Here is a 257,966-nt window from a genome sequence, read left to right as displayed (position 1 = left end):
CATGCCCAGTCCAGAGCATAACTCTTTTATGTGAACTCCCTCAGGGATTTTAGGAGGGGTTAAACTTCTTAGCAATGTTTTTGATATTTTATTTTTGATTTTTGGTTAAAGTAACATTCTATCTGTGGCTGATCTGAGTACAGTGGTGTTTACAACTAATTGATCACAACCAGTTACGGAAGAAACAGATTTCTTTGTTTCTTCTTTACTCCCACTGCTTCACTTGACTAACCTTAAAAAAATTCTATCTGTGATAGGATACAGACTATATCCTTATCTTCCTCAAGTCTACGTCAAATCAGCAACAGAAATCAGAAAGAATACAGAGTGGTTTATAATTACAGAGAATGCCAAAACTGAAAATCATAACATACACGTTTAACGAAAAAAAATTTAGGTTACATTCAATTAAAAAATATATTAGAGTCAGCTGGGTGTGGTGGCTCATGCCTGTAATCCCAGCACTTTGGGAGGCCGAGGCGGGCGGATCACGAGGTCAGGAGATCGACACCATCCTGGCTAACACGGTGAAACCCCTTCTCTACTAAAAAAAATACAAAAAAATTAACCTGGCATGGTGGCGGGTGCCTGTAGTCCCAGCTACTCCGGAGTCTGAAGCAGGAGAATGGCGTGAACCCACGGGGCGGAGCTTGCAGTGAGCCAAGATCGTGCCACTACACTCCAGCCTGGGTGACAGAGCAAGACTTCTCACAAAAAAAAAAAAAAGACAAATGTCATAAATTATTTATTAATAAACCACTGTGACCCTAACCTCAGGTGTAATAGTTATTGTACTATTTGTGGCCCTAATTTTAACACTAACAATTTGATTTTCAATTGATTCATTTCTTTTAGAGCACAATTCTGTCTTAGGAACTGAGGCTGGAGAGTTCAAGATGAAAAAATTTAAAATGTGGAAGGGGAAAAGGTCATGTTGGAAAGGAGGAATGTATATGTGGGGCCCCCTGTGGAGTCCTAGTGAAGAAGCAAGTTGAATTATTTGAAGGCTTAAGAAGTGGTTAAAGGCCGGGCGCGGTGGCTCAAGCCTGTAATCCCAGCACTTTGGGAGGCCGAGGCGGGCGGATCACGAGGTCAGGAGATCGAGACCATCCTGGCTAACACAATGAAACCCCGTCTCCACTAAAAATACAAAAAAATTAGCCGGGCGTGGTGGCGGCGCCTGTAGTCCCAGCTACTCGGGAGGCTGAGGCAGGAGAATGGCGGGAACCCGGGAGGCGGAGCTTGCAGTGAGCCGAGATCGCGCCACTGCACTCCAGCCTGGGCGACAGAGCGAGACTCCGCCTCAAAAAAAAAAAAAAAAAAAAAAAAAGAAGTGGTTAAAGGGGCAGATGAGGTTGTGGTCCCTAGTCCCCACTCCCGAACTGTACTGTTTAGACTTACCACTGAAGCCTGCAGTCGAAATCTGCTTAAAGCTTCCATCAGCATCAATTTGTGTTTATTAAATTCAGGGTTTGACAGCCAAGTCGTATCCATAATAGGGAGATAAGTTACCTTCCTCCAAGGTAACTGGAGTCATTTGAGAGTATCTTCCTCTGGAGGGGATTAATTTACAGACTATAACTTAACTGGACGAACATAAAGTAAATAAATGCTTCCTCTTCCTCCTTCCCTAGGAGAACGTCAAAGACACACTTTGTGTAAAATTGAAAGACAGTCGAATGGGAAGGAAGGAGGGAAGGAAGGAAGGAAGGAAGGAAGGAAGGAAGGAAGGAAGGAAGGAAGAAAAAGAAAGGGAGGGAGCGAGGAAGGAAGGGAGGGAAGGAAAACTATCAGATAGGTTCAAATGCAATGATTGAGATACAATTATTTTAATAAAACCTCAGTATAAATCTTCTCTTTATTTCCTCTTCATGCAAACATGTAACTTTCTGATCATAAGTTGTTAAAAGAGAATTATTTTTGGCCACCTCGGCATCTGTGAAAACACCCTGTTAACTCTCAAACAGCTTGTTTACAAGTGTGGAGTGGCCATATGAAATAGTTCAGAGATGTGGTAAAATCAGTTTTGAAGCAAGGCAACTCATTTAAGTTGAAAAAGAATGGAAAAGAGGCTGGGTATGGGGTCTCACAGCTGTAATTCCAGTGCTTTGGGAAGCTGAGGTGGGAAGATCACCGAGCCCAGGAGTTTGAGGCTGCAGTGAGCTATGATGGCACCATTGCATTCCAGCCTGTTTGACAGAGCAACACCCTGTCCATTAAAAAAAAAAAAAGAGAGAGAGAGAGAGAGATTGGCTGGGAGTGTTGGCTCACTCCTATAATCTCAACGCTTTTGGAGGCTGAGGTGGGAGGATTGCTGGAGCCCAGGAGATGAAAATCAGCCTGGGAAACACAGCAAGACCCATCTCTATTGAAAAAAATTGGTTAATGAGAGTAATCTGTCTACATTTCGATTGATTGAAAACAGTTCAGTGTCATCTGCATTAGATATAACACTATCTTGTCCTGAATTCGTGTATCTCCCTTGTCTCCCCTTTGGGATTTTTATGTCCCTCATCATGCCCCAAAACTTCCGCAGTTATAAAAGATGCTAGGGTTCAGAGTGAACACTGAAGCTAGTGTGTCCGGAAATGGTTCCATCTGGTGGGTTCCTGGTCTCACTGACTTCAAGAATGAAGCCGTGCACCCTTGCGGTGAGTGTTACAGTTCTTAAAGATGGTGTGACCAGCGTTTGTTCCTTCAGCTGTTCAGATATGTCTGGAGTTTCCTCCTTCCGGTGGGTTTGTGGTCTTGCTTGACTTCAGGAGTGAAGCCGCAGACCTTCGCAGTGAGTGTTACAGCTCTTAAATGTGGTGGCGTCTGGAGTTGTTTCTTTCTCCCGGTGGGTTCGTGGTCTTTCAGACTTCAGGAGTGAAGCTGCAAATCTTCGCACTGAATGTTACAGCTCGTAAAGGTAGTGTAGACCCAAAGGGTGAGCGGCAGCAAGATTTATTGTGAGGAGTGAAAGAACAAAGCTTCCACGGGATGGAAGGGAACTGGAGCAGATTGCCAAGGCCGGCTGGGAGTGGCCAGCTTTTATTCCCTTATTTGGCCCCATCCATGTCCTGCTGATTGGTCAGTTTTACAGAGCTCTGATTGGTCCATTCTACAGAGTGTTGATTGGTCAGTTTTTACCGAGTGCTCATTGGTGCGTTTACAAAAGTTTAGCTAGACACAGTGTGCTGATTGGTGCGTTTACAAACCTTTAGCCAGACACAGCGCTTATCGGTGTGTTTACAACTGTTTAGCTAGACAGAAAAGTTCTCCAAGTCCCCACACGACCCAGTCGGCTTGGCCTCTCAGTAGGCCCCATGATTTTGAATCCTGGCTCTAGGCCGGGCGCGGTGGCTCAAGCCTGTAATCCCAGCACTTTGGGAGGCCGAGGCGGGCGGATCACAAGGTCAGGAGATCGAGACCACAGTGAAACCCCGTCTCTACTAAAAATACAAAAAAATTAGCCGGGCGCGGTGGCGGGCGCCTGTAGTCCTAGCTACTCAGGAGGCTGAGGCAGGAGAATGGCGTGAACCCAGGAGGCAGAGCTTGCAGTGAGCCGAGATCGCGCCACTGCACTCCAGCCTGGGCAACAGCGTGAGACTCCGTCTCAAAAAAAAAAAAAAAAAAAAAAAAAAGAATCCTGGCTCTATTACTTGCCTATTATGTAACCTTGACCAAGCTGCTTGACTCCATCATAACAGTATAGACTTCAGGGAGTGGCTATGTGGATTGAGATGATGCATTAGTTGACTGAAATCATTGCCTGTATATCCTTTCACTCATATGAACAATGATTCCCAAATGCTTCTACATAGATACACTGCATTAAAACCCTAAGTTCAGTGAAAAATATGAGACTCACAGCAAAGTCCATGTAAATGGGAGAATCAGAATCCTACTAGGTGGTTATTCTGAAGATCATTCACTTTGGCAGTGGAGGAAGTTCTGGGGGTTTACATCCTGGTTCTGCTCTCAAGGATGAACACTGTTTTGCACTTATTTCTGTTGCATTTGGCTCCACACTCTGGAAGATTCTTCCTTGTTTATTATTCTCCAGAGCCACATGTTAAGGGGGCACTGGAAAGTAAACCCTCCTAGGAGGCTTCACAGTTTAATTTCTTTTTTTTGAGACAGAGTGTTGCTCTGTCGCCCAGGTTGGAGCGCAGTGGTGTGATCTCAGCTCACTGCAACTTCTACCTCCCAGGTTCAAGTGATTCTCCTGTCTCAGCCTCCTGAGTAGCTGCGATTAGAGGGGCTGACCACCATGCCTGGCTAATTTTTGTGTTTTTAGTAGGGACGGGAGTTTTACCATGTTGGCCAGGCTGGTCTTGAATTCCTTACCTCAAGTGATCTGCCCGCCTTGGTCTTCCAAAGTGCTGGGATTATAGACGTGAGCCGCCGTGCCTAGCCCACAATTTAATTCGTAATAACGAACAGTGGCTGGGTGTGGTGGCTTACAGCTGTAATCCCAATACTTTGGGAGGCCAAGGTGGGAGGATTGCTTGAAACTAGTAGTTTGAGACCAGCCTGGGCAACATAACAAGACTCCCTAATCTGCAAAAAACAAACAAACAAACAAGCAAAAACAATAAAAAGTTAGCCGGGCATGGTGACACATGCCTGTAGTTCTAAGTACTTGGGAGGCTGAGGTGAGGCGATAGCTTGAGCCAGGGAATTTGTTAAAGTGAGCTGTGATCATGGCACTGCATTCCAGCTGTGGTGGCAGAGCAAGACTCTGTCTTAAAAAAAAAAAAAAAAAAAAAAATAGAGTCCAGAGGTCAGGAATGAAAAAGAATTCAGAGACTCTTTGGTTTCCTGGCCTTGAAGAAGCAAGCTGCCACGGGTTCTACAGCTGCAAGAAAATGAATTCTGCAAGCAATCACATGAACTTGGAAGAGGACCCTGAACCTCAGATTAGACTAAAGCCATGTCCAACCCCTTGATTGCAACATTGTGAGACTCTGAGCAGAGAACCCAGCTAAGCTGTGTCTAGAGCGCTGACCCTAGGAAACTGAGAGCGAATAAACATGTGTTTTAAGCTACTAAATTTGTGACAATTTGCTAGGCAATAGGAAACTAATATGCAGTTAGTCATTTCCATTCTCTGGTACCTTCAACTGCCTCCCCCTTCCCTGCCCTTGGCTCTCTCTTATCAGCAATTAAATAAAGTCAAGTCTTTCTTGTCTTAAAAAAACTCTCCCTAGGCTGAGTATGGTGGCTCACGCCTGTAATCCCAGCACTTTGGGAGGCGGGTGGATCACCTGAGGTCAGAAGTTCGAGACCAGCCTGGCCAACATGGTGAAACCCCATCTCTACTAACAATACAAAAATTATCTGGGCATGGTGGTGGGCACCTGTAATCCCAGCTACTTGGGAGGCTGAGGCAGGAGAATCGCTCGATCCCAGGAGGTGGAGTTTGCAGTGAGCCGAGATGGTGCCATTTGCACTCCAGCCTGGGTGACAAGAACAAAACTCTGTCTCAAAAAACAAAACAAACAAACAAACAAAAAAACCCAAAAAAGACTATCCCTAATCCAATGTCTTCTTGTAGTTACTGGTCCACCTGTCCTCCACATCATTACCAATATCTTAAAAGAGTAGGGTGTCAGACAGAAATTGCATATGCTTATACAGGGGACTTCATCAAGATAGGGCCTCTTCTTTCTCTTCTTTTTTGAGTTTATTGGTTTTGATTGACTCATACTAATTGTACTTATTTTTAGGGTCCAGTGTGATATTTAGAATCATGTAAACAATGTGTAATGATCAAATCAGGGTAATTAGCATATCCACGATCTCAAACATTTATCGTTTATTTGTGTTGGGAACATTCGAAACCTGCTCTTCTAGCTATTTACAAATACGCAATAAATTGTTGCCAGTGATAGTCACTCTATTGTGGTACACAAAACTTGAGTTTATTCTTCCTAAGATAGGACCTTTTCTTTCATGTGACAAAAAGTCTAATGCCAGGTAACCCAGGGTTGTGGCCACAACTCAAAGGATGTCGTCAGTGTCCCTGGCTGCTTCTTTCTGCTGCTCAGTGTGTGGTTACTTTTATGACTTCCCCAATCATTTCAACCGCATCTCAGGCAGGTGCTTGCAGAGGTGATCTCTTTAAGGAGCTATCTCAGACAGCCCACTCAATGACGTGCTTATATATCTGATTATACAGAACTGTGTCACATGGCAACATCACTTCTATAGGTCTTTGGGAAAGATAGTTATTAGTTGGGTATTTCCCTCAACAAATCTGGGTGTGGTTAGTGAGGGAGATGGTGTCTTAGTCTGTTTGGGTTTCTATAACAAAATATTTTAGACTGGGTAATTTATAAACAATAGAAATTTATTTCTCACAGTTCTGTAGGCTTAGAGGTCCGAGATCAAGACACCGGCTGACTCGATGTCTGATGAGGGCTCCATTCCTCGAAGATGGCACCCTTTTGCTGTGTTCTTTCATGGTAGATGATGCAAGAGGGCTCCCTCAAGCCTCTCTTATTATGATGATTATAATTTTTGAGAAGGAGTCTCGCTCTGTCACCCAGGGTGGAGTGCAGTGGCATGATCTCAGCTCACTGCAACCTCTGCCTCCTGGGTTCAATTGATTCTCCCACCTCAGCCTCTCAAGTAACTGGGATTACAGGCACCCGCCACCATGCCTGGCTAAGTTTTGTAATTTTAGCTGAGACAAGATTTTGCCATGTTGGCCAGGCTGGTCTCTAACTCCTGGCCTCAAGTGATCCGCCCGCCTCAGCCTCCCAAAGTGCTGGAACTACAGGAGTGAGCCACCCACCGCACCTGGCTCAAGCCTCTCTTATAAAGGCACTAATCCCATTGCCCTCATCACCTAATCACCTGCTAAAGACTCTACTTCTTAATGCTATCACATGGAGATTAAGTGTCAACACATGAATTTTTGGGGGACAAACATTCAGATCACAGCAATCTATGTGCCTTGCTCCTGGACTTTGCAGCCTCAAGAACTGTAACTAAGGTATTTTGATATAGCAGCTTAAATGGACTAAGATGGTTGGAAAGAATGAATATTGGTTCAAGAACTAGCCATCTATGCCAACGTGGTTGCACTATCTCACCTTCCTTGAATTTCTTAATTCTTCCATCTATTGTAGTCTGATTTGTGCCACCATGAAGCTTCTGAAATTACTCTTTTCAAGGTCATCAGTGTCTTCTTTGTTCCTGGTCCTTTAGATCCTTTTGGTTTTCATGTTTTCCTTTCTTCAGCTGATATTTCTCCTCCAAGCTTCCAAATTATGTTTAAAAAATTAACACTGGGCTGTGTTGCGGTGGCTTACGCCTGTAATCCCAGCACTTCAGGAGGTCAAGGCGGGCAGATCACCTGAGATCAGGAGTTCAAGACCAGCCTGGCCAACATGGTGAAACCCCGTCTCTGCTAAAACTAAAAAAAAATTAGCCGGGCGTGCTGGTGCATGCCTGTAGTCCTGGCTACTCAGGAGTCTGAGGCAGGAGAATCGCTTGAACTCAGGAGATGGAGGGTGCGGTGAGCCGGGATCGCGCCACTGCGCTCCAGCCTGGGAGACAGAGTAAGACTCTGTTTTAAAAAAAAGCAACCATGCTTTTGTTGTTCTCTGTCTCAGAGAATGCCTCTACCCTTTCACTTGGTTGCCCAAGCCAGAAAGCTGTAATTGCACTGGTCCAGGTCACCATCTTCTCTCTATATTAGTTTGATGGTCTGCCAAATAATTTCTCTGATTTAAACCTCAATCATTTCAAATTCATTATTTATAATGCGACTAAATTGCTTTTTGTGAAATCCAAATTTGATCATGTCACTCCCTCCTTCAAACTCTAATAGCTTCTCATTGCTATTAGGATAAATTTCAACACAGCCTTGCAGGCCCTCTACTTCTCTCTCTTGTTCTTTGTTGAAGCCATGCAGAACTTTTGGTTTCTCCAGTGTTTCATGCTTTCCCCCTCTTGTGCCTATGGGCCTTCATGTATGCAGTCCCTTTTACCTAGAAATTTGGAGTTCTCTTTTTCACTTTCAACTCCTGAGCGAATTGGCCAACTTCTACATACCTTTCAACCCTTGGTTAAAAATATTTCTTTGATCCATTAAAATGGACTTAAGTGCCCCTTTCTGGGTTTATTCCCATCAAATACACTTATCTTTCTGAATTGTATGTACCTGAGTATTGGTCTTGATTTCCCACCAGATTATAAGTTTCTGGGGTGCAGTGACTATCTTTCTTAGTCATCAATCAACCTCCAGCATGTAGGTACTTTATTTTTGTCTAGCTTCTTTCACTCAGCATAATTATTTTGAGATTCATCCAGGGTGTTGCATGTTTCAATATTCATTTCTTTTTATTGCTGAGTATTATTCTATTGTATGACTATACTGCAAGATGCTGATCTATTCACCTGTTGAAGGACAGATGATATTTTTGCCAGTTTTCAACTATTACAAATAATGCTGGCCGGGCGCAGTGGCTTACACCTATAATCTCAGCACACTGGGAAGCTGAGGCGGGTGGATCATGAGGTCAGGAGATCGAGACCATCTTGGCTAACACGGTGAAACCCCATCTCTACTAAAAATAAAAAACATTAGCTGGGTGCGATGGTGGGCGCCTGTAGTCCTAGCTACTCGGGAGGCTGAGGCAGGAGAATGGCGTGAACCCGGGAGGCAGAGCTTGCAGTGAGCCGAGATCGCGCCACCACACTCCAGCCTGGGTGATAGAGTGAGCTTCCATCTCAAAAAATAAATACATAAATAAATAAAGCTGTTGTGAACATTTGTGTACAAAACTTTGTGTGAATATGGAGACTTCAAAAACTTTGTGGAAAAATGGAATTAAAAGATAAAAATTAAAAATGCAAACTTTATTTCCTAAAGTAAGTGCCATAAAGTTTAAGACACTTTTGTAAGCAATGATTCTAGCCATTTTGTCCATCCTTAAAGAACGGAGGGTACTGAGAATTTAACCATATTGATACAGTATTTTTTACATTAAAGAAGAAGAAAAATGTGTGCCCTTTATTGAAGTAAAATGAGTGCCCTTTAAACATATATATACACACACACACACACACATATATATATATTTTTTTTTTTTTTGATGGCCATGCGTGGTGGCTCATGCCTCTAATCACAGTACTTTGGGAGGCTGAGGTAGGCAGATCACTTGAGGTCAGCAGTTTAACAGCTGCCTGGCCAATGAACATGGCAAAACTCAGTCTCTACTAAAAATACAAAAATTAGCTGGGTGTGGTGGTATGTGCCTGTAATACCAGCTACTAGGGAGGCTGAGGCAGGAGAATTACTTGAACTCAGGAGGCAGAGATTGCAGTGAGCCGAGATCATGTCGCTGCCCTCTAGCCTGGGCAACAGCATAAGCCTCCATCTAAAAAAAATTATATATATATATATAATTACATATATATAATTACATACATATATAATTACACATACACATATATAAGATACACACACACACAGACACACACACACACACAGACACACACACACACAGACACACACACACACACACAGAGACACACACACACACACAGACACACACACACACACACAGACACACACACAGACACACACACACACAGACACACACACACACACAGACACACACACACACAGACACACACAGACACACAGACACACACAGACACACACACACACACACACACACACACACACACAGACACACACACACACACAGACACACACAGACACACACACAGACACACACACACACACACACAGACACACACACACACACACACAGACACACACACACACACACACACACACACACACACACAGAACAAGAAAGAGAGAGAGAGTGAGAGTCAGAGAAACAGGATTGTCCTTGCTCTGTTGCCCAGTCCGGAGTGCAGTAGCTTGATCTAGGCTCACTGCAACCTCCACCTCCTGGGCTTAAATGATCCTTCCACCTCAGCCTCCTGAGTAGCTGGGACCACAGGCATGTGATCAAAAAGCCTGTCTAGCTTTTTGATTTTTCTGTAGAGATGGGATCTTGCTATTCATGACTAGGCTGGTCATGAATTCCTGGGATCAAGTGATCCTCCTACCTTGGCCTCCCAAAATGCTGGGATTACAGGCCTTGAAGATTTTTTAAGATTAGGAAACAAACGATTTTTAAGGTTAGTAAACAAAAAGAAGTTAGGAAACAAACAAACAAAAAAAGCCAAAGCAGGACTGTCAGTTGGATGCCTAATGATTTCCCTTCAAAACTCTCACAAAATATCCCTTGTTTGAGGAGAGGAATGAGTAGAAACACTGCTGTGGTGGAGAAGAGCTCTCTGGTGAAGGTTTTCTGGATGTTATTCTCAAAACACTCTTGTAATAAGCAGATGTTATTGTTTTTTGGCTCTCCAGAAAGTCAACAAGCAAAATGCCTCCAGCATCTCAAAAAACTGTTGCCACGACCTTTGCTTTTGACTGGTTCACTTTTGCTTTGACTGGACCACTTCCACCTCTTGGTCGCCATAGCTTTGATTGTACTTTGTCTTCAGGATCGTACTGGTAAAGTGGTGTTCCATCTCTTGTTGCAATTCTTTGAGAAAATGCTTCAGGGTCTTGATTCCATTTGTTTAAAATTTCCTTTGAAAGCTCTGCTCTTGTCTGCAGCTGATGTGAGTGAAATAGTTTTGGCGCCCATTCAGTGGAGAGTTTGCTTGATTTTGATTTTTCAGTGAGAATTGTGTAAGCTGAACCAACTGAGATGTCTATAATATTGGTTTGTTGTTGTTGTTGTTGTTTTTGAGATCATAGTTTCCTGCAGTCGTGAACTCCTAGGCTCAAGATTGCTTGATTTTAATTTTTCACTGAGAATTGTGTAAGCTGAACCAACTGAGATATCTATAATTTTTTTTTTTTTGAGATCATACTTTCCTACAGCCTTGAACTCCTAGGCTCAAGTGATCATCTTGCCTCAGCCTCCGAAGTAAGTGGGAGCTGGCTACAGGTGTGTGCACCCACACTTGGCTCATTTTTATTTTTAGTTTTTAAAAGTGACTGGGTCTCACTATGTTACCCAGGCTGGTCTTGAACTCCTGGCCCCAAGCCGTTCTCCCACCTCAGCTGCCCACGTAAGCCTCCTGAGGGAATAAAGGTGTGAGCCACACCACCTGGCTGGTATTGCCTATTTTTGTGCTGTTAATAGTTGGTCCTGTTCAATTAGAGCATGAACAAGATGAATTTTTGTCTTTACAAATTGAGGTGGAGGGTCTGCTGCTGTAGGCTTTTCTACATCATCTCATCCTTTCTTTTTCCTTTTTTTTTTTTTGAGATGGGGTTTAGCTCTTGTTGCCGAGGCTGGAGTGCAATGGTGCAATCTCGGCTCACTGCAACCTCTGCCTCCTGGGTTACAGAGATTCTCCTGCCTCAGCCTCCGGAGTAGCTGGGATTATAGTTATGCACCACTGTGCCTGCCTAATTTTGTATTTTTAGTAGAGACAGGGTTTCTCCATGTTGGTCAGGCTTGTCTCGAACTGCTGACCTCAGGTGATCCGCCTGCCTCGGTCTCCCAAAGTGCTGGGATTATAGGCATAAGGCACTGCGCTGGGCCCATCTCGTCCTTTCTTAAAATGAGTTATCCATTTGCAAACTGCTGATAACTTTGGGGCATTGTCCCCATAAACGCCTCATTAAGCATCAGTGATTTTGCCATTCTTCCATCTAAGCCTCACCATAAATATGATATTTGTTCTTGCTTTGATTTTAGCAGAATTCATGTTGCTCTAATAGGGACCCTCCCCTCCCCTCCCCTCCCTTCCACTCCCCTCCCCTCCCCCTCCCTTCCCCTCCCCTCCCCCTCCCTTCCCCTCCCTTCCCCTCCCTTCCCCTCCCTTCCCCTCCCCACCCCTCCCCTCCCCTTCCCTTCTTCCCTTCCCTTCCCTTCCCTTCTTCCCTTCCCTTCCCTTCCTTTCTTTACTTTCTTTTTTTTTTGAGCCACAGTTTTGCTCTGTCACCCAGGCTGGAGTGCAGTGGCATGATCGCAGCTCACTGCAACCTTTACCTCCTGGGTTCAAGCGATTCTTTTGCCTCAGCCTCCCGAATAGCTGGGACTACAGGCGCATGCCACCATGCCCAAGTAATTTTTGTATTTTTAATAGAAACACCATGTTGGCCAGGCTGTCCTCGAACTCCTGACCTCAAATGATCCATCAGCCTCAACCTCCCAACGTGGTAGCATTACAGGCATGAGCCACCCCGCCCAGTCAGGGACTCTTTTCAAACTACTGTCTTATCCTTCTTAGTGCTTCAAACTAGATCCTGTTCAGACATGTTATAACAAGTCAGTAGGAGTTAATTTTGGCACCAAAAAATATAACTTTATGCAGTTTTTTCACAATACACATTTTCCATGAACATTTTCAAGTCTCCTTGTGTATCTTCTTTCCTTTTGGGTAAGTACTGAAGGGTGGAATGGCTGGATCATATGGCAATATATGATTGTTGATTTGAAGAACCTGCTGGCTGGCAAGATGGCCAAATAGAAACAGCTCTCGTCTGCAGCTCCCAGCGAGATCGATGTAGAAGGCGGTTTCTGCATTTCCAACTGAGGTAACCGGTTCATCTCAGTGGGTCGGTTGGACAATGGGTGCAGGCCATGGAGGGCAAGCTGAAGTAGAGTAGGGCATTGCCCCACCCAGGAAGTACAAGGGGTTGGGGGGAAATCCCTCCCCAAGCGAAGGGAAGCCATGAGAGACTGTACTGGGAGGAACAGTGCACTCTGGACCAGATACTGTGGTTTTCCCACAGTCTTCACAACCAGCAGACCAGGAAATGCCCTCCGGTGCCTATGCCACCAGGGCCCTGGATTTCAAGCACAAAACTGTGGGTGGTCATTAGGGCAGACACCGAGCTAGCTGCAAGAGTTTTTTTTCATACCTCAGTGGCATCTGGAACACCAGCGAGACAGAACCGTTCACTCCCCTGTAAAGGGGGCTGAAGCCAGTGAGCCAAGTGGTCTAGCTCAGCAGGTTCCATCCCCACAGAGCCCAGCAAGCTAAGATCCACTGGCTTGAAATTTTCACTGCTAGCACAGCAGTCTGAGGTTGATCTGGGATGCTCAAGCTTGCTGGGGGGAGGGGCATCCGCCATTGCTGAAGCTTGTGTAGGCGGTTTTACCCTCACAGTGTAAGCAAAGCTGCCTGGAAGTTCGAACTGGGTGGAGGCCCTCTGCAACTCAGCAAGGATGCTGCAGCCAGACTGCCTCTCTAGATTCCTCCCCTCTGGGCAGGGCATCTCTGAAAAAAAGGCAGCAGCCCCAGTCAGGGACTTATAGATAAAACCCCCATCTCCCTGGTACAGAGTACCTGGGGGAAGGGGCAGCTGTGGACACAGATTCAGCTGACTTAAATGTCCCTGTCTGACAGGTCTGAAGAGAGCAGCGGATCTCCCAGCACAGCGTTTGAGCTCTGATAAGGGACAGATTGTCTCCTCAAGTGGGTCCCTGACCCCCATGTATCCTGACAGGGCGACACCTCCCAGTCGGGGCTGACAGACTTCTCATGCAGGAGATCACTGGCTGGCACCTGGTAGGTGCCCCTCTGGGATGAAGCTTCCAGAGGAAGAAACAGGCATCAATCTTTGCTGTTCTGCAGCCTCTGCTGGTGATACCCAGGCAAACAGGGTATGGAGCGGACCTCCAGTAAATGCCAGCAGACCTGCAGCAGAGGTGCCTGAGTGTTAGAAGGAAAACTAACAAACAGAAAGGAATAGTATCAACATCAACAAAAAGGACGTCCACTCAGAGACCCCATCCAAAGGTCACCAACATCAAAGACAAAAGGTAGATAAATCCACGAAGATGGGGAGAAACCAGCACAAAAAGGCTGAAAATTCCACAAACCAGAATGCCTCTTCTCCTTCAAAGGATCACAACTCCTCGCCAGCAAGGGAACAAACTGGATGGAGAATGAGTTTGACGAATTGACAGAAGTGGGCTTCAGAAGGTCAGTAATAACAAACTCCTCCGAGCTAAAGGAGCATGTTCTAACCCAATGCAAGGAAGCTAAGAACCTTGAAAAAATGTTAGATGAATTGCTAACTAGAAAAACCAACTTAGAGAAGAACGTAAATGACCTGATGGAGCTGAAAAACATAGCACGAGAACTTGGTGAAGCATACACCAGTTATCAATAGCTGAATCGATCAAGTGGAAGAAAGGATACCAGAGATTGAAGATCAACTCAATGAAATAAAGTGATAAGACAAGATTAGAGAAAAAAGAGTGAAAGGTAAAGAATAAAACCTCCAAGAAATATGGGACTATGTGAAAAGACCAAATATATGTTGGATTGGTGCATCTGAAAATGATGGGGAGAATGGAACCAAGTTGGAAAACACTCTTCAGGATATTATCCAGGAGAACATCCCCAACCTAGCAAGGCAGGCCAACATTCAAATTCAGGAAATGCAGAGAACACCACAAAGATACTCCTTGAGAAGAGCAATCCCAAGACACAATCATCAGATTCACCAAGGTTGAAATGAAAGAAAAAATGTTAAGGGCAGCCAGAGAGAAAGGTTGGGATACCCAAAAAGGGAAGCCCATTAAACTAACAGTGGATCTCTTGGCAAAAACCCTACAAGCCAGAAGAGAGTGGGGGCCAATATTCAACATTCTTAAAGAAAAGAATTTTCAACCCAGAATTTCATATCCAGCCAAACTAAGCTTCATAAGCGAAGGAGAAATAAAATCATTTTCAGACAAGCAAATGCCAAGAGATTTTGTCACCACCAGGCCTACCTTACAAGAGCTCCTGAAGGAAGCGCTAAACATGGAAAGGAACAACCGGTACCAGCCACTGCAAAAACATACCAAAATGTAAAGACCATGGACGCTATGAAGAAACTGTATCAACTAATGGGCAAAATAACCAGCTAGCATCATAACAACAGGATGAAATTCACACATACCAATATTAAACTTAAATGTAAACAGGTTAAGTGCCCCAATTAAAAGACACAGACTGGCAAACTGGATAAAGAGTCAAGACCCATCGGTGTGCTGTATTTAGGAGACCCATTTCATGTGCAAAGACACACGTAGGCTCAAAATAAAGGGATGGAGGAATATTTATCAAGCAAATGGAAAGCAAAAAAATCAGGGGTTGCAATCCTAGTCTCTGATGAAACAGACTTTAAACCAACAAAGATCAAAATGACAAAGAAGGGCATTACATAATGGTAAAGGGATCAATTCAACAAGAAGAGCTAACTATCCTAAACATATATGCATCCTATACAGGAGCACCCAGATTCATAAAGCAAGTTCTTAGAGACCTACAAAGAGACTTAGACTCCCCACAATAATAGTGGGAGACTTTAACACCCCAATGTCACTATTAGACAGATCAACAAGACAAAATTAACAAGGATATCCAGGACTGGAACTCAGCTCTGGACCAAGCAGACCTAATAGACATTTACAGAACTCTTCACCCCAAATCAATAGAATACACATTCTTCTCAGCACCACAGTGCACTTATTCTAAAATTCTGATATTGTTATATGTGAATTGATCCTGTCATTATAAGGCTAGCTGGTTATTCCACATCATTGGGAGTAAAACACTCCTTAGCAAATGCAAAAGAATGGAAATCATAACAAACAGTCTCTCAGACCACGGTGCAATCAAATTAGAACTCAGGATTAAGAAACTCACTTAAAGGCCGGGCGCGGTGGCTCAAGCCTGTAATCCCAGCACTTTGGGAGGCCGAGACGGGTGGATCACAAGGTCAGGAGATTGAGACCATCCTGGCTAACGCAGTGAAACCCCGTCTCTACTAAAAAATACAAAAAAATAGCCAGGCGAGGTGGCGGGCGCCTGTAGTCCCAACTACTCGGGAGGCTGAGACAGGAGAATGGCGCAAACCCGGAAGGTGGAGCTTGCAGTGAGCTGAGATCCGGCCAACTGCACTCCAGCCTGGGCGACAGAGCGAGACTCCGTCTCAAAAAAAAAAAAAAAAAAAAAAAAAAAAGAAACTCACTTAAAACCGCACAACCACATGGAAACTGAACAACCTGTTCCTGAATGACTACTGGGTAAAAAAGGAAATTAAGGCAGAAATAAAGATGTTCTTTGAAACCAATGAGAAGAAAGACACAATGTACCAGAATCTCTGGGACTCATTTAAAGCAGTGTGTAGAGGGAAATTTATAGCATTAAATGCCCATAGAGAAAGCAGGAAAGATCTAAAATCGACATTCTAACATCACAATTAAAATAACTAGAGAGGCAGGCTGCAGTGGCTCACACCTGTAATCCCAGCACTTTGGGAGGCTGAGGTGGGCGGATCACAAAGTCAGGAGATCGAGACCATCCTGGCTAGCATGGTGAAACCCTGTCTCCACTGAAAATACAAAAAATTAGCCAGGCGTGGTGGTAGGCGCCTGTGGTTCCAGCTACACGGGAGGCTGAGGCAGGAGAATGGCCTGAACCCAGGAGGCGGAGCTTGCAGTGAGCGGAGACAGAGCCACTGCAGTCCAGCCTGGGCGACAGAGTGATACTCCATCTCAAAACAAAACAAAACAAAACAAAAACCTAGAGAAGTGAGAGCAAACAAATTCAAAAGCTAGTAGAAGACAAGAAATAACTAAGATCAGCGCAGAACTGAAGGAGATAGAGACATGAAAAACCCTTCAAAAAAATTAATGAAGCCAGGAGCTGGTTTTTTGAAAAGATCAGCTATGTAGATAGACCACTAGCCAGGCTAATAAAGAAGAAAAGAGAGAAGAATCAAATAGACACAATAAAAAATGATAAAGGGTATATCACCACCAATCCCACAGAAATACAAACTACCATCACAGAATACTATAAACACCTCTACGCAAATAAACCAGAAAATCTAGAAGAAATGGATAAATTCCTGGACACATACACCCTCCCAACACTAAACCACAAAGAAGTGGAATCCCTAAACAGACCAATAACAAGTTCTGAAATTGAGGCAATAATTAATAGCCTAACAACCACAAAAAGTCCAGGACCAGATGGATTCACAGCCGAATTCTACCAGAGGTACAAAGAGGAGCTGGTATTGTTCTTTCTGAAACTATTCCAAACAATAGAAAGAGAGAGAATCCTCCCTCCTTCGTAAAACTCATTTTAGGAGGCCAGCATCATCCTAATACCAAAACCTGGCAGAGACACATCAAAAAAAGAAAATTTCAGGCCAATATTCCTGATGAACATCGACGCGAAAATCCTCTATAAAATACTAACAAACAGAAGCCAGCAGCACATCAAAAAGCTTATCCACCACGATCAAGTCTGCTTTATCCCTGGGATAAACACTTTGGGAGACTGAGGTGGGAGGATTGCTTGAGCTCAGGAGTTCGACACCAGTCAGTCCGGCCAGGGAAAATAGTGAGATCCACGCCCCAAAAAGCTCCCCCGCTGCCCCCTGCTTGCCTCTGCCAAAAATACAAAATATTAGCTGGGCGTGGTTGAGCGTTCCTGAGGTCCCAGCTACTCAGGAGGCTGAGGTGGGAGGATCCCTTGAACGCAGGAGGAGGAGGTTGCAGTGAACCGAGATGGCGCCACTGCAGTCCAGCCTGGATGACAGAGCGAGACTCTGCCTCAAAAACAAAGCAAAAAAAAAAAAAAAAAAAAAAAACCAAAAAAAACCCAAAAAACATTTTATTTCAGTACATAATAATTCCTTGGGTACATTTTACATCACTTCTCTTGTCTTTCCCCTTGATTATCCATTCTGTTAGTTTCCCGCTTTTGACTATCAGGAAAAGCAACAGTTTATGCTAACAATGCATGTTGACAGTGCCAACAGTGCTGGCCTGTGGAAACAACGGTTTTAAACCCTACGCAGCATAATGTCATTTGAATAATGGCAACCAGAAACTTCGTTTATAATCCTCGAATCTTCCTTTGAAGGTTGTATTTTGTAATTAGGGACTAAATTTTTTCGTGAGTGGAGGAAATTATTAATGAGTCTACCTACCACCCTACTTGTGCATAAAGGCAAGACACACCTTCTAAAAGGTTTTACCATGGCTCACAACATTCCATACCATGCTGTTCAGCTTAAAAACACACTACTAACCACCTGCTCTGTCTGGTTTTAAATGTTTTCAATTTACACCCACACAAATACAGGTCGCCCTGAATCGGTGGATGTATTTCTGCCTTCGTTAAAAAAGAAGACTAAAAGAATATGGAATCCCCCATTCACACTTAGTTCGCCTAGGAAAACTAGCAGTCAGTGAAAAACTGGCCACATCACAGCCGTCCAATTTCGGCAGCCGGGGTAGCCTCCCGACCCTCACTTTCTCCAGCCCCGCCTCCAGGACGGCCCAACTGCTTTCCTCACAGCTCATTGGGCGCGCGGCACCATCGGGCGGCAACTCCAGGGATCCGCCCCTCCATCGCCCGAGGCTGGGGTTGGGCTTCCCATCCGCCCTTTTTCTAGACCGCGCGCATGCGCATTCTCATTGGACCCTGGAGTGCCGCTTAGGGATCGGTTTTCTCCTCCTTTCTTCCCGCGATCGCGCGGCTCCCCGAAACCCTTCCCACTGTATTATTGCCGAGGATCCCCCTCCTAGACGCTCTGAGAAGGTGCCGCTCCGGCCGTGGGTACGGCGGTACCCGGATGTGGAGCCGCTCTCGCCGGGCTGGGACTCTGTGGCGGGGCGGAGCGCGGCGGTTGGTGCGGGGGCAGAGAGAAGGGGGCCAGAGGGCCCGGGCCCTCGCCGGACGCCGGGAGGTACCACCGCTGCCCACGGGGGAGGAGGCGGCGCCGGCGCTCGGGCTCCCTCCCCGGAGCCAGGGCCCGGGGTCGCAGAAAGGCCGGCAGTTAAGCTTGCTCCCCGCCGCCCTCGCCGCCCCCCCCGGGCTAACCTCCCCCGGCCCCCTGCGCTCCTCGCGCTCCCGGCCGGGGGAGAGCGTGGTTTCCTGGCGGCCGTCGCTGTAGCCTGGCCGGGGAGCCCGGAGGAAGCGGGAGAGTCCCCGCCCACGGCCCCCTCCCCTCCGCCCGCTAGCAGCCGCCGCCTCCGAGCAGCCGCGGGCCGCCCTCCAGTCCGAGCGGGGGGCGCGGCGGCGACGGCTGGGCAGCGGCTTTGGGCTCCGCGGGGACCGCGCCGCCGCCTCCGTGAGTTATTCCCACGTCCCCCGGGGCTCGCTGCCGCCCCCGCCGGCGCCGAGAGTCCGGCCCGGGCCCAACTCCCTCACGGGCCCCCCGGCGGCAGCGGCGGCGGCGGCGGCAGCGGCGGAGCCCACCGCCCGGGCCCCGATGAGTAACTCCCGGAATAACCGGGTGATGGTGGAAGGGGTTGGCGCTCGGGTAGTGCGCGGCCCGGACTGGAAGTGGGGGAAGCAGGACGGCGGCGAGGGCCATGTGGGCACCGTCCGGAGCTTCGAGAGCCCCGAGGAGGTGGTGGTAGTGTGGGACAACGGCACCGCTGCCAACTACCGCTGCTCCGGGGCTTACGACCTCCGCATCCTGGACAGCGCGCCCACCGGTAAGCCGCGGCCACCTGGCCCGGGCCTGCGCGCGCGGGGGGAAGGGTCGAGCTGCGGTGGACGTCGGTGGCGCGGGGAGAGGTCTGCGGTGGGACACCTGGTGGGCAGCGCCCGGCTGGAGTGAGCGGAAAGGGAAAGCGCAAAGGGAATTCTAGGTTCAGAACGGGTGAACAAAAACTTACAGAAAAGACCCCCTACCCCCAAGGGAAATGATGGCAGCACCATCACCGGGATGCTTTCAAGCCTGGAAAACACAAAGCACCGGGAAGAGAACAGACACAGCTCCCCCAACCCGACTCCTCCTCTTGGGAAGGAGTCTGGAGAGGCCTATCTAATAAGCCATTGAAATTAATCAGCCACCAAGTGATAACTGTCTGAAGGGAGGCTTGCCTTGCCATATGGTGCTCAGTTGACCGTTTACAATTGCCGAGGGGCCGTTCATACCTCGGATTTGTGGAGATGCCTTTTTTCTTACCGCCTGTGACACAGAATGACTTGGAGTTCAGTAGCCAAATGTTACTTGGGACTCTGTGGAATGATTTTTCATCCATATTGTTCTATTTTGTATCTTTATATCAATAGAGGGAAAAACAGCCTGAGCTCTTGAACCATTTCTTTGTGTTAAATACTTTTTCCAAGTGGCAGATCGGCATAGGGGACACCTGATTTTATTTTTTGTTACACTAACATCGGTCTCAGTAAGGTGATGTCAGAATCTTACCCATTCACCTAGCAGTGAGTCAGGATCCTTGATTAGTGAATCTTGATTAGTGACTTTTAGGGGTCTGTTATTGATGCTAGAGTTTCTAAATGATTAAACCAAAGGCTTGCTTTCACAAAATAAATTTCAAATTCATTTTCATATAGATTCATCTTTGGTATTATTTATCCTTGATTCTGTAGAAAATAGTTCACATTTAAAATTGGGTACTTTTCAGTATTCCTAAATGAGCTGCTTCTAAGACATTGATTGAGTTTGGCAAGGCCTTACAAATCTTGGAATGGGCTCATAGTTATTATTAGTAGCAATAAAGAACTTAACACAAGCCAACTCAATTTTTGAACAGCTAATTCAACAAATTGTATTCCTTAGCCAGCTTTTTAAAAACAATTATTAAAAAAAAATTTTTTTTTAAAGCGACAGTTGTCTCGCTTTATTTCTTGGGCTGGTCTTGAACTCCTGACCTCAAGCAGCCCTCCCATCTTAGCCACCCAAAATGCTGGCATTACAGGAGTCAGCCACAAGGTCAGGCTTTAGATAGCTTTCTGAATATTAAAAAGAGTGTATGTACATGATCAGAAGAAAATGAAAAGATTCAACAGCCCAAAAAGGGGCAGCCATTGTTATCAGTTTTTTGTGTAGTCTTACAGAATACTCTATTGCATGGCAAGCATGTGTGTGACTATACTATAAATCTAATCCCCTTTTAAGTACAAATGATAACTATATTCACTTCTCTGCATTTTTGTTTCTTTCACTAAATTATATTGGTGATTGTTCCATTGTTTCATGGCTGCATAGTATTCCAGTGATTGGATACGGTGATTTATCTAACCAGGAGTTTATCGATGGGCGTTTTATTATTTCATGTTTTCTTTACAATGATGCAGTGAATAGGTCCTTGCACATATATCCTTATACATATGTGCTGAGTATTTCTGAAGAAGTGGAATTGCTGCATCAAAACATTGCACATATTTAACATTTTGGTAGATATTGACTAATTGCTTTTTGAAGACGTTTTATGAGTTGACACTGCCAGCAACAGTGTTTGAGGCCTAATTTCTGCCTACTCTTTTTTTTTTTTTTTGAGACAGGGTTTTGTTTTGTCACCTGCAGCCTTGAAGTTTTGTTGTCATGCCAGCTCAAACTAAAGTCTGACCACAACCCGTATTTGGAGGAATTCTTGGTATCAGTAATTGTAGCTTTATGAGGAAATTTAAATATCTAGGGTAAAGTGTAACAGATTCTTTACTACGGTGATTTTTGAAGGGATAGTAATGTTATCTATATGTTTGTAGTATGGGGTATATCTATCATATTAATAGTTTTATTATCTTACTATAAAAGTAGATTTTTTCAGAAGTAACTTTTAGAATCTTTGTTTAATAAGATCATTTTATATATTGTTATATGTAGTGGTTTATCTTGTTCATCTAATCTTTTTTTTTTTTTTTTTTTTGAGACGGAGTCTCGCTCTGTCTCCCAGGCTGGAGTGCAGTGGCCGGATCTCAGCTCACTGCAAGGTCCGCCTCCCGGGTCCACGCCATTCTCCTGCCTCAGCCTCCCGAGTAGCTGGGACTACAGGCGCCCGCCACCTCACCCGGCTAGTTTTTTTTGTATTTTTTTAGTAGAGACGGGGTTTCACTGTGTTAGCCAGGATGGTCTCGATCTCCTGACCTCATGATCCACCCGTCTCGGCCTCCCAAAGTGCTGGGATTACAGGCTTGAGCCACCGCGCCCGGCCTCATCTAATCTTTTAATAAACCTTTTAAGAGCAGGATGGACACAGGACAGCCAATCTTCATATGAAATACTTGTTGAAATATATTTTAATTTCTATGGTTTAAATTCTTCAGGTTTTTTTTTTTTTAAAGAATTGAACAAAATTGTAAGCTCCTGGCTCTTGTTTTGCCCCAGTACTATACTACTACTTTCAGTGTTTTTTTTTCTTCAAAAGATTTAATAATCAGTGTTCATTGACATTTTGTTACATTCTATAAGATTTACTCAATATTTATTAAGTACTTGATATTTGTTTGCATAAAATTAACATTTTAAAAATTAACTTTTGTTTTTGAAACAATTGTAGTCTTCCAGAAAAATTACAAAACTAGTAAGAGTTCCCTTTTGCCCTTTACCCACCTTCTGCAGCTGTTAATATCTTAGCAAGTACAATGATCAAAACCAGAAAATTAACACTAATACGGTAATACCGTATTAACTAATCTATACACCTTATTCAAATTTCATTTATTCAAATTATATGTAGTGGTTATTATTAGTGTCCTACTAATATTCTTTTTCTGATCCAAGATCACACGTTGCATTTAGTGGTCTCTTCCAATCTGGGCGAGTTCTTCAGTCTTTAGTCAGTGTCAAGATAATGAAAAACAATCTTGTTATCTCTCAAATTGGGTATTTCTGCTGCTTTTTCATGATTAAATTCAGATTATGTATTTTCGGCAAGACTATCGTAGAAATGATGTTTTACCCTTGTTAGTGCATGATACCAGGAGGTAAATAGTATCCATGTGTCTCATTAATGACAGTGTTAACTCAGCTAAGTCACCAGAAATTTTACCAACTGTTGCTTTTGTACCAGCAATGTGATGCCAATATGAAAAAGATAACTTGTATCTTACGTATTATTGTGAAAATACTTTTGACCTCATGAAGCCCTTCAAAGGGTCTTGAGGATATCCCTAGTGGTTGAAGAACAACACTCTGAAAGTCACTGTCCTGGAGAGAATCTCTGTTTGAGCACATGGAGGCTTGTATAAGAATGTTCACAGCAGTTACTATGGTTTTGAGATAAATAAAATAAAATTTAAAAAAGAATGTTCACAGCAGTGTTGCATGTAAAAACAGAAAATTGGAAACAACTTAAATGTACATTAACAGGAGAATGGATAAATTGTATGAATTTATATAGTACAGTACTGTATATAAAGAGAATGTTAAGCAAATAAAGTAAGTTGCAAAAGAAAACCTATGGTATGTTAAAGTGCGGAACAAAACTATTTTAGGGTAGGGTTTTGCAACCTTGGCACTATTGACATTTTAAATTGGATAGGATAATTTTTTGTTATAGGAATGTCCTGTGCATTGTAGGCAGGCATCCCTGGCCTCTACCCATTAGATGCAGTAGCACCCCACCTCCTTGTGGCAACCCACAATATCTCCAGACGTTGCCAGATGTCCCCTAGTGGGGGCAAAATTGCTCCCAATTGAGACTCATTGGTTTAGGGATATGTACATGTGTGGTAAAAGTGTGCCACATAAAGTTAATGATAAACACTAAATTCAAGGGAGTGGACTGGACCTCCTTATGGTGAAGGGAGTGGAGAGCACAATTGGTAGAAGTACACCAGGGGCTTTTAAGTATTTTGGTAATGTTCTGGGATTAAACCTACCCCGTGGTGAGTGCATAGGTGTTATACACACACACACACACACACACACACACACACAATTTTATTTTTTTTGAGACAGTCTCCCTCTGTGGTCCAGGCTGGAATGTAGTTGTGTGACCTCAGCTCACTGCAACCTCCGTCCCCCAGATTCAAGCGATTCTCCTATCTCATCCTCCTGAGTAGCTGGAATTACAGGCATGCACCACCACACCTGACTTTTGTATTTTTAGTAGAGACGGGGTTTCACCATGTTGGCCAGGCTGGTCTCGAACACCTGACCTCAAGTGATCCATAGCTTCAGCCTCCCAAGGTGCTGGGATTATAGGTGTGAGCCACCGCACTCAGCCTGTTCTATATTTTTGTGTGTGACATATTTTTATGCTTAATTAAAAAAAAACATATTTATCAGAGGGAGAACTGAGGTTGCCTTTGATTATTCATCCTTTGTTCCCTAGTTCCACCTACATTATATGAGTAGAAAATTTATTGCAGTATTATTGAGAATTAAGAAATGGGTAACCTTCAGCATAAGATTCCTTGCAACTTTTCTGGGAGTTAAGGATTCTGGAGTGGTTGGATCATTGTGAATCTTTCTGATATGATTTTTTTCACTACATTTTGAAGATTTTGTCTGGGAGTTGTATGCGGGTCTGTAATATTTTGGCATATCAGCTTTATTTTTTCTTTCAGGACACACATGATATGTTTGAATTTATGGTCTAGGATAGTTAAACTTTGCAGAGAGGAGCATTTAGTATCTGTTTGAGTGATATAACTTCTATCTTGTTTCCAGATTCATTTGGCTCATTTGTAGTGAGCAAGAAGATTTTGGAACTATATGGGATGTTATTTAATTAGTTTGGATTTAATTTTGTAAAGTCTGTAGTCAAGTAGGTGTAGTTGACATTTTATCATCTAGGCACTGATTTTATAGGAGTTGGGGAGAAATGTGTTTTTATTTATGCTTGTTTTGTGTTCACTTGACTACACTGTTGTAGTGTTACCAGAGGTAATAGAGAAAATGAATGTAGCTTTCCTGTTAAGGTTCTATCATTCTTGGTATAGATAATACAAAGTTAAAGGTATAGAAAATCAGCTTTATTCAAAACCAGCTTCGGGTCATTGTTCATTCAAACTGTTTTGGGGGTAGTTCTTTGTCCTTTTCTTTGACCACTAGCAAAGAATGCCTCTCCGGTCATATGTGGAAAAACTTATCAGATGTTTTGTATTCAATTGAAGGTTTAAAAGGGCTGACCCTGGATTAAAAAAATGAAATGAATTAATAATCCTCAGCTTTTCCTTTTCTGAGTCTGCTATTCTGATCTGTTTCTAGAACTACAGTAGAAAAGGGTATTTGTCAGGACACAAAGCCGTAGGAAAAAACAGGACTTGAGGGAACAATGTTTGGGCAGCAGGATGCCACACCTGGAAAGGATGAAATATCACAAAATGTTTTTTACTAATGACATCTGCAAGGAAAACTTTATTTCCTCATATATCCTACCTATTTTAAAGACTTCTGTAAAATGTCTTTCTTATTTCCTCCACTAAAACAATGTTGTAAATTATGAAAGTCTATCTAGTTCTTAATAGTCCCTGTAGATTGCAGCTTAGTTGAGCTGAGGACTTCAAGTAATCAACTAGTAGACCCCTGTGTCAGTACTTCTCAAGCTTAAAGCGCACAGATCACCTGGGGACCTTTTAAAATGCAGATTCTAATTCAGTAAGTCTGGGATTCTGCGAGAATATTTCTTTTTTTTTTTTTTTTTTTTTTTTTTTTTTTTTTTTGAGACGGAGTCTCGCTCTGTCACCCAGGCTGGAGTGCAGTGGCCGGATCTCAGCTCACTGCAAGCTCCGCCTCCCAGGTTCACGCCATTCTCCAGCCTCAGCCTCCCGAGTAGCTGGGACTACAGGCGCCCGCCGCCTCGCCCGGCTAGTTTTTTGTATTTCTTAATAGAGACGGGGTTTCACCGTGTTAGCCAGGATGGTCTCGATCTCCTGACCTCGTGATCCGCCCGTCTCGGCCTCCCAAAGTGCTGGGATTACAGGCTTGAGCCACCGCGCCTGGCCTGAGAATATTTCTAATAAGCGCATAGGTGATGCAGATACTGCTGGCTCAAGGACACACTTTGAACAGCAGAGTACTGAGTGACTGTTTGTCTACTTGAGATTCCCTGCGTTTCTGTTTTCTCCTTTTCCTTTCAACAGATTTCAAGCCTTGATTTTTTGTTGGTAATACATGTTTTTAAAACTAGATTGGCATTATTAGTTGGGGAGAAGAGAATTGTGTGCAACTGAAAGGAGCATGTAACACCTTTCTAATATATGTACTTTTTGTAAGTGTAATGCTATCTTAAGGTATATTTTCGATCCTATACTTTCCAGCCTGTCCCTCTGATTAGATTAGATGTTTCTTTTTGAATGTGTTCTCAGGTAGCCATCCACCAGGGTCTCTCCTCCACCCTCTTTAATTGCTAGCTAGTGTGATCTCATCACACGTGTGCTTTCATCTGTTATAGCAGGGTATGCTGTGTTGTAATTGTCTTTTGCACTAGATTATTAGTTTAAGGGAAAGGGTCTGTGTTATTCTTGTATCTCCATTTTCCAGCAGAGCCATGTCTCTGGATGAGTATTTTCTGAATCAAACACACTTTTCAAAGAGCTTTTAACTCATTGGACCCGAGATTAGATAGATATTATCCTAAAACAAGATAAAAGGAAACTGAGGTTCAGAGAGATTAAGAAATTTGTTCAGTCACAAAGCTGGTGAGTGGCAGATAGTAGGGATGAATACCAGTTCATTGCTTTTCCTCTGTATCATTCTCTTTTTCTTTTATAGTATAGTCATTCAGAAACGTGACCACCTGTAATACTTTGCTTGTTGGAAAATTGATAATGAAATGTAAACCAATTTAGAAATGAAACTTTGTGATATATCCTGTTGTAAATTGTTTAGTGCTCTTTTCAAAATCATTCTTTTTTAATTTTTATTTTCTTCCCCTCTCCCTCCCCCTTCTCCCTCCCGACCCCTCTCTCTCACTCTCTCCCCCTCTCTTCCCCCTCCCCCTCTCCTCCTTTCCCTCTCTCCCTCTTTCTCTCTCTCCCCCTTCTCCCTTTCTCTTCTTTCTTTCTGGAGTTTCACTCTTGTCCCCCAGGCTGGAGTGCAGTGGCACAGTCTCAGCTCACTGCAGCCTCCGCCTCCTGGGCTCAAGCCATCTTCCCACCTCATTCCCACCTCAGCCTTTGAGTAGCTGGAACTAGAGGTGCGCACCACCATGCACAGATAATTTGTGTATTTTTTTGTAGAGACAGGGTCCTGCCATGTTGCCCTGGTTGGTCTTGAACTTGTGAGGTCAAGTGATCCACCTGCCTTGGCCTTCCAAAGTGCTGGGATTACAGTTGTGAGCCATCGTGTCTGGCCTTTTTTTTTTTTTTTTTAAAAAAAAAAAAAAAAAAAGTTTCACTCTGTTGCCCAGGCTGGAGTGCAGTGGTGTGATTGTAGCTCATTGCAACCTCGAGTTCCTGGGCTCAGGTGATCCTCCCACCTCAGCCTCCCGAGTAACTAGGACTATAGGTGCACTCCACCGAGCCTGGCTAATTTTTTTTATTTTTTATTTTTCTTAGAGTTGGGGTCCTGCTGTATCACCCAGGCTGGTCTCAAACTCCTGGCCTCAGGTGATCCTTCAACCTCAGCATCCCAGATTGCCTGGATTACAGGCATGAGCCACTGAGCCCTGCTAGTTTCTTTCTAGTGTGTTCTTTTTGCACAGCTAAGGTTTTATGGTATACATAGTTTTGTTTCATTCCTTTTTTCTACTTGACATATGTGTTTTCTGTTTTCCTTATAAGTAATCTAATATGTACTTCCTATATGGTAAAACAAGGTGACAGTTATTTTTATGTGTTAAACTTAACTACTTATAAAGAAATATATATGTATTCCCATATAGGTATGCCATACGTACTGTTCTTCAGTTTTCTTTTTAAATATATATTGTCTTGGACATCTTGCAGTGTTAGCACATAAGAATCTGTCTCATTCTTTTTATTAGGTACATGGTATTTAACAGTTAAAAAATATTTTACTTAACTATTTTGATAGATATTTATAGTGTTTCTTTTTTGTCATTTTAAACAACACTGCAACAAGTATATTTGTGTATATATACCTTTGTTTACTAATTTTTAGCTTTTAAATTGATTTGTTATAGCAATTTCTGTTATAAATGACATGGTTAAATATTATCCTCACTGACTTTGAGAACCTTTGTCTTTTAATAGAGGAATTTAACTTGTTCATATGTATTGTGGCAACTGATACATTTTTTCTGATGACTGCTATCTGACTTTTTTTTTTCTTTTGAGACAAAGTTTTCCTCTTATTGCCCAGGCTGGAGTACAATGGCGCGATCTTGGCTCACTGCAAACTCTGCCTCCCGGGTTCAAGTGATTCTCCTGCCCCAGCCTCCCGAGTAGCTGGGATTACAGGCATGCCCCACCACTCCCAGCTAATTTTTTATATTTTTAGTAGAGACGGGGTTTCTCCATGTTGGTCAGGCTGGTCTCGAACTCCCGACCTTAGGTGATCCGCCTGCCTCGGCCTTCCAAATTGCTGGGATTACAGGCATGAGCCATCGCAGCTGGCTGCTACCTTACTTTTTAACTTTCCAGTTTTCTTGTATTTTTTTTTTTAACCAGTGAGTTAGAAATTTTATCACCTTTTTTTTTCTGCTCTGCTAATTATTACCTTTTAATATGTAACAAACAGATAAAAAAATTAGTTTTTTTTTGAAAACTAGTCAGTCTTTTAATTACTCCTGCCCATACTTCTTTCTTTCTTTATTTTTTTGAGATGGAGTTTCACTCTGTTACCCAGGCTGGAGTGCAATGGCATGATCTCAGCTCACTGCAACCTTCACCTCCTGGGTGCAAGTGATTCTCCTACTGGGTGCAAGCAATTCTTCTACCTCAGCCTCCCAAGTAGCTGGGATTACAGGCGGGTGCCACCATGTCTGGCTAATTTTTGTATTTTTTTTTTTTTTTTGAGACGGAGTCTCGCTTTGTTGTCCAGGCTGGAGTGCAGTGGCAAGATCTCTGCTCACTGCAAACTCCGTCTCCCAGGTTCACGCCATTCTCCTGCCTCAGCCTCCCGAGTAGCTGGGGCTACAGGCACATGTCACCGTGCATGGCTAATTTTTTGTATTTTTAGTAGAGACGGGGTTTCACTGTGTTAGCCAGGATGGTCTCGATCTCCTGACCTTGTGATCCGCCGGCCTGCCAAAGTGCTGGGATTACAGGTGTGAGCCACCGCGCCCAGCCTAATTTTTGTATTTTTAGTGGAGATGGGGTTTCACTATGTTGGCCAGGCCGGTCTGGAACTCCTGACCTCAGGTGATCCACCCGCCTCACCCTCCCAAAGTGCTGCGATTACAGATGTGAGCCACTGTGCTGGGCCATCTCCTGCCCCATACCTCTTACCTTTTTCATTGTGTTGGTTTTATGTAAATTTTCAGGAAAATTAGTCCCAAATTTTTGTTTGCATTGTCCTCTCTCCCCCACCATACTCCTGTAAATACTTGCTTCTTTTTATGTTGTAAGATTTGCTCAGCTGGGCACAGTGGCTCTCGCCTGTAGTCCTAGCACTTTGGGAGGCTGAGGCGGGCAGGTTGCTTGAGCCAAGGAGTTTGAGACCAGCCTGGGCAACATGGCAAAACCCCGTCTCTACAAAACAATATAAAAATTAGCCCACCATGGTGGTGTGTGCCTGTAGTCCGAGCTATTTGGTGGTGAGGCTGAGGCAGGAGAATCAGTTGATCCTGGGAGGCAGAGGTTGCAGTGAGCTGAGATCATGCTACTGCACTTCAGCCTGGGTGACAGAATGAGACCCAGTCTCAAACAGAGGAGGGAAAAAAAAAAAGATTTGCTCATAAAATTGCATTAAACGTCACAGTTATTATTATTATTTTATTTATTTATTTATTTTGAGACATAGTCTGTCGCCCAGGGTGGGGTGCAGTGGTGCGATCTCAGCTCACTGCAACCTCTGACTCCTGGGTTCTAGTGATTCTCCTGCCTCAGCCCCGCAAGTAACTGGGACTACAGGCATGCACCACCATACCCAGCAAAGTTTTGTATTTTTAGTAGAGATGGGGTTTCACCATGTTGGCCAGGCTGGTCTCTCAAGCTCCTGACCTCAAGTGATCCATCCATCTCTGCCTCCCAAAGTGCTGGGATTACAGGCGTGAGCTACCACACTGGCTCACAGTTATGTTACTAGTAATTAATTGGATTTAAAATTGTAGTTCTCTCTTATTACTCCTTCTTATACTATATCTCATGTCATTCCCTTCTCATTTTCTTGGGGGAAAAATCCTTTTCCCTTCCTTTCTTTCTTCCCTTTTTTCCCTTTTCTTTCTTTATAGGAGTTTGAGTCCTTGCAGGCCTGAAAATTGCTTTATTTTGCTACACTGTCTCTCTCACCCCCAAAACTGACTGATAATTTGGTTGAATACACAATTCTATTCAAAATCTTTTTCTGTCAGAACTGCCTCCCTGTTCTAGCATTTAATGTTGGATATGAGAAATCCTATGCTAGTCCATGCTGTGGTTATTTGATTAACTTAATGTTATACCATTGTTGGACATTAATAGGTTTTTGGGAGTGTGTGTGTGTCTACACAATATGTCACAGGTAGTTTATTACATATAATTATATAGCTTCTTGTAAGAAAACGTATTAGTCCCATGAAAGTTTTTGTTGTTAAAGCAAGTAATTGAGCTTCATATAAGACTGTCAGATCCTCCAGTTTGAGCTGGTCAAACTTCACTGTTATAGTAGTACTGGGGTCCTTTATCTTTTATTCTTTATTCCAAACACATTGGGCCAAAGTCCCAGCTCTGCTCTTGAGGACAAGCTCTGCTCTTGGCAGAAGATGTGACATTGTCATATCTACTCAACTATCATATCATTGTTAGTATTCAAATTACTGAAATGTTAGGTTTTTTGTAAAGTTTTTTTTATTTAATGAGAAAAATTGACCTATTAATATTTATGTTTGTATGTGGTCATGGATAATTACATTACCTGGTAAGGCAGAAAATTTTCAGGTAGCAGTTAGAATTGGGCCAACCAGCTGTCTTTTTCCTTTAGGAAATAAATGGATTAGATAAATTTAAATAGAAATATTTCTCTGGCTTTGAAAAAGCTAATAACTATAATTATTCACACAACGAACTCATAGGTAACCTGGGAAGTACAAATGAAACAAAAGATATCTTTTCACTTCAGTTAGATTGACAAAAATTAAAAGTCAAATTATAGTATGTATTAATGAAGAATATAGGGAAACAACTCTCCAGGCCTTGCGGTAGAGTAAATCCGTACAACCACTTTGAGAAGCAAGTTGGCAACATCTTGTAAATTAAAAAACAAACAAACAAAAAACAACAAAAAACACATGTTCTGCAGCTGAAAACATCTTCCAGGTGTATATTCATGAGATTCTCAGGCACATATTTATAAAGATGTGTATGAAGAAATTCATTGCAATATTGTTTATGAAAAATAACAATTGGGGAATTATTAAAAGTTTATATACAGACTAATGAAAACACAAATAAGTAAAATATTAGCAGTTAAAGTGGAAGAATTGGATGTATGTTTGCCAAATATATGTTGAGTGAAAAAGCAAGTTTCAAAGGACTAACATAGATACTGTGCTTTTTCTTTTTTTTTCTGCCCCCTCCCTACCCCAATATTGTGCTTTTAATGTAAATTTTTGAAAGGCTAAAATATTATTTATGGGAAAATATATGTAGAAAAAGGATGAATAGACTGAAAGGATTAAACCTTCAGAATGATATTTTGGTATTTTGTTTCTCAAAATATTCTTTATTTTTATTTATTTATTTTTGAGATGGAGTTTTGCTCTTGTTGCCCAGTCTGTAGTGCAGTGGCACGATCTCGGCTCACTGCAGCCTTTGCTTCACAGGTTAAAGCGATTCTCCTGCCTCAGTCTCCTAAGTAGCTGGGATTGCAGGTGCCCGCCACCACACCCGGCTTATTTTGTATTTTTAGTAGAGACGGGGTTTCACCATGTTGGCCAGGCTGGTCTTGATCTCCTGACCACAAGTGATGCACCCACCTTGACCTCCCAAAGTGTTGCAATTACAGGCATGAGCCATCATGCCCAGGCTCAAAATCTTCTTTTTTTTTTAAATGAGATGAGACCAATTTGATTTTATTTTTGAAAATTTCAATGTAACAGTAAGTCAAGTCTAAGTTTTGTTTGTTTCAATTCTTGGTTTTACTGGATGCTGTAGCTAAAACATAGACCTCACAGTGACAGATCATAGAGCCTAATAAAAGAAGTACATTTCTTTTTCTTTCTTTCTTTCTTTTTTTTTTTTTTGAGATAGAGTTTCATTCTTGTTGCCCAGGCTGGAGTGCAGTGGCGCGATCTTGGCCCCCTGCAACCTCTGCCTCCCAGGTTCAAGTGATTCTCCTGCCTTGGTCTCCCAAGTAGCTGGGATTATAGGTGCCTGCCACCACGCCCAGTTAATTTTTCGTGTTTTTATTAGAGATGGGGTTCCACCATGTTGACCAGACTGGTGTGGAACTCCTGACCTCAGGTGATCCCGCCTCAGCCTCCCAAAGTGCTGGGATTACAGGTGTGAGCCACGGCGCCCGGCCAAAAAGTGCATTTCTGATGGATGTATGCTGGTTATTAACCTCACCTCCTAACCCCCATCTCTGCCCTGTGAGGCTGGACTGGTTCTGCACACTGTATTTCTCCTTTGCCAGTTGGATATTTCTCCTTTGCCAGTAGGAGGCACTAGAGGGAGACTGGAAGGCTAGATTGGGAATCTGACTTGCTCTTTCCTGTTTGGTGTCGTTCTACCCAGCAGGCTAGGATGGGATGTTGATTTCCGTATCAGTATTTGATTCTAGTTTACATATAGTAGTCCCCCTTTATCCATGGTCTTGCTTTCCTCATTTTCAGTTATCTGAGGTCAACCATGGTCTGAAAATATAAAATCAGAAATTCCAGAAATAAACAATTCATACGTTTTAAATTGCACAGTATTCTGAATAGTGTGATGAACTCTCCTGCCTGGGACCAAATCTGTCACCGTGTCCAGCTTCCCTACACTGCCCACCTATTTAGTCACTTAGTAGCTGCCTGTTATCAGATCAACTGTCATGGTATTGTGGGGCTCGTGTTCACGTAACCCTTATTTGACTTTATAATGGCCCCAAAGCTAAGGAGTAGTGATGTTGGCAATTCAGACAGGTCAAAGAGAAGCCATCAAGTGCATCCTTTAAGTAAAAAGGTGAAAGTTCTCAGGGAAATAGAAAAAATCCTGTGCTGAGGATTCTGAGATCTACAGTAATGAACTGTCTATCCATGAAATTGTGAAGAAAGAAAAAAATTTCATGTTAGTTTTGCTGTCACATCTTAAACTACAAAAATTAGGGCCACAGCGCATAAGCGCTTAGTTAAGATGGAAACAGCACTAAATTTGTGCTTGGAAGACGTGAACAGAAATGTGTTCCATTTGGCAGCAGTTGGGGTCAGTGTTATCTGCACTTTAAGGCATCCATTGGGGAGTGTTGGAAAGTATTCCCTTTGGATAAGGAGGGTCTACTGTATTTCCGACAACAGCAAAACTGGACTCTGTACCCTCCTCCAGGACACCTGTATCAACCAGTCATAGCAGCTTTTTAAAGGTCTGTATTCTAGTTCCTTGGGGCCTCATTAAGTCCTTTCTTTTCCCGTTGTTTCCCCACTTCTAGGGGTGGTGTATTATATGGTTTCTATTTCCTGATTGGATCCTAATACAATGTGTTTACTAAATCTTGATTCTTATTTTTCTATCTCATTTACCAGTTAAGTAAAAATTTCCATTGAAATTTAGCTGTTAATTGCCCATCTTTTCTGATGCTAATCATTTCTTGCAGACTAAATTGGAAGGCATTCACTTTTATATTTTGAACAAATGAATTAAACATCCATTGAATTTAAAATTAAGTAAATATTACCGTCTTTTAAGGATGCAGATGAGTTTGTTGGTACTACACATCATTTTAGCATTAAGAACTATGTAATGATGGAAACAGCTCCAACATCCGCAATCAGTTTCACATTGTTCATGTTAGTTTCTTTGGGAAAGCATCTGACATTTATTGCCAGATATCACCTTTCCTTGGAAGGGACAGATTCAATAGGTGTAATTAGAAAAAAAAAATTTCTAAGAGGTACACCACCAATAATTATTTTTCATCACAGAATGAGTGTACAGTTTTGCAACACTATTATTTTGTAAAAGAAAAATATGAAACTCATTCTTAATTTTGACTCTTCTAAGTACTCTGTTTCAAGGTAATCAGTGACATTTTATTTTGTATCATTAGGGTATACGCCACAAAAATGCCGAAGTAGGTACACAAAAGCTGCAGCATGTGTTAATGTGTCAGAAGCACACAACACAGAGGAGCTTTGTTAACTCCCTCATGTTCTCAAACTCCCACTCACCGTCAGTATACCTTTTGTGTTCCAGGTGTTTCATGTGGGTTTTTTTCAGGGACCCACTAGGATGTTAATGTCAATAGACTGATTTACAATGAGTGAAACTTAATTTTATTCTTCTGTTTTTAGGAAAAAAAGTAAATATAAAAGTTGACATTTTAAGGGAAGTTCACAACACCTTTTTGAGAATGCTTGGCACTGAGTTTATGAACTTTTGGATTTTAGCATTATATGGTGTGTTTGCCATGTAACACATAACATGCACTTTGAGATCTACAGCTACAGCCTATAAATAAAGAAATACATTAATACTTCTGCAGCAAAGCACAGGAATAATTCTAAGGGGATAAATAAAGACTATATTCTGTATGTAGCCTTTTGTTTGTTCAGATGAGTTTACCATTAAATGAGTTTGCTGCTAACTTACTAAAAAAACTGTTCTTGGGCCGGGCGCGGTGGCTCACGCCTGTAATCCCAGCACTTTGGGAGGCCGAGACGGGCGGATCACAAGGTCAGGAGATCGAGACCATCCTGGCTAACACGGTGAAACCCCGTCTCTACTAAAAGTACAAAAAAAAACTAGCCGGGCGAGGTGGCGGGCGCCTGTAGTCCCAGCTACTCGGGTGGCTGAGGTTGGAGAATGGCGTAAACCCAGGAGGCGGAGCTTGTAGTGAGCCGAGTTCGCGCCACTGCACCCCAGCCTGGGTGACAGAGCAAAGACTCCGTCTCAAAAAAAAAAAAAAAAAAAAAAATACTGTTCTGGAGTTTGGAGTTTTTTTTGGATTTTGGCATTATAGATAAGGGATTGTGGACAGATAAAGGATTTTCTCTTGCATTTCAAAGGTCATCTTCTATATCTCCTGGGTCATGTAACTCACTTTTGGAAACCATTGCTTTAAGTTATCAAACAGGAGCTTGTGCATTTTAAGTACCTGTAGGAAAGTGGCTCTTTAAGAACATTCCTCCTCATGCTTTTAAACCCATTTCTTTACTCACATACATTCATACGGCTGCACACCATTTAGCTTGTCTTATCATGTCTGGGAATATAGTTAGAGCAGTTTAACCATTTCCTCAGATGGAACTAGGAACACAACATGTTTTATCTTTTAAGCCTGCAGATTAGCGCTATGTAGTGTAAACAGGTTCTTGTGAACTAGTCTGGTACCTAAGTTACCTTTAAACTTTTGTTTCTGAGGGAAAATGGGTTCTGAATTCTAAACAACTGGCTTTTTTTTTTTTTTTTTTGAGACAGAGTCTCGCTCTGTCGCCCAGGCTGGAGTGGAGTGCAGCGGCATGATCTCGGCTCACTGCAAGCTCCGCCTCCTGGGTTCTTGCCATTCTCCTGCCTCAGCCTCCTGAGTAGCTGGGATTACAGGCCCACACCACCATGCCCAGCTAATTTTTGTATTTTTAGTAGAGACGGGATTTCACCGTGTTGGTCAGGCTGGTCGCGAGCTCCTGATACCTCATGATCCGCCTGCTTCAGCTTCCCAAAGTGCTGGGATTACAGGCATGAGCCACCGCACCCGGCCAGCAACTGACTTTTATAAAATGGACTTGTGGAACATGACTAAGATAAGGTAGCATTTAAATTAGTGGAGGAGATAATGTCATAAGAAATGGAAAACAGCAGATAGTCCAGACATTCATTTTTGGCTTTGGAATACTTACTTATTTATATATTTATTACTTTTTAAAAGCAAATTTACTTTCATGAATATTTGCTTGGGTTAGAATTCATTTATATTCTCAGAGCACACTTATGATAAGAGTATTTGGTTTCCCCCAGGAGTAGATTTATTGTCTTGATAATTTTGTTCCTAAACCAACAAGAAATGGAGCAGAGACTTTGTAATATCAAAATAAATTATTGTTTGATTTGTGGCAGTTTTGCAGGGCTAGCGATAATAAATCCAGAGAGCTTTGAATCGTAATATTTTACATCATGGTGCCTTACTGTCCCTTACCCCCCAGTTTCTTTGCAGGGGATAGTAGAAAATGCAGTAGCTTAGGAGCCGGGAAATTAAGGATTTTATCAAGTGAGCCTATTAACTAGTGGAATGAATTAACATTTACTGAACTCCAGTCATGTGTCAGGCATTGTATACTTTATCTCACTGTTGTTTGTTAGGCTTCATTTTATTGATGATAAAATAGGCCATGAGAAATAAACTAATTTGCCCAAGACTCCACGAGTAGTAAGTTGATGGTGGAGATTCGAGTCTTGGTCTGTCAGTCATTTTTTCCCCCCTCATTTCGAGCCTTCATTCGTCACCTGTAAAATGAAATCACAGTAGTTCAAGGTACACAGGTGTTGTGCTTCTAAAATCAAATAATGAATTTTTACCAGTTAGTGCAGTTATTTTAAAAGGTATAAAAATCTTTTTTTTTTTTGAGATGAAATCTTGCTCTGTCACCCAGGCTGGAGTGCAGTGGCACAATCCTGGCTCACTACAACCTTTGCCTTCTGGATTCAAGTGATCCACCTGTCTCAGCCTCTCGAGTAGGTGGGATCACAGGTGTACGCCACCGTGGCTGGCAAGTTTTGTATTTTTCGTATAGATGGGGTTTTGTCATGTTGGCTAGGCTGGTCAAGTAGCTGGGACTACAGGCGTGTGCCACCACACTTGGCTAATTTTTGTATTGTTAGTAGAGATAGGGTTTCACTATGTTGGCCAGGTTGGTCTTGAATGCTTGACCTCGTGATCCACCTGCCTTGGCCTCCCAAAGTGTTGGGTACAGGCATGAGCCACCACACCTGGCTGACTTGTACATTTTTTTTGATGTTAGGTGAAATCTTTGAATTTGGGCAAAGTTTAGGGTATAGCTGGGCACCATACTAGTCTAGAAGGAATGTTTCTTTTTAAGAAAAGTTTTAAAATTTATTGCATAATATTTAGCATATACAAGTGAATAAACAAGTAATATAACCAATAACTAGAATCCATCTAGAAAGAAAGCATTACTAACACATTTGAACACCCTGTGTAGTATTTCTCACTTGCATTCCTTCCCCTCTTCTCCTAAGGTAACCAACTGTCACAAATTAGTTTTTATCATTCCCATGAGTTTCTTTATGTTACACATTTTTCTATATCTGTAAATAATATGTATTTACATTCAACACTTTGTATTCTTTCTCTCTCTCTATATTATATATATACACTATATATATATTATATATATACATACTATATATATGTGTGTGTGTATATATATATATTTTTTTGAGATGGAGTCTGGCTGTGTTGCCCCGGCTGGAGTGCAGTGGCGTGATCTCGGCTCACTACAGCCTCCTCCTCCTGGGTTCAAGCGATTCTCCTGCCTCAGCCTCCCGAGTAGCTGGGACTACAGGTGCGCACCACTGGGCCCGGCTAATTTTTGTATTTTTAGTAGAGATGGGGTTTCACCATGTTGGCCAGGTTGGTCTCGAACTCCTGACCTCTTGATCCGCCTGCCTGGGCCTCCCAAAGTGCTGGGATTACAAGTGTGAGCCACCGTGTCTGGCCTTTGTATTCTATATTTTTAAAAATTCAGCATTATGGTGAAGGGTATGTCCATGTTGAATTGTGTGGCTGTTGAACATTCATTTTTGATATTCCATTGTATCCCTAATATATATATCCATTCTGTTATTAATGAACAGTTATGTTGTTTACTTTTTACTTTTGCTGTTTTATGAAGTGATAATTTAGAGATTTTTGTTCTGTTGTTGAAGCACTTCATATGTATTTAACTGCTTGTAGTGAAAACTCTACTTTTCTCTTTCAGCCATCATTTCTACCCAGAAATTTAACATTTTACTTAAATCAGTGCTTTGTGAGTTTGAGCTATTTTCATTAGGTCTGTTAAGAATGTAGTTATTGATCTTAAGCAACATGTTTTACTATATTCATAAAATTTTCCAACAAAAATACTTCAGTTATACAAATTCTCTAAATTATTAAACTCAGGCAAGATACCATTAAAACTTAGAGCAGATGGTCATTTGAGTATTAGTAGAATGAGTCAAAAGCTATCAGGTGGTTCATTTAACGGTGGCAGATGTCTTCATAAAGCTTAGCAAAGGAGAAAAGGACATTAACTCCTTAGGGGTAATATGGTATTCTGTAGAAAGGAAAAAAAAAAGGTTCAGTTAAGAAGTTAAATTTTATGAAATAAAAATTTTTAAGGAAAAACTCTTGCCAGGGCTAATGGTTTTAGATGAAAATGAATTGGGTGGATGTAGTGAGGGAAACAAAAAAGCTACCATGGTACAGTAAGAGATTAGTAAAATGTTGGTCTTGTTTATTTAATGCCCTTTCTTCTGTTTTATGTTTTCTTTAAATATCAACTTTTGTTTCAAAGTCAATTAATTGTATTCTCATTAAAAATTCTGTAGTGCTCATTTTGATAGAGGAATGGGTTGCTTTGTTTACATTTTTCAATTCTTAGTGTTAGTCTCTTTCACAGCTGTTCAGTAGCTTTGTTGGCATTTGAACTGTGGGAACCAAGAAAGCAATTGGATGTGCTTTTGTGTGCATTAATGGTTTTCCTGAGGTATTCTTTAAAACCATGAATTTTTTTAACCGGTTGTCATTGTGTGTTTAAATGGTTCCTTTTAAAGAAAGCCTGTACATAGATTATGAGCTCATGACTGTTATCATTGTATGTTGTGGAAAATGAACTTAGAAATGAAAAATATGTAAATGAGGCAGTGGTTGCAAACTGGACAGTTTTTTTCTGTTGTTGTTGAGTTGGGTAGTTGGGGATACATTTTCCCTACGTCTTTCATCAACCAAGTCACATTTGAAGAGCTGCACAGTTAATTCAGGATAAATTCAGGATAAACCGCTTAAGTGTGTAGTGAGTACTGATTTGTTTAGTGCATTTTACTTTTTTGTGATGATGGAACTAAATCAGATTTATTTTAGACCTTGTTCAGAAACTTAGCCATTTTGTGGACATTTACTATGATTGGTATTTGATATTAATTGTGATATTTTTCGTCAGCTTTCCTGTGCTAAAACAGATACGGTTATTAGAATCTAACTTCAGGCGTGTGGCAGTGAGGTTGCTTTAAATCAATATGTAATCAATTCCATATAATGTCCATTTTGGAAAAATAATTCTATAATTATTTCTGTATTATTGCTTCTAACACAAATATCAAAAGTTTACAAAATTAGGTACAGAACTGTTCTAGGTCACACAAATTTTTCTTTTTTTTCTTTTTTTTTTTTAAAAGGTAAATTGTGAAACCCATAAACAGAAAAAGATTTTGAAGAACTGTCATAGTTGTCTGGTGCAGGGCTATTAAACTGAATATTAAATTTTCATAGAACTGCCATTTTTAAAGAGAAATGCCCACTATAACAATCCATTTAATTAGTTTTTTTAAATTCACATTTTAATACTGAAATACAGGCATACCCCTGTTTTATATAGGCATTATACACAGTTCTATTCCTGGAAAACCAAGTTATATTTAAAATGGAGGAGAGGCATGCCAGGTGGTATTTTTCAAAGATGGCCGCACCAATCTACATCCAATCTCACGTGCTCTTTTTAGGAGACAATGATATTCCACCTCAAGAGGCTGCTTCCCTCCCTCAGTGGACCTGGGTAGACATTTGTAACTGCCTCAATTAATAGAGTAAAGAGGAAGTAACACTATGAATTCTGAGGTTTGGTCACAAAAGGCAAGGCAGATGTCGCTTGTCTGTCTGTGTCTGTCTGTCTGTCACTCTCTCTCCCCTCAGGATTCACAACCTGCCTGCACCGGGAGCTCTGAGCCAGTTCTGAGAAAACCATAAAAGTGCTAGGTTAAGAGTTGAATAGTATATTTTACCATTTTAAGGAAAGTCTTTCTAAGCATGAAGCCTCAGAAGTCACACACACGCCGACGAGAGCACACATAGAAAATGTGTACCCAGAAAACAATCTGGAAACCCCCACCAAACTTTTAACAGTGGGTGGGAGTGCACGATGACGGGGGACTTTCACATTTTGTTCTCTATGCTTTTGGGTTGTTTAAAGTTTTATGATAAGTGTGTTATTAATTTTAGAATTTAAAAAAGAAAATAAACAAGAAATACCAATTTTTTCCTCTCAAATTGGCACAGATTAAAAATACTACTTCAGTGCATGCTAAAGATGTGTCAAGAAAGCCAGTCAGATACTGCTGAAAGGGAAATATAAATGGATACAATCTCTATAGAAGGCACTTACAGAGTGTTTCAAATGTGGTCAGACTTTGACCCTGCCTTCAATGTTTAAAAAAGGCACATTCAAAGATACTTGTTTGTGGCAGATAAAGACAAAAAGTTAACATAACCAGTGTTGAAAATATGGGACTATTATATATAAATTATGTTAATCCATAGAGGGAAATTCTATACAGTTATTAAACCATGTTGTAGAAGAATTATTACTGACATGGTAAAATATCATTTTATAAAGTAGTTTGCAAGAAACTACAATGTGACATTTTTGCATCTAAATTGTATGTTACATGTAATATAAAAACTAGAAAGATAATTCCCTGGATGTGCTGATGGGATTAGCCTTTGTGGTTTTCCAGGTTTTCTACACTGAGTGTATATTAATTCTAGGAAGCAGCTGGGTGAGCAGGAGCATTTAACATGAAGTATAAGCATCAGAGATGTCGTGTATATCACTTTAAACTAAAAACAAACAAAAACATGAAGGAACCTAAGCAAATCTTTACACAAACCAACTTTCAAATTACTTTAGTTACTTTAGTAATACGGTATATAATTGCTATTTAGAAGTTTTTATTTTTTTAATCTTTTAATTCACAGATGAATAATTAAATGTTCCCCATATACAGTCTCTGAAAAATTTAAACTTTTATTAAGCTCTTTGATTTCTGTATAAGTATTGCAAAATTTGTCTGGGATAGTTGATGATTCTGATTATATTATTTAAATAGATGACTAGTGCATTTACTAAATCTATATTAAGATGAAGTTAAGTGCAGTATAATTCTTTATATGTATATTTTGCTTTAAAGTTTTTCAAAGTGTGTTTACCTATCACTTTAATTTTTTTTTTTTTTTTTTTTTTGAGACGGAGTCTGGCTCTGTTGCCCGGGCTGGAGTGCAGTGGCCGGATCTTAGCTCACTGCAAGCTCCGCCTCCCGGGTTTACGCCATTCTCCTGTCTCAGCCTCCCGAGTACCTGGGACTACAGGCGCCGCCACCTCGCCTGGCTAGTTTTTTGTATTTTTAGTAGAGACAGGGTTTCACCGTGTTAGCAAGGATGGTCTCGATCTCCTGACCTCGTGATCCGCCCGTCTCGGCCTCCCAAAGTGCTGGGATTACAGGCTTGAGCCACCGCGCCCGGCCAATTTTTTTTCTTTTTTTAAATGAAGTTTCTGTTTCTAGGAATGTCTAACAATTTAGCCTCACAATGTCTCTTTCCTTGTGAAAGGAAGTGTTTTCTTAATTTATAGATGAGAATATTGGCCCCAGAGTATTTAAGTTGATTTTGAATATTAAGTGGATAGTAAGTTATACAAGTAAATTCTTAAATCACATACGCTTGTTTTTACCATTTGAGATAGCAATTTAAATACCGTATTGTATACAGGTTAGAAATCATGTCTGATCTTGTTAATTTCTAGCCTGACTCTATAATTTATCTCCAGGTCTCTGGCTGTATTGCATGTTTCTGCTAAGCAAAGTCGTTCCTGGTTCATTGAACATACTCTGTTTTTCTGTGATTTCTTCCTTTCTTTGAAAGTTCCACTCATCCATCATTTCTGTGGAACTTTTCCTGATTCTTTTTCCTATTTAGTTTCTCAGGCGAATTTCTATCAATGGAGACCTGGGCTTGTATTTTTTGATTAGATATTCTTATTTTTTGTTGGTGACTCCATTCTAGTTTTTAAGCAGAGCAGTTCTAGATTTCAGTTTACTGTACTGTTTAATTGCTAAATATCTCTAATACCTCACCTGTTTTCTCTTGAACGATCTCGTTTAGACTTTCTCATTTATATCCTCTATATCTTTTGTCTCCTGACCCATAGCTACCAAGCCCTAAATATCTCTGGAACCCATTTCTCTCAATTTCTGCTGTCATCACCTTAATTTAAGCTACCATTATCTTAGCTGGGCTGCTACTAACTTCTTTTAACCTGACTCCCTTTCTCTAGCCGTTTTTACTTTTTTCATGTCTTTTTTCTCCACACTACAGCAGGCGTGATTTCTAATTTTTTAATTTTTTTTGAGTTAGAGTCTTTCTTAGTTGCCCAGGCTGGAGTGCAGCGGCGTGAACATGGCTCTAAGAGTGATACTTGAAAGCAGCAGAGGGCATGCATGCAGTAGGAATAAAGAAATAGTTCTGAATGAATCAGTAGACACTCATGTCCACTGTCTTCTGTCCCTACAGTCAGGCATTTATGTGGCAGGAGACTGCAGAAGGATTGCACATAAAACATATTTGGTGTTGGGGTATCAGGCTTTTTGTAGTCCATTAGTATCCCAATTCTTTCAGGTGTTCGTTCCTTCCTCCTTCCTTCCCTGCTTCCCTCCTTCCTGCCTTCCCTCCCTCTTCCTTCCTAATCCTTGCCCCTCCCCTCCCTTTCCCTCAAAACAGGCATACACTCAAGTTTGGCCCTTTGTTTAGAATCTGGTTATTTGAATATAGAAAATGAATAACATAGGGTTTTTTTTTTCCTTATCAGGAAGTAGCAATAGTGTATTATGTTAGTAATATGACTACTTTTGTACTCTAGTTTTTACATATGTAGCATGTTATTTGATTTTTAGAACATGTTGTCTCACCTTTAAAGAATATATTACATTCTCCAAAGGGGACGAGGCTGTGAGAATGAAAGGGCTCCTTTCTTCTATTTAATTATGGAAATGTTCTAAATGGATACAAAGAGAAAGATAATGTAATGAACTCCCATGTACCCATTACCCAGCTTCAACATGGCTAATCTTGTTTTACCTGAATCCCACTTTACTTTCTCTCTGCCTCCCTGCAATTATTTTGAAAACCAAAAACAAAAACGCAAAAAAAACACAACACACACATTATTTTATACGTAAATACTTCTGATAAAACGACCTTTTCAAGGGCGTAAAAGTAAATACAGAGTCAGAACTTGAATCCAGGAGAATGTCACTTTTGCACAGATAATACAGCCCTTGTTTGTTCAGCATTGAGCTTGACCATTCAGGATGTGTTTATAAAGTAGTGACACTGATGTTGACAAGCCACATATTGTTGAAAAAAAAAAATCCTAGTTTTTATTTATTGAACAAGTGATACTAATATAACAATAGAATAGTAAAGGAGTTTTACCCCCAATTATTTCACCTGAAAATGAAGGTTGTTTTCATTACCTATATTGGTACCTTTTATAGTTCTAATGTCTGTCTCATTCATCCATGTGATTAATTTTAGTGGAGGTCATTTTACCAAGTGTTTATTTTTTCTAGAGCTTATTATTTCTTGTTCCCTAAGGGGATAAAGCCCCACTATAGTGTATTGTTTCCTTTAAAATAGGGAAACTTGTTTCCTAGTCATTTTCTAAATTTTCTTGACTATGGGAAAAACTTGTCAATATCTAAGGGTAGTAAATGCTTAAGTTCATTGATAGTTTGTTTCCGTGATATCGTAAGGGCAAAATGGTCTTTTCTTTTGGAGTAATTGTTTACCTAGAAAATAGTTGAAAATTCTTTCAAAGATTTCTGAGGTTTTGTAGTCTGAAACATCTCCTTAGTGATAAAGGATTCTTTCTTTCTGTGTGTCGAACATAAGTTCTAGTTTGTGGATGAGAATGAGGAAAGAGTTACTGAGATGTGTTCTTACTAATGAAAAAGGAAGCAAAGGGAAAATACAACTTGCATTGATTAAAATAGTTGAGATCTATTATCTTGAAGCTATATGTGTTAAATTTGAAGTGTTATATCCCAGTTGATTAGAGTATCTTGTAAATGTTCTGATCTTATTTTTTCCCCCAAGGAATAATATTCAGATAAATAAAATTTGAGGTTAATCAGAGCATGTGTTCTTGTTTTAATAGGCATCAAGCATGATGGAACCATGTGTGATACCTGCCGCCAGCAACCGATCATTGGCATTCGATGGAAATGTGCCGAGTGTACAAATTATGATTTGTGCACAGTGTGTTATCATGGAGATAAACATCATTTAAGACATCGCTTTTACCGAATTACTACACCAGGAAGTGAGAGGTAGGGAGAACCCTTTTTTTCTTCAACCGAGGGTTTTTGTTTGTATTCAAGTTATGTACTTCTGGGCCTTAAAAATAGGATTAGCAAATAGCTTCTGACAGTTGGTTTAGTAACAGGAGGTACCAAATAGTAGGATAGATGTGGACCAATCTGCCTTATAACAAGTGAAGAGCTCTGTGAAGATGGAGCTGTCTGTACTTTTCCAAGGTAATCTGGACTATTATTTCTCTGGCTTAGAGGGTTAGCACTACTGTACATTTGGAAATACAAGGGCATCCAAAGAGATAGCAATTATTTTCTTCTCACTATGCCTTCTATTCTGTTAATTGATATCAGATGAATGGTAGGGCCCATTGATTGAGTCAATAGGCATTTATTAGGACTACACGGGATCTACTATGTTTATGGACACTAGAAGATAAATAAGACACCTAGTAGTCTTAAGGAGTTTACAAATTAAAGGAAATAGTGAATCAGTGATTGTCATGTGATGTTTTAGACTGTGTTAGAGATATGTATTAAGTGTCTCAGGAGCAATGAGAGAGGAGTATTCATTGTTAACGGGCGCAGAGTTTTAGGCGATGGGATCTTCTCATGTAGATACAGATAATGCAAAGGAGCAGGAATCCAGACAGTCATAGGGAGGCAGCTAGGAGTAGGAGTAGATAAATAGATTTTGGAGTCAGACTCTCTTGGTGTAGATCATAATCCTGCCACTTATTAACTGAGTAATTTTGAACAAGTTGGTTATTTTTGTCTTTTGTTTGCAATTAAAATTAAGGAATAATAAAGACATTGCAAAAATGAATAGGACTGGGCGTGGTGGCTCATGCCTTTAATTCCAGCACTTTGGGAGGCCTGAGGTGGGAGGATTACTTGAGGCCAGGCATTCAAGACCACCCTGGACAGCATAGTAAGACCTCATCTCTATTAAAATAAATAAGTGAAAAGAGTAGAACAGTGAAATAAAGTTAGAAAAACAAAGCAAAAATCTCCAAACCTTTCTGATTATGTGAATGAGAAGGATGTAGAACAATAGGGATACATGGTCTTGGAGAACCAAGCTGGCCCAGATACTTGACTGTAGAATCTTTATCAAGGTTCATAATCTTCTGTAAGTATGTAGTACTGTGAGAACAGGTTAGCATAGGTAAAATCCAGACCACAGATGTATTTTACTGATATATACGTTTATTAATCCATTTTCATACTGCTGGGAAGAAATACCTGAGACTGGGTAATTTATAAAGGAAAGAGGTTTAATTGACTCACAGTTCAGCATGGCTGGGGAGGCCTCAGGAAACTTTTAATCATGGTAGAAGTGGAAACAGACATGTCCTTCTTCATATGGCGGCAGCAAGGAGAAGTGCTGAGCAAAAGAGGGGGAAAGCCCCTTATTAAAACCATCAGATCCCGTGAGAACTCACTATCAAGAGAACAGCATGTAGGTAACCGCCCCCACAATTAAGTTACCTCCCACTGGGTTCCTCCCATGACATGTGGGAATTACGGGAACTACAGTTCAAGATGAGATTTGGGTGGGGACACAGCCAAATCATATCAATACAGTACGCTAAATTTTTGAATAATGGCTAGTTTTTTTTTTTTTTTTTGAGATGTAGTCTTGCTCTGTCGCCTAGGCTGGAGTGCAGTGATGCGATCTCGGCTCACTGCAAGCTCCGCCTCCCAGGTTCACATCATTCTCCTGCCTCAGCCTCCCAAGTAGCTGGTACTACAGGCGCCCGCCACCATGCCCAGCTAATTTTTTGTATTTTTAGTAGAGATGGGGTTTCACTGTGTTAGCCAGGATGGTCTTGATTTCCTGACCTCGTGATCCACCCGCCTCGGCCTCCCAAAGTGCTGGGATTACAGACGTGAGCCAGCACGCCTGGCCAGAATAATGGCTAGTTTTAAAAAACAGGTGATTTCACACAAAAATCTGTTGATGGATTCATAGAACACCTTGCTCCCCTCCCCCCCCATACAGAAGACTATCAATACTGAGCTTACGTTTGTTCCTGGCAACAGTTTGTTGAAGCAGTGGAGCCCTTTAGAGATCCTTTAGACTGATGATGCTTTTGAGTCAACCAAAGTCCTTGCCATTCCCTGTTACCTTCCTAAGTCTGAGGTCAAGTGCCATTTGCCACTGTAGTGCTGTCTTTCTTAGGCTGTCATTTATATTACTCACCTGGAAGCTATAGAGAATTTGAGTTTGCCACCTCTACAATAGTGAAGAGTATAGTGATAGATACCCTGAATTGCTTAGACTAGGATCATATGTGGAGTCTATTACATTTGAACTTTTGTGGCCTTGGGCACATTACTTCTTTGAGACTGAGTTTCCTCATTTATAAAGTGGGTAATACAGTGGTAACTTTCTCTTAAGGAGTGTAACACACTTTACTCCTATGCAAGTGCTTTTACATATTATATAATAAAAGCTCAGTAAAAGTTAGCTGTGATTATTATTACAACTACTACTGCCATCATCATCATCACCTGTGGAATATAAACGGTATTCCTGTGTCATGCTGTTATGGAAGTAACCAGAACAATTAAGAATCCTTTTACTTTCTTTTTTTTTTTTTTTTTTTTTTTTTTGAGACAGAGTCTCGCTCTGCCGCCCAGGCTGGAGTGCAGTGGCGTGATCTTGGCTCACTGCAAGCTCCGCCTCCCGGGTTCACGCCATTCTCCTGCCTCAGCCTCCCGAGGAGCTGGGACTACAGGCGCCCGCCACCTCGCCCGGCTAGTTTTTTTGTATTTTTTAGTAGAGACGGGGTTTCACTGTGTCAGCCAGGATGGTCTCGATCTCCTGACCTCGTGATCCGCCCGTCTCGGCCTCCCAAAGTGCTGGGATTACAGGCTTGAGCCACCGCACCCGGCCAAGAATCCTTTTACTTTCAAAATAACATTTTTATAATTTTGTTTTAAAAAGTAAATTATTATTACCTATTTTTACATAAACTTGAAAATAAATAACTTTATTTTTAGGGTTCTGTTAGAGTCTCGTAGGAAATCTAAGAAGATTACAGCCAGAGGAATCTTTGCAGGTGCCAGAGTGGTGCGAGGAGTGGACTGGCAGTGGGAAGATCAAGATGGAGGAAATGGACGTAGGGGAAAGGTACAGTATTTTTCTTAATTCATCATGTATTCTAGAGTATATGTGTTCAGAAGCTTTTTATCACCACTGTAAATGAATTTCTTGGTCCATTGTTTTCTATGCCAGTAAAAATTTTTAAAATCTTGATTTCTTTTTTCTCTGGAAGTAGAAAGATTGTTCTTGCTTTTTATAAGCATTGATGTTTCTTAGAGGGTCATTAGATAGGTTTTACCTTCCCACCTTCAGGTTTCATATTGTCATTTTGTTACCTAGCATGCTTTTCTGAATGCATTTGGACCAGTCTTCCCTAAGCAGTGTCTCATGTCCTCGACTTTCCTGCTATTCAAATTTCATTTGAGTTGACTTGTTTTATATTATCTTCCCTCAAAGGTCTTTTTCTGAGGGACAGTGGACAATTACGCTGTTATCTAGCCCGCCTACCTCTGTTACCCTTTGCAGATAGTGTAGTGGACTCAGAGTTTTAGGAGTAGGTCAAAGCAGAATATTCTGTGTGGTGAAATGAGAGACCTCAGCTGGTCTAGGTGGCAGGGAATGAGGGTGAAGAGGAGAGTGGGAATGTCATCATTACATAGTCCAAATAAGCCAAGTACACTTGAGACTGTGAGTCAGGTTCACTTGGGCAGTGTGTCCACAGTTGAATAAAAATGGTACAATGGTACAGTGGCAGTAGGGATAAGAGCCTTCAACTTGTTTGGCCCCCACGTATTACACGGCTGCAATCTGGACGGGTCACTTTCCATACCTGGTGCCCAGCAATCATCCTGGAAGCTCCCTTTGAAGCCCTGTGATGAACAGAGATGCCTTTGCCTCTCTTCCTGACTGGATCTCATGTTTTCTGTATCCCATTATATCATCTTACTTAGCTTACCATCTCTTTTGGTAGAACACACATTCTGGTAACTTGTTTTGAAAGAGTATGTGAGAAGTAAAATTTTAATACTTTTATTTTGAAAAATTGACTTTATAGTCTTCCCCATAGTTAATTATGTGGTCAGAGGGGGTTGGAAGTCATCTTTCCTCATCAGCTTTTGAAGGCATTTGCTGTTCGAAGCCACATAAATGGAACTTTCTGTTTTTTGCTATATTGGCACTTTTTTTGGGATAAAAGTAGGCATTCTTGAGGCTTTGAGTCATTCGTGTTACATTTTTGGTTTGCTTTGATTTAACACATGTTGTGTTTTGAGAACAAAATGAGGGCCAGGCATGGTGGCTCATGTCTGTAATCCCAGCACTTGTGGGAGGCTGAGGCAGGTGGATCACTTGAGATCAGGAGTTTGAGACTAGCCTGGCCAACATAGTGAGACCCTGTCTCCACTGAAAATACAAAAATTAGCCAGGCATGGTGGTACACGCCTGTAGTCCCAGCTACTAGGGAGGCTGAGGCAGGAGAATCGCTTGAACCTGGGAGGCAGAGGTAGCAATGAGCCAAGATTGTGCCACTGCACTCCAGCCTGGGTGACAGGGTAAGACTCCATCTCCAAACAAACGAAAAGAACAAAATGAAAAAGAAATGAAACCGTCTTGTACATGTGACTCCAAGTGAGAGAACTTCGTAAAATAAATCTTTAGAGTAACATTATTAAGCACATTTTTAAGACCAAATGTGACTTCTATTGTCTGACTTTTTTGTTTTGGCCTATGTATGTGAATGAAGAAAGTTAACATCCCTTTTTCCCCTTCAGTGCTGGATGCTTTATCCCACTCCCCTGATGTAACCCATATTCATTGTATGTAGTGTATTCTTCCTTTTTGTTTTTTAAATGTATATTAGAGATGGAGTCTTGCTGCGTTGTCCAGACTGGTCTCAAACTCCTGGGTTCAAGCGATTCTCCTGCCTCCACTTCCCAAAGTGCTGGGATTACAGGCATGAACCACTGTGCCCAGCCTGTTCTTAAAGGGTTTCTTAAGTCTTGCTATACATGTTAGTCTTTTAAAGCTGTTTTTGATACAAGTATGATTAAGTATACTAGATCATAATTTTTTTTAACTCTTTATTATGGAGTATTTCAGACATACACTTGAGTAGAAAGTATAGTATAATAAATTCCCATGCACTCATACCCAACTTCAACAATTATTAACTTAAAAAAAATACCATTTATTTGTTGAAGAAACCAGATTCTATTTGGCCAATTGATTCTTTATAGTATTCTTTAACTTCTTTAACTTGTTCTTTTAATCTTTGTATTTCCTATAAACTAGTTGTTAGAGCTAGAGGCTTGATTAGATTCAGGTTCAATTTTATTTTGGCAAATATACCTCGTATGTGATGCTGTATATTTTCTACTGTATCACATAAAGGGGCACATGAAGTCTGATGATCTTGCTATTAGTGATGTTAAGATTGATGAACAGGTGCAAATTTTGTCAGATGTATCCTTTACAGAGTTTCTTGGCAACATTCTACCTAATGGTTTTAGCAACTGTTCCTTGCATGTGAAATTACTATAGTTACTTTCTTATGCCTTCCACTTTGTTTCCCCCTCAGTAATAAATCAAGTCATATTAAAAATGAAGGAATTTCGTTTAATGATTTGGACCTTGACTAATGAACTTACTTCTATTTCAAGTAATTTGAAATTTAAAGTAAATTTGATTTAAACAAAAATTGTCTTTGTTTTTTAGGTAGTTAAATGCTTTTTACTCATCCTATGAAATACAGACTTAATATAGCATCACATTTTTGAAAACAAATGAAGTTAAATCTGAATATATTAGAATCAGAAGGAACTTTTTACTACAGATTGCATGTTTTACCTTCGAGTGCTAGAAACTGTTACTTTGGAAGGTTATATAGTGGTTAGTAGAGCAGAAATCATAAAGCAAATTAAGGTAAATGGTGGACTTTAACTTCAGGATGGTAGTTACCTCTAATGGGAGGCAGGAGTATGGGATTGATGAGATGGACATAGGGGACTTGAAAAGTATTGGTTATATTTTTTTTCTTAGGTTGGGTAATAATTACATGGGTGTTCCATTTATTTTTTTCTTTAAAGTTTATATATGCTTTGGGAGGCCAAGGCAGGTGGATCACGAGGCCATGATCACGAGACCAGCCTGGCCAACATGGCGAAACCCCATCTCTACTTAAAAAAACATACAAAAATTAGCTGGGCATGGTGGTGGGCACCTGTAATCCTAGCTACTTGGGAGGCTGAGGCAGGAGAATCACTTGAACCTTGGAGGCGGAGGTTGCAGTGAGCTGAGATCGTGCCATTGCACTCCAGCCTGGGTGACGAGCAAAAAAAAAAAAAAAACAAATTTACATATGCTATATTTTATAATGTGTAATGTATGTCAAAATTTAAAAGAATAAATGGACTAATTTACTAACAATTTAAAATACGTTTCAAGTGATTCATCAGATCTTAAACATAAAACCTTTTTATTTCCACAAATACATCATGAAATACCTGGCTTACAAAACTGTTTCTTTAGTACAGGATGAAAAAGAATGGTCATTATATATCTTATTTAAAGTAATAGTTTTTAAGTGTATACCTTAAAAGTTATACTTCAGCCTGTCATTCTAAGTAACTATGAAGGATGGCTGTGATTGTAAGTATCAAGATGGAGAAGAGTAATATGAATTGCATGTGTACAGCTTCCCACTCTTTGCTGTAGTCAGGTTTACTTGAGAAGGTCCAAGTTTAATACTGTTTGTCATTTTTGTGTACAGGTTGAACATTCCAGATAAAAAAATCTGAAACCCGAAATACTCCAAAATCTGAAACTTTTTGAGCACTGACATGATGTTCAAAGGAGATGCTCATTGGAGCATTTAGAATTTCAAATTTTTGGATTTGGGGTGCTCTGAGTACAGTGCAGATATTTTAAAATCTGAAAAAATTTGAAATCTAAAACATTTCTTGTCCTAAGTATTTCAGATAAGTACACTCAACCTGCATGTGATTCTAGGCCTTAAAGCAATGGCAACCCCAGTATTTTTTTTTTTTTTTAATTTTAATCCAGTGAATTCAAGAATCAGACTAGTTGGGTGTGGGGCTCGGAGATAGTGTCTGAGTTTCCATGGTAGGCGTGCCATTTTAGGTGGCCTGCAACTGTGGGATACTGCTGGAGGAGCAAAAGCAACTCAAGACCTACTTAAACATTGCCACCAAGGCTCTTCAGGAGCTTTGTGCTTGTTAATTTTTAACTGACCAAAAAGGTTTATCTTGAATCATTTTGGGGATTTAAAATTTCATATTGAGTAATGGGCTTAAAAGAATATACTGTTTTGGCCGGGCGTGGTGGCTCACACCTGTAATCCCAGCACTTTGGGAGGCCAAGGCGGGCAGATCACCTGAGGTCAGGAGTTTGAGACCAGCCTGGCCAACATGGTGAAACTCCATCTCTACTAAAAGTACAAAAATTAGCCAGGCGTGGTGGCAGTCACCTGTAATCTCAGCTACTCAGGAGGCTGAGGCAGGAGAAGCTTGAACCCGAGAGGCGGAGGTTGCAGTGAGCCGAGATCACACCACTGCACTCCAGCCCGGGCGACAAGAGCGAGATTCCATCTCAAAAACAAACAAACAAACAAAAACCAAAACTGTTCTTAAAGGAATCCCTTTAAGATTAAAAATATTTTAAATTTTGTATCAAATTCTATTTTCTGATAATCTATCACTGTAATCCCCAAGCCTCTTGATTTAATATTTCTACAGTGGTTTTAGAAATTACCTTACAATGCTGGAAAAATATGGCTCTAGTGATAATTTAAATATATGTTAGGAGTGACATATTTGGCAAATAAGTATTTTTCATGATCCTGTTCCACAGGTTGCTAGATGAAATATTTTTAAGATTTACATGTAATAATTAAAAGAACTAAGCTCTTCCCTCCCCTTTAAAAAACTTCTTTTCTCAAAAAACGTCTGTTAGGTAACAGAAATCCAGGACTGGAGTGCATCAAGCCCACATAGTGCAGCATATGTCCTCTGGGATAATGGTGCTAAGAACCTTTACAGAGTTGGCTTTGAGGGCATGGTAAGTAGTGAAGAGCCATAGCAGGTGAAAGAAAATGTTGGATGGATGAATAGCTCTTACTGCTCTTTTATTATTTTTCCTTTGTCATCTCCCTTTGTCAGAACCTTTATGTTTTTACTATGTTTCTCTAAACTATGTAATAGTCAATATGATTTGCCTTTAGTTAATGTTTGGGTACCTTACTGTATATTGGTTGTGTAGAGCTGACCCATTTTCAGTGTAAGTCCAGGGGGTTTATTTACGAAAATCTGTCAAAAAGATTGGAAATCATCTGTAAGACCACTCCTTGGCATGGATGGACCTGGAAGACAGTATTATAATGAGATTTTGTGATATATTTGTATTCTGTGCTCTGGTAGCTTATAAAAATATAAATTACAACAGATATTAAAATTATTTTTTAGGAGATTCCTCCCCGCCCCTTGGTATTTTTTAAAGTATAGTGTTGATAATTGAAAATGATTGACTTAGAAACACCTTGAATTACTTAAGTGTTTAGAAAGATAATGGAGGTTTATTCAATGAGTTGTCCTGTGTTTTTGTATTTTTCATGGACCATTGTTCAAGCGCTGATCTTGGCTGGACGCTGTGGCTCATGCCTGTAATCCCAGCGCTTTGGGAAGCCCAGGCAGGTAGATCAGTTGAAGTCAGGAGTTTGAGATCACACAGGTCAACATGGTGAAACACTGTCTTTACTGAAATACAAAAATTAGCTGGGTTTGATGCCATGTGCCTGTAATTCCAGCTGCTTGGGAGGCTGAGGCACGAGAATCGCCTGAACTGCGAGGGTAGGGGTGCAGAGCTTGCAGTAAGCCGAGATCACGCCATTGTACTCCAGCCTAGGTGACGGAGTGAGACTGTATCTCAAAAAAAGTTGATCTTGCTATTCAGTTTATAGAGTGTAATAAATAAATGCCAAAATATTAATGCCTTTCACATCCTTTTCATCTTGAATACATTCCATATTCAAAGAATTCTTTAAATTTCCTTTTTTAAAATCAACTGGCTGTGTTCTTGTTAGGAATGGAGACAGTATCCCAGTGTCCCCTTAATTTATTTCCATTTATTTATTTATTTTTTGAGACAGAGTCTTACTCTGTTGCCCAGGCTGGAGTGCAGTGGCATGATCTTGGCTCACTGCAAGCTCTGCCTTCTGGGTTCACACCATTCTCCTGCCTCAGCCTCCCAAGTAGCTGGGACTACAGGTGCCCACCACCATGCCCTGCTAATTTTTTGCATTTTTAGTAGAGATGGGGTTTCACTGTGTTAGCCAGGATGGTCTCAATCACCTGACCTCATGATCTGCCCCCCTCAGTCTCCCAAAGTGCTGAGATTACAGGTGTGAGCCACCAGGCTTGGCCTTATTTATTTACTTTTAGAGACAGGGTCTTGCTCTGTCACTCAGGCGGGAGTGTAGTGGTGCAATCATAGTTCATTGAAGTCCTGAACTCCTGGGCTCAAATAAGCCTCCCACCTCAGCCTCTGGAGTAGCTAGGACTGTAGGTGTGTGCCACCATGCCCAACTAATATTAAAAAAATTTTTAGTAGAAATAGGCTCTTGCTATATATATTGTCCACGCTGGTTTTGAACTCCTCTGTTCCAAGTGATCCCCCACCTTGGCTTTCCAAAATGCTGAGACTACTAGCATGAGCCACTACACCTGACCAATTCATTCCACTTATATATTAAAAGCCAGCCATGTGAATTTAAACAAATACTTTAGTTGCCAATTTTTATTATTGTATATAGCAGTGGTTATCAGCTTTTCATTTTCTTCATGCCTCTGCCTGTTTTTAAATTGTCAGTTTTTTAGAATTCCAATTGATTATTAATTTTCTTCAAATGAAGCCTATGTGCTATATGTGCTCAGGTTGTTAAATGAATGGTATTTATGTAGACTGATGGCCGAGTATGTGGTTGTGCCATTATTTATTTAATGAGATTTCTCTTGATGGGGATCTGAGTTGGATTTTGTTTCCCCTACTGCTTCAAGCAGTGTGTCAGTAAGCATCCTTGTGTATATGCCTTTGTACATTATGGGTATATTTCCTTAGGATAGATTCCTAGAAGTAAAATTGCTGGAATAAAGTATTATATTAAAACAATTTGACAGCCGGGAGTGGTGGCCCACACCTGTAATCCCAGCACCATGGGAGGCTAAAGCCAGTAGATCACTTGAGTCCAGGAGTTTGAGACCAACCTGGACAATGTGGCAAAACCGTGTCTCTACAAACAATAAAAAAATTAGCTGGGTATAGTGGTGTACACCTATAGTCCCAGCTACTTGAGAGGCTGAGGTGGAATGATCACTTGAGCCCTGGGAGGTGGAGGCTGCAGTGAGCCGTGATCATGCCACTGCACCCCAGCCTGGGCAACAGAGAGAGACCCTGTCTCAAAAAAAAAAAAAAAATCCCAAAAAAACAGTTTGACTCCTATGTCTCTTTGGCCAGGATTCAGTGACAGTAAAAGATGCTATAAAAGAGTTGGGTCCTGTGTGTGTGTGTGTGCGCGCACGTGTGTGTGCACATGCATGTGCATGCGTGCAGGTGCGCACGTGCATATGTATTAGAGGAGCTCCTTTCCTTGATAGGGTAAGATGTTCTAATCATCTACTATATACACCTGTACTGTTAGGTACTTTAAGTAAATCCAAATCCAAATTTTCACAGTATACACAAGGTTCTTCCTCTAAGCCCACATTTTCTGTACTTTTAATTATACCGCAGCTACCTCCTCCATTCAGATACTTAGTAACTTGTTTTCTTGTAAAAGATAAGTGGGAAGGAACTTTAGTTAACCAGGTTATGGCGAGGTAAGGACTAAAGTTGATGTAAGGCCGGGCGTGGTGGCTCACACTTGTAATCCCAGCAACTGGGGAGGCAGAGGCGGGCAGGTCACTTGAGGTCAGGAGTTCGAGACCAACCTGGCCAACATGGTGAAATCTCGTCTCTACTGAAAATGAAAAAATTAACCAGAAGTGGTGGCACATGCCTGTAATTCCAGCTACTGGGGAGGCCAAGGCAGGAGAATTGCTTGAAACCAGGAGGTGGAGGTTGCAGTGAGCCGAGATTGCGCCACTGCACTCCAGCCTGGGTGACAGAGTGAGACTCCATCTAAAAAAAAAAAAAAAATTGATGTCAGTAGGAAAATCAGCTAGACAAGGAATCAAAAGACTGTATTTGGTTTCGTTATTTTCTACTTTGTATTGGCTATTTAGTTTTGAATAATTTCCAGGTTTTGGTTTGTTTTTGGTAAAAGTGTCTTTAAAATGGAATGTGGTGGCTCATGCCAGTAATCCCAGCACTTGGGAGGCTGAGGTGGGTGGATTAGTTGAAGCCAGGAGTTTGAGACCAGCCTGGCCAACGTGGTGAAACCCTGTTTCTACTAAAAATGCAAAAATTAGCCAGACCCGGTGGTACATGCCTGTAATCCCCAGCTGCTCAGGTGACTGAGGCATGAGAATCGCTTGAACCCAGGAGGCGGAGGTTGCAGTGAGTCACTGTACTCCAGCCTGGGCAACAGATCAAGACTCTGTCACACACACACAAAAAAGAATGTGCTGTGCACATTTCCAGTAATAGATATTTGTTCTTTTTTAGCACGTGGTTTTCAAAATATTATAATTAATATTTATTAATTATAAGTATTTTGATTTAATGTAATAAGATTCAGACATTTTATTTTGTTTATTTATTTTTTGAGACAGAGTCTCTTGCTCTGTTGCCCGGGCTGGAGTGCAGTGGTGTGACCTCAGCTCACTGCAACCTCTGCCTCCCGGGTTCAAGCGATTCTCCTGCCTCAGTCTCTTGAGCATCTGGGATTACAGGTGCCCAGCAGCACACACGGCTAATTTTTTTGTATTTTTAATAGAGAAGTGGTTTCACCACGTTGGCCAGGCTGGTTTTGAACTCCTGACCTCAAGTGATCCACCCGTCTCGGCCTCCCAAAGTCCTAGGATTACAGGCGTGAGCCACTGTGCCTGGCCAGATTCAGACATTTTAATTTTGAACTTTAAAAGAAGGCTAAAAGTAAATAAAATATGACCTATCTGAAGATCAGGTTTCTAGTTTTTACAAGTTTTTACAAGTACTTTTGAAAGCAGTATTTAGTGTGATTGTTGACCTAGACTATTCTTGACTTCTGTTTTGGGTATGTTCTAAATGAATATTTTTGCCTATTTCAGATATTGAGCCATATTTGAAGTTTCATGGGTGATTTTTCTGGTTTCTTTTCTTCTTAGTCTGATCTGAAATGTGTCCAGGATGCCAAGGGAGGTTCTTTCTACAGAGATCACTGCCCTGTGCTAGGTGAGTGAGAAGATTAGAGAGTATTACTAAATAATGGGTCAGAGTTCGTGGAATTGGTAAAATGTTTAAATTGGACTTCAGAAAAGTTAATTACCACTGAAGTTACTTAGAGAAATTTTTTTTTTGGCTTTACTTTGGTCTTAAAGTATTTTTCCTTTTATTATGGTTTATTTGGACTCAGTTGTCATGTCTTGAGAATTGATTGGCCATTTATGTCATAATGTATTTGAAACTTTTATGTTTTAACTGTAAATTACATTGTTGAAAAATTTTGCATTAGATTAAAACAGTTGTATGTCATAGACTATTGAGAATAGGATTTGACACTTTTGTGCTTAAAAATTCCTTAGAATTTTTGTCAAATTGTCTTCCTAAGAACAGCTCCAAGGTTAAGATAATATGTATAATTTCATGTATCATTAAAATGAAAAAAAAGGGAACAAGAAAACCAAAACTACCTTCATTTTATAGATTTATTGTTGCCTGGATGAACTTTTACCACACTCTCCTGATCTTTATTCTCTGGTTTCTTTCTCATGTGAACTGTGTTTCTCCTTCAAATCATTTGACTTGCCTTTGTAGCAAAAAGTGCTGTTTTTTTGCAGTATACCTTAATTTTTTTTTTTAAAAGGAGAAGGCATAAAAAATTTATGTGTTTTAATGAGCTCATCTATTTATCTTGCTTTCACAAAACAAGCTTTCTTGTTTTGTGTCTTGTTTTCATAAGAAAAATGCAAAATCAACATGCATATTTTGGATCTCAGCCTAATGTTTCATGATCTTGAATTCATCTCAGAACTAGCTTTTGAAAATAATCTGGGGAATGGGCTTTGACATATTTTAAAATGCTCTTTAGGGCAAGAATCACAGGAACCATTTGTTAAAATGAAATAGTACTAAGCACTTAAGGGAAAAAATAATTCCAGGCTTTCATTCATATTCTCTAGTTAGTTATTGTGGTTCTGATACAGCGGTAGTAAGTTATCCAGGCATAAAAGTGAGTATTTTCAACACCTGGAACTTTGTGTTCTGATGTAAAGTTGAATTGTCTTTTATAGACTCTACTCTTACTCAGTCTTTGTTATAACTCATCATATTATTTCAGTTTTTGAGTCTGTTTGGCTTTTTTCTTTTTTTAAAAAAAGCTTTCTAGTTCTAAAATTTTATACTTATAGTGAGTTCTCAAGACCTTTTAAAACTAGACGGTACCTGAAACTAAAATATCTACATGTTATTTAAAGATAACACAGCTGCATGTTGTTGTGAGTTTTTTTCCCTCCTTTATTCAATTGTCTCTGAAATTCACCTGCCATTCCACAGGTGAGCAGAATGGCAACAGGAATCCTGGTGGATTGCAGATTGGTGACCTGGTAAATATAGATCTCGACCTAGAAATTGTACAGTCTTTGCAGCATGGTCATGGAGGATGGACTGATGGAATGTTTGAGACTTTAACTACAACTGGAACTGTTTGTGGCATCGATGAAGATCATGACATTGTAGTACAGTATCCAAGTGGCAATAGGTTGGTGATATCTATCAATTTTTGATGATGATAAATAAAGCTAATATAGAGAAAAGAGTCTTAGAGAAAGCAAATAATGTGATACACCCAAATACTCATTAAAGCTAGCTTTTAGATGGTAAGTAAAAATCCAGAGTATATATTGGTAAGGTGGAGAGAAACAAATGGTAAGAATTACGTGTGTGTGTGTGTTTGTGTCTCTTGTGTGTATATGTGAATTTATATGAGGATGTTTATGATACAGTGTTCTGTACACTATTTTTCCTTCAAGAGGAGAATACATTATATCACTATTAGGTCTAACTACAGCCTAAAAGTTCTGTGTTGGTAATGGACTATATCAGTCTACCCTGAATGGGAAGGGTTTTACATTAAAACTCCTTTGGTGCATATCTCCAGGGTCATCTCTTATTTTTTCTTTTTATTGATACACAAGAGGTGTACATATTTTGGGATACATGTGATGTTTTCATCCATGCATACAATGTGTAATGATCAAACAGGCAATTGGGACAACCATCAGTATTAACATCACCCCTTCTTTACATTGGGAACATTCCAATTCCTTTCCCCAGCTGTTCTGAACTATACAAGTTGTTCACTATAGTTGCCTAACTGTACTATCAAACATTAGATCTTTTTCCCTGTTTCTAACTGTAGTCTTGTACACATTTACCATCTCTCTCATCCCCACCTTTCTCCTACTGTTTCCAGCCTCTGGTAACCACCAATCAACTTTCTATCTCCATGAGATCCACGCTTTATATCTCCTCATATGAGTGAGAACATGTGGTATTTGTCTTTCTTTCTTTGTCTTATTTCACTTAACATAATGACCTCCAGTTCCATTCATGTTGCTGCAGATGACAGGATTTCATTCTTTTTATAGCTGAGTAATATTTCATTGGGTATATGTACCACTGTTCTGTTCTGTTCTGTTCTGTTCTGTTCTGTTCTATTCTATTCTATTCTATTCTATTCTATTCTATCCTATTCTCTATTTAGAGAAGGGGTCTCATTGTATTGCCCATGCAAGTCCTGAACTCCTGGTCTCAAGTGATCTTTCTCCCTTGGCCTCCAAAAGTGTTGGGATTACAGGAATGAGCCACCATACCTGGCCCACATTTTCTTTATCTTTTCAGTCTGTTTATGAACACTTAGGTTGATTTCATGTCTTGGCTGTTGTGGATAGTGCTGCAGTAAACATGGGAGTACAAATCTCCCTTTGACATACTGATATTCTTTCTTCTGGGTATATATACCCAACAGTGGGATTACTGGATCATGTGGTAGTTCTGTTTTTAGTGTTTTGAGGAACCTCCATACTGTTTTTCATAGTGGCTGTACTAATTTACAGTCCCACCAACAGTCTACGTGTGTTCCCCTTTTTGTGTGTTCTTGCCAGCATCCGAAAAGCCATTTTCTTTTTTTCTCTTTTTAAAAATTTAAATTAAAAACTTTTTTTGTAGTAGAGACAGGGTCTTGCCATATTGCCCAGGCTGGCGCTGAACCCCTGGCCTCAAGTGATCCTCCCACCTTGACCTCCCAAAGTGCTGGGAGCTTGAGCCACCTCGCCTGGCCGATAAAAGCAACAGTAGTTTGAGAAGACTGATATTTGTTCTTATTTAAATGTTTGGTAGAATCTAGCATTGAAACCTTTAGGCCCTGGGACTTTTCTCTGATGGGAGACATTTTTATTACTTCTTTGATCTTGTTACTCATTATTGGTCTGTTCAGGTTGTATATTTATATATATATATATATATATATATATTTTTTTTTTTTTTTTTTTTTTTTTTTGAAACAGGGTCTCCCCCTGTCACCCAGGCTCGAGTGGCACCATGTCAGCTCACTTCATCCTCTGCCTCCCAGGTTCAAATGATTCTCTTGCCTCAGCCTCTTAAGTAGCTGGGATTACAGGCATGTGCCACCACACCCAGCTAATGTTGTATTTTTTAATAGAGGTGGAGTTTCACCATGTTGGTCAGGCTGGTCTTGAACTCTTGACCTCAAGTGATCCGCCCACCTCGGCCTCCCAAAGTGCTGAGATTACAGTTGAGCCACCTTGCCTGGCCAGGTTTGATATTTCTTCATGTCTCAATCTTGGTAGGTTGTTTATGTACAAGAATTTATCTATTTCTTCTAGATTTTTCAATTTGTTGGTATATAGATGTTCATGATATTCTGTCATGACCCTTTGCATTTCTGTGGTATCAGTTATGTCCCCATTTTTGTTTCTGATTTTATTTGGGTCTTCTGGTTTTATCTTAGTTAGTCTACCTAAAGATTTGTTGATTTTGTTTATCTTTTGAAAAATCCAGCTTTTCATTTTGTTGATATTTTCTCTTTTTATTGTGTCAATTTCATTTATTTCTGCTGATCTTTATTACTTCTTCCTTCTACTATTGTATTTGCTTTGTTTTTGCTTTTCTAGTTCCTTGAGCTGTATTGTTAGGTTATTTGAAATCTTCCTACTTTTAAAATTATTATTATTTTTTTGATACGGAGTTTCACTCTTGTTGCCCAGGCTGGAGTGCAGTGGCGTGATCTCAGCTCACTGCAACCTCAGCCTCCTGGGTTCCAGCGGTTCTCCTGCCTCAACCTTCCCGAGTACCTGGGATTACAGGCATGTGCCACCACGCCCGGTTAATTTTGTATTTTCAGTGGAGATCGGATTTCTCTATGTTGGTCAGGCTGGTCTTGAACTCCCAGTCTCATGTGATCCACCTACCTCGGCCTCCCAAAGTACTGGGATTATAGGCATGAACCACTGCACCTGGCTTTAAATGATTGATTAGGTGTTTATTGCTATAGATATCCCTCTTGCTACTGCTTTTTCCATATTTCATAGATTTTGATATGTTGTGTTTACATTTTCATTTGTTTCAAGAAATTTTAAAATTTCCTTCTTAATTTCTTTATTGACCCTTTCATTGTTCAGGATAATGTCTAATTTCTTTCTAGTGTTATTCTATTGTGGTCAGAAAAGATACTTCATACCATTTCACCTGTTTTGAATTTAGTGAGACTTGTTTTGTGACTCAATATGTGGTCTCTTTTGGAGAATGTTCCTTGTGCTGATGAGAACCGTGTGTGTTCTATGGCAGCTGGATGAAGTATTCTGTGTGCCAGTTAAGTATATTTGGTTTGGATTGTAGTTTAACTTTGATATTTCTTTGTCGATTTTCTATCTGGATGGTGATCTCTTCATTAGTGAAAGTTAGATGTTGAAATGTCCCCTACTATTAAAGATATTGCAGTGTATCTTTCCCTTTAGATCTGTTGATGTTTGTGTTTTATATTTGGTTGCTCCAGTGTTGAGTGCGTATGTAATTGTTATATCCTCTTGCTGAATTGACCACTTTATAATTGTATAGTGACTTTTGTCTGTTTTTACAGTTTTTGACTTAAAGTCTATTTTATCTGATATAAAAGTGTAACTATTCCTGTTCTTTTTTGGTTTCCATTTGTGTGCAATATCTTTTTCCATCCCTTCATTTTCAGTCTGCATGTGTCTTTATAGGTGAAATGAACTTCTTGTAGGGAGTACACAGTTGGGTCATTAAAGCTGTTTTCTTTTACACATTCAGCCACTCTATGTCTTTTTTTTTTTTTTTTTTTGAGATGGAGTCTTACTCTGTCACCCAGGCTGGAGTGCAGTGGCACGATATTGGCTCACTTCAACCTCTGCCTCCCGGGTTCATGCAGTTCTCCTGTCTCAGCCTCCCAAGTAGCTGGGACTACAGGTGCCCTCCACCAAGCCCGTCTAATTTTTGTGTTTTTAGTAGAGATGGGGTTTCACCATATTGGTCAGGCTGGTCTCTAACTCCTGACCTCAGGTGGTCTGCCCGCCTCAGCCTCCCAAAGTGCTGGGATTACATGCATGAGCCACTGTGCCTGGCCTCACTCTATGTCTTTTAGTTGGAGAATTAGTTCATTTACATTCATTATTGTTATTCATCGGTAAAGACTACTGCTATTTTTGTTATTTGTTATTTGGTTGTTTTGTAACTCTTCTCTTCCTTTTTTTTTTCTTGCCCTCTTCCTTTGTGGTTAGGTGATTTTCTTTGGTAGTATGTTTTAATGTATTTTTTAAACAAATTTTATCACTTTTTGTTTTTGAGACAGGGTCTCACTCTGTCATTCGGGCTGGAGTGCAGTGACATGATCATAGCTCACTGAAACCTTGAACTCCTGGGTTCAAGCGATCCTCCCACTTTAGCCTTCCAAGTAGCTGAAACTACAGGTGCACACCACCATGGTCATTAAATTTTTTTTTTTATATAGATGGGGTCTTACGATGTTGCCCAGGCTGGTCTTGAACTCCTTGCCTCAGGCATTCCTCCTGCCTCAGCCTCCCACACTGTTGGGATTACAGGTGTGAGTCACTGCGCCCAGCCTGCGTTGTTTTATTTTTTTGATATGGAGTCTCGCTGTGTTGCCAGGCTGGAGTGCAGTGGTGTGATCTTGGCTCACTGCAACCTCTGCCTCCCAGGTTCAAGCAATTCTCCTGCCTCAGCCTCTCAAGTAGTTGGGACTACAGGCGCATGCCATCACGCCCAGCTAATTTTTGTATTTTTAGTAGAGTCAGGGTTTCGTCATGTTGGTCAGGCTGGTCTCGATCTTCTAACCTAGTGATCCACCCTCCTTGGCCTCCCAAAGTGCTGGGATTACAGGCATGAGCCACTGCGCCCAGCCCTGTGTTGCTCATTTTTAGTATAGCTACTATATGTTTTTTCTTCCTGGTTACCATGAAGCTTACAGAAAGCATCTTATATGTGGGTGGCAAACCACACAGGTGCTGAGGCAAGAGACCAAGGGCACAAGCTGTTCCAATATAATAAAGGAAATATATAGAATAAGAATAGTTATAATAGTTATACTAGAAATAGATTATAGATTTGATTATATATGAATATTATTAATCATTAGTTTGTAGCATTACTCTTTATTCCAATATTATAATAATCTTTGTTCTACAGTTATAACCTAGGAAAAACCAGGCCATACAGAGATAGGAGCTAAAGGGACATGGTGAGAAGTGACCAGAAGACAAGTGTGAGCCTCTGTTACGCCCAGACAGGGCCACTAGAGGGCTCCTTGGTCTAGTGGTAACACTGGTGCCTGGGAAGGCACCCATTACTTAGCAGACCTTGGTCTAGCGGTAGTGCCAGTGCATGGGAAGGCACCCGTTACTTAGCAGACCGGGAAAGGGAGTTTCCCTTTCCCTGGGGGAGTTAGAGAAGACTGCTCCACCACCTCTTGTGGAAGGCCAGACATCAGTCAGGCCCGCCCACAGCCATCCGGAGGCCTAAATGTCTCCCTGTGATGCTGTGCTTCAGCGGTCACACCCCTGGTCCATTCTCATGTTTTGCCCTGTACATCTGACGCTGCCTTCTAGATAGCAGTAGCAGAATTAGTGGAAGTATTAAAGCCGTTGATCTCTCCGAAAAGTGCATAGAAGAAATAATGACGTAAGCTGTCTGCTCTCTCTTTCCGCCTCAGCTACCAAATAGGGAAGGGCCCCCTGTCCGGTGGACATGTGACTTGTGTGACCTTACCTATCATTGAAGATGACTCACACTCCTTACCCTGCCCCCTTGCCTTGTATACAATACATAACAGCGCGGCCAGGCACTTGGGGCCACTACCGGTCTCCATGTCTTGGTGGTAGTGGTCCCCCGGGCCTAGCTGTCTTTTCTTCTATCTCTGTCTTGTGTCTTTATTTCTACGATCTCTCGTCTCTGCACACGAAGAAAAAAACTCACAGGCCCAGTAGGGCTGCACCCTATATCTGGCGCCCAATGAGGATTTCTCTCTCATCTCTGCACACGAAGAAAAAAACCCATAGGCCCAGTAGGGCTTGACCCTATATTATACATATAACAAGTTATTTTAAACAGTTGACATCTTAACTTTGATTACAAAGAAAATCAAACAGAGGAAAACTAAAAGACTCTACACTTTTTAATTCCTCACATTGTGACTTCTCGTTGTCTCTGTCTACATCTTTTGATATTCCGTATCTCTTAACTGTTTGCTTTTGATAAATTTGTCTTTTAGTCTTATACTAGAGTTATGAGGGGATTGCACATAATTATAGTATTAGAGTATTCTGAATCTGTGTAATTACTTTTACCAGGGAATGTTGTATCTTCACATGTTTTCTTTTTGCTATTACTATCCTTTTCTTTTAGATTGATGAACTCCCTTTACCATTTCTTGTAAGAAATGATGGTGATTAATTTCCTCAGCTTTTTTTCATCTGGGAAAGGTTTTATCTCCCCTCCATGTTTGAAGGAAAGCTTTGGTTGGTACAGTATTCTTAATTACCAGTTTTTTTCTTTTAGCATTTTGAATATGTCATCTTGCTCTCTCTTGTCCTGTATGGTTTCTGTTGAAAAGTCTGTTGCTAGATGAATTGATGCTCTTTTATGTGTTATTTCCTTCTCTTCTGTTGCTTATTTTTGGATCCTTTCTTTGTCTTTGACCTTTTAAGAGTTTGGTTAGTATATGTCTTGGGGTAGTCTATTTGGTTATTATTTGGTTTTTATTTGTTTGATGATTTCTGACCTTGCTGTACATTGATTTTTTTTTTTTTATAGTTTTTGCTTTTATCTTTCTCTAGATTTGGAAAGTTTTCTGTTATAATTTGAATAAACGTACCCCTTGTTCTTTCTCAACTCTCTCTTGAATGCCATTGACTCAATTTTGCTTTTTGGAGGTTAGTCTGTGTATCCTGTAGGCCTTCTCCATTCCTTTTCATTCTTTTTTCTCTTCTGTGTATTTTCAAATAGCCTATATCCAGTCCCACTGTTTTTATTTTTTTCCACTGCTTAATTAATTCTGCTGTTGAGAGCCTCTGATGCATTTTTCATTTCAACAAATATATTTCTCAGTTCTAGGATTTTTGTTTGATTTTGAAAACGTATTTCCACCTCTGTTAAATTTCTCTGATAACTTTCTGAGTTGGTTTTCTGTGTTATCTTAGAGTTCACTGAGTTTCTTTAGAACTGCTGTTTTGAATTCTTTAACTGAGAGCTTACACATTGCTGCCTTACTAGGGTTGGTCATTGGCACTTTGCTTTGTCCATTGGCTTCCTGTTTATTTTGTTTCTTATCGGCCTTTTATGGCTTCATATTGAAGGATCATTTTTTTTTTTTTTCTAGTTTTTGCTGTCTGCTTGTTTTGGTCTTTCTAGGGCATACTTGCTTAGAGGTTCTTTGCAATTGCCTGTTGAATCCCCTCAATTCTAGATTGCTGCCTCCTTTTCAGAACTAAATGGTGCTTTAAGCCCCAGTTTGCGTTGGGTGTCACAAATGTTTGGAACTCTGTTCATCCTGAATTAGGCAGAAAGGAGTGGGAGCGGATCCCAAAAGTGGTACCTCGGCTGTGTGGGAAGTCTGGTTAGGGATTTATGGCCAGAAGACCCATGGAATGTGTGCCTCCTACAGTATAGTGCTGCTGAACAGCTACTCTGATTTGATGTCTGTTTTGGCTGAGATAAAGAGCAGAGTTTCAAGGGCCAGGCTTGCTAGTCCTGTATCTTCTCTTTGACTGTAGCTACCCTTAGGGATTTTTCTTCCTGCAGGTACTCATAAGGCTTCCTGTGGATTGAGGCAGGAATAATTTTCCTGCAAGGGAACCCAAGATGGTGGGGAAGCTGGCTCTCTGCCTTGATCTCACTTTTTCCAGGGTAGAGACTGTGATTCCTGGGGGAGTTTTCTGTGCTTTGTGCCTGGTAGAAGGGGGAAGGATGTTGCAGATTCAGAAATTTGTTTCTTTTATTATCTGCTTGGAGTTTTTCATATCTCTGGCCCCAGGGATCATTTCAGCTTCAGACTTGAGTTCTGGGATATTGCTGGTGATAATCCTGGTGCTAGATATTTTTTTTTTTTTTGGTTTTCTATTGGGGAGGGTGAAGCCAGATTGTTTCTGCTCTGCGATTTTGGTGTTGCCACAGATATGTACACACACACTAATCCTTATCAGCAATATAAAATTGTGTGCATTTCCTCACTTCTGTACCTTTTAACATACTACTCCCTTTAGGTAAAATGCCCGCTCCTCTTTTTCTCCCTCGTTACCTGGATTAATTCCTCTACATCCTATAAATATTGAGTTTATATGATATGGGAACCTCCTCTCTCCTTTTACTCTCCATAGTATTATATATGCTTATACTCTTCATCTATTTAGGTTTACTTTTACCTATTAAAATTCATTTGATTTCTAAATTGCAAGTTTCTTGGAGGCTAGGGATGTCTTTTTAATTTTATTTGGGCCAAAATATATCTAATTCACTCTAGTAAGTTTATAATATTTTAAAGAAAAATCAATAAATTGAATAGTTGTCTTACTGACATGTACATAAAGAAGCTAACTCCCTGAGGTTCTTTGGGGGAAGGGATGTTATACAGAATAAGAAAAGTTAACATTAAGGTGCTTACCTAGGTATAGCATTAGGTCTGATTGTATTCAAATCTTATGAACATACATGATCATATCAGTAGATGCAGAAAAAGTACTTGACAAAATCCAACACCATTTCGTGATAAAAACACTAAAAATACTGGGACCAGAAGGGAACTTCTTTGGCTTGATAAAGGACATCTATGAAAAACCCACAGCTAACATCATCTTTAATGATGAAAGACTGAATACTTACCCCCTAATATCAGAAATAAGACAAGAATGTCCACTTTACTACTTCTGTTCAGCATTGTAGCAGAGGTTCTAGTCATAGCAACTAGGTAAGAAAAAGAAATAAAAGGAAGAAGTAAAAGAAAAAGAAGATGTAAAACTAACTCTGTTTACAGATGACCTGATATCGTATATAGAAAAACCCAAAGAATCCACAAAAGCTGTTGTAGCTAATAAATGAGTTCCGCAAGATTGCAGGAACCAAGATTGATACAGGAACATCAGTTGTATTTCTGTACACTAACAGTGAACAATATGAAAATGAAATTAAAACAATTTCATTTATAATGGCATCAAAAAGAATAAAATACTTAAGAATAAATTTAACCAAGGAGATGCGAGACTTGTACAGTGAAAACTACTGAACATTGTTGAAAGAAATTAAAGAAGACCTAAATAAATGACAAAACATTCCATGTTCTTAGATCAGGTTTAATATTGTTTAGATGGTGTATTAGTTTCCTAGGGCTGCTATAACAAATTACCATAAACTGGGTGGCTTAACAGAGATTTATTCTTTCACAGTTTCAGAGGCTAGAAGTCCACCTTATGGGTGTTGGCAAGATTGGTTTGTTCTGGAGACTTTCAGGGAGTATCTGTTGTATGCCTTTCTCTGAGCTTCTGGTGCTTCCCAGCAATCCTTTTTCCTTGGCTTGTAGATGCATCACTCTATATTCTCTGCCACTCTCTTCACATGACCTTCTTCCCTGTGAGTCTATATTTCTTGGTGGGTATCTGTGCATGACTCTCTTATAAGGACACTAAACATTGAATTTAGGGCTTACCCTAATCCAGTATGACCTCACTTTAACTTGATTACATATGTAAAGTCCTTATTTACAAATAAGGTAACATTAACAGATACCTGGATTAGGACTTCAGCATATTTTGGAAGGGGGCATAATTCAACCCACAATAGATGGCAGTATTTCCCAAACTAATCTTCCGATTTAAGTGTAATCCCTATCAAAATCCTGGTACTTTTTTTGCAGATATTGACACACTGATACTAAAATTCATATGGAAATTCAAGGGACCCACAGTTATCAAAATAGTCTTGAAAAGGAAGAACAGAGTTGGAGATCTCACAATTCCTGGTTTCAAAACTTAACCACAAAGCTACAGTTATAAAGATAGTATATTAGTGATGTAATGTTAGACATGGATTAATGGAATAGAATTGAGAGTCCAGAAATAAGCCCCTTGCATTTAGGTCAATTTATTTATATATTTATTTATTTATTTTTAAGAGATGGAGTTTCGCTAGATTGCTCAGGCTGGAGTTCAGTGGGGTGTTCATAGGCACAATCATGGCGCACTATAGCACAGAACACCTGGGCTCAAGAGATCCTCCTGCCTCAGCCTCCTGAGTAGCTGGGACTACAAGCATGTGCCATTGCACTTGGCTGGTTAGTTGATTTTTGACAAGAGTTCAAGATACTTCAGTGAGAGATGAATGGTCTTTTCAACAAATGGTACTGGGATAATTGGATATCAACAAACAAGTTGAACCCCTACTATACACCATACACCAATATTATATCAAAATTGAACATAGACCTAAAGGTAAAAGGTAAAACTAGAAAACTCTTAGAATAAATCATAGCCATAAATCTTCATGACCTTGGATTAGACAATGGTTTAGTAGATATGACCCCAAAATTAGAAGCAACCAAAGAGAAAGTAGAGAAATAGTACTTCATCAAAATTAAAAACTTTTGTGTTTTAATGGAGACTATCAAGAAAATGGGCAACCCATGGAATGAGACAGAAAGTTTGCAAATTATATGGGTTAATAACGGACTTCTATGTAGAATATATAAAGAACTCTTAAAATTCAATAGTTAAAACCTAATAGAAAAATGGGCAAAGGATTTGAATAGACAGTTTTCCAAAGAAAATACGCTATAGAGTTGGTTAATAATGTCATTGTATTATTTGGCTAGGGTTGCCATAATAAAATACCACAGACTAGGTTGCTTAAACAATAGAAATTTATTTTCTCAGCTTGGGTAACATAACAAAACTCCGTCTTTACAAAAAATACATAAAAAGAAAAAATTAGCCAGCTGTGATGGCATGTACTTGTTATCCCAGCTACTCAGGAGGATGAGGTGGGCAAATTGCTTGAGCTCAGGGAGGTCAAGGCTGGAGTTTGCCATGATCGCGCCACTGCAGTCCGCCATGGGTGACAGAGTGAGACCCTGTCTCAAAAAAGAAAAAAAAGTATTTTCTCACACTTTTGGATGCTAGAAGTTCAAGATCAAGGTGCCAACTGTGTTGGTTTCTGTTGAGGCCTTTCTTCCTGGTCTATAGATGGCCACCTTCTCTCCTCATTATGGCCTTTCTTCTGTGTGCACTTGGAGAGGGAAATCTTTGATGTCTCTTCCTCTTATAAGCGTACCAGCCCTATTGTATTTGAGACCCACCTGTAATACCCAATTTAATCTTAATTACTTCTGTAAAGGTCTTATCTGTAAATACAGTTACATTGGGGGTTAGGGATTCAGCGTATGAATTCTAAGGGGACGTGGTTCTGTTCACAACATTCATGAAAATATGCTTGATATTACTATTAGGGAACTACAAAGCAAAACCACAATGGCATACCACTTCACACACTAAGATGGCTTGAATAAAAAAAAATAACAACTTTTGTTGAGGATGTAAAGCAATTAGACCCATCATGTATTGCTGGTAACACTGTAAAACAATTGGGTTGCTTTAAAAAACAGTTTGGTAGTTTCTCAAAATGTTAAACATAGAGTTACCATAGACCCAGCAGTTCCGCTCTTAGGTGTGTACCCAAAAGAATTTAATAATGTATGTCCATACAAAAAACTGTATATGAATATTGTGGAAGCATTATTCTTAAGCTCCAGAAAGTAGAAACAACCCAAATGCCTATCAACTGGTAAATATGATATATTCATACATACCACAAAGGAATCAAGTACTGGCACATACTGCAACATAGATGAATCTTGAATTATGCTAAGTGAAAGAAGCCAGTCACAAAAGATCACGTTGTGTGATTTTATTTATATAAAATATCCAGAATAAGCAAATCCATAGAAACAAGAAAGTATATGACTGGTTATTTAGGGCCTGGGGAAAGGGGTGAATATGGAGTAACTGCTAATAGTTATGGGGTATCTTTACGACATAATAAAAATGAAATTAGATAGTGGTTATGGTTGTACGACTCCATGAATATACTAAAAACCACTGAATTATATACTTTAAGTGGGTAAATTTTATGGTGCGTGAAATACATCTTAAAGCTGTCATTAATAAAAGAAGTAAAAAAAAGGTACAATTATTGCCTATCAGTCAATAAATAAAAAGGAAAAAAATCTTAAGGATATGACTTAAGTTCTGATTAGCATGTACTAACACATTTTGTGTTAAATTAGGAGGAGTATTTGCAGAATTCTTTCTTTTTTTTTTTTTTTTTTTTTTTTGAGACGGAGTCTCGCTGTGTCTCCCAGGCTGGAGTGCAGTGGCGTGATCTCGGCTCACTGCAAGCTCCGCCTCCCGGGTTCACGCCATTCTCCCGCCTCAGCCTCCCAAGTAGCTGAGACTACAGGCGCCCGCCACCACGCCCGGCTAGTTTTTTGTATTTTTAGTAGAGACGGGGTTTCACCATGTTAGCCAGGATAGTCTCGATCTCCTGACCTCGTGATCCACCCGCCTCGGCCTCCCAAAGTGCTGGGATTACAGGCTTGAGCCACCGCGCCCGGCCCAGAATTCTTTCTTGTTCGAAATTTTTCTTGGGCAGTAGAGTGCTAACGGTAATATGATACTTGAGTTCTAGAAGATCTTTTTGTTCCTTATCCAACAGAACTTACTAAGTACTTATTCTGTATTAGGCCCTGTGATTAGTACTAGGATCACAAAGATGAGACATCGTCTCCTGCTTTGAAGGGGTTTCCTTTTTAGCTTGGATAGATAGAATGGGAAATAACTGTGATAACATGTTAAAAATAATATGATTGGTAAGTATTCAGAATTTTTTGAGAGTGTAAGAGAAGAGTGGTCATTACTGGGCAAATTAGAGAAAACTGCAGAGGGATAATTAACACTTGGAGTAAACCTAAAAGATAGACTGGGTTTCACTGGGAAAAGCACTCAGCAGAGGGAGCACTTGTGTGGTGGCTGCTCTGTTTGGGCAGGATAGTAAGTCTAGTAAATTTTGGGTAATTGAGAATGAGATAAAAGGCACTGTTGTTGATATGGCTGAGAGAAAACTTCGTGTATATGATTTTTATTTTTAACTGGTCAGAGGCACTTTTTTCTCTTTGTGATTGCTTTGGAAAGAACAGTTTACTTGGCCGGGTGCCGTGGCTCACGCCTGTAATCCCAGCACTTTGGGAGACCGAGGCGGGTGGATCACCCGAGGTCAGGAGTTCAAGAACAGGCTGACCAACATAGCAAAACCCTGCCTCTACTAAAAATACAAAAATTAGCTGGGTGTTGTGGTGCGTGCCTGTAATCCCAGCTACTCGGGAGACTGAGGCAGGAGAATTGCTTGAACCTGGGTAACAGAGTGAGACTCTGTATCAAAAAAAGAAAAAGTAAAGTAAACAAAGAACAGTTTACTTGTGTGGTTACAGAAAGTTAGTAAGCAGATTTTTATATGGTGTGACCACTCAGTCTTTTATATGCTGATAACCATTTGGACTAAGAAGAGGATATAATATGCCAATATTGTAGAAACTTATTTGACAAAGGAACCTTTACTCTTGGAATTCAGTGTGGAATTAGGGGAGGTGTTCTGTTATCAATTGTGGTATATCTATTTGATGGAATATTAAGTAGTCATTAAAATGATTATTTTGAAGATGATAGCAGCATGGAAAATGCCTGTATAAAGACATCAGCATCCAAATTAGTTTGATACAATGATTACAATTATGGCAAATATCCATGCATGGAAAATTAAAACTAGATACTATTTTTATCCTTTAAGTTGGTAGTGGTGTGGGGAAATGATACACTCTTTGTAGAGCAGTTTGGTTCTACTGGAATTGGAAAGAAATGTATACTTTGATCAGACAGTTCTTTTAAGAATCTCTACTGAAATACTGACCTCATGTGCACAAAGATGTATACACAGGGATGGTCTTTACATCACTGTATATATGGGTGACAGTTTGGAAGCACTTTAAATGATAGTCAATAGGACAATAGTTAAGTACATTAGTATGTATCCAAGTGATGGAATACTCTGTAGCAGTTAAATTGAATTAAGGTCTATTCAATTTAGGTCTGTATTCTTAGACCTATTTAAGATAGGTCTGTATCTGTGACACTAAAAAAATAAACCTTCCCAGATGTATTCTCTGAAAAAAAGTCACAAAATATATGTGTGTATGTGTCTCTATGTCTATGTATACATATGTATGTATATAATATTCCCATTTATGGGAAAACAACTGTGTTATGAATGTCATTCAGCATATTGATAGAATGTCTGTAAGGACACAGAGTAGAATATTAATAGTGGTTTCTAGTGGGATGGGAGTGATGATCCAGGGTGTTTGTGTGAAATGGAACGTTTACTTTACATGTTTCTGAAATTTTGAATTTTTAACAGTAATTATGTATTACTTTTATAACAGTTTTAAAAAACATGCAGGGGAGAATAGACAAAAGTATACCAAAATATTTACACTTGTATTAAGGTGGTAAGATTATGGATGACTCTTTTCCCAAATTTGTATATTAAAATTATGAAAAGGAGGTGCTGGGGCGGTGGTTCATGCCCGTAATCCCAGCACTTTGGGAGGCTGAGGCAGACAGATCACTTGAGCTCAGGAGTTCAAGACCAGGTGGGCTAACATGGTGAAATCCAGTCTCTACCAAAAATACAAAACTTAGCTGGGGACGGTGGCACGTGCCTGTAATCCCAGCTACTTGGGAGGCTGAGGCAGGAGAATCACTTGAACCTGGGAGGCGGAGGTTGCAATGAGCCGAGATCACGCCCCTGCACTCCAGCCTGGGTGACAGAGCAAGACTGTCTCAAAAAACAAAACAGAACAAAACAAATATATATGTATATGTATATATATAAAAATAAAGGAAACACAAGTCGTTCAGGATATAATTGCAAAGGATTGTCTTACTCTTTTGATCTTCAGTGTTTACGAATTTTGTATTAAAATTAAGCAAACCTATCCATTTTGAGGTTTAGCTTTGCTCTTGTAGGTGGACCTTCAATCCTGCTGTTCTCACTAAAGCGAACATTGTCCGAAGTGGAGAAGCTGCTCAAGGTGCAGAAGGAGGCACTTCGCAGTTTCAAGTGGGTGATCTTGTACAAGTTTGTTACGACCTGGAACGAATTAAACTTCTACAAAGAGGACATGGAGAATGGGCTGAAGCGATGCTTCCGGTAAGTATGTATAGAATGATTCTGGGCTGGAAATTACAGTATGCTTATGTCGTTTTTTAAAAGTAAATTAATGTAGAAATTAAATTGGCATAAAACTTCCTAGAGTTGTATTCTCCATGTACACCTAGACATACTCATGCTTTTAGTTTTCTAATTTATCCCAGTTAAATTAGCCTGGGAAGGTCCAGAAAAGGTTACAGTTAATATTTAATATTTTTTGATAGAGTAGTTATTGGAGAATGTTATGTGGTGCAAGTCAGCAGTGGTTTTCCTGATACTTAACCTCAGAATGATACATGTCTGTGCCCATCTGGTCTCTAGCAGTGCTGGACCAGTGCAGCTTTCCTGATTTGGGAGCCTGCGTCTAAAACTTGAGCATGAAAGAGCAGCTGAAAATGTGTGTGCTTTCATAGAGTGAATTTGTTTCCAAAGAGCTACAGTTTAATTTTTTATTTAGTCATTTTTTCATCAAATGTTCAGCAGCAAGAAACAAATTGGCTTGTTCTGCCCTCTCTTTAACCATCCTTCCCTTTCCCTGTCTGTATCCCTTGCTTCTGTCCTTCTGTTCCCACCTTTGGTATTACTGTGTCACCCTGCCATCCCTTATGCTGCCTTGTTCTGTTTCCCTTCCTCCTCCACCTTGCTGTGTCTTCCTCTGTAGTTCTCCACCTTGCCTACTGCCATCTCCTGTCTCATTCAGCCTCTCAGCTCCTGTCCTGTCTGTCCCTCCATTCCAGTCCCATTCAGTGCCTCCATCCTGTCCCATGTACTTCATCTCACATCCCTTTTAGTATCCTGTCACCCCCACTCTACTGTAATTGTTCAGTCTCTTCTCCTGGCCAGCACCTCCTTCTCTTCCTATCCAGCCCCAACACCTGCTCCATCTCATCCCCTCCCATCCTGCCTAGTCCCTGATCAGTAGTGGGACCATGCCTGTGAATAGCCACTGCACTTTAGCCTGGGCTAATGTGAGACTGACTCTTAAAAGAAAAAAAATGCAAAAAATAAAAAATGAGCTAAAAGAAATTAAGAAAATGAAAAAATGTAAGAGAAGGAAATCAGAAATGAGGTGATATAACTTAGGAAATAATTAAAAAGAAGTGAAAAAGTCGTAAGTGAAGACTAAGCTGGAAGGAACACAGAGCAGAGCAGATAAATGCAACAGATAATGCCTAAGAGAAATGGAAGGTGAAAAAGCAGGAAAATTTTAAAAATAAAAAAGGCAAAAGGTATTTCAGAGAAAGCAACAAACATGAAATAGCATATATATATACACACATACACTCACACACACATACACACACACATACACACACACATACACACACACATACAAGGTATCCTTGTAGAAAGGAGAAACAAAACCCAAATAAATGAAACAAATATGAAAATTTGTAATTTTAGAAAAATTTTCCTGGAATGGAGAAAACAATTTGAAACTAAACGTTGAAGGGGCACATTGCATACCTGGGAAAACTGACCCAGAACAACAAACATTGGGCCATATTCTGGTAAAATAACTGAATCTTCAAGAAGAGAGAAAAGTATCCAGGAAAAAAGACCAGGCAGGTTATTGGTCCTAAAGGAAAGAAAATTATTTTGCTGTTAAGAAAAAAATCTCGTCTCAGTGTTTTATGCCAGAAAACAGTGAGATAGCATTTAAGATACTCAAGGAAAGAATATAAGCTGAAGATTTTATATGTAACCAAACTGACTTTCAAGTATAACTGTGCTATGAATATGTGAGAATTCTTGTTCCCATGAGTCCTTTCTAAGTAATTTGCTAGAGAATGAGTTTCAGACAACCAAAACAACTGAAGAGACATCAAGTGAAGGACTAGTGATCATGGAATATGTATTGATTTGTTGGACTAAGATTAAATGAATGTTGTAAAGGAAAGGGTAGAATATATAATGATTATGTGTTCTAACAATGTAAAGTATAGTTGTAAAAAACAGGGTGGAAATTGAACACATGAAAAATTTAATATGTTTGCCTTTTAGTTGTATTAACTGGGACTAAATATTATTTTAGATCAAAATATTAGAAAAGAGAAAGGGTAGGGTAAGGACACATGAATGACTAATTTCAGTATTGCACATACTAGGGAACCAAGTTGATATATATATGTATTTTATATATATATAAAATAACTATTAGGACAATGCAAACTGTATTAAAGCAGACAGTGCAATGATAAACTATGAAGTTAAAAATAAGTGTCCCTATATAAAAAGGGAATAGGATATAAGGGGCAAAGAAGTAAGGGAGACCTCTTTGAATATGTCTTGTTTTATAGATTTGATTTGAAATCACATACATATTTAATACAATTGTAAAACAAAATTAAATTTAAAAAGAAAATTCCTAAAAGTGGAAAATAAAATGAAGCAAATGAAACTAAATGTGTTTCTGTTAGCATAACCATGTAGAGAGAAAATTCCAAGTAATTTTTTAAACACAGTTAATTTTTCTTTATATCTTCATAGGAAGAATAGACCCTAAAGAACTGCATGGAAATGAAATGTTTAACACTTTTCAGAAATCTTATTGCATGTAGTAGTGTTGATACTGTTATTCCGAGATTGTTAGATGTACCAAAAAACAGATGAGTACTTGTGTGATAATTCTGTTACTCCTTTGACTTTGAGGATCAGAATTATCAGAGTTGTGAAAGGAGATGCAGATATAATATAGAGGAGGTAAAGACCCTGTAGTCTTGAATTTGAATGAAAAGAGTGTTTGAATTCATGATTTATGCTTCTTTAAAAACAAAACAAATGTCTTCTTTTGAGAAGTGTATGTTCATATCCTTTGCCCACTTTTTGATGGAGTCATTTGTTTTTTTCTTGTAAATTTAAGTTCTTTGTAGATTCTGGATATTAGACCTTTGTCAGATGGGTAGATTGCAAAATTTTTCTCCCAGCCATAAAAAAAGAATGAGATCATGTCCTTTGCAGGGACATGGAAGAAGCTGAAAGCCATCATCCTTAGCAAAGAAACACAGAACAGAAAACCAAACACCGCATGTTCTCACTCATAAGTGGGAGTTGAACAATGAAAACACATGGGCACAGGGAGGGGAACAACACATACTGCGGCCTGTCAGGGGGTGAGGAGCAAGGGGAGGGAGAGCATTAGGACACATAACTAATATAATGCAATGCGAGGCCTAGAACCTAGATGATGGGTTGATAGGTGAGGCAACCACCATGGCACATGTATGGCTATGTAACAAACATGCACATTCTGCACATATATCCCAGAACTTAAAGTAAAATTAAAACAAATAAGAAAAAAATGCCCCAAACAAAAACTCCTATTTCCTAGCTGTATTCATGAAAATGCCTCCACAGTGACCATTTTAGTAATAACTAAACTTAGTGCCCAGGTTATGGTTTGCAAGCAGCCTTTCTCTTAGTAAGGAGCCAAGGATTTTTGGAGAAATGGCTAATTCTAGCTCTTTGACAAGAGGTGAACAAAATGAGCCTCATACCGGGTAACAAGGAAGCTTTCACTGGTTTCTTAGGGCCATTAGCAACCAACTTGAAGGGGTTCTTGCTGACTATGTACAGAGAGCCAATGAGTTACTAAACTACACCAATTAGTAAAATTCAAATGGTAAGAAACTTTGTAAGACAAAGAACTGTTTTTCAACAAATAATTTGCAAAGAAAAAAATGTACGTATGGACTTTATGTGGATCTTGATTTAAACAAACTAAAAAACTGGTAATTTATGAGGTAATTGGAAGTTTGAACACTGAAATTTTGTGATATATAACTATTGTAACTTTGAGTTGATAATAAATAGCATTGTAAAATATGTTACTAAAAAAAGAGTTCTTACTGTTTGGAGGTACACACTGAAATAATACTGGAGGGCAGCATGGGTAGGGAATAAAGGAAACAAGATTAGCCATGAGCTGATAATTGTTACAAATGGTTGATGGGTACATGAGGATTCAGTATGCTATTGTCCAGTTTTGTATCTCTTGGAAGTTTTCCATAATAAAAAGTTGAGGAGAAAAAAACGAAAGAATGTAGCCTCATAGAGTTTGAGATGATAATGGAAAATTCCAAGTGAAAATGTCTAATAGGCAGTTAAAAAATTAGAATTACTATGTGTATGTGGGGGTGAGGGGTAATTTTGTGTTTTCAAAAAAAAAAGGTGATAGTTGTCAAAGTGGGTTGAATTTTCAATGAAGAAGAGTAAAAACCTATGGAATAAAATTTTGGGAAAATGCACAGGTTTAGGAATATGAGGAAGGGAAGGAACTGGCAGAAATCAGATGATTCCAAAAAGGGTTTAAACATAGATGTAAGCTTGAGCCGTTCTTGTCCAAATTAGTTTTTTAAGTTTTTAGAAATCCGATTTTCTTTTTTAGGTTTTATTGATGATAGATTTTAGACTACTTGAGTTGCAAGTTCTCAAAATGTACCTTATGGGTTTAAAAAGGAAGGATTGAATATCAAAATAGATTTTTATAAACTCATATGAATAGGATAGACTTCATCATGATTTGTCTCATATTCTTGTAGAAGTAGTTTTATTATTATTAAAAGATATTTTTTTAACATTTATACTTATTCAAATAACCCATTTCCATATGGTTATCCTTTGAAAGTTTTTTCATTAGTAATAAGTAAAATTATTACTTTAAGCATACAAAAACTAGTGATTGATTTTATGGCATATACTTTAGACTTGGAAATATGAATCTATTTCTTTTCCCCAAGACTTTAGGTAAAGTTGGCCGAGTACAACAGATTTATTCAGACAGTGATTTAAAGGTGGAAGTTTGTGGAACATCTTGGACATACAATCCAGCAGCAGTTTCCAAGGTGGCATCTGCAGGATCAGCCATTAGCAATGCATCTGGTGGTATGTTTTATATTGTGTTTCTTTAAAAGTAATATGGTTTACATTAAAACCTTTGCTAATTCCCCAGTTCTCATATACGGATAATGTTGTACATGTGCTTAGCTTTGTTCCAGATTACACAGCCTTACTTGAATATTGATCACCTTTAAACTTTCACTAAAAATTATTATTATTTTTTAGTGTGTTGAACAACCTTTATTCTGGCCGAAGTACTCCCTGGAGAAGTTCCATAAAATGTGTGCTTTTTCTTGGATGTATTAGGAGATTTTCCACATCAAATTTGAGATTCCTAAAATTCAAGATTCTACTCTTTAGTCAGAACTTTTGTTTTCTGCCAAAGAACCATCACTTTCTTAGACTGCTTCATTTTTTCTGTATTTCCAACATTATTGCTAGCAGATGGCTTTCTTCTTGTATATTTTTACATCGCAGTTATTTTTTCTCTTACCATTTAATGAGTTATTATACATGCTACCATGAGTAGAAAACTATGTTAAAATGTGAATTGCTGGATGCTTGAGTAGATCATTCACATAGTCTTTCTTTCCTGTGCTCCAGCTTTGTATACACAGACTCAGTTCATTTTACAACATATTACAAGTTACTGTATGTACATGCTGTCATCCGGAAAAGGAGATAGAACTGTAACTATAAATAGTAAGAAACAAAAGGAAAGCATAAAGTAACTTCCAATTTTACTTTTGTTCTGCTTTCTGCTTCCTCTGCCTTTTTGTTTATTCTTTCCTGCTGTCATTTGCTAGTATGCTTAACATTTAAATCCGGTGTTTATTTTTACCTTGAGGTTAAATGACATTATGGTAGGTTGACTACATACAGAGTAGAAGAGTGAAGGACAGTTAATAGCCTAGTCTCAAATTATGTGGACTTGGCCCACTTTGTCATTTGTCCCTTGCCCTATTTTGTGATTTCTCTGCTTCATAATAAGTACCCCAAGAATTCAGGAGTAAAGCTTTGTAGCTTCTGTATTGATTGATACTGTTTAGAAAAAAATACCTTATGAAAGGGTTTAGGTATATTCATCCCTGGTTCATTGTTGTTTTTGTCAAAACCAATCAGTTGGCACTTATTGAAAGTTATTAGCACTTAAATGTCTGGTTTCAACCTAAAGAAAATTGGTTTGTCCCTAAAATATGTCCCCGGATATTACAGAGATTGTTGCTTTTGCTTTTTTTTTTTTGTTTTTTGAGACGGAGTCTCGCTATGTTGCCCGGGCTGGAGTGCAGTGGCGCGATCTTCGCTCACTGCAAGCTCCGCCGCCTCCCGGATTCATGCCATTCTCCTGCCTCAGCCTCTTGAGAAGCTGGGACTACAGGCGCCCACCACCACGCCCGGCTAATTTTTTTTGTTTTTTTGGATTTTTAGTAGAGACGGGGTTTTACCATATTCACCAGGATGGTCTCGATCTCCTGACCTCGTGATCCGCCTTGGCCTCCCAAAGTGCTGGGATTACAGGCGTGAGCCACCACATTCGGCCAGATTGTTGCTTTTGATCATAATCATTGATTGAATTATTTTAAAGTCTGTAGTATTGAGCTCTGAGAGTCACTGTAGTGTCCTTAAAACCTGAAAGGAAGTTTGTATCATTGTGGTACTCCCATAGTACTGTATTTATTCATAAACTTTTTACGATGACTTTTAAATCTTGAATTATTAGTATATAATGCACTACTTTTTCTAAAATTATAATTTGATATACATGAATTGGAGAAAACTTGGAATACTTAAGGGCTTGCATTTAATGCAGCTTTTTATAGTAGGGATTATAACTTGCATGGGTAGTTATCTATAGCATAGTAGAAAAATAACATTAGTGATGGAAATAATAAAATAGGAAAAGATTATAGAAATATTGGGTAATATTTGTTTCTTGATAGTTAAGGTTTGAGATCCTCCTATATTAGCAGCTTTATTTGATGCTTTACAGAAAGACTCTCACAACTCCTGAAGAAATTATTTGAAACCCAAGAATCTGGTGACCTCAATGAAGAATTAGTTAAGGCTGCTGCCAATGGAGATGTTGCTAAAGTGGAAGATTTGCTTAAAAGACCAGATGTGGATGTGAGCATTTTAAAAATTATTTTGAAACATACAAAAAGTAGAATAGTATAATGAACCTTATCCTCAACAATTACTAAGATTTTGTCAGATGTGCTTCATTTATTCCTTCTTTCTTGTTTTTGTGAAGTATTTTAAAGCAGATATCAGACATTCTTCAGTGTGCATTTCTAAAAAAAAAGAGATATTTTTGTATTTAACATTATGACCCTTTTTATGATTGACACAACTTAAATTTTGGTTTTTAAAGACTAGTATCCTTTTGGGAAATTCAGCAATTTTTTTTTCTCATGTAAACATCATTTTATGACATCTTCTAAGTATGTTTTAGTAAATTTTATAAGCAATTTTATTTTTTAATTTTTGTGAGTACATAGCAGATGTGTATATAAGCAATTTTCAATCCCTCTTTTCAAAATATTTAATGTAATTCCTCTCCACCTCAATGATAGTTGACTGTTTCACAATTTATAAGGCAGATGAATTAAAGGCCATATATTTTATAACTATTCCTAGGTTATGTTGTATTTTTGCCATTCATACAAGCCATCTTTTAAGTGGGCAGTTTTGATTCTAGTCATTGTGCTTTGGCTTTGGCATTGACAACTTGCTGGCACCAGTATTATGTTCGGTGCCAGCCAAAAGTTGTAGTTGGAGTGACAATTTGAATCATTCTCACTGTACTGTAAGGGCTTTTGTTATCATACCTTTCTTTGCATGTTTGTTTGTTTTTAAGTATGCTAGACAGTTTGAAGATCGGATCTATAATTGTAAAGTATTAGTGTCTTATTTCTTCTATAAGCTCAACATGTTAGCTTTATTATAAATATCAGTTGTAGCAATATAAGCACAGCAATTTGTTGATTGGTTGTGAGCTGTGTAAAAATAATTTGCCTTAAATGTTGAAGTACCAAGTATTTTTTGTGTTTGAAAGATGGATTTCCTTTGTATTCCAGTCAAGCAAATTTAGATTTTACTATAATTTTTTTTCATTTACTTACTAATTTATTTTAAAATTATTTTTTAAGAGCGTTACAGTACTAAAAATTTAAAGGAAAATACAGTTCTATAAGGTTTGTTATGAAAAATAGCATCTCCTCTTTCTCACCCCTATTTTCCTGTTCTTCAGAGGCAACTATTCTTAGCTGGCTAATAGCCTTCATATTTACCTCTACATTTTCCAGTAACATAACGATATACCTCTGTTATAATGTCTTAATTTTCTTTCTTCCTTTCCTTTCCCTTTTCCTTTCCTAGATCTTTTGATACCTCACTGTGGAAGGTGAGGATTTAGCTTTATTTCACCACTTCCATCCCATCCCCACCAGACACACACATACTGTTTCCAGCTTCATCATGTAGTTATATTATATTGTAATTTTGTTTGGATTAAAATTAGTTGTGCATGTTATGTAAATGACATTCATAGCCATGCTGTGGAGTATATTAGATTATGTTTTCCTACCTAACTTTTTGTTTTTAATTGGAGTTCATAATTGTCATTTTTAAAAAAATTGAAGTATAATTTTCATACAGTGAAGTACGTGGATCAGCCAGTTTTGACAAATGCATACCACCCACATAGTCCACACCTCTATTAAGGTGTAGAATATTTCCTTCATTCTTAAAAGTTACTTGTGGTCTTTCGCAGTCCCTCTGCTTACACATAATTTTTATATTTTTTCATTTGTTAGTGATCTGTATTCTTATACTTAATTTCTTCCTAAATTCCTCTTTAATCGTAACATACCTCAATTGCTCGAGACATTTAAGTACAACAGATGAAATGTATTCATTTTCATCTTCTGGGAGACATTTCTCTTATGCCTTCTGATATTCTCCATCTGAACAGGGTTTCCTCTGCACTGGATGCCCACTTGGAGTGTCTTCTCACCCATCGTCCTGAGGGTTCCCTTCTCTTCTCTCCTATGTTGAATTTCTTGTTTTCTGTATCCCCTGTCTTTTTGTTTCTACATTTTCTCTCTTTTTGGTGAGGTAAGGCTTTTATTAGCTTCTGAGAAACGATGCATGGGAAATAGACCTTTAATATCTGAATTTTTTTAAAACTCCACAGTTAAGTTTTAGATTGGAATAGAGTTCTAGGTTAGAAGTCATTTTCCTGTAGAATAATTCCAGAATTACTATTGAGAAGATATAAGCCATTCTGATTCCTGAACTTACATGTACGCTGTTTTTTCTCTTAAGCATGATGATATTTTGTTTTGGTCAGCATTAAGAACTTGCACAATGATACACATTGATGTGGATCTGTTTTCATCCATTGCTTTAGGTGTTTGACTTTTTAAAACTGGAAATCATGTCTTTCATATCTGCAAATTTTCTTTAGTTGTTTTATTGGTTATTCTTGGACTATTCCTCGGATTTTCTTTTTCTTTTTTTTCTCCTGTTTTTTTCTTCCCCCACTTCCTTTCTGAGAGGTTCCTTAACTTAATTTTCTCACCCTTTTTCCAAGATTTTTATTCCATCAGTTTAAAATTTCAAGCTTTTCTTGGTTGCCCTTTTCACATTCCTTTTGATAGTATCATGTTGGTGTTTAAAGAGGATACAATATCATTTTTTTCCTTACTGAGCGTATATGATAGGTCTTTATAAGAAAACAAGTTCTTGTGTCTGCTTAAGTTTTTTGTCTCTTCTGAGTTACTGTTTTCACATCAGAGCCATTCCTCAGACGTCTGGTAATCCTTGGTTGTTCGTTCATCTATAAGAGGGGACAAATCTCCAATCCTTGGTTGTCCATTCATATCTCAATAGGACATTACAAAGCTGATTGATAGCTCTCCTCACCTGGACTTATTGACTAACTTTGCATTATGGTGATTGGGTGTGTAGAGTTTTGGGGGATCTCTAAATACCATCCTACAGAAATCTATTCTCTACAGTTGTTCAAGTTTTCCTGTCTGGGGATGAGATGCAGGCAGCTAGTGTTCTGTCCTTGAGTTTGAGGAGTGGGCTTGGAGTGTGACCATTGCACATCAGACTTACACCTGAGGCCCCCCTTGTTACCTATGATGTGCTTATGTTTGTAGGCTTTGAGTTTGTCTGGGATTTCCTGTGCTCTTTACACTGTGGCTTCCTGTTCTCTCTAAAGTGAGATAACACTTTTCCATCTGTTTTCTCTCTTTCACAAAATGTGTTACTTTTTCTTGTTTTCTGATGTTCTCCCTTTATCTTTATGGATTTTTACTAAAATAAAATTATTTTAATGTCGTTTTAGTGTGGTTTCAGGAAAGATAGTATATAAACATGTGGCCAGGCTACCATCTTTAACCATCTTTAATGGTTTTGTGGATGGGAGTAAAAGGGGTAGAATTAAAGAATTGCACTTGGCCTTGGGTATGTCCATGGATTAGTTATACATGTACATGACATCTGGAGTGAAGGGAAGGTTGGAAATTGCTGCTTTATAATAGTTGTATATACCTACCTTGTGTATCCTTATTTATTATCCTTGCAGTTTGCCTGCAAGTTGATGTTTGGTATTTTTGTTGAATTGAATTTATTTATCCTTAGCAGCTAATATCTTTTCTAAAAGTTTTCTTTTCACTTCAGTGCGTTTTTTCATTGAACCATGGACTCAGAGATTAATCTAAAAAGAAGTATATATACAAAACTAACTTAACTTACTTCCTTTCTTTCCTCCCTTCTTTTTTCCCTTCTTTCAACTTTGCAGATTGCCTAACAGTTATTTCATAACTCTTTGGACAATGGAACTTTTGTTTTTTAAAACAATGCTTGCTTCCCTTCTCTGAATTAAGAAGTCTGTAGTTATTTGAACTATGATATATGGAACACCAACCTAAATTATTCTCATGGAATCATACAGTATACTAGATTTAAACCTACACTGTATGTATATATTGCCTGTTTCTGATTATTCATTCATTCATTCATTCATTCTTTTTTAAAAAAAATTTAGGTAAATGGGCAGTGTGCTGGCCACACAGCTATGCAGGCTGCTAGTCAGAATGGACATGTTGACATTTTGAAGTTACTTTTGAAGCAAAATGTGGATGTCGAAGCTGAGGTAAGTAAACTTGAAAAATATTTTAAGTAAACATTTATTTCCTAGAAATAATACTTGTATATCATGAGATGGATTGTTTTTATTTTTGAAATTTAATATCCACCTAAGACTTTTCTGATTGAAAATAAAAATCTGACAGAGACTTGTCTTTCTGTGATCCTTTATATTTTAGCCATACTCCTAGGTAAAGATAGGAGTTGAGTTTCATGCTACTGTGGTGTAACCATCATGTTTTACGGAGCTAAAGGTGGGCTCGTCCAAGTATCAGGAATCATAGTAGGGAAATTGAAGGACGAGGAATGTAAGTCCACTGGGTCAGAATCTTTCCTGATCTCTGTGACACTTGGAAACATTTTTTGTTGTTGTTTTGTCGTAACTGAATTAGCATTTTTAAAGTTTTATTGTTTCTTGACCTTAATGTGAATATTTGAAGAGTTCATAATGCATGTTTATCACCGTATGTGTGTATATATGCTTCATTTAATTTAGAATATATTCTTATAAAAGAGAAACACTTCTTAATATCATTGGAGTCTGGATTGGGGATCTCTCTATATCTCTAGTGTGAAGGATGGCTTGCTTTGTCTTACTTAGCTACTCATTACTAAAAATGTATTTGAATCACACTTATTTTAGTATAGTGCAAGATTATTTAGAATAAATCAAATTGTAGCAAATTTAAATTAGGCAGAAAATTGCAGTTTTGTCTAAAAAACACTCTCATCTGTGAGAGCTTAATGAGGACTTGAATTGCTGAGGGCTAAATTGGATCAGCCTGATTTTACTAATTAAAAAATTTAAAAAAACGCATATTGGAAAAGAGAAGCCTTTTCTAGTCTTATGTTACTTTTTCTTTTTTCTATAAATGTATGTATTTTGAATTGTTGGACAGCTACTAAAGAGCCTGTGGTTTTTAAGGTTAAACAGGTCATCTGTAATGTTGGAATTTTCTGTTGGCTAGAAATAACTTGAAATTAATTAATTAATTAATTAATTTTTTAAGCAGAATCTCATGCTGTTGCCCAGGCTGGAGTGCAGTGGCCTATTCTCAGCTCACTGCAACTTCTGCCTCCTGGGTTCAAGTGATTCTCGTGCCTCAGCCTCCCCAGTAGCTGGGATTACAGGCACCTGCTACCACACCTGGGTAATTTTTGTATTTTTAGTAGAGACAGGGTTTTACCATGTTGGCCAGGGTGGTGTCGAGCTCCTGACCTCAAGTAATGTGGCTGCCTCAGCCTCCCAAAGTGCTGAGATTACAGGTGTGAGCCACCACGCCTAAGAACTTGAATTTTAAATTAGCAGATTAGATATCTATGAACTATACAATAGTTTTATTACTCTGATGTCTTTATGAATGAGATTATATAATTTGATTTTACTTTTGCACTAGTAATTTTTAAGTTGCATCTTTCTTGGTTGTGAATTTAGGAACCTAGTGTGTGTTACAAGGTTTTTTTTGGTAATGAAAGTTAATTTTAGTATTTTGTATATAGAAGGTAATTACTTTACTTTCTTATTATTTTAGTTTTATTTGGTGGAATGGTATGAAATTTCTTGAGCTGAATATCTGATTTTTAATTTAGTGAATCCAGAAACCCCAATAGCAACAACTACTGAAAAACCAAAGTTCTTCTGATTACAGCTAATAAGGCAAGAAGCTGAAAAACCACATTTCTTTTTGCCTAAGTTTCTTTTTAAAGTATGCTTTCTGATTCAGAATTTAATCACCAACCTGGCAGCATGGGATTATTCATATATTTGTGTTTCTAGAGATTTTTATTCACTTGAGAGGTTTTGCAGAATGGGTTTGCAGCTTTGGAATTAGGAATGAAATTGGCATTGTTTTTCGAGAGTAGATTTTCTTTCCTTTTTTTTTTTTTTTTTTTGAGACAGAGTCTCCCTCTGTTGCCCAGGCTGGAGTGCAGTGCCATGTCCTTGGCTCACTGCAACCTCTGCCTCCCGGATTCAGGCGATTCTTGTGCCTCCGCTGTCCGAGTAGCTGAGATTACAGGAGTGCACCATTGCGCCGCGCTAATTTTTGTGTTTTTAGTAGAGTTGGGGTTTCATCATGTTAGCCAGGCCAGTCTCAAACTCCTCCTGACCTTGAGTGATTCGCCCACCTTAGCCTCCCAAATGCTGGGATTACTGGCATGGGCCCCATACCCGGCCAGATGTTTTTTATTTTTTGTTTTTTTGTTTTTTTGTTTTTTGATACAGGGTCTTGCTCTGTTGCCCTGACTGGACTGCAGTGGCATGATCATGGTTCACTGCAGCCTTGACTTTCCAGGCTCAAACAATTCTCCCACTTCAGCCTACCAAGTAGCTAGGACTACAGGTGTGTGCTATCATGCTTGGCTAATTTTTAAAAATTTTTTGTAAAGACAAGGTCTCACTGTGTTGCCCGGTTTGGTGTCAAACTCCTAGACTCAAGTGATCCTCCTGCCTTGGCCTCCCAAAGTGTTGGAATTACAAGTGTGAGCCATTGCACCCAGCCTCTTTTTTTCTTAACTGTACTCAAATATAAAACAAACAGTTAATAATATAAACATGGAACGACGGGAGTTGAAGTGAGTCTTGGTAGTCTAGATATTTATAAATAATGGTTTTTGTTTGTTTGTTTGTTTGTTTGAGACGGAGTCTTGCTCTGTCGTTCAGGCAGGAGTGCAGTAGCACAATCTCAGCTCACTGCAAGCTCTGCCTCCCGGGTTCACGCCATTCTCTTCCCTCAGCCTCCGGAGTAGCTGGGACAACAGGCGCATGCCGCCACGCCCGGCTAATTTTTTGTATTTTTGGTAGAAAGGGGGTTTCACCGTGTTAGCCAGGATAGTGGTCTCCATCTCCTTACCTAGTGATCCACCCGCCTAGGCCTCCCAAAGTGCTGGGATTACAGGCATGAGCCACCGCGCCCGGCCAAATAATGTATTTTTAAGTTTGCAAACTGACTGCTAACTAGAACAGTAAGATAGATATATGGGACTTTTACCGTATTCCTCATTTGGATTTCCATTTTGTGCATTTTTTATTTTAAAATTCATTATAAGAAAATGCAATTTGTAAAAGTGTGAAAAGGGGTATTAATAACACAGTTTCCCAATTGGTAAAGGAAAAACTATATTGAAAAATTGAGTTAAAATATAAATATCGGCCGAGTGCAGTGGTTCACGTCTGTAATCCAAGCACTTTGAGAGGCTGAGGTGGGTGAATTACTTGATTTCAGGAGTTCAAGACCAGCCTGGGCAACATGGCAAAACCCTGTCTCTATTAAAAATATAAAAAATTAGCCACCTGTGCTGGCGCACTGCTATAGTCTCTTCTACTTGGAAGGCTGAGATGGGAGAATCGGTTGAGCCCAGGAAGCCCAGGCTGTGGTGAGCTGAAACCGCACCACTGCACTCCAGCCTGGGTGGCAGGAGTGAGACCCTGTCTCAATCAAGACTTCAGCCCAATACTAAAAAAAAGTTTATCAAAGTTTCATTTTTCTAGGATATAAGAATTAACACTGCCTGTTAAACAACTGTATAGTTTGTTTAATACGTTGGTTCTTAGCTGGGGGCATTTAGGTTCCACAAGGGACATTTGGAAATGTCTAGTGGCATTTTTAATTCTTACAAGTGGGTGGGTGGAGGAGGTACAGCTGACATCTAGAGGATAGAAGCTAAGGATGCGCCGGGCGCGGTGGCTCAAGCCTGTAATCCCAGCACTTTGGGAGGCTGAGATGGGCGGATCATGAGGTCAGGAGATCAAGACCATCCTGGCTGACACGGTGAAACCCCGTCTCTACTAAAAAATACAAAAAACTAGCCGGGCGAGGTGGTGGGCGCCTGTAGTCCCAGCTACTCAGGAGGCTGAGGCAGGAGAATGGCGTGAACCCGGGAGGTGGAGCTTGCAGTGAGCCGAGATCTGGCCACTGCACTCCAGCCTGGGCGGCAGAGCGAGACTCCGTCTCAAAAAAAAAAAAAAAAAAAAAGAGAAGCTAAGGATGCTACTGAATGTCCTACAGTGCTCAGGACAGCTCTCACAACAATGATCTGGCTTTAAATGTCAGTAGTGCTAAAGTGGAGAAAAGAGTTAATTTTGCAGATGCACTTAGATTTGTCATACATAATTTGCCATATTGTTTATAAAGTGATTTGTTTTTTATGAACTTTTTTATCGTTGGAAACATTAAACATATACAAAGGTAGAGATAATAGTATAATAAATCTTATGTACCCATCGCCTCACATGAATTAATACTCATGGCCAGTTTTATCTATACACCTTTCCTCCCATTCCCTCTACTGAATTATTTTGAAGGATATCTAGACAGATACCATATTATTTCATCAGTAGATATTTAATATGTATTCTAAAACGTAAGGGCTCTTTTAAAAAGTTTCTCACCTTTATCACACCTAAAAATGTTAAAAATCTTTGTTACACCTAAAAATGGTAATAATTGATTTTTTAAAATCTAATTTTATTAAAAGTTTTGGAGTTAGCAGAAGAATGAAGGAAATAATATATTTTGTTCTCCAGTTATCTCATTTGGTAACCTTTCATTTTTTCCATCTGTATTAGGAAGTAGGCTCAAGAGAGGTATAGATCATGGTCTGCAGACTACAGCTCACAGGCCAAATCCAGCCCTCCATAAAGTATTGTTGAAACACAGCACAGCCATTCATTTATTTACTGTCTGTGGCTCCTTTAGTGTGACAGTAAAGTAGCTGTGTAGTTTCAATAAGAGACTATATGGCCTGTAAAAAGTAAAATATTTACTTTCTGGCCCTTCACAGAAAAGTTGCTGACCCGTAGCATAGATGACTATTGAGGAATTTTTGGTTGATTTAAGCTATTATCAAACAATTATTTGGTACATAGCATACCTTTGGAACATGTGATAAGATTGTATTTTGTTTCCTATTTCTTTTTCTTAGGGAAACCTCAAAGAACTGTTTTGGAAAGTTGATTGTCTCCATATATTGACCTACTGAATTCAGTAGGATTACATTCTGTTTCTTCCTTAATGTATAGGTAAAGGCATCAAGGACTATGCTATCTTAGGTATGTTGATATAGGTGAGCTAATTTTGGATCTGCTGTGGACTCTATATTTTTTTCCCCCACTGATGAAGTATAATAGTAAAGGCATGGAGATTTGGATGGGAGATGAGTTTTTAAAAATATGTCTTTATTATGAGTTTCCAAACACAGTACATCTGCTTAAGTTATAAGGACATTTGGGGTAGTTTGGGGTAGTTTCATCATTTAATTAAAAAAAAAAACTGCTTCAAATGGAGAAGATTAGTATTAGGGAACAATACTAGACTTTGTCAGATAACCCAAATTTTTTGGCTAGATGGACTAAGAAAAAAGAAGACTCAAATTACCAAAATCAGAAATGAAAGTGGGTACATTACTACTAATTCTACAGAAATAAAAAGGATTATAAGAGAGTACTATGAACAATATGCCAACAAATTGGATAACCTAGATGAAATGGATGAATTTCTAGAACACAAAACCTGTTAAGACAGAATCATGAAGATATAGGAAACCTGAATAAACCTATAACTGGTAAGGAGATTGAATCAATAGTTGAAATTTTCCTAACAAGGAAAAGCCTTGGACCTTATGGTCTCAGTGGGGATTTCTGCCAAATATTTAAAAAAGAACTAGTATCATTCTTTCTCAAACTTTTCCAACGAATTAGAGAGGAGCGAAGACTTCCTGACTCATTCTAAAAAGCCAGCAAAACCAGTATAAAGCCAGAAAAAAGACACTACAAGAGAACTACAGACCAATATACCATATTAACATTGATACAAAAATCCTTAACCAAATATTAGTGAGCTACATTCAGCAACATGAGAAAGGGATTATACACCATGATTTGTTCCTGGAATGTTAAAGATGGTTCAACATAGGAAAATTGATCAATGTAATACACCATATTAACATAATAAAGGGGAAAAACTGCATAATCATTCCAATTGACCAGAAAAAGCATTTGACATAATTTAACACCCTTTCATGATAAAAACACTCAGTAAACTTGGAATAGTAGGGAATGACCTCATTGTAATAAAAGCCACATATGAAAAACCCCTAATGAACATCGTATTAGATGGTGAAAGACTGAAAACTTTTCTTCTTAGAATAGGGCAAGGATACCTGCCTTTACCACTTCTATTTAACAATACTGGAAGTGCTGACCAGAGCAATTAGGCAAGAAAAAGAAAAGACATTCGAATTGGAAAGGAAATAAAAATTATCTCTGTTTGCAGTGATCTTATATGTGGAAACCTAAAGATTTCAACAACGACAAAAAAAACTTTTAGAACAAATTTAGCAGTTTAGCAGAATACAAAGTTAAAACACAGAAATCAGTTGTATATCTATACATTAACAGTGAACAGTCTGTTAATTGAACAATCTGTTAACAATGAATCTTTCAGGAAATTGAGAAAACAACTCCATTTACAATAGCATCAAAAAGAATAAAATACTTAGGCATGAACTTTACCAAGGAGGTAAGACTTACACACTGAAAACTACAAAATATTGCTGAAAGAAATTAAAGAAGACAATTGGAACTACCTCCCATGTTCATGGATTAGAAAATTTAATATTGTTAAGAGGTCAGTACATACTCAATGAAGTTCTGTCAAAATCCTAAAGATGTTTCTTGCAGAAATAGAAAAATCTATCCAGAAATTCATAAAGAATCTCAAGACAGCCCCAAACAGCCAAAGCAATCTTGAGAAAGAACAGAAGTTGGAGGACTCACACTTCCTACTTTCAAGACTCACCACAAGGCAACAGTAATCAAGACAGTGTATTACTAACATAAGGGTGGACGTAAAGACCAATAGAAGAGAATTGGGAATTCAGAAATAAACCTTTGCATTTAAGGTCAATTGATTTTTGGGGTCCAAGACAATTTAATGGAAAAAGAGCAATCTTTTAAACAAATGGTGCTTGGGCAACTAGATATTCACATGTAAAAGAATAAAGTAGGAACTTTACCTAACACTGTGTTCAGAAATTTGATTCAAAATGCCTGAAAATCTAAATGTGCGATATAAAACTATAAACCTTTTTGAAGGAAAAGAGGGCAGAAACCTCACAGCATTGTATCTGGCAGTGATTTCTTGAATATGACACCAAAAGTACAGTTAACAAAAGAAAAATAGGCAAATTAGACTTCATGAAAATTAAAAACTTTATGTGTATCAAAGGACATCTGTCAACAGGGAGAAAGGCAGCCTATGAAATGGGAGAAAATATTTTCAAATCATGTGTCTGATAAGAGATTAAAATCCAAAATATATATAGACTCTTAAAACTCTACATCAAGAAAACATGAAAAACTCCATTTGACTTGAATGAGTTGAATAGACATTTCTGCAAAGAATATATATGAATCAATAAACACATGAAAAGATGTTTAACATCACTAATTATTAGGGGAATGCAAACCAAAACCACAGTGAGATACTGCCTTACAGCCATTAGAATGGCTGTTATCAAAACAACCAGAAAAAACCTGTCAGTGAGGATGTGGAGGAATTAGAACTCTTTGCACTGTTCGTAGGAATATAAAATGGCATAGCCACTGCTGAAAAGAATATGACTGTTGCACAAAAGATTAAAAATTGAATTACAATATGATCCAACAGTTCTGCTTTTGAGTATATATCCCAAAGACTGGAAAGGAAGTCTTGAGGAGGTATTTGTTCACCTGTGTTCTTAGCAGCATTATTCGTAATAGCTAAAGTATGAAAGCAGCCCAAAAGTATCCATTGACAGAAGAGTAGATGAGCAAAATGTGGTATGTGCTTATAGTGGTATATCATTAAACTTAAAAAGAAAGGAAATTCTGACACATAAGATCCTTGAGGCCATTATTCTAAGTGAAGTGAGCCAGTTACAAAAAGACAAATACTGTATGGTTCCACTAAGTATAGATAGTAGTCAAAATCATGGGAACAGAAAGTAGAATGTATGGTGGTTTCCAGAGATGAGGGGGTAGGAGGAATAGGATGTAGAGTTTCAGTTTTCTCAGTTTTTAATGGGTATAGAGTTTCACTTTTGCAAGATGAAAAAAGTTCTAGAGATGGATGGTGGTGATAGTTGCACAATGATATGAATGTACTTAGTATCACTGAATTGTACATTTAAAAATGGTGAAGATGGTAAGTTTTATGTATATTTTGCTACAATAAAAATATTAAAAAAACATGATGGTTATTTAAGGATTATATTCAACACCCATTTTTATTCTTACTAGTTAATAGGCACTGTGCTAGCTCCTGGAAATAAAGATGACTAAGACACAGTCATAGCCCCCAAGAAGCCCACAGCCAGCTAAAAAAGACTTCAAACAAATAATTACACTATAGTGTGAGAAATGGTATAATAAACTTTGTGAGAATCGGGAAATTTCACAGGAGAAGTGATGCCTGAACTGAGTTTTATAAGATATCTAGTTTCCAGTCCAAGAGGGTGACGACAAAGAGCATTCCAAGTCTAGGGAGTAGCATATGAAAATACATAGGATCCCATAAGTTGACAAGTTGGAGCCTGAGATCTGAGGGGACTGTGGCAGCAGGCGAGGCTGGAATGGTTCACAGAGGTAGGTCTCAAAAGAGATTTGTTTTGTACATAGTAGAGAGACATTGAAGAGGTTTAAACATAAAATTTGTGTTTTACAGAGAGAATTATGACTTTGGTGTGAAGAATAGATTGGGATAAGAAAGTGAAGGGAGGTTGAGTTGTGGGAATCATCCAGGTGAGTAAGAATGAAGGCCTGAATTAGTTTGTGGTAGAGTTGGAGAAAAGAGAATAGATTTGAGCATAAATTGAGGAGAAAAAGCTGTAGAGTTTGATGATTGAACATAGAGGCTCACAGAGAGGAAGCAGTTGACTGTGACTTACAGATACTGATTTTGTTGACCATATGATCTGTAGTTCTATCGGCTAAGATAGGCAGTATTAAACAAGAGCAGGTTTTGGAAAATGGGTAGAGAATAGGGCAGGAGGATAGAAAGAAACACAATCAGTTTTAGATTTAATTTGAGGCCTCTTTATGAAATTCTTTGAGATAATCTTATAGAGGTTAGCTGTAACCTTGTTCCTTAACATTCTCTTTTGGTACTAGTAACAGGGACAGGCACATGAGCTGTGTTTTAGGTTTATTTGGAGTATTTAAGATGGATTCAGAAGAAAGCAACAAAACTTACAAGTTCAAGTTTTATTATAACTGTAGTTTTCTAATTTAGAAGAGAAACGTGGAAGTAAATTTAATTATATTTAATTGTAATTTTCTAGTATGCATGTGTATTTTCCATAATTTAAAAATTGTTCTTATTTATTTCATTGTGACAAACATAATCAGGGTTTTATAATTCTTTGGTGTTTATTTTTATGTGAATTATTGACAACCTGCATTAAATGTTTCAGTAGTGATTTTCTTTCTTTTTTTTTTTTTTTCGAGACGGAGTCTTGCTCTGTCGCCTAGGCTGGAGTGCAGTGGCCGGATCTCAGCTCACTGCAAGCTCTGCCTCCCGGGTTTACGCCATTCTCCTGCCTCAGCCTCCCGCGCGGCTGGGACTACAGGCGCCCGCCACCGTTCCCGGCTAGTTTTTTTTTTTTTTTTAAATGTATTTTTTAGTAGAGACAGGGTTTCACCGTGTTAACCAGGATGGTCTCGATCTCCTGACCTCGTGATCCACCCGTCTCGGCCTCCCAAAGTGCTGGGATTACAGGCTTGAGCCACTGTGCCCGGCCTCAGTAGTGATTTTCTAACAACCATACAGTGTTAGTGGCCTGATGTTCCCTTTTTTAATGGAAGGTAAATCACAAAATAGGGTTAAAAACTGTAACAGAAAAAAAAAAAAGACTGGAAGTTGGGAAGATCTTAACTCTAGGATTCTGAACTGTATGTGTTACTAGAGAGATTAATTTATATATACATGCATATATATCTTATTTTTGTTTTGTTTTTTAAAACACTTGTTTTTCTGGGATGTTTAAATATAATGCTACTCGGAGACACAAGAGTTGAGAGAGGTGCCAAATCCTAACCACAAGACCGCCAGGGAAAAGGCACAAGAGTTGAATCTTAAATCTTGCATGTGGTTGTTTGCCAGTTCCTTTGTCAAAATTGACAGGTAACAAAAACTGATTCAGCTGGAAATGTCAGTAAGGTAGAAATATCCCTGAGCTGTAGTTCCCTACCGTTTCAAAGTGATTGTCAAACTGTCGTGGATTCCTACATGAGTGCTTTTACCTTTAATACCTGTTTGAGAAGATATGCAAAGACCAAAATCTACTTTGAGTTCTGTAACTGTTTTGAATGAACTATTTAAGTGCATTTAATCATAACAGTGTTTATCTGTGTTATCTTTGAAAGTAGTTCAGAAAATCCTGGGTGCCATATGGATTGTCAAACCCCTTGCGAAACTAGGGAGTCCACCAGGGGTGGCACAGTGGTATTGGGAATCAGAAACCACTGCTCTGGATGGAGGAAGTCTTAGAGTACCAGTATCAGGGACAGACAGATGGTCTTGGTGGGTGTCAAAATTTGCAGTGCAGTACTGGAATAAATGCAGTACCCTTATACCTAACACCCTTTTCCATCTGCTTCTGGCAAGGCAGTGAGACTTCTTTTTGTACTTTTTGGTATGAACTATGTATGCTACCTTCATGGCATAGTGCAGGCAGTTTTCCCCCTTTCCAAAGTACTTTCTTTCAGTTTTAAAAAAAAATTTAAGCAATTAGGTCTTTCCTGCTTTCTCATTTCTTCAGAAATATGCCTATTACAGGAGGTGAGGCAAATTGATTTGATTCTTCTGAAATAGTTTTGAAATTTTTGATATATGGAATTTTGGGAGTTTATGCTTTGTTTTTATCTTTTAATGGTGTATTTAATTTTTTTTTTTCTGTTCTCGAATATACAGAAAAGTGTATGCTCATCACTTAACCAGTTTTAATGTGTTGGTAAATTGCTCCCCATTAAAGCCAGTTGAGATCACATTGTTTGGCATTCTTTTTTTTTTTAATCACACAACTCATCTTAGTTTACTTTTTATGTCATTAAAAAGTCTTTGTAGGACATGCACAGTAGCTCACACCTGTGATCCCAGCACTTTGTGAGGCTGAAGTTGGAGAATTTATTAAGTCCAGGAGTTCAAGGCTGCAGTGAGCTATGACTGTGCCACTGCATTCCAACGTGGGTGACAGAACAGGACCCTGATTCTTTTTTTTTTTTTTTTTGAGAGGGAGTCTTGCTCTGTCGCTCAGGCTGGAGTGCAGTGGCTCGATCTTGGCTCACTGCAACCCCCACCTCCCGGATTCAAGCAGTTCTCCTGCCTCAGCCTCCCAGGTAGCAGGGATTACAGGCATGTGCCACCATGTCTGGCTAATTTTTGTATTTTTAGTAGAGACGGGGTTTCTCCATGTTGGCCAGGCTGGTCTTGAACTCCTGACTTCAGGTGATCCGCCTGCCTTGGCCTCCCAAAGTGCTGGGATTACAGGTGTGAGCCACCGTGCCCAGCCTAGGACCCTGATTCTTTAAAACAACAACAACAACAAAAAAACTGTCTTTGTAAAAAGTTTTAAATGGCAAAAAAAAGTTGGCTTACTGTCATGGCTGATAAATGAGGAGTGCTGAAAGAGTGATACTATAACTGTTGGTCTGATATATATATATATATATATATATAAAATGATCTAAGTTTATCATTTATCTTTGGGAGTTAATCACTGTTCAAGTCAGTTTCTAGGTTTAAAAAATTTTTTTTATAGAGACAGGGTCTTACTCTGTTACCCCAGTCGGAGTGCAGTGGTGCGATCATAGCTCACTGTAACTTGAAACTCCTTGGCTCAAGCAATCCTTCTGTGTCAGCCTCCCAAGTAGCTAGGACTACAGGTGGGTGCCACCATGCCTGGCTGTCTCTACAAAACAGAATCTTGCTATGTTGCCCAGATTGATATTGTTGGAAATCTTACTCAAATTTACAATTTACTTGACCTCAAGTGATCCTTCTGCCTTGTCCTCCCAAAGTGCTGGGATTATAGGCATGAGCCACCTCACCTGGTCAAGTTCTAGTTATTTTGTTGGCTCCAACTTATGTTTCCTTTTCTCAAATTAATCTGCTTCTTGGTGTATTATTACAGCTTCAAGTTTTTTTTTTTCTTTCTAAAATATTCACTAATTCAGATTTCAATGCTAATGATTAGGATAAAGATGGTGATAGAGCAGTTCACCATGCAGCTTTTGGAGATGAAGGTGCTGTTATAGAAGTACTACATCGAGGTAGTGCTGATTTGAATGCTCGAAACAAGCGCCGACAGACACCACTTCATATTGCTGTCAATAAAGGTCATCTTCAAGTTGTGAAGACTTTATTGGACTTTGGCTGTCATCCCAGTCTCCAGGTAAAACCTTTAAAGAAATACATCCTGCAGGTATTGCTCGGATCCTATTAAAGGGAAACATTAAGTTCTATGGTAAGCATTCCTTTGTTTTCGTTCTCATATGGCCATGGTCATAGTAAATGATACCAAAGGCATAAGATGTTGCAAAATTGGTAGCTATTTCTTTTTTAAAAAGTTTTTTGTTTGTTTGTTTGTTTTTTTAAGGAAAATGCCAATAAACTGGGTTTAGATTGGGCAGGGAGAATGGGGACTTCTTTGTAAAAATGTCAGCTTATGAATGAATTCAACTTTATTGATCATGACAGTGAGCCTCAACAGCTTAAAGAAGTGTAATAGGCTATATTTCATAATAGTTACTTCATAACTATTTAAATTATTTGAATTGTATTTTTTATTGTAGCTTAGGGACTTCGAATAGTCATTATTGTAATCTTCAGACATTTTCTGTTTTGGAAAATGTATGGGATTTTAGAGTTGATTTACAGTAGGATCTAATTTTTGAAGCAATGGTTGCCTAAGAAATGATTATCCTCAGCTACAGTTCTATAACCAGATAAATTAAACCACAAATATATGGAAAATGTAGTCTGTGTCCATTATCTACTTAGTTTGGTTACTAAGCAACTTGTCTTTTGTGTGCCTGTTTAATTAAAAGTTCTATACTTAGTAATTTTGTAGCAAAGTAAAATAGGACCAAACCCTAATTTGCCAATTTTTAGGTACCTTAACCAAATAGGCTTGAAATAACATATTATTTTTAAATACAAATGTTCCCTGAAACATTGTTTGAATATGTAAAGCATAATTTGTTTCCATTGGAAACTCAATAATGATTTTTTAAAAGGTAGGGAAGTGGTTAGAATTGTAAGCTGCTTATAGTTTAGATAATTTAGTTTACAGCATCCAGGAATTGGTTGCTGGATTGGATAGATCTCAGAGAAGAAATAAAGTAGTAGTGGGAATGAGGGCTTGAGAAGAACTGAAAGAATAGATTTTGTTCAGCTAGATAATTATTAGAAACTAAGGTTTTTGAAGTACAACTGTTTTGGAACTGTTGGGATCTAGGCTATGTCCTTGTAAGTGGGAGGCAGGATTGGAGGATGAGGGAGAATTGGGGAGTGTTAATCTGTAAGGAGAGGTGATTTATACCTGCTAACGTTTTTTGTCTGAAACGGGAGACAAGTTCATCTGTTGAGAGTGTGAGTGTGAGGTGGCGGGTAGAGAAAGAGTAATTGAGAAGAGTGATAAGGACTTGGGGACCTGGAGAAGGGTGTTCCCATCATGATAGAAGCCCATTTCAGGTTGAACACTACAGACTTTTAGTGCCACGAGATACAGGAGTAGAAGGTAGATGGTTGGATTGAACTTGGGTTAGGAATTTTTTTTTTTTTTTTTTTTAAGACAGGTTCTTGGCTGGAATTCAGTGGCATGATCATGGCTCATTGCAGTCTCGACCTTCAGGGCCCACCTCAGCCTCCTGAGTAGCTGGGACTACAGGTGTGAGTTGCCATGCCTGGATAATTTTTTTTGTAGAAATGCCTAGGCTGGTCTCAAACTTCTGGGCTCAAGCAGTCTTCCTGCTCCCACCTCCCAAAGTCCTGGGATTACAAGTGTGAGCCATCTTGCCTGGCAGGAATTCATTTTTTTTTTTTTTTTTTTTGAGAGGGAGTCTCGCTGTCGCCCAGGCTGGAGTGCCATGGCGTGATCTCGGCTCACTACAAGTTCCGCCTCCTGGGTTCACACCATTCTCCTGCCTCAGCCTCCTGAGTAGCTGGGACTACAGGCGCCCACCACCACGCCCGGCTAGTTTTTTGTACTTTTTAGTAGAGACGGGGTTTCACCATGGTAACCAGGATGGTCTGGATCTGCTGACCTCGTGCTCTGCCTGCCTTGGCCTCCCAAAGTGCTGGGATTACAGGCATGAGCCACCGTGCCCGGCCAGGAATTCTTTATGTAGGTGGACGAATATATTCCTGGGATTAGCAAACCTTTTCTGTAATGGGCACAGATAATAGTTTAGGCTTTCATTTGGCGTCTGCCACAACTATCTAACTCTCATTGCAGAGTGAAAGCAGCTATAGATAATACAGAAATAAATGGGCGTGGCCGTGTTCCAATACAACTTAATTTACAAAAACAGGTGGCTCCAACGTGTAATATCCTGGGAGATCATTTTTTCTAGGCTCTGTCCGCATGGCTTAGGGAAGCATAGGGCTCTGCCCCATGATGTACAGTCCCTTTCCACAGTGTTGGAAATGAAGCTGGGTCTGGTGTTTGCACTTTCATATTCCTGTAACTTCTCAGAATCCTGTGGACAGTGACTGGGGAGACAAACCATGCAGGAAATATGTCTAGTAAAAAAGAATTAAACAAAGAAAAAACAAGTGGCAAGCTGGATTTGGCAACTGTAGTATATGCTGTAGGCTAGATTATATATTACTGAGAGTAGCATCTGTGAAACTATGAAATGAATGAAATCTAAATTATTCATGTATGTACATGACTGCTAATGAATAAAAACTTAACTGCTAAGTCAACTGATTAATGTAAAAAGTAGTCAGCTTGAAAAAATGGTAGACTGAGATTGCTAAATTTTCATTTACAATTGTTTTACCTTTGGCTAACTAGCCACTTTCCTGCCCTTTGAAAATGCTTAGATTAATGATTCTCAACTGTGACTGCAAAATATGTTCATCTGTGAAGCTTCGAAAAATTACTAATGCCTCACTGTCACCTCTAGAGATTTTGTATGGTGAACAGCCTGGACATCAGATTTTTTTTTCTCTCTCTCTCTTTTTTTTTTTTCCCCTCTGTACAACAGATTTTAAAAGATCTCAATCCCTGCACGTACTAATGAGCAGCCAAGGTCAAAAACCACCGACTTTCAATTCATTGTTATGGTGTAGGTTTGGTGTGGAATTTCAGGGTATGACAGTTAAGGCCATTTTAAACTTACTTAATTTGGGGGGCAGCTTTTTCACTTCATTAGCTTTTGTCATTAGTTATATTTGAGGCTACTTCTTTTCTTTTTTCTTGGTAAAGCTTCAGCATGTGCTGGGAACAGTGGCTCATGCCTGTAGTCCCAACACTTTGAGAGATTCATGTGGGAGGATCGCTTGAGCGTGGGGGTTCAAGACCAGCATGGGCAACATACTGAGATCCCCGTCTCTAAAAAAAAAAAAAACTTTGCCAGGCAAAGTGGCTCATGCCTGTAATCCCAGCAATGTTGGAGGCTGAGGTGGGCAGATCACAAGGTCAGGAGTACTGAGACCAGCCTGACCAACATGGTGAAACCCCGTCTGTACTAAAAATACAAAAATTAGCCGGGCGTGGTGGTGGGTGCCTGTAATCCCAGTTACTCGGGAGGCTGAGGCAGGAGAATCACTTGAAACCAGAAGGTGGAGGTTGCAGTGAGCTGAGATCACGCCACTGTACTCCAGCCTGAGTGAAAGAGCGAAACTTGATCTCAAAAAACAAAACAAAAAAAACCTCCAACATGCTTATTGTGTTTTCCAACTAGATTTGAGTATGGTTTTCCTTACTATAATGTGGCCAGTGTTTCTTGCCTGTATGTTTGTTTTTTGTATTTTTGGAGATAGAGTCTCGCTCTGTCACCCTGGCTGGAGTACCGTGGCGTGATCACAGCTCACTGGAGCCTTGAACTCCTGGGGTCAAGCCATTCTTCTGCCTCAGCCTCCTGAGTAGCTAGGACTATTGGTGCATACCACTGTGCCCGGCTCTAATTTTTAAAATTTTTTATAGGGACAGAGTCTCTATATGTTGCCCAGGTTGGTGTTGTCCTGGCCTTAGGTGATCTTCCCGCCTCAGCCTCCCAAAGTGCTAGGGTTACGGACATGAGCCAGCATGCCTGGCCTTTGCCTATATTTTTATAGTTACCACAAAAAATGCTCTTTTATTGGTATTTGTTGGAGGTGGTCTCTGTTTCTGTTTGCTTAGCATTTGGTAAAAGTATTACTATTAGATGGGATGATTAATTGAAGAACTAATGGAAGTTTCTTTAAACTTAAAGGATTCTGAAGGTGATACCCCTCTTCATGATGCAATAAGTAAGAAACGTGATGATATCCTAGCAGTTCTTTTGGAAGCTGGAGCAGATGTTACCATCACAAACAATAATGGATTTAATGCTCTACATCATGCTGCACTAAGGGGAAATCCCAGGTATGTCACCCCTTACTATTTTAGGTGCAATTCAAAAATATTTTCCTACTGCTGATTCTCTTTTTCTGATACTGATGAAGAAATAATTTTGGCTAATTTAGTATTTTAAATCATTTTAAAGTTTTGTGAAAATTATGCCTTTAGTTTTATATGATGATTATTTGATTGTTAATCTAATACAAGTATTATGAAATGATTATTTAAGTTTATATTAAATGTGGATATAAAATATCAGGAATGCTGGTTTCTTTCTAAAGATTTAATTAAAATGCATTTTATTTTGAGATTTATATTTCTTCAAAATGATTATCTGGGTGTCCTCTGATTTCATGTTACCATTTGCATGATAATTATTTTTTAAAACTTAAGACTAAATAAATATTAAGTTACCTAATTCCTTGTTAATAATGTAATTAGTTATATAAACTTCTAGTGTAGCTATCCCCTCATCCATTGTTACAGCAATAGTATTCTACTGAAAAAAGTATTTGCTGGTTGACATTTGAGAAAGACTGCTTTTGGAGAATCACATTCTTTATAAAGGATCTGCAGTGTCCCACAGAATGGGAAAATGCTTAGCTTGGCTTAATTTAGAGATTTCCATTAACTCACTTTTTGGAGCAACTTTACCCTAAGCATTTTAGGAAATTCTGCATTAGATGTCTTCTGTGTATGTTTGAGTCAAACCTGTATATCTGGACTAAGAAAAGTGTTCGCTTTGATTTTTATTTTGATAATTTTATCTATTCTGAACATTTATTCTTTGGTTCCTTATTGTATTTTTATATCATGCTTCCTTTTTTTTTTTTTGGCGAATTTTAAGCTTCTTAGGATCACCACTAGAGGGTGACCACAGAAAACAAAAAGATTTTATTGCTACTGCTTATTGGTAACTGTAACAGTGGGTATATATTGTAGGCTGAAATGAATGATCATATTTTAGATCACACCTTGACTTTTTTTCCAAATTGCAAACATTTGAACACTTCAGATTTTGGCATTGTGAAGGAGACAGTAGTAGCATATTTTCCCTGCCCTTCAAACAGAAGATTATGATAGCACTTACCACATGCCAGCCTCTGCAAAGTGCTTCACATGCATCATCTCACTTAATCCTTTCAACAGCTTTTTGAGGCAGGTGTTAATATCCTCATTTTACATGTGAAGAATATGAGGCTTATAGAGATGAATTTAATTATTCAAGAACACATAGCTGATTACTGAAGCAGCTGTAACTTGAGGAAGGTCTAGGTGACTTTAGAATCATAACTGTTAAACCACTTTACATCACCTTTTTCTGTATTATGGTCTGTTTGTGAAGCAAAACCAAAACACATGGGCAGTGAATGTATCAGTACCTCATTCCTCTTGCTACCTCATTGCTTAGAGTTATCTTTGCTCTCTCACCAATTATCAACTTCCAACTAGTTTTAAAATTTTATTCATTCTACCAGTCCTTCCCATCCATTCCATTCTGTTCCCACTGTTGCTGACCCAATTAAGTACTCACCACATTTACCTAGACTATTATACTATTCTTCTAATATTTTTCTTTGGTTTCAGTCTTATTCTTGATTTAAATTTTATACATTTACAAATTATCCATTCTGAAAGCATAGGTCTAAATGGCTCTCTTCCCCTGTTTCCCAACTTCAGTTTTTGTTTATTAACATAGAATACAATTTACCTACTTTGGCTTGGCATTCAGACCCATATTCTGTGTGTCCTGAGTCTGTCTAACTTTATCTCCTGCTAATCCAATGCCTCAGCCCGCCTTGCCCTTCACCTATTCTCCTTTCCTAAAATACGCTGTCTGCTTTCTTCTTCTATTTTTTGGAGCATTTTCTTTGATTGGGGTGCCCCATCCCACCTCTTTATCTTAACCATCTTTCTTCCAGAGCTACCTCCTGTGTCATCATTGGAATTATTTTGTTTGCTCTGTACTTCCTTGTTCTGTGTTCTTATTTATTGTACTTACTGTACTCAGCTTAGTGCTGTTTATTACTGTGTGCATTTCTGTCTTTCTTTTAAAATTGTGGGCATTCATATTCATCTGTTCATCCTACATAGGCTCTGGCTATACAAGGCACTCAGTAAATGTTAGCCTTACTTTGACAGTGAGGACACTGTTGAATATCACAAGACGTTATATGATCAGTTACGGAATGAATTCTGTAGAGAAACTGTGTTAGGAATTCAAACAGCAATTACTTCAGATTAGAATGGTCAAAAAGATTTTTTTGAGGGAATTTAGGATTTATTGAGGGAATATGAAATCATGAAGTTTAGGATAAACTAAGAATTGAAGTGTTTAGGAAACAAGTATCTTTTAAATATTTTGAGTGGTTTCATTTTTATCGAGAGTAGGCATAGTATATTCAATAATGCTAAGCCTATACAAGAAAGAGAAAATTTACTTTTTTTTTTTTTTCCCAATTCTTGCATAAATCTTGAGGGTGCCCCTGAAAATTTAAAACAGCAACTCTTCCAACCAGATATTTGGTGTCAGGTGACATTTACAAAAAATGCTTTTATTCTTCAGCAAAGTAGTGCTTCAGGTAAAGCTACATGACTTCTTTATTCCTACTTCCTTAAGACATTTTTAGGTAGTTGTGACTATAGATTGCCAGATAGAGTGTGATTTTAATTGGACACTGAAGAGTATCAGAAGATGACACAACTTATATTACCAGTTGTAGTTGCAAATTGAGATGTTTTGAGTTCTTTTTTTCATATCAAATTTCTTTTTCTTAAGGTTGTTTTTCCTCTTATACTGACCAGTGATGTCAGAAGACAGAAGGAACCATTTTTAGCGTACTTGGAATTAAAAATAACAACCAATCTTTTTGGCCTTCATACTATAGAAAACCAACTGGGTGTGGTGATTTACGTCTGTAATCCCAGCGACTTAGGAGGCTGAGGCAGGAGGATTGCTTGAAGCCAGGAGCTTGAGATCAACCTGGGCAATGTAGCAAGACCCTGACTCTAAAAAAATTAAAAAATTAGGTTGGGTGCGGTGGCTCATGCCTATAATCCCAGCACTTTGGGAGGCAGATCACTTGAGGCTAGGAGTTTGAGACCAGCCTGGCCAACATTGTGAAACACTAGCTCTATTAAAAAAACAAAAATTAGCTGGGTATGGTGGCGTGCACCTGTAGTTCCAGCTACTCGGGAGGCTGAGATGTGAGAATCACTTGAACCCAGGAGGCAGAGGTTGCAGTGAGCTGAGATTGCGCCACTGCACTCCAGTCTGGGTTCCAGAGCAAGACTCTGTATCCAATAAAAAAGAGAATCAGCTGCGTGTGGCATCACAGACTTTTAGTCTCAGCTACTTGGGAGGCTGAGGCGAGAATATCGCTCAAGCCCAGGAGTTTGAGACTGCAGTGAGGTATGATCGTGCCACTGTGCTGTAGCACAGCCTGAGCAACATAGCAAGACCCTGTCTCTTAAAAAAAAAAAAAAAAAAAAAAAAGAAAACCAGATAAAGCACATTGCTATTTCCAGAACCTGATGAAGTGTCTAGATGCCCTGTATTTTTGAAGATTGTCCTTTGAAGTCTCTATTTCAAAGCTGCAGATCAATATAGAGTCTAGATTTCAAAGCTGATCTTGATGTTTCCTCATAGTTTGATAGTAACTGAAATAAACACATTAAGAGGAAAAGAGTTATAAAGCCATTTATTGTTTTTTAGAATTGTGAAAGAGAATATAAATTTTTGCTATAAGACCCTGAGTACTTTGGCTGTGCTTTATAAAGTTTGGAGCATTTTAAGTAGAAATTACACCATGTTTTAATATAGTAGTTTTGTTTTTTTAAGAAATCTTAACTAAGAACAATGCTGTTCGTCTATTCTGATAGTTAATATTTATAGGCGTGTTTTCATCTAGAGTTTAGCCATTTTTATCATCTCTTAGTATACAGGTAAAGTTTCTGATTTAAAGTAAGAGCAGAAATTATTTCTGCTGATAAAAGTGAAAACTGAATTTCTTTGGAGTAGCATAATCAGCATGCTACTTAGGTACTTTCTGTAAAGATGCTGCATTTTTAGCTAAGTTTTTAGAGCTCCCTCACAGGCATGAAAATAAATTAGTCAGCAGTATTCTCTGCAGAGCTGGCAAAAATAATCAGGTATTTTGGAAGTACAGATAACATTAATATAAAGTTTATATAGTATTTACAAATTTTTCTTGAATAGAAATTGAATGTGAAAAGAAAAGTAAAATATGAGTGAATCACCTGATGTGATATATGTTGTTTTTAGGTTGGTACTAAGATAATTTCACAGGCGTTTCTTATTTACTTACTAATTCCCACAAAAAATCTTACTGAATATATGAGCAACTCATAGTTTTCCCTCTAGAATGTTGTGATGCTTTTTTTACTTTTTAAATTCTGAAATATGGTCTGTAAACACGACTCTGTTGACTATGTGAAGATTTGATATGCTGTACTGTATTTTGGTGTTTAATGCTTTCCTTACAACTGTGAACATGCTGAGTGCTATCTACAAAATATAGCTGAGTCTATTCAGTAATAGGATACTTAGAGTGTGTTTTCTCTAATGTATGCTCATGCATCTACTGTCAAACACCATATGCCTTGTAATACACAAATGTACTTACTGTGACTGAGATGTAATTAATAGGAGGAAGAGGATCTTGAATGAAGTGATAAGAAATGTATTTAGATATGTCTCCTTTTGCCCACAGTCTTTTAGAGAATGATGTTCATTTTGAAATGGAGGAGTGGTCTGGAGTTGAGAATGTGTGAACATCTGGGTTTTTAAACTATTCTTGTCTTCAGTAATCTTCATTAATTGCTGAAATGTTTGTCTCTGTTAATTAAATAATATTAAATTATCTATAGTCTTATTGCAATCATTAAGAAAACTATATGGATGTTTGAATAATTGTCATTTTTTTTCTTTCCTTCAGTTTATCCCCACTGAAGGAGAATATTGTGTGTATATTTTTTATAAGGGACAAAGAAGACAGTGAGGAGAGTCATAGTATTTATTACTAGCAGAGTTCTTCATTTTACAGCTGTGAAAACAAATATGAAGAGGTGAAATATTTCATGAGTAAAAGTAGTGATGCTTAGCATTTTCTTTCTTTTTTGAGGACTAAAAAACTTTGATTCAGGGTCAGAAGAACTAGATACTGTTTTAAGCCTTTCCTCAAGATATCCTACAGTATCATCTTTTTCACCTTACCTGCTAACATTCAGGTAAATAGTGGTAAAATTAAAGGCCAATACTGTGGAAGATAGTGACTGAACATTTCTAGAGTGTTATATAATGTTTCTTTAATTTAAATATGCATACATCCATGTAAACCACACTGTACAATCCCATTGTGTTTTCAGGTGGGTTATAGGTGACCTTTCCAGATACTTTCTTCCTTTGAAGGAAGTTCTTTTTTTGATTGTTATTATAAAGCATAACCTACATTTTATTGCCAGTTCTTTTCTTTTCTGAAGGATAAGAAATTTAATACCAAGAGACGATAGTAAGTAAAATTTTTATTTGAAATCCTTAAGTCATCCATACATTTTTCATAAGCTTTTAATAAACATCTTTAACCATTCTAGCTTTTCCAGGTAGAGTTAACAGTAACAAGTTATTTGATTATAATCACAGTCTGAATAATGTAAATAAGTTGAAATTAGTTGACAAGTAATTGATATTCACAAATGAAAACGTAGTCCCGTGGTAATCAATGCATAGCTACAGCTGGTTGAAGGGGACCAAATCCATTGAAGAGGCGATTTGGTTCCATTTTACCAGCTCTAGCAAAGCATTGTAGTACTGCTAGTATGGAATCCAAAACAGTTCGTAAAATCACAGTCATGGACCTTCTACAAGTGTTAGAAATTATCATACCAATGCTTCAGTCACCGAATGTCAAATTTTCCATTTTGAAGTCACTTTCCTACTGTTTTCCTGCGCTTAATGGTTTAAAAGTCTTTTCTTTTTAACACATTACTGCATTAAGGAATGATCAATGTACATCTTTGTTTTCAACATCTTTGCTTCTTTTTCTAATCTTGTCCACAGCCAAAGTCTTTGCTTAATTCTTACATGTAGACTATAAGCTGTTTCAAAACCAATAGTATTTAAAGGAACAAATAGACCTTGGTGTATTTTAGAGTAATGTTTTCCATTTATCTTTAGGCAGTAAACCAGATTACTTAAGTAGGTAAGCTAAAAGGTTGGGGAAGAGTTCTGTTAGTCACCCCCTTTTACTGCCACTGCTGCTTTTAGCGTTATAGTTGAGAGCTAATACAAATTGTTGATGGGTGTAGGAATATCAATGGCCTTAAGAAAGTACCTCTGCCCTTTGAGTTATAAATAGATCACATGTGTATTCAGTGTATTGCTTGGACTTGTGTCGAAAGGAACTACCGTACATGCCAGTTTTTCTTTGTTTTTGCGTACGTAGTGTTACTAATCATAGGTTAGTAATTTAACCTTCTTAAAGGTCTGTTTCCTTGACTAAGTTCTCTGTCATTTTGGGTACAGATTGCCTAGTTACTTCTCATTATCGACTTAGTAATACATGGTGATTAGTTACAATCCATGAATACAAGTATTAAAATCTGTCGTGTGAATAATACTTGAAAAATCAGAGTAAAATTTTGTTATAATGTGGTTTTACTGTTGATTTCAATATCCTGGGCAGGGTGTCTTCTTGCATAAAAGTTTGATAAATTATAATTTGCCTATAAAGTTAAGTGCTCTCAGAGAAATATGGAGTAGAGAAATATTCTTTACAGTTACTGTTTTAAACTAAACTGGGAGGTCAGCACTAATTCTGGCAATATGCAAATGATTCTTGTACTAAGTATATTCTGCGTCTGTTGGTTGGTAAGTATCATACTGCTGGTGAAATTAATGTAACTATAATTCTTTTTCATCATTTATTCTAGTAGAAGTGAAACAGGTGTTAAACTGCCTGAACTTCAGTGCTGAAGATAGCAATAACACTGGCTTCTATTTTTACTAGTTATATGGAAGCTGTTTAGCAGATCCAGTTGCTCAAGTGTGCTTTTGGATGGCAGTTCAGTTTCATATACTGGCCATATCGGGGCAAGGAGAGGCCATGGGAAAAAAATAGTACAGCATTTGATAATGTCAGCATCTGTTATCCCTGTCAGGGAGACAGTTGAAATGTTTGAGTTATACCAGTGTCAGCAGATGCCCAGAGTTTAATATGTACTCAGTTAAAAATGAACAGCTGATCTAAGTGATAGATGTGACATTTTAGAGTGATTGAAAATACTCTTAGATAAGTTAAACTTGGAAGCACCAGAATCAGTATATAATTTTACTTTTAAAAATGAATAACCTGTCATTTTATTTTCTAAGGATTATTTATATAGTTTTAATATTATAGCAAAGAGATTCTTAGTTGCTGGGATGTTTGAGGATTATTAAACAACTTGTATACCTATAGAATGACTAATATAATTGTTTATTATAAAACATGAGTAATACTCTTTGAGTATTTTTATAGAAGAGCCTCTACTTTGAGTTCTAGGTATTTAGGACCTGTACAGGTAAACTTACCAAATAGACATGAATCATTGCCATTCTGTTTTGTGGATGATCAAAAGGGCTAAGCTTTGAACTAATTTCTTTGAAAATACAGAATTTTAAAATTATGTGCCTTTTATAATTTCCAATAAACATGCAGTAACATATATGATGCCATGTGTAATAGTCATTTTCATTGTAATCTGCTGATAAAGTGAAAATCATCTTTGTATTAACTAGTTGTCTTATTAAACAGAGAGAAAATGAACTGTAGTTAAACTTAGTCATTTCCATTTAATTTCTGATACAAAAAATTTAAAATATGCTTTTTATACATGTATAAATATTTCAGTTGAAATAATACTTTTGGTAAGAAATGGTTAGAATATGTGAATACTACTCTTTCTTTTTTTCTGACTTTGTCATTAGTAGCGTAAAACAGGTACTGCTTATAAATTTTGCTAAGAGCATTTGGAATTTAAAAAAAAAATCTACAAACTGCATGAAATAAAAGTATTTTGATATTTCTAAACAATGGATTGATCATGTTTAGAGAAGTTGAATTGTAATTGCATAGTACCAACAAAAACAGTTATTCGATCTGTGTAAATTGGTTCTTGACTATAGTGCTTTCATTTTACATGCCCTCTTTGGAGAAAGCAAATTCAAAGGTAATACAGATAGTAAATTAATTTATTTTAAATATTTGGTAGTCTATTACCAATATGCCCTGCTGACTTACAGCTATGGGCCAGAATTTTGTCATTTTTCATGCTTAAATCTTACATTTTAATTAATTTTAAGTTTTAACTTCACATTTGAAGTAGAGATTGGATTAAGACCCTGATAAACTTGAGAAGGAAGGACAAGGGCCACTATATTTGTAGCTGTCAGAAAAGAAAGCCTTTTTAAAACAACAAAACTTTTGGTCAGAAATTCCTCTAATATTAATAGATTATACATTTATCAAAATGAGAAGAAATAGCTTATCATGTGAATGAAACCAGCTCTTAGTATCTTATTTTTCTATACAAATCAGTGAGCCCTACTAATGAGATATACTTAAGTTAAGATTGAATTGTGGAGACAGAAAATAGGTCATGTATATTCCTCATTCTTTTGTGCTAATAATACTATTTTCCCTTTTGCAGTCAAATTTTAATAATGAGAGTACTTAATTTAAAAATGTAAGATGTATGTTTTAAACTTAGATGATTTAAAAGGAGTTTCATGATAATTGAAATCTACTTCACTGGATCTTCTTTTCCTTCATGAAATAAAAACCTTAGGGATAGTTTCTATCTGTAAGTAGTAGATAACCTTTTTTTTTTTTGGTGTTAGTATTGCCAAAGGTCATCTATTCATGAGTAGGTTAATTTACCATATGAAGGTCATTCACGTAGAAAGAAGCAAGAGCTTCTTTTAGCTCAGTTTAATTCTCTTTTGGTGGTCTATTGCCTACCAAAAATACATACTTCTTTACATTCCATAGCATTGTATGTTCATATGGGTACATAAAGAAGTATGTACTCTGAGTAGGTATTAAGTTGTTAGCTGTAAAAACATGAAATATTTTATTTTCTTATTTGTTAGTGAAACATTCAGCTTACTGATGTAGAGCAATGGTAAATCATTTGCAGAGACTAATTTATCGAAGACTAAATTTTGTAACAAGTTTACCTGAAGCATGGCATTAACGGTTCCATATTCTTGGTGGACATAGACATTCCTAAACATTTGACCAGTTATCTGTTGAACTTTGTCCTGGTTTGATTCTTTTTGCAAGAGATTCATAGAATCAGTGTAGTGTTACAGAGTGTATTTCAGAAACTTAAGATCAGCCTAGTGTTTCTTCAGTCTTCAGGGTGAATTTCTTCTTTTTTTGTAGTCTGCTTCTAGATCCTACAGGTAGATAGTAATTAATTAAATTGAATTTTTTTTTTTAACACAAACTAGATATCTTACTCAAAACCTAACAAATTAACCAGTAACTCTTTCTGATATTGACTCTGGAAGGTGAAACAACAAGGAGAAAAACCAGGATGAGTGTGGATGAATTGAACTTTTAAATTAAAAGATTATGAATTTTTGTTAGTGTTTTATAAGGTCACAGATAAGGACTCATGATCATTTGAAAATTTGTCATTCTTTTTTTATTAGTTCCTTACCTGAATTTTGCACTTTGGTGCTTCTCTTTGGGTTAAATACAATTATGCATTGAATACAAATTCAAATAGATGTAGAAATATCTAATTTTGGTGAGTTTAAGTTGTTTTGATTCTTTAATCTTTTTAGTATAAAGGATAACTGTCAGAATCATCAACTTTTACAAAGTATCACTTCAAAGAACTGAAAGGTTTTAGTCTATGAGCACCTGGGTTTTATTTACCTTGATGATTTAGCATGAAAAGAAATTATAGTTGGTAAGTAGCCTTCAGTTATTATGGTATTAGAAGGTTAATTTAAAACCTCAAGAAATTTTCAGATTTGGCAAAGGAGAAAAAAAAAGGGCAGGGATAGTAGAATTTCTGCAGCTTGTGACAAAAAGCTAGTGCAGCTTATAGAGAGCAAATCAGAATGTGGCAGTAGATAGCCCAGCACTACAGCAGTTTCAGCAATGCAGCATTAGAATTACACCATGCACGTTCTGATTTATTTTTGTGGCCAATTAATAGTAAGCATTCAAAAGTATTTTATGATCTGCCAAGTTTTTTGGTTGACTAAACGTTGAAATAGAAGCTAATAGTTTTAGAAAATAAGTATACTTTGGAAGCAGGATATGGCTTATTAGAGATGCAAAATCATCACTTAATCTGAAACAATAACGACTAAATCTTTAATAATGTAAATGACAGTAATGTATTTGTACATTTTTAAGATCAAAAGTTACTGCCATGGTATTTGAACAATATTCCTTTTTACACTGCGTTAGCTCTCAACTTGAATTGTGAAATTAGGCTATGGTTAGACAGAATTTAATTTAACAATGAGAACATATATCGAGTCAATAATAGGTAAGCATGCAGAAAGTCATAAGCATCCTTAAAAGTACAGGCCTGTGGTGCTCTGTTACCTGTAAGCTTAGTGTCATGCAGCATTTGCAGCAGGAAGAAAGGTAATGACCTAGAGAATCACATCAGCAGCAGCCATCTCATCTTGATTGTTCGTTCACTCTATTCGCTGATTCAGCATTTCTTTTCATGAGCCCGGTGAAGGAAGGGGATGTATCAGTGAGCACAGAACCTCACCTTTTAAGATAAATTTGAAAAACAAACGAGCAAACAAAAAACAAGCTTACTTTTCCCTCTCCTCCCCTCTTCCCTTTACCAAAAAAAACAAAAAAACAAAAACAAAAAAAACCCACCAACAAAAAAAACTCTACAATAAAATTGAATTATTGTTGGCCATCTGATTTGGAATGTCATATAACACTCTTGCACAGTTATGTATGGAAAGTTAAGCAATCAAAAAGGTTGCTACAAAGGCCAAGAAAATGAACCTAGCTTGTCAGATGAAATGCTTCAGAAGAGGGGAAAAAGTTGGCAGAAGTTAATTTTATAGTCTAAAAAAGACAAAAAAAACCAAAAAAAACAAAACCAGAACCCAAAACACACCTTATTCCCCCCAAATAACTGTAAACATTCACCCTGTTTTTCTTTGCCCTCCAGAATACATTGGGTTCTTCTGACTTCTTAGGAAATAGTCTGCATCTGTCTTGCTTTTAGATTTTTTTTTTTTTTTTTTGGTTTTTAGTTTCCAGGATTAAATAGTAGATCTGTAGTGAAGCTACCTTGTCACATCCAGAGGTCAAGTCTGCAAGCGAGGTCAGGACTTCCACATGGTCACTACAAGGCTAACTTATATTCTTTCTCAGTGACCACAGGCTAAACTGCTACAGCTTTATAGGCAGCTAAGCATTTGAAACATGCACTCCCAGGCAAACAGGCTCTCTTGTGCCTCTCTCTTCCCTGACCATATTTAGTCAACCATAGCAAAAAATAGCCTCTCAGCTGTCGATTGTCGATCCAAAAGCTGAGGAAGCCTCAATCTTGCTTTCTGCCTATTGATTGTTCATCCTGCGGTCCAAACACTGCTTTGCCATTTGTCCTGCCCCCCACTTTTTTTTTTTTGGGGTAAGCACTGCCAAATAAAGCGGTCTCTCATGTTTCCACTTACATTTCCCAGATTTTCACTGAGCTTGCGCTGAGACTAGGAAAGCCTGATGCACTGTCACTATACTTAGAAGCACTGCAGAGAAAAAAGGAAAGAGGAAAAAAATTACCCTGGCTAGTAGCAAGACAATCTTTAGACAGTTATGGAACAAGTGAAGTCCCTCTGCTGCCAAAATATATTTTATAACCTGATTTTTTGATTGATAAAAAGTTATGGATGGTGATATATTACATAGCTAACGGCCTGAAAGGATTTTGTAGGGTTATCTTTAGAGCTAGTTGTTGCCATATACATGCTTTTAAAATTTATTGAATAGTATTTGAATGGAAAATGTATAGAAATGGTAGGTAGGACCTGTATATTGGTGATGGAGAGACACCATTAAAGGAGAAGAAAATAGTATGTAAATGATATCTTGGAAGTGCTACTTAAAACAATTCACTGTCAATTTCAGTTAATTTTTTGTAATAATGCTTTGGTAAAAACAGGGTCCAGTATGCTTTTGAGAAATTATACAAGTATTCAAGTGCATTTTATTATGAATTCTACTTTATATTCAAATGTGTAGTGTTTTTTCTGTCCCTTCTACATTGTCATGTTTCTCTAATTTTCTGAAGTAACTTTTAGGTATGATCATTGCATACTTTACACAGATTGAGATAGTCATTAACCTGTCTATAACTGTTACATAGTATGTGACTCAGAGGTAAAAATACTTTTGTTTTGAATTTTAATAGCATAGTCACAATAGATTTTGATATTGAAAATTTTTTAATCAGAGAAAAAATATTAAAACATGAAATCTAGTAAATCTGTGGAGATATAGTTTAAGATCTCACATAAGAATGCACAAGAGAAACCAACTATACTTTGTTTGTAATACAAATATGTCCTCTTAAGAAACAACAAGAACTATTATGAGTTTTCTGAGCTTACACACCTACAGAAGTTTGTCCTTCACATTCTTTTTGTCTTTAGCATTTAATATCATAGCAGTTTAATTATTTTGAATGTCTATTTACAGTGACATAAGGACTACTACTTTAGATATTGGGCAATTTTAAACAACTTTCCTAGATAATGAAGTAATTTTGCTCATATTATGAGAAGATGACTTGTCTCAGAGTATAAAGTAGGTTAATTTTCAGTTTTCTCAAGTACCCCATTTTGGTAACGATTTTGTGGCAGTGAAAGTACTTATTTTTTAAGCAAACACTTATATAATGTGTTACGTGCCAGATTCTCTTTCTAAGCCCTTTATAAATATTAACTCATTTAATTTTTGTAATGGCTCTATAAAATAGGATTTGTGATTCTTCTCACATTTTACAGATGAGGGAACTGAGGCACAGAAGTTAAGTCATCTGCTGAAGTCACTAGCCGTTGTGGCTAGAGCCAGAATTTGAACTCAGATAATTTGGTTTCAGACTGGGAGCTCTTCACCACTATGCCACACTGCTCCTCTGATTTGTGATAATGAAATGAGTTAGGAAATTATTCCTCTTGGGAACTCAACCATGCACCAAATATATATTGCTAATATCTTTGCCTCAGTATATTCAGAAAGATGATTGATTATTTTGTTATTTGTTTATTCATTTCTTCCATTCAACAAAACTTTGAGTTCCCTATACTAGGTATACGAAGTATACCTTTTTGATCAAAACGTGCTCAGTTGTATAGTAACCTGCTTTTAGCATGCCCAGAAGAACTACTGGCAGTTGATCAGTTTTCTTAATAAATTCCTTTTTGAATTCTGGACTAATCTACTTTACCTATTTGAGAGGTTGTTCATTAATTTAGCAAGCATTTATTGAACACCTAATATGTACTACAGTACTATTCTAATGTTGTTTTGCTTTAAGTAATGCTAATATATAAGTCCTCCACAGTTTAGCTAGTAGGGTTTGGGAAAATGTTGCCTGCCTCTGAAGAAAGATTGCAAAGCATGGCAGGCCGTAAAAATTGACCCAGTGCCACTTGAATACTACATACCAGTGTAGACAGCTGCTTGTCCCCTCTACTTCTTAGAACTCATTTGTTCATCATTCAGCAAACGTTTGAGTACTATCACGTGCCAGGGATTATGCTAGGCACTGCTATTAGTTGTTCCGGAACTTAATGCTTCTTTGGCACTATTCACAAATGCCTGCTTAACTGGTAGTAAGATCTTATCTTTAAAACATCCATGTCCTTAACCTCTTGGAAAACAACCAAATTGAGCATTAGGAAAAATATCTCCAAATCTCATATACTATACTTCACAGGTGAGACAGTCTATTGGCTTAACAAAATTACTGAATTCTCAAGCTGGTAACACCTTTATCCCAGTAACTCTACAGACCTCAGCTCTTGCAGCTTAACAGTCTCCTCTTAATTAACTAAAGTGCTGCAGGAAACAGCCTGCAACTGTCCTTGTGATTATAGTATGTCTTCCTAAGATTGCCTGTCCCATGGAAAGAGAGGGGACAGGCTGCTCTGAACTACTGCTGTTGACATGAGAGTGAGGGGACCAGAAGCTGTTTTGCTTAACTTTCCCTTAGCATATCTTGCAGGCTGGGCCCGAAGATGACCTCTTTTCTTGTGGTCCTGTATTATAATTTTTTTTTTTGAGGGGGTTGGCAATTTTTGATTAAGATGAGCGGGCTATAGGTCTTGGTTCAAATAACTTACGTAGCTACTTCACCCTCAAGGAGGTGAAGTATAACTTCCCGCTCCTTAAATGTGGGCTGTGTGTAGTCACTTCCTTCCTAAGAGCATAGTTTAGAGATATGGAAATGTTTACACTGGAAAAACATGAAAAACACTACTTCAGCCAGGTGATCAAGGTTAACTTCTGGAGTCACATGGCACTCTGATAGTATGTATCCTTGGTGTGATGTGATTAAATGGCACTTTATCTCTGTGGCCTTCTTACTAAGAACCAATAGCACAGTGTAATCATGAGAAAAGCATCAGATGAATTCCAACTTGGGAATATTCTACAGATATCCCATTAGTACTCTTCAAAACTGTCAGACTCATCAAAAACAAGGAAAGTCTGGGAAACTGTCACAACCTAAGGGAGCTAAGGAGAAAAGACAACTAAATGTAATGTGGTATTCTGGAGCAGAGAAAGAACATTGAATAAAACTAAGGAAATCTCAAGTGTGGGCTTTGGTTAATAACAGTGCTTCATCATTGGCTTATTGTAACAAAGGTACCATACTATGTAAAATGTTAATAACAAGGATGAGGAGTATATGGAAACTCTGTACTAGCTTTGCAGTGTTCTATAAATCTAACATTGCTCTAAAATAGATTATTTAAAAACAAAACCAAAAATTAATTCACCCTCTCCTGGCTAGTTGACCCTTGCATTAGTTTTGATTTGGGGCTATCTGCAGTGTTTCTCCACAGCTTAGTAAAAATCAAGTCGATTTTGCTGTAATTGATTTCACAAAAATATTACGTTTAGTCTCATGTTCTTTTAAAAGTATATTAAAGGCAGGGAAGTATATTTTATAATTTTTTTTAAATCAAGACTAGTCTTATTTTTAAAAGATTTTTTTAAAAAGAATATGTGAAAATTGTGAAATGGTCAGATTTGTGTGGGGTGGTATAGAGAATACAGTGGAAGGGAGACTGGGGGCCACTGGGAAGAACAGTTTAGTTTTAAAAAGGAGAAATGGCAGGACAAATTGAATGTGGACATAAGAAGAGGGGAAAGAGTCTAGAATGATTCCCTGGTTTCTGAGTAGAATGACTGATTAAATGGTAAGAAGGGTTATCAAGATCAAGAATATAGGAGGAGGCTGGGTGCGGTGGCTCATGCCTGTAATCCGAGCACTTTGGGAGGCCGAGGTGGGTGGATCATGAGGTCAGGAGTTCAAGACCGGCCTGGCCAAGATGGTGAAACCCCGTCTCTACTAAAAATACAAAAAAAAAAAAAAAAAAAAAAAAAAAAAATTAGCCAGGCGTGGTGGTGTGCGCCTGTAAGCCCAGCTACTTGGGAGCCTGAGGCAGAGAATTGCTTGAACCCGGGAGGTGGAGGTTGCAGTGAGCCAAGATCGAGCCGCTGGACTCCAGGCTGGGCGACAGAGCAAGACTCCATCTCATACATATATGTATGTATGTGAGAGGAGTATTGGGAAAGAGGAGGGGGCAAAGAGGAATTTGTACTATGTTTGAGTATATGTCTATAATCTTAAAAGTTGTCATAATACTATTATATTGAAGAATTTGAGACCATATACTGAAACATTTTTACATATATTAACTCATTTAATTTTTACAACAGCCTTATAGTTTTTTTTTTTTTTTTTTTTTTTTTTGAGTCACAGTCTTGCTTTGTACCCCAGGCTGGAGTGCAGTGGTGTGATCTTGGCTCACTGCCAATTTCCACCTCCCAGGGTTCAAGTGATTCTCCTGCCTCAGCCTCCCAAGTAGCTGGGATTACAGGCATACACCACCATGCCTGGTTAATTTTTGGATTTTTTGTGGAGACGGGTTTCACCATGTTGGCCAGGCTGGTCTTGAACTCCTGGTCTCAAGTGATCCACCTGCCTCGGCCTCCCAAAATGCCACCTGCCTTGGCCTCCCAAAGTTTCGTGTTACAGGTTATAGGTATGAGCCACCACACCTGACCCTTATAGGTATTTTGTAAGAGATTTCTGTAGCACTTTTGGTATTAGATATGAATCATGACCATTTGTTGTAGTTAAGAGATATGAGCTAGAGATGTTATAGGTGAGAATGCTTAGTGAGGGCTTCACAGGGTCCAGGTTTGGGCATTAACTTTATGGGTCCAGCAGTAATTGGACTTGGGATGACTGACTAACATTATTTAAGCTTGTAAGAGATTGATATGTAAGTCAGAATGTCAAATTACTATTTACAGAAAGAAATATTATTGCTAAGTACAGTTCTCAAAAATAGCTAATCAGTAGATTTTTTTTTTTTTTTTCTCTGCTAGGGGAGAAAACAGATCTAGTCTGAAAAGCTAAATTAAAATTGGAAATTAATTGGCGAGCAGGACAATTGGTTGGATGATCTTAACAGTGTCATTAACCTGTGATAATTTTCCATGTGATGATGTCGTATTTTACTGCAGGGCAAAAAAGAATACCACGGTTGCCTGTCAGGAGACTTTCTTTGTGGATAATTTTGAAGATACATAGACAAATCCTTTTTCTCCTTATTTTTCCAGTCTTCACACAAACTGTTTTCTCTCTCTCTCTCTTTTAAAACCAGTTATTATTTTCCAGATAAAGACACATAGTTGTTATCTTTTTTTATTGTGATTCCATCCTGGTGATTTAATTTTTAGCTTAATTGGACTTCTGGATTTCCTTTTCTACAAATCTTTTTCTCTAGTTGTTATCTGTATGTTTTATTTACTCAATTAACTTATCTGATGTATTCATTTGCCAATAGAACATTATTTCTATGGGAGATCTCAAATCACCATTTCTATTTAAAGTACCTTGCTAGTGTTTTAACAGTTCATTTAATCAGTTTAAAATGAGGCATTTCTATTAAATAATGCCACATTTTTTTCAATTTTTATTTTTATGGTGTATTTCTCAGTATTTTAAGGGGAATAAAGATGGTATTTTAATTCTGATTATTTAATATTGTAATTTGCAACATTTATGTAAGTGAGATTAATTAACAGAGTAGATTTGTTCTGAGATGAAAACTACCTCCCTGATGTGTGGATAGTCATGATGTGAATGCCATACATTATCTCTTACCCTACACAGTTGAGCACGTAAGAAACAGAACTTACAGGGGTAAACAGTTCTGGAAAATTTTAAAGATACAAGTATTAAATCATGTGAAAAGCAAAAAAACATTTTATTAAATGCATTACCTTTTCATTTTAATGTTAGGATTTGAGTACTTTGTAGAAGGTGATCTGGAAGAGAGTAGGACAATTTTTGTCACTTAAGTGATATCCTGGAATTACTGTCTTTCCCTTGTTCTAACGGTTCAGTTATATATATATATCCTACTGAGAGAAAAACCCAAAAAGACGCAAAGTAAGGAGACAGCAAAGAACCAGCAGGCTTTCAAGAATACATATCTGTTTCTGTGTAAGTGTCTTAATAACTTTCTGAGCCATGGCCCTTTTGAGGGACTTCAATTTCCCCTAGCTTGTTTGCTTATGACATGCAAGACCAGAAGAACAAGTACATGATGGCTTCATCTCCACCAGCAGCTTGTGCCCAGAGGAGGAATTGCTCTCCTACCCGTTTCCTTTCTTTGAGCTGTTGGCATTGTATTAACTTTTAATGGCAAAAACTGCAATTACTTTTGCACCAACCTAATAATATGAGAATGTACTTCTGAAACTAGAATGGAAGACAATGGGAAACATGATTCTGTTAACCAGCTTCTCAGAAATATCTATTCACTCAAAGACTTTAAAAAAAACATGAAGTTACTGTGAACCACACTATAATTTAATACTTTCTGTAACAGTGGTATATCTAAGAGGTTAAAAGGAATACAGGTGCATATTAAAAATACTTCAGGGCAATAAGCCCAAATATTATCTTAGTGTTTTGATTTCAAAAACGTTTTTAGACTGGGCATGGTGGGTCATGCTTGTAATCCTAGCACTTTGGGAGGCTAAGGCGGGTGGATGGCTTAAGCTCAGGAGTTCAAGACCAGCCTGGGCTGTTACATGGTGAAATCCCATCTCTACAAAAAATACACAAAAATTAGCTGGGTATGGTGGTATGTACCCATACTCCCAACTACTCGGGAGGCTGAGGCAGGAGGATCACTTGAGCCTGGGAGGTTGAAACTGCAGTGAACTCTGATTGTGCCACTAACTGCACTCTAGCCTGGGCAACAAAGAGAAACTTTGTCTCAGAAAAAAACAAAAAAAAGTTTTTAATCAAGCTAATATATGTACATAGTTAAGTCAAATGTTACTACAAAACTTATAATGAAAGATAAATATCTTCTGCTTCATCCCTCCTTACCCGTTTTTTGTCTGCACCAACAACTTGTAATTTATCCTGTAATTTCTTAATTTATCAATTATAGGCATCTAGTGATTTCATGTTATGGAAAATGAAGATTTAAAAGTAATACCCTCTGTTACTACCATTCCTCTCAACATGATTATATCACAATTTTTGTTTAAGTCAATGACAAGTATTTACATTATTATTTTTACATTTTGATTTTAATAAAATGTTTTTTCACTTTTCACATGATTTAATACTTGTATCTTTAAAATTTTCCAGAACTGTTTACCCCTGTAAGTTCTGTTTCTTACGTGCTCAAATGTGTAGGGTAAGAGATAATGTATGGCATTCACATCAGGACTATCCAAACATCAGTAGTATAATGTGTTACCAATACTTTTTCCCATTGAGAATCTCAAAGTCTGTATAATATCTAGTATTTTATTTTAATTTATGGAATGAGGAGGAGTAAAATCCTTACTAGTGACTGAAAACAAAAGCAGAAAACCTTAGTCTTAAATGAAACCCATGAATGGGATTTAGTGGTTTGTAGACTCACCCAAAATTGTATTAATAGGTAAAGATTTTGACATGCATTTCTCTGGAGGAGAGCCCATAGCTTTCCAAAGAAGTCTGTTATCCCCAAACAGTGATTATAACTCAGTTACAGCCATGGAAGGGGCTCTGTAAGCTGTGATTCTCAGTATACTTTGGGTTCATAAACCTGTTTAAAAAGTCTAATAAAAGGCCGGGCGCAGTGGCTCACGCCTGCAATACCAGCACTTTGGGAGGCCAAGGCGGGTGAATCATGAGGTCAGGAGATCGAGACCATCCTGGCTAACAAGGTGAAACCCCGTCTCTACTAAAAATACAAAAAATTAGCTGGGTGTGGTTGTGGGCGCCTGTAGTCCCAGCTACTCGGGAGGCTGAGGCAGGAGAATGGCATGAACCCGGAGGCGGAGCTTGCAGTGAGCCGAGATGGTGCCACTGCACTTCAGCCTGGGCGACAGAGCGTGACTCCATCTCAAAAAAAAAAAAAAGTGTAATAAAAGTTTCCAAGTGATTAAGTGTAATTTTAGAGGTTCTTCAATCCTCCACAACCCATTCTCAGACTTCTTTTTTTTTTTTTTTTGTTCATTCTCAGACTTCTTGAACTTAGTTCTGCTCTTCGGTGCCTGGAGTTTACATCTTTAATTCTCTTTTGTATAACTTTCTATTTTTTGCTTTGGAAATATTTTTTTACTGATTTTTAAATTTTAAATATTAAATTATAATGGTCATTTTGTGTGTTTTGCTCCAAACTTGGTTTACCACTTCTAAATGATGTCAAATTTTAACTGCAATTCATGATAACCAGCTACACAATAATCTGTCAGCTAAGATAGTTCAGCATATATAGTGTTTTAATTATCAAAGTTTTTCCTACTTCTAAAAATTGTTATCTGGCTGTTCTTCATTAACTGTTTCATTAATAAATACTATTGATACTGAACCTGAGAGGTTCCACAAAGCCAAAGTGGTGCCCTCATTAGGGTATATTTCTTTTCTCTTTGGTTTTTCCCTCTTGTGTTTCCTCTTTGTAGCACTTCCGTTCTGTTTTGATTCTATTTCCCAGATAGTAATAGTGTGTCTACCTCTCAAAATACCAAAAAGCTAGCTGGGCATGGCGGCATGCACCTGTAGTCTCTGTCAAGGCCAGCCTGGGCAACATAGCAAGACCTCATCTCTTAAAAAAAAAAAAAAATTAAATTAAAGCTGCACATTTGAGATTTAGAAAAGTGGAATTTCTATTTGTCTCTAAGAGCATGATTTTCTTTAAAGAGGAGTATCTTCATTTGATTGCAAAAGTTTCTTTTGAGTGTATTTTCTAAAGAAAATATATCAAATTATGCAAATATAGAAATAATGTGAATTTAACTTTCAGTGCAATGCGTGTTTTACTATCTAAATTACCAAGACCATGGATTGTGGATGAGAAGAAAGATGATGGTTATACTGCCTTACATCTGGCTGCCCTTAATAATCATGTAGAAGTGGCGGAACTGTTGGTACATCAGGTAAGAAAAGAGTTAAATAATTCTCTCTCTCTCTTTTTTAAAACAATTTGGGACCATTGCCATTCATTTATTTATTGCTTTATAAATTGCCTGTTAGTAGGTTCCAGTAAAACCTCATGATGATGAAAATTCAGATATAATGCATATTCTGTCTTCTGCCCAATACTTCTTAAATGCAGGATGGTAATGTGTGTGTGAGAGTGAGTCCCTTAATTCCCAGGATTTCCTGTGCACAGTCTTCCTGGATGGGTGCTACAAAATGGGCATCAACTAACAGAGATTTCCCAGAATGGCTGCCACTGTTATGGAAGTATCATCAACCACAGCACCAAGACCATCTGTGTTGATAATTAAACAGTATGGCCAGTTGTCAGCAGACTGCAGTTTGTAGCTAAGATTAGGGGATTTATTTCATAACTACTGCTGACCCCTGGAATTTATGACTTGATAGCATTACAGACTCACCTTAGTCATTTCATTCATCTCAGAATAGGATGACACTATATTTTTATGAGATTGGATTTTGCAGGGAGCCTATTTTGTGGTTTTAGGATATTTTAGTAATTTCAGCAAATTTTTCATATGCTTCAGTAAAGCATATGCCATATAGATGCACTGAAATTACCAAAGAATTATCTGTGGTTCCTGACTTCAAGGAATTTATAGTCTAGTTAAGAAGATGAAACAGAAAAATTTAGCAAATAATATATGTAATTAAATACCAAATTATGAAGTATACATTCCAAAAACTACAGAAATTTAAAGAAATATATCAAAAGTTGGCCGGGCGCGGTGGCTCAAGCCTGTAATCCCAGCACTTTGGGAGGCCGAGACGGGTGGATCACGAGGTCAGGAGATCGAGACCATCCTGGCTAACACGGTGAAACCCCGTCTCTGCTAAGAAATACAAAAAAAAACTAGCCGGGCGAGGTGGCGGGCGCCTGTAGTCCCAGCTACTCGGGAGGCTGAGGCCGGAGAATGGCGTGAACCCAGGAGGCGGAGCTTGCAGTGAGCTGAGATCCGGCCACTGCACTCCAGCCTGGGCTACAGAGCGAGACTCCGTCTCAAAAAAAAAAAAAAAAAAAAAAAAAAGAAATATATCAAAAGTTAAGCTACCCCCCCACTACTTTAAATCTTTACTATTAAAATTACTACTCTCTGTTAATTATGATAATTCCTTTTTATTCAAAAATCTAAGTGAACTTGTAACACTATCTTGATGTCTTGGTTATTGTTGCCTTGTAGTAAGTCTTGAAATCAGATAGATTAAATCCTCTTTCTTCTTCTTTCTCAGGATTCCTCTAATGTTCTACATCTTTTGCATTTGCATGTAATTTTTTGTTTGCTTTTGAGACTGGATCTCACTCTGTCACCCAAGCTGGAGTACAGTGGCACAATCACGGCTCACTGCAGCCTTAACCTCCCAGGCTCAAGCAATCCTCCTGCCTCCCAAGTATCTGGGACTGTAGGCATGCGCCACCATGCCTGGCTTTTATTTATTTATTTTTTCTGTAGAGACAAGTTCTATGTTGCCGAAGCTGGTCTCAAACTCCTGGTCTCAAGTGATCATCTTGCCTTAGCCTCCCAAAGTGCCACCATGCCTTGTCCATATAAATTTTAGAATCAGCTTATTAGTTTCTATTAAAAAGTCTTTTGGGAGTTTGATTGCTCTTGCATATATTAGATTTGTTCTTCAGTAAGCTTTTGCGGATGCTATTATAAATTGTATTTTAGCTGGATGTGGTAGCACGCCCCTGTAATGCCAGCTACTCAGGAGGCTGAAGCAGGATTGCTTGAGCCCAGCAGTTGGAGGTTACAGTGAACTGTGGTAACACCACTGCATTCTGGCCTGGGCAGCAGAGCGAGGCCCAGTCAATCAATGAGTCACTCAACAGAATTGTTTTTACATTTCAATTTCCAATTGTATATTGCTAGTAGATACAAATACAATTTTTGTATGTTTTCCATATATCCTGTGACCTTGCTTAAACTTATTCTAGTATCTTCTCTGTGGATTACTTAGTATTTTCTATATAGCAATCATACAAACCAAAAGAATAAAAAATGCAGAAGTAGAACCACACATATGTATAAACAGCAACTCAAATTACTTAAGAAAAAAAGAACCATACATATATAGTCAATTCCTTTTTTTTATAGAAGTGCCAAAGTAATATGGGAAAGGATTGTTTCCCAAAAATAGGGCTAAACCAAGTAGATATCCATATACCAAAAACAAAAAAACCCAAACAAAAAACCTTGACTTTACTTCACAACTTATCCAAAAATTAAATGGGTCATAGACCTGAACATAAAAACTTAAACCATAAAACCAGCCAGGCCTGGTGACTCATGCCTGTAATCCCAGCACTTTAGGAGGCTGAGGCAGGAGAATTGCTTGGTAAGAGTTCGAGACCAGCCTGGGCAACATTGTGAGAACTCATCTCTACTACACACACACACACACACACACACACACACACACACACACACACACACACGTGTGTGTATATATATTTTAATTACCTGGGTGTGGTGGCATGTGCCTGTGTCCCAGGTACTTGGGAGGCTGAGATGGAAGTATCACTTGAGCCTGGGAGGTTGAGGCTTCATGCCACTGCATTCCAGCCTGGGTGAAGAGGGAGTGAGACACCATCTCCAAAAAATAAAAATAAATAAAAGGACAAATATAAAAATGGTCAAAAGATTTAAACATCCACTTTACTAAAGGAGATGTACAGTTAGCAAATAGGCAAGTGAAAGTGTCATTAGTGATTAACAAAATAGAAATAACCACAACCAGATACTACCAGTTGCCCACTAGAGTGACTAAAATTAAAAGACCAATAAAACCAAGTATTGGTTAGGATGTGGAACAATTAGAATTCGTATACAGTGCTGGTGTTTTTTTAAAGCAGGCACTTTGAAAAGCAAATTGGTGGTTTCTTACAAAGTTTGACATAAATTTACCATGTGACTTAGCTATCCCACTACTAGGTATGTACTCAAGAGAACATTGGACACCTTTCTAAGCAAATACTTGTACTGAATGTTTGCAGCAGTTATTATTAGCCCCGTACTGGAAGCGAAGCCAAATGTTAATTAAGCTAGTGCCTGGATAAACAAATTGTGCAAATTGTGGTGCACCCACGCAATGAATACTATTTAGTGAAATGTCAATGCTGGAAAAGCTCAGGAAACTTAAAGAAAATCCCCATTGTTCACATTTATATGATAAATAGACATGATAAAAAATTAAGCTGACACTCGGGAGGCTAAGGCGGGAGTATTCCTTAAGCTCAGGAGTTTGAGGCTGCAGTGAGCTGTGTGCCACTGCACTACAGCCTGGGTGACACAGTGAGACTCTCAAAAAAGAAGAAAAGAAGCTGAGATCAGGTGCCCTCCGACCACACATCAAAGAAACATAGTAAAAACAAATGAGAAATTCCCATCTTGAAGAATATAATATAACATTACCAAAGTTTCAGCTCCATATACCCCTCCCCAGTATCAGAGTTGTAACCAGAGGGCATGCGTGGTTCTAAGACCTAAACGAAATGATCAAAGTTTATCTTTTGAATCTTCAGCTCTTTTGTTGATCTCATTTTTTAAAAATTTAAAATTATGCTAGACATTTGCTAGCCATTTTTATATGTTATTTTTCTTAATCTTCACATTAACCCTGTGAAATAGGTTTTAACTGTCACCATTTTGGAGCTGAGGGAATAGATGATGGAGCTTTGACCTAGGTCCCCAGACTCCGAGGTGCACTTATTTTGTGCCTCAGTCTTTTTCTTCATCAGGGTTCAGCTTTTCTCATATGATTCTTTGGCTGCCCTAGGATCTGGGGTAGGACTTTCTGCTTACTTTAATGCATACTTTTATGTACGAATTAAGCATTGCCTTCTCACCTAAAGCAAAATTTCTTTTCACAGATTGAGGAAGAACTCAAATATGCAGCAAGGGGAAGTGAAATTATTAGGTCATTAAAGTAAATCTAAATCCAGTGTGCAGACTCATTAATGTAACTTTTCAGGGAATATTTACAGTTCTAAGGAGTTAATTATTTCCATTGCTTTATAGTGGAGATTGAAAGAGATCTGTCTTTGAACTGTACTGTGCTTTGTCCTTTTTAACTGTTCTTAGATGGAATTAGCATAATAAAGATGATTTTTAAAACTTACTGTTTTACTTTGGAAAGTTAGTTGCCCCATCCATTTTTCTACTTTAACAGCAACTGTTACCATATGAGAATAACCTTACAGCAGCGGAAGGAGAAAGTAGCCAGCAGTGTTCGGTGTTATTTATTCCTTATGAGTAGTTAGTTTTCATGTTCTTTACTGTTTTCATGTTTACTTTACTTTAACCATTTAAAATTTGTTCTTCTTGTTCAGGGTAACGCAAACCTGGATATCCAGAATGTGAACCAACAAACTGCCCTACACCTTGCTGTTGAACGACAGCATACCCAAATTGTTAGGGTAAAGTATTGACATACATTTTAGCTTACAGTTACATTTTAACCATACAGATTCTTAGAACTTCCTGAAAATTGAAATGATACAGTGTTACATGTCTCAAAATGGCATAGTTAGATGTAAGTAAATCTGAATACAATGTGATTTGCCAAGACAGGTAAGACTATATGCTTGAGATTGGTTTCTATATATAGATGGTACTTTTCTAAAGCTCTTCAGTAAGTATCCTAGAAAGGATTAGGGAAATTGGTAAAGCACCATAAGCAAAGTTTTAATAAACTTATATTTACTGCTAAAGTAGTAATCTATTGAAATGTCAACTATGCATTTTTATTTAAGGGGTTGTAGTTTAGCAAACACTGTTCACATTTATTGTTATTTGAAATTCCTCTTGCTATCCTCCATGGCTTTCCTCATGACCATACATTTGGAGAAAATTTACCAAAAGAAATGGAATCAATAATAACAGTTGCTTGTTTGTTTACATAATAAAAGAATTTTGAACATTATGATTTGGTCCTGGTGGAAGTGCTTGACATATCTCAAGTCATATATCTAAAGTTAAAAAGAGAAGTAAAGTCCTAAATATCCCCCCATTATCATCATCTTAGAGTAGATGAATTAAGTAACATATTGATTCTCATATATTTTTATTTTCTCTAATTCAGTATATTTAAATAACCAGAACACATCAGTCTTTGTAAGGAGCCACAGGGTTGGAGAAGAATAGAAGGCAAAAGCATAAAAATGATTAGCTTTAGTGGTAACTTCTTCAGCAGGTCCAGGGTGCTCTCACCATTACTTTAGATATGTTGAAGTTTCTTATGTATGTGGACACGTTACCAATATGAGACATCTTTCTCTTTTAGCTTTTGGTCCGTGCAGGTGCCAAGCTGGATATTCAGGATAAGGATGGGGATACTCCTTTGCATGAAGCTCTAAGGCATCACACTTTGTCTCAGCTACGTCAGCTCCAAGATATGCAAGATGTGGGGAAGGTGGATGCTGCCTGGGAGCCATCCAAAAACACAGTGAGTAAAGATCATCTTTCATTCAGTACCAGTGGAAGAACCTTTTTATGCAAGATCTTATATTTACTGGTAATCTAATCTGTATTGGATAAAATATTTTATCAGACCTACGTACTTAGAAACTTAGTTTATGAACTTAGTCAGTACTAACTTATTGCTCCACATTTTTACCAAAAGTTGTTCAGTTCTGTTGTTGTTGTTGTTATGGACTCTCACTGTGTTGCCCAGGCTGGAGTGCAATGGCTTCATCTCTGCTCACTGCAACCTCCCGGGTTTAAGCGATTCTCTTGCCTCAGCCTCTCAAGTAGCTGGGATTACAGGCGCCTGCCACCATGTCCAGCTAATTTTTGTATCTTTAGTAGAGACGGGGTTTCACCATGTTGGTCAGGCTGGTCTTGAACTCCTGACCTCAGGTGATCCACCTGTCTTGGCCTCCCAAAGTGCTGGGATTACAGGCCTGAGCCACCACGTCTGGCTGTTCAGTTCTTTTTGACATCAACCATTCATAAGTAGATATGTGGTGGTATCTTACTGTGGTTTAGTTTGCATTTCCCTAATGACTATTGGTATTGAGCATCTTTTCATTTGCCTATCACCACATGTATTTTACAAAGTGTCTGCTCAAATCTTTTGTTCATTATTTTGTTGTGTTTGTTGTTTTCTTATTACTGAGTTTTGAGAGTTCTTTATGTAATCGGAATACAAATTCTTTATATGTGAATGCACATATTTTCTCCCAGTTGGTAGGAGATTTGTCTTTTCATTCTTTTTTTATTTTTTATTTTTTGAGACGGAGTCTCACTGTGTCGCTCAGGCTGGAGTGCAGTGGCATGATCTCGGTTCACTGCAACCTCCGCCTTCTGGGTTCAGGTGATTCTCATGCCTCTGCCTCCTGAGTAGCTGGGACTAACAGGCGCCCGCCACCATGCCCGGCTAATTTTTTGTATTCTTTTTAGTAGAGACGGGGTTTTGCCTTGTTAGCCAGGATGGTCTCGATCTCCTGACCTCGTGATCCGCCCGCCTCTGCCTCCTGAAGTGCTGGGATTACAGGCGTGAGCCACCACGCCCAGCCCTTTTCATTCTTCTAATAGTGATTTGGAAGAGTCAAGTTTTTTAATTTTGAAGAAGCCTAATTTATCAAGTTTTTCTTTCATCATTTATGTTTTTTTTTTGTGTTCTGTCTGAGACATCTTTGCCAAACCCAAGATCACTAAGGTTTTATGTTTTGTACTAGAAGTTTATAAAGTTTTAGCTGTTATGTTTAGGTCTATGATTCTTTTTGAGTTAATTTTTATATATTGTGTGACGTATGGATCCAGGTTCATTTACTTGTGGATATCCAGTTGTTCCAGTACCATTAGTTGAAAAGACTGTTTCTTTTCTTTTCTTTTTTTTTTTTTTTTTTTTTTTTGGAGACAGAGTCTCGCACTGTTGCCCGGGCTAGAGTGCAACGGTGTGATCTTGGGACACTGCAACCTCCGCCTCCTAGGTTCACGCGATTCTCCTGCTCCAGCCTCCCAAGTAGCTGGCATTACAGGTGCACACCACCACACCCCACTGATTTTTTGTATTTTTAGTAGAGACGGGGTTTCACTATGTTGACCAGACTGGTCTCGAACTCCTGACCTCGTGATCTACCGGCTACAGTCTCCCCAAGTCCAGGGATTACAGGCATGAGCCACCACACCTGGCCGAAAAGACTTTCTTTTTCTACTGAATTGCCAGTGTACTTTTATCCAAAATCAGTTAATTGTTTATGTGAGGATCTCTTTCTGGATCATGTATTCTGTTCTATTGGTCTGTGTTTTTAGCTATTTCCCCCAGTCTTGATTACTGTCTACATAATACGTGTTGAAGTCAGGTAGTGTAAGTCCTCCAGTTTTCTTGTTTTTTCGAAGTTAATTTGACTATTCTAAGTCCTTCACATTTCCATAAGAATTTTTAAATCATTTTTAAGAGGGTAAAAAGGTTCTGAGACCAAAGTGTTTGAGACCTCTGCCTTATTTATGACCATGGGTAAATTCTCTTAGCTCTGTGTGCCTCTTTTTTTCTCATTTTAAAATGGGAAGAGGAGAGCACTTACCTTGATAAGGTTGTTGTAAAGATCATGGAAAGTGTGTAAAATAATACTTGATCCATTTTAGACACTCAATAAATGTTAACAATTATTGCTACTATTTTCACATAAGATGATGAGAAGAATCTCAGATAATATGATCAGATCCTAATTTGTCTCATTCTCTATATCTTGGCTCAGTTCCTAGTCATTGATTCTTTTCTCAGTTTTCTCTCCTGTCATTGTTTCAAGTTGGTTGCTAACTGCTTCAGAGCCAAATTAATTAGTATCTCAATCGGAAGTCCCACTTTTGAGTTCCGTTGGGCTTAATTGACTTGATTTGGGTTATTTGTCCATCCCTGTACTAGCCACATAGGTAAGGTAGAGATATCTGACTGGTTTGGGCCATTTTTGGTCCACCCTTGCAGCTGGAGAATGTAGGTCCACCTCTACAACTGGAGAAAGCATACTTGTGTGTATGCTTGAGAAAACCGGGGTAGAGTGGTGGGGAGGGAACATTAGGACTGGAAGTCACAAATTTCCAACACACACACACACACACACATATATGTGATGGCAAGAATTGATGGCAGATTCTTAGAGGGAAAATCATGACTCTTTTTATTTTATTGCAGTTAATAATGGGACTTGGTACCCAGGGGGCAGAGAAGAAGAGTGCAGCATCTATTGCCTGTTTCTTGGCAGCCAATGGCGCTGACCTGAGCATTCGAAATAAGAAGGGCCAGTCGCCACTTGATCTCTGTCCTGATCCGAATCTCTGCAAAGCACTGGCAAAGTGTCATAAGGAAAAAGTCAGGTTTGTATAATTTATTATCATAAAACTTAATATTCTGTACAGAAAATATCATGTGGTTTCATAATGGAGGACGTGGCTACTTGAAGATGTCTTTATCTTTGCTTTTCCTGTGTCTTTTTGTTGACCCTTTCGTCCCTGAAATTTTTCTTCATTGAAGATTTTTCTGCAGGCAGCTTGTCTCTTATTTTATGCCACATTCCACACATTATTAAGTGCAATGCTCTATACTTAATAAGTTCCAAGAAACTAAACTAGTCTGATCTTCTGGTACTCCCATGTGTTAGAGGGATTTATAAGAAAAAGTCCTCTAGCAAAATTGCTTTTATTAATGTTATATGTATTTTAAATTGTATTTATTTTTTATTTTATTATTATTATTTCTTAAAAATAGGTCTCGCTGTGTTGCCCAGGTTGGACTTAAACTCCTGGGCTCAAGCGATCCTTTTGCTTCATCCTTAGTAGCTGGGACTTTATGCATGTGCCACTGTGCCTGGCTCTGTATTTAAAATTTAAATAGAATCTTCCTAAGAGAGGCAACTTACACTCCGTGAACAGGGGGTATATCTCACACAAACTCTGTAATAAATCTTAGCACCCTGCTCAGTGCCTGACAGGTGCACTTAGTAACTATCAATGGAGAATTGACAGAATTAATACATGAATGCAACAGTTCCTGGTGGAGTTTTCTCTAAAGATGATCATTTCACATTTGTCTCTTTTTCTGAAAGATATGTCAGTGATTTTAGTTATTATTTATGACATAACTGATTTCCTTATGAGATTTTATGGCTGTACAAAAAGGTACACATCTCATTGCTTTTTTTAATCTGAACAGTGCTGTGCAACTGTTGTTGCCCTTTATACCTGGTTCTTGTCACTGAAATTTCAGTAGCTGTTCCTTAACCTTAGTGTTCCTTGCCTCTCTTTTAATTTATGTGTAGTGATGAAATATTATCTCTTTGGAATCTGTGCATAGAACTGTGTTATAGAGGAAATTAATATAGTGAGGTATATACATTTCTTTAAGTGTATTCTTAAGGAACATTAAATTCTATTACAACAAGAGCATGCATCGGCCAGGTGCGGAGGCTCACACTTGTAATCTCAGCACTTTGGGAGGCTGAGGCAGGTGGATTGAGGTCAGGAGTTCGAGACCAGCCTGGTTAACATGGTGAAACCCTGTCTCTACTAAAAATACAAAAATTAGCTGGGCGCACGCCTGTAATCCCAGCTACTTGGGATGCTGAGACAGGAGAATTGCTTGAACTGGGAGGCGGAGTTGCAGTGACACAAGATCACACCACTGCACTCCAACCTGGGCAACAAGAGCAAAATTCCATCTCAAAACAAAACAAAATAAAAAAGAGAATGTATCTATAAATATAAAGATACAAGGCACTATAATTACTGCAGTAATAACTTTTAAACAATGGGTTCTAAGATGGACCCTCTTTGTGTACGTGTGTGTATGTGTTCATGAGTTTCTGAAGATTGTGGTAGAAACAGGACATCCCTTTTCTGTAGCTGTAGGTGGTCATATGTATTTCTGTGCCTTGTGTCTGTGTTTACAGATGCATTCTATCTTTCTGTAATATAATTTTATATGCCTTAAGGATACACTTAAAATGTCAAAACAGCAGCTGAAGTGTTATATTTTCCAAAGTGCCCTATCTGTTGTGGACTCTGATGACACTTTGTTCCATCTTTGGTTAGGATAAATAACATGGGGGCTGGTGGGGATTTTTGTTTTATTCCTATGCCTTCCTTTGCTGGTTCTATATAGATACAACAGGTTCTGAGCAAAATTTTGTTTATGCTAAGTTTTTTTTTATTGCTGTTTTTTATTTCATTGTTAGAAGATTCATCCTTTTCCACTGGGTGAGTGTTCAGTTTGAAGTTTGAATTGTGTTAGAAGTACCTAAAGATGCAGAGATGTATATAAACACAAAAATTTAGTGTTTCACATACAGATGTTAAAGCTTAATTCTTTTATATGACTTTTTATGTATACTAGTGATGCTCCAGGTGTATTTTTAAACATTTTAATTAGTGAATTTGTAATAAGACAGGCTTGATTTGAAATACTTTCTTTTGTTAGTGGTCAGGTGGGTTCTCGGAGTCCTTCTATGATTAGTAATGATTCTGAAACCTTAGAAGAGTGTATGGTGTGCTCAGATATGAAGAGAGATACTCTTTTTGGCCCATGTGGACATATTGCTACCTGTTCTTTATGTTCTCCACGAGTCAAGAAATGCCTCATCTGTAAAGAACAGGTTCAATCCAGGACAAAGGTAAGATATATTTAATATAGTATTTTGTCATTTTATGCAGTTCTTTGAGACTAGAATTAATAATAAGATTAAATGACGTCATGCATCTGTGTAATTTTGCTCTTCCAAACAATGATTTAAATACAGGAATATATAATTTCTGTATTTATCAGGAGATCAGAATTTCTTAATTTATTGCTGGTTTACAATCTTGCTTATTAATGTACTGATTTGCTAAGTTAATTATTATCTGAGTTTATCGATACACCATTTTTACTGCCAAATTTTTTTAGCTGTTTATGTGTTCCCTTCATTATATCTAAAGTATGGTAAAGTTAAAATTATCTGCCATTTTGCTTTCAAAGCTCCCTGTAACCTAAAAATAGATTTATTCTACTTTGGATTGTAGTTACTTGTATGTTGCACTTTTTTTGAAGTACACAAACTGTTTTGTATTCATGTTTGTAAAATACTTAATTCATTTATTTGGTAGATTGTCACACATTCTAGATTTGATTGTTTTATCAAGTTGTTGTTTAACTTGCTGTCTTCTGTGTTTCCTGTAAGCTGGAAGTTAGATGTAATAGTTTGATCAGGGTCTGCTTAACATTTTTGGCAAGAAAGCTTCACAGTTGATGCCACACACTTTACATTATGTCCCATCTGAAGGCAAATAAAGTCTTGTCTCCCTGTAATTAGTGATGGTCAAAATCTATATCTGCTCTGAACTTTTTCTCTCTCTTGACTCCTTTTGCTTTTTGGGAAGTATAGTTCTTTTCTGAGTTTTATTGTTTCCCATGTAACTTAGTGCTTTATTATAACTGTACCATATTACTAATTTTGCTTTACTGAAATAATTTATTTTTTAGTTTTTCAGTACTCAAATGTGTGTGTGTGTTGCATATAAAGTGAAATTTGAGTTTCTTACAAATGTTTCTCTCGAGGTGAATAGTTTAAACCAAAGAGTATGTTGGTTTTGAAGTAAAAACTCATGGAGTTTATATTTCTTTTTCCATTCCCTTCTTTTTATAATCTTTATTTCTGTCTTGCTATTTATTTTTTCTTAAGCTATTCATTAACCATCATTAATAAGAAAGGAGCTGTTAGTAATTCTCATAATGAATTAGCTGGCAGTGACTTAAAAGGTGTTGCCTTGATACTGCTTCTTCTATTTTCAGCCTTCTAAGCCTGGGTGGTTTTTATGATCCAAATTAATGTATCTTTCATAGAATTTTTGGCACAGGAAAAAGCACAAGGAAGTTAGTTTTGATAGGAGATACTGGAGTGCTTGTATGTATGTAGCTGCTTGATCAATTCATAAAGCTGAGAAGGGTGAACTAATAGCACTTACTGTGTGCCAAACACTGTGTTGGCATTTCATTTGTATTAAATAGGTGTTGACCCTGCTTAATAAATTAATGTGGATCATTCTACTTGGCATTTATAATTTGCTTTAGGTGCCTGCTTACAAAGTAATAGTTTGGGAAAGAATATAAAAGAAGAACAAAAATTTAAGCCATTCTTTTGTTTTTAGATTGATCTGTGTATTCTGCCATTGTGTTTGAAACTTTTTGTTAGATTAAACCCTGTTTCAACAAACCTTTATTGAACTCCTGTTTTATAGTCAAGACAAAGATGTATATAGTAATCACCTGCTAAAAATTTGTAGTCTATTGGTAAACTATGACTTATATATAAGCTACTCTGTCATATTGGGTGTTATAGGTGCTTTAAGAGAGTTATAAACTGAGTAGGAGTTTAGAGCCTCAAGTTGTCAGAAGCAGAGTCTTAGCTATGAAGTTATTCTTACAAAAGCTGTGGCTCAAAGAAATATACTGACAGCTGGTTCTTGAATGCAGGTCTCTTGATTCTTAAGCCCCTGTTCTTTTCAGGTGCATAGACAAAATTAAGAATGATGTCTGCAAGGGACAGTTGATGGAACAGAGAAGGAGAGAGGAAAGAGGAAAGAATATGCTTTCATTCTTTTTCAGACCTTTTGAATATAGTTATTTCAAGAATTAATAGGCTTGCAATTTGATTTTTAAATATAAAAGTTTTAAATCTGTAGAAAAGTAGAAAAACTATTGATACACCCACCCAACAGATTTGCCAGGTTGGTTGTAGAGCCTTTGACTATGAAGAAATAGTGACCCCAAGTGGTTAAAGGATAATGAACATCTTCATTGAAGAAAAACAAATTACAGTATTTGGAGGGTGGTATAAACAAGCATGGGATCCTTTTCTGTTAGAGAAATACAAAGAAAGAAATTAATTGAATTAACATGAACTATTTCTGTTGAAATAGCAAATATACGTTTTAAAAAATGCTAGCAAGGAAAGTGGCAAACAGGCAGTCTTTAAACTGGAGTCTAGGAGGCCAACCCGGCTGTATGTACAAACATGACACAGTATGCTTTGGTTTAGTGACTCCACTCCTGGAAGTCTAACCTGAGGACATAATTCAGGAGGAAAAGGTATGGCCACAATTTTTTTCTTACAATAGGGGAATAGGTACAGATATGGTTTTTTTTTTTTTTTTTTTTTTTTTGAGACAGAGTCTTGCTCTGTCGCCCAGGCTGGGGTGCAGTGGCCGGATCTCAGCTCACTGCAAGCTCCACCTCCCGGGTTTAGACCATTCTCCTGCCTCAGCCTCCCGAGTAGCTGGGACTACAGGCGCCCGCCACCTCGCCTGGCTAGTTTTTTGTATTTTTTAGTAGAGACGGGGTTTCACCGTGTTAGCCAGGATGGTCTCGATCTCCTGACCTCGTGATCCGCCCGTCTCGGCCTCCCAAAGTGCTGGGATTACAGGCTTGAGCCACCGCGCCCAGCCACAGATATGGTTTTTAGAGCAGTTGGCTATATTATTTTAAACTCTTTAGAAACAATTCAGACAGAAAGACAAATGCAGTGGAAACCATTTTAAAAACCAACACGTTATATAGAAAGGAGAAGATAATTATTATGTATTAGGCACTGATTTTATATATTACACATTGAACTACTTTATATCTATCTGATTTACTCTTTATCACCCTGTGAAGGATTATTCTTTATTGTTTAGATAAATAATGTTGTAGCCCAACAATGTTAGGTAATTTGTTGGTGTTGGAGGTAGATTTTGAATCCAGGAATGTCAGTGTCTTGATCAACCATGTCTTACTGCATTCCACTTTTTCTATACTTACATAAATTCTGTGTGCATACTGAGGTGTAAGTTGGGAAAGTCCATAGAGAGAAAGAGAGAGAGCATGCGTACATGTATTTGGTTGTTTGGGTGATGCTGTCGGTGAATAGTAGTTGCCATTTTTGAACAGTAATATTAAGTGACGCCAGAGATGGCTAAATGTGACTGTGTGTTAGAAGGGAGAATAGGTGAAAGACAGATGAGTAGCCAAGGGCTGTGGGGTGGGGATACAGGAAGCCAGAGCCAAGGTAATTAATAGTTAAATGTCCAAGCTCAGATTAAGTGGACATGAAGAGGAGGTGAAAGTGAGGGAGATTATGGATAGGCTGTGGAAGTCTTGCTAGAGATCAGGGAGAAACAACAGCCCAAAGCCGTGGGCTTCAGGCAGCATGGGAACTGACCAAGTTCTGGAAAAGGGCACTTTAAGGTAGAGTATCTTAAATGTGGGTAAACAGAAAAATCCCTCTTGGATTTTAGCAATTTGGCTAGTCTAGCTAGATTTTTATTAATATTAGAAATCTGTCTTCTTTTAGTCATTTCTTTCAGTCATTTCTTTTTTTTTTTTTTTGAGATGGAGTCTCGCTCTGTCGCCTAGGCTGGAGTGCAGTGGCATGATCTCGGCTCACTGCAAGCTCCGCCTCCTGGGTTCACACCATTCTCCTGCCTCAGCCTCCGGAGTAGCTGGGACTACAGGTGCACGCTGCCACGCCTGGCTAATTTTTTGTATTTTTAGTAGAGATGGGGTTTCACTGTGTTAGCCAGGATGGTTTCAATCTCTTGACCTTGTGATCCACCTGCCTTGGCCTCCCAAAGTGCTGGGATTACAGGTGTGAACCCCTGCACCCGGCCTAGTCATTTCTTATTTTACTACTTTATTTGTTCATTGTCTTTTTTAGTTCCCCCTCAAAAGTAGTTTTTGGGGGAAAAAAATATTGAAGCCTCCAGAGGCTTTCTCAGAGGAAGTGGAGTTTTTTTTTATTCTATATTTTAGGACAGATAGGGAGATGAAGGTAGAATAGAAATAAGTGCCTGTTAAGCTAGGATATATAAAGATGTGAAAATGAATAACCAGGAAAGTAGAGGATGAGGGGAAAGTGTGTGTTAAATTTCTCTGTGCCTAGAGTGTTTTCTTATGGAGGAAATACATTTGGATATAATCGAACTTGTTAACGTTACTAGATTTATCTATAGATGGTCACTCTGTGCTGTAACCTCTTTTTCTATAGATTGAAGAATGTGTGGTATGCTCTGACAAGAAAGCAGCTGTTCTTTTTCAACCCTGCGGCCACATGTGTGCTTGTGAGAGTAAGTAGCTTATACAGAGTTCCTCAATATTATTATAAAAATAGAAAGTGAAACAAAATTATGGTTTTGAGGGTTTTTTTGCTTTTGCTTTTGGATAACTCATAAAAAGGTTGATGGGCCCCGAGTACCTTCTATTTCTTTCTCCATACTAGAATGTCAGCTGTTTCCCTCCATGCGTCTGAGCATTAGGGAAGACTGAATATGCTGTGTTTTATTTCAGTTGTATTAGCACAAAAGAGTCTCTTTCTACACATAATAGACATTTATTTTGAAAAATAAATATTAAAACATTTAGTCTAGCCTTTGTTCACATATAAAATTAGCATGTCTTCATTTGTCTTCACCTTAATATTGCCTCTCCTGTGTACTTTCCTCACTGCAGAAGAATCAACAGCAACCGTTTCTGGGGCTGTAATTTCTGGCCTTCTGTAAACTTTTATGCCAAGAGAGCTTTTAGAAATCTTTTCTTTGTGAGGATAGTATTAAAATTTAAAAGATGTTTTAAAGTTTCTTTTAAATATATTGTCTTGAAGGCCTTTGCCCTTGTTCTTTTCAAGTTCATACACTGTTAAATATTCTCTTCCCTTTGCTTTTCTTCATTTTGTCAGTAAAGGATTTTATTTTATTTTATTTTATTTTTTATTTTTGGCAGAGTCTCGCTCTGTCACCCAGGCTGGGGTACAGTGGCACAATCTCAGCTCACTGCAACCTCTGCCTTCCCAATTCAAGCGATTCTCGTGTCCTCAGCCTGGGCAACAGACTGAGACTGTCTCAAAAAATAAAAATAAAATAAAATAAAAAATTGCAATAGGCAGCTGGTCAACTGAAGAAAGGGTGAAGGTTTTCTTTTGTGACATTTTGCCTAAAGTGACTGTTTTTGTTTACAAAAGAGTGATATAATGGCTATTCCCAATGCTATCAAAAGGGCACATAAAGAATTCTCTGTCTTAAGTAAAAAGGACTCAGGTTACTTAAGTTTTCATAGGCCAGAGGTTGGCAGACATTTTTTGTTAAGGGTGAAATAGTAAATATTTTTGGCTTTGTAGGCCACATGGTTTCTGTAGTAACCACTCAACTCTTTCCCACTGCTCTACTCTGCACTGTGGTGCAAAAACAACCATGGAAAATATGTAAATAAATGGGCCTGACTGTGTTCAATGAAACTGGTTTTATAAAAGCAGATGACAGGTCAGATTTGGCCCTCAGGTATAGTTTGCTGATATCTATCATTCACCAAAGTGATACCTACATGAGACTTGGAAGATGACTATAATTATTAGTTGATAACACAGATTCTAGAGCCTTAATATAATATTTCCCCCCAGGAGCTTCCAGAATTTTTGCCATGGCCTTTGTTCCTTTTTAAATTTTTTTAAAATTAAATTAAAAATTTTTTTTTATTTAAAAAGCTTCAGCTTTAAATTTAGCCTTCTGACTCTGGGCTTGTGCCTTCAACATTTTCACAATGACATTCTGCTCTTTGAAAGGAAAGCATTCTTGATCCTGTCATGGGTACATTTAGCAGTCATGGAAACGCTATCGGCCGTGCTGACAGTTTTTAAAATTTTAGACAACCTTACAAGAACTTTAGGTCTCACAGCATGAATCCCTTGAAGTCTGCCTGAGCACACGCCACATGCAGACATTGGTGCTTTCTCTACCTTCTTGATATAAAGTTAACAATACCAGGGTTTGGGACAGCCTAGTTTTGTTAAATGCTGTGTTGTAGGAAAGCCTATGATGGTGTGTCAAAACTAGATCATGCTGAGTGCCTCTAGATAGCATCCCTGGAAGAGGAAAAACAGTCTTTGCTTTAAAATGTATTTAATGACAAGAGCAACAACCAACTTTTATTGAGCTCTTAACTCTGTACCAGGCATTTTTAATCTCTTTTTGAGTATTTCCTCATTTATTTTCAGAACAATCCCAAGAAGTAGATGGTTTTCTCTATTTTATAGACATGCTCTTAAACATTTATTTGCTAAGGGAGATGAAACTGAGGTGGAATATATTCCTTTCCCAAGGAGGATACGGTAACGTAGTTAGTGCAGTACTGCCATCACAGTCAGGTTAGGCGGTGAAAGTGCCTTGGCATGCCAAAGGAAGGAGAGATTACATCCCTTTTGGAGGTGCTGAAGAAAGATTAGAAACAATATAGATAGAAACAATACAAACAGAGAAGATAGAAGCAAAGATAGAAACAATACAATAACTAAACAGTTAATTTTAGATAATTGTGTTTATATATTATATATTTAGTCAATTAGTCCTTATGTTTAAGAAAAAAATCTGCCTTCAAATTGAAGACAAATCCCAAACCAGATTTCCACTTAGCGTTAGCTCCTACCTAGTGCATCATGTATAACCAAGCGTCAGACCCATTTATGTTTAGGTTTTGGCATGAGGTCAGCCTTGGTAACTAACTGTTCTCCATCCATCAGTGTGCGTAGTAAACTGTTAGGAATGTAGGCCCTACTCTGTCCACATCAGTGGTTTTGTGCTTTGTTCAAATCTAGTGGTTTGCCGTAACCTGGATATTCTGCCATGGTTTCCATTATTTTTCCCATTTTTGAAATGACAAGACACTTGATATGTAGGCTAAGATATGGAATACATTTTCATAATGTTAACGAGAAAGAATATGTTGAATTGCTGTGTGTTATTTTATAATTAATTAACAAGTTTAGATGTAAGGTAGTATTAACAATTCACAACATACAGTTGTGTCTAGATATTTCTTATTGGAATGGGAATGCATTCTTCTGAAATATTGTTTATAGCCTTTGCAAATCAAATATTAGAAAGATAATCTTTTATGAAAATTAAATTTTTTTCCTGAACTGCTATATTAAAAAAGCAATCAGTAAGCAATTTCCTTGTTACATTGCATCAATTTGGTAAGAGAAGGAAAGAATTGTTCAGTATATTTTAGCACTTTTAGAGAAAAGCCATTTATAATAGAAAATATTTTTAGAAAATTATTATGTTGGCGGGGTGGTGGGCAGGGTGGGAGAGAGCATTAGGACAAATAGCTAATGCCTTCAGGACCTAAAACCTAGGTGATGGATTGATAGGTGCAGCAAACCACCATGGCACACGTGTACCTGTATAACAAACCTGCACGTTCTGCATATGTATCCCAGAGCTTAAAGTAAAATAAAAATAAACAAATATAAAGAAAATTATCATGTAAACAAGCTTATAATTCTAGTATTAGTTGACATTTGTCACTATTATCTCTCTCCTTTATTCTCAAGTCTTAAGATCTTGAAATATTTATTGTTTCACTTATTTCTTTAAAAAACAAATTTCACAGTTTATTCAGCTGTATTAGAAAATGTCATTTTTTTTTTTTTTTTTTTTTTGAGACGGAGTCTCGCACTGTCACCCAGGCTGGAGTGCAGTGGCCGGATCTCAGCTCACTGCAAGCTCCGCCTCCCGGGTTCACGCCATTCTCCTGCCTCCGCCTCCCGAGTAGCTGGGACTACAGGCGTCCGCCACCTCGGCCGGCTAGTTTTTTGTATTTTTTAGTAGAGACGGGGTTTCACCGTGTTAACCAGGATGGTCTCGATCTCCTGACCTCGTGATCCGCCCGTCTCGGCCTCCCAAAGTGCTGGGATTACAGGCTTGAGCCACCGCGCCCGGCCAGAAAATGTCATTGTTTTCATAATGGAGGGCTCTCTATTCTGGAGGCTACCGATGGAGAATACTCATTCTTAGGTTGATAACATTTTAAGGAGGTAGAATTGCATATTGATGTAACTTGTATAACATATTTCAGTGTGAAGTTTAAGTCATAAAGATTAGCAGAGAAAGGCAACACTCTCATTAATGTTCTCTTTTGTAAGAAGTGTCTGTGTTACCATTTTCCAGACTGTGCTAACCTGATGAAAAAGTGTGTGCAGTGTCGAGCAGTAGTTGAACGAAGAGTGCCTTTCATTATGTGCTGTGGAGGGAAAAGTTCAGAAGATGCCACTGATGATATCTGTAAGTCAATTGTCTTAAGCATTTTCATATTTTGCTTTTTTTGGGGACTTGCATGAATACCTCTTCTCTTTCGTAATATACTACTGCCTTATAAAACCTAAGATGTCTGACTTGGATCCACAGTGGAGCAGGTATTGTTTTCTGGTGCTCTTGTTATATTACAAGAAACCTGAAATTCTATTTTTCTGTGATTATAGAACTGTAACATCAATCTTTTGAGAAACATGTATGCTATTAAGAATATTGTTGTGTTCTTGCATAAAGAAAATTTGTGCTCTATTTTAAGATGAAGTTTAGTGTGTTTTGTCCAGGGGCGGGGCACCATATTACAATTTATTTTTCAGTTTACTGAAAGTATTAACCTGCTTCCATTATTCAACAGGTTTGTTTACTTCGTTTAGGTTTTTTATGGAATGGTAATTATTTGGGGCAGAGTAATTAGAGGCAAACAAAAATGTTAACAGTGAAAGGGTGGAAAAATGAAAAATAAATGATTTCCCCTCAACATTTTCAGTAGTACAGCTATTTCAAAGTATTTTTTCTCTTTGCACTAGATATTAGCTGAATGTTTCTTTGATTTTATATTCTCTGAACATGTTTTATGAGCAGATGAGGAAGAGCATTAGTGTGTAGCAACTTCTGCGTGAGATTTTTGTCTTTATCACAAATAGAACAGAATAAAAATCTCAGGGACAGATTAACTAGAATAAAAGACCAAGGATCTAGAGAATAGGAAAAGTGAAATCAAAGATTTCCCTTCATGTTTGCGTACTATGAATGATGGCCTTTCTTGAGTTCCTCATCTCAAATCAGTAATAACAAGGAAGTTTAGTCATAAAGAAAGGAGACTAGATTTTTGTATGTCCTCATAAAAATCATCTAAGAGATTTTAATTATTGCTGCCAAAGCTGGCCAAAACTCTGCTGGTACTTTCTTGGTTCATATGGTACAGGAACAGAGGAAACAAGCATAGAATGTATTGGTGAGCTTGCCAAAGGAGGCATGTAGAGCCTTGGAAAACCCAGAAGTCTGTGTATGGATTGTGCTCTGGCTGAATTAAATATAATTATAAATTAATGTGCGAACTATTTCTTTTTGGAGTTCATAAATGGAAGAGTGTAACAGAATGTCACTACTGTATCTGTTGTCCAAGAGTGAGAAAAATTTTGAAAGAGGATTGTAATAATAGTTTTATGTTTTTAATAAACAAAACTAATAATTTTATAAATACAATGTCATTCTGTCAAAGCAATAATAACCGAAAATCTTTTAAAATCTACATTACAGCAAGTGGGAATATTCCAGTGTTACAAAAGGACAAGGATAATACCAATGTCAATGCAGATGTGCAAAAGTTGCAGCAACAGTTACAAGACATTAAAGAGCAGGTAATAATGATTTCATGTAAACAGTGACGCTATGAATGGCACCGAATATTTTCCCGTAAAACTACTAGTGTTTCTGTAATAAGTATGGTTTATATTAGTGTATCACTTGTATTATTTGAATATTTGCAATGATTAGAGGGTTTAATCGGCACTTTCCAAAGCAGGTAACACACAAATGGCCAATGAACATGAAAAAATTGTCCAATCACATTAGTGATCAGGAAATGAAAACTAAAACCACAAGGAAGTTCTTTTTCATAACTGTTAGATTGAGGAAAATGTTAAAGACTGTCAGTATCAAGTGTTAGGCAGAATATGTAGCAGCCATAACTCATACACTGCTGGTGGGAATATGTATTAGTAGAAACACTTTGGAAGACAGTTTGTCATTATCTAATAAAATGGAACAGATTATTGTTTAGGAATATAAACTTGGAAAAAACCCATACAGATGGTATTAAAAGTCGAAGGTAGTCCAGGCACAGTGGTTCATGCCTGCAATCTCAGCACTTTGGGAGGCCAAAGTAGGAGGATTTCTTGAGCCCAGGAGTTCAAGAGCAGCCTAGGCAACACAGTGAGACCTCAACTCTACAAATAATAATAAAAAAAATTAGCTGGGTGTGGTGACCTCCCAACTACTTGGAGGCTGAGGTGGAAGGATCACTTGAACCTGGACAATCGAGGCTGTGGTGAGCTGTGATCGCACCACTGCACTCCAGCCTGGGTGACAGAATGAGATCCCGTCTCAAAAAAAAAAAAAAAATCAAGGATAGTGGTTTTCTTGGCAAGAGACGGCTGGAAGGGGCACAAGGGAAGAAGGGAAGTCTCTAGGTCTGAATGCTCTGTTTCTTGATCTGAGTACCAGATACATGAGCTTGATCAGTTTGTGAACTTGTATTAAACTGTACACTTATAAGTCATGAACATTTCTATATACGTGTGATACTTTAATAGAAAGGGGCCGACATGATGGCGCACGCCTGTGATCCCAGTACTTTGGGAGGCTGAGGCAGGCAGATCACCTGAGTTCAGGAGTTCAAGACCAGCCTGGCCAACATGGCAAAACCCAGTCTCTACTAAAAATACAAAATTTAGCTGGGCGCGGTGGTGCGTGCCTCTAGTCGCAGCCTACTCTGGTGGCTGAGTCAGGAGAGTCGCTTGAACCTGGGAGGTGGAGGTTGCAGTGAGCCAAGATCGTGCCACTGTATTCCAGCCTGGGTGACAGAGTGAGACTGTCTCAAAAAAAAAAAAAAAAAAAAAAAAAAAGAAAGGAAAAATGTGTCTGTACACACATATACCATAAAGAAAAGCAGGGGAAAGATAATGCAAAATTCACCATAGTAGTCATCAGTGAGGGATACATGGAAAGGACTGGGGAGGATTTATAGAGGGGCTTCAAAAATAAGAGTAACATTCCATAGTTTAAACTGGGTGTTTGTTATGTTATTCTTTGTATCTTTTTTTCTTTTTTTTCTTAGAGTCTCACTCTGTCACCCAGGTTGGAGTGCAGTGGTGCAATCTTGGCTCACTGAAACCTCTGCCTCTCAGATTCAAGTGATTCTCATGCCTCAGCTTCCCAAGTAGCTGGGACTACAGGTGCACACCGCCACCCTCAGCGAATTTTTGTGTTTTTATTAGAGATAGGGTTTTGCCATGTTGTCCAGGCTGGTCTTGAACTCCTGGCCTCAAGTGATCTACCCACCTTCCCCTCCCAAAGTGCTGAGATTACAGGCGTGAGTCACCGTGCCTGGCTGTTCTTTACATCTTATATGTATCAACAAATGTACTCTTTTATATCTACCTAATATTTAATAAAAGCAACAATAAGATAAAAAAATTAGCAAAAACTTGTAGGTTTGTTATGTTAAGTAAGACAGCAAGTCTTTTTTCTTTTTGGCCATACCTTACCATTTGACCAAGTTACTAAATCTGATTTACAGGCTTGAGCAGTTCTTTATTTAGCCAATCACGTCAGTATTGCCATTCAATTGTTAGAATCATCACTCCTGTGTTTTCTATCTGAATTTATAAGAAAATAACATGGTCAGTAGTTAGCAGCCCAGGATAACTAATGACCCTTGTGATAAGTAATTAAGAATTGGTCAGTTGCAGTGATGTGTGCCTGTAATCCCAGCTGCTCAGCATGCTGAGGTGGGAGAATTGCTCGAGCCCAGGAGTTTGAGATCAGCCTGAGCAACATAACAAGACCCTGTCTCGACAAAATTTTTAAAATAAATCAGCGGGCTGTGATGACACATGCCTGGAGTCCCAGCTCCTCAGGAAACTGAGGCAGGAGGATGACTGGGGCCCAGGAGTTTGAGGCTGAAATGAGCTATGACTGTGCCACTGCACTCCAGTCCAGATGGCAGAGTGAGAAACCATCTCTTTGTGGGGGTTGGGGGGGAAATAATTGAATGTCTGAATGTATTAGGCATTTTAACCCCCATCTGAAGAGATGAAAACTCTGATTGGACCAGTTTTTCTTTTGAAATCCAGCATCTAGTGATACTTGTTAGAGAATGAATAAGTAAAGATCAATATGAATTTAAAGGTTCTTAATGTAATTTGGAACATATTTGGCTAGTTCTAATATAAAATAAAACATTTAATGTATCTAATACATCAAATATAAAATAAAAACATTTTTAAACATTTGAAGCTCCTAGCATCTTGATTCCTTTCCCATAAGACATCTACAGAATAAGCTGATTTTTGAACATGTCTTCTATAAAAAGCATTTTATATTCTAATTGTGAGTTAAAATTGTTAACATGAATAGTGACATTTATTGAACCCTATATGGATCCTAAAAGAATAATTCAGCTCTATTACATCCAAAGGTTAGCATTCTACCCAAGTTTATTCTCTCTTAAATAATCCTCATCACCATATTTTATCACTGAAGTATTTAAGCAGTTTTATTGAGGAATGATGGGATTTCTTATAGGGACTCCCTTCAAGGTTGTTAAAAACAAACAAAAAAACAACCAGAAAACATTCAAACAACTCTCTTCATTTAAATCTCCAGTCTATTACCACAGTGTTTCTTTAACAGATAAAATTTAATTTAACTTGGTATTAAGGATATACTAATCTCAAAGTAAACGTAACACAGGCTGCACAGATGTGTCTACTTTTGGAAATAAGAGTTATCCAATATTACAAATACCTCTTGAAAATTTAATAGACATAAAATTATTAATGACATTATCAATCTATTTTTTTTTTTTTTGAGACAGGATCTTACTCTGTCACCCAGGCTTGAGTGCAATGGCACAATCATGGCTCGCTGCATACTGAAACTCCTGGGCTCAAGCAATTCTCCTACCTCAGCCTCCCAAGTTGCTGGGACTACAGGCATGTGCTGCCATGCCTGGCTAATTTATTATTTTTTGTAGAGATGATGTCTATGTTGCCCAGGTTGGTCTTGAATTCCTGGGCTCAAGCGATCCTCTTACCTCGGCCTCCCAAAGTATTGGGATTACAGGCGTGAGCTGCCGTGCCTGGCCGGCTTTTTAAAATCCAAAAAGATGGGATTTTCTACAGCTTTGCTTCTCAAAACTTTAAGACAGTTTGCTTTGGAGGAGTGGGTCTAACAATTTAGGCTACAATTCCTTTTACAGTGATCTCTGGTATTCTCAAAGTTGGTAACAGTTGGTAACAACATGTCATATAGGCTTTAGGCCTAGTTTTTTAATGAAGACATTTCTTTTTAGTTATTTCCATGTTATTTGGGAAAGCTATAAATCAGAAAGTATTATGATACATTAAGGCAAATATGATTTTATAAATGTAAAATGTGTTTTGTGAATTTCATATATAGCTGACATACTTCTACATTCTTACAAGTTCATGAAATTTACATTTATTAATATGTAAGGTTAATTTGTTTTAATTCAGGGGAATCTACATTGATAGTAATACAGTGCAGCACAGTGTCTAAGAGCAAGAACTCTGGGGCCCTGAGTTGGTTCACACTAGGGCTTGCTTTGAGGAAGATTTTTCAATCCTGCTGAGCCTAGTTTCCTCATTTTCCAAGTGGGAGTGATACCAGGACTGAGATTGTATCCTATCTAAGCATAGTGCCTGACAAGTGTTCTCAGCTACTTCTCAGCACTGCTCCCCACCCTGCACTATGTATTGTGTGACACAGCCTTCTTTTTATACAAGAGCAGCTGAGTACCTAGATTCAGGGAATTTCAGTTAGACTGAATGGAGCTGTTTTCATCCATTTCCTATTATGTTTTGGTTTATTTAGTTTTTTGTTTGTTTGTTTGTTTTGAGACAGAGTCTTGCTCTGTCGCCCAGGCTGGAGAGCAGTTGATGCAGGATTTTTCTCAACCCCTTTGTCAGACTTGTGACAGAGGTGCCCTGTTTACTTAGCCACTGTGCTCAGGTGCTTGCGGGAGGGAGCACATGAATGAGCAATTGCAGGATCCATGCGGTGGCACCCAGGTAGGGGTGCCTGCGATTCCAAAGTCCCTTAGGGTGTGTGTTAGAGTGCTCTCTTAGTTCTGCCTTCCATGGACAGCGGTGTGTTATCAGCTCAGTTGGCCCCTTGCCTCATCATGTGGGGTAGCTGCCCTCCGCCAGTGAGGGCAAAGGGCCAGTGTTAACAGCCTTATTTTGGGTACCCACACTTGGTGTGTCCCGAGCTCTTGTCCAGTGTTCAAGAAGAATGAGGTTACCTGGACACTTGAAGGATGGTGAAGGCAGAGAGTTTTATTAAGTGATGCAAATGGCTTTCAGCAGAGAGGGGAACTGGAGTGGAGGTGGGACAGGCAGGTAATCTTCCCCTGAAGTCCGGCTGTCTCTTCCCTGAAGTTAAGCCATCTCTCCTCCAAAGTCCAGTCATCCCTTTGAAGTCAAGTTGCCTCTCTCCCCTCTACCACCTGAGTCTGGAGTCTTTAAAGACACAACATGGGAGGAGTGGGCAGGGTGGGCTGTGGGTAGTTTTGGAAAAGGCAACAATTGATTGGTAAAAAGACATTATTTAGAAAGAACTAATTGGGCCGGGCGTGGTGGCTTATGTCTGTAATCCCACCACTTTGGGAGGCTGAGACAGGCAGATCGCGAGGTCAGATCAAGACCATCCTGACCAACATGGTGAAACCCCATCTGTACTAAAAGTACAAAAAAATTAACTGAGTGTGGTGGTGTGCACCTGTAGTCCCAGCTACTTGGGAGGCTGAGGCAGTAGAATCACTTGAACCCGGGAGGCAGAGGTTTCAGTGAGCTGAGATTGTGCCACTGCACTCCAGCCTGGCAACAGAGTGAGACTCCGTCTCAAAAAAAGAAAGAAAGAAAGAAAGAACCAATTGGGAGACAGTGGGCAAACAGGAATAGAAGTTCTCACTTTGGCCTGTGGGTTTCAGGCTTTTCAGTTCAGAGGTTGGGTTTCACTGGGGACCCGCCCCGTCTGCCTAGAATTTCTTTGCCTCCTGCCTCTATCACAGTGGCGCGATCTTGACTCACTGCAATCTCTGCTGCCTGGGTTCAAGCGATTCTCATGCCTCAGCCTCTTGAGTAGCTGGGATTACAGGCATGAGCCACCATGCTTGGCCATGTTTTATGTATTAATAGTTTTTAGTCTTATGTAGTACCTTTTATACTATCCTGATAGTACAACCAGTGTTTCTATTTTTGTAGGGATGACATTTTAACTATTTAAAAATGTTAAAATATTTTTAAAAACTACCAAAATACTATTTGACTAAAACGACTAAAGAAAAGTAATGATATATAATAGTCTGTCACTTTCCGAATATAAAGTGTCTAATTTATTACTTGGTTATCTCACATTACAGACAATGTGCCCCGTGTGTCTGGATCGTCTGAAGAATATGATTTTCCTCTGTGGTCACGGAACCTGTCAGCTCTGTGGAGACCGCATGAGTGAATGTCCTATCTGTCGCAAGGCTATTGAACGAAGGATTCTTTTGTATTAACTAAGACACATGGTGTATTTTGTTAGCTAATGTATCTAGTCATGAGATCTTAGTAGGCTTTTGATCTAGTTGGAAGTTCTGATGAGTTAATTTCTAATATCATAGTTTAATTAGGTGGTAATTAAACTGGATTATAAGTTTAATTAGAGTATAATTAGGCTGTAAAGGTACCAGAACAAAAAACCCTACAAAACGGTGTTGGAAATTGTGTTTTTTGTTTTTGTTTTAAATTTGAAAAATCAAATTCATGTAACTCATAGGTAATTTACCTTTGGCTTCTAAGAGGAAAGTCCTTTAAGGATATCCTTTTTTTAAAAATTGCATTTTTCTCTTATAATTTATAAATCTGTTAGATCTCAAAAGACATAATTCTTTGTGATCAGTTATCCTTCATTTCATCATGGTTTTACACAGTGAGTTGATACAGGTTCTCTGAAAAGTCATGCATCAAATAAAAGGGGCAGGTCAAACCATTATGTCACATGGTAAATTATAAAATGACAGTACAAGTTCCAGATAGTTAAGGGAATACCGAAGGGATGATTCTCTTTTTAAGATAACAGGAAGTTATCCACATGTTTCTTTCTGAATTCTTAGAGTAAATGGAAGCATAGAATGAGAGAATAATGACTTTGCATTTATCTTATTTTCTAGATTCAAAAGGAACATTAACTTGAATCAGATTACCAGTTTCAAGATGACTGATAGACAAGAAAAGGAAAAATAAGCAATAATAGTGGGCAACTGAAAAGAAAAAAAAAACAGGAGTATCTATTAACTGGCCACTAGCAGTTGCCTTTCCTATATTAATTCATACACTATTTTGTTCAGCCAGTGTTTTTTAAAAAATCCATGAAAAGCGTACTTCAGGTTTTCTGTGATTACTCATCTGGGCTTGAGCTTGATCTGAGCAGTGAAATGACATTGCCCTATTTGGACCTCTGAGGTTCTATTTAGCTTTGCTGATGTACTGAATAGTACCCCAGTGATCTGCAAAAAATAATGCCTTTTCCAAAGGCAGCAGTCTTTTCTTCTTTGTATCAGTTAATTCTGACAGTGTTACTGATTCTGTCTTCATTATAGGCCTTATTTCCATTTTCTCTTTCTTTATAGTAAGTTTTACTGTAAAGAAAACAGTCTTTCTATGTATACCTACAGATGAGGATATTATTTAAACTGCCAACAATATCCAAGACATGGTCAATAACCTAATTATAAGTACTTTAGAAAGAGTGACCAGGACATTTATAGAAATGTCTGCTTACCGGTAGACTTTAAAAACAACAACAACAACAACAAACTTTAGCGCATTTAATCATTTGGTTTTTTCTCCTTTGAATGATCTCCTTTGTAGTCTTATTGTCTCCTGAGTAAATGTACACATAAATAAGTGTTTGGGCGTTCATTGCTGCTAGACTATATTAGCTGTTTACATAGTGTCTACTATATGCTGTTGATAAGCTTTTTCCTAAAAATAGTTATCCTCTTTTGTAGTTTTTTTTCCCTCCTTTAAATCTGGCTAGCTTTTCCTACTTCAGTTTTTGTAGAACACCAACTAAATTTGAAAGTATGAAGTCTCTAGCCCTCATAACACTGTTTCTGGCTGTTTAATCATTGCTGCCTTTGCAAGTCCTGGTGAAAGCAATGGGAAGCTTTGCTTGCTGGTTTTGTAGTCTCAACAATTCCATGTCTATGTTTAGCTGAGTAACTGCTATCATTTAGAACAGTACAATTTTTATAGATTTCAAATTTGAAAATTTAAATAGACTCAGTTATCTAATAAGGGGCCACTGAGCCTGTTTTTAAAAAAACTATTTTGAAGTTATAAAAAGGTAGAACATCTGACTGATGATGTTCACATAAAGAGACAGACAGACAATCTCCTTGCAGACATGAAAACAGCATGTTAGGTTTTTCCTTTCCTTCCATGCCATGGGCTACCCATCTCTTTCCACTAGATCACCTGGTGAGGAGGGAGCACCTGGCTGACTCCTGCAGAGTTGGCCAATCAGAGAATTGTGTGGTCCCTAGCTCTACTTTCCTTAAACAAATCCTTTCTGTTTTCTGGCTGCAATGCTAAAACAGATCTCTCAAAGGTAATAGCATCTTCCAGACTAGTTTAATTATTTCTTTATAAGAATATGACATACATTTTTATTATAGAAATAATGTCGTTATAATTTTAGTGCTAGTACTTGTGGATTTTCTGTATTCGTATCACCTTGAAATTTGTTGCGTGAATAGAAAATACTTCTTTATTCATGTTTTCAATCACCTAAAAATTATTTTACATTTATTTTGGGTTTGTGAGAGATAATAAGATTAAGAACTTCATCATTTCAGTGACTTTCCTCCAACTCTCTGAATCTGCTACCTCTTACTATATGTCCCTTAGCAGTACTTTTCCAATTAGGTTTGTTACCCTCCTCATTAGCTAAACCTCTTTATCTTGTGCCTCAAAAGAGCTTTTACTTTTCTTAGAATCATTTAAAAAAAAAAAGAAAAAAACTGACACGCATTCATGCAAAAAAGTATTTATTGGGCTTCAGGGATTAGATACATAACAGTGGAAAAATGGCATCTTAGCACACTCAGAATTTATTGTGCAGCAGTTGTGTATTTTAAGGAATCTGTAGTTAAAAGGAAGAGATCCAAAGGTCCTGATAACATTTCTTGATGTTTCAGAAGAGTTGTCAATGAGTAGTGTCTGGATTTCCTCTCTGTACCCCTCACCCTGCCATTTTCTCCTTTATTCTTCTAAGATTGTTAGCGTTGTTACTCAAAACATACACATACAATATACCGGATGGTGCTATTCTAATGGTATTTGTTCACATAATCTAACATTCTTACTGCTTATACTATATACATATTTAATTTTGTTGGGAGCAAGAAGGTTTTCAAGAAAAGATAATTTTGTATTAGTGTAGGAATATATTAGACAAATGTTTAGCTGGCCAAATTATGCATAAGATATTTGTAACTTTAAACATTGCTAATTGACCAGCTAGCTATGGAAGCATAAAATTAATTGATAATTCATGTTGGAAATACATTTCTTAAATTTATATTTTTATGGCTTTGGCCCGTAAGAGCATTTTAGCATATTGAAATGCATGCTGCTTAAGATGTGTCTGGTTCAAATATGAAAGCTTGCTGAGTCATTTTTACATAGCAGAAACATACTGTCTATGTGTTGCCCAATTGCTGTTTGTCTATTCTGAATTCTGGACCGTTTTTGGACTAGGAATTAGTTAAATTCATGAACTAAGAGAATTAAAGATGGGGTAGAGTAGGATCAGTACAGTGGGGTTACAACAGATAGGAAAGTCAGCATTTGAGTGTAGAGAAAAAAAGAGGATCATATAGATGTCATCTATAGGCTTTAATACAGCTTGCTTTTTTTTAATCCAAAAGGAAAAGCACTTATCCTATCAGAATGTCTACCATGTTTTATAGTAATAATTTGTGTAAAAAATAGAATTTTTGAATAGTTTTTTTGTATTTTTTGTGATGAAAAACTCATAACATAAAATTTACCATATTAACTGTTTGTAAAGTATACAGTTCAGCCATGTTAAGTATATTTACATTGTTGTGAAACATCTCCAGAACTTTTTCATCTTGCAAAACTGAAACTCCATACCCATTAAACAACTCCCCTTTTTGTCTTCTCCTCAGTGGAATAGAATTTTGACTCCATATAAATCAAGAAACATCTAAATTCTTTAGTTTGTGTTTGCAATATCTAAGATCATGGTAAACATTAAGTTCTTAAAATTTTTGGGAGGGCCAATGTACCTCTCCTCTGAATTGTTAGCAATTAAATTGAGTAGGTTTTAAATATCTGTTAATTGGAAGGGTTTGTTATTTCGTTTTGAGCCAGAGGGGAGAGGCACATTTTAAATATCAGAATTAGATTAACTTTGAGTTTGTACTAAATTGGGAACATAATAGATTTTCATAAATTATGTGTGCCTTGTTGGAAATGTCCACTGTCTTTATGTCTGCTTGTAAAAGTTTCAAAATATGTTTTCCCTCAAAAAGGCAACGTTACTTCATTTGCTTGATTATGATAGGAATGCTTACTGATATTACTTGATAGTCATATATAGCCTAGGAACTTTAACATATATATAACTATAGCAGTATTAATAATGATAGTTGTACTTCTTTAAAACATTAAATTTGAGGAAACTTTAATGCTGTCTCGTGTACATTGCTTTACTACAGTGAGGGGGAATATCCTTTAGATTGAGCCTCAATTTACTGGTTAGTAGTATGTGAAACTCTGGTATAAAAACATGAACTAGACAGTAGAGCCGATGAATTAAAATTGTAAGTTGCTACATTGGCATTTTCTACCTCCTTTTCTGTCTGAGTATTACTTTTTCCAGCATTTATTCTTATTTGTGAGGAAAGAGGAAATGGGAACCTGAGGTTAAAATGGACGTTTTTGTTTCATTGAGAATTTAAGCAGTAGGTACAGGAGAATTGACTTGTCACATTAATTTGGTGCCTAAATCCGTAACTGCAAGTTATAATTGACAAGTACAAAATGTCTAAGAAAGGTAATATGCTGAATATTTTACTTTTCCTGTATAGTCTGCATGATTTGTTTCATAAACCCAGCTTATTTCCTCCAAAAAGCAAAATGGTCCTGTAATTTTTAAAATAAAATAAACATGCCGTTTTGTCTGTAATCTATAATTTCAGGAAGTTATTGAAAGTTCTGACTCAGGGCTTTTTAACAGTTCAAGCAGTTGTCAGTTATATTTTGGAAGCTCCATCTGTGTAATTCTTCAGTGCCTTGAAAGAATTATTAACTTGGCAACACTATTAAAACTTTATAAAAGATGGTCTTTAGTGCATGTGTATCATTATATACACGTTTTAAAGTCATATTGCTTAGCTTGTTGTTAATGATTCTGCATGTGTGCTGGGTTTGGGTAATTCTTTAAAGGATGTTTTCTAGATTTGCAATTGATGTTTGTTTTTTAAAAACTGACTATTTATGGCCATGACACTGTTACCAGAAAAGTAATTCTAATTAAGTTATTATGCAAAGTCATCTATAAGTAGTGTCTGGGAAGAGGAGTCGAGGTCACAGTTTGCTATTTTAGAATGAAAGGAGGATCTGTTTGGGAAACATAGATTGTCTTCCCCTCAAATGAGAGAAAAAAAAAAGACCCTGTGTTCAAATGGATTCTGTTTTAAAAAATTATTTTTAAAGGAAATCACAAATTGCATGTCATTCTTAATGCTAGTCTTATAGACTAAATCCCTAAAATTGTTTTTATGTTCAGTATGTTTGTGTCATTGTAAATGCAGTATATTCAGTGATAGCAGTTCAATTGACTCATAGCAGTGTTTTGTATTTTTTCCAATTCTTTAGCTTTCAATGTTGGATTAAAGGCTTGTTTGTGAATATAGTTTCTGTATGGCAAATGATTCTGCTTATTAGCTTTTGTTAAAGAATGCTTAGTAAGAGCTAAGCTTTTAAAAGTAATGCAAACATTTGTCATTAATAAAACCTATGGTATAATATCATATAATGCTTTGATCTTTTGAGAATTATTCTTTTATAGTAGTATACATGAATTTTGATTTTTAAAGCATTTAAAAAATCTTAGTACATTAAAAAACTTGTTATTGTTAAAAAGGAAATTACCATGCCTTTAAGAAACAAGGGTGTACATCTTCAACTCAGCGTTAAGTGTCCACATCTAGAAGGCTCTCCTTGCAATTGTTTACAATTAAGGTACCTCTGTCTAAAGGGCCAAAGAAGCTTTTCATATTTTAACACCTCACATTCTTCAGGATTAAGACATATGAAAATAATCTGAATAGGATAAATTTGATAGGAAGTAAATTAACCAGTCTGGAAGATTCATCTTTTTCTATAAAAAGATTATTCCTCTTCACAAGTCAGATGTAGATTTCATTTTCAAGAGGTAGACATTTTGAAGCAATGATCTATTTGGTTTTTAGTTTTATGAGTAAATCATTAATTGTATGCTTTGGGGTTATTTTATTTTCCATGTTAATATAAGCACTTATTTCTGAAGTTATTGAGAGGTCATCTAGCTCCAGTTCAAAAGATTATGTGTATCTGATGTTTAAGAGGAAAAACATCTGAAAAAATCTTTTGTTTATTTGATAAAAGCATATATATTCCAACATTAAAATTGTGAATTTATTTTGAGTAACCTCTAATTAACTGTATTTTTTTGTTTCTGTTGCTGTATAATTAGAAATTTCATGGCAATATTTTTTACTAAATTGAAACTGTATAGGTTTTAAAAATAAAGATGTTTTAGAAAACTTGCTTTATATTTTTTATCATTGATAGTTTTTCATTCTTCACAAAGGTTAAAATTATTTGATAGTCTTTTAGCATAACATTTCCCAAATGTATTGACAATGAAAACATTCAGGCCAGATGTGGTGGCTCATGCCTGTAATCCCAGCACTTTGGGAAGCTGAGGTGGGTGGATTGCCTGAGCTCAGGAGTTCCAAGACCAGCCTGGGCAACATGGCAAAACCCTGTCTCTACAAAAAATACAAAAGTTAGCCAGGCATGGTGGCGCACACCTATAGTCCCAGCTACTTGGGGGGCTGAAGTGGGAGGATTGCTTGAGCCCGGGAAGTCAAGGCTGCAGCGAGCTGAGATTACACCACTGCACTTCAGCCTGAGTGACAGAGTGGGACCCTGTCTCTTAAAAACAACAACAAAAACCTCAAAACCTTTAATGGGTGCATAGGCGTTTATAAGATATAATGAGTATACAGATTAAAGTAGAACACCAAGAATGATTTCTCAGATAAATTATTTGTTGAAGAATAATCATTTGGCAAATAGTTTTTCCCTTATAATAAAACTAGTTGATAAATTCATTTTTATCTTATTAAGGACAAGAAAATGATAGACCTTATTTGGAAATGGAAGACCAGACCTGTAACAGATCATCAGTGAGGGGATGACATGTGAAGGAGGCCATCAGGCAGTGCTGCCTTTGCCCGTAACTCATCAGATGTGATGCATTCAGGCTGCAGGTAACACTTCATGCTGGGGCTCTGCATTTACAGTTAGAGCAGCTTTCTGAAAGGCAGATTTCCAAGATAATATATTCATTATTTTTCATATATTTGAAAGTATTGTCTTCTTTCCCTTCTGTGTTCTTTCTTTGACACAAAACATTAATATTAAGAGTGTGACACTGACAGGCAGTTAGGGAAATACTTTTGTAGGTGAGGTTACCCTAATTTAATAGGGAAACTAGAACCAGCAAGCATGCCAGAGATTCTGGAATTATCAAAGTAGGAATTTAAAACAGCAACAATTAATAGGCTGTGAGCTCTGATGAAAAAAAGTGGACAATTCAGGTAATTCCAGCACTTTGGGAGGCCCAAGTAGGGAGTTGCTTGAAGCCAGGAGTTCAAGACCAGCTTGAACAACACAGCAAGACCCTGTCTCTACAAAAAAAAAAAAAAAAAAAAAAAAAGGCCAGGGATTGTGGCAGGTGCTTCTAGTCCAAACTACTCAGGAGGCTGAGGCAGGAGGATCACTTGAACCCAGGAGTTCGAGGCTGCAGTGAGCTTTGATTGTGCGGCTGCCTTCCAGCCTGAGCAACAGAGCAAGATAATGTCTCAAAAACAAAAAACAAAAACAAAAAACCATGGGTAATATAAGCAGAGAGATGGAAGCTCTAAGAATCAAAAGATTCTTGAAATAATGTTACAAATGGGAATACCAGAAGATTTAAAAAACATTTTATTTATTTATTTTTGGAGATGGAGTTTCACTCTTGTCACCCAGGCTGGAGTGTAACAGTGCACTGTCCACTCACTGCAACCTCCACCTCCCAGGTTAAGCGATTCTCCTGCCTCGGACTCCTGAGTAGCTGGGATTACAGGCGCCCACCACCATGCCCAGCTAATTTTTGTATTTTTAGTAGAGACAAAGTTTTCAGCATGTTGGCCAGGCTGGTCTCAAATTCCTGACCTCAGGTGATCTGCCTGCCTAGGCCTCCCAAAGTGCTGTGATTACAGGCATGAGCCACCACGCTCAGCCAGAAAATTAAAAAAAATTTTTTTTTAAAGGAATAGAAGAAACATTTGAATCTATAGTGACTGAATATCCCAAAGATAATGATAGACACCAAACCACAGATCCAGGAAGCTTAGAGAATATCAGCCAGGATAAATATTAAAAATCAAAAAATTACCATCTCATATTCAAAGTACAGAAAATCAGAGACAAAAAAATCATGAAAGAACTCCAAGTGGGGTTGGGGTGTTGGGGAGGGGCCTTGTTGATAGAGGAGCAAGGATAAGTACTATATTGAACTTCTCCAGAAACTATGCAAACAAGAAGAGTAAAAGGAAATAATTAAAAGGTTGAAAGAAAAAAAGTACTAAATAAGAATTCTGTATCTAGTGAAATTATCCTTCAAAAGTAAAGGAAAAGTAAAGGCTTTCTAAGAGAAACAAATATTGAAGGGATTTGGTGCTAGTAGACTGGCCTTACCAGAAGTGTTAACACTTCTATTTAATTTTTAATTTTTGTTTATTCATTTTTATTTTGATTTAGCAATAAATTAAAACATATGGCCAGGTGCAGTGGCTCATGCCTATAATCCCAGCACTTTGGGAGGCAAAGGTGGGCAGATCATGAGGTCAGGAGTTTGAGATCAGCCTGGCCAACATGGTGAAACCCCGTCTCTACTAAAAATACAAAAATTAGCTGTGTGTGTTGGCGGGCACCTGTAGTCCCAGCTACTCGGGAGACTGAGGAGAATCGCTTGGAACCGGAAGGCAGAGGTTGCAATGAGCCGAGATTACACCACTGCACTCTAGCCTGGACAACAAGAGCGAAATTCCGTCTCAAAACAAACAATAAACAAATAAATAAACATTTTATTGGAGATAAAATTAACCACAAAGAAAGACAGGAAGAAAGGAAGAGAGGAGTTATTTAAAAAAAAAAAAAACAAAACCCAAAAACAAAGAACAAAATGGCAGTACTAAGTTCTTAATAATAACATGGAATGTTAATGGACTAAATTTCCCGAAGAAAAGACAAACCAAACTCAAAATTTGTAGAAGGAAAGAAATAATAAAGATCAGCACAGAAATAAATGAAATTGGGACTAGGAAAAAAACAAAAGTTGAATAAAATGAAAAGTTGTTTTTTTTAAAAGATAAAATTGACAGCCTTTTAACTAGACTAAAAAAAAAGAAGACCCAAATAAAATCAGAAATGAGAAAGGTAACATAACATCTGATACCACATAAATACAAAGAATCATTGGAGAATATTATGAATAACGATATGCCAACAAATTGGAAAACCTAGAAGAAATGGATAAATTCCTGCACATATACACCCTGCCAAGATTGAGCCATGAAGAAGTAGAAAACCTGAACAGACCAATAACAAGTAATGAGATTGAAACCCCAATAAGGTCTCCCATCAAAGAAAAGCCCAAGGACCTGATTGCTTCACTGGTGGATTCTACCAAATATTCAAAAGAAGAATTAATACCAATTAAACTCTTCCAAATATTGAAAAGGAGGGAATACTTCCAAACAAATTCTATCAGGCTAGCATTACCTTGTGTATTAGTTCATTCTCACACTGCTATGAAGAAATACCCAAGTACTGCGTAATTTATAAAGAAAAGAGGTTTAATTGACTCACAGTTCCATATGGCTGGGGAGGCCTCGGGAAACTTACAATCATGGCGGAAGGCACCTCTTCACAGGATGGCAGGAGAGAGAATGAATGCCAAGCAAAGGGGGAAGCCCCTTATAAAACCATCAGATCTCATGAGAACTCACTCACTATCATGAGAACAGCATGGCAGAAACTGCCTCCATGACTCAATTATCTCCACCTGGTTCTGCCCTTGACACATGGGGATTATTACTAGTCAGGGTGAGATTTGGGTGGGGTCACAGAGCCAAACAATATCACCCTGATACCCAAACCAGATAAGGACACAATAAAAAAAGAAAACTGTAGGCCATTATCCCTGATGACTATAGAGGCAAAAATCCTCACCAAAATATTACAAAATACAACAACACATTAAAAAGATCATTCACCATGATCAAGTGGGATTCATCCCAGGGATGCAAAGATGGTTCAACGTATGTGTCATGCCAGACCCCTAGTGACTCCAAAAGAGATGGCATTGTGTCTGAGAGGCCCAGAAGAGACCTAGAGCCAGTAACTTACTACCAGACATGGTTTATAGAGGACGTACATACAAGGCAGTCCAGAGGTGACAGGGTGGACAGGAGCACTGCTACTGTTTGTAAAAAACATGCAGTTTATATGGCATTTTCATGTAGCAACACCAACCTAGCAAACTTCATTTAACCCAGAAAAGGGGCCTCATTTCCTTGCACATCCTATGTTCCAAGGAACAGGCAGAGGGGTTCAATGTCCTTCATAAGAAGTGAATCTCTGGGTTAGCCACTACTGGATTCCTTAGCTTGGAACTCTGAGCACACATTCTTCTTAGACCATAGGGTCATTCTCAGGGTATATGCTTAAGTTACTGCTGTCAGGTGCATCTGCCATACAATACACAAGTCAATAAACATGATACATCACATTAACAGAATCAAAGATAAAAACCATGTGATTATTTTAATAGATGCTGAAAAAGCATTTGATAAAATTTAACATCCCTTTATGATGGGTGTTGAAGGAACATACCTCAAAATAATAAAGGCCATCTATGACAAACCCATGGCTAACCATTGTACTGAATGGAGAAAAATTGAAGGCTAAGCAATTAGGCAAGAGAAACAAATAAAGGGCATCCAAATTGGAAAGGAAGACATCAAATTAGCCTTGTTCACAGACGACATGGTCTTATACCTAGAAAAACCTAATATCTTCACCGAAGTATGTTAGAACCGATACATGAATTCAGTAAAGTTGCAGAATACAAAATCTACATACAAAAATCAGTAGCATTTCTATATGCCAAAAGCAAACAACCTGGAAAATCAAAAAAGTAATCCTATTTACAACAGCTACAAAAAATATAAAATACCTAAGAATCAATATAACAAAAGTAGTGAAAGATCTATACAAGGAAAACTATAAAACTGATGACAGAAATAGAAGAGGACACACATACACACACAAATGGGAAATCATTCCGTGCTCATGGGTTGGAAGAATTAATATTTTTAAAGTGACAATAGTACCCAAAGCAATTTACAGATCCAATGCCATTTCTATCAAAACATGAATAACATTCTTCACAGAAATAGAAAAACAATTCTAAAATGTATATGGAACTATGAAAGACCAAATAGCCAAAGCAATCCTGAACAGAAAGAGCAAAGCTGGAGACATCACACAACCTGGCTTCAAAATTTATTACAAAGCTATACTAACCTAAATAGCATGATACTGGCATAAAAACAGACACATAGACCAATGGAACAGAAATAGAGAACCCAGATATGAATCCATGCATTTACAGCCAACTCGTATTCAATCAAGGTGCCAAGAAATTACAATGTAGAAAGGAGAGTCTTTTCAGTGAATGCTGCAGGGAAAACTGGATAACTATATGCAGAAGAATGAGAATAGACCCCTACACCTTATCATACACAAAAATCAAACAAAAATGAATTAAACACTTGAATCCCAGACCTGAAACTATGAAACTACTAGAAGAAAGCATTGGGGAAATACTCCAGGACATTGGCCTGAGCAAAGATTTCTTGTGTAACACCTCAAAAGCACAGGCAACCAAAGCAAAGATAGACTATTAGGATTACTTCAAGCTAAAAAGCTTCTGCAGAGCAAAGGAAAGAGTCCACAAGGTGAATAGACAATCAACAAAATAAAACATTTACAAACTATCCATCTGAAAAGGGATTAATAACTAGAATATACAAAGAGCTCAAACAACTCAATAGCAAAAAACCAAAAACAATTTCATTTAAAAATGGGCAAAAGATCTAAACAGACATTTCTCAAAATAAGACATACAAATGGCCAACAGGTATATGAAAAAATGCTCAATATCACTAATTATCAAAGAAATGCAAATCAAAACCACAATGAGATATCATCTCACCCCAGTTAAAATGGCTTGTATAAAAAATATAGGCAATAAAAGATGCTGGTGGCTGGGTGTGGTGGCAGGGTGTAGTGGCTGAGGGCTGTAATCCTAGCATTTTGGGAGGCCGAGGTGGGCAGATCACTTGAGGCCAGGAGTTTGAGAACAGCCTGAGCAATATGGTAAAACCCCATCTTTACTAAAAATACAAAAATTAGCCAGACTTTGTGGCATGCACCTGTGTCCCAGCTACTCAGGCAGCTGAGGTGGGAGGATTGCTTGAGCTCAGAGGAGGTTGTAGGGAGCTGAGATCATGCCACTGCACTCCAGCCTGGGTGACAGAGGGAGACTGTCTCAAAAAAAAAAAAAAAAAAAAGGAGGGGCACCCAATATGGCCAAATAGGAACAGCTCCAGCCTCCAACTCCCAGCGTGAGTGACACAGAAGACAGGTGATTTCTGCATTTTCAACTGAGGTACCAGGTTCATCTCACGGGTGTGTCGGACAGTCAGTGCTGGTCAGTGGATGCAGCCCAACCAGCGAGGGCTGAAGCAGGGCGAGGCATCGCCTCACCTGGGAAGTGCAAGGGGGAAGGGAATTCCTTTTCCTAGCCAAGGAAGACTGAGACACACACACCTGGAAGATCGGGTGACTCCCACACTAATTTTGTGCTTTGCCAAGGGTCTTGGCAAGTGGCACACCAGATTGTATCCCACGCCTGGCTCAGAGGGTCCCACGCCCACGGAGCCTCCCTCATTGCTAGCATAGCAGTCTGAGATCTAACTGCAAGGTGGCAGCGAGGCTGGGGGAGGTGCGCCCGCCATTACTGAGGCTTAAGTAGGTAAACAAAGCCACTGGGAAGCTTGAACTGGGTGCAGCCCACCACAGCTCAAGGAGGCCTGCCTTGCCTCTGTAGACTTCACCTCTGGGGACAGGGCATAGCTAAACAAAAAGCAGCAGAAACCTCTGCAGATGTAAATGTCCCTGTCTGACAGCTTTGAAGAGAGCAGTGGTTCTCCCAGCAAGGAGGTGGAGATCTGAGAACAGACACACTGACTGCTCAAGTGAATCCCTGACCCCGTGTAGCCTAACTGGGAGACATCCCCCATTAGGTGCAGACTGACACCTCACACCTCACACGGCTGGGTACACCTCTGAGACGAAGCTTCCAGAGCAAGAATCAGACAACAACACTTGCTGTTCAGCAATATTCTATCTTCTGCAGCCTCCGCGGCTGATACCCAGGCAAACAGGGTCTGGAGTGGACCTCAAGCAAACTCCAACAGACCTGCAGCTGAGGGTCCTGACTGTTACAAGGAAAACTAACAACAAACAGAAAGGACACCCACACCAAAACCCCATCAGTATGTCACCGTCATCAAAGACCAAAGGCAGATAAAAACCACAAAGATGGGGAAAAAGCAGTGCAGAAAAGCTGGAAATTCAAAAAATCAGAGCACATCTCCCCCTCCAAAGGAACGCAGCTCATTGCCAGCAATGGAAGAAAGCTGGACAGAGAATGACTTTGACGAGTTGAGAGAAGAAGGCTTCAGTAGATCAAACTTCTCAGAGCTAAAGGAGGAACTACGTACCCAGTGCAAAGAAACTGAAACCTTGAAAAAAGAATGGAAGAATGGATAACTAGAATAACCAATGCAGAGAAGTTCATAAATGAACTGACACAGATGAAAACCATGACACGAGAACTATGTGACAAATGCACAAGCTTCAGTAACCAACTCAATCAACTGGAAGAAAGAGTATCACTGATTGAAAATCAAATCAATGAAATGAAGCGACAAGAGAAGTTTAGAGAAAAAAGAGTAAAAAGAAATGAACAAAGCCTCCAAGAAATATGGGATTAAGTGAAAAGACTAAATCTACGTCTGATTGGTGTGCCTGAAAGTGACGGGGAGAATGGAACCAAGTTGGAAAACACTCTGCAGAATATTATCCAGGAGAACTTCCCCAACCTAGCAAGGCAGGCCAACCCTCAAATTCAGGAAATACAGAGAACGCCACAAAGATACTCCTCGAGAAGAGCAACTCCAAGACACATAATTGTCGGATTCACCAAAGTTGAAATGAAGGAAAAAATGTTAAGGGCAGCTAGAGAGAAAGTTCAGGTTACCCACAAAGGGAAGCCCATCAGACTAACAGCAGATCTCTCAGCAGAAACTCTACAAGCCAGAAGAGAGTGGGGGCCAATATTCAACATTCTTAAAGAAAAGAATTTTCAACCCAGAATTTCATATCCAGCCAAACTAAGTTTCATAAGTGAAGGAGAAATAAAATCCTTTACAGGCAAGCAAATGCTTAGAGACTTCGTCACCACCAGGCCTGCCCTACAAGAGATCCTGAAGGAAGCACTAGGCCTGCCCTACAAGAGATCCTGAAGGAGTGCAGTGGCATGATCTTGGCTCACTGCAACCTGTGCCTCTTGGGTGCAATTCTCCTGTCTCGGCCTCCCGAGTAGCTGGGACTACAGGCGCACACCACCACACCTGGCTAATTTTTGCATTTTTAGTAGAGATGGGGTTTTGCCATATTGGTCAGGCTGGACTCGAACTCCTGACTTCAGGTGATCTACCCGCCTAGGCCTCCCAAAGTGCTGGGATTACAAGCGTGAGCCACCATGCCCGGACTTGTTGTTTTTCTTTTTAACTTCATTTCTATGAACTCTACAGAGAAGTATAGTCAACAGGTCTTTAACAAGGAGCAAAGACAATTAAATGGAGAAAGGATAGTCTTTTCAAGAACAGTGCTGAAACAACTGGACATCCATTTGCAAAAAAAATTTAAAAAAATAAAAAAAAATTTAGAGACAGGCCTTACACCATTCACAAAAATTAACTCAAAATGGGTCATAGACCTAACTGTAAAATGCCAAGATACAAATCTTCTAGAAGATAACACAGGAAAAAATCTAAGTAACTTTGGGTTTGGTTATGATTTTTCAGATACAACACCAAAAGCATCATCTATGAAAGAAAAGCCTGATAAGTTGTACTTCATCAAAATTTAAAAGTTCTGCTCTGTGAGAGGCATTGTTAAGACCATGAAAAGAGTCTGGGCACAGTGGCTCATGCCAGTCCTAGCACTCTGAGAGGCTGAGGATCACTTGAGACCAGGAGTTTAAGACCAGCCTGGGCCACAGAGCAAGGCCCAGTCTTTTTTTTTTTTTTTTTTTAAAAAGGTTAAAAAGAAAAAAGGAAATAAAAATAGCCACAGATTGGAAGAAAATATTAGCAAAATTCACTTAATAAAGACTTTTTTCCAAAATTACAAAGAAGTCTTAAATCTGAATAAAAACAAAACGAAAAACCCAATTTAAAAAATAGGCAGCCAGGCGCAGTGGCTCACACCTTTAATCCCAGCACTTTGGGAGGCTCAGACAAGTGGATCACTTGAGGTCAGGAGTTCGAAACCAGCCTGGCCAACATGGTGAAACCCCATCTCTACTAAAAATACAAAATTTAGCTGTGTGCAGTGGCGGGCACCTGTAATCCCAGCTACTCAGGAGGCTGAGGCAGAAGTATCACTTGAGCCCGGGAGGTGGAGGTTGCAGTGAGCTGAGATCACACCACTGCACTCCAGCCTGGGTGACAGAGCGAGACTCTGTTTCAAAAAAAAAAAAAAAAAAAAAGAAAGGCAAAAAGGTTTGAAAAGACAACCTCCCTAATGAAGATATAGACATATGTGTATCTATATATATGACAAAGAAGCATATGAAAAGATGCTCAGAACCAATGTCATTATGGAATTGCAATTTAAAACCGTGAGATAGTACCACCAACCTATTAGAATGGCTCTAAAATCCATAAAATGAACACCACCAAATGCTGGCAAGAAAGTGGAGTAACAGAAACTCTTATTCATTGCTGGTGGGAGTGCAGAACAGCCCGTGTGGAAGAAAATTTGGCAGTTTCTTATAAAACTAATCACAATATTACCATACAATCTAGCAATCATATTCCTGGATGTTTACCCAAATAAGTTGAAAAACTTACATCCACACAAAAACCTGCACGTGAATGTTTGTAGCCCCCAAAACTCAAAGCATAATTGCCAAAAACTAGAAGCAACCACGACGTTCTTCAATAGGTGAATGGTTAAAGAAGCTGTAGGTGCTCGCTTCAGCAGCACATATACTAAAATTGGAATGATACAGAGATTAGCATGGCCCCTGTGCAAAGGCCCCTGCGCTACATTAAAATAAAATGAGTAAACAAAAATGAAAAAATTTTTTTTTCTATGAAGATCTTCTATTAACACTTCTGGTAAGGCCAGTCTACTACTCATGCCTGTAATCCCAGCACTTTGGGAGACCAACGCAGGTGGGTAACCTGAGGTCAGGAGTTCGAGACCAGCCTGGCCAACATAGTGAAACCCCATCTCTACTAAAGGAACAAAATTAGTCAGGCATGGTGGTGTGCACCTGTAATCCCGGTTACTCAGGAGGCTGAGGCAGGAGAATCGCTTGAACCCGGGAGGCAGAGGTTGCAGTGAGCCGAGATCGCGCCCCTGCACTCCAGCCTGGGTGACAAGAGTGAAACTCTGCCTCCAAAAAAAAAAAAAAAAAAAAAAAGACCAGGTATTCAACAGACCAGTAGGGTGGCTATACTGATAGTAGGGTTAATTGGTTGTATATTTCAAAATAACTACAAGAAAGCTGGTCGCGGTGGGTCATGCCTATAATCCCAGCACTTTGGGAGGCCAAAGCAGGCAGATCACCTGAGGGCAGGAGTTCCAGATCAGCCTGGCAAACATGGCGAAATCCCATCTGTACTAAAAGTAAAAAAAATTTGCCAGGCGTGGTGGTGGGCACCTGTGGTCCCAGCTACTTGGGAGGCTGAGGCAGGAGAATCACTTGAATCCAGGAGGTGGAGATTGTAGTGAGCCAAGACTGTGCCACTGCATTCCAGCCTGGGCAACAGAGCAAGATTCCATCTTAAAAAAAGAAAACAATAACAACAACAACAACAAAATAGCTAGAAGAAAATAACTCAAACATTCCTAGCATAAAGAAAAGATAAATATTTAAGGTGTTGAATATTCCTATGTACTTATACAAATGTATCCTGTTAGCATATACACCCTGAAAATGCATATATCTAATATGTATAAATATTTAAAAATAAATGTCAAATTGAAAAAAGAGTTATCAGGCCATAAAAAGATATGGAATGGCCGGGTGTGGTGGCTCACGCCTGTAATCCCAGCACTTTGGGAGGCTGAGGCAGGTGGGTCACAAGGGCAGGAGATCAAGACCAGCCTGGCCAACATGGTGAAACCCAATCTCTACTAAAAATACAAAAATTAGCCGGGTATGGGGCGCATGCTTGTAATCTCAGCTACTCGGGAGGCTGAGGCAGGAGAACAGCTTGAACCTGGGACGCAGAGGTTGCAGTGAGCCGAGATCATACCACTGTACTGCAGCCTGGTGACAGAGCGAGACTGAAAAAAAAAAAAAAAAAAAGTCAGGAAAGATCGTTAAATACATATCCTTAAGTGAAGGGCACTAGGCTAACAGGCTGCATATGGTTCCGATTCCGATGATATGACATAGGGGAAGAGGTAAAAGTATGGAGGCAGTAAAGAGACCAGTGACTGCCAGAAGTTCAGGTAGAAGTAGGAAGGGATGAAGAGGCTGAGCACAGAGAAATCTTAGGGCAGTGGAACAATTCCGTATGATACTGTAATAGTATCATACATATCATACATGACATTATGCATTTGTTAAAACCCATAGAACTGTACAACATAAAGAGTGAAGCCTAATATAAACTATGAATGTTGTTTAATAATAATGTGTTCATATGGGTTCATCCATTGTAACAAATGTACCACACCCATGCAAGATGTTAATAATTTAAAAAACTCTACGTGGGGAAGTGGATAAACGGGAACTCTTGGTACTATCTGCTCAATATTTTGGTAAACCTAAAGCTGTTCTAAAAAAAACAAAGCCAAGTGTAGTTTGAACCATGTTTGGCTTTTTGTATAATATACCATACAGAGCAAGCGTTTTTTTCTGTTCTTTGGCAAATTGTCATACTCCTTTCTGTCTGATCAGCTTCCAACATGTCATCTTTGTGCTTTCAATGTCATAACATATCTCCCAGAGTCCCTTTAATGTGAAATTTTTTGCCTTCATTGCTTTCTTCAGGTCACTTTCATCCTTTTTGTCACACTACTTTCCTCATTTATGTTGGTCAGGCCACCTTCACTGGCTGTCTATAGTTTCTCTTATGGTGGCATTGTCAGTGTTCCCATGGTCATGCATGTGGGGGAGAAGGTAAATAGGAACTCCATGCTCACGTATGTCTTCTATAACCCCATTTCTATTCTATTTGATTTTCACTTCCAGCATTATCACTTTTCATTGCTTTAGCGAACTTTTATCTTCGAGGCTAAATTACCTGTTTCAATTATTCATTTTTGTAAAGCGTCACTTGGGTTTACCACTGCGAGACGAGGAGGCAACACAACAACATTCTTTGCTGTCTGCAGGTGAACTGAGTAACAGATCTGCTTTGACCAGTCACTAGTAGCCTTGGAAAGAAGTATGTGGATTGTCAATAATCATAATATGCCTGTTATTTATGTACTGATTTGTAGACTGGAGAGATAGCTGCAAAGTTTGTACTTCATGCAATCACTTACAGTTAATATGCCATGGTAACAGAAATCTAAGCCGTGATGTTGTGATACTGGTGTATTTAACTAAACTGTGCTAACTGAAATGTGTACCTAGAGTAATTGTGCAAAGCACAAACTGTAGTTCTTTTATAAAATCCAGTCTACAAATTAGTCTTTTAGTTGGAACACCTAATCCATTTGTATTTAATATAATTATAGTTATAGTTGGATTTATATCTATAATCTTACTGTTTTCTATTTAGTTCTTCTGTATATTTCTTTTTCTTCTTTTGAGCTAATTCAATATTTTAAGTTCCATTTCCCCCTTTGATTAACTTGTTATGAGTTATTTTATAGTTATATTTTTAATGGTTACCCTACATATTATATGTATTTTTGAACTTTTAAAGTGTAATATGAATTATGACTTCACTTTTCTAAAATAGCTATAAACTTAGAAATGTAAAATTTCAGTTTACCCTCCTCTAACTTTTTACGTTGTTATTGTTACACATTTTAGTTGTACCTATAATTTAAATACCATATGATATTACCTTCATTGTTTTGTTCAGTTAATACTTATTTATATTTAGTCACATATTTACCTTTCTGGTGTTTGTCATGATGTTTGCATTTTCATGTTTCCATCTGAGATCATTTTCCTTCTGGGAAGGAGAAGGGATTACAATTTTATTTTAAATGCAAAAGAAAACTGCTGGAAGCTTTTAAGCAAGGGACTGACATAATCTAATATTTTAAAAGATCATGTTGGGGCCAGTGGTGACGGCTCATGCCTGTACTCCCAGGACTTTGAGAAGCTGAGGCAGATGGATTGCTTGAGGCCAGGAGTTCAAGACAAACCTGGGAAACATGGCAAGTCCTTGCTGCTACAAAAAAATTTAAAAACATTATCTGGGCATGGTGGCATATGTCTGCGGTTCTAGCTACTTGGGAGGCTGAGGCAGGAGGATACATTGAACTCAGGAGTTGGAGGATGCAGTGAGCAATAATTGCATCACTGTACCCTAGCCTGAGTGACACAGTGAGCCCTCGTCTCTTAAAAAAAAACAAAAACAAAAACAAAAAAACTAAACTAAAAAGAAATCATGTTGGTTGCTCTGTTGAGAATGAATTGTACTTGAGAAAAATGAAAACTGGAAGATCAAATAGAAGACTATTGTATCAATCCAAGTAAGAAATTACAGTAGCTTGGCCAGGCGCGGTGGCTCATGCCTGTAATCCCAGCACTTTGGGAAGCCGAGGTGGGTGGATCATTTGAGATCAGGAGTTTGAGACCAGCCTGGCTAACATGGTGAAACCTTGTCTCTACTAAAAATACAAAAATTAGCCGGGCATGGTGGTGGGCGCCTGTAATTCCAGCTAGTTGGGAGGCTGAAGCAGAAGAATTGCTTGAACCCTGGAGGCAGAGGTTGCAGTGAGCTGAGATCGCGCCATTGCACTCCAGCCTGGGTGACAAGAGCAAGACTGCATCTCAGAAGAAATAAATTACAGCAGCTTGGATGATGGTGGTAGCAGTGGAGTTGGAAAGAAGTAAATGCATTCAGGATATGTTTTGTATAATAAGTGGAGCAGATATGACTTGTCATTGAATTAGATGTAGAGGGTATAAGGAGGAATCAACAATGACTAGAGTAACTGGGTAAACAATGGTGTTGCTTAACCAAAATGGTGAGTGGTAGGAGAGGAATATGTTTGGAGAGTGACTGAAAAAAGATTAAGAGGAAAAAATAATGAATTATATTTTGGCTACATTTGGTTTGAGATTCTTCTTAATATGCAAATGATCTAAGTAGAAGTTGTATTTAAGATCCTGATGTTAAGGGAGATGTCTGGATTGGAAAAATGTATTTAGAAGTCACTGTGGTATAAACAGGAGTAGTCCAAGTTTTGAGGAATCTGAAACATACAATTTTGAGAGCCATCTTTAGAAAATGTAAATGATGAATAAAATGTAATATAAAAATGAATATCTAAAAGAGAAGAGTAAACACAAAATAATTACAGAAGCCTTAGAGATTCAGGTTCTTTCTTCTGAAATCTCTTTAGGCAATTGGCCAGAAATGCTTGCTAATTGCTACTTGGCTACCCATCCCTCACTAGTACATTCTGCCAGCACCTCTAACTATTCACAGAAGCCTATGCAAGCTTAATATTCATTAACATCATGGTAATTTTGTAAATCTTCCTCTGAATACAAATATTTTGGGAAAGAGTTTGGCATTATATGTTAAAGTTGAAGATATGAATAACCTGAAATCCAGAAATTTCATTCTTAGATAAGTATCTAACAGAAATGTGTATACAAGTGTAGCAGGATGCATGTACAATAATGTTAGAGCAGTGTTGTTACACCCAAAAGTTTTCAACAACTCAAATGTCCCTCAGCAATTAAATGCCATTAAACGATGGTAAACTCATGCAAGGGAATACTATGCAGCAATTTAAATGAATGAATTACAGCAAAATGTCCTAGAAGAAGAAAAAAGAAAAAAGAAAAACATTTTGAAGAAATAATGCCCCATACTTCCTAAAATTAATAAAAAAATTAATCTACAAATGCAGTAAACTCGATGAAATTCAAGTAGAATAAACCCAAGTAGGATAAATTCATTCAAGCAGTAGAGATGCACAATTAGGCACATCATAAACTGTCGAAAGCTGAAGAAAGAGAATCTTGAAACCTGGAACACAGAAGCTACTCATCGTCTGCAAGGGAGTCTTACCTAAGATTAACAGCTAATTTTTCATCAGAAACCATGGAGTAAGGCAGTACAATGACACAGTCAAAGTACTGAAAGAAAAAACCTGCCAGCCAAGAATTCTATATATGGCAAAACTATCCTTTAAAAATTAAGGAGAAATTAATAAATTAGCAATTGAATGAAAACAGATCTCCATTGTATGGATATACTACATTTTGTTTATCAATTCATTAGTCAGTCGAAATTGGATTGTTGTTTCCACTTTTTGGCTATTATGATTAATACTGCTAGCATGTTAGCTATATTTGTGAAAAAGTTTTTGTGTCACTATATGTTTCTCTGGAAAACACTGTTTCTCTATACCATCACAGGCAACAACTCTGACACCAGATGTGCAGGTTTTCTCACAACAACCAATTCTCTGACATTGAATGGATGTCCTACAATTCAATTCAATCCTGGCATCATCTTCCTAGAGTTAGTGTCAGATTTTATTGAGGTGGGCTGATCATGAGGTCAGGAGTTTGAGACCAGCCTGGCCAACATGGTGAAATCCCGTCTCTTTTAAAAATACAAAAATTTGTAGGGCATGGTGGCAGGCGCCTGTAATCCCAGCTCGTTGGGAGGCTGAGGCAGGAGGATTGCTTGAACCCGGAAGACGGAAGTTGCAGTGAGCCGAGATCACGCCACTTTACTCCGGTCTGGGCGACACAGAGAGACTCCGACTCAAAAAAAAAAAAGAGCTGCATGCCACAAGACTTCCTTTACTTCAGATGCTAACTATGTCTTGGCCTCCCATATTGCTGACCAATGGGCTATAACTGGCCGTTCCAAATCTTCTCCTTGGGTCATTCTAATATTCTAATATTCAAAATCATTCTAATATTTTGTTAGAATGGCTCACAGAACTCAGGGAAACACTTTACTTACATTTTACTGGTTTATTATAAAGGATATAGAGAAATAGCCGGATGAAGAGGTACATAAGGCAAGGCCAGGAAGGGTCCTGAGTGCAGTTTCTGTCCATGTGGAATAGAGGTGTGCCACCGTCCCAGCACCTAGATGCATCCTTCAACCTGGAAGCTTGTTGAATCTCTTAGTTCTAGAGTTTTTATAGAGCTTAATCTCCAGCCCTGCCGCACTTCTCAAAGGTTAGTGATTAGGGCTGAAAGGTCCAACCCTCCAATCACTTGATCTTCCTGATGACAAGCCCCATCCTGAGGCTATCTAGGGGCCCACCATAAACCACCTCAGTAACATAAATTCAGGTACAATCAAAAAGGTCTCATTATGAAAAACAAAAAGCAGTCTGATCACATAGGAAATTTCAAGGGTTTTAGGAGCTCTGTGCCAGGAATGGGGAATAAAGACCAAGTATATTTCTAATTATGCTACAGTTTCCAATTATCTTAGTCTATAACTAGAAGTGGAATTGTTGGGTCATATTTACAATTTGTTTAACCTTTTGAGAAATTGCCAGACACAAAAGGCCACATATTGTATGATTTCATTTATATAAAAATGTGAGGCCAGGCACAGTGGCTCACAGCTGTAATCCCAGCACTTGGGAGGCCAAGGATGACGTCGGGATTTTGAGACTGGCCTGGCCAACACGGCAAAACCCCGTCTCCACTAAAAATACAAAAATTAGCCCGGCGTGGTGGCACATGCCTGTAATTGCAGCTACTTGGGAGGCTGAGGCACAAGAATCGCTTGAACCTGGGAGGTGGAGGTTGCAGTGAGCTGAGATTGCACCACTGCACTCCAGCCTGGGCAAAACAGTGAGATTGTCTAAAAAAAAATTAATAATTCCAGAATAGACACACCTATTCCATAGGGACAGAAAATAGGTTTTAGTAATTGCCAGTGGCTTGGGGGAGAGGTTAACAGGAGTGACTGCTGGTGGGTACAGGGTTGCTTTTTGAAGTGAGGAAAATGTTCTGGAATTAAATAGTGACAATGACTGGACAACTCTGTGAGTTTATCAAACCCCACTGAACTGCACATTTTGGAGTGGTGAATTTTATAATATGTGAATGGTATTTCAACTTAAAAAAAGAAAAAGAATATTGATGACCTTCACAAGTATCTTGCTGAGTTTGTCCCTGTCAAGGCTCCTATCTAGAAAATTGAAAGTATGGCTTGGGGGCTCCAAGTCCCATCTTCACCTGATGCACTTGTTAACCAGGATTTATTTAGCTCCTCTCTTCTCAGCATCAGAAACAGGGTCTGTGTCTGGTCATGGTCTGTCTCCTTCAAAGCCTTCACAGCGGACACAGAGCTTTGCTTCTGCATGGTATATTCCCTCCTTACTCCTGCTAAAGGAAGGCAGCGACTGGTTATTTCTTATGTATTTATTTATTTTTTTGAGACAGGGTTTCGCTCTGTCACCCAGGTTGGAGTGCAGTGGCTGCAGTGCTGGCTCACTGCAACCTCCGACTCCCAGGTTCAAGAGATTCTCCTGCCTCAGCCTCCTGAGTAGCTGGGATTACAAGTGTGCGCTACCACGTCTGGCTAATTTTTGTATTTTTGCTAGAGACAGTGTTTCACCATGTTGGCCAGGCTAGTCTTGAACTCCTGACCTCAAGTGATCCACCCACCTCAGCCTCCAAAAATACTGGGATTACACCGTGCCCAGCCATTTCTTATTTTATTGATTAATGAGTTGGTCCTTAACATCTTCCAAAGATGACCAAATATGTTTTTTAAAAATAACAGTACAAATCCAAGGATTTAAACATGTTTTAGATGCTGTAATGTATTTCAGTTCTTGTCTTCACTGATGCTCACATTGCCCATCTTTGGCTAGCGGACACTTATTCAGTGGTCCTATTGACACAAATCTGTTCTTCTTCGATGGCTTTCTTGTTTTTGAAATGCCTGACCTGAAATAAAACATTGCTCCAAGAAGTCCTGATTTTTGTTTGAGGAAATGACATTTAGAGACCACAATGTGGGTGTCAGGGGTGTCAGTGCTACTGGCTGGTCATTATTTCTTAGACTTTTTCTTTTCAGTGGAAAGAGCTAAGAATGTTTTCTGTTTGTTTGATTTTTTTTTAAAAAAAAGAGACAGAGTCTTACGCTGTTGCCCAAGCTGGAGTGCAGTGATGCAACCATAGCTGACTGTAGACTTGAACTGCCTGGCTCAAGGGATCCTTCTGCCTTAGCCTTCCAAGTGGCTAGGACTACAGGTGAGTGCCACCATGCCTGATTAATTTTTTATTTTTTGTAGAGTCGGGATCTTGCTATGTTGCCAAGGCTGGTCTCAAACCCCTGTCCTCAAGCAATCCTCCTTCTTTGGCCTCTCAAAATACTGGGATTATTGGTATAAACCCCAAACTCAGCTGGTTAAGAACGTTTTAAAGAAAAAAATATGTGAGTTCAAACTGAACTTTGCAATTCAAATTCAGGACTGCTTACAACCTTACTGTTTTTTTTTTTTTTTTGAGACGGAGTTTTGCTCTTATTGCCCAGGCTGGAGTGCAGTGGCGCGATCTCAGCTCACTGCAACCTCTGCCTTCCAGGTTCAAGCGATTCTCCTGCTGCAGCCTCCTGAGTAGCTTGGATTACAGGTGCCAGCCACCACTCCCGGCTAATTTTTTGTATTTTTAGTAGAGACAGGGTTTCACCATGTTGGCCAGGCTGGTCTCGAATTCCTGACCTTAGGTGATCCACCTGCCTCCCAAAGTGCTGGGATTACAGGTGTGAGCCACTGCACCCAGCAACCTTACTGATCTTATACCTACATTTCCTTTTTTAAAAATGTTTAAAAAAATTATTTGATTTATTGTACAATAACAATATTAGTGTTAGTAACAATATGATTTCTGAAAAGTTGAAATTTTTTGTTTGGCTCTGTCATTAGGGTGTATCTAACTAGAGACAGATCATGAAGTTATCGTGTTTTACAGTCCCTTGGTATATAGTAGCTATGTAGTTATGCTGTCAACTGGGTGTAGAAGTTTAATTTTACTTTTGGATATTAAGAATTGTTTTATTAATTGATTTATTAATTTCATTTTAAATTATGAAAAATATGTACACTGTTCCAAAGTCAGTTCTCCAAAACAGTATATTCAAAGAAGTCTATCTTCTTATTTTTTTTTAAATGATAATGATTATTACCCAGACTGCTCATCTGCAAGGAAGAAATCTCTCTTCTATCCCTGTTGCTTCCACTCAGCTCCTCATTCTCCTATAAACAACAGTATAGTTTATTAACTTTTTTAGTAGAGACAGTGTTTAATGTATTTTTAGTAGAAAAATACATTGTTTTTATTTTAATATTATGAAATACACACATGTATATACTGGTATCTCCTTTTTTTTTTTTTTAAAGATGGAGTCTCACTCTGTCGCCCAGGCTGGAGTGCAGTGGCGCCATCTAGGCTCACTGCAAGCTCCGCCTCCCGGGTTCACGCCATTCTCCTGCCTCAGCCTCCCGTGTAGCTGGCACAACAGGCGCCTGCCACCGCGCACAGCTAATTTTTTGTATTTTTACTAGAGATGGGGTTTCACTGTGTTAGCCAGGATGGTCTCGATCTCCTGACCTCATGATCCGCCTGCCTCGGCCTCCCAAAGTGCTGGAATTACAGGCATGAGCCACCGCACTCCTTTCTTGTTAAAAACATAAATATAGCATACATGATGACCTCATCTAACTTTTCACATTTTAATAACAATGACTTTTTTTTTGAGACAGGGTCTCACTCCGATGCCCAGGTTTTGCTCCGTTGCATTCTCTGGAGTGCAGTGGCGGGATCTCAGCTCACAGCAGCCTCAACCTCTCTGGCTCAAGAAATCCTCCTACCTCAGCCTCCCAAGTAGCTGGGACCACAGGCATGTGCCACCAAGCCTGGCTCATTTTTGTATACATACATACATATATATTATATATATAAAATATATATACATATATATATTTGGTAGAAATGGGGTTTCGCCATGTTGGCCAGGCTGGTCTCAAACTCTTGGCCTCCAGCCATCTCCTGCTTTGGCCTCCCAAAGTGTTGGGGTTACAGGCGTGAGCCATTGCCCATGGTCAATAATGACTTTTAATATCTTACTATACATAGAAGAACTTATTTTTTCTATTGCTCTGTAGCGGGACACAGAAAAAGGAAAAGTCGGAGACGCTGCCATTCCAGAGCAGGGGGACCTGGGGAAGGCGGCCTGAGGAGGTCATGATTCTGGGCTGCACTGGCTTAATGAGCAGGGAGGTCAAGCAGCCTGGAAAGGTGTGGGATTCACTCCAGGGGTCTGGCCAAGTGGTTCCAAGCCAGGCAGTTCGTTTTCCTCTAACCCAGTCTCTCCGGTTTAGTTGTGTCTGTTATCCTTCAGCCCCATCTCCCCTCCCCTGGGGACGAAGGGGAAAAGAGTGAGGAGGCATTGCCCAGGCCCCTGGTACCTGCCGTGGAGGGAGCGAAGCAGGCCTTGTGCGGTCTTCCCGCGCCCCTCCTCTCCATCTAACCATGGAACCGCCCTGCTCAGGAGCCCACTCCCCTGGAGGGCTGAGGGCTTCTTAGGCCAGAACATCTGGAGGCTGGGGAAATGGGAATCGTCTCCTTCCAATCGCAGCAAAGATAATGTACTTGCGTAGGACCCTAGGCATCTCCTATGGGAAGAGAAGTGAAGACACACGGCCGAGCCAGGCTGCCCCGCCCGCTCTACAGAAGGGGTGCTGCTCTCCGTGACCCCTCCCAACCTCCCCACCCCGGAATGGCCTGCACGAGGTAAGCCAGGCTGCCTGGACAAGAAGTGGTTTCCATCTGTGTATACTGTCAGAGACTATGTCAAGCCTGGGCTCTGCTGAGGAAATTCTTCTTTAAAAGGAAACTTCTGTTGTTTTTTTTTTCTTTCAAAAGATGTGCTATATAGTAGTGTGAAGTAACTGTCGAATGAGTATCATGATACTGAGTAAATATGGCAGCATCATGTTTAACGATAACAACATAGACACTTATTTAGCATCCACTGTGTACTGCGCACGGGCACTTCATATTCACCACCTGATTCAATCATTAGCATTATGAGTTTCGTTTCACCTGTGAGGATAGGGAGGCCCAGCGAGTTAAACAAATTGCTTACAGTCTTTGATTTGCCAGTAGCTGTGCTAAGATCCCCAAATTATTTTTCTTATCTTTCCTCCCTCCCTGCCTGCTTCCCTCCTCCCTGCTTTCCTTCCTTCTTTTTGTTTTTGAACACCCAAAGCCCATATTCCTGACATCAAACTTCTCCTGCCTCTGATAACTCTAAAGAGTGTCAGGAAAGAAGTTGATCTGAGCAGTAACTGTAAATAAGAGTTTCGAGTTGAATGGGAAGAACTCGGGCAGTTAGTAACCTACCTCACCTTTCTGTTCCTTGAATTTTTCGGGTGAAGGACTACAGGAAAACATGTTTCCCAAACTGGGATCTTTATTGGATGCACCAACCTCTTTTCCCACAAGGGGTCAGTAAAATCTCCTTAGTGAGTAGAATGAAGCCCTGCTCCTCCCTGGCTTAGCGTTGGGGCAATGAGGATCATTGCATTGGTGAATGGACTTCTGACCTTTGCACGTTCTCCTCTCCATCACCTGGTTTTACTCAAGCTGAATTCATCCAGCGCTTACACTCCATCCTCCTGCTACCATGTGGTGGGAAACAAAGGGACAGAGAGCTCCAATTCATTCTGTTTTTTTCCTTAGGGTTGAGGTCTTGCTTTTTTGCCCAGGCTGGGATGCAGTAGCGTGATTATGGCTCACTGCAGCCTCAAACCTCTGGGTTCAAGCGATTCTCCTGCCACCACCTCCCAAAGTGCTGGGATTACAGGTGCGAACCACCGTGCCTAGCCCTAATTCATTCTTTTCTTTTAGTTTAGAGTGGTGTTTCAGTTAAAAATTGCTGTACATAAAATATCACAAATGATTTCTCAAAATTCTGTATCTTGCAATTATTGTAACTGAATAAAGGTTTAGAACAAGAGAGGATATGTCTAAGTCTAATAATAATATAGTGAATATTTATGAAGTGTTATGAATTGACACTCTCTAAATGTCTTATAAATGATAGAAACTGTGGGTCATGCTTTACGTGGCATTTGAACTCTGGCATTCTGGCCCCAGAGTTCCTGGCACCTAAGCATCGTAACATACTGCCTCTCTACCAGAGAAACAAAAATCAGTGCTTTCCATGGTCCTGGCAAGGATGATTATCAGTTCTATGAGCTAATATGGACATTCAGGAGGTGGATCAAGATTTTGTGAGGCCCGGAGTGTATATAATTTGGGTGTCCTCTTTAGGAAAATAATAGAAAATGACAAATACAAATGTATATGTGAAAATAAATTTTTATTTAGAATGAGAAAATAAATCACAACAGATCCACAATTAGAAAAAAAGACTCCAAATGTCTCCAAATCCAGAAAAAGTGCACATTTTTATTACTGAGCCCCCTTACATATCTAATGCTTCTTCCCCCCATGTCCTTAGCTTTATACTCCTTGATGGTCTTTCAATGTGTCTGCAATTTTCTACAATCACTTGTAATAGAGAAAATAGAAACATAATTCAGCTGTTCCTATTCGCGTGGTTGCTTGGTAATTATTATTGGCGGTTGGGATGCAGAACACATGGGATTTCACACGTGACTATCACTTGCTGTTTGTAGTGCTTCTGCAGTTTTATCCCATACCTATAGAGAATTTCTGAAAATTGTATTTTGTATGATCCCCTTCAAAAAGAAGAAAAGCAAAGTTTGTTCATAATTGTATGTGCCATATTATCAGGGACATTCTTGACAGGAGAGAAATTCCATTTTGATGAGTTTTTTCTTTTAATTTATTTTTTAAATAGAGACGAGGTCTCACTATACTGCCCAGTGTGGTCTTAAACTCCTGGGCTCAAGCAATCCACCTGCCTTGGCCTCCCAAAGTGCTGGGATTACAGGTATGAGTCAACATGCCCCACCATTGATGAGTAGTTGTTAATGGAACCTTTGGCTTAGCCTTTTCCATGTCTGACAGTTGGAAGAATTTTTCACAGACCACCTTCTGTCTTGATTCATTTCAGACCTTCTTTTTCCTCCACAACCTATGTGCTTCTCATGCCAGATGCCATAGGACATGGTGTACATGGATAGCCCTGGTTCTTCCCGTCATAACACTAGGCAGGGAGAGAGATGAGGGTGCTCCTAAGATGGCTTAGTAATAAGTGAAGAATCCACAGAATTAACTGCAAACCACATAAATGTATCCAAAAAACCCCAAATAAATGTACCCTCAATGCACTCTCATCTGCCTCAATGTACCCTCAGAAATGCCCATGGCTGGTCCATCCCACCTGGCACAGGGAAAGAGTAGAAAAAGGAAAGTGAGAGTACAAACAGAAAATAGTCATTTAACTGATGGCAGTTAAATATATTATTTTTGGCCAGGTGTGGTGGCTCACACCTGTATTCCCAGCACTTTGGGAATACAGTCAAATCAGGAGGATCCCTTGAGCCTAGGAGTTTGAGACCAGCCTGGGTAATATAGTGAGACCCCATCCCTATATAAAAAATAATAATAATTAGCCAGGCATTGTGGTGTGTGCCTCCAGTTCCAGCTACTTGGGAGAATGAGGCAGGAGGATTGCTCAAGCCCAGGAGGTTGAGGCTGCAGTGAGTTGAGATTGTGCCACTGCACTCCAGTATGGGTGACAGAGTAAGACCCTGTCTCAAAAAAGAAAAGAAAAAGAAAAAACAATGTAATTACGCGAATGTGAAAACACTGCTGAACCCTTCCCAAGCCTTGGAGGGCCTGTGCAAATGAGGGCCCTGCAGCCTAAGCTGCATTAGCTTTAGGGCCGGTCCCTGTATGGAACATCCTTAGAGACCTAACTCACCCACCAGCCTGAGGCAGCTGCAGGGGAGTGCCAGCAGACAGCAGAGCAATGATCCCACACCCATGGCAAACAAGGATGCGTTGTCCACCAACTAACAGGACCTCACCACCTGTAGGCGGGCAGATCCCAAAGTTTCCTGATATTCCCTACTGTTGCAGTCTCTGCTTGGGACAAAGTGCATTGCTTTTGCCATGAGTCACTGTGTCAGTAAAAAAGGTTAGGGGATATTCATGGCACAAGAGCAAGTGTTCAACTGGGACCTGAGAAGAGACAGCCTTCTTGGGTCACAACTCTCCACTTTCTCCAGGTGATATGGTTTGGCTGTGTCCCCACCCAAATCTCATGTCGAATTGTAATTCCCAGTGTTGGGGGAGGGACCTGGTGGAAGGTGATTGGATCATGGGATTGGGTTTCTCCCTTGCTGTTCTTGGGGTAGTGAGTGAGTTCTCACGAGATCTGGTTGCTTAAAAGTGTGTAGTGCTTCCTTTTTCATGCGCTCTCTCCCATGCTCTGCCATCATAAGACGTGCTTGCTTCCTGTTCATCTTCCACCATGATTGTAGGTTTCCTGAGGCCTTGCAGCCATGCTTCCTGTGCAGCCTATGGAACTGTTGTTGCGGGAAGTCAGGGACCCCGAACAGAGGGACTGGCTGAAGCCATGGCAGAAGAACATAAATTGTGAAGATTTCATGGACATTTATTAGTTCCCCAAATTAATACTTTTATAATTTCTTATGCCTGTCTTTACTGCAATCTCTGAACATAAATTGTGAAGATTTCATGGACACTTATCACTTCCCCAGTCAATACCCTTGTGATTTCCTATGCCTGTCTTTACTTTAATCTCTTAATCCCATTATCTTCTTCCTAAGCTGAGGAGGATGAATGTTGCCTCAGGACCCTGTGATGATTGTGTCAACTGCACAAATTGTAGAGCATGTGTGTTTGAACAATATGAAATCTGGACATCTTGAAAAAAGAACAAGATAACAGTGATGTTCAGGGAGGGAGGTAACTGAACTGGCCACCGGTGAGCCAGACAGGACAGAGCCATATTTCTCCTCTTTCAAAAGCAAATAGGAGAAATATTGCTGAATTCTTTTTCTCAGCAAGGAACATCCCTGAGAAAGAGAATGCACCCTGAGGGTAGGCCTCTAAACAGCCGCCTTGGAAGTGTGCCATCTTTTATGGTCGAAGCCGAAGGGGTGAAATAAGCCCCGGTCCCCAGTAGCACTCCCAGGCTTATTAGGATGAGGAAATTCCTGCCTGATAAATTTTGGTAGACTGGTTGTCTGCTCTCAAACTCTGTCTCCTGATAAGATGTTATCAATGACAATGTGTGCCCGAAATTTCATAAGCAATTTTAATTTCGCCCCATCCTGTGGTCCTGTGATCTCGCCCTGCCTCCACTTGCTTTGTGATATTTTATTACCTTGTGAAGTATGTGATCTCTGTGACCCACACCCTATTCGTGCACTCCCTCCCCTTTTGAAAATTGCTAATAAAAACTTGCTGGTTTTACAGCTCGGAGAACATCACGGAACCTGCCGACATGTGATGTCTCCCCCGGACACCTAGCTTTAAATTTCTCTCTCCTACTCTTTGCCTTTATTTCTCAAACCAGCCGAGACACCTAGGAAGTAGAAAAGAACCCACGTAACCATCGGGAGCATGTTCTCCTGATAACTGTGAGTCAATTAAACCTCTTTTCTTCATAAATTACCCAGTCTCGGGTAGTTCTTTATAGCAGTGTGAGAACGGACTGATACACCAGGCTCAGGGATGATGAAAGCTTTGCTCATGCTCTTCCCTTTCTAAATCTTCCCCATCCAGCGCACATCCCCATTCTGACCCCCGGCCATGAAACCTTCCCAGCAGCTCTGAGGCCCATGGATCTCTCCTGCATCTGAGCTCTTACAAGTTCAAAAAAAAAAAAAAGAAAGAATGAACGAAAGAAAGAAAGAAATTCTGAAACACATATTTGTTAAGCACCCATCCTGGGCGAGCCTGCAGTTAAATCTTACTGAATTGCTTACAAAGCATTTTGCGTAAGCAGATCTCTGTTTAGTCAGATTATAAACAAATTGGTGACAGGGACCAGAATATCTTGCTGGCCGATCCCAGTTCTGGGCTTGTCAGCACTGAATAAATACTGACTTGATTGATATAGCTTTGTCTCCTCTCTGAGGACCAAATCTCTTGGCAGCTTCCTCCTAAATAGGCTGGGGACTCCCTAACTGGGTGGAGAAGGTAGGGTTATCTCCTGCAGAAATTCTAATGCAGTTCCCCCAAATCTTGCTAATGGGTTCTTGGACACTCTGCAGCCTGTGGTGGAAGCAACTTTTCTTCTTCAGTAAACTGATTAGAAATTTGGATTTTTAACCAAAGTAGAAGTCTAAATCTAATTTACTGACCCCCTTCAACCCCACCCCAAATTCCTTACTTTGTGAGGTAGCAAGGTTTGAGAATGGATCAAACTGACTATCCCATAATGCAAGCAGGCATGCAGCCTCCTGGCTGGTTTTACCTTCACTTGTCTTGCTGCTGTCCTGGGGGGCAGTGCAGAGAAGAGGAAAGATAAGGCTTGAGTCTCCCTCGACCTGGGTTCAGTCAATACTGGCTCTGCCCTCACAAGCTGTGTGAGACCTTGGCTAAGTCATGTCACCCTCCCAGCCTTGCTTTCCTCTGCTGGAAACGGGGTGCCACAGAACCTGCCACATTGGGTGGCTGCGGGATTTATTTTGTAAGGATTCAGGAGGACAGTGAGGGTATGGCTGATGAGTTTGTTCCCCGTTTGTGCAGGTTCTCTTCTCTGGCTCCCAAAGCCAGTAGATTTATTTCATCTCAACAAACACTTGAAGCAAACCCAAGCATTTGTTTCTACCCTAAGTTTCAGAGCTCTTAAACTTTCTTTTTTGAGGCAGGGTCTTCTCGCTGTCACCCAAATGATCATAGATCACAGATCACAGGTCACAGATCCCTGCAACCTCCAAACCCTGGGCTCAAATGATCCTCCCACCTCAGCCTCCCGAGTGACTGGGACTACAGGCATGTGCCAGCACACCTGGCTAATTTTAAGAGATGGGGTCTCACTATGTTGTCTATGCTGGTCTTGAACTCCTGGGCTCAAGCAATCCTCCCACCTCACCCTCCCAAACTGTTGGGATTACACACATGAGCCACCACGCCCAGCCATATTTTCTTGTTTATTATTAGTCTCCCCCAACTGGAACACACATCCTGTGAGGCTAGGGGTTCTGTCTCTTTTGTACACTCTTGCGTTTTCAGTGCTCAGAAGGGTGTCTGGCACATGGTGGTCGGCATTCATTAAATATGTGTTAAACATTGGACTAGGTGAAATAATATGAAATTTACGAAATGCCTATCATAAAGGGGCCATGTAAAGTGGGTCATGCAACAATGCAACAATAGCTAACAATTATTATTTACTACAGCTAATTATTGTTGTATTAAGGGTTTACCATACATTATTATCTCATTGAATCCTCGTAACACCAATGAGAGAAAGACCTATTATTATTTGTTATTTTATCTGTTGATATTTGTCTATTTCTATTCTTATTTTTGAGACAGGGTCTTGCTCTGTCACACAGGCTAGAATGCAGTGGCATGATCATAGCTCACTGCAGCCTTGACCTCCTGGGCTCAAGTGATCCTCCTGCCTCAGCCTCCCGTGTAGCTGGAACCACAGGCATGCACCACCATGCCTAGCTAATTTTTTTATTTTCTGTAGAGGTAGAGTCTCACTATGTTTCCCAGACTGGTCCCAAAACTCCTGGGCTCAAGCAATCCTCCCACCTTGGCTTCCCAAAATGCTGGGATTATAGGCGTGAGCCACCGTGCCAGCTGGGACGTATTATTTTTAGTAAAGGAAATTATTTTTATAGTAACTAAGGTGCCAATGAGAAAGACTGAAAGTAGAATTAGCTGGTTAAAATGTTACAAACCTTGGCCAGGTGCAGTGTCTCACATCTGCAGTCCCAGAGCTTTGGGAAGTGGAGGTGGGAGGATCACTTGAGCCTGGGAGATCGAAGCTGCAGTGAGCTATGATCATGTCACTGCACTCCAGCCTGGGCAACAGAGCGAGATCTTGTCAAGAAAGAAAGAGAAAGAAAGAGTGACTTATCATTATTTTTTAAATGGCACTGCGGTGTCAGCATTGCGTCTGTTTCCCCAAACCTACTTCTATGAACGAGGCTGAGCTGGGCGTGAGGACAAGATGTTGTGTAATGCAAATGGTCCCCTTGCAAATACACTGGCCTCTTGTTCACTCATCTCTCTCTCGTCCTAATCTTCTAATAACTTTATTACTGGGAAAAAGGCCAACTAGGGAAAACCCCACTGGCGGCCTGTGGATTCTTGATCTGAAGGGGCCTTTGAGATCACGGGGCTTGCGTCCTGCCTTTGGTATGGGAGGAAATTCAGCCCTCAGGAAGGCAGTCTCCAGATGGGACAGTATTTCTTTAATTAACCAAACTCCTTGTCCAAAATCAGATGAACCATGCTCTTCATCTCTTCATCTGTGTAAGCTGAACTTCGTAAGCTACTTGATGACTGTAAGGGATGAGGGGCCATGCTACCTCTATTTTAGCTGTTCTTTTTCTGCAGGGCTCATCCAGGTGTTTTACTTGGATCCTTTTAAAAAATATCCTATTATTCTCTTGAGTGATACATGAGTGTCTGTTCTGATGACAGCAAAATCATAGCATTCTTGGTTAAATGAAGTGATGGAGTTTCACCGTGCAGTATAATGGCACCTCTTCCAAAATCCTGCTGCCAGAATCTATTATCACGAGTCAGAAATCCCAGCCTGGTGTGGAAACCAGTTTTTAAAAGATTTGTAAGCAGCAGATAAGATGGCTTTGTTCAGGAGAGAGGTACAGCATTTTCTTCTTTCTCATTGTGAATTATACACAAGAAGAGCAAAGAGGAAGAGTGGAGAGAAAGGTCTCAAATTACTTTTTTTCTTCTTCATTTTTATTAGTTCAAGAAATATTGTTTCATTTCAAAATGTGTGCCTGCTATTGTTTTTGCTGAATAAATGAAAGCAATGATAAAATGTCTCTTATGTCTTTCCAGGATTCTGATTGTCAGAAGCAGGAAAAGATCTGAATTTCCCATGAAATGCTAGCGTCAGCGTAACATGGTGCTACCACACAGTGCCACTCCGTCAGGCATATCCTGGGTTTCTCACAAAAATATTATTTTTAAAAGATATTCAGAATGCTTCTGGTGCCAAGTAGGTGCAGCCTGGATACTCTGTGATGATGATGAACAGCCTTCTAAGTGCGTGTACTGAGTTTAAGAAACATAACACCACAGCACGTAAAATCTTGTGCCAGATCTCACACAGCCGCCAAATCACATCTGCCTCTATCTCTCTGGATGATCCTTCTCCAAAATCAAGGCCTGGCACCTTGCCCTGAACATCAGCCAACTGGACATTAGCAGATCAGGACGGAGAGGGAAATCCAGTTGCGTTCCCCTATAAATCTCAACCAAAGCCAAACCTTGATTATCTGTGTTTGTGGGCAGTGGAGGAAGGGTGCCCTGGGGAGTGAGTAGGTGGAATTTGCAGACAGACCCAAATCTTATATTTTGCATGATCGAACAAAAAACACATCGCTTCCACCTTCTTTGCTTTTGAACACATTGATGAAAAGGGCTAATACATACCAACACTTTTCTGTCTTACTGAAAGTTGATTTTCTGGGTGAGGGACTCATGAATGAGAAGTGAAATGGTCAAAAGAGGGGTACCCAAGTAAAGCTGAAAAAGCAGAGGGACAGAGGAGTTCTGTGACGAGGAAAATGATAATTGAGAATTAACTATAGAACTAGTTTCTTTTATAATTACTCCAAAGTCAGCTTCTACCGGGCAAAGGGTGTAAGCCAACTGCAGAGATGAAATTCGTATCCAGAGGTTCAAGTTAATATTTAAGTGTCTCAGGCCGGGTGCAGTGGCTCACACCAGTAATCCCAGCAATTTAGGAGGCTAAGGTGGGCAGATCACCTGAGGTCAGGAGTTCAAGACCAGCCTGGCCAACATGGTGAAACCCTGTATCTACTAAAAAATACAAAATTTAGCCAGATGTAGGGGCGGGTACCTGCAATCCCAGCTACTCAGGAGGCTGAGGCAGGGAGAATTTCTTGAACCCAGGAGGTGGAGGTTGCAGTAAACTGAGATAGCACCACTGCTCTCCAGCCTGGGCTACAAAGTGAGACTTCATCTCAAAAACAAACAAACAAACAAACAAAGTGCCTCAGCTTAGATACCGTAATCCTTAAGTAAGGAATTGCGTATTTAAAAGGCAAATACTATATACATATGTGTAAGTAAATGCCCAGAACATGGCCTGGCGGGACAAACACCAAATAGCTGACAGGGGTTACATCTGGGAAGAAAGGTAAGGCTGGTTAGGGGTAGGGGTGGGAGGGGGCAAAAGAGGGTGCTTTCAAAAATTTTTTTAAAAATTATAATTTTTTTAAGAGATAGGATCTCACTCTGTCACCCAGGCTGGAGTGTAGTGGCACAATCATAGCTCACTACCGGCTTGAACGCCTGGGCTTGAGTGATCCTGTTGCCTTAGCCTCCTAAGTAGCTGGGACTACAGGTGTGCACTGCCACACCTGGCGAATGTTTTTTTTTTAAAGTTTTTAGTTTTTGTAGAGATAGGGTCTCAGTATGCTGCCCAGGCTGGTCTTGAACTCCTCGTCTCAGGTGATTCTCCCACCTCGGCCTCCCAAAGTTGGGATTATAGATGTGAGCCACCATGCCTGGCCTGTTTACATTTTCAATAAGAAAGTATTCATGTAAGAGAGATTTAAACAATTCGTTATGAAAGCGAAGTATCTTGAATGGAAATTTTAGAGGGCTGGATGTTTCCTGTATACCCAAGTCCCTGGCACGTCAATATACATGCGCTGACCCAATCTGAAAGCACACTTTAGAAGTTTCTTTTGCAATTATACTTGTCTAGCTGGGATAATTTCATTTGCTGAGAAATCATTTGCGGTATCATTTGTGATTTGACATTTACGGAATTCTTATTTTCTGATAGTGCTTTTAATTTACTTTCTGTTTCATTAGTCTTGAAAGGTAGGTATATATAGGCTTTTCTTTTTTTTAATGGATAAATAGTTACGACAAAAAGATGAAAAAGATCTTTTCGAGGTCTTACATAACTGCAATTAGTTAGCAAAGAGTAGAAATTATTGCTTATGCCTTTACCTTTTTCCTAATGCTTTCCTTCCCGATCTGATTTAATGATTGCAGTAGTGTCCGATTGGATCTCCCGAAGTCATTTGTTTCCTAAATGTTTGGGAATTTTAAAGTGATACCTCTTCACTAGTCAGGACTGGAGACGGATGACTAGGGAAGTGGGTCCTTCCTTTCTTCCAGTTTCTTTTGAGAAAGTTTCCCTGTGAGTTCCTTAGGGTTCCTCCACCACAGACTGACTCAGGGCCTAGCTACGTGTGCAACCATTAGGATGATGCTTGGAATGGAGTGACGTGGGTGACAGAGGGTGACAATATTCAGGAAAATGACTTCTACCAAGGAGGATCTTAGAACCTGTTGAATTTTTGGAGGGACACATTGATATGTCTCATTTCTTGACAATGTGGACGTTGCTTCTCTCTCTTACCCAGCTCAGACTTCATAAATTCTGAGAAAGGACAATGACTCTCATAAAGTGAGAGGAAACTATGTTGATATATTTTTCTCTCAACTAAGCAGCCTATGTTTTCTTTTCAATACTAATTAGGATCTGGAATAACATGACAGTAATTATAATATGCAGAAGAGATTATGCCAGCCAAATGAAGATACATTTTCCCCTTCTGTCTTTATTCTTTTTGTTGTTGTCGTTATTGCTGCCCCATTGGAGAAGAGGAGAAAAATCTCAATAGAGAGGCTTTGACAGGTACAGTATAACTTATCAGGCTTTAAAGGAACTAGCTGAGGTTAGCCTTAGTTCAGATATGTCAGAGCTGTCAGAGGCCAGCCCCGAAATCTGTAAGACATTACAGACTGAAAACTCAGCGAGGATGGCCGAAGGGCTCAGCGGGCATTCCAACACACACGTGAGCCTGGAGTGTCTCCATGCCTCGACCTGACCCTGGATAATACTTGGAGTTCACCTTTTGTTGTTGTTGTTGCAGGATTACTAAGTTCTTTGGGTTTTGGTTCTTTGGCTCCTGAAATTGGTCCATCACACTTGGGGGACAATTTGTCATTGCATAGGGGGAGTGAGGATGGCCTCTGTGGACAGTCCACCCCGGCAGCTTGAGTGTTAGGGCTTAGCAAGCAGAGCCAATGCAATCCTCTGGGTTAGCAAGGGAGGGGATGAATGTGGGCATGCAGAGATAGTGTCTGCAGACGCTTTAAATGGTTAAGATGGTGTCAGAGATGTCAATGCAAGCAAACTCATGGGAATAAAACAGAGAATTCTGAAATATGGTTTCTTTCTCTATCTTGCCCGCCCCAGGGTGAATGAGAACATGGAATGCCCACCAAAGAGGCAGAAAAAAATACTTTAGTGGAAAGAAATGGGATTTAGAATAGGAACTGTGTGTCAAATTTACCAGTGGCCTTCAGAAACCACGTAAACCCTTTGACCCCTGGTCTTCCTATATGTATGTATATTTTTGTCTTGGCTGGGCATGGTGGCTCACACCTATAATTTCAGCACTTTGAGAGGCTGAGGTGGGAGGATTGCTTGAGCCTGAGAGTTTGAGACCAACCCTGGCAACACAGGGAGACTGTCTCTACAAAAATTTTAAAAATTAGCCATTTGTGATATGCACCTGTATTCTCAGCTATTAGGGAGGTTGAGGCAGGAGGATCGCTTGAGTCTGGGATGTAGAGGCTGCAGTGTGCCCTGGTCATGCCATTGCACTCCAGCCTAGGCAACAGAGCAAGGCCTTGTCAGAAAAAAGAAAAAAGAATTGTCTTAAAAAAAAAAGAAAGAAAATCCTGTGGTGCAATGTGATGGATTTATTTCCTGTCTGTATAATCTTGGCCTTCTCACAGTTGTTCTATTTCTAACTAACACCCCAGTTCATGTAACTTCTCTTAGAGAGAGAGCTCACATTGCATGAGATGATGCTTTTGTTATTATTTTTTAAATTTAAAATCTAATAATCTTTGTTTCTGTCTCTCTATCTCTTTCTGATTGTTGTTCTTTTATTCTTGTTTATCCAAAAGTCAAATTTAAGATTCCAAAGTGCTGCTTCCAGGCTGGCCCTGAGAACTCACTGCTGGTTTTGTAAGGAATACAGCAGAGGTCAGGAGATAGGAAGGGTGAAGTGGAAGGAATTTGCTCAGATCTACTCTTGTTTTATTTTCCATGGAGTTTCACTGCCGTTTGTGTTATGAATACAGTCAGTTACACAAAGCCCCATGAAGTAGGGATATAGGTTGGCTTGCTTGTTTATGTCTAGGAAGCCATACATTTTGTACTTTAAGATAAAAATCTCCCCTTTTTTGGATGAATGTGCTCTTTCAGTAACACATCCAGGCTACAGATGACGTGTGAACTACACGTAAAATAAAACCAATTTACTTTACTTTTAAAAGTCAATTAGTTCATTCTTCCATTTGTCCCCTGTCCAAAAATGCGCTGACATTTCCTTCTTTGCATCATAGAAGGCCCAGCTTCTTTCTATCTACCCCAGTCCCTCTATCCTTCACAGCCCTAGCTCCATGAAGCCATCTTGCTCCCAACCAACTCATGGAGCTCTTGTTACAATACCTGGCACATGGTAAACACTCCAGAAAGCTCAGCTGTTACTCTATGACCAAGTATTGCAAAGGACTCACAACTTACTCCTGTACCATTCATTGGCACAGGAAACACTTTTATTAATGTTGGTTATTTACTTTCCCCCTAGAAAGTCTCACTGAGTTGGTAAGTAGTAGGGTCCCTGCTTTAAAAAATAAAATCTCCATACAATTCTCATGTGTAGTCAGGTTTACTAAGCATTGATTTTTTTTTTTTTTTGGAAACAGAGTCTCACTCTGTTGCCCAGGCTGGAGTGCAGTGGCACGATCTCGTCTCACTGCAACCTCACGTTCTGGGTTCAAGAGATTCTCCTGCCTCAGCCTCCTGAATAGCTGGGATTACAGGCATGTGCCACCACGCCCGGCTAATTTTTGTATTTTTAGTAGAGACAGGGTTTCACCATGTTGGCCAGGCTGGTCTCGAACTCCTGACCTCAAGTGATCTGCCCACCTTGGCTCCCAAAGTGCTGGGATTATAGGCATGAGCCATGGTGCCCGGCCAGCACTGATTTTTAAAAGTACTCATGTGGTTCTTTTCACTTCCAATTGTGAATGTCTTCGCTCCTCCATTCATTGTAAAATACCCAAAGGCAAGGATGTACATTGTTTATGCTTCTCTGTGTCTTCCCCAAAGCCCTGTGTCTGGAGGCCACTATCAATCTGAAAGGACAAGGTGAGTGTTCTGTGAAGTCACCTACATCTATAGGGAAAAAAATCACTCTCTATGAAATGGTTAAGACAGAAATGGGGAACCGGGTGTGGTGACTCGCCTGTAATCCCAGCACTCTGGGAGGCCAAGGGAGGCGGATCACCTGAGGTCAGGAGTTTGAGACCAGCCTGACCGACATGGGGAAACCCCATCTGTACTAAAAATACAAAAATTAGCCAGGCGTGGTGGCGCATGCCTGTAATCCCAGCTACTTGGGAGGCTGAGACAGGAGAATCACTTGAACCTGGGAGGCGGAGGTTGCAGTGAGCCAAGATTGCGCCACTGCACTCCAGCCTGAGCGACGAGAATGAAACTCCATTTCAAAGAAAATGAAAAAGAAACGGGTGGCTGTTGTTGATTGCAGTAACACACAGCACAGACTCTTTTAATCCCACAACAATCCTGTGCTGTCGTTACTTTATGTCCCCATTTGATGGATTAGGAGAGTTGAACCTCAGGGAAGCTAAGTGCTGCACCCAAGGTGAAGCCAGATGTCCAATCCCTCTCAAGGATCACTAAACTTACTGCACGCTCTTTGAGGGGATCTGAAGATATCACACAGTAGGCACTCCATTAATATTTGTTGAAGGAAAGAAGAAATAAAAATGATAGTAGTCTAGACCTGGACATATTTCATAGATATATGTCTATAGAGAAGCAGCAAATCTGGAAAAATGATCTCGGTTGCATTGCATGGAACATGGCTTCTAAGGGATAGGAATGAATGTTACGGGGTTCCTTAGGGTGTGGATTGGGTGACCAGGTGGCCCGTTTGCCTGGGCCAGTCCCCGTTGATGCCTGTTGGAATTAGAAGAGTTCTGTTTTCATAGTCTGTGTTTGGATGATAAGTTATATGGTCGCTCTGAGTCTAGAAATGGTGTGGAAAGAGGCAGGGTCACCAAGTGCAAAGGGGAACACAGGGAAGTAGTAGTAGACTAACTGGTGCTTCCCTGAGGTCAACTTCCTTCCCTTTTTAATGCATGAGTATTAGGATGGTTCAGTGCTGTGTGAAGACATGGTCTCTTGCCTCTGGTCTGTGAAATGGATCCCAGGCATCCTTTGTTTTCTGGGAGCTTCCCAGGAACTCTGGTAGGTTTGGTGACTGCACGAGATTGCCCCGGGCAGCTGAGATTTCAGTTATGCTGCCTCATCACCCTCAGAAGCACACTGGTGATCATCGTCACATCTCCTGCTGGTTTTAGGTCTGAAAATACAGTGTACTGATGTGCTTAAGGTTACCACCCAGAAAACCAGAATCCTTGCCTCAGTACTTACTAGTTTTGTCACTTTGCTTGCTCTCACTCTCTCTGTGCGTAAAACCCCTTCTTTATAAGAAAATTGCAAATAATATTGACCATAGTGATGTTGTAGGGATGTTGACTTATGGTAAAATGATGGGAAACCACTTTACAAATAATATTCCATGTAAAGGTTCAAGGGCAATTGCTGGCATGGAGCATGTGCCAGGTATAGCTCAAAAGTCAGGTTATTATCCTAAAGCCTAATTTCCCTAGAGATGACCATGACCTTGCTTCCATTTACTTCCTGGGCCGAAAGAGCTTGAGCTCTTTTGCAAACTCATCTGAAGAGAGGCCAGGTGTTTTCCACAGATCAGTGGAATTCCCCAGTTGCAAAACTTCCTTCCACTACCGTTCTGCCACAGCACGAGGTTGCTGACCTTCAGGAAGACATCTTAGGGGTCTCTCTTTGCCCTCATTGGCACATCCAAGGTGGCAGAAGAGGGGAGATTTTATTGTCCTCCAGGTGTTAGAGGCTATTGTGAAAAACCTTTATTTTATTGATGTCGGAAATGAATACTTTGTACTTCGGCCTGACCGATATAAGATAACTTGTGGTGGTAATTAAATTTTATTTTAAAAATTGCAGAGAATATGAAAAATGCTTTTTAATGGACTCGTTTGACTTAATTTCATTTTTTACTTTCCAAAAAAATTATTTTTTAGAGACAGGATCTCCCTCTGCCACCGAGGCTGCAGTGCAGTGGTATGATCATAGCTCACTGCAGCCTCAAACACCTGGGTTCAAGCAATCCTCCCACCTCAGTCTCCAGAGTATCTGGGACGGACGACAGACTTGTGATACCATGCACAGCCTAATTTAATTTTCAAAAATTGTATATTTTCAAGGTGTACAGCATGATGTTTTGAAATATATATACATAGTTAAATGGTTCCAACAGGCAAACCAATTATTAGGTTGGTGCAAAAGTAATTGCGATTTTTGCCATTGACGTCTCAGAGCCATTTCTGCTGCAGCAGATGAAGTGAGGCTTTAGCCAGCCTCCACGGAAGCCTGCTAGTTTCCTAGAATCACAGCCTGCCACACCAGTGACCCTGGCTGCTGCAGCCTGTGGGGGTCGCTGTGGGCTCTGCGTTGGGAAGGCTGGAGGGGATGGGATTTGGAAGAAGCAAGTTGTGATTGGAAGTGGATAGTGCCCAGGGTGTGCTAGGGCCAAGAAAGCAAAGGACTAGGAGGATCCAGACTTCAAGCTGATGGGGAAAATCCCATGTCTCCCTTTTCCTTTTAGATGTCTGTACCTTTCACTCATTTATGATGCCGGTAAAAAGAAAACCAGAGCTGGCCGTTCCCAAATCCTATACAACAGCTCCTCCCGGGTTCTCTGTGTTTGCAGATGTAAATGCTAAAGGTCAGTAGGGTTTAAAGCACCTTTTTACCTCCAGCCATTTCCTTGCCCTTTAGAGGCCCAAGCTGGTTCTGAAAAAAGTGTCCAGCAGGGAAAATCCTGCACCAACCTATCCACCATCACCCCAAATAAACCAGGGCCCAGAGCTCTGCATTGCTTGCAGCTTCTGTGCCTAATGGGCCTGCACTCTGGGTTTTGGAGAGGCCTTGTTTCCAGCCGGTTACTAAGGCTGGTGCTGCCTCCAGGTGTGTTATCAGGAGGAGGACAGTTTAAACAGGGCTTATCACTGTGTATTCAATCAAGGTTTATGAGGCCTGATAAAGATGTCACCTAGTTGCTTGTGTGTTCATTAAAACTCTATTCCCTGGTGGGGATAGAAATGCAGGGGTGGGGGTTGTTTTAAAATTTTTTAAACGCAAATTTTGGAATAACTACATGTTGTTCTTTTGATAAAGATGGCGCTGTGGTCAAGTCCATCTGTGTGATCAAACCCACAAAGCAGTCAGGACAGTCCTCTCGGGCACAGTGCATTCGACCTCCACCTTCCCCGGCAATACAACACTGTCTTTAATACCATAGGTTATCATAATTGCTTATTTAAGAATTCAATGAACAGCACCACCGTTGGCCTAGGTGCAGCAATAAGCCATTGTGTGCTTTTAATTTTGTGTCTTTTTATATTACTGGATCATTATAACAAAAAGATATTTGCTTTAGTGTTTTATTTAATAAAAGGTTTCTAACTAAGTGTGTTTGCCATAGTCCCCCTTTCATAGTCCCTCTTCCTCTTGTATTAGATAGAAAAAAAAAAGCAAAATAGCCCATATTTTCTTTACTAAACCCATAAGTTTGTACATCTAACTAGAGCTGCAGGGAGCGTGGTGCAAGAAATGGGCCCTGCTCTGAATGGCTTTGTGTTCTGTGAGCCTAATTGCTGCTTTATAATGAGACCCAGCGTCTCTCAATGGCTCATTGAATATATTTTCTGTTTAATGTTACTAAAGAAGAATTGCAGAATGGAGCGTAAAAAATGTTTTAACTTTTCAGGTTTTTTTTTCCCTCACCTCCAGTTCAAAAGGCACCATTGCTTGTTGACATCTTCTATCTCCAAACCTAATAATGCTACTTGACCAGTTAAAGATAGGGATTTGCTAGCAGGCTACATGTAGACTTTACCTGCATTCTGAACATTTTTAAAAAACAATATTCAAGTTTACTAAACAAATATTTTAAAGTATTATAATTTTTTTTTTCGAGACAGAGTCTCACTCTGTCACCCAGGTTGGTGGGCAGTGGCATGGCATGATCTCAGCTCACTGCAACCTCTGCCTTCCAGGTTCAAGCGATTCTCCTGGCTCAGCCTCCTGAGTAGCTGGAATTACAGGTGTGTGCCACCACACTGGCTAATTTTTGTATTTTTAGTAGAGATGGGCTTTCCCCATGTTGGCCAGGCTGATCTTGAACTCCTGATCTCAGGTGATTCACCTGTCTCAGCCTCCCAAAGTGCTGGGGTTACAGGTATGAGCCACTGTGCCCGGCCCTTAAAATGTTTAACTTTCATCAGCTTCAAGGTTATGTTTCTTCCAAATTTTGCATACAGCTGAACTTTCAAATCTGCTGACACCCGCTGAATTGATTCCACTCTGTCAGTCTCCTCTTGCATGTTTCTTTGCTTCTTCTAACATTTTTTGTGTTTCTTCTTGAGAATGGCTAATGAAAACATGACCAATTGGATAAGGTATCATTAAACAGTCATCATCTGCAAGCATGAGTTCATCACAAGCATCTTCTAAGTTTTGGAGTTGCTTCTTTTTTACTTCTGATATATGCTTTTGTTGTTTTTGTAGAGGCAGGGTCTCCCTATGTTGCCCAGGCTGGTGTCCAACTCCTAGGCTTAGGTGATCCACCTGCCTGGCCTCCCAAAGTACTGGGATTACAGGCTTGAGCCATTGCACCTGGCCTTCTCTGATGTATGTTGATGATTAAATGTGTCTGGGGGATAAAATTACTTGCTCGTTTAATATTATTTAAGTTTAATTTATTTTTTTTCTTTAAACTTGTGGACATGCCTTATCTCCACCACTGGGGGTCAGGCTCAGTATGGGGAATTTCTGCTCATTCCATCCCACAATGCAGTTCTTGGGGGCAGCAGAGGGAAGAGGAGTTAAGTAGACTGAATAATGAGGAATGATGGGAAGGTAGAGGTGGTGGGATGGGGAGGGGTTGAGAGAAGCTGAGAAGTCAAAGGGAAGACTGGGAGAACTGGGACTGCAGGGAGAAGTTAGGAGGGGGCAACATTCAGGTTCAGACCCCAGGAAAATCCTGATGTTGAGGGGAGGGATGCTCATGACTTTTTGTGTCAGATGATGGCCAAATGCTGCAAGGTCCTTGATGAAACTGCTCCTTCTCTTAGGTTGCATCTCCCCAGAAGAAGACACTGAAACAAGGATTTCAGTGCAAGTCATTTGAGGGGAGACTTCAAGAAGCATCAGGGTTGATCCCAGCACTTTGGGAGGCCAAGGTAGGAGAATTGCTTGAGCCTAGGAGTTCGGGACCAGCCTGGGCAACAGAGTGAGACCTCATTTCTACAAATTAAAAGAATTAAATTAAATAAAAAAATAGAAGCATCATGAGAGAGTAGAGAAGGGACACAGAGGAGAGATGAAAGCCGGTGGAAGATGTGATCTTGAGCAGCTCCTTTTGTGGGTGGCTGGGCCTCAAGCCCCCTAGGGAGTTCTCAGAATTGATGAAGAGACCAGCCTCAGAGTCCCTTCCTTGAAGAGCGAGGAACCTGAGGCATTTGATCTCTAACTCCTTCTAACTTGCCCTCATCATTGACTGACAGCTACTCCCAGGGGTAGCAGTTCTCTGGAATTTTTGACTTGCCCTGTGAGCAGCATCAGCTACCTGTGGGATGCAGGAGGAGTACAGGGGACTGTGGGCACAGCACTGACGGCATCTGTAGCACTCATGTCACCTTCTACCGAATGCGTTTGAAAACACTTGCCATCACTTATTAATATGATTTATTTATTGTGAATATCATACTGTATTCACTAATTCTAGGATGGCTCTCCGCTTACCACTTCTTAAATTAGAACAACTCTTATAATTCACAGGACTTCTTTCAATGGCTCCTGGCTAACTGGTGGCTTTCCGTTCCTGTGCATGAATGACCTTGGATATTATTTTTGGTGGCATGACTGGACACCTGCAGCCTCTTGATGTTTCCAGTCAAAAAGATATTTAGGCCGGGCGCGGTGGCTCAAGCCTGTAATCCCAGCACTTTGGGAGGCCGAGGCGGGCGGATCACGAGGTCAGGAGATCGAGACCATCCTGGCTAACACGGTGAAACCCCGTCTCTACTAAAAAAATACAAAAAAAAAACTAGCCAGGCGCGGTGGCGGGCGCCTGTAGTCCCAGCTACTCGGCAGGCTGAGGCAGGAGAATGGCGTAAACCCGGGAGGCGGAGCTTGCAGTGAGCTGAGATCCGGCCACTGCACTCCAGCCTGGGTGACAGAGCAAGACTCCGTCTCAAAAAAAAAAAAAAAAGATATTTAAGAAAAAGAGCAGTAATATCTTGGTCATTGGTCATTGTCTTTAAAACAACTTTCCATTGATATCTTCTGGGGAGAACAAGAGAGCACTAGTGTCAAAACTTGCAGAATAGGCATCAACCAGCTTGGAAGAAAATTCTAGAGATAAGAGAGCAATCATTTTTTAGGTTGAATCACATAATTTTGCCATCCTTTGGTCAAAAACAGTCGAATGAGCAATTTCACTTGGTCCTATTTATAAGAAAAGTTCCATCTCTAACACTCTTGATGGGAACTGTGTGCAGAAATAAGGGCATTGACAGGTCGGAATTAAAACATAATCTAGAAGGGTTGCATTCTGAATATAAAAAGTTTTAGGAATATTTAAGCCAGTTTGTTTTACTTATATTTTCCTTCTTTATACATATGACATGAATAATATTTTTTAAAAAATTCTTTAAAGCCCTATTAATAGCTTGAAAAAAAATTCTTGCAGTAAAAGCAGTTGGAAAAGTATGAAATAAAATTTGACATGACAAGGAAGCATTGTATCATTAATTGGCAGCTTTTCTTCTTTAGTGACATAAAATAATGACCTCATAACAAGAGTGTCTCAGATTTGGTGAAATATGATTTATTCCCCCATGGACCTCAGAGGCAGAGAGTGAAGTTTATCATAATTCTTGGTTTCAGGTCATATTTTCACCAATGGTTTTTGCTAGACCTATCTCTGATTTTATCATCGAATATTGGGTGGTATTATCTCAGCCATATAGATAATAGAAGTAAGAAATGGGGATAAGAGGGAAAATTAGGGTGAGATATTCTAAAACCTTCTTAGTTTTAGACATTGCAAATATTTTCTCCCATTTCATCTTTTAACGTCATCTATAGTATATTTTGTTAAACAAAAATTCCTAATTTTTATGTAATTGAGTTTTTTAACATTGTTGCCTGAGAGCTCATGTTTTTGAAGTTTTGTTGAAGGAGTCCTCTTCCTCTAGGTCACAAAGATTTTCTCCAACATTTTCTTGTTTTGACTTTGTAGTTTTTATTATCTTTCATTCCTAAATTTTTAGTCCATCTTGAGTCCACCTTTGTTTGAGGTGTTAGGTGGGGATTGAGTTTTATTTTCCATATAGTAAAAAAGTTTCCCCCAGGCTTCTGCTAAACAGACTTTCTGCCACTCACTTATGGTACCACCTTTATCATATGCTAAATTACTGCATATGCATGAGGGTATATCTGAAGTCTCCTTCAGTTCCATTAGTCAGTTTGTCTGTTCATGAGTATGTTACCACACTGCTTTTATTATTATAGCTTTTAAATATATCTTAATATATGCTAGAGTATGTCCCCCTCTTCAATCTTTTATAAAGTCAATTAGGACTTTGGGAGCCCGAGGCAGGCAGATCACTTGAGGCCAGGAGTTTGAGACCAGCTTGGACAATATGGTGAAACCCTGTCTCTAACAAAAATACAAAAAATTAGCTAGGCATGGTGGCACACGCCTGTGGTCCCAGCTACTTGGGAGGCTGAGGTAGGAGGATCCTTTGAACCTGGGAGGCAGAGGTTGCAGTGAACTGTGATTGTACCACTCTACTCCAGCATGGGTGACAGAGTGAGACCCTGTCTTAAACAAACAAAGTTAATTAGGTATTTTTGGTGGACACTTCTTCTATATAAATTTTAGAATGTGTTTATTGAATTTCTTCAAAAGTCTAATTGGAATTGCACTAAATTTGTAGATTAATTTGGGGGAGAACTCAGGGAATCCATCCAAGAGCATGGCATAGCTCCACACTAACTCAGCTCATTTTGTACATCCTTTGTTACAGTTTAAAATGTTTTCCATCAGAGGATTTATAAATTCTTGACTTATTTACTTCTCAGTTACTATATATTTTTTGTTGCTGTTATGAATAATACTATATTTTTAAAAGTGATGTTTCCTAGGCAGTTATCATCAGTTTAGAGCAGAGATAGGTGCACTTTTTCTGTACAGGGCCAGATAGTAAATATTTTAAGCCTGGCAGCCATGTAAGGTCTCTGTTACATATTCTTCTTTTTCTTTTTCTTTTCTTTCTTTTTCTTTCTTTTCTTTTTTTTTTTTACAACCCTTTAATAAATGTAAAAACCATTCTTAGCTGGTGGGGTCTTACAAAAACAGGCCTTAGAGGGCATTTGGCCCACAGCATCTTAGTTTTCCAGTTGCTAGTGTAGAAAAATAATATTGACTTAAGTATATTTCTCTTTTACTCTGTAGTGTTGCTGAGCTCTCTTATTAGTTCTAATGATTTGCCTGATTGTTCTGTTAGTTTTTATACATAGGTGAATAATACAATTTTTATGTCTTCCCTTTTAATTCTTACCTCTCTTGCTTCTTTTCCTCTTGTAGGGTTGGCCAGGACTTTTCCTTGTAATGTTCAACAGACGTAATGACAATGGACAGTCTTATCTTGTTCTTATCTTAAAGGGAATACATCTAAAGTTTTTTCTTAACTATAATGTTTACTGAAGGCTTTGGTGTATTACTTTTACAAAGTTAAGAAAGTTTCCTTCTATTCCTAGTTTTCTAGGGATTTTTAAAAAAATCATAATTAAATGGTGACTTTTATCTGAAACTTTTTCATCATTTGAGATAAATTTACCTCTTGTAGCCTACTAATGAGGTAAATTGATTTGCTAGATTTTCACAGATTGAACCATCCTTGCATATCTGAGATAAACTTCATTTGATCAGGATTCAATTAGCTATTGTTTTATTTAAGAATTTTATATCTACATTTCTAAGAGTAAGAGGCCTGTAATTTTCTTTTCTTATCAGATTCTTATCTGACATTGAAATCAAGATTGCATAGGTCTCATAAAATGAACTGTGAATGTGTTTTATTTTCTGGCACAACTTGTATAATATAAGAATTAACTGTACTTTTAAAGTTTGCTAGACTTCCTCTGTAAATTATTTAAGGTAAAGTCTTCTTTTTGTGAGGGGAGGTTTTGTTGACTACCTTTTCAATTTCTTTCATGCTTATTGGCTTATTTAAATTTTCTATTTTTTTTCTTGCACCAATTTTGTCATTTTTTCCCCTAGGAATTTATTCATTTCATTTTGGTCATAAAATATATTAGTGTATAATTGTTAATAATATTTCTATAATTATTTTCTAATCTATTATATCTATTCTTTTCTTTATTTTATCCATTTAAATATTTTCTCTTTTTCTTCATCAGTCTTGCAAGATGTTTGTTACATTATTAGTCTTAAAAGAAAATAGCCCTTTAGTTTTGTTAAGATTCTCTTATTTTTGCCCTTACTTCATTAATTTCTACCCTTATCTGTGTAATAATTTCCTTCCTTTTTGCTTTAAAAAATTTGTCCTGTTATAGTTTACTCAATTTTTTGACTTGAATCTCACTGGCGTATAACCTTTGTTGCTTCTTGGTAGAATTGTGTGGCCAGGTGCGGTGGCTCACACCTGTAATCCTAGCACTTTGGGAGGCCAAGGTAGGTGGATAACTTGAGGTTAGGAGTTTGAGAACAGACGCCAGCATGGTGAAATCCTGTCTCTACTGAAAATGCAAAAATTAGCTTGGCGTGGTGGTGCATGCCTGTAATTCCAGCTACTTGGGAGACTGAGGCATGAGAATCACTTGAACCTAGGTGGTGGAGGTTGCAGTGAGCCAGGATCGTGCCACTGCACTCCAGCCTGGGTGACAGAGCGAGATTCTATCCCAAAAAATAAAAAAAGGACTTGTTTAAAAATATAACTTTTCCTTTAGCATTGCTTTAGCTATGTCTTCCAAATTTTGACATGTATCCCTGTTAACATTTAATTCTCAATATTTATTAATTTTTAAAAATCAAGTTATTTAAAATGTTATTTAGTTAGGAAACAGTATTATTTTGTAATATGCTTTTTAGTTTTGATGCATATAGTATTTTTAAGCAACTATTTTGTTTTTAAGTTTTAATTTGTTATTTTATGAATTTATTGAGGTTACCTTTATGGTCTAATAAATCATCTTGTTTTGTAAATGTTCTACATGCACATGACAAGAATGTGTTTCTATGTTTGTTGAATGTAGAGTTTATCTGTTTTTTTTCCTTCTTCTTCTTCTTTTTTTTTTTTTTTTTTTTTTTTTTTGTTGAGACGGAGTCTTGCTCTGTCGCCCAGGTTGGAGTGCAGTGGCGTGATCTCAGCTCACTGCAACCTCTGCCTCACAGGTTCAAGCAATTCTCCTGCCTCAGCCTCCCAAGCAAACTGGGATTACAGGCATCTACCACCATGTCTGGTTGATTTTTGTATTTTCAGTAGAGATGGGGTTTCACCATGTTGGCCAGGCTGGTCTCAAACTCCTGACCTCAGATGACCTGCCTGCCTCGGCCTCCCAAAGTGCTGGGATTACAGGCCTAAGCCACTGCGCCTGGCCGAGTTTATATATTTCTAAAAGTTTGAGGTTGTTAACTGTATTGAATATCTCTTATTTCTTTTTTATTAAACTATTAGTTCCTGAAAGTAGTCTGTTTTCCAACTATAATCTGTTTTTCCTTAGAATTAGGTCAATTATTTATTGCTTTATATATCTTGAGATTGTATTGTTAAGTGTATATGTGTTTTGATGGTTATGTCTTCTTTCCTTTTTTTAAATTTTATTTTGACTGGGCGTGGTGGGCTCACACCTGTATTCCTAATACTTTGAGAAGCCGAGGTGGGAAGATCACTTGACCAGCCTGGGAAACATAGTGATCCCAGATTTGGACTCAAGTGATCCTCCTGCCTCAGCCTCCTGAGTGGCTGCAATTACAGGTGCACACCACCATGGCTGACTTTTATATCTGCTTTTCATTTTCCTCCTTTTCAGTTTATATGTTTTTTCCTTTTCTCTTTTGATACATTTTTCAGAAATTGATTTTCTCTATATTAAGATAGCTATATCTGTTTTCTATTGGTCCATAGCTACCTAGCATGTGTTCATCCATTCTTTATTTTTCAATGTTGCTGTGTCTTTTGTGGCCAACATATTATTTATAATTTTTTTAATTAATTTTTTTTTTTTTAGAGACAGATTCTCACTCTATTGTCCAGACTGGAGTGCAGTGGCACTATCAGAGCTCACTGTAACCTTGAACCCCTAGGATAAAGTAATCTTCCAGCCTCAGCTTCCTGAGTAACTAGTACCACAGGCAAGTGCCAACATGCCTAGCTAGCTCTATATATATATATATAAATAATTGTAGAGGCAGGGTCTTGCTACGTTGCCCAGGCTGGTCTTAACTCCTGGGCTTAAGCAGTCCTTTTGGCTTGACCTACCAAAGTGCTGGGATTACAAATGTGAGCCATTGCACCTGGCCCAATATATTTTGTGTTATTTTTCAAATCTAATCTGAGAGTCTGTCTTTTAATTGGTGAGCTACTTTGAAAAAAATTCCAAAATATTTTTCTTCATAATTTGTTCACATATTCCCTGCTTGTATTTTAAACACTCTCCTTCTGGGACTCATATTAGATATTGATATGTTTTCTGCCCTTCAAATCTTTTAACTTTTAAAGCACTTTAATGAGTCCTTATCTTTTCCTGCTGCGTGCTAGAGAGTTCATCTAATTTTGCTTTTGTCTTCTATTATTTTTTCTTTTTTTTTGAGATGGAGTTTTGCTCTTGTCACCCAGGCTGGAGTGCAGTGGCACATTTGGCTCACTGTAACCTCTGCCTCCCGGGATCAAGTGATTCTCCTGCCTCAGCCTGCCAAGTGGCTGGGATTACAGGTACGTGCCACAATGCCTGGCTAATTTTTGTATTTTTAGTAGACAGGGTTTTACCATATTGGCCAGGCTGGTCTGGAACTCCTGACCTCAAGTGCTGGGATTATAGGCATGAGCCACGGCACCCAGCCTTCTATAATTTTCTGTTATTTTTTTCTATCTATTGTGTTCTTTACGTCAACTTTTATGTATTCATAGTCAACTTTTCTACCTTTTTGTTATAGTTTTTAATTCTTAGTTTTTGGTCCTGAAATATATAACCCCTTGTTTATATATATAAACATATATATATATAGTGTTTATTTAAAATTCTTGATCCATCTGTTTCCATTTTGCTTTAGCTAGTATCTGTGTTTAGTTCACTGTTTGTCTGTTAGAGACGTTCTCAGGTATCTACTTATGTGTGCCTGTGAGCTCATGTTCACCTGGGAATAACAGCTGCTCTTTCTGGTAATGTGTTTGGGGAAAGGTATGAAGGCCAGACCCTGAGCCAAGTCTCCCTGAGTATTACGGAGAGGGGAGTCGGACATCCCAGTGCAAAGAGATTCCCTCAACTACTGTTAATTATTTCTTTTGCAGGAGTGATATCCACCAGTCAACTCTGTTTCAGGAATGCTTCTTTAAACTCTTTGAAATAAGCAGTAGAAGTCAGTTTTCCTCGTTTGTAGTATCCCAGCCATGCACAACTGGTGTGTGGGGGACCATCAGTCCAGGCCTGTTTTTATTAATATCTCGCCCCAGCAGGACTTTTGTGCTGCCCTGATATTGCCATTCTGACATGGGACAGGCTGGGGGCTGTTGCTGTCGATTTCTCTGGAGATGGGTGAAACACATATTTTTATTTTAATTTGGATTCCTTGATAACAAATGAGGTTGAGCTGTACATACATGTGTTATATATGTTTGTGCATATATATATATATGCACACACACACTATATATAAAATTTACAACAAGGATTTCTTTTATGAATTGTGAATTCACTTTGCCCATTTTATTATTTATTTATTTATTTGTATCGATTGATAAAATGTCTTTGTGTGTGATAGTTTTTCTTATGTAGCTTTTATATTCTCTGTCAGTGAGTTGCCTTTTACAACTTTATTTGTGGTATTTGTTTGCTAAACAGCCTTTTTAATTGTTATATAGCTAAATATGTCTTTTATTTTTCAGTTATGGCCTCTGGGTTTTATGCCTCTACTTAATTTTATTGATGCAAATAAAACCCCTGACACATAGACAAATGAGGATTTTAAACATTGGATATTTATTTTTTACTTTTACTATTTATTTATTTTAGGGATGGGGGGTCTCCCTATATTGCCCAGGCTGGTCTTGAACTCCTGGCCTCAAGCAATCCTCCTGCCTCTGCCTCCCACAGTACTGGAATAACAGGCATGCACCACCATGCCTGACTTATTTTTATTTTTTAAACTTGCTGTTCTTTTTTTAAAAATGGGATCTTGCTATTTTGCCCGGGCTGGAGTGCAATGGCTCGTCACAGGTGACCACAGTGCACTGCGATCCTGAACTCCTGACCTCAAAGCGATCCTCTCACCTCAGCCAAGTAGGTGTGCGCCACCATACCTAGCTGTTACTAGATTTTTAAACTTAAAAAGTACACACTTGACATAAACAAATTAAGCAATTTGAAAGGCTATAAAGTTAATATTCTTCCCCTCCCCCATGATCAGTCTCTGAGATAATGAATGTAAACACTTTTCTCACAAATGTATACACTTATAGAAGCTTCTATTTCTCACGTCATTACTCTGTAATTTTTTTTTTTCCTTTTTTCCCTAAGAAAGAGTCTTGCTCTGTCACCCAGGGTGGAATACAGTGGCCTGATCTCAGCTCACTGCAACCTCTGCCTCCAGGTTCAAGCGATTCTCCTGCCTCAGCCTCCTGAGTAGCTGAGATTACAGGCATGTGCCACCAGGCCCAGCTAATTTTTGTATTTTTAGTAGAGATGGGGTTTCACTATGTTGGCCAGGGTGGTCTTGAACTCTTGACCTCCAGCAATCTGCCCGCCTTGGCCTCCCAAAGTGTTGGGATTACAGGCATGAGCCACTGCAACTGGCGTTGCAAGTTGTTTTTAAAAAGAAGGCATGGTATTTATAGCTATCACATCAGACCAATATTTATGATTTAATTCTTTTTTTTTTTTTTTTTTTTGAGACGGAGTCTCGCTCTGTCGCCCAGGCTGGGGTGCAGTGGCCGGATCTCAGCTCACTGCAAGCTCCGCCTCCCGGGTTTACGCCATTCTCCTGCCTCAGCCTCCCGAGTAGCTGGGACTACAGGCGCCCGCCACCTCGCCCGGCTAGTTTTTTGTATTTTTTTAGTAGAGACGGGGTTTCACCATGTTAGCCAGGATGGTCTCGATCTCCCGACCTCGTGATCCGCCCGTCTCGGCCTCCCAAAGTGCTGGGATTACAGGCTTGAGCCACCGCGCCCGGCCTTAATTCGTTATTTTCTTAGAAAAATAAAGTTTTGGCTGGTGCAGTGGTGTGAGCCTGTCGTCCCAGCTACTCAGGAGGCTGCGTATGGGGGATCCCTTCAGCCTAGGACTTTGAAGCTGTAATGTTCTATGATTGCACCTGTGAATAGCCACTGCACTGCAACCTGGGCAACACAGTGAGACCCTGTCTCAAAAAAATAATACTTAAAAATAACGTTCTGTGATATGGATGTTCTACAATCTCTTTATCTATTCTCTCACTGATAGATATGCTAGTTTTTTTCCAGCTTTGGTGAATATAAATAACAATAAACAAGCAACAAATATCCTTGGATCAGTGGAAATGGATAGAGTCCAGAAATAGTTCAAAGAATATACAGCAACTTGATACGTCATAAAAATAACATTTTAATTCAGTGGAAAAAGGCCAGGTGAGGTGGTTCATGCTTGTAATCCTAGCACTTTGGGAGGCCAAGGTGAGAGGATCGCTTTAGCTCAAGGGTTCGAGACCAACCTGGGCAACATGGTGAAACCCCATCTCTAAAAATACAAAAAATTAGCTGGGCATGCTGGCGCATGCCTGTAGTCCCAGCTACTTGCGGGGCTGAGGCAGGAGGATCCCTTTAACCCGGGAGGTTGAGGCTGCAGTGAGCCAAGATCGTGCCACTGCACTCCAGCCTAGGTGACAAAGTGAGACCTTAAACAAACGAAACAAAGATGATTTATTTAATAAGTAATACTAGCATAACTAAAAATTTCCACCTGGGACAAAAATAACACTTCTTTTTTATACCATGTATAGAAATAAGCTCCAGATACAATAAGACTAAAATGTAAAAAAATTAAAATATTAGGAGAAATTTAGCAGACTATTTTTGTATAATTTCAGAGTTGGGAAATTTTTTCTTTTAGAAATTTTGGAAACCTTGAAATCATAAAAGAAAAATCATGAACAGGTTTAAATGTATTAAAAAATTAATGTTTTATGTCTCCACATGACACAGATAACTCTAAAGTTTTTTACATGTCATTTTAAGGACAAATAAATGTTCAGGTCTTGGATTCTGTCTGATGAGAAATGGTGGAATTTTATTACTACAAAGTCTGCATGACTATATCTGTACATAACTACACCTAACTATATATCGATATGTATATAACTATATCTGATATGTTGTAATGGGATTTTGTTCTAATGATTATATTTCTTGAAATTGCATCTCTAAAATCTGAAAATTTAGCAGTACTTCCTTATCGGGAATTATTGTGAGGAAAAGAGTTACATAGTTTACACCACTCCTCATTCTACAGTATTTACGTATATGGATGTGGGTTGAATTTTCTTCAAGAGGGGATTTTGGAAATTTCGTTAAGTAAGTGATGAAACTGGTATGATGGCTGAAGATAACTGAAGGGTAATTAGAGTTCTTTTGTTTAGCTTTTAGGTGGCAAAAAGTTTAGCTGTGGCTGACATATAAATATACAATTGGATATTTCTTTTAAAAAGTTGACTTTGCTAACAGATACCAGATATTTTTCTTTGTTCTGGATGATGAGTTGTAAGTGGATCAAAAAGAAGTTTTGATTGTTCCACTGGCACACTAAAGGAGCATTCAGTGTTTTAAATCTTTAACAAGACATTTATTGCCCTAATCACTAAAATCAGTGGTTATAAATTAGGATGTTTCCTGCAAAGTTAGGTTTATAACCAGCTTCTTGTTTAACCAGGAACTTTAAAGATGATCCAGTTTTAGTCCCATCTCATCTGTGAAATGAGGACACTGGGGCCAGAGGGATTAAGTCACTTCTCAGTTAGTGAAGAGCAAAGCCCAGACTAGAACCCTCCTGCTGTTTTAAACTCTTCTTCATAGGGAACCAGGGATGCCAACAACAGGGGGCAGAAAAAGACTAGGGGCAAAGGCGTTTGAATTGGGAATATCATAATGTCTCCTCAAAGATTTCCTGCTGCTGTAGAATCCTGTATTTTATGGGCACTGGCCACTCCTGGACAATTTCTGTTGCTTCCTTGGAGAGGCCACTGAAAGCAGATGTCTGCAAGGTCTCATCCTGACTGTCCATGCCCTGAGTCCTGACTCGTCAAATGCCCATGCTTCTGTGCATCCGGACAATTGTGGAGTGAGCAGACAAGGCAGGGAGAAGTGACTTATAGGACGTGATTTGGCAACATAAAAAGAGGCGCTTACTTATTTCATACATTCATGCTGAACTCATCCTAACTGGATCATTAAATTACTGACTTAACTTCAGTAATATAATTATCTCAGTAGAATCTACTTGGGCTTCTGAATCAAGGTAAATTGTGATTGTATCACACGTAAGTTGAAAAGATATGAAATGGAGGTGAGGAAATGGACACCTTACGAAAGAGGCTTGGTTGTGAATTCTTGTAGGGTCGATGACCAGGGAGAGGTATGGGTTTGCATGGGGGCTGGAAGGAAGCAATTAATAATGTACACGGGGCCCTCTACAAATGGCTCTATTTTTTCTTGTGAGGATATGCATTGGTCAGATGTTTTCAAATTCACATAATGTTTGGGTCAGATGATAACCTGTTAACTCATTAGTATCTGTCCCTTGCTTTCTGTTCCCGCTGCTGTATTTGGGTTTTAGCCATTCATTATCTCTTGCTTGGAAATTGTCAATGGTCTTCTCCTTAGTCTCACTACTAGTGCCAATCCCCTTCCTAGCCATTTTCTATGTGACTTCCAATGTGACCCTTTTGAAAGCACAGAGAAGTATTGCTACACACCTATTAGAATGGCCAAAATTAGAAACCAAAATAAAACAAAAAAAAATCATGTGGCTGACGGGGGAGGATTACTTGAGGCCAGGAATTTGAGACCAGCCGGGGTAACATAGTGAGACCCCTGTCTCTACACACAAAAAGTAATAATTTAAGGGCCGGGTGTGGTGGCTCACGCCTGTAATCCCAGCACTTTGGGAGGCCAAGGCGGGTGGATCCACTGAGGTCAGCAGATTGAGACCAGCCTGACCAACATGGTGAAACCCCTTATCTACTAAAAACCACAAAAATTAGCCAGTCATTGTGGTGGGGACCTTTAATCCCAGCTACTCAGGAGGCTGAGGCAGGAGAATCCCTTGAACCTGGGAGGCAGAGGTTGCAGTGAGCTGACATTGCGCCATTACACTCCAGCCTGGGAAACAGAGCGAGACTCCATCTCAAACAAACAAACAAAAAGGAATAATTTAAAAAATTAGCCGGGCATGGTGGCATGCACCTGTAATCCAAGCTTCTCAGGAGGCTGAAGTGGGAGGATTCCTTGAGCCCAGGAGTTTGAGGCTGCAGTGAGCTATGGTCACATTACTAAACTCCAGCCTGGGAGACAGAGTGAGACTTTGTCTCAAACAAAACAAAACAAACAAACAAAAAAAACAAAAAAGTTTCTGTGTGAACATAAGTTTTTACTTCATTTGGGTAAATATCTAAACATGTGATTGCATGGTTGAATGGTAAATATAAATTTCACTTTTTTTTTTTTTTTTTTGAGATGGAGTTTCACTCTTGTTGCCAAGGCTGGAATGCAATGGCATGATCTCAGCTCACGGCAAACTCTGCCTCCTGGGTTCAAGCAATTCTCCTGCCTCAGCCTCCCAAGTAGCTGGGATTACAGGCATACACCACCATATCTGGCTAATTTTTGTATTTTTAGTAGAGATGGGGTTTCATCATGTTAGCCAGGCTGGTCTTGAACTCCTGACCTCAAGTGATCTGCCTGCGTTGGCCTCCCAAAGTGCTGGGATTATAGGCATGAGCCACTGCACCTGGCCACAAAAACCTTTATGCAAATGTTTAAACAGCTTGATTTGTGATTGCCCCAAACTGGAAACAACCCAAATGTTCTTCAAGTGGTAAATGGTTCTACAAACTATGGTACATCCATGACATGAACTTTATTCAGCAATAAGAAGAAATGAACTCCCCATACTGAGGTAACATGAATGGATCTCAAATGCATTACGCTAAGTGAAAAAAGCCAGGCTCTAAAAGGCATGTACCATATGATTTCATTTTTATGGCTTTCTGGAAGAGGTGAAACGATAGGAACAGAAAACAGATGTGGTTTCCAGAGGCTGGGTGGGGATAGAAGAGTGATTGATTACAAAGCCTGGGGAAATATTTTGGGTTGATGGAACTGTTCTTTTTTTTTTTTTTTGAGACAGAGTCTTACTGTGTTACCCAGGCTGGAATGCAGTGGCACCATCTTGCTCACTGCAACCTCTGCCTTCCAGGTTCAAGTGATTCTCTCGCCTCAGACTCCTGAGTAGCTGGGATTACAGGCATGCACCACCACGCCTGGCTAATTTTTGTATGTTTAGTAGAGTCAGGGTTCCACCCTGTTGGCCAGGCTGGTCTTGAACTCCTGACCTCAAGTGATTCTCTCACCTTGGCCTCCCAAAACTGGGATTACAGGCATGAGCCACCGCACCTGGCCTGATGGAACTGTCCTATATTTGGGTTGTGTGAGTAGTTATGTGACTATATCCATTTGTCAAAAGTCACAGAACTGCACACTAAACCGTGTAAATTTTAATGTATGTAAATTATATCTCAATTTAAAAATAATACCTTGTTTAGGTATGAGAACCAATGAGATGTGGCTGTTGAATTTCAGCTTCTCATCGTGTCTCTGTCATTCTGCACTGAGCTGTATTGTAGAGTTGGCAACATCTTGGGCTGTGGGGTTATGGTGGCTTCCACTCTTCTCCTCCCTAGGGGAGAGGCACATTTAGCCAGCTAAGAACAAAACCACATATTCCTACCCAAATTTCTCCCATCCAAGTATTAGCCAGGCCCAACCCTGCTTAGCTTCTGAGATCAGACAGGATTGGGTGCTTTCAGAGTAGTATGGCAGTAGGCCCTAACCAACTTTCTTTTTTTTTTTTTTTTTTTTGAGACGGAGTCTTGCTCTGTCGCCCAGGCTGGAGTGCAGTGGCGCGATCTCGGCTCACTGCAAGCTCCGCCTCCCAGGTTCCCGCCATTCTCCTGCCTCAGCCTCCCGAGTAGCTGGGACTACAGGCGCCCACAACCGCGCCCGGCTAATTTTTTGTATTTTTAGTAGAGACGGGGTTTCACCGTGGTCTCGATCTCCTGATCTTGTGATCCGCCCGCCTCGGCCTCCCAAAGTGCTGGGATTACAGGCATGAGCCACCGCGCCCGGCAGGCCCTAACCAACTTTCTATCCATAGAACCCTGCCCCCTTCAGGTTCAGGAGCCTCTTGATTAATCTAGTGGGTCATTCATCAAATATGAATTGTAGGTTCATTGGTTATTTTTTCTTTAATTCCACCAAGTGAGTAGTTCAGATGCATTTTAGGGATTACACTTTGCTTTGCGTACAAATGGATGCTTGAAGGCAAATTAGCTTTTCTGGGCCCTGAGCTTACAACATCCTTCATTACTCTTGCTGGGCTGCCTGTTTCTTCTTCGGTGTTCCTGGTCTGTACTGAAGAGTCCAGGGAAAAGACCTCACTGATCGGAAAATCACTCATTGCCTTACTCTTCTGTCCTACTGTCAGGGGGCGGCTCTGATTTTTGCTTCAGGATGCGTGATCATCCTCAATCCAGCCTCCAGAGGCGTCAGGCTCACTGATGGTTCTGAGGCCATCCTGATTCCAGAGCAAGCAGCTGATTTGCTTTTTCCTTGACTTCCTGTTCCTGGTGACAGGTTTGATCATACTAGGTGTTGGAAACCCAGCAAGAAAGGAATGAAATACAATTTAGTGACACACATTGGTAAAACATTAACATTTCCCAAGTCTCTTGATTATGATGAAAAGGGGGCTTGTTCTAGATGATGATGATGATGATAATGATGATGATGATGATGATGATTACTTCTTGTTTTAATTTTCTTGCTTTAATCAAGTGGAATGTTAATCCATTTTCTCAGAGCTGAATTTAGAATTTGCCAGGATGCGTCTGGATCCAGTTCTGCGGACACAAAATATTTCCAGTCTTCTTTCTACATTAAAGATAAGAATGGCCAGGTGCGGTGGCTCACACCTGTAATCCCAGCACTTTGGGAGGCCAAGGCGGGTGGATCACTTGAAATCAGGAATTAAGGACTAGCCTGGCCAACATGGTGAATTCCCATCTCTACAAAAATACAAAAATTAGCTGGGCATGATGGCACATGCCTGTAATCCCAGCTACTTGGGAGGCTGAGGCAGAAGAATTGCTTGAGCCTGGGAGGTGGAGGTTGCAGTGAGCCAAGATTGCACCATTGCACTCCAGCCTGGGTGACAGATGGAGATTCCATCTCAAAAAAATAAAGTAAAATAAAATAAAATAAAATAACCAAGATTTCTCTGTGAGAGTAAGCAAGAGTGCTCACCATCTATGCAACACAGAAGAGAAAGCAGGGGCCTCCTTCCCACCCCCCGGTTTGATGACATGGAAGAGGAGGAGTGGGGCAGAGGCCAAGATGCAGCGTTTCCTGGAGCCCCAAGCCCTCATTGGAGCACTTTCTCTTCCTGCAGTGAAGGCCAGCATTCTTCCGCAACTCCACAGATGACCCTGCTACACAGATTTATTTTTCCTGAATCTAACGTGTCAAAAAATTCCAAGGCCCGGACCCTTGCTATTTCCAAGCCAACCTTTCACCCTAGAGTTTCCCAGTGATGTTCTTAAGGAAGTCAGACATTTGGTTTGCTTCATACCAGCTGATTCAACTGACCCAGGATAGGTTGTAGTTAATTCTTTTGTTGTTCTTATTTTTTTTGAGATGGAGTCCCTCTTTGTCACCCAGGCTGCAGTGCAGTGGCGTGATCTCAACTCACTGCAGCCTCTGCCTCCTGGGTTCAAGTGATCCTCCTGCCTCAGCCTCCCGAATAGCTGGGACTACAGGTGTGCACCACTACACCCAGCTGATTTTTGTATTTTTAGTAGAGATGGGGTTTCGCCATGTTGGCCAGGCTGGTCTTGAACTCCTGACCTCAGGTGATCTGCCCACCTCGGCCTCCCAAAATGATGGGATTACAGGCGTGAGCCACTGTGCCCGGCCTGGTCGAGGTTAATTCTGCCACTGCTGCCTTGATGGGCCACTGTGGGAAACAGTGTTTTTCCAACTAAGCCAGTAAGATGGCAGCACCAAAGGAACCCCTCGAGCACCCAGCTGAGCACTCTCTCTGGTCCCCTGTCATCCCAATGTCTCAAAGCTAGTTTCATGCCATCTTTGCCAAGGATTTTCTCTAAGCCCTGGCTTTTCATGTGGATGGCATGTCTCTCCCATAAGGCCTAGTTGTGTTTCTTTGGAAACCTCCCACGGTGCCTAATGCAATCCCTGGTACATATATTGAGTTACATGCTTGGGGCTGTTCTGCAGTCTGCCTGGGGCTTGGAGCCAGTTTCATCTTTTTTTAAGAGCATAGATCCAATTGTGGGCAGGTAGGTACCTTTCAGCCTTAGGGGCTCTAAGCTCTCTGTGAGGGTTGGCTGGGTGTTTCTAGATGTTCGCTCTCACTACTGGTGTGTTTCTTTGCCTCCTGTAACTGTTTCTGCCTCCCCTAGTTTTGCCACCATTTAGTGATATTGACATTGAAAATGACAATGGCAGCAAGAGGACTGAGAGGCAGTATAGAATAGTGTGGATTCTGCAGGCCGACTACCTGGGTTCACATTCTATTTCTGCTGCTTACTAGTTGTGTGACCTTGGGCAAGTGGCCTAACCTCTCTGTGCTTCAGTTTCTCATCTGTAATAGTCTCTATTTCATGTGGTTGTCATGAATTAGAAGTGAGTGAATATGTGTACATTCTTAAAACTTCACATGTCATCTATTATTTTTATTTTTATTGTTAGTACAGCTACCATTTATTGGATGCTCAGTAAACGTCAGGCACTATTAAAAGTATTTCATAGTTATTTTATTTAAATCCTTCCAATACCCTTGTGAGAGGAGTATCCCTATACCCATTTTAAAGGTAAGGACATTAAGGCTCAGTAACTCATTCAGATTGTTCCGCTAATGAGTGGTAGAACCAGGATACAAACCCAGGGCTGCCTGCATCTGATGCCTTGCTCTTTAAAAAAAAAAAAAAAAAAAAATGTATTTTTTATTTTGTAAGACAGGGTCTTACTATGTTGCCCAGGCTGGTCTTGAACTCCTGAGCTCAAGTGATCCTCCCGTCTCAGCCTTTCGAAGTGCTAGGATTATAGGTGTGAACCATCGCACCAGCCCAGCCTGATAACTTGCTCTTAATCAGTTTGCTAATATATCTTCTTATATTGACATGGCTAATCACAAATATGGTACGTTAGCTATTGTAGCTCCTTTCCTTTTCATCTGCATTTGGAGAGACATGTCGTAACTATTTTTTTTTCTCTTCTTCCATGATCTCTTTTCTTCCACTATGGTTGGCAAAAATACCTTGCCAACGTTTTGGAGTGACTGAAAGCTGAGGTAACCATCTCAGCCACAGCTTCTGAGGTCTTCAGGAGGGCTAGGTTCCTCAAAGAGGCAGGCATTTGTGAAGTCTATGCTGCCCAGGGCTGGAAGAAATTTTGGCTGACAGAGAAGGTTTGTGGTTATACTTTTGTCTTTATTTCCAAATTGCTTCTGTGATGGGTTGATCAAGTGGTCTAGATTCTGAGGCTGCAGACCTACCCAATGCCCTTGTTTGTGGTCTCATTAGCTTGTGGTACCTGATATAGGTTAGATAGATCTAGGACCTATATGCACTTTTGGGCAAGCCTACAAAGTCATTTAACCTCCCTGCGGTTCTCTGAAAACAAAAAGAATAACACTTGATTTATCAGGTTGGGAGGGAGTTAAAAATATATATGTGGAAGCTCTTAGCAGGCACTCAAGAAGTGTTTGCTTCTCTAGTTCCAGGCTGTAGCTACAAACGTTGGCAAGAATTTTACAATGAATAACAGAAGGATATTTTATGTATCAGACTTAGCTATTGTCACTAAGTAGAAAACATTCAATGTGTGTCCTCCAGGCCCACACTAAGATGACTGAGCACTAGCCAGGGTGCACTATGCTAGATGAATTAAACTCTTATTGATCCTCCTAGCTCCCACATAAGAGAGGGATTTTCTCCATTTTGCACATGAGAAAACAGGTTCAGAGAGATAAAAGTTTCCCAAGGTCATACAGCTAGTTAGGCTCTAAAGAAGCACCATCTTTATATGAAAGGAATAGAACAAATGTTATTAATTTGTCATGTTTGCTGATCATTTGGTATGTGCTTGGCACAGATTTAGGTGTTATGTGTATAAAGCAAAGAAATATACATGGAGACTGACACTTTAGTTGAAGAGATAATCACACAGACATTGCAAGCTTAAAAGCCTGAACTCTGCCTGCCTCTCATTACAATACACTTGAAAATTCTGGGCCAAGCGTGGTGGCTCATGCCTGTATTCCCAGCACCTTGGGAGGCCGATACGGGTGGATGACCTGGGATCAGGAGTTCAAGACCAGCCTGACCAACATGGTGAAATCCCGTCTCTACAAAAATACAAAAATTAGCCAGGTGTGGTGGCATGCAACTGTAATCCCAGCTACTTGGAAGGCTGAGGCAGGAGAATCGCTTGAACCTGGGAGGCAGAGGTTGCAGTGAGCCGAGATTGTGCCATTGCATTACAGCCTGGGGGACAGAGCAAGACTCTGTCTTAAAAAGAAAAAAAAAAAAAAAAAAAAAAAAGCCGGGCGCGGTGGCTCAAGCCTGTAATCCCAGCACTTTGGGAGGCCGAGACGGGCGGATCACGAGGTCAGGAGATCGAGACCATCCTGGCGAACACGGTGAAACCCCGTCTCTACTAAAAAAATACAAAAAACTAGCCGGGCGAGGTGGCGGGCGCCTGTAGTCCCAGCTACACAGGAGGCTGAGGCAGGAGAATGGCGTAAACCCGGGAGGCGGAGCTTGCAGTGAGCTGAGATCCGGCCACTGCGCTCCAGCCCCGGCGACAGAGCAAGACTACGTCTCAAAAAAAAAAAAAAAAAAAAAAAAAAAAAAGAAAATTCTGGATAAAATATAATATAGATAATAAATATATAATTATAGATAATATAATATATAATTATATATCATATAATTATATTATATAATTAATTATTATATATATAATTATATTATATAATTATATAATCATAATTATATGATATAAAATTATAATACATTTAATATAATTATATATTCTAGAATTATTTATATGTATAATTATATAATTATATATTAATTACATATAACTAATATATAATTATATATATTGTTATATATAATCTATACATATAACATATAACACACACACGTATATAAAACATGTATGTGTGTGTGTGTGTGTGTGTGTGTGTGTGTGTGTGTGTATATATATATGGTGGGAGAGAGAGAGGGAAGATCTCCTTCTGTTACCTACCCAGGCTGGAGTGCAGTGGTGTGGTCATGGTTCACTACTGCCTCCTGCCTCCATCTTCTGGGCTCAACTGATCCTCCCACCTCAGCCTCCCCCTGCCGCACCCCAGCTGGGTAGCGAGGATTACATGTGAGCACCACCACACCTGGCTACTAATTTTTTTGTATTTTTTGTAGAGATGGGGTTTCACCATATTGCCCAGGCTGTTCGCAAACTCCTGGCCTCAAGTGATCCGCCCGCCTTGGCATCCCAAAGTGCTGGGATTACACATCAACAGAAATATTTTAATTGTATAACTGAATTCATAAAAATGTAAAGGAAACCTCCAAGGTCCAAAAGAAGAAGAGGACCCTGAAAAGCAAAGTGGTAAACTTGTGGCTGACGCTGCGGCTCTTTTGGGGATGGGAGGTGTGCAGTCTCCCTCACTTTAAAGCATGGCTTTAATGCCAGAGGAATGGAGGGGATCTGAGACCTGCATCAATCTAGGACATTCAAAGGGTCACACTCTCAATAAAAGCATGGACTTGGCTGGGCACGGTGGCTCACGCCTGTATCCCAGCACTTTGGGAGGCTGAGGCGGGTGCATCATGAGGTCAGGAGTTCAAGACCCGCCTGGCCAAGATGGTGAAAGCCCATCTCTACTAAAAACACAAAAATTAGCAGGTCGTGGTGGTGGGTGCCTGTAATCCCAGCTGCTCGGGAGGCTGAGGCAAGAGAATTGCTTGAACCTAGGAGGTGGAGGTTGCAGTGAGCTGAGATCGCACCGCTGCACTCCAGCCTGGATGACAAAGCGAGACTCTATCTCAAAAAAAAAAAAAAAAAAGGATGGACTTGAGGAGAGGAGATTAACCCCTCAGCAAGTCAGACAACAAGGGAACTTAACCTGGGATCTGGTGAGAATAAGATGTGTGTTATGAAAATCCATAATAGGCCAGGTGCAGTGGCTCATACCTGTAATCCCAGCACTTCGGGAGGCCAAAGTGGATGGATCACTTGAGGTCAGGAGTTCCAGACCAGCCAACATGGTAAAACCCTGTCTCCCAAAAATACAAAAATTAGCCAGGTGTGGTGGCTCACGCTTGTAATCCCAGCTACTCGAAAGACTGAGGCAGGAAAATCACTTGAATCCGGGAGGTAGAGGTTGCAGTGAGCCAAGACTGTGCCACTGCACTCCAGCCTGGGTGACAGAGTAAGACTGTCTCAAAAACATCCGTAATGATGAGTCCCTTAAACCCTATGTTTAAACTGATACTACCCATGTGAACCAGGAGCCCCCAAAGCCAACTCTTTAATGCAAAAATAGTGCTTCAATGATACTACCCTGGAGCACCTGGTGGAAGAGATGCAAAACTGATCTGGAGGGATATCAAGCCAGGCTGCTCAGGAATCACAGATCAAGCTCCATAGAATACGAACTCAGAATGCCCGTTTACAACACACACACACACGTATGCACGCACTCTACACCACAAACCAGCATGAGCGCACACAGCACACATGGTGATTGTGGAAGATGTCATGGAGCAGCAAAAGTCTGAAGCCTTCATGGGCTGAAGTTTAAAGGCTGAAGTGATCTGGGGTTGGCTGCAGGTGGACATGCGGATTCTTGGCACAAAGACAGGGAGGTAGGTCTCTACACGTCATGGTTAAGGGTGGCGAGTGGTTAAGAGTAGCAGGTGGTGAAAGTTTTGTTTAGGGATTTGTGAGGGATGTGACTGAAATACTAAATGGTGGCCAAGTTGTGAAGGACTTTGAGTGTCTTACCAAAGTGTGGAGAGGTTATATGATGGAAGTTTTTGAAGAGGTATTTCTAGAATTTCTGGAGGAAATTCTGAAGGAATTTCTGCAAGGAAAGATCTGGAAAGGAAGACCAGGCTCAGCATCTGGTGGGACGTGTGGCAGGTAGGAGAGAAGGATAGGGAAAGGTATAGCTCGGTCTGGAGTCCGAGCTGGAGGAAAGCATGTAGATCCCTTTATTTAACCCAGAAGGTTCGGACTGTGTCCTGCAAATCCAGAGGACTCCTCTGAGATACCTCAGGGGGCCCTGTGTGAGAGAACAATTTGCTTATTATATTTCATGCAACTTGGCTTCGCATAAGCTTTCATTTGAAAATTTTTGACAAAAATAGGAGAGCTTTTTTTTTAAAAAAAAACAACAAAAAAACATGTATTTATTTAGAGACCGAGTTTTGCTCTGTTGCCCAGGCTGGAGTGCAGTGGTGCAATCATGGCTTACTGCAGGCTTGACTTCCTGGGTTTAAGTGGATTCTCCCATTTCAACCTCCCAAGTAGCTAGGATCACATGTGCATGCCACCACACCTGGCTAACATTCTAAAATTTTTTTGTAGATATGGGGTCTTGCTATGTTGCCCAAGCTGGCCTACCACTCCTGGGCTCAAGTGATCCTCCTGTCTCAGCCTCCCAAAATGCTGGGATTACAGGCCAGACTTCTTTTTATTTTTTAAAACAAAGGGGTAAGCCAAAGCCTAAGGTGAAAACATCCTAGGGGAGAAGGTATTGGGATAGTACAGTTTTCCCTGTACAGAATCATGTACAATTTGGTGCTTAATACATAATGTTCTTTGGAGAGGGATGTGATGCCCATTGGTCAGCTCCTCCAGAGAATTCTGTGTGGCATTTTGTCAGCTTCATGAGGTCATCTTCACTCCTCTCAGATTTACCATAACCACAGTGGCATCTAAAGGAAACCCTCACACTTGGCAAGAACTGTCCACCTACCCAAAGACAGATTGGCATCAAAAAACTAGGAGTGTAGCCGGGCGCGGTGGCTCACGCCTGTAATCCCAGCACTTTGGGAGGCCGAGGCGGGCGGATCACGAGGTCAGGAGATCGAGACCATCCTGGCTAACACGGTGAAACCCCGTCTCTACTAAAAATACAAAAACTTAGCCGGGCGAGGTGGCAGGCGCCTGTAGTCCCAGCTACTCCGGAGGCTGAGGCAGGAGAATGGCGTGAACCCGGGAGGCGGAGCTTACAATGAGCCGAGATCGCGCCATTGCACTCCAGCCTGGGTGACTAAGCGAGACTCTGTCTCAAAAAAAAAAAACAAAAAAACAAAAAAAACAAAAAAAAACTAGGAGTGTAAGGGTTGGGTGCTGTGGTTTATGCCTGTAATCCCAGCTACCTGGGAGGCTAAGACGGGAGGATCCCTTGAGGCCAGGAGTTTGAGACCAGCTTGGGCAACATAGTGAGACCCTGTATCAAAAAACAAAACAAAATAAATCTAAGACTCTATTTATCCCACAAATATGTGTGAGTGCAGAGTTTTGTGCTAGAAGCAGCACGTTTACAGGTGAGAACGAGCCCCTTTGTCTGGAGGAGCCATCGTTTCTCCCCACTGCTAGGGCTCTGTCATTTCCACTCTGCAGCCAGGGAGAGCCAAAGAGGTTGAACCTGAACAGAAGAAAAGCCCAGGAGAATTTGCATGTGCTTTGGTCCCTGTGCTCTAATCCAGCTTCCTTAGGTCCTTGGCAGAGGAGGTAAAATGAGCAGTAGAGATGTGAGGGAATTGGGTCCAAACTACTAAGAGATGCAAATTGATAAATAAACACTAAAACAATGAGGCTCGTCTAATCCTCTGACAAAGGACAAATTGCTAATCTAACCTCACTGCCAGGAAGCCTGCCTCAGTTGAACAAAGGCAGCATTTTCAGCTGCTGTTGTATATGTAAACTGGCCGTGCTGGTCAGTTAAGTGGATTTACTCTCACCTGCCTCCTGGGGGAGGGGTGGCAGTAATCCTTCCTTTCTCTAAACGTCTCAGTGAAACGGTCATCTGATCTGACCAGGAAAGGCCTGGGAGGATGTACCAAATTTTAGCCACTTTAGAATAACTGCCAAATTGCTCATGGACAAAAGGCCCAGTGTACGAAGGGGCAGGGGCTGGCAGTGGCAGTTCTTCCAGCTCAGGATTCATAAAAGGTCTTGGGTGTCCCATGCCAGGGTTTGAGGCCTTCCCTGGGGAGAGGTGGTTGTCAGTGCTCCTGGGTGCTAGCGATGTTCTGACGAGTGTCTGTCACCCGAGGCCTTGCTGTGGGATGCAGCCTGCCTCCCTGTGGACTCTGCCCTCCCCTACTTCCCAGTGCAGCCTGTCTCCCACTCAAGGCGTCAGCTCACTCATTCTTCCAACGGACCTGCAGAGGAGCATCTGGCACTGAGATGACACCTTCACAGACAGAGTGGGCCCAGAGCTAATCACCTGGGGATATTGCAGATAAGCCCCAGTCTCAGTGGCCTCTGGCCTCCTTTACCTTCTCCTGGCTCTGCCTCCGGTCAGCCCATGTCCTCCTCCTCAAAGGCATCCCTCTGGCTGGGCTAACGCGTGGCTCCCTAAGGGAGGAAATGGCAGTTTTTCTGCAGCAACCGGTGCTCTTTAGACACACCCTGCTGGGATTTCACACACAGGAGTCTTGCTCAGGGGGCACAGCCTGGGTCTCTTTACGGTGTCAGAATTCCAAAGCATCTTCACACTCCCAGGTTTGAGGCCTAGGGAGGACCTTTGAAGTCATTTCTGGAAATGCTACCAAGGAACGGATGATTTCAAACACAGATTCAGAATCGATCAAGAATAAGCACAACTGAGCCCTGACAGGGCCTTTGAGAGGGCGCCTGGCTGATGTTTGGAATCCTCCCCACATTCGGGGATGGAGTTCTTGCTGCTATGCCCCTTCCACGCGGGACCGCAGAACAGACTCTTGGTTCTGTGACCATCTGACTTGTATGTTAGGACTCATGACAAATTTTCTGTTTGGCCGGGTGTGGTGGCTCACGCCTGTAATCCTAACAGTTTGGGAGACCAGTGTGGGCGGATGGCTTTAGCCCAGAAATCTGAGACCAACCTAGGCGAAATGGAGAAATCCTGTCTCTACTAAAAAACAAAAATTATCTGGGCGTGGTGGCGCACGCCTGTGGTCCCAGCTACTCAGGAGGCTGAGGTGGGAGAATCCCTTAAGCAGGGAGGCAGAGGTTGCAGTAAACTGAGATCATGCCACTGCACTCCAGCCTGGGCAATAGAAGGAGACCCTGTCTCAAAAAAAAAAAAAAAAATTCTGACTGTTCAGGCTCAGATGCCTACTTTACGGCCCCAATTCAAATGCTGCCACTTGGGACTGAATCTCCAGGGGCCTATCACAGAGGTGGAGGGTGAGGGTGGGTGAACGGGTGAACGGGGCTGAACTGCTGAAAACCTTTTTTGGGTTTGGTCCGAGGCTCCGCTCGCAAAGCCCGCTCCCCTCCATGAGGGACACTCCTTTACTCCTGCTGGCTTTTTTGGAGCGTCCACTCTGGAAGGCTCCCCTGTCATGCCTTTTGGAGGATGGTAGTTATACTGATTCTGAATCCCATGCCCTTGTCGCTGCTCTTGTCCAGGTGCTCCTCCAAGTCTTTGTGGCAAATCCACCTTCCAGGCTCCATCTTAGCGGCAGCACTGGCAGGCTGACCTCTTGCCCTTTGGCCCTGTCTCTCTCTTGGCTTTCTGGGCTGCACACTCTGGGTTCTCCTCCCTCCTCCAGGCCCTCTGCCGGCTCTTGCTCCTCCCTCGTCCTCACTCAGCTCCTACACATCCTTCAGGGCCCAAGTGGAGCTCCCTCAGAGAGAAGTTGCCCAAAACCTCTGCATCTGCCCTGGTCCAAAGTGTGTTCACTCTCTTATTCTCTTATTGCATCCTGTTCCTTCCCTCCAACAAGCTTCCATTGCTCATTCGCTCATATTTATATAGATTTACTGTCTGCTTCCCTCTTTCAGACTAAACTCCATGACGGAGACCATGTCTGTGTTGTTCAGATGCTATAACCATGCCTTGCACAGGGCTTGGTGCATAGTAGGTGCTCAATAAATCCTTGTTGAAGGAGTGAATGGATGGCTGAATGCATGCTTATAGTGTGCTGTGTGATGGTGATGCTGAGCGATTCTATATATTATCTTATTTACTCCTCATGTAGATCTTATCGAGCAAATGTTATGATCATTGTACAGGTGAAGAAACTGAGGCTTTGAGAAGTTAAGTGAATTCCTTAAGGTCACAGTTGGTGTCGGTGCTGAGATTAGGACTCAAATCTCTCTGACCCCAAGCCCTAGACTCCATTTCTTATAACTGCTCACTGGGGAAGGTGGGGTTGCATTCCTCCAACATTGTTTCCATCTTATCAGTTTCTTACTCAAGAACATTGGTGGTTCCCTATTATTCATTGTATCCCTGCGAAACTCTGCCTGACCTTCAGGGTTGGACACTGATGACTGTGATGGCTCTTTACTCTTTAACACAGAACTGAAACTTCAGATAAGCAAATTAAGGACCGTTTAATTACGGTAAGTTTCTATTTTCTTCATGTTTGTTTAGGCAGCTAAGCATGCAGTTTCCAGATCAATCAGTCTAGGATTCAATTCTGGCTTCATTGTCCCTGTGATCCTCCCTCCTTTGTCTTTGAATTTGAGAGGTTCTTTAAAAACTACCGTTTCTTAATCTTATGCAAAAAATATGTCTTACTTAAGAATGTAATGCACATTTTAGTTGAAAGGTAGGGAGATAACTGGTATTTCTTAAACCCTGGTCTCTCTTATTTCTTTAGTACAGAGGCTGATTTTACTCTTTTTTTTTTTTTTTTGAGACCGGGTCTTACTCTGTCACCCAGGCTGGAGTGCAATGAGATCACGGCTCATTGCAGCCTTGACCTCCTGGGCTCAAGAGATCCTCCCAGCCTCCTGAGTAGCTGGGACCACAAGTGAGCACCACCATGCCCAGCTAATTTTTAATTTTATGTAGAGATGGGGTCTCCCTATGTTGCCCAATTTTTCTTTTTCTAATTGTGATGCTATTGTAGTTAGGAATTGATGTAGGATCATGAGGGAAATGCAAGTCAAAAACAAAATAGATACTCCTTCTCTTCCATTAGGATGAGTATCATAGGAAAACACGCACACATACACACAACAGAAAATAACAGGTGTTGGTGAGGATTTGAAGAAATTGGAACCCTTGTGCATTGCTGGTGGGAATGTAAAACAGCATATCCATTGTGAAAAACAGTGTTTTTGGGATCTTCAAAAAATTAGGCCAGGCACAGTGGCTCATGCCTGTAATCCCAGCACTTTGGGACGCCAAGGTGGGTGGATCACGAGGTCAAGCGATTGAGACCATCCTGGCCAACATGGTGAAATGCCATCTCTACTAAAAATACAAAAATTAGCTGAGAGTGGTGGCGTGCACCTGTAGTCCCAGCTACTTGGGAGGCTGAGGCAGGATAATCGCTTGAACCCAGGAGGCAGAGGTCACAGTGAGCCAAGATCACACCACTGCCCTCCAGCCCTGAGGCAGAGTGAGACTCTGTCTAAAAAAAAAAAAAAAAAAAAATTAGACATAGGCCAGGTGCAGTGGCCCACGCCTGTAATCTGTAATCCCAGCACTTTGGGAGGCTGAGGCGGATGGATCACTTGAGGTCAGGAGTTTGAGACCAGCCTGGCCAACATGGTGAAACCTCATCTCTACTAAAAATACAAAAATTAGCTGCGTGTGGTGGTGCATGCCTGTAATCTCAGTTAATTGGGAGGCTGAGGCAGGAGAATCACTTGAACTTGGGAGGCGGAGGTTGCAATGAGCTGAGATAGTGCCACTGCACTGCACTCTAGCCCAGGCAACAGAGTAAGACTCTGTCTCAAAAAAAAAAAAAAAGTTATACATAGAGTTACCATATGTTTCAGCAATCTGAATATATACCCTAAATAATTGAAAGCAGGGACTGGAAGAAATATTTAGATACCCATGTCCATAAGCAGCATTATTCACAATAGCCAGAAGATGGAGACAACCCGAGTGTCCATCAGTAGGTGAACAGACAACAAAAGTGATACATACGTGCCATGAAATACTATTCAGCCTTCAAAAGGGATGAAATTCTGATAATGCCATGACATGGATGAGCTTCAAGAACATTATGCCAAGTGAAATAGCCAGTCACAAAAGGACAAATTGTATGATTCTACTTAAAAGAGATACCTAAAATAGGCAAATTCATAGAGACAGAAAGAGCAGAGGTGACCAGGGACTGAGGGGAGGGGCAATGGACAGTGACCATTTAACAGGCACAGAGTTCCAGTTACGGATAATGAAAAACTTCTGGAGAGGGATGGTGGTGTTGGTCACATGACTGTGTAGATATACACACATAACGCCACTGAGTTGTGCACTTAAAAATGGTTAAAATGGGCCGGGTGCGGTGGCTCAAGCCTGTAATCCCAGCACTTTGGGAGGCCGAGACGGGTGGATCACGAGGTCAGGAGATCGAGACCATCCTGGCTAACACGGTGAAACCCCGTCTCTACTAAAAAATACAAAAAACTAGCCGGGCGAGGTGGCGGGCGCCTGTGGTCCCAGCTACTCCGGAGGCTGAGGCAGGAGAATGGCGTAAATCCGGGACGCGGAGCTTGCAGTGAACTGAGATCCTGCCACTGCACTCCAGCCTGGGCGACAGAGCCAGACTCAGTCTCAAAAAAAAAAAAAAAAAAAAAAAAAACATAATATACATACATACAATACAAACATGCATACATACAATTAAAAAAGGAATCAGTATAGGAAATCACTACATGCCAGGCACTATTCTAAGTACTTTATGTGCATTAACTCTTTTAAATTTACAACATTCTAGCAAATAACAATGAGCTGTAATAATTAGCATATTATTTCTGTGCTAATAATAATTGAACTATCTGGGTCATCTTAGGGTAAATGCTATTTGGACATAATAATCTATAATGTGATATACTCATTTAATTCAATTTTCTAAGACTTCTTTTAAAATTTTCTTATCTCCTACAGAGTGATCTTTCTAATATGTAAATGTGAGCAGGCTGGGCATGGTGGTTTGCGCCTGTAATCCCAGCACTTTGGGAGGCTAAGCGGGGAGGACTGCTTCAGGTCAGGAGTTCAAACCAGCCTGGGCAACATAGTGAGACCCCACCTCTAAAGAATTTTTTTTTTTTAATTAGCTGGGCATGGTGGCATGAGCCTGTAGTCCCAGCTACTGAGGAGGCTGAGGTGTCAAGATTGCTTGAGCAATGAGCTAGGATGGCGCCACTGTACTCCAGCCTAGGTGACAGAGAAAGACCCTGTCTCAAAAACACAAAACAAAATATATATATGTGTGTGTGTGTGTGTGTGAGCAAATCATTTCAGGGTTGACATTTGTGTTGTTTCCTGAATTTCATCTGTCCTGCATAAGCTGGAGTCTATTCTTTGAATCTCCTGGAATCTACTCCTTGAACTGCAATTAACTCTTCCTTTGACAACTATGTGCTTTTTTGCTTTTTTTTTTTTTTTGAGACGGAGTCTCGCTCTGTCACCCAGGCTGGAGTGCAGTGGCGCGATCTCGGCTCACTGCAAACTCCGCCTCCTGGATTCACGCCATTCTCCTGCCTCAGCCTCCCAAGTAGCTGGGACTACAGGCGCCCGCCACTACGCCCGGCTAATTTTTTGTATTTTTAGTAGAGATGGGGTTTCACAGGGTTAGCCAGGATGGTCTTGATCTCCTGACCTCGTGATCTGCCCGCCTCCGCCTCCCAAAGTGCTGGGATTACAGGCGTGAGCCACCGCGCCCGGCCTATGTGCTTAAATCATACTAATTTTTTGTGTGTTCTCTGGGTATGTTATCTTCTTCCATGCTAATGTGTTTTTGAAAAGGCTATATTCTTTGCCTGAAAACCACCTTTTGTCCCCAAGTCGTGCAAAAGTCTTGCTCATCCTTCAAGTTTCACCCAGAGGTCACCACCCTGTGTAGCCTTCCCTCTCCTCCCCAGCAGACCTCCTCGCTCCCTCTCTGTGCTCTTTTAACCTCCCAGGGACAGTACTTATCACATCGTGTGCACCGTGTTTGCTCCAGGTCTTTCTCATCCATTAGCCCAGTGGCTTCCAAACTGGAGCTCGAGGTTACCAGGGTGTAAATGCAAGAAGATTCATCGTGGGGGGGATTTTATAAATTCTATTTATATTGTTTATCTCCTCCATTTCAATGCATTTTATTTTTATATTTGTGTATTTTTATATTTGTATATTATGTAATAAGTATGTTAGTATACTTATGTTTTATTATATGTGTATATATACACACATATATTGGATTACTATTATATTTTATAGGCTTTATATGTATGATTAATACATAAACAAATTTACATATGGGGGATATCTGCTCAATTTTTTTCACTGATGGAACAAATAATAAAAGTCATTGGAGACCATGGCACAAGACAATGAGATTCTTGAAAGTGAGGTCTTATTTTAGCCTCAATTTATATCCACCAATATTCCTGTAGGTGAGGCAACATATATGCCCAATATATATTTGAAAGGTTAAATGAGAAAGTATGGAAAAGGTAGAACTCTTTAATACAAGAGTAATAAATAGTGAATTATACAGTGATCCAACGCAAGTTGTGGTTACTAAGGTTGATTTTTATTTTATTTTTTAATATATAGGCTCTCACTCTGTCTCTCTGGCTGGAGTGCAGCGGCACGATCATGGCTTACTGCAGTCTCAACCTCCCAGTCTCGGGTGATCCTTCCACTTCAGTCTCCCAAGTCGCTGGGACTACAGACATATGCCACCATGCCTAGTTAAGTTTTTGTATTTTTTGTAAAGATGGAGTTTCACTGTGTTGCCCAGGCTGGTCTCAAGTGATTCACCTCAAGTGCCCAGGCTCAAGTGATTCATCTGTCTCGGCCTCTTCAACTGTTGGAATTACAGGTGTGAGCCACTGCACCCAGCCAAGGCTGATTTTTTACAAGAATAAAAGTCTCCAAAGGGAGAGGAAATGAACCACTATGACCAGGTTCTTCTCCCTATAGCTGGGTGTCCATTTAAGCGCCCGGAGCCTGTTCCACAGCAGGCAACAGGTGCTCCCAGGTAAGCGTCTCTGCACCAGGTCTGTAGGTTGGTGCCACATCCCTGGTTTCTCTATATTCTCCCTGCCCTGACCCCACCATTCATTCTCCACTGTCCTATCCCCAATTCAACCTTGATGGTCCCACTGGCTAAATAGTAGGTTTGCCAGATCAAGTACAAGATGTCTAGTGAAATTTGAATTTCAGGTGATCAGTGAATAATATTTCAGTATAAGTATGTCCCAAATATTGCATGGTTTTTATCTGAAATTCAGATTTCATTGGATTTCCTGCATTTTTACTTGGTAAATCTGGCAACCCTGCTTAATAGACTCAGGGGCGTGCTCCAAAATAGTCAACAGTAGCTACTATTTGAGGCTTCCTCCCTGTGCCAGGTACAGTTGCTATGCACTTTGTATACAGCATCTCTTTTAAGCCTTATATTAATGATCTGAGACAGGTATAATCATCTCTATTTTTACAGCCAGGGAGACTGACAACAGTCCAAGGTCACCCAGTAGGAACTGGAGGAATAATAATTTGTACTTGGAAACTTGGGTCTGTCCAAATCTGGAGCCTATTTCTTATAGGGATACAGATTTGAGTTAAACATGTAGGGCACTTTGGACCAGGTAAAAATGCCTGAAATAGGGTTTGGGCATCGTGAATTGTGGTGAATCTGCCAGCAGGAGCTGGAAGCAGGGATGTTGCTGGATTCTTTACCCCAGACATAAGATTTGGATCAATGTCTTCGGAAGCCTTTCATTTTCTGTTCAAGCTGAAAAACTCCTTGAACATTATTTAAAGAATTATACATACATGCGTGTATTTTGCAATGGAAATGGGAAAACAATTTATTTTTTTTGTTTTGAGGCTGAATCTTGTTCTGTCTCCCAGGCTGCAGTGCAGTGGTGCAATCTCGGCTCACTGCAACATCTACCCCCGGGGTTCAAGTGATTCTCCTGCCTCAGCCTCCCGAGTAGCTGGGATTACTGGCATGTGCCATCACGCCTGGCTAATTTTTGTAGTTTTGTAAAGACAGGGTTTCACCATGTTGGCCAGGCTGGTCTCAAACTCCCGACCTCAGGTGATCCACCCGCCTCAGCCTCCCAAAGTGCTGGGATTACAGGCGTAAGCCACCACGCCCGACCTGGTTTGTTCTTTTTAGAGACAGAGTCTCACTCTATCACCCAGGTGGAGTGCAGTGGCACAATCATAGGTCACTGCAATCTCAAGCTCTTGAGCTCAAGCGATTTTCCCGGCACTACAGGCACGCGCCACCATGCCCACCTAATTTTAAAAATTTTCTCACTATATTGCCCAGGCTAAGTGACTTATATAACAGATTTATCATTAAGATTACATAAGTTTATATTAGACAGATAGTGACTTTTGGGATCTCAGTGTTAACTTCTACTACCAACAAGAATTATTTGAGATCTTTATGCAGTGCTTTCTGCAATGAGGGATTATGACTATGTTTTGATAGTGATTCATCAACAATTGCAGGAAATACCCAGCTGCTGAAACAGGATGTGCATATGAAATATAGCAACTTAGACCGGCACATGGTGGCTCACACCTGTAATCCCAGCACTTTGGGAGGCCGAGGTGGGTGGATCACGAGGTCAAGAGATCGAGACTATCCTGGCCAACATGGTGAAATCCTGTCTCTACTAAAAATACAAAAATTAGCTGGGCGTGGTGGCACGTGCCTGTAGTCCCAGCTACTCAGGAAGCTGAGGCAGGAGAATCGCTTGAACCCGGGAGGCGGAGGTTGCACTGAGCCGAGATCGTGCCACTGCACTCCAGCCTGGCAACAGAGCGAGACTCCATGTCAAAAAAAAAAAAAAAAATAATAAAATAAAATAAAAAAGGAAAGAAAAGAAATACAGCAGCTTGTATAACAATAAGAACAATCTCTCCTGGGGGTTATCTGTAGAATTACTGCAGAGGTGGAATCTCCCCAAAGCTGTGTCCACATGTTTTACAGCAGAAGCCCATGGAGCATGATGGTGGGGTGCAGAGGCCGTGGGACTGGACAGACCTGAGTCGTATCCCAGCTCCACCGCTTACCAGCAGTTTGAACTTGTATAGAACACTTGACTTCTCTCAGCCTCAGTTTCTTCATTTGTAAGAAGGGGATGATAAAACCTCCACCACTGGACTGTAGTGAAGATTAAGTGAGACAGAATGCATGAAAACCGGCCAGGCGCGGTGGCTCACATCTATAATCCCAGCACTTTGGGAGGCCGAGGTGGGTGGATCGCTTGAGGCCAGAAGTTCGAGACCAGCCTGTCCATGGCAAAACCCTCTCTCTACTAAAATACAAAAATTAGCCTGGCATGGTAGCATGCCTGTAATCCCAGCTACTCGAGAGGCTGAGGCAGGAGAATCACTTGAATCTGGGAGGTGGAGGTTTGCAGTGAAGCCGAGATCGCGCCACTGCAATCCAGCCTGGGCTACAGAGTCAGACTGTCTCCAAAAAAAAAAAAAAAAAAAAAAAAAAAAACCAGTGTGAAAAACCCCTAATACATTGCTTGACACACAGTGGGTAACATCAGTCAGCAAGCAGCAAAAAGTCCAGCACACATCAGCTTCAATAACAAGGGAATTGATTGCTTCATGTCGTTGGAAATTCAGAAGGCAGGCTTCAGGGCTGTTTTATCCTAGTTGCCCAATGACTGTACCAAGGCCCTCTGAGATGTTGACCACAGCTTCTCCTCCTTGCGAGATGAGTGCAGGAAGACATGCATCCTTGTCAGTGTCAGGAAGAGAGGCTATCCCTCCTTCCACCATGGATTGAAAATCCTGGGCTTCCTTCTGATTAGGCTCTACTTGGTCAGGTGCTGTCCTTCCCTGAACCAGTGGCTGTGAAATGTTAAGTGCTGATTGGCTCAGGTCTGCATTGGGTTCCTATCCTTGGGCCAATCATTGTTGCCAAGGGTATGAAATAACTGATCTGCTTGAACCAATCAGGGTTCACACCTTCATCTGGCGGGGGGCAGGTTAATCCTTTCCAAACTTCATGCCTTGAAGAGGGCATGTTACTGAGACAGCCACAGGCGTACTACAGCAGGTGCCTGATAATTATTGTTATTGTTCTTATCAATAACAAAATTCCACATTGTGGATAATACATTTCCTTAGGGCTGATACTGAGTATTACCTCCCATTATGGTCTGAATGTTCGTGCCCTTTCACCCTCCAAATTCATATGTTGGAACCTAGCATCCAATGTGATAATCTTGAGATGGGCTTTTGGGAAGTAAGTCATGGGGACTCCACCCTCATGACTGGGGTCAGTGTCCTTCGAAAAGAGGTGGAAGGACCCTCCCTGCCCCCTTCCATCACGTGAGGATACAGCAAAAAGTTGCCATGTGTGAAGCGTGGAGCAAGCCCTCAGTAGAAACTCAATCTGGCGGTGCCCTGATTTCCCAGCCTCCGAACTCTGAGCAATAAACTTCTGTTGTTTCTAAGATATTTTAGCATAGCAGCCCAGATGAACTGACACTCCCTATATTTTATTTAATTTTTGAGACTGTTGCCAAGGCCAGAGTGTAGTGACTCGATCTTGGCTCACTGCAACCTCCGCCTCCTGAGTTCAAGGGGTTCTCGTGCCTTAGTCTCCTGAGTAGCTGGAATGACAGCGGCCACCACTCCTGCTTAATTTTTGTATTTTTAGTAGAGACAGGGTTTCACCATGTTGGCCAGGCTGGTCTCGAACTCCTGACATCCAGTGATCCACCGAATAGCTGGAATTATATGTGCACGCCACCACGCCCACTTAATCTTTATGTTTTTAGTAGAGACGGGGCTTCACCATGTTGGCCAGTTTGGTCTCGAACTCTTGACGCCAAGTGATCCACCCGCCTCGGCCTCCCAAAGTGCTGGGATTACAGGTGTGAACCACTGCACCCCGTCTCTGCACCCCCTCTTGTCTTTTGAGTTCTAAAAAATATTATATTGTTTTATTCAGGCCTATCCCCCAGTCATAGATCTACATTCTTCAAGTGCTTCTTCAGTGAATTTTAAGTGAATTTTTAGGTTCATAGTTGACCTAGAGCCAAAGTGTTTTTTTTTTTCTTTGAAGGTGATGATAGTGATGGTGGTATCCTCATTTGTCTGAAGCTAGAACAAGCTGGAAAAAATGTATAGGTCATTGGCTATTTGAACCTGCTAACTAGCCTGCGATTGGATCATTTATCACGTGGAGCTGCACACTGGGGCTAACTCCACAAAGTGAACACAGCACACACAGTAGATGAGAAGCATGTTTGGGGCTTTGAAAGAGGATGCACATGAAGCAAAACCACATGCAGACTTTTCAGCATGAGTGACCTGTAGGCGGACAGGTGCTGTGGTTACAGCGGAACTCTGGAACCAGGTAGGAGGAGGAATGCCGTGGAGGGCAACTTGTAAACGTCTTTTTTTTTTTTTTTTTTTTGAAACAGAGTCTTACTCTGTCTTCCAGGCTGGAGTGCAGTGGTGTGATCGCAGCTCACTACAACCTCCACCTCCCGAGTTCAAGCGATGCTCCTGTCTTAGCCTCGTGAGTAACTGGAACCACAGGCACATGCCACCACACCTGGCTAATTTTTGTAGTTTTAGTAGAGACAGGGCTTCACTGTGTTGTTCAGTCTGGTCTTGAACACCTGACCTCAGGTGATCCACCTGCCTCAGCTTCCCAAAGTGTTGGGATTACAGGCGTGAGCCACTGCGCCTGGCCAACTTGTAAACTTCTCAGTCTTGCAGCTCCCACCTGAAGCTAACACCAGCAGTGGGGATTAAAAAAAAAAGCCTATTGACTTTGACGTCTGTAGACCTTGCTCAGCATCTGTACAGGGTAATGACGTCTTACACGTTCACAAGACTTTGGAGTCCTGTCTGTCATGTACGCATATCTAACAAGAGCGATAGCTCAGCATCTCTCTGGAGGGGTGTGTGTGAGATGCTGGGCTGCTTTGCCATCGATGTCTTTTACACCTCATGGGACAACACAACTTTGCCCCTTGTGGTTCGTTTCTCCTCCCCTCAGGGGTTTAGGAGACGTGTGGAACTCAGCTGTGCTTCCTGAGAATGAGCATTGGTGAGGCGGTTATTGGGGAATGCCATTTTCTGGAAGGAATGGGATGTTCGCGATGGGATTGGTTTCTTATTGCTGCTGTTACAGATTTGAAACCACAAATTTGGTGGTGTTAAAACAACACACATTTATTATCTTACAATTCTGGAAGTTAGGAGTCCTAAAATCAAGGGGTGTGCAGGGATGCCTGCCTTCTGGAGGCTCCAGGGGAGACTCTGTTTCCTTGACTTTTTCACTTCTAGAGGCACCTGCATTCCTGACTCCAGGACCGCTACCTCTGTGTTCCAGGGCCACAGTGTACCATCTTCAGCCTCTGTCTCTCTCTGTCTCTCTCTGTCTCTCTCTGACTCTCTCTGACTCCTGCTTCCCATCATCATGCCTCTTTTTCTGACTCTGATCTCTAGCCTCACTCTCATAAGGACCCTTGTGATGATACCAGGTCGACACAGATAATCCAGGGTAGTCCCCTCACTTTAGGCTCCTTAGCCTTAATCACACCTGCAAAGTCCTTTTGCCAGGTAAGGTAACCTGTTTACCAGCTTCAGGAGTTAGAATGTTCACATCTTTGGGACGCATTATTCTGCCTACCATAGTGATCTAGTTTCTCCTCGTGTACCTGATCTTTATATGTTTCCTTTTAAAATTGACTTATTTAAAAATTTCAAATAGAAAATATATTCATAGGGTTCTCAAAGAAAAACAAAACCTAAGAAGATATATAAACAGCCAACAAGTCCATGAAAAAAATCTCAATATTATTAGTCACTAGGAAAATGCAGGTAAAGAAACCACAATTAGTGCGGTGGTTTGAATATGCCCTCAAAAATCATGTATTGCAAACCTAATCACCATCGTAACAGTATTGGGAGGTGGGAACGTTAAGAGGTGACTAGGCCATGAGGACTCTGCCCTAATGAATTGATTAATGCCATTATCATGGGAGTGGCTTCTTTTCTTTTCTTCTTCTTCTTTTTTTTTTTTTTTTTTAATCTCCCTGTGTCACCCACACTGGAGTGCAGTGGCGTGATCACAGCTCACTGCAGGCTTACTGGGTTCAAGCAATCCTCCCACCTCAGCCTCCTGAGTAGCAGAGACTACAGGTATGTGCCACCACACCCAGTTAATTTTTGTATTTTTTGTAGGGATGGGGTTTCACCATGTTGCCCAGGCTGGTCTTGAACTCCTGAGTCAAGCAATCCTCCCACCTCAGCTTCCCAAAGTGCTGGGATTACAGGCATGAGCCAACATGCCCAGCCTAGTGTGTTCCTTATAAAAGGATGAGTTTGGCCTCCTTTTCTCTTTCTCACCCTCTCTTTGACCTTCCACCAGGAACCAGCACGAAGGCCCTTGCCAGATGAATCGTCCTTAGTCTTGGACTTCCCAGTCTCCAGAATTGTGAGAAATAAATTTCTGTTCAGTATAAATTACACAGTCTTAGGAATTCTGTTATAGAAGTGCAAAATGGACTAAGACAATGAGATAGCACCTCATACTTAGTAGGATGACTATAATAAAAAATACAGAAAATAGCAAGTATTGGTGAGGATGTGGAGAAATTGGAACCCTAGTACATTGCTAGCTGGAATGTAAAATGGTGCAGCCACTGTGGAAAACAGATAGGTGGTTCCTTGAAAAGTTAAATATAGGATTACTATATGATCCAGTAATTCCACTCCCAGGTACATACCCCAGAGAGTTGAAAACAGGGACTCAAACAGATACTTGTATACTAATGTTCATAGCAGCATTATTCATGATAGTCAAATGTCTATTAACTGATAAATAGGTTTGTAAGATGTGGTATATCCTTACGATGGAACTTCAGCCATAAAAAGGGATGAGGTACTCCTAGATGCTACAACGTGGGTGAACCTTGAAAACATTATGCAAAGTGAAAGATGCCAGCCACAAAGGGACGAATCGTGTTTGATTCCATTTATATGAAATATCTAGAATAGGTAAATTCATACAGAGAGAAAGCAGACTGGTGTTGCCAGGGGCTGAAGGGAAAGGAAAATGGGGAGTCACTGCTTAATGTGTACAGAGCCTTCTCTTGTGGTATGAAATGTTTTGGAACTTGATAAAGTTGCTGATTGCACACATTTTGAATGTATTAAATGCTACAGACTTGTATACTTTAAAGTGGTTAATTTTATATTATGCAAATTTCACCTCAATTTTGTAAAAAAGGACAATAAGCAAGGTATACATTGAAAAATCATGCTCCTACCTCTGTCCCTATCTACCCCAGGTAATTACTTAATATTTAAATATTTTTAGAAACAGGGTCTCTGGAGTCTTGTTATGTTGCCCAGGCTGGAATCAAACTCTGGGGCTCAATGAATCCTGCCTCGGCCTCCCGAGTAGCTGGGATTAACAGGCTCATGCCACCATATCTGGCCTAATAATTACTTTTATTAGTTCATTGTGCATTGTGTATCCTTTCAGTGCTTCTTATATAGAAGCAAGCAGTTGTGAATTATTCTGATTTTCTCACATCAGAGATAGCAAGCTATATAGGATTTTTACTGTTTTTCACCTAACAATACATTCAAGAGTTATTTCTACATCTTCAATATTTTCATATCTGGATGATATTCCACAGTGTGGGTGTAACATAAGTTATTTAATGTAAGCATTGATACTATAAATTTAAGCAGTGTTTTAGTTGCATTTCACAAATTTTGATATGCTGTATTTTTATTATTTTTATTATCATGTAGTTCAGTATATTTTAAAATTTCCCCTGAGACTTTCTCTTTGATCAAATTGTTAGGGGTCCGGGCGTGGTGGCTCACTCCTGTAATCCCAGGACTTTGAGAGGCCGAGGCAGATGGATCATTTGAGGTCAGGAGTTGGAGACCAGCCTGGCCAACATGGTGAAACCTTGTCTCTGCTGAAAATACAAAAAATTAGCCAGGCATGGTGGTGCACGCCTGGGATCCTAGCTACTGGGGAGGCTGAGGCAGGAGAATCACTTGAACCTGGGAGATGGAGGTTGCAGTGAGCCGAGATCACAGCACTGCACTCCACCCTAGGCTGTCACAAACAAACAAACAAACAAGCAAACAAACAAAGTATGTTGATTAATTAAGTACTTGGATATTCTGTTTTTTTTTCCTTTGGTTATTGATTCCTTGTCTAATTCCATTATGATCATAGAACATACTTTGTATGAGTTTAATTCTTCCCATACTTTCCCTTTTATCCTTTTTTCTATTATTAAAAAAACCCTTTTTATCTAGAGATAATTATATATTTGCAGGTAGTTGTGAGAGGTAGAGAAAAACCATGTTTACCTCTTATGGGTTAAATTGCTTCCCCTCCAAAATTCATGTCAAAGTTCTAACTCTGGTGCCTCACAGCGTGAGGATTTGGAGATACGATCTTTATAGAGGTAATCAAGTTAAAGTGAGGTCATTAGGGTAGGCCCTAATCCAAAATGACCGGTGTTCTTAAAAAGAGGAAATGTAGACACAGAAACACACGTAGAGGGGAGGTGATGTGAATAGACAGGCAGAAGACGGCCATCTGGAAGCCAAGGAGAGAGGCATGGGACCGATTTTCCCACCTAGCCCTCCGAAGGAACTAAATCTGCTGCCACCTTGATTTTGGACTTCTGGCCTCCAGACCTGTGAGACGGTAGGTAAATTTCTGTTGTGTGAGCCACACAGTGTGTGTTACCAATACAGTAGCTTTAACCCAGCCCTCCCAATGGCACCATCTTGCATAATTACAGTACAATCACAACCAGAAAATTGACATTGATACAATCCATTGAATTTCTTCAGATTTCACCAATCTGACCTTACTTAGATGTATGTGTACTCATGTGTATATGTGTGTATTTAGTTCTGACAAAATACATACATATGTATGTAGATATACGTAGATATGCATGTACAAATGTAGATTTATGTGACCACCACTATGGTCAAGATACAGGCCGAATGCGGTGGCTCATGCCTGTAATCCCAGCACTTTGGGAGGCTGAGGCAGGTGGATCCCCTGAGGTCAGGAGTTTGAGACCAGCCTGACCAACATGGTAAAACCCCGTGTGTACTAAAAATGCAAAATTAGCCAGGTGTGGTGGTGGATGCCTGTAATCCCAGCTACTTGGGAGGCTGAGGCTAGAGAATCGCTTGAACCTGGGAGGCAGAGGTTGCAGTGAGCTGAGATTGTGCCATATCACTCCAGCTGTGGCAACAAGAACGAAACTCCATCCCCCCCCAAAAAAAAAAAAAAAAGATACAAAATTGCTCCATCATGAAAATCCGTTGTACAATCTTCTTATAGCCACAGCCACCCCCTTTCCTTCCCCACTCCTTATTAACCCTTAGTACTGCTAATCTGCCTCTGTCTCTATATTTTTGTTATTTCAAGAGTGCTATACAGATGGAATCCTGTAATACGTGATCTTTTGAGATTGGCTGTATTCACTCAGTATAATTGAAGATGTTGGGTGTATGAATAGCTGGTTCCTTCTATTTGCTGAGTATTCCAAGGCATGGGTGTAGCGTAGTGTGTTTAATCATTCATCAGTTGAAAGACATTTGGATTGTTTTTAGTTTGGAGCTATTACAAATAATGCTGCTGTAAACATACATGTACAGGTTTTTGTATGGACATAAGTTTTTATTCTCTGGAATGTGCTACATCCTTTTACTTTCAACCTTCATACATAATTTTAAGCTAGTTTTCTTGTAAAACAGTGTATAGTTTGGTCATTTTAAAAGTCCATTCTGCCAATCTCTTTCAATTAATTTGTTTAGACTGTTTACATTTAATGTGATTATTTATGTTTGGATTTAAACCTACCAGTTTATTATTTGTTTTCTGTTTGTTTTCTTTGTTTTTTTTGTTCTTCAGTTTCCCATATAGTGCCTTCTTTAGGGTCATTTGAATATTTTATAGCATTCTGTTTTATCTATTCTGTGTGTGTGTGTTTTACTATATCTCTTTGTATAATATTTTTAGTGATTGCTCTAGAGATTAGAAAATACATCCTTACCTTTTCATGACATTTTTTAACTTTTATTGCCCCCAAGTAGAAGCTCCCTTTTCAGGACATTTTACCGCTTCGAGTAGAATGTAGAAACTTTACCATCATATAGGTCCCTTCATTTCCCCCCGGTTCATTTTGTCACTATCTTATGTGTTACACCTACGTACATTGTACCAAACGATGTTGTGCTTTTGGCTTTCAACCATCAAGCCTTTATCTATATGTATAATCTATATCTGTATGTATGTATCTATATCTATATTTTGAGACAGGGTCTTGCTCTGTCGCCCAGGCTGGAGTGCAGTGGCACAATCTCAGCTCACTGCAACCTCTGCCTCTTGGGCTCAAGTAATCTTCCCACCTCAGCCTCCTGCGTAGCTGGGACTACAGGTGTGCACTACCACGCCCAGCTAATTTTTATATTTTTAGTAGAGATAGGGTTTCACTATGCTGGGCAGGCTAGTCTCAGCTCCTAGCCTCAAGTGATTTGCCCACCTTGGCCTCCCAAAGTGCTGGGGATATAGGTGTGAGCCACCACACGAAGTCCATCAGGCCTATTTTTAAGAACCAGAGAGAAGAAAAATAGTCTATTACATTCATCTATATTTACCACTTCTATTGCTCTTACTTCACTCCTGGTATTCCAAGTTCCTGCTGGTATCATTTCCCTTCTTCTTGAAGAATGTACTTTTAGAGCAGCTCTGCTGTCAACAAAATTCTATTTTCTTGTTCTGAGACGGTCTTTACTTAACCTCCTGAAGTATGTCTTCACTGAAAATGAAATTCTGAGTTGACAGTTTTCTTTCAGCATTTAAAAAATGCTGTTCTGCTTTCTTCTGACCTCCATGATTTCTGTGGGATATCTCCAAGTTACTTGAGTTATTGTTCCCCTATAAATAACATGTCATTTTTCTCTGGTTTCCTTCCTTCCTTCCTTCCTTCCTTCCTTCCTTCCTTCCTTCCTTCCTTCCTTCCTTCCTTCCTTCCTTCCTTCCTTCCTTCCTCTCTCTCTCTCTCTCTCTCTCTCTCTTTCTTTCTAGATGGAGTTTCACTGTGCCACCCAACTGGAGTGCATTGGCATGATCTCAGCTACTGCAACCTCTGCTTCCCAGGTTCAAGCGATTCTCCTGCCTCAGCCTCCTGAATAGCAGGGACTATAGGCATGTGCCACCACGCCCGGCTAATTTTTATATTTTTAGTAGAGATGGGGTTTCACCATGTTGGCCAGGCTGGTCTTGAACTTCTGACCTCAAGCAATCTGCCTGCCTCGGCCTCCCAAAGTGCTGGGATTACAGACATGAGCTACCGTGCCCGGCCCTCTAGTTTCTTTTGATATTTCAATTTTGTCTTTAGTTTTAATTAGTTTGATTATAATATTGGGGGACATGGATTTTGGGGGGGTTTAGCCTCTTTGGGGTTTGCTGAACTTCTCAAATCTGTAGGTTTCATGTGCTTCACCAAAGTTGAGAAGTTTCCAGTCATTATTTCTTCCATTTTGTTTCTGCACTGCACTCTCTTTTCTCGCTCCTGCTAGTGCCTTGAGGACACAAATGGTCATTGTGGTTGTTGCCCAAGTCCCTGAGGCTTGTCCACTCTCTCCCCTACTTATCCATCTTTTTCCTTTCCTTTCCTTTCCTTTCCTTCCCTTCCCTTCCCTTCCCTTCCCTTCCCTTTCTTGTTGTTTATTTTCTTGTCTTTTTTTCCGTATAGTGAAGTTTGTGGTAAACCGTCATTATTCTTTCTGTTGTTTAGATTGGGGAAGTTTTGCCGATCTGTCTTCAAGCTCGCTGACTCTTTCCTCTGTCATCTCCATTCTGCCATTCAGCCCCTCAGTGAGTTTTTACATTTCAGTTATTGTATTTTTCAGTTCAAACACTTCCATTTGGCTTTTCTTTATATTTTCTATTTTTTTTTTGTTGGGACTATCTTTTTTTCCATTTATTTAAAGGAAGTTTGCCCTTACTTGTTGGAGCCTTTTTGTAATAGTTGCTTTTAAGTCTTTGTCAGCCACAATAAAAAATGATAAAGGGAATATCACCACTGATCCCACAGAAATACAAACAACCATCAGAGAATACTGTAAATATATCTATGCAAATAAACTAGAAAATCTAGAAGAAATGAATAAATTGCTGGACACATACACCCTCCCAAGACTAAACCAGGAAGAAGTTGAATCCCTGAATAGACCAATAACAAGTTCTGAGATTGAGGCAGTAATAAATAGCCTACCAACCAAAAAGAGCCCAGGACCAGATAGATTTATGGCTGAATTCTACCAGAGGTACAAAGAGGAGCTGGTACCATTTCTTCTGAAATGATTCCAAACAATTGAAACTCATTTTATGAGGCCAGCATCATCCTGATACCAAAACCTGGCAGGGATACAACAACAAAAAAAGAAAACTTCAGGCCTGATGAACATCCCTGATGAACATCGATGCGAAAATCCTCAATAAAATACTGGCAAACCAAATCCAGCAGCACATCAAAAAGCTTATCCACCACCATCAAGTCAACTTCATCCCTGGGATGCAAGGCTGGATCAACATATGCAAATAAAAAAATATGATTAATCACATAAACAGAACTAAAGATAAAATTATATCTGTATTGAGGCATGATTATCTCAATAGACTCAGAAAAGGCCTTTGATAAAATTCAATATCACTTCGTGTTGAAAACTCTTAATAAACTAGGTATTGGTGGAGCATATCTCAAAATAATAAGAGCCATTTATGACAAACCCACAGCCAATATCATACTGAATGGCAAAAGCTAGAAGCCTTCCCCTTGAAAACTGGCACAAGACAAGGATGCCCTCTCTCACCACTCCTATTCAGCATAGTATTGGAAGTTCTGGCCAGGGTAATCAGGCAAGAGAAAGAAATAAAGGTATTCAAATAGGAAGAGAGGAAGCCAAACTGTCTCTGTTAGAGACATTTAGAAAACCCCATGGTCTCAGCCGAAAAGCTCCTTAAGCTGATAAGCAACTTTAGCAAAGTCTCAGGATACAAAATCAATGTGCAAAAATTACAAACATTCCTATACACTAACAACAGACAAACAGAGAGCCAAATCATGAATGAACTTCCATTCACAACTGCTACAAAAAGAATAAAATACCTAGGAATACAGCTAACAAGGGAAGTGAACGACCTCTTCAAGAAGAACAATAAACCGTTGTTTAAGGAAATCAGAGAGGAGACAAACAAATGGAAAATCATTTCATGCTCATGGATAGGAAGAATCAATATTGTGAAAATGGCCATACTTCCCAAAGTATTTTATAGATTCAATGCTATTCACATTAAACTACCATTGACATTCTTCACAGAATTAGTAAAAAACAAAACAAAACAAAAAAACCCCTAAAATTTATATGAAACCAAAAAAGAGCCCATATAGCCAAGACAACCCTAAGCAAAAAGAACAAATTTGGAGGCATTACACTACCTGACTTCAAACTACACTACAAGGCTACAGTAACCAAAACAGCATGGTAGTGGTACAATAACAGAAATACAGACCAATGAAACAGAATAGAGATCTCAGAAATAAGTCCACACATCTACAACCATCTGATCTTTGACAAACCTGACAAAAACAAGCAATGGGAAAAGGACTCCCTATTTAATAAATGGTGCTGGGAAAACTGGCTAGCCTTATGCAGAAAGTTGAAACTGGACCCTTCCTTATACCTTATACAAAAATTTAACTCAAGATGGATTAAAGACTTAAATGTAAACCCAAAACTACAAAAACCCTAGAAGAAAATCTAGCCACTACCATTCAGGACATAGGCATGGGCAAAGTTTTATGACAAAACACCAAAAGCAATTGCAACAAAAGCAAAAATTGACAAATGGGATCCAATTAAACTAAAGAACTTCTGCATAGCAAAAGCAACTATCATCAGAGTGAATAGACAACCTACAGAATGGGACAAAATTTTTGCAATCTATCCATTTGACAAAGGTCTAACACCCGGAATCTATAAAGAACTTAAACAATTTTACAAGAAACAAAAAAAACCATTAAAACATGTGCAAAGTGGCCGGGCGCGGTGGCTCACGCCTGTAATCCCTGCACTTTGGGAGGCCGAGGCAGGCGGATCACGAGATCAGGAGATCGAGACCGTCCTGGCTAACACGGTGAAACCCCGTCTCTACTAAAATACAAAAAATTAGCCAGGCGCAGTGGCGGGTGCCTGTAGTCCCAGCTACTCGGGAGGCTGAGGCAGGAGAATGGCGCGAACCCGGGAGGCAGAGCTTGCAGTGAGCCGAGATCCCGCCACTGCACTCCAGCCTGGGCGACAGAGTGCAGACTCTGCCTCAAAAAAAAAAAAAAAAAAAAAAAAACGTGTGCAAAGGATATGAACAGACACTTCTCAAAAGAAGACAGTTATATAGCCAACAAACATGAGAAAAAGCTCAGCATCACTGATCATTAGAGAAATGCAAATCAAAACCACAGTGAGATACCATCTCACACCAGTCAGAACAGCAATTATTAAAAAGTCAAGCAACAACAGATGCTGGTGAGGCTGTGGAGAAGTAGGAACGCTTTTACACTGTTGGTGGAAATGTAAATTAGTTCAACCATTGTGGAAGACAGTGTGGTGATTCCTCAAAGATCTAGACCCAGAAATACCATTTGATCCAGCAATCCTATTACTAGGCATATACCTAAAGGAATATAAATAATTCTAGTATAAAGATACATGCACACGCATGTTCACTGCAGCACTATTCACAATAGCAAAGACATGGAATCAACTCAAATGCCCATCAATGATAGACTGGATAAAGAAAATGTGGTACATATACATGATGGAATACTATGCAGCCATAAAAAAAGAACTAGGTCATGTCCTTTGCAGGGACATGAATGGAGCTGGAAGCCATTATCTTCAGCAAACTAACACAGGAACAGAAAAGCAAACACTGCGTGTTCTCACTTAAAAGTAGGTGCTGAACAATTAGAACACATGGACACAGGGAGGGGAACAATACATACTGGGGCCTGTCGGGGATAGGGGTGGGAAGAGGGAGAGCATCAGGATAAATAACTAATACATGTGGGGCTTAATACCTATGTAATGAGTTGATAGGTGCAGCAAACCACCATGGCACATATTTACCTGTGTAACAAACCTGCACGTCTTGCACAGGTATCCCAGAACTTAAAATAAAATAAAATAAAAACACAAACAAACAAAAATAAAATATTTGTTAGCTAATTCAAACATATGTGTTATCTCAGCATGTTAATTGAGATTTTCCTAGTTCTTCACAGGGTGATAAATTTTGTATTGTATTCAGGACATTTTGAATGTTATGAGTCTCTGGGTCTTGTTTAAAATTCTATGGGAAACATTTTATTCTGTTTTTTAACGTTAGTGGGTTGTAGATATGGTTGGGTTCAGGTTGTAAGTTCTGGTCAGCCTTCAGTGCTTTGTGGTTTCAATGTTCCACTAACACCCACTGCTATTCAGAGCAGTCCTGCGTGTGCGCCACCTGGTGACCAGTCTAAGAGGTGGGAGATGGTTCACCTCATAGTGTACGGTTGGATCTTAAAGCTTTTGATATACTGTTTAGGGTCAGATTCATGAATGTGCCACTTGTGGATAAGCCCAGGGGTTCCTAAACAACTTTATCAAGTCCCTTTCCCTCATACCTCCCTCTCTATAATGTCGCTAGTACTTTCTGAGTCCTGGGCTCCCCATTTCAGTCCTCCAACCTGAAGAAAAACAAAAAAAAAAAAGATGCGGGATTTCTCCCTCTTCTTTGAGCATTAGGAGACCACGTCCTTGAGCCAGAACCAGAGGGTTTCTCTTGAACTTCTCTCCATTCATGCAGATGCCCACGTCCAGGTTCCACACTACCTTACATCTAGTCTGGGCAACACTGAAGCTAAAAATACGGTAGACTCATGACCCATTCAGAGGTACTTTAAAGTCTGGTCTTCCTTTCCAGTCTGTCTGCTACTAGATGCTCGCGGTACCCAAGTCATTGTTCCGTGCATTCTGTCCAGGTTTATTGCTTCATCCGGTGGGGAGATAGGGTCATCACAACTACATGACTCAAAACTCAGCCCCATCTTACCTGAAACCTGGGGCTAAGTTTTGAATCATGTAGTTAATCTAATTAACACTGATTAATGGACACTTGGGCTATTCTTCCTGCCTTTCAAATTGTCGTGTTTCTGGAGCCTGTTTTAATATTTCTATCTTATCCCTTCATAACACTAGTTCTCAACTTGGGTTTTCGTTAGAATCACTACACAGATTAAAAAAAAAGTTAATGTCCAGGCTACATCCCAGCCAAATTAAACCAGAATCTCTGGGAATAGGATCCAGGAATTAATACTTACATTAAAAAAATATATTTCACACCCCTTACCCCATCCTCTAATGCTCCAAACCTGTTCTTCCTATAGTCTGCCTTGTTTCACTTAATATTGTCACCATCCACCAAACTCCCAAGTAAGATACCTTGGAATTGGCCTGAACTCAGCTCCAGAATTTTGCATTCAGGCTACCCTCTGCCCTGTCATTGCCAACTCAGAAATGTCTTCAAATGTGGCCCTCATCTCTATTCCTTTTTTTCTTTTTTTGACAGGGGGTCTCGCTCTGTCGCCCAGGCTGGAGTGCAGTGGTGCAATCACCGCTCACTGCAACCTTGACCTCCTGGGCTTAAGTGATCTTCCTGCCTCAGCCTCCCGAGTAGCTGGGACCACAGGTGCATGCTGCCATGTCTGACTAATTTTTTTTATTTTTGGTAGAGACGGGGTCTCACTTTGTTGCCCAGGCTGGTTTCATACTCCTGGACTCAAGTCATCCCCCAACCTTGGCCTCCCAAAGTGCTACAATGACAGGTGTGAGCCACCATGCCCAGCCATCTCTATTCTTTTAATCAAGCTCATGTTGCATAGCTGTCATTGGTTTCCCTCTCACTGGGCTGTCTTGGCAAACACTTTCACTGCTGCCAAAGGGATCTTCCTAAAAGAAGACTCTGTCAAGCCCCTTGTAAAACCTCCCTAGCACCTCCTGGTCCCCAGTCTAGAGTCTAAACTCCTGGGCAAGGCACACGAGCCTTGCCGTACCTGGCCTAGACTTCTTCTCCTAACTCCTCCCTCATCACCCGTATATCTCTTCTCCCCACCTCCCAAAGACACACAGACATTCCTGAAATACCTCTGGCCCTGGGACACCTTATTGTGGTCCTACTGAAATACTCACTTCCTACTTTGATGTCTGGCCAGCTCCTTTTCAACCTTTAAGATCCAACTGAAATGTGAAACACTCGCCGGTGCTTCCCAGCTGATGTCATTACTGATCCTCCAGCTTTAGCCATAGTGTGTTGTCATGGTCACAGGCTGGGCATGGTGGCTCATGCCTGTAATGCCAGCATTTTGGGAGGCTGAAGTGGTCAGATCACCTGCGGTCAGGAGTTTGAAACCAGCCTGACCAACATGGTGAAACCCTGTCTCTACTAAAAATACAAAATTAGCTAGGCATGGTGGCGCATGCCTGTAATCCCAGTTACTTGGGAGGCTGAGGCAGGTGAATTGCTTGAACCCGGGAGGCTGAGGTTGCAGTGAGCTGAGATCGCGCCATTGCACTCCAGCCTGGGCAGCAAGAGTGAAACTCGGTCTCAAAAAATAAATAAGTCATGGTCACAAATCTCCACTGAAACTGTTTGCAAGTCATGGTCACAAATCTCCACTGAAACTATTTGCATGACCGTCTCTCCCACTAGACTGGGAGCACCTTGAGGGTGGGAACTTATTAACATTTGTCTTTCTGGGAAAGCACACAGTGCCTGACTCACAGCAGACCCATAGTGGGCGTTCAAACAAATAAATGAATATAGAGCAGACAGGCGCCCAGGAAGCAGCCCTGTGAGATTAGAGAAGTAAAAAAGAAAGAGGATGAAACGTAGGTATTTAAACACGGCATGAATGTTTGCAAAATGGAACAAGATTGCCAACGTTTCTAAGCTCAGACAAAGTAGTCATTTCTGGTTTAGGTCAAGGTATTGGTACTATTTCAAAACCAGCCTGGGTGTTTTCTTAGCTGAAGGAAAAGGAGATGCTAGGGAGATACAATGGACTTGCAAAACAGGTATAAAGCCAGGTTCCAAGAGGAAACGCCTGTGATCTGGAAAGCAGCATCACTTGTCAAACTTGAATTCAATTCCCAGCTCACTGCCTGCTGCTGGGGAAACATAGGCAAGTTAATTAACTTCATTGAGCCTCAATTTTCTCATCTGTACAACGGGTACAATATTTCCTACCTCATAGGATTGTGTTGAGGATTGAACGAATTAATTCATATTTCTAGTATGTAGTTAAGAGCCTGATAAATAGTGTTATTTTTATTTTCTGGTGATTTAGGGAATGAGTTGGCGGAAGTAGGTGAAAAGAGGCATGTGTCTATTTCAGTTAGAGTCTTTATTGTCTTCAGCTTCTTAGAGGAGAAAGCCTTTGAATTCTCATGTCCTCACGTCTAGGGATGGGCTGACAGCCCAGGTTCCCCCTCTGGCTTTTGGCCGCCACTCTTGGTCCAGCTGGCCCACTTCCCCACTCACAGCCACGGAGCAACAAGGAGCCAGCACTGTCCCTTCATACAGGGAAGTGCCTCATTCCTCATCCAAGTGTCCTTGACTCCTGAAATAATAGGGCAGCATTTGAATATCCTATACCTGGACAGGCCCTATTTGCCAAGGACATTCTAAAAATACACTGTTGGGATTTAAAAACAAAAAACAAAAAAACTTGCTGATTCTAAAGATCTCTGCAAGTGGTACCTTCTTAATTTATGTGCACAGAAGTGCCAGCCCTTGAGATGTCCATTCAAGGTATATGAGGGTGCAGTGGCCTGTGTCTGGAATCCCAGTTACTTGGAAGCTGAGACAGGAGGATCACTTGAGCTCAGGAGTTTGAGACCAGACTGGACAACATAGTGAGACTTTGTTTCTATAAAAAATATGTGCATGATACATTCAGCCACAAACATGACTGGATTATCTTTGGGTGAGCAGCTCACTAAAACATTAAAAGCCAAGCAATCAGTGTTCCTGGAGATCGTGTCTGTCCGTCTGTCATCTCTCCTCTTACTGGGCACATGAAAAGAACCTCATCTTGCCAGCATTGTGTGTGGAAAATGCCTCAGTTTCAACAGGAGAGGAAAGAAGGAAAGAAGGAAAACTGATATTGACCAAGAGTCTACCATGTGCAAGGCATTTTCTACATCTTCTCATTTAATCCTAGAAAAAATTATACAGGAAAACTTATTCCCATTCTTACAGTTCAGGAAATGCAGACTTATATAGAAATGACTTGCCCAGGCTCACTCATCCAGCAAGCGGCAAAGCTGAGATTTGCATCTAAACCAGCCACTCTAAAACCAACATTCAGCCCAGCGCCCAGGCAGCAAGAGTTGTCGGCTGAAGCACACAGCAATTGAATTTTCACATACTTCTCATTTCCCCTTTCCAACCCTTCTCCACCTCCACCTTCCCCACCCCTTTCCCCCTTCTGCAAGCTTCTCTGTGACATTCCGCTGTGGAGTGATCCCCCAGCTACAATCAGCAACGTAGCCACAGGAATTACTGAAGGGCAGGCAGGGTTGGTCATACATGCAATCCATTTGTTGACTGCACTTGAATGTACATGGAATTATGCGAGTGCAGGGAGGGCCCCGGAGGGAGGCACACATCTATATTTCAAATTAGCAAGTCAGTCACGAGTTACAGCTCCATGCCAGGGGCGTTTTTAGATAGCCAGACACGCAGATAATGAAGGCACAGATTAACTGCATCTGACTGTGCGGTAACTTAAAGCTCTCAGCCTCTATGGCCAGTCTGTGTGGTGAAACAAACATTCCTCCAGCATCTGGTAAGTTTTAGGAGAAAGTTTGCAGTGAGAAGTGCGGGTCCCTGTCAGACGGGTGAAGAACATGTGGTTGATATTACAGCATGCGTTCACCTCTCAGACCCACTGGATTCGCCCCATTCTCTCTCCTTTCCCCAGGGCCACTTCTATTTTTTGGAAAATAGGGACAAGATGTCACTGTGTTGCCCAGGCTGGTTTTTAACTCCTGGGCTCTTGAACTCCTGGCCTCTTAAACTGTTAGGATTATAGGCATGAGCCACTGTGCTTGGCCCAGAACCAGTACTTGACTGGCTTCTCTGCATTGAATAAAATAAAATCAAATCTCCACTCATGCAGCTCTGAGCATGTAACTATTTCTCGGAATTTTCAATAAATTAAAGTATTGAGTTAAATAGTAGCAAAGTGCTTAAGATTGGGAACAAGGAGGTCAGATTCTCATCCTCCATCCGCCTTAAATGGCCTTGGACAAGTCACAGTGTTTTCGTCAAGAGTATGAAATATTTTCTTTTTTTGTTATTTTTAAAAAGTATTTTTCTTACTTAAAAGCAGTGGCTCATGCCTGTAATCCCAGCACTTTGGGAGGCTGAGGTAGGCGGATCGCTTGAGCTCAGGAGTTCAAGACCAGTCTGGGCAACATAGTGAGACCCTGTCTCTACCAAAATACAAAAAATTAGCCAGGTGTGGTGGCGTGTGCCTGTGGTCCCAGCTACTTGGGAGGCTGAGCCTGACTGCGGGGAGCTGAGGTTGAGTCTGGGTGGAGGGAGCAGAGGTTGCAGTGAGCTGAGATGGTGTCACTGCACTCCAACCTGACAGAGCAAGACCCAGTCTCAAATAAATAAATAAATAACATAAATGATTGTTTGGTTGAAATTCTTAATTTTTTTTTTTTTTTTTTTGAGATGCAGTCTTTCTCTGTCACCAAGGCTGGAGTGCAATGGCTCGATCTTGGCTCACTGCAACCTCCATCTCCTGAATTCAAGCGATTCTCCTGCCTCAGCCTCCTGAGTAGTTGGGATTACAGGCACCTGTCACCATGCCTGGCTAATTTTTATACTTTTAGTAGAGATGGGGTTTCACCATGTTGGCCAGGCTGGTCTCGAACTCCTGACCTCAAGTGATCCGCCCTCCTTGGCCTCCCAAAATGCTAGGATTACAGGTGTGAGCCACCATGCCCTGCCAACTTTAATTTTTTTGAAATGAGTATTTTCTGAAAGATCACCTCCAGCTCTGGAATGCATTGATTCTAATCACTAGCATCGGAAAGAGCAAAGCTGCCAGGGCTGGATGTGTGAATTCCAGGCTCTTCCTAAGGAGACAGAGGCCATGGAGCAAACCCTTTTGACTTCATCACCTCTCCACATGCCTTTCCTGTATCCCTTCTCCCATCCTTCTTTGAAATCTCTAACAAGTGTTCTCCATCCTCTCAAAAGCTGGTTCATACGCTAGAACGGGGCTCCTCAAACCACCCAGGGATCTTATTAAAAACAAAGATCCTGGTTCAAATGATCTGGAGTGGGACCTGAGATTTTGCATTTGTAACAACCTCCCAGGTGAGGCTGATGCTACTGGCCCTGGGGCCACACTTTGAGTAGTGTGTATTAGTTAGTGAGGGGCACCACAGCAAAATGCCACAGACGGGGTGACTCAAACAATGAAAACTCATTTTCTCACAGCTCTGGAGTCTGGTGTTGTCCACGATCAAGGTGTTGGCAGGGTTGGTTTTGGTGACATCTTTCTCCTTACCTTGTGGACAGCAGCCTTCTTGCTGTGTCCTGATGTGGCCTCTCCTCTGCATGGGCACCCCTACTGTCTTTTCCTCTCCTTGTAAGGACACAAGTCCTATCCAGTTAGGCTTCTGTGACCTCAATGACCTCTTTAAAGGCCTGTCTCCAAATATAGTCACATTGGGGGTTATGACTTCAACACATGAATTTCAGTCCACAGCAGATAGCAAGGGTCTAAAGCAGCTCTGGCCAAGTCACACATATAATTTAAAATTTTCTGAGAGCCACATTGTAAAAAAGTAAAAAAGAAACAGACATTGGTGACGTAAAATTGTCACTAAAGAAAAAGAAAGGAAACAGGCAATATTAATTTTTATGATCTATTTTATTTTACCCAGTTGACCTAAAATGTTATCATTTTAGCATATAATTGATATAAAAATTATTGAGATACTTTACATTCTTTTTTACACAAAACTTGTGAAATCTGGTGTGAATTTCACACTCAGACATTTCTCAGTCTGGACTGGTCACATGTCCATGCTCGGATGGTCACATGTGGCTGGTGGCTACCATATTGGACAGCACAGGTCTTAATCTTTTTCTTTTCTTTTTTCTTTTTTTTTTTTGAGACGGAGTCTCGCTCTCTGGTCCAGGCTGGAGTGCAGTGGCCGGATCTCAGCTCACTGCAAGCTCCGCCTCCCAGGTTCACGCCATTCTCCTGCCTCAGCCTCCCGAGTAGCTGGGACTACAGGCGCCCGCCACCTCGCCCGGCTAGTTTTTTGTATTTTTTAGTAGAGACGGGGTTTCACCATGTTAGCCAGGATGGTCTCGATCTCCTGACCTCGTGATCCGCCCGCCTCGGCCTCCCAAAGTGCTGGGATTACAGGCTTGAGCCACCGCGCCCAGCGCACAGGTCTTAATCTTTTTCTACCTCATGATGTCATGACGTCCTTGGTATGGGGCCTAGGAGGAGACAAACCTGCCAGAGGTAGATCCTAAGAAAGGATATTTGCTGATTACAGAAGACCTACCTACACCAATGTCACGGAGTGGTCACAGATCTGCCCCTGTTCGTTCCTGACCTCCTTCCTGTCCTACACCTTTTCCCTCTTACCCACTGTACACTGGACTGTTCCAACACACACCAGACCAGGGCCTCGTTGCCTTTCCAATTCGCTTCAGGACTTTACTCAGATAGTAAAGAGGCTTTCTCTGGGCACCCTGGCTTAAATTTCAACTCCCACCTTCCACTTTCTATTTCATTCCCTGTTTTAATTTTATTCTCAGTACTCATTGCTAGCTAACATACTATGTATTTTACCAATTTATCTTATTTGTCATTTGAATATACTACTAGAATACACATCTTGTGAGGGCAGGGATTTACCTCTGTTTTGTTCACAGCTGTATCTCCCTTCAATGCCTAGAGTGATGTGTGGCACAGGACATGTTTCTGACTGAGTGGATAAGCATCAGAACCACGCCATGGGTCAAAGGACAACTGGCGTTCAGGCCCTCTGCTCCTGCACTTGCCACCGTTTCTGGGGAAGTGCCCTAAGCCGTGTGTCATCAGGTGAAAAGGAGGGATCATGAGTGGTCTCAGTCCTTAGGGGAACCTGTGTAGAAGACAGTATCTGAAGAATTAAGAAGAACAGAAATGGCACTTACAAACAAGACACTGGGAAAGGCTCCAAGGTTTTAAAAAAGGAAGTAATGAGGCAGTGGCTCATACCTGTAATCCCAGCACTTTGTGGGGCCAAGGCAGGTGGATCACTTGAGGTCAGGATTTCGAAACCAGCCTGGCCAACATGGTAAAACCCCATCTCTGCTAAAAAAATACAAAAATTAGCTGGATATGGTGGTGTGTGCCTGTAGTCCCAGCTACTCGGGAGGCTGAGGCAGGAGGATCATTTGAACCCAGGAGATGGAGGTTGCAGTGAGCTGAGATCACGCCACTCCACTCCAGCCTGGGTGACAGAGCGAGGCCCTGTCCCTGCCTCCACAAAACCTAAAACCATTTGCTGGAGGTTTATATGTTAGCCTTTTTCAGTACATCACAAAAAAGGAAGTGATGTATTGAAAAAGGCTAACACATAAACCTCTAGCAAATATATTAAGTAAAATGCTTATTGATCGCAACAGTTGACTTCAAAGATGCTGCAGATATTTTATGTGTCAACCTGGCTAGGGTATGGTACCCAGTTGTTTGGTTAACAACCAGTCTAGATGTTGCCATGGTATATATTTTTAACTGTGATTAACATTGAAATCAGTAGACTTTGAGTAAAGCAGAATAATCTTCATAATGTGGGTGGGCTTCATTCAATCAGTAGAAGGCCTTAGAAAATTGAAGTCTACAGAATAAAGAATTCTGGGCCAGCCACCATGGCTCATGCCTATAATCCCAGCACTTTGGGAGGCTGATGTGGGAGGATTGCCTGAGCCCAGGGGTTTGAGACCAGCCTGGGCAACATGGCGAGATCCTGTCTTAAAAAATAATAATAATAAAAAGAGAAAGAATGCTGTCTCTAGCTGGGTGTGGTGGCTCATGCCTGTAATCCCAGCACTTTGGGAGGCAGAGGCGGGAGAGTAGCTTGAGGCCAGAAGTTCAGGACTAGCCTGGGCAACATAGTGAGACCCTGTCTTTAAAAAAAATTAGCCATGTACAGTGGCATATGTCTGTAGTCCCACCTACTTGGAAGGCTGAATTTGGAGGATCACTTGAACGCGGGAGTTGGAGGTTAGAGTAAGCCATGATCACTCGAATGCGCTCCAGCCTGGGTGACAGAGAAACCTTGTCTCAATACCCACCCCCACCCACCCCCCAAAAAATCCTGTCTCCAGACTGCCTTCGAACTCAAGACTGCAACGTTAACCCTTGCTGGAGTTTTCTGCCTGTTTCCAGCCTGCCCACCTGTCCTGCAGGTTTTAGATGTGCCAGCCTCCGTCATTACATGAGCCAATTCCTTAAAATCGATCACTCTCCCTATACACATATCCTATTAGTTCTGTTTCTCTGGAGGACCCTGACTCCTACAAGCAGTGCTTCTCAAACTTTCGTGTAACTACGAATCACCTGGGGATTTTGTTAAGCTGCAGATTCTGATGTAGTTCTGGGGTGGGACCTGAGATTCTGCATTTCTGGGTTATCGGAGGATGCTGATGATGTGGGTTTATGGGTGACACTTTGAGTAGCAAGAGCATCTTCCCTGGGTTCTCAGAGCATCTGGGCTTCTTGAAAGGAGTAGGACAAGTCCTCTCAGAATCTTCAGAAATTTAAGGAGTCCACAGTTAATTCCTTCCTCTAAAGCAGGGGTCATAGCCAGGTGTGGTGGCACGCACGTGTGGTCCCAGCTACTTGGGAGGCTGAGGTAGGAGGATCACTCAAGCCCAGGAGGTTGAGGCTGTAGTGAGCTGTGATTGCATCACAGCGCTCCAGCCTGGGTGACAGAGTGAGATCCTGTCTCAAAATAATAAATAAATTAATAAAAAAATGAAAAGCAGGTGCCAACAAACATTTTCTGTAAAGTGCTAGATAGTAAATATTTTAGGTTTATGGGTCATATGATTATTTTTCAAAGCTACTAAATTCTGCCATTATAGCATGAAATTAATTACAGACAATACATAAACTAGGCTGGGCACAGTGGCTCACACCTGTAATCTTAGCACTTTGGGACATGGAGGCAGGAGAATCACTTGAGGACAGGAGTTCAAGACCAGCTTGGGCAACACAGCAAAGTCCCATCTCTACAAAAAATTAAAAATCAGCCTGGCGTGATGGGACGCACCTGCAATCCCGCTACTCAGGAAGCTGAGGCAGTAGGATCACTTGAGCCCAGGAATTCCAGGCTGCAGTGAGCTCTGATTATGCCACTGCACTTTAACCTGGGTGACAGAGTAAAACCCTGTCTCAAGAGAAAAACCACAACAAAACGTGAACTAATGTGTATGGCCGTGTTCCAATAAAACTTTATTTATTTATTGAGACATAGTCTCGCTCTGTTGCCCAGGCTGGAGTGCAGTGGTGCAATCTCAGCCCACTCTAATCTCCATCCCCTGGGGTTCAAGTGATTCTTGTGTCTCAGCCTCCCAACTAGCCAGGATTACAGGTGGCCACCACCATGCCTGGCTAATTTTTGTATTTTTAGTAGACAGGGTTTTGCCATGTTGGCCAGGCTGGTCTCGAACTCCTGACCTCAAGTCATCTGCCCTCCTCAGCCTCCCTAAGTGCTTGGATTACAGGCGTGAGCTGCTGCGCCTGGCAGAACTTCATGAAAACAAGCCATGACTGGATTTAGCCTATGGGCCATAGTTTGCCAACCACTGGTTTATAGAATCACTTGACAGTGAGGTTCTCCAGGGCAGGGTTCTTATTCATTTTGGCAGTTTCAGGACCTCATGCATCAGAGGCATTTAATAGATGCTTATTGAAAAAAAGTGAATATATTGAATGAGGCCATTAAGATTTGGCTGCCCATAATCTGCAAAGCACAGATTCTCAGTTAACAAGTAACTACCCTTTTTTTTTTTGAGATTGAATCTTGTTCTGTTGACTAGCCTGGAGTGCAGTGCTGTGATCTCGGCTCACTGCAACCTTTACCTCCCAGGTTCAAGCGATTCTCCTGCCTCAGCCTCCCAAGTAGCTGGGACTACAGGTGCACGCTGCCATGTCTGGCTAATTTTTTTATTTTAGTAGAGAGACGAGGTTTCACTGTGTTGCCCAGGCTGGTCTCGAACTCCTGAGTTCAGGCAATCCACCTGCCTCGGCCTCCCAAGTAACTATCTTTTATTGTCTTTTCAGTTTCTGTTTCAGATAGTGAAATAAGAATGCGTCATAATTTTTGTATAAGTGAACTTTCTGGCACCTGCTTGCTTCCCTCTGCTGTCCTATTCCTTAGGCCAGAGATATATAGATAGAATACATAAGAAGATGGATAGGAAAATTCAATGTATGATATGGAAATGTATAATGAGAATATCATGGTCAAAAAATGGAAAAATAACAGTGCAAGTATAGCTAATGCATACAAGCAAATTCTTAAATTTATTGTGAAATATTTTGCACATATAAAATGAATAACATAATATATGTGGCATAAAAATTGGCATGCATCTGTAGTCCCAGCTACTCGAGGGACTAAGGTAGGAGGATCACTTGAGCCCAGGGTTTCAAGGCCAGCTGGGGAACATAGTGAGACCCTATCTCTTCTCTCTCTCTCTCTCTCTCTCTCTCTCTCTCTCTCTCTCTCTCTCTCTCTCTCACACACACACACACACACACACACACACACACAAATACAAATTTAAAATGATGACTACCAATGCAAGTGATTTTTATGTGTTAGAAACGATTTCAAGGCCTAGTGCGGTGACTCACACCTATAATTCCAGCACTTTGGGAGGCTGAAGTGGGAGGATTGCTTGAGCCCAGGAGTTTGAGACCAGCCTGAGCAACATGGTGAGACCCTGTCTCTACAAAAATTAAAAAAATTAGTGGGGGGCCGGGCGCGGTGGCTTAGGCCTGTAATCCTAGCACTTTGGGAGGTTGATATGGGCAAATCACATGAGGCCAAGAGTTTGAGACCCTCCTGGCCGACATGGTGAAACCTCCATCTCTACTAAAAATACAAAAATTAGCTAGGTGTGGTGGCGCATGCCTGTAATCCCAGCTACTCGGGAGGCTGAGGCAGGAGAATCACTTGAACCCAGGAGGTGGAGGCTGCAGTGAGCTGAGATTGTGCCACTGCACTCCAGCCTGGGCAACAGAGCGAGACTCCGTCTCAAGAAGAAAAAAAAAAAAATTAGCCGGGCACGGTGGTCCCAGCTACTTGGGAGACTGAGGTAGGGGAATGGCTTATGCCCAGGAGGTCAAGGCTGCAGTGAGCCATGTTTGTACCACTGCACTCTAGCCTGGGTGACACAGTGAGATCGTGTCTCAAAAAAAAAAAAAAAATTCAAGTAAAATGCATTTTATATAATATGTATCACATACTCATTTTAGAAAACAAAATTAAAAAAAAAATCTGTATAATTTCACATGCCAAGGATCAGTGAAAATGGAAACTTAGAGTGGAATTTGGAAGCCCCTATGTTGACGTTATTGGATGACAGAATGTATTGGTCATTGAGGCAGGCGGCTCAGTGCTCAGTGGTTTTATATATGTATATACACCTCACCTGGGCCCACCTTTTTGAGATCAACTGTCACAGGTCATGCTCCTTACCCCACTGTCCTTCTTCTTGCTACAAGCTCTAAGCTCAAAGGAGATTCGAGGAGGATGTGGGGTGGAGCCCGTGCAAGCCCATGGTCTTAATGCCAACTTTTGGATGGTGGGTTCAGGTGCAGTGGGCTGCATGCCAGCCTCAGCACTATGGCTTCTCATGTAGAACAGCAAATGTAATTTTTACACTGAGCTAAATGGAACCACTATTTCCCAAGAGCAAAGTACGTTTGCTCTCCATGGTTGCATTCATATTTGCATATAAAATTAGCTCCCTCCCTGTCCAAATACTCCATTTCCACATAGCAGGTGATGGTTATTGATGATGGAAAAGACCTGTTAGTAAATGATTAGAAAGTACTTGGCTAATCAAAATGAGGGCAAAATAGCGCTCGGATAAGGCAGGGCCGTGGTGAGCATTGATAACCTGGACCTCGTTGTGAGGTTTAGCTTTGGCAGGCCCCGCATGATCCGTATTGCCTCTTCGTCCCAGCACTCCACGTGGATTGGTGTGTCCTGGGAGCTGGGCACTGTGCAGACTGTGCAGAACCTGGACAATGCGTGGTCCCTGTGTCCTAGCTTAAAACTGATCCCACTGTGATGGCATGACCTAGCCTATGGGGGGTCAGTTTTTGCTAGCTTGTCACATAGGCTCAAGGCAGTTCGTACACTGCAGGAACACATAATTTTAAATGTTTGAAAACACCACTGGACAGATACTTGTACACCCATGTTCACAGCAGCGTTATTCACAGTGGCCAAAAGATGGAAACCACACAAATGTCTATCGGTAGATGAATGGAGAAACAAGATGTGGTATGTACGTACAATGGAGTCTGAGCCTTAAAAAGGAATGAAATTATTTTAAAAAAAAATTTTTTTTTTAAATAATAGAGACACGGTCTCACTCTGTTGCCCAAGCTGGTCTCAAACTCTTGGGCTCAAGCGCTCCTCCCACCTCAGCCTCCCAAAATGTTGGGATTACAGGCATAAACCACCGCGCCTGGCCTTCTCCTCTTGAATATCAATATATTGTCTTAAAAGAATGGGGCCTGAGGCTGCGCACGGTGGCTCACACCTGAATCCCAGCACTTTGGGAGGCTGAGGCAGGTGGATCACCTGAGGTCAGGAGTGTGAGACCAGCCTGGCCAACATGGTGAAACCCCATCTTTACTAAAAATACAAAAATTAGCTGGGAGTGGTGGTGGGTGCCTGTAATCCCAGCTTCTCAGGAGGTTGGGACAGGAGAATTGCTTGAACCCGGGAGGCGGAGGTTGTAGTGAACTGAGATTGCACCACTGCACTCCAGCCTGGGCAACAGAGTGAGACTCTGTACAAAAAAAAAAAAAACAACGGAGAGAGAACGGGGCCTGCAGTTTCCTATGTGTGTATGCATGTATTGGAAAATTCGTGCCTGCATTTGTTGTTCTTCCCTCACTATTCAGAAACCTCTGGGAATTCAATGTTTCCTAATAACTGGAGCTACAGTTATCACTTCAGTTGCCAAATGAGTTGTGTAGGAATCTGAACTTGCTGTTCTGCTCTCACCGGAAGCAACACCAAACGTTGAGGTGCTGAGGGCTCCTGGCAGGGTGCTGTGGGAAGTGCAGGGAAGCCCCTGACACTGGATCCCAGGGATGTGCTGCTGCCATAGGGAGCGGGCAGGAAAGGGAAGGAATTGGACACAGCTGGTCTAACCTTCCAGCTTCCCCCTGGCCCCACCTGCCTCCTCGAGTCTCTGACTGCTTAGGATTTCATGCTCAACCTTTGCTGAACTCCCTCTCTCCAAACCAGCCTCTTAGAATTTTGTCTGTTTCTTTGATAGGTAGAAATGGATTGCATTTTAAAATGTTTCCCTCCTCATTTATATAATGGCAAGTAAAAGAAAAAAAAAGATTCTCCCTCAGCCAAGTGCGGTGGTGCATCTGCAGTCCCAGTGACTCAGGAGGCAGCAGAATCATTTAAACTCAGGAGTTCTGGGCTATAGCACGCCATGACTATGCCTGTGAATAGCCACTGCACTCTAGCCTGGACAACACAGCAAGACTCTGTCTCTAAAAAAATCCAGAAAACAAAAAACAAACGGTTTCACCTGGAACTTTCATTTCAGGTACCAGCAAGACTTGTTTAGCCAGAAACAACTTAAGAGAAGAAAAAGACATGAGTAGGCATGTCATAGAAAAGAAAATGTATGCGATTACAATACATGCAAAGAGACACCCAGAGTTATCAATAGCCCGCAAAATAAAAATCAAGGCAACTGTTAGCATACCATTTTGCATCCTTTGATTGGCAAAAAACAAAATGTCTGACAATACTAAATGTTGGAGAGGATCATCTTACTCATGCTAGTGGGTGTATAATTTGGTATAACCATGTTGAAAAGTTGATTGGCCTTAGTTCCTAAAGTGGAATATTTACACACCTTATGACTGAACAGTTCTACTCCATGGTATGCCCCAAAGAGTGATTTCCGCATCATCACCATCACAACAACAACAACAACAACAACAGCAGCAGCAACAATAAAAGGGGTACGTACAAGAATGATCAGACAGTACTGTTCACAATAGCGAAACACTGGAGACATCAGGAGAATGAATAAATAAGTATTATGTAGCAATGGAAATGTATGGACTAAGCAATATATAACAATGAGGATGAATCTTTGCATATGTTAAAAGTCCCAGAAGATTAGTGACAGCATGGTACCCCTTTTTATAATTAAAAACAATGATGATAACGATATTCTTTAAAATATACATATAGACTCAATACAACTATTTACAAAGGAAAGCCAGGGCAGGATGAACAGAAGATTCAAGCAGCTATGAAGGAGGCTAGGATGGGGCCACATGGTGTGATGAGGGCTATCACCTGATTCCTTGCTTTTATTTTGGGTGGTGAGTTTGAGGGTGCTTATTGCATTGTTAAAAATAAGTACCCAAATAATGGCAGGTGCAGAAGTCAATGAAGATGGCTGGGTGTGGTGGCTCACACCTGTAGTCCCAGCACTTTTTGGGAGGTGGAGGCAGGCAGACTGCCTGAGCTTAGGGGTTTGAGACCAGCCTGAGCAATGTGGTGAGACCCCGTCTCTACTAAACAACAACAACAACAACAACAACAAGAACAACACAAAACCCAGGTGTGGTGGTGCCCGCCTGTGGTCCCAACTACTCGGGAGGCTGAGGTGGAAGGATTGCTTGAGCCCAGTGGGTGGAGTTTGCAGTGAACTGTGATCATGTCACTGCACTCCAGCCTGGGTGACAGAAGGAGACCCTGTCTCAAAAAACGTCAGTGAATAGAGTCCCATGAGCCAGGATGATGATTCAATCACAATCTGACACTGTGTTCCTGAGAGTCCCTTGTCCCTCTTCCCTGCCTTCCAAAAACAAACCGAAGAAGCTTAGTTAGCAGCCAGCAGAACAGCAGCTCCTTCCGCCTTGTGGTTTCTGCATCATAGAGGAGCCCTTTCCCCACTAAAGCCTCCCTTGTCCACCTGAGGATATCTGCAAGTGCCACTCTTCCAGATTCATCTCTTTTTGCTTCGGTTCCCCTGCCTTCTCTAAAAAGGCATACAGTGTTACTGCAGGGTGGCAGAGTATGATTCATTAGTCATGAATGTGTATTTTCAGAACAATCTCAATGATCTTTTCATGTCTCTATATAGAGATTTATTTTAATATAGAGACAGGGTCTCGCCATGTTGCCCAGACTGATCTTGAATTCCTGGGCTCAAGCGATCCTCTTGCGCCTTTTAACAACGGCATAGATTGATCTGCCCCCATCATTTATGTAATGACTCTTTTATTAATGAGCATTTAGATTGTTTCTAGTTTTTAATTTCACAAAAAGATGCTACAGTACATAAAATTGCTGCAAGGAATATTCTTCTGCACTTGGGTGAGCATGCCAGTGGAGTGAATTTCTAGCGGCAGAATTGCTGAGTCAAAAGAAATACATATTTACATTTTGGTGGCCACTGCCAAATTGCCTCCAAAATGGTTCTACCTATTTCCAGACCCACCACCAACACGCCGTAGCAACTACGTTAGGAAGCCGTGTGTTTTGGTTTCTTTGTCTTCCCTGAGCTGGCCTGGGAGTCAGAGTGGTTCTAGAACTAGGAACCAGGGAGTCGCAGCATTCACCTCTTCATCTTTAACCTCTCCCCTCTGTGTCCTGGTGCTGATGGGCAGCAACCAAGTTGTTCTTCCCCTTGGCACTGGCAGGGCCACTGTGTCCTCTCTGCCTGTCGCTCTTCCCTTGCAGTCAGTGAACGGGTCGGCCTGGCCTGGCAGTGCCTGGGTTGCTAGGAAGTGGTGAGAGCACTGCTCCTCACCTGCCTCAGCGATGCTCTTAGGGTTGGTGAAAAGTCCATTTGGGATGAAAGCAGCAAACATCTGTATAAATCCAAACTCAAAAGTACAACCCCACAAATAACGGGACTGGGGAAGTGCCAAAATATGTTACAAGATCAACAAAAGCCTGTTGTCAGTCATTCAGAAACCTAGCATCTCTTCTTTTGGATTCAGAACTCCCAAGGTTTGGTTTCAGGGTGACTACAACTTTCCACCTGAAGCTCACATTCACTCGTTCTGCGGTGTCTGCAGTATGTGGCAGAAAAGAAAAGAAAATATTTTCCTTTTGCCCTTCCTCTTATCAGTTTCATCAAGGTCCATCTAGCATGTTTAGCACGCAGTTAAGTCTATCTTTAGGAGAATTTTTTTTTTTTTTTTTTTTTTGAAATGGAGTCTTGCTTTGTCGCTCAGGCTGGAGTGCAATGGTGCACTCTGGGCTCACTGCAACCTCTGCCTCCCAGGTTCAAGCTATTCCCCTGCCTCAGCCTCCTGAGTAGCTGGGATTACAGGCGTGTTGCCACCATGCCTGGCTAATTTTTGTATTTTTACTAGAGACGGGGGTTTCACTATGTAGCCCAGGCTGGTCTCGAACTCCTGAACTCAGGTGATCTGCCCACCTCAGCCTCTCAAAGTGCTGGGATTACAGGCGTGAGCCACTGTGCCCGGCCCAGAATTTTTAAAAATTTATTTTTATTAATTTATTAATTTTTTTTTTTTGAGACAGGGTCTTGCTCTGTCTCCCAGGCTGGAGTGCAGTGGCACGATCTTGGCTCACTGCAACCTCCACCCCCTTCCAAGTCAAGTGAGCCTCCCACCTCAGCCTCCCAAGTAGCTGGGACCATAGGCACTTGCCACCACTCCTGGCTAATTTTTTTTTTTTTTTTTTTTAGTAG

General features: G+C 40.0%; 1 protein-coding gene, 1 long non-coding RNA gene, 1 other non-coding gene and 2 pseudogenes across 13 annotated transcripts; 3 read left to right on the top strand and 2 right to left on the bottom strand.

Annotated features, from left to right (window-relative positions):
* The first annotated feature begins 19,061 nt into the window (after positions 1-19,061).
* On the top strand, positions 19,062-154,546 carry MIB1 (MIB E3 ubiquitin protein ligase 1). Of its 4 annotated transcripts, XM_005587053.4 has the most exons (21): positions 19,062-19,505; positions 44,214-44,385; positions 47,377-47,506; positions 52,388-52,492; positions 56,734-56,800; positions 58,121-58,325; positions 73,240-73,423; positions 78,163-78,307; positions 80,253-80,386; positions 84,321-84,428; positions 96,653-96,850; positions 100,881-101,032; positions 121,626-121,758; positions 126,153-126,239; positions 127,106-127,267; positions 129,959-130,140; positions 132,239-132,431; positions 136,821-136,899; positions 140,773-140,886; positions 142,174-142,274; positions 148,082-154,546. In XM_005587053.4, the coding sequence occupies exons 1-21, from the start codon at positions 19,277-19,279 to the stop codon at positions 148,220-148,222; spliced, it is 3,021 nt and encodes a 1,006-aa protein (XP_005587110.1). In that variant the 5' UTR covers positions 19,062-19,276; the 3' UTR covers positions 148,223-154,546. The 4 variants fall into 4 exon arrangements, 3 of the variants coding, with proteins under 3 accessions (XP_005587110.1, XP_005587111.1, XP_073878842.1); XM_005587054.4 differs by lacking the exon at positions 52,388-52,492; XR_012427259.1 differs by lacking the exons at positions 96,653-96,850; positions 100,881-101,032; positions 121,626-121,758; ... (6 more) ...; positions 142,174-142,274; positions 148,082-154,546 and adding exons at positions 89,345-89,471; positions 93,124-93,254.
* LOC123570095 (small nucleolar RNA SNORA73 family) lies at positions 98,997-99,201 on the top strand. The gene has a single exon (XR_006694105.2). It is a non-coding gene; the product is annotated as a small nucleolar RNA SNORA73 family (small nucleolar RNA).
* LOC123569994 (uncharacterized) lies at positions 103,531-112,441 on the bottom strand. 8 transcript variants are annotated; one of them, XR_010582903.2, is made up of 5 exons: positions 112,213-112,441; positions 111,640-111,814; positions 110,247-110,468; positions 105,655-105,866; positions 103,531-104,668 (listed from the first exon to the last, which is right to left on the bottom strand). It is a non-coding gene; the product is annotated as an uncharacterized lncRNA (long non-coding RNA). The 8 variants fall into 8 exon arrangements; XR_012427262.1 differs by having other exon boundaries at positions 112,357-112,441; XR_012427261.1 differs by lacking the exons at positions 103,531-104,668; positions 105,655-105,866 and having other exon boundaries at positions 106,540-110,468; positions 112,181-112,441.
* On the bottom strand, positions 138,301-138,684 carry LOC123570080 (large ribosomal subunit protein eL34-like; annotated as a pseudogene).
* Positions 154,547-164,443: 9,897 nt separating the features above from the next.
* On the top strand, positions 164,444-164,565 carry LOC123570090 (U6 spliceosomal RNA; annotated as a pseudogene).
* The last annotated feature ends 93,401 nt before the right edge of the window (positions 164,566-257,966 follow it).

This window comes from Macaca fascicularis, chromosome 18 (assembly GCF_037993035.2).
Source record: "Macaca fascicularis isolate 582-1 chromosome 18, T2T-MFA8v1.1".
NCBI lineage: Eukaryota > Metazoa > Chordata > Mammalia > Primates > Cercopithecidae > Macaca > Macaca fascicularis.
This window is presented reverse-complemented; position numbering and strand designations above follow the sequence as displayed.

Bases quoted from the DNA above. Each gene is read 5' to 3' on its own strand.
- MIB1 (XM_005587053.4), top strand. From the start codon at position 19,277: ATGAGTAACTCCCGGAATAACCGGGTGATGGTGGAAGGGGTTGGCGCT. The intron at 130,141-132,238 runs GTTTGTATAATT...TTCTTTTGTTAG, and splicing joins TGTCATAAGGAAAAAGTCAG to TGGTCAGGTGGGTTCTCGGA. The intron at 140,887-142,173 runs GTAAGTCAATTG...TCTACATTACAG, and splicing joins AGATGCCACTGATGATATCT to CAAGTGGGAATATTCCAGTG.